Here is a 288,358-nt window from a genome sequence, read left to right as displayed (position 1 = left end):
CAAAATGAGTTCTTCAGCTTACATTAAATAAAAAGTTCTTTTCATTACATTTGTCCAAGAGCTTGTCAAAACCACAGTTATACGACCTTCAGAGCCTACATAGCATTCCCACATGGACTGCAACATGCAGACATATCAACTTACTCAACACCAGTACAAACCCTTCTTCTCAATGAAAACATTCTCATTACTCCCAAAACCTATTCTTTTGCAGAAACATGAATGAACAATTTACTCCTCAAGAAAAGAATAGTGTGCATTCCCATTTCATCCCTATGGCATGGACATATACTCACAGCTTTACCTTACTATTTGTGACCATAGGTAACAATTACAAACACTTTCTATAAGCATCAGCAACATTAATCTCAAGAGCATTTTTGACTGTTCTTTTTTTTATTAAGTCAATTTTTTTTTGCTGGGAGACCTTTATAAAGAGAGGCCAATGGTGTCTGCACTGCAATTGCCATTTGGGATAGGAAATCTTCCACATTTTATGAAATATGCGAGACCAATTTTGTCCCCCTCCTCTCTTTCCCTGTGGCATACAAAATGCTGGAAGCACAATGACTTTTATGTCTCTGAAGAGAGGAATAGAGGCAAGTTATTAAGACATCTGCCTGTTTTGAGGGGTTGGGGAGAATCTTTGGTTCATCTTATTATTAAATACCAAGCAGTGTTTTATTATTATTATTATTATTATTATTATTATTATTATTATTATTATTATTATTATTATTATGCTTAGAACTTGTTAATATAATGCTTTTCATTTTATGTTGCATTTATAGTAGTCCCCTGCATCATTCATCAGTATGTACAGGGCTTGAGTTCATCAAAGAAGGAAGTAAATAATAACAATTAATCTGTCCAATGTTACTTAATAATAGCATGAACTACTCCATAGAGCCAGGAGTAATCACCACTAAGTGTATTATACAGCAGCTGAGGAAAACTGATTTATAAACCCAGCTGTCAGGCTGCAATCTAGTGTTGACTGCATCATGTTATAGAAAGCTCTAGTAATTTTGGAAATGACCTTACTGAAGAGAGCCTGCTGTTATCGGTAGCTACATCTCCACACCTCTCCAGGGAATCCTCAAGAGCTGCCCCACAACCCTTCATGATGTTCTTCATTTCTTCTTCACACATGTACTCCAAAGGAAATGTCCTTGGGGATGTCAGCTTCTACAAGCTTTTGCCTACTACCCTCTTGCTGCACAGGACCTGTATCTGTCACAGACTCTCTGATAACTGTCCCTTCATTTGCACCAGACCTATAGGAAGGGGCATCTTTTGGCACCCCATCTAACATGGCCTGACAACACCCACACTGGCCTGTGTTCTTTTTGGATCCTGGAGGTTTAGCAGAAATGCCACACCATCCCTGGTCTGTGATCAGAGGAAAACCTTTCTGGACAGAACAGGATTGTGGCCCAAAGTGCAGCAGAGAGTGGATACTGTCATCTGGAAATTAGCCATGCTACACCCTCACATGACATGTTACCAATTGATGCTCCTCCTCAGTCCTTGCATACTTCTCTCACTGGTTTTATCTCCCCTTCTTTCCTCTGGGTTCTCTATGTCTTGCATCTCCTTTTGTGTCCAATATTCTGAAGCTGCCGTCACCTTACCTTCGTGCTAGGTGACAGGTTGGATGTTAGGAAGAACTTCTTCACTGAAAGGGTTGTGAGGCATTGGAACAGGCTGCCCAGGGAAGTGGTGGAGTCACCATCCCTGGAAGTCTTTAAAAGACGTTTAGATGTAGAGCTTAGGGATATGGTTTAGTGGGGACTGTTAGCATTAGGTCAGAGGTTGGACTTGATGATCTTGAGGTCTCTTCCAACCTAGAAATTCTGTGTGATTCTGTGTGTGACAATTTGGGTTCTTTGGCCAGCAGGCTACCTCCGTATATTCCTTCCTGCTGCCGCTGTTAGCAACTCCTCTTTGGCATCATAATCATGTCTGGCAGCTGAGTCTGGGCTAGGAGATGTCTTGTGGGCAGTCACACACTGCCCGTCAGCTTCAGGACAAATGAACTGCTTCCATCTCCTCAAACAGAAACATGTTGGCTTGCCCAGGCCATCCGTGCTTCTGCCTGTCCTACTTTTCACAGTAAGCAGTGTCCTAACAGTGTATGGCTTGGCCTCCTGCTAAGAAGGGGTCATATATAGTTACTGGCTCAACTGTAGCCTCCATGCAGAGGATTTCCAGAAGGTGGGTGTACCAATAACATCATCTGGTCTTGTGAGGCATTCAAGAACTCCTTAACAGTATGATTGTAGACTCATCAAAGTGCAAATCAGGGTATCATTTTACTAGTCAGGGATGTGCAGGCTACTACAAAAATGTCATCATTCCAGAGAGGTCAAGTCTTTTGTGGCACAGCTGGCATCTTTCCTGGCTTCTGGGAGTCACTAATAACCTTATTTGAATGGTACAAAAGCTGCAGTTTCTGAAGAGGCACAAAATACAATTTGGCATCAGGTCATGGCTAGGTGAACTGAAAACCCCCCAAGCATCTGTCTGGGAGCTCCTTGTCAGACAGCCAGGCCAAGCACACTAGGGTGAACACGACAGCTGAGCATCTGAACAGAAGTTTGGAGGGTGCTCCTGTGGCTCACCAGCATGAGCAGTTGGCAAACTTGGGATTTTTCCTACAAAACGTGAATGCTTTCTTTTGGAAGACAGTATTTTGAAGAACTAATGAAGGACTACAGCGTCACAAGTTAATGACTAAAAATAGGTAAGGATAGCTCTCTTAGCTTATGAAGATGGAATGACAATGAGAAAGACAATGCAGTTATTGCTATGTGACTCATCTGTGACAATAAAAAAAAAGAATAACTTACTTTTCAGACAATCTATCCTAATTGCTGCTATTCTCACACAAAAGCAAAGTTTCTTAGGTTTAATTTGGAAAGGAGAAAGTCTGTTGCTTTCTGCTGCATCATCAGGAAAAGTTCTTATTTTATTTTGTTGTTGTTTTGAGATGGATCAGCTTGAACAGACAATATGAGATCATACACTGTGGCTTTTTTGCAAAGGTCTCTCATTGGCCATTTCACCCAGTCACCCTGGGTGTTACTCTTTTGGTTCTTCATCCAGGTGTTTCTCATTAATTGTGCCTTTTTCTCCAATTCAAACATATTTTTTTTCTCCACTAGAATACCTGTCTGTGCTGAAGTCTGTGCTGCCTGAGACAGCAATGTATGGTATATGTAATGTAATAATAATGTAATGTATGGGTAGGAAGTCAGAATACCTAATTTCCATTCCTACTTCTGCCAGTGACCAGCTGCATGACCCAAGATACCAGCCCCTATATACTCCACACACACATGCATTTAGTCTTAAATGGAAAGTTTACAATGTTAAGAGGTGTTTTTGCTCTATAGTATTTGTAAGTATTTTATGTACTACGAACATAATACAATTTGGAATGAGGTTAAAATTTACATGCCCTCAGCATCATCCCTTTTCCCCTACCAATTAAGAAGCATTATATATACTTAAATCCTATAGCTTTCTATAAGCATCATACTTTTTTATGTATAACTTTTACAGATATGTATAAAGTTATGTATAAGTTATATACATATATATGTATATGTATAAAGTTATGTATAACTTTAACAGATAATTTTTTTATCTGTTATCAGAATACAGTTGCACATGCCTATTGATACTACCTATCTCTTATCAATTGCTCCCTCATGTGGGGATCTGTTAATATTATAAATAGTTAACATAAACTTTTTTTTTTTTTTTTTTTTTTCCATAACACAGAAAATCAAGAGTTTTCTAGCTAAAGATTTATTTTGCATGCAAATATGTGAATAATTGGGTCTCATAAAGGTAACCGCTCATTCTCCTCAAGGAAGCCACCGGGTTCCACAGTAGATGTTTTGCAGTAGTTATGTGTCTGTGAAGTCTGCAAATCAAGCAGCAACTAGAGCATTAATGCCACAACAATATTGTGTTCAGGGCCATAGTGTCTGCTGCTGTGTTTACAAATGGGTATTTCCTGTAGATGTGGCACTGAATTGTGGGTGCCACAACAAAAGTTCCCGGCCTTGTCTTTCCCATCAGGTGCACTTACCCAATAATGAACAATAGCTGCTGTGACTTTTTGTATTCCAGTCTTGTTATCTCGGCACATATGAAAGAGCTTGTCAAATTTCAAAGCAAAAAAAAAATATATAAATAAAAAAGCCACAATTTTAAGACTTGCTGCAAACTATAGCAGCATGTCTTGTGAGCAGATAGGATAAACCAGATATCTAGAATGCCAGATCAAGGGATCAGCATAATTTAGTCATTATTTCTGATCCAAACCATCACATGGAAAGATTAGGCTTCAGTGTCATCTAATGGATCAAAATATCAGGTATATACCTGCTTTGGATCAAAATGAGTGATTTAAGCAGGAAAAGGACCGTTTACATGTTAGTTTCTTTCTCCCTGTAAAATGTCTTTAGATTTTTATTTATTTATTTATTTATTTTATCATTAGGTAAATCTCTAACTCGCAGACTGAATTCTTTTAGGGATTTAATTTTCCAACAAATTATATGTATTTATAGAATACTTGGCAATAATAATAATAGTAATTAATGAAGGTCTTTATGTATAATATCATTCCATTGCATGAAACATCAGCTCTAATAAAACAACTCTAGTGAGAGATTAGATAAGAAAACCTTGAGTATTGAGGTGAACTCCCTCAAGCATAGAAAGCATACAAAATTTGGCTTACAGTCAAGGTTATTGAGAGGGTACCATGTCCTACAACAAGAATATATTGGGTAGATCAACATTTCTATACACCTTGGTTTATTGTACACATTGGTATACAGGCTGTAACTTACATAATAATTAATTCATATAAACTTAGATATAAATATATAAATTAAATTAAAGATTTTAAGGATATTAAATAACCTTGATTTTGCCCTTTGTGTATTTTTTTTTTTTTTTTAAGTGAAATCCATGTTTTCTTCAACCCAGTAAGACATGCCATATTGACACAGTGTGTGGGACATTTCAGGTTTGTTTATGTGATGGACAGCTTGTATGAAAATTTATCTCACAGATCCAATCTGTGTGATACTGCTCAGGTAGGAAGGGAAAAACTGAGAATGACCTCTGAGTATCATATCTTCTTTTAAAGTCATTGATAGCCTCTCTTCTTTTCATTCTCCCGTGCCTTTTTCTCAGTAATGCATAAAAGCCTGGAATAAAATCTCTAGTGTGTAATGCATAGCTAATTTTATTTTATTTTTTTTACTCCAAACCCTAGCAATTCAAAGCCAAGTAAACACCAGCAGGCTGCATTCACTTACACTATGCATGTTGATGCTAATTGCAGTTCCCTAAGCATTTTACATTGTTTGCACAAAATAGCATTGCTTTGCCTTCAAACAGTCAGTTCAATGACAGCTGGAATGAGTTTATCTCATACTGCTTAGTGTCAGGTGCATTCTTACAGCTTTCCTGTCTCCTTTTTGAGGGCTAATTAAGGCATTCTTCTCCCTTGTTTAATATTTACATTTAAACAGCTGCATCTCATTTGGATATAATGCAAAGATGGCACCTGGCTTTCTTTCCCTGAGTTAATTCTGGGATCTTTTCTTTCCTCCCCCTCCCTTCAATAAAGATCCAAAGTGGTTATTTCTGTGCTTATGTAGGGAAATGAACCAAAGTGTCTGTAAATGGAAAGAGTTGCTATTCATTCACAAACAGGGTGCATCTTCTCAGGATTCTTCACAGCAAGTCTCCTTAGGATACCTTGGGTGAGAGCAGAATGCAAAGCAGCATCCATGAGGCTTTTATCAGGCTGCTGCTTTTGTTGGGCCCAGGTCTCTGCAGGGGCTTGTTTATTGTTCCAGTTGTTTTTGCATTTTTCTTTTCTCCACATGAACAAAGAGTTTACAGGAAAAAGAAAAGAACAAAGCCTAAACATTATGGCACTCGGAGCACGTGGCAAATGCCCACATGGACAATTCCATAAAACCTCTTACATCTTAGCAGAAAGCAGAGAGGCATAGCCTGCTGTGCCTTCAGAGGTCCCCAGAGGTTCAGGTTCTCCATGGAGAACATCTTTATCTGGAGATGTGATGGAGAGAGCAGGCCTGGATTTAGGAACTAAGTGTTTTGGCAGAGTCAGCAGCTCCATTCACAAGGACCCTGGGGCAAGGTTAGAGCCTGGCTGATGTATTTACAGTAATACCACCTTTTCTGGTTCCTTCTGTAATTGTTGATCTCCACCTATCTGAGTTCTTTATAAAGATCCTGTCCAAGGATCTTTGAGAAGACTGACAGGCAAAACCTAACTCCATGCATCAGTGTGTGACAAATATCACCATCTTTGCTCAGTTGTATATGGTAATTAATTTAATTTTTGTCAGTAAATAAATACCAGAGATAGCAGATATTAACTCTACATTTTACAGCAATAGTGCACTAGGGTGTGATAATCCAGATAGCCAATAGTTATGATATAAATGCATAGAGAGAACTAATGAGAGAGGAAAGATATACTGCAATCATAAGTTTAAAGGCCATTGGTTTATTGACACAAGTTAATTGCATCTCCTTCTGACTATGCAGTTGATTTTTATCTCTCTAAGGGAAGGGGGAAGGCAGAGGCTTTACCCACCGAAACACATTGAAACGGGAAAAAACTGAGCACAACTGAGCGTCGTTGCGGCGGCCAGCCGCTGGAGGGCGGCGGGAGACACCCTTTGCCTGGTGACATTTGGAGCTGGGGGCTCCGTGCTGACCCTGGGGGCTTTTTCTTGACCCGTCGGGAAGGGAGCAGACCGCAGACTGGTCCTTCCTTGTTTTGTGACGGGTCTATCTCTGCACTTCGTCCTTGCCTCTGGAGGAACCAGACCTGCAGCCCCTTTCCCACCCTTCTCCCGTTCCCATGTTCCTTATCCTGTACCTGCTTTGTCAACCCTAGTTCTCTCCTGGTATAATGGCTCCAAAGAAAGCCTTTTCTCCCAGCCTAAAGAGCCTTAAGAGATGTTGGGTCCCTTGGCACAGGGACCCAGGCAAAACTAGGTCTATAACAACAAAAGCTGAGGAAAAAAGAAAAATCCTGCCTGAACAGTGCTCTGTGTAGGAGAGTACAAAAGACAGGACTTTTCAGAAGATTTAATTGTGAAGTGATGGCAAGTCTCGGCATGTATAATTTGCATTTTTTCCCAAAAGACTTGTAACTTGGCAGGTTTTCAAAAATGACAAATGGCACATCTGGTCTTGGAGGCCAGACCCTTCCAATCCAAATTTTAAGTCTATGTATGAAATTATAGGACACTAGAGCCTCTAAAGAGGAAGAGCACCAAGGGAGCCTTCGCCTGACTATGTACAAATGTCTTTATCTGAGGATGCAGTCAGTGAACATTGAGACTACCAGAGACGGAAATAGACAGATACTTCTTCTAAGACAAACTAATAAAATAGTACAAATGCCTATTGAAGCTACTGCTCATTATAAAAACTGTAGGTATCTAAAATACAGTGAAATTACTTTGATAACATAAAAACTCCTTTCCAACCTTTCTCAAAAACATCCATTTATTGAATCATTCTATGCATAGAAATGTGATGCCTGGGTATTAAATATTACCAAACCATTCTTTATGGAAAGAGACAAACAATCCTAAAAACACAAGCTGCTCCTTACTACACAGAAATTTTATTATTCATTTTTTCAACTGGCAAACATCAGCCTTTTATGTTATAGCAGAAGTACGCTCTCTCTGAGGAACAGGACTGCTCTGAGCACAGCCTGTTGGTTCTCATAACACACTCTGCATATTCAAGTTTGCAATTTCCTCAAACATAATAATGATACAACCACATGGGAACTAGCTACTTTGTTCATTATTTAAAAACTGAAGACTTTTAAGCACTTTGTCCTTGCACAAAGGATTATGACCAACTTGGACAGTATGGCAATGTTTGGAACAAGGAATTGGTGTCATTATCAGCTTCTATCATGATAAAATAAATAAATAAATAAATAAATGAGGTGGTTAGCACTTTGTTCTGATTTTAATGGAATTTTTCTTCACTGGAAGAGTCAGTTCCATCAGAACCTAAACTTGCCTCAGGAACATATTGATTTTAACAAACAAGTATCAAAAGGCAGTCTTTAAATCTCACAGCTTAATTCAAGTGATTTTAAAGTGCTTCATGGAGAGTAACTGAATAATTTTTGAATTTGAGTAATTGCATTCAATAAATGTTTCTCTGAGAATGTAAAAGCATTTTACTTGGGTTTGTAAATTTTCTTCCACTTCAGCTTGTGGATTACAATTTTCATACTGTGACTGTGCTTTACATTTCTCTCTATCCAGGTTGGCAGGTATCTTTCACTGCAAATCCATCCTTTTATTATTAATAATGGACCTTGACCTGTTCTCTCTTTCAGAAACAGTTCAGCCTGCATCAAGGCTGCATCAGGAGGAGATAATACATGGTTTGATCCATGTTAAAAAATCATGGTGACATTTTCTTTGAGCAGCAGTAGAGCTATTCTGTGGAGCAGGAGCTTAAATCCCAATGAAAACTTGACCAAAAAGAGCTTTTGAAAAATTGTTTTTCTTACAAACCAAAAGAAATATTCTTGAACCTATTTCAGCTCCTAATGTTATATCCTCTCCCCACACAGCAAAGTTCATTCCTCTCAACAGCCATGGGGCAGGAGGGCTGCCAGTGCCACAACTATACTGCAACTGATTATATTCAGGAACAGGAGCACCAGGAAGGGTCAACCACTGAGCGTGAGAGGAACAACCACTGAGCCTGAGAGGAAGCTTGTCCTTGCTGTGACTGTTTTTCAGGCACCCAGGTTGGGGGGTAGGGGGGGTGGGGGGAAGAGAGAAGCAGGTTTGTTTTTTGGTTTGTTTGTTTGTTTGTTTTTAATAGAGAATGGCAAAAGCAAGATGGGGAAAAAGGAAAACAACAGAAGGATACTGCAGTGTAAAGGCAAGCAGTGGTTTGTATCTGGGTAGGAAATTAGGAGTTAGAGGGAAGGAAGATGGGCAGAAAGAGAGGAAGAAATATTGCAAACTGGGACTAAAAACAATGGGATACTGTACAGATAGCAACTGATGAAGGTAACAGGAGATATGTGTGATACTGGGGAGATAGGGCTAATATCTATGTCTGTTCATACTTTCTGATAAAATGCATGGACAAATGACTGACAGAAAAAAAAATCCTCCCACCCCCCCCCAAAAAAAAAAAAAAAAAAAAAAAAAAAAAAAAGAAAGAAAGGGGGGCGGGGACTGCATTTTTCACCGAATGATAAAGAGGAGATAAATAAGAAAGTGCAAAATAGAGAAACACAAACTAATGAGGATCAGTCAGGTGGTAAATGGAACACTCGTGTATACTTTCTCCATTACTTTGTCATAACAGAGGGACATCTGGGGAAACAGAAAGGCAGCAGATGTAAAACCAGTGAAAGGAAATGTGTTTTTCCTGCTTGGCCTATAGAACATCTTCTCATGAGGCAACAACACAGCCAGGAGCTCAGCATGACTCAAAAAGGGATTGAACATTTGCATGGATGAGACCATGCAAAGTTACAGGCTTATAAACTGTGAACAAATTTAAATATTTGGAAAGAATGGAAGCCCCCTGCCTCAGGATATTTGCCAGATTTAAAATGAAACAAGAAATAAGCCTCTTCCTTGGGAACAGCTTGTGAGATTTCCATCCTCCTATTACTCAAGGCAACTTTATCATATAATCCCATTAAATGACTCTTCTTTTTGGTGTTTGCCTATATTTATTGTCAACAATCATATGTACTTCGTGCAGGTTGTCCCCTCATATGCACATTTCTGGGTACATTTGGACAATTCTAGTGATGAGCTGGTCACTGACAGGCAACTCTTTTCTAGATGTGTCTGAAGAGTCTAAGGACCCCTGATGACTCCTGCCATGGGGACAGGCCTTAAACACACCGTGCGATTCTGGCTGGTACCCAGTTAGAACTGCTGCCAATAGCACTCTGGAGCAGGTGTTAATTGTGTTTTAGTTCAAAGCCTGGTGTCTCTCTTACTTAGGACTGGAGATCTCATGCTGGGGGCAGACTGCTACACAGATGCCTACTGCTGTGGGTTCCTCTACCTTACTCCGGAGAAAACTTAACCCGACCCCAGGCAGCACACTGGCCCCTCAGGCACCATATTCATGCCCATATGGCAACATATGGCCAAATTCACAGTACGAATTGATGTCTGAGGACCATCACAGGAAAATGTTATTGTAGATAACTCAGTCTTCCCAAGCATGAAATTTCAGGGGTTCAGATTCAGCAAAGAAACAATGTGAGTTCTGGGAAATGCGTATGCTTAAACTATTTGTTATATCAATGTCTATCATTCCAGCTCGCCCACCTCTATTTCCAGCTGCCAATTGCAAACCATAATGAAAGACAAATATCCTTTTCCCCTGAAAACAGGCCAGTCAGTGCTTCAGAATGATATATGGGCTCCTTAGTGTGTACCAGTACAGATTATACTCTTGGGTTAGAGACAGCACATTCCACCCCAGTCCCACAAGGGTGCCTACAGCAGTGTTTCAGTTTAGATTAAGTTTGAGATTTTGAAGCAATTTTACTATTATCTTTATTTACCATGCTTTGATTTTCACCACAAATCTCAGGGTGTGTGACCTGGATTCCTTCAGGATGAAGCTGAACTAGAAGATGTACTCCCGGGAGCACGCTTAATGCACAGCAGCTGTAAAAGGGCTCTCAGGTCATGGGATCAGCTTAGTCCTAATATAAAACCTCTGAAGTGTGCGTATTGTGGATGTCAGGCCCTAAACATTAACTGTTATTTCTTTAGATCTTATTTGTTCATATTACTCAATAATGTAGCCATAGATCACTAGGCTTTCCAGACAGACGTAAGTGAACTGACTATGTAAAAACTACTGTCCAGATGCTTTTTCAGATGCTTTATTCCCAGGAACTCAGAAAATTACAACACACTGATGGTCTATTTTTCTTCAGAGGTACAAAGGCATTTATCAACATGATATCTAATCACTGTAAGAGTGCAAAAATAACAGTCCTCTAAGATTGTGTGCATTATTTTAGGCATCCAGTTTCTCTCTCTCTCAATCTCTCTCTCTCTCTCTCTCTCTCTCTCTCTCTCTCTCTTTCTTTTCTTTTTTTTTTTTTTTTTAACTCAAAACCTCTTATACTTATGATTGCTATCAGCATTCCCTTAGCAGGTAGTTACATGCCTAACTGCTAAATAGGATCTTTAATTTTGGTACAGTGCTTGGGGGATGCAAAGTATTATGTGACTGCTAAATATTATTAAGCTGAGAAGGCTGATTAATGAGGACAGCAGTCTGCCTTTTAGCTCTAGGATGGAAGGGGCTATAATAGCTTTTCATGTAAAAACCTTGTGGTGAAATCCTCTTTTTGTGAATATCACAAGCTTCTGCTCATTTCTTTGTATAATGCCATTGGAGCCAAAATATCTTCTATCTTTAAGTGATTACACAGGTTATAATAAAATGCTGAGGTGGATGGACGGCATAGTCCTTTATAAGGTAAAGAGACACACTGGTTCTCTGGAAAATAGTCAGGAGAACCTTGACTTCTCCTTATTTCAATATTGATGACATTTGGAGTTTCTATTGTAACAGTATAAGTGTTTGAAATTTCTCTAAAATTCACCATTCCTTTATACTCTAATTTATAAAAAACAAATTCTAACCTTCATGGTTGTACAAACATAGTTTGAAAGGATTAAAATATAACTAGCAAATAACAAGGAAAAATATATATTGCCTTTAAAAATTGTTATTTCTATAACAATCTCAACATGTTTTAAGCCCAATTGCTTGTGAACAGCACTCCAATGTCAGCTGGCTATGAGGAAATTATTTTAATTAGCTCCTCGCCTTTCAGCTTGTCTTTTGATTTCTAGAAAGGAAAACTCTGCTGTAGCTCAGTGCTCAGACCACTTCTCAGCAGTTTTAAAAAGAACAAGTGGGCACTGTCTGTGGGTGCTGAAGTCAGAACCAGACCCATGGGACTGACATCCAAGCATATTCCAGTTTTACCCTAGCATTTTCACTGGCACTGTGGAATTGCCTCAGGCATAGACTGATGATGCCAGGAGGATCAAGGAGAAGTGCACTAGACTACACTGTTAAATTAAGGTTATTTGACATTGGCAGAAGGACCCTTCACAGAATGTGAATATATACCTATAAGTCTACATTTATGGACAGCTTCTCAATATTAAAATGAAGTCAAAAGTTCTCCACATGTCTGCAGATAGAGCTATGGAGGGCAACTACTCACAAGTTACCCACCTTATGTGCAAACAGGCTCATTCAGCATGGAATACATTAGGCAGAGATTTTATTCCTGAGTAGTTTTGTGTAGCTAGACCATTCATGAGGACAAGATGAAAGCTCCAGTATCTAAAGGGTAAAAAATATTGGTGTCTAAATTTGGTGATGACTCAGTTTTAATTCAGCACTACTGGACTAGAAAAAAAAATAATAAAAATAAATAAATTCTAATTTTCTTTAAGAAAAGAGCAATAGCAAATCTATTCATTGAAATTGGGTGTGTGAGGAAAGTATGTTTTCACTTATTTTAAGGCCAAGACATTTGACACAGTCCTGTGATAATACATGATTTTCCAAAGATATTCTTGTGTTACCACTTTGACTTCCAATAACCTCTTATCCTCATTGCTAAAAATTGATCGGATATTTCAAGCCTGAACTGATCTGCATTCACTCCAATATTCAATTCACTTAAGTTTCTGCTATCAAGTTATCCTTAAAATTTCTCTTGGATAAGTTAAAAAGGGTGAGTTTACTACAATTGTCACCAAAAAAATGCCATACTGAATTTACACTCCAGATCAGTCATGGAGCCCTTGACCTTCCAATGGGTTCTTGGCCACCAAACAGACCCCAAACACCCCCTGCCTCACTGCTTCCCTACAGAGTAGCAATTCTAGACCTGTATGCCTGCTCAGTAGTACCTTCCCCATGCATGTTAGCTCCCTCAGATATAACATCACACTGATTGCTCATTGATCAACTTAACTCTGTTCCAGGCTGCTGCTTTCCACAGCACAATTCCCAACACTGCAAGTTCAGTCTATGCTGCTTACAAATGTATGATCTTGCACTAAACTGTTATAAGTTTTCTAAACTAATACAAGTTTCCTAGCAAGGGCTTTTAGCTTTTATATCTTCTCCTGGAAGGTATAACTCTGTAAATATTTCACAGGAATTCATTTTTAAAATGGAATTTAATTTATATGTCCTTAAAGAAAAAAAAAAAAAAAAAAAAAAAAAAAAAAGTTTCTGGTCTAAAGCTTTCTGTTGTTACCATATAAATTAGCTAGAAAACAAAGAATTTGTGGTAATGTCCCTCTAATGCTGCCAAGAAATATATCTTTAAATAAATACAGGTCTCATTCCAAACCTTGCTTTGGGACCTCGGGTAGCCATGAGTCAGATTTTCCATATTACTATTACTCAAGCTGTTCCAGGGATGCCAAGCTTGGATGTTGCTACATAGCCCAAGGACTAAGTCATAAACCTGGCAGTTTTCAGTTGGAATGGTGCTATACTGTTTCCTACAATCACCATCCATCGGACAGACATCCTACCTGCCACAGTGTAGGTAGTTTTTTTTTGTATCATTTTTTGGTGAGCTTTTTGTGAGTGTCTAGTATGTCACATAGCTTCTGGTTTTGTAGGCTCAATAAAACTTGCTATTGTATTCTACAAATGGCATCATCTGGCAGCAGCTGCTATCAGTTCTTAGCAGTGCTAGCATTCAATTAGGCAATGTGAAAAAACATTTCCTGTCACCCATATTAGTGCAGCAAGGTATTGCAGCAGTAGGAACTTATTTTTGGCCTTCCCATTGACAATAAGAGGAGAAATAACAGGAATTTTCTTTGGTCTTTAATTGAATTGATGTAGTTCTGATTATCAGGATCTGCAAACCACTTCTCCAGTGTGAGGAGGATCTAATCATTCCCAGAAAATAAATAAATACATGAATAAATATATAAATAAATAAGTTATGCAAATCTGAGGTATAGTAAGTATACACATGGGCTAAATATTCCTGCAGTTCATAAGCCTGTACTCCGTATTGTATTACAGAAACAAACAAACTAACTAACTAAACCAACACATCAGAGGAATATAGGAAATAGGGCTTTATCTGGCAGACAAATGTACACTGTGTAGCCCCACATGCTTGTCTTTGAAGCCTAAAGATGCCAGAGGAATTCACAGCATTGTAATTAGAGACAGAACAAGGACACTGGGGCACTTCACAAGGCTTCAGCAAAGCACAGATGGTTAAAAAAAGAGGTTCCAGATTATCTCCTGTTTGACATGGACAAGCCACTTTTCTAAAGGCTACATCTAATACTGTGTGGTGGAGATAAAAGAACAGCAAGCATCATTGCCACAGGTAGCACCTCATCAGATTTGTCATGTGCATCCCCAATCCTTTAATCATTATTCAGATACCACATACATATATCTTAATCGAAATTCTGCCAAAGTTAGATTAGCTGCTACAAAATCCTGAAAAATTAGATCAAATGGTCTGTGCAGGAATTCACAGAGCACAAACAATATCAATAACATTTGCATTGTTAGCTGAGGCAGAAAAGCTAGGAGCAAGAAAACAATAGGGAAGCCACTTGATCATGCCATTTGCTTTCTCAGTATACCCACTGCTGCATGGGATATTTTCTGAGATGCTCCTGCTGTGTTACCCACTAAAAGAAACCTTTCTGGGAACAATATCAGGACTGAAAAGAAACAGTCTTGAAATTGTGAGGATTTGTAGGCAGTCAAAATGATTGCTGTTTCATGGTTTACTGGCATGTTATTTATATTCTTTCTGTGGTTGAACTTATATTTAACAGATGTATATGCAGTACAGCACTTCTGAATTCATTAGCATACTCCAAAGTGCAGGAGTGACTATGACTGCTGACTCACAAACCTCATATCAAGACCTTAGGTGCCGGAGTCCTGTTTCTTCAAGACCTGAGAGAAAGGGACATGTGATATTACTTTACAAGCAGACAATGACAGCTGCTTCCCAAAATCCTAACTCTGCTGCAGAATAAGATCAGGCTGAACGTGCAGCCAAGATCCCAGTAAAATCCACCTCATCACATCTTCTGGCCTGCTGCTTCCTGCAGCCAGAGATTCGGTATTGTTCCCATGTTTATACAGCCCCAGCTGAGTCCTCAGCTCTATGTGGCTCAAAAGCCTAACCAAGTGAGCATACAAAGAGACAGACAAAGCAATGTTCCTATTTTAGAACCTTCTCTACTAAGCTTAAAACAAACAATACCAATATTAGTACTACTAATAATAATAAATAATTACCAAAGTGGTGTAACATCTCATAGCATTTATAAACTGACAATAATTCAAGCTGTAGTGAGCCCACTTTTGCCTGTGCTCTTGTATGCTGGATTACTGTGATCAATAGCAAAGAGAAAATTGGTTTTCTGAAGCATATGTGGGGAATATCTACCCAGAACAGGTTAATTATGGGTATCTAGACTCCCTTTATAATCTGTGAAAGACAATAAATACTTTTAGGAGTAATTCATAGGTCTTAGATATCTTTTTTTTTAGACTTGGATTAATTGGACACTTAAGGTTTTATCTACACACTATAAATGGGGGTGTGTGACCAGATAAGATGTTAACAGCTATATTTAAGGCATCTGATATCAGGTGAGATGAATCCCTCTTAGGAATCCAGCTTCTTATCTGCATTAGCTGTTTCTACATGTATGACGTGGCATTTGACTGTATTAAAACACACTTCAGATAGGCCCAACTCACCAAGTGGTGTGAAACTCAGGGGTAGTCTAATCAATCTGCCATTATTGTTTATTTAGTTCCACTGTTTTCTGAATCACTGTGTATATTGGCTATACAGAACTGTGCAGAATAGTACTGGAACCATTCCCATTTGGTGATGACTCCTTATGATTTGCATTAATATTTGTAATATTAAGATGTTAACATTGCTTTTTCAGTCAATCCCAGCCAAGAACTGAGCTTCCTCCCCTGCTCTATAATGTTAGGAATACAGACATGGTTCTTGGCAGCTGTTCTCCTTCAGAGTGTTTCATTAACAAGATTATTACTCAAGGACCTCTCTTTTCAAGAACCTACATATGAGGTAGCAAAATGGAACCTCTAGGAGTTTTTGCAATCTCATCTCAATTACCACATCAAAGGTAACAAGACAAAGTGAGCTCCCTAGTGTAAGCAACAATTACATTTCTTCTAAATAATTTTTAATGTTTTTCAAACATTTTCCCCTCTTCTCAGTATTTCACAATTTCTAATATATAAAAGCTGTTATTCCCAATCAGCACTTTACACCATTGTTAATGACACTAATATTTTTTTTGTTTCCAGTATGGCTTTAGTCCTACATCCCTCAGAAACACTGTGGAATGTCCCTTCACTTAGCCCAGATGGATTAAAAGTTCATAGCTCCCTTACAGCCCTGCAGTCAACAGGAAGCAAATGCCTAAGCATTTGGGTCATAGGTTTCAGCAATACAAGCCAACCCCCAAAGTAAGTGTTATTCAGTGCAAGTAAAGGATGAAGTCCTAATGTCTTCATAGATTGGTCAATTTTGAGAAGCCCTGGAGTAATCAAGATTTTCTTATTTCCCAGTTGAACCCAAAGTATGAGAATTAACCATGATGTTAAAAACATTGGGCCAAATTCTTCTTGAGGACACCAGTACAAATACAATAAAAATTTTATCTATTCCAAATTAAGATGAAAATATAAGCCTCCTAATGAAATTCTCATACAAACATCAAAACACAAACAACACTATCATAGCAAAACATTTTCCTGACCGTTTCTTTGTGTTCCAGAAGTAAACATTTTAACAAACTGAAGTTATCTGTTCAGCTGGGGAAAAATACATGGTATTTGCATGTCATAGAAATGTCATGTAACAGTCATATTTCTTATTATGGCCTATGTAAGTGCACAAGCCACATTACCATGTCAGCAGAAGACAGAATGCCATTGGGGTCAGATCTATCTGTACTGTACTGATGACCATCACGAGGCGGATCAGTGACAAGGTGCTCTGAACAAGCAGGCACAGAGGAATTAATCTAAGTGAGAGGCTGTTTCATCAGTTTCTCTGTACCATTAACACAGCATGCTGCTAATTTTGCCAAGGAATTAAAATGACTGTGTTCAAGTGGCTGCTAAATTGATCCAGAAACCTTGCATATCTTCATCCTGTGCACCTTAGGGTATTTAGCATCAACCCTACAAAGAGACCTTTTTCTCCTCAATTGGGTAACCCTACATGAAATGGCTTTAATTTTCTGAGTCGGTGTAAGGACATAGACTGCATCCCTGGCATATTCTCATGATCCTGTTTCATGCCACAGCACGTCTGAAACTACCCTAATGCACAATTTCAGCACTCTCTGTCTTGGTAGGACTGGGCTACAGCTAAGAGCTACCCACCTCATTAGCTCAGATAAAATTTGTCATGTTGTCTTAGTAGGGAAAGGTACACAAAGTTATGGTAATCAAGAGATTAGCAAGTGTCTGCAAATGTTATTGCTTTTCTTTTGATCTATGAACAGGATAACCAAAATTCCAATTACAAAGTTGTTTGTTTGTTTTCATTGTTTTTCTTTTAATAAATAAAAGCACTAGAAGGGGATATAAAACCTCAAGCTGAGGACATAAACCTATATTTTATATTAATGCTTTTCGCATGCATGATACTCCTTTGAAATGCGTTCCATTTGAGTATCTGCATACAAATGTTTATGTGTGGACTAAACTCCCATTACAAACAATGGAGGTCTAGGATTCATCAGTTTCCCTCAGATAAGTGTCTGGTGATATTTGAGATGCCTCACGATACTTTGACTCCCACCTTGAATCATAGAATCATTAAGGTTATGAAAAGACCCATGGACATCTCCTTGACTGGTATCAAGAGCCAGGTGGGTACAACGGTCAGCATCCCAAGTGGTCTGAGTAAGCAGGTAAAATCACACCCAGACTTTGACTGTAACAAGCGCTTAGACACCTCACTCAAATGTAGACAGCTACATTTGGACACCTATATTTAGTGTTTTAGTGGCACTGAGTTTCCTGTTTTCCATCCAAAATCTGTTTGTGAGACTGGATCCTCTGCATTAAGCTCACTAGAGACAGTCAGGAAACATGACAGCTACCTAATGATGCCATTAGTGAGAATCACGAAGGCGACTTCATATTTGCCACATGTGCTGTGCTGCATGCTTTAACTAATAGATGACTGTGTTAAAAAAAAAATAAATTAATGCAGAGCCAGCTATGAATGGATTAGTAAAAGGTACCAAATACTTTGTTACCAAAGTGTAGAAGAGAGGCAATGCAAAGCAGGGGATTCAGGGTACGGCCGCACTGCACCACACTGCCTTTCTCATAACTATTATAAAACATCCAGTTTAAGGCTGCTCATCTCTTCAGTGATCCATAAGGTTCAAGTCATTTTTTGTTCTTCATATCCATGAGCTTGCTATTTTTGAGATACTTGCTAGCAATAAATAATGCCAAATTTTAAGGAGATTTTTTTGTTCTTTTAATGCCTGGAATAGTCATTTTATAATGTTTGAGGTGAGAGTAGTGTATTAGTCCAGCAGAAAGACCCTGCAATAGTAACCAGCAAAGAGAAGAAATTGAAGCCTGTAATGAGGTGAGAAGGTATCTGGAGGAGCCTTGCTTTGAAGTATCTTTCCAAAGCACAGCTGTGGTGCCCATTGGCACAAAGCAGCTACCCCTGAAGCTTGTGAATTCCAGGCAGGTGGGCAGGCAGACAGGTCTGGGATATTGGGGTTAAGTGTGCACAGGAAGTGAGTTAGGGTACCAACCTCAGACTCTCATTGGGGATTACCATAAATTGGAAATATGGCCCACAAAGCCTGGAGTTTTACAGCTAAAAAGGGGTATCTGAATTTTGTACATCACTTGGTGACATTAAAGCCTTTATGCAACACGCTGTCTTACCAAAAGTAGTATATACATTTTTAATACTCTGTAAGCTACTTTTTATATTTTTCTTTGTTGCAGATTGAAAAAAAAAAAAAAAAAAAAAGTCATTGTAATCGTTAATATACTTTTACTTTCTAAGATCAATCAACTGGGTTTGCTTTTCCCCCAAAAAAAAAAAAAATCAATGAAAGGTGACATTTTACCATGGATTCTTTTTCTTCTGGAAGAACTTACATTTCCAAAGGAAAACTATCTCTCTTAAACTTTATGATCAGTTCTTGAATTTTACAAGAATCCATCAGAGCATTAATGTCACTGCCCAAAGAAGTATGTTAGAAAATAAAAAGTCTTTGGCATATCAGCTACAGTCCTGAGGCAGAAAAATAGATTTTCTTGCAACAGAAAGCTGTCAGTGATAAGAAATTAACTGTGCCATTTCTTGAAGTAAATCTTACTACATTACAGCCTTCAAAAGCTCTTGACTTAACTAGCTAATCAGTTGTGGGCATTTGAATGTTTTATATAAGACTATACTTTCCTATGAGGCTCATGGGTTTTGTAATTATAGTAATTAATGCATTTATTGATGTCCAATAGCTTAAGAATTTGTATCTGTTTTAGTAATTCTTCAACTATTAGTATTAAGTTTCTATCACATAAGACAGTTTCTTTTCAGCCCTTAGCTTTAAAAATGATTCCAATACATTGCAAGTTATGTTACAACAGTTTTAACTTTTTCTCTTTATTCTAGGCAAGTAAAGCACTCCAAAGCTGTTATCTTCAGGACTGTATTTCCCAGAAATAACTTTATCCTGTTGCTTTTATACAACTTAGTGGGAAACATCATTCTGTTCCTCCCATTGTTGGGTCGTATCTCTGCCTCTTGGAAAAAACCTTTTGTAAAACAACACAGGTGGAGGACTCAACCCTGGAATAGTGCCCTGGAGCAGCATGTTACCTTCCTTCCCTTCGGCAACTATGGGCTGTTTTAAAACTGTCAAAGTCTCATTCTCACTTCCAGCTGAGCTAGAAGAGGACATTTCACAATGTGCCAGCTGGTGTATGTCTTGGTAAGCTTGAAAAAACAGTTAGAGGCCAGCTCAGAGAGCCTTTGCTTACAGCTACAACTCCTTGCAGCCTGCTCACAGCCCAAAAATAGCTTGGAGTTTGATAACTAATATTAATACAATCTACAGAAAGGATCATTGAGTGAGGAAGACACATTAAATTGTTTCATTCTTGGGATTTTGATAATTTATTACTCAGTATAAAAGCAGAGCTCATAATAAGTATGATTCATAATGAATAGTTTGATCTGTTCTATTCATATCAGTGACTGGTGTGACTTCAGTTCAATTTATATACATTATAGCTGTTTCAATAAGCACAAAACCATGAAGAGTTTCCTGTGCTGTACCAAAGAGTCTAGTTCTGTAAAATAAGGACTCACGGTAGCGATCACAGTGATTCCAGCAGGATTTCCTGAAACAATGATGACTTGTATGACAAGGTTTTAAGGGTAAACCCATGACTTCAGTTTGGCTGCCACTGACGATTTCCCTCTCAATATTTCATAGACAGTCTGACAGAGAGATCCAAACATATTTTCTTTACCTCCCCAGGGATAAATCTTAATGATGTACACTATTTTTACAATCTTTTCTAAATAAATAATTTGATATGCACACATTCTTCTTTTGGACAGCAACACAGATGTATGAGTGACACATATTTTTCTGTTTCTACAGTTTTTGCCTTGCTTTTCATTCACCTAGCCCTCTGTGTCCCAGCCCTTCATAGCTTTCCAATAGGTAACTTTACGTCAGCATCTGATGGACGCAAAACCTACTCTAGATCACTATTTCCCAAGACATTTGTTCCTGGACAAAGGCAGCCAAGTCCAAGTACCTACTCTAAAGGAAGTAAAACAACTTCAACTTTTAAAGGTGTTTGTCCCACATACGCAATACATATGTCCCACATATTACATAACTGAGGTCCAATAAATTCTTTCTTAAACAATACAACTCTAAGATAAGTGAGTTAATCTAAAGACAGTACCACTTGTATTTTTTCCTGCAAATGAAAATTGGTATGAAATATCCAAGTCCAGGTAGGACAAAATCAGGGTACTAAAAAGAGGTAGCCTGGATTTTGTCCTTTCTGCATTGAGATGACAAAGCCAATTCATTCAAAATATGTAGGAGGAGAAGAACAGAAAGGTTTGTGATTTGAGCAGCCATAAAGTGATTCCAAAGCATCTGATTTACTCACCTTACATTAAACTCAAAGAGGCAAAGAATTTCTTCTGACATCTCCTCTCACCTTTCAAGGAAGTAGGAAAAGAGATTTTTTTGCAGCAAAATGTTAAAAGGGGGTATTCAGGACCAGGTTTGGTGATGCCCTAGCTAGAAACAGGCTGCTGGGCTGGAGGGATAGAGCAACCTATGCTGGCTGAAGGACACTAGTTTCTCCTCCAGGCTTCTCATCCCATCTGATTGCTTCCTCCCTTTGGAGAGGTCTCCTGTGGTCAGGGAAGGTATTTTTTTACCACATCACTCCATTTTGCCTTGCTTTCCTTTTTGCAGGCTCTGTAGGTCTGGGTTGGAGGTGTACGTGGCCTCTGCCAGCAACACCAAGGTTGAGCACTCCTGACACCTTGCAGATTGATCAAAGGTAAGATCAAGGTCACTTTATTTTCAGGAGGCCTTTGCTGTTTACTTTGAGGGAGTCAAGATTTTATCCTAGGAGAACACAGATCTGATTACATACATAATATTATAATAATATTTATATATATATATAATTCCTGCATAATTTCAGGTTTATTTCCTTCTTACATTACTGGTTTTATTTATTTATTTATTTATTTATTTGTACTTTTTACAACATAGTGCCCAGTCTGTCCTTGCCTTTTGGTGTCCAGAGAGATGTAGTCCGATTCCTAATGTTCTCAGCTTTTTATTTCTTCAGTGAGGACATTTAAAATCAGAAGATTAGCCCAAATGCTAAGAGAAGCATAAGGAGCAGCTGAATGCCCCAAGGTGCAAGGACAGGCAAAGGGGAAAAAAAAAAAAATAAAAAAAAATAAAAATCAGGGTTCAGAGCAGATTTAGTTTTTGATAAATTGTTTGCCTTTGTAATGGTCAAAAGAATATCATAGTGGTCTAATGGAATTCAGTCTTACCCTTGATGTCCTCAAATATACTTGAGGCAGAGTCAATTTTCTTTATATTTAAAATATCAAATTACATACTGTGCTTTTTTTTTAAAAAAAAAAAAAAAGTGATCATGAGTTGTCAGTGTGCAAAGATTTTTCAGATAGGACCTCATGGCAGTGCTGCTCTCTGCTGTTGGAAATTTTGTTTAGAATTATGTTCTCCAGTTTTATTTTTCAAGGTTAAATCAACCTTCAAAAGACTGTTAGCTGTCCTTTTTTTACCATTTGACCAGAGGCTTTTACTCTGTCTGGACAAGCAGAAATCCCCAAAGTGTTCCTTTTCCATGACAGACTTTTCAGGTGTCTTTTCTGAGAAGTTCTGCCTTAAAATTTGATTACTTGCCTTCCTAGATAAAAAAAACAGTGTCTGGATGCTAATAGAGGAATTGCTAATGTCGACATTGTCACTTCTGAAATGTATTCAGCTAATCGTGCCTTTCTGGTTAATACACTTACATGGAACTAATAACATAATCAAATTAAAACACTGAGAGGTTCCATGTAATAAAATATATCCTGCCTCACTGTGTTTTTAGTCTGACCTTGACAGTGAGTTTTCTGCTTAAATCAATTAGTTAGATGGCTACTGTTCCCTCTAGAAATTAAGTTCTCTTTTGTGATCTGAGGGGTGTGTGAAATATTGTTTCGGCATTTTGTCAGACTTTGTAAATCATTGCCACACTGTGCTTTTTCTTTTTTTCCAGCGTACTGGTGTAAGGACAAATACCCAGCGCAGATGGGAGTGAGGTGGGCTGCTAGGTGAAGTGGGTAGGATCCATGTGAACAGCTATGAGAAAGCTAAAGTAATCATGAAACAGGACATCTAAACCCCAGAAAAGACACAGATGCATCCACATAACCAAAATGAGAACCTGAGACATGACTAAGGACAGAAAACATACAACTTTCCCTATAGAAGTGTTCTTTAAGCCAAAAATCCAAAATTATTATATTGGCTAAAAAATAAACAAACAATGCATTATAACTTGTGAAGTTTCTTACAGCTACTCAAGGCCATTGCAGTGAAAACATTCACAGACCTCTTTTCACAGAATCACAGAATCACAGAATTTCTAGGTTGGAAGAGACCTCAAGATCATTGAGTTCAACCTCTGACCTAACGCTAACAGTCCCCACTAAATCATATGCCTAAGCTCTACATCTAAACGTCTTTTAAAGACTTCCAGGGATGGTGACTCCACCACTTCCCTGGGCAGCCTGTTCCAATGTCTAACAACCCTTTCGGTAAAGAAGTTCTTCCTAACATCCAACCTAAAACTCCCCTGGCGCAACTTCAGCCCATTCCCCCTCGTCCTGTCACCAGGCACGTGGGAGAATAGACCAACCCCCACCTCACTACAGCCTCCTTTAAGGTATCTGTAAAGAGCAATAAGGTCACCCCTGAGCCTCCTTTTCTCCAGGCTGAACAAGCCCAGCTCCCTCAGCCGCTCCTCATAGGACTTGTTCTCCAGGCCCCTCACCAGCTTCGTCGCCCTTCTCTGGACCCGCTCAAGCACTTCGATGTCCTTCTTGTAGCGAGGGGCCCAAAACTGAACACAGTACTCAAGGTGAAAGTACTTGACTTTCTTCCACAGTCTTAAAAATTTTGCCATAGTTTCTGTGAAGCACCGTGAGGGAAGACGCTCCCTCACAGACCTCACAACGTGGCAGTCTCTAAGCTGGCGAGGCTGTGGGGGAATGCAGATAGGGATATCTAAAGATATTCTCTTCTTTTATGCAATATATCTTGAAGCTCCCATTTGCTTTCTGCTTATTTTTAAGCTGGTATTTTCCATTTTCTTTGGCAGCTGCCACTACTAGCAGCTAAGAAAAATTTATTTTAGGCATCAAAGAAGCTATATGTCCACACAGATAGCTCTATAAGTTAAACTCACTTCTCTACGTTCTTTCAGAGGAATGTGCAAAACATTCATTGTCATAAAGCATATCCACTAGAAAATTAGATTTATGAAGCATCAAGCTTTAAACTAAACCTTCAAACTGTGATATTTTAGAAAATCCCCAGGCTGGACACAGAAGTCAAGAAGTACCTTTACACTGCAAAACTTAGGGCTAAGATAGAACATCTCATTCATTTCTTCTCTCTTTTTAAACCTTTTTATTTTTGGAGTAGCTCCTAACGTGTGACCCCATCATCTAATGTTACATAACCTGAAACAAGCCCTTTGTTATATTGATTGTCTCAAGCCAAAGACATGAGGAGTATTTCTACTGTTGGATCTGCAAGGTGAATGACCTTTTTCCTTTCCTGTGCTGAATTTCTGATACAGCTGGTGCAAACTCAGTACAGATAGTAGAACAGTAATCTGTTCTTACAGAAAAGTGCAAAAAATGCTGATAGGAAGACCATTTTTCTTATCGTTATTTTACATGAAGATGCTATGATAGTAACAGCAGGATATGTTAACATGCACAAAGATTCCAACCTCTTTAGAATCTAACCCTTTATAGAAACTTTTTTTGAAAGATACTTTTCACCACTGAGCCTTTTTGAAAAATCTTTAGAAAGGAAATCTAAGAGAGAGTTTGATCATGCATTTCAGAGACTGCTAGTCTGAGCAGAATTCCATATGCTGCTATTTCAAAAAGGCAATAAAATCCAGTTCATATTTCCCATTTTTCATTAAAAATATATAGAAACAAATGACACTGGAGAGTCATATAAAGGTTCTGCCAGTGAAAATTTCTTTCTTTCTTTTTTTTTTTTTTTTCCTCCCCATCACTTATTCTGTATAGGCCATATATTTTACAGAAAATAATTTTGAAATATGTCAGTTCTTATAAAATTTATGAAGATTTTTCGTATCCTTTTTCATATCCAAACAGACGTACCTGGTACCATGGGTACACCTCTGAGAGAGGGAGACCAAAAAAAAGTATAATCTAACCAACATGCTTTAAAAATTGTAAACATCTATCAAAAGCTTGGGTTTTGCAAGTAACATACACGTTTAACTTTATTACTGACTTAAATGAGATAATTATAGCATCAGGAAGTTTTTCAGATATTTCATTATAGAGGAAATAATCAGAACATTAAAATCTGTGATACAGGCAAACATTGACTACAGGCATAACGTTGTTAGAGTGCTCACAATATGCAGCAGTGCTGGACTAGTTCATACTTCACATTGCTGTGGTTAGTGTTGGAACACAGTGACTGAACAAAACAGCCTAAAACTAAAGCTGAACATAATGACAAAATCTTTTTCATGTGAGCCTGGAGTCTCTAGAGAGGCCAACGTGGCAAAATTTTATGAAAGACAGGATACCCTACACCATTGCTCACCAAAAGGATTTCAGTTCCTTTCAGAATTTCCATAACTTCATAAATGTGCTTTATGGAGCTTGTTTGATTGATTGCTTTGTTTTAGTTTTATTCAGAGATTTGCTTTGCAGCCTGGCAATTTATGATTACCACATAAAATACTAACCAACTACTTGTTTTTTAGTGTAGTTCCTGGCTAAGGACCTCTTACTGCAAATACTCATACTTCTGTTGTCCCATTTGGCATATAAATAGCAAGTTACTCAGCTCCTTGGACAACAAAGATGTTCACAAAATCATACACCAAGAGTCTGTTTTCCCAGGTCTTATGAATGATTTGAACTTCAAGAATAAAATTTAAAAAAAAAAAAAAATCTAAACATCCTAAAAGAAACTCTGAAGGCAAGATGACCCTCACTTTATCTTACAGATGCTGCTGCCTCTGCACTAGGTAGGTCATCCATACTTTATATATATATCACATGCAATTATTTATATTAGAGAAACATATAGATACTTCCAAGATTAATCACAGATTGGGCTGAGTATTCATCTATGTCCAAAGACAACCCTGCCCCCTCACTCCCAAATTTCATATGTATATTATTAACACAGACAGATTGTTCAATCAGAAATATTATTCCCATGAGAACTCAAGCAGAATTGACTGCACAAAGCTAGGAGTAAAAACCAGCTGTCCTCTAGCACAGGCTTGTGCTTGCATCACAAAATTATCTTCCCTCTTTGACACTGGATTTGAGGTGAAGTGGCCGCTGCTGTGCTGTCAAGCTCTGATTAATTACCTTGTGAATTTTATAATTCCAGGGGCTTGAGTAAGTTTGTGTAATTTGTACATAGTGTACCTAGTAAATAAAGAGTACACTGAGCTCATGAACAGGCTCCTGTTATTGTTGCACAAAGCTATCTAAACAGAGTGCTTGTTTTTCAGTTCAGCATTGTTAATGCCTTCTCTATTATTGTGCAGTGCAAGGAACAGAATGCCTTTATCTCTCTTGTTGGCTGCAGGCTTTCAGCGGAGTTTGAACACATACTCTGCTCTGCCAGTACAATCTGGTTTGAAACTTGCTGCAAACAATCACAGGTTGAAAAATGTTTTTAAATAGAAACTTGATACATCAACCAACCTGACTCATCAACAAACCAGTTTCCAGATAGGACTTGTTGATCTTTGCTTTCCATCACAGATGTTGGAGTCAGATCTCCGTCTGCTGCAACGTCTTCTGTGTTTCTGTGTAGATACAGCAAGGTCACCTTTTCAAACACATCCCAGTATTGCTCTCCTCCCAGTCCTCCCCACCACCCAGAAAGACTGGTGTCCTTGCCCTGTCCCCCTGCATGCCATCTCCATTAATGCAGCACTGGAGAAGTGGCCCTGATGGATGAGTGGGTCAGCAAGGCCAAAACTTCTTTGTACCCACCAAGCACTGACCTCCTGCAGACACACAGGCTAGATGGAAAGCTCTCTGTGTGGCTCAGGAAGGATGAAAGGAAAAAATCCTACCAGTCTAGCTAGAGAAGAGTGGGGGACGATGCACAAATTATTTGGGGTTAAAAAATAAAAAAATAAAAATATGTACCCCACCTCCACCCCCCCAAAACTCTTCCTGGACACTTTTCCGTTGAAGATCATCTGGATTCAAAGGCTGATCCCCAGTGGCGTTTTGGCCAAATGATCTTTCACTTGTCTTGCACCTTGTTACGGTGAGGGGCCTTGTGTTGCTCTGATGGGTATTTAAAAGTAAGTGGCATCAGCACAAACTTGGAGTGACTGTCAGTACCAGCAGTATATGTGAAAACACACATTGAACTCATTTTAACCTAACTATGACCCTGTCTCTTTTCAATAGAAGCTCTCTCTGCTTAATGAGTGCCTAAAGAATTCTCCAACAAGCCAAGTGACTGCTTAACCAGGCAAAAGGCATAGAATTAAATACCAGTGGACATTTTTCCACAGGCCACAAGCGTAAACATCCCACTACCTACTCTGAATTATATACTTTAGTTCTGTATGCATTTGGTGAGTCTCTGTTGTAAAGACTAGGAATTGTACTGATAGCATGATGTTCCTGAATAGCCTAGAAGCTGTCTTCCATTTCTGTATTGGTGACAAGAGCACTCAGTGGGCTGAGGTGCATTTCACAGCTTTGCATATTGTAACTTCAGACTTAATTTATCACTTCAGATACACATGAATGAGGATAGAAGACAGAAATGTAGTAGAAAGCTCTTGTAGCCTTAACTTGTGCTTAACAGGCTTGATTGCGAAAGAGAAATGCAAATGGACTGAAGAACACTATTTAGCAAATAAGAGATGAAATAGGAGTGATGATTTCCTCTTGGTTTGCTAAGGAAAAAAATAAATAAATCCATGACTGTATTCTTGTATATTTCTTTCCTACTACTGGCAGGCTATGTGGGGGACTCAGGTCAATAACTGTGAACTTGTAATAACTCTACATCATGGGTGACTACCATCTTTCACCTTGATGATAGATTACAGAAGGTGATTACAGAATCAGGCCCAAACAATTTTAAGTATAATTTCCTTTCAAATTCTAATGCTTTAATCCACAGACATTGATCAAACAGCTTGACAAGCTCCACATTTGAGATAAAGGCTATGGACTTTCAAGGGAACTTTCTCCCTCTAAAGTTTCAGAGGTGAGATTCATAGTTACATGCATATTTCAAAGGGAGGGAAAAGTCTGAAGGTATCTTTTGAAAATTAAAAGTTTGGCTTACTTCCTCCCACATGGTAAGATTAGATACTTTATTTGTTTCCATGTGACTTCTAGCACACTTTTATATAAGAATTCTGGACTAATTCTCTGTGCTTTTTTACTTACACAAAAATTAAAAGTGATTTCATAAAAAACCTTTTTTTTGTCTCTCTTTTTTTTTTTTTTCTTCTGTTTCATCCTATACACTTTGAGCTGAAATCCTTAAAGAGCCAGCTGTCAAATAGTTTGAGATTACAACATAGGCTGTTAGAGCAAATAAGCAAATCAAATGAAATGAGAAAAGTGCATAAATCCTTATTATTTACATTGTTTTTTATACCCCATTATTTTCTACTTGTTTGGCATGACTTTGTTGGTGCTACTTATGTTTATTCCTCACCTGAGCAACAGCTACAGGCTTCTGTCCTTCAGCAAGTACTCTGGTATCGGCTGAGATTTACCTGATTCACTCTGGATGTCTGCAGTGCATGTCTCCACATCTGAACTAGCCGTCACAGTTCTTTTATAGTCAGTAGACATCTGGTTAATGCAGCCAGTGGAGTTTAGATGCAATTCCTGTCTGCTGAGGTAGTCAATAAACTTTCCTTAACTAGAACTTTACTATTAAAGGAGAGCTGGACAGTTATGTTTAAGATATACATGTAGATCCCCAATACACAAACACATTGACCTAAGTTTAGATGTCTAGAGTTATTTTAGGTGCTGTGGTATTTTCCCTGCAGCTTCTACAGCCATTTCAGAGAGGTGCAAAACTGAGATAGCAGCAGTATGGAGATGTTCATGACAGTGTACAACGGCTTCAAACAACCACAGACACCTTTGATCATGCAACTGCATCTAGGCCCTAAAGTCAGGTGAGATGAATCCCTCCTATATGGACAGGAGAAAAAGTGAAAATGCACATGGCTTCAGTTTATGCAGCTTATCAGTTTACGCACACAGAGTCTTCATGTCTCACACAGACCTGAGCCTGTGCCATAGTGCCAATTTCTGGCAATGCCCATAAAAATGTAGTGGAAATGTTTTTGAATGTGTTTCTGGTTTTTGTGATTGTCGTTAGCTATATGCATAGTGCTGGATTACCTGCAAGACATAGTTATGACAGGATTTGTGTTGTCTTTGGCTGTGTACAGCCCTCAGAGACTGCCACTGGCTTCAGTACCATCTCATCAGAACAAGGCAGGCAAGAGAGGAGGAGAAACAGAGGCATCAAGATACATGATGGATCCAAAAGCCAAGTATTATGTCATCAATCAAAAAAAAAAAAAAAAAAAAAAAAGGCTTTCCTGAGTCTAATCTGAGGCCCAGGCTTTGGGCCACACAGCTTGTTCCTACCTCTTTTCTACCAATTTCCTACCCTTACCCTTTTCCTGTCCACTCACATACATACAGTGAAACAGGAACAGAGATTTAAGCCCATTCTTTTCATTTTTCTAACTTTCTTTCCTGGCGCTGGCTGTACACATACACCCACCTCTTGTTTCCAGGCTGGGACATATTCCTTGAGAAGCCAGCCAGTTCTCCCTCTGTGCTGAGCCCTTCCTGGCTGCCTGCTGCTGTGTTTGTCTGTTAATCACACTCTTCCCTGCTGTGAGTCCCAGCAGGCTCACTGCTGGCACAGATTTTCACGTTTTCTATATTGGATAATTACATAGAAGGGCTTCACAAAACCAAAATTGCCTTTCTGTAAGGATCTTGTTTTTACAGGGTGCTGCAGCAACAGCTGGACTTCCAGCCATGGAGCCACAGAAAAAAACACCAAGCCCTTTTCCCCTACCCTTTGGCAACCTGAACTCCTCCTGCTGAGCAGACTCCCACTGCTCAAGATCATCCCCCAGCAAACCTTGATAAGGCACCCTCAGACACACTCTTCTCCCTCTCTACCTGAAAAGAAACCTGACTGCTTGAGTGAAATAGAGAAATTCACCCAAGCACTGGAAAACCATTCATTGGAAACCTCCAGAAGCACCCAAAATGGAACTTCAACCCCTCTCTCCAAATTTTGATGTCACTCATTGTCACAACTGATCTCGTTACTGAGGCAATGCACGCAGATGAGAATTTCCTCAGAATTAACGTTATAGAACATGGTAAAACATTGAAAGTTTGATACTAAAGGACCTTAAGCAAGTTTATATTCTTAGATTTACCCATGACCCCTAATCTGCACAGATTGTGTGATGTACAAAAATTTATGGAAAAAAAAGGAGGGGAATGTTAGGGTTGGGTTACTCCAGAGAATTTCCCATCCCACCACAGTATTAAGAAGAACAAAACTTTTTTTTTTTTTTTTTTTTTTTTTTTTTGACTATGTTTATGATGCAAAGGCATGGAGCATCCAAAGGAAAAGAGGGCTATCCTATTTATTTTCAGAATTAACCTCAGCTGCTGAGTGCACTTTGGAAGTGCAAGGAACAACAGAGGACAATATTGAGCTCTATCTGGAAACAAAACAGGAATAAGAGCTTGGAAGATGTCGAAATGTTTTGTGGCCACCTTCACTGCACATCTCACCCAAAACATGACCTCTGGATGTGCACAGCCTCCCCAGTAATGCACTAAATGGATCTGAGCCAAAAACTTTCAGTCCCGGAGGCAGAAGGCTATCTACTAAGTCACAGTGACACTAACGTCCTTCATCAGGACCCAGGATGTTAAAGGCAGGGACTGTTCTCCTCCGAAGTGCACTGCACTCCATTCTTAAATGTTTCCCATTACCTCAATCTACCATTTCCTAATCTTTTCTGTCATTTATAAAGACTTTTCAGGTTTGTTATTTCTGTGTATTTTAGTGAATTTCCAATGAAGACAATTTTGTTTGGCACAACAGAATACACACATATGCAATGTAAATTGTGGTCAGTGGGTGTAAGGAATATCAGCAGGTCACTTGACTGATAAATTTAAAAAATTTTGCTCTTAAATAATTCTCTATTGTGTTATGCTTAATAGAGTAGATTCAGACTTCATGTTTAAGATACAGGAACAATATTAAAAAGGTGGCAAAATAAAAACATGTGAGAAATACACTGATTTTTGTATAACTAAAAAAGTTAAAATGAAAAACTACTTGCCCTCCTCCTGTAGCTACTTTCAATGTGTCAGCTGTTTGAACAAGCTGTGTGGTTTTGAGTTATTATTCAAGCATCCCTTAGTTTTCTTCCACCCCTTCTCTTCCTGCTGTTTGCAACACTGAGCTTTTCCTGCCCAGCTGTCAGATCAACAAGGAGTCAGAAGGCCACGGCTGAAGTCAACAAAAACTGAGCTCTTATGCCAGGGCTCCTCTATTTCAGCATTTCTTAATATACACATCACATAGTCATGATGCAAATAAATAAATAAATAAATAATAATAATAATAATAATAATAATACAATGGGTATCACAGAAGTAATAACTCTTATATAATCTAAGATTACGTACATTCAGAAAGATGATTATGGTGCTTGTTCTCACTGTATTACTCACTGTTATATGAGTAATGCACTTTAACAGCTATGATGCAAACAGGGAGACTCACCCCTATCTCTGTCTTGTGAAAATTCTACTTTCTGTTTCCAGGGGTTTTGTTTGTTTGTTTTCTACAGATGTCTCAAGTGAACCACATTGACCAAATTGCTCCATTTCATTCTGAATGATTCAAGAAAAATCCAATTTTTCAGTTTTCTTCTTTGCAACTAGTTAGGAAGGCAGTATTTGGTTGTCTAAACTGCTTCCTCTCCGCCTCCCTTTTGTTTCTGTTCTGCTTAGGTTTTCGTATTGCTGCTAAACCAGAAAAAGTGGGCTTTTTTGTACAGTTCTACTCTTTAGTTAATGAGCGAAGCATATGAATTAACGAGCTTAAGATGCAGCAGGGAGAATTCAGATGTGGGCAGAAATGAAACCAAAAGAAGAGACAGTCAAGCTAAGAAGATATTGGATAAAATGCCAGTAGGATGCAGACTTATGTTTGTAGCTGAATGTCTTCCAGCTATGTTTTTCTTCACCCACCTGGACTTAATTTCTGTTCACAGTTTATGTTCATGGCAAAACAAATTTCAATTTCATGCATCTGAACTTGCTTCTGTAACTGTTTATTTGATAAGTATTTGCTTGCATGCTTATCCAATCAAAGAACAAATCCAACTTTATATCATTTCCTTTTGGTCTATAAAATTAAATGGCACAGCCTAAATAACCAAGATGAACTAGTTTCTAATCCCCAGTCTTGATATATTTTGAGTTAGGTACATTAAAGTGACAAATGAATACAGTTAAATAAGATGTCCAGAGAAGTTGTGAGGGAAAAAAAAAAAAAAAAAGGAAGTTGGCTAATATTATATAAATCGAGAGCAAATGACTTGTCCCTTTTTCATAAAATCTATGAGCTAAAAGCTCAGCTATTCATACGCACCACAGAAACACTCTAATACCATACAGTCAAGGCTGAACTATACAGCAACTCTTTATGAATGCTTCAGCCACTATAGATGATAGTACAGAAGTCCTTCAATAAAGTCCTTTTAATATAAGCTTTTGGGGCACTAAAAAACATGTAAGAGACTCATACCAACATAAGAAAATACTGTAAGGTTATTTATCATAATTAAGGGAATAAAGAGAATAATATCATACTTCTTTTATCTTCTTGACTGCACTAAAAAAGGAGCTAATTAAAGATAGAATGATGGAATCCATATAATTTTCAGTTTTGCAACTGAAATCACACTGAAAAGGCTGAAAATGCACTGAGAAGATTGAAAAGACATGCAGAAAGGCATCTCTGGATCGTCATCATTTTCTCAGACAACAAAGAAGGAATATTAGCTGGTCAGATTGAAACTATTGATTTCCAGAGTAGTAATGATACTAGTAATAACTAAGGATTTTCAAGGGACTAGATTGGATTTTTCTCAGAGGTTCCTACACTTTAAAAGACCAAGCATGCGTCTGACTATTTCAATTGTTGGAAGAAGGTTATGCAATGTTTTGGATTTTATAGAAGCCCATATAGACTCTACTGTACTTTTACAGATTTAATGAGTATCTGTGGATCCAAATTCACAAGGTATGCTGAACATTACAATGCACAGAACACAAACATCCAAGGGAGAGACTGGACCTTCATAGGAAAGGGGGAAAATAACAGACACCAGGTGGCAGGAAAGGAGGTGCACTGAATGAGTTCATCTATTATGTATACTTTTACCACAGAGAAGGCAACAAGACCTACACTGCCAGCAGTTACAAAATATTTAAGGATGTAAGAGTTGAAAGGAAAATACAAAATGGGGAATGTTTTGCACATTTACAGGGCAATTAGTTAATATTCTCAATAATAAAAGGGTAACAAGAATTTCCAAAAATTGTGAATTTGTCATCTGTTCCAGGTCTACTAAGAATAGAATGCAACAAATATTCTCTAATAGATTTAAAATATTTTTGATTATTGTAGTTTGGACCACTATCCTTTTATGGATTAATGTTCTTTAACCATCCAAACTCTTCACTGTGTCTTTATGAGTGGTTAAGGCTGGATGGCCATTGCGTTTCCTAGTGGCCTTGAAATCAGTGAAGCTCAGCCCTTCCATCACAGATTTCACAGACAAGCAAAAGCTGTTTCCAGCTTCGTCTATATTTTGGTCAGTGCTTGCAGTTCTATTCAATATAGCATTTCTAATATAACACCTTTCTCCGCAGCAGTTGTCCTTCACCTCATTTCAAACATTTCCAATGCGGTGCTATGATAAGTGACCAATCTGAAATCGTTATAACTACTGCAATGAGACTGTTCAACTGGAACCCCTTGGAATTTAGTACTTCCAGCAAAACTTGACCATACTATATTAGCAAAGAAGAATAGCTCAAGAGTCAATGTCAATGTCAAGGAAGGCAGAGTCCCTTTCCTGTCTTGGGCTTTGATTTTGGCACATGACATTTCCTGTCATTATGTTCTCTTGATAAAAGGGATGATAATCACTGCCTCAGAGGAAAACATCATAGAGTGTGACATATGCAAGGCACTACCTGAGGACCATGTAAAGACTTAGTGTAGATTGCTAAGAAAACTTCCTTATAATGAAAAGGGAGCTGTCACAAGTTCTGTCCCATTTTCCAAGTCAACCTGGAATTGTATATAGGCATAAGGAAAAACAGCAGTATTAGCACCATAAAATATTTGGAAATATCTGAGAAAAGAGTCAGAGAAAGAACCTAGCATGTTATTTCTTCTCTAATGTCTTTGATTAGACTAACTTACATAATCATACAAAAGGGAGAGATTTGATTTTGGGCACCAACAATGTTCACCAAATTTATAAAAAGCAGTATGAAACTCCACAGCTGCCGCACGGCTAAGAACATTTGCTCTGAATCAAAGCAGGTATCAATCAGTCGGGTAGGAAAGGGAGGCTAATACTTGCTCAAACTATAACAGAAAGGTTGAGGAAGGGGAGTGGTAGTTATGGTCACTTCCATGAAAGGCTGATGATAAAGGTAGTCAATACTCTTGAAAGTTTTGTTTAATTGTGAGAAAATAACATTATTCTCTGTAAAAATATGATGTGCAAAATATTGTGTTTTATCTTGCTTACCTGAGAAGATCCTATATTTTAATTTTCTTACTGACTTACTCACAGTTAGAAATCTATGATTTTGTAACCATCAGTCTCCATGAACTATTATTACCATCATCACTATTGTCAACATGTCACAATACAAGATCTTCTATCTTCAGATATAACTACATTCTTCCCCATTAGTGCAGTTCAACAATATAAAAGTTGCTAAAGTCAGAGGATCTCTCTCAACCAAACATCTTTAATATAAGGGGTCCGGTAAGCAATTCTAGATGCTATAGCAAAATATCAGCACAAAGTAAGAGAACTCTTAATTATCAAGGAACAAGATGTGAAGAAGACAGAACAATATTGTATGCACATAGCTTTAGTCTATGTCAAAACTGTAAAAAAACTCTGGTATATAAGTAGGAAGTCAATGTCTATAGTGAAAAGCATTACCAAGCAGAAAAACTTCTATAAATTTACTAGCTTATACTCTCTCACATTCAAAAGCAACTCCTACATTCAAAACAATTTCAATACCTTTTGAGCATTTTACTGTGAGTTTTCTACACCTAACTTTGCTCCTGAGTGGCATATTTTGGTTGTACCAAAAGACTCATGCTTTGGGTTATAGATACTGGATGCTGATGCTACCTGATTCCTGCTAGTGTTCTGCATCATTTACACTGGTTTAAGACAGGGAAAATGAGAAGTATTCATCATGATGGAAAAAAATATTTAGAGTCATCTCGCTTCCATTTTCCTTTATGCCTCCACAAGCTTAGTGAGACAAATAGGATGTAACTAAATGGTGTTATCAGGTCAAACATACTAAATGTGATTATTCATGAAGCAGACAATTGTTCTGAGAAAATCTCATTGACATCTAAGCCTGGCAGCTTAACATAATGAACGTCACATATTGAAAAAAGAACCATTAAAACACTGACAGTGCACCACTTTTAATGCAGAAATCATTGGAAAAGGCAAATAACACACAGATTTACTGCAAGCCCTACATACTTGAGGTATCACCTCTCTGAAGTCGACAGGCTCCAAGTCTGGATGCAGGGCAACCTGGATTGGCAGAAATGAGACTTAACTGCCAGTCCTGGCCACTACTGTAGCAGGATGCAAATAATTGAATAATTGGAAGGCACCTTTGTAAACTGGAAGAGAAGAAAACAGAACCCTCTCAAAATTTCACTGTAAACCTATGCCTAGTTTAGCAGCTGTGTGGAATGGGATGTAGCATGACTTGTAAATCTGCAAGAATTAGAATAAGAAGATGAAGATCCAACTCATGTCCACCATCTCTCTTCCGTTCTCAGATATGAAAGTATTACTTGCCTGTGCAAAGCCACAGCTCTTGGTACCAAAACCCCTTTCACAGTCTGATACAGTCCCTAAGCAATAACATTTGAAGTGTGTTGACATTATAAATTGCAGTATCCTGAAATGGTTATACTGTTCATCATTTCGCCACCACCACTCTCCCATTTGGTGTCTTCCTTAATGACTTCAATCAAAACTGTTCTTAAGAAGTAACTGCTAGACTTGAGGTACTTTAGAAGATCTAGGTCCTTCTGTTCCCTTCCACACAATGGAAGCAGAAGGAATTAGATGGTCTTCTATGAACTGTTCATCTGTGTATTACCTGACATTATATTCTACTTTGTGACCAAAATACAATTATTTTATTCACAGTATTTTAAATAATTCTATTTTTTCTTGGATTGTACATTTTAAAAGTGAGCTACTGTCCCCTAAGGTCAGGAAAAGGAAGCTTTGATAGCCAGAGACATCTGCAACATAGCTGATATACTACGGTCATTATGAGTTTGTTTTAGCCATGAATTAAAACTCTGTTGATTTACGTATTCATGCATGTCTAATTCTGCTGCATTAGCCAGAGAGTTTTCAGGCATCTGTGTGCAATATCAATATAACTTTCTATTTACTTTTCATATGAAAATGTGGAAATAGTTTGTCAGTCTTGATTTTTTTTTCCCTTTAGTGTTCTGTCTTGCTTTTTGCCATATGCTCATTCTTACATCCCACTTTCCAATGCCACTTCATTTTGGCATGGCAATCACCTCAACTGTCATTCACAGGAGGTAAGAGACCCATAGGTACTAAAACTTTTCAATTTGCATCACATTGGAAGTTTTACAATTCCATTTTAATTTTAATGACATTTCTTGAACAGTGAGTAAAATTACATAAATTACATGTTAATCTGGGCGGGGGGGGGAATGGAGTTACCATCTCCTGATGAGCCCATGCAACTCTGACAAAGTCAAAGCAGTTGCCTGAAATTTAAATCAGATGAAACCTTGATCTTTACTTTTCCTTTTACAAAGAGGTAAGAAATGGGATATGACATGTAAGAACAGATTTCTTGCACAAACTGATGGATGTTTTAACCTTTTTACTGTCCAGGCATTGAGTAAATCCTTCTTAACACATACAATGTTCATACATAGTATGAACTCTAACTGAAAATATCAGCACTAGTACTATGAAGTAAGTTAGAGGATTCACCACATCATCCAGATGTATCTTGAACTACTGCCAGTTGAGAAAAAATGAACATTTCCACATATCTAAGATTTCATGCTAGATTTCATTATATTCCCCATGAAATCACTGCAATTACTGGCTTTGATGATTGCACAGTGGGCTTTTATAAAGGCAATAATTGCAACTCTGTAGTATGCAGCATAGACATATGTCTGTCAGATGCCAGGTGGCTGAATGACACCTGTTGGTATCCAAATAAGTACAATATATTTAACACAGTATATCAGTGAGTCACTGACCTTTGGCAAGGCAAAGAAATTTAGGCGAGGAATTAAGGAAAAACATTATAAAATAATGTTATATTTTCTGATTAAAGTAAATGTGAAAATATGAAAAAAGTAAATAATAATAATAATAATAATAATAATAATAATAAGGTAAGCATTTTAATCATCACTAACTTTCTTAGAATTAGTATTTTTTTTGCCTAGGAGGAATTAAAGAGAAAAAAAAAATTAAAAAAATCTCACGAGATATTAAAAGGCTACAGAGAAATTCCCTGAGGTGGATTTTAGACCTTCATGGAGAACCAAGACAGAAGTGAAAGGACAGAAAAAGTACATGTGGCACTTGGTGCTTCCTTCAACACATTAGCTACAGAGGGTATTGCTAAAGATTTTATAGCTGTATAGACCCTATATAGCTAAAGTAACGTATTTCTAAATATAGTTAAATATTACTAAATATATTCTAAATAAAGACTTTGAGGAGGCAAACATGAGGCTAAAGGTCCACTCTTACATGGCTTATGGTGTTTACTTTGATAACATTTTTAACTGACTTTGACTTCTTATTGTCTGGCACTTCCATGCCTCAAGTGATTTTTTCTGCAAATGGATTAACAAAATTTGCAGTTTGTGATAGAATAGTTTTGAATAGTTTCAAATCAAAGTATTCCCTCCCAAGAATACCTAGTAGAAAGAAGTATTTTTAAAAGTTACCGTAAGAAGTAGTTTCCCTTGTTCAAGTGAAAGTCACTAAAGCAAAGCTGTGAATGAATGGGACTGCACGTAGCTCACTGCTGTCAGCACACTAACATAAAAAGGACTGTTTTCTACACGCCATTTGGAAAGGGAATTATAGCTTCTGCTTTCATATTCTCTCAAGAACTGATGCACCAGAAGATAAAACCTCAAAAGGTCAGGCTGGTCCCCACAACAGATCTCCAGCCCTTGATTAAATAAAGGCCTTTAATGAACCAGAATCTAAAAAAAAAAAAAAAAAAAAAAAAAAAAAAAAAGGACTTCTATTCATTTCTTAAGAACCTTGGCCATTTTCTGGCTGCTTGATTACCTTCATTCAAGACTGTACAAATATATATATGCAATCTGGTAACATGTTACACTGCATTTACCTTTTATATTGTTCTCTAGCAGGTTCTCAGTCCACGGTCTACTTCCAAACTAAAAGGTCAATGTTTAAATCGTGGGATAACTGTATTTTTTTTTTTTTTAAGATTGTAAGTTATAGCCTTTAAATATAAGATGCACTGTATTATGTAGAGCTATTTGGTGTGGCCAGTAGAAATTTTATGCATCCATCCACAAGAGCTGGAAATTGATTTTCTACTTGAACTCCCAAGGTTGTTCAGTAATTGTAAACTATCACAGAAAGATAATTTCCATTATATTTCCAAGGATCTCAGTAAAGAATAAAATTAGTTTTGACATCTTCTTCCCCCCACTTCTCCTTTTTCTCAAAGAATGTTGTGAATTTTATCTTGCATTAAAAAAAAAAAATGTGCATAGTAAACACACTAATTTGTATTTTTTGTGTATATACACATATATGCAGCTGTATATGTAAGGGTAGAAATGAATGAGGAAATGAATGAGTTCAAAAGAAAAAGATATGGTTTGCCTGTTAAACATAAATGACTTAGATATGGATCACAGACGTGGTCACTTAATTGTATCCAAAACTTGGCTCAGTGCTTGGCCTTTCCAATACTTTGGTGATGTTGCTGACTATGTTAATGTACATCTTTTTCCAGTTCTCTTATTTTTTTATAAATTTGCTACATTCAAAATTGGACTAACTTTTTTAACAATCAAGCTGTTTCTTCAGATGAGTAAAGCAGCAGAAATCGACATTCCAAATATACTGTTAAAATATTTCAAAGGCACAGGGAGAGCATAGTAAGTGAAGCCAAGCCATTGCAGGACAGAGAGGCTGCACAGACATCAATGCCAACACTGAATGAAGAACTATAAGCAAACAAGTCAGTGCATCACTGTCCTCTGTGTAATGCTTTTCACTTGCATTAATCCATCTGGATATAGCTTTTGCTGCCTTGGCTGGACTTGTTTCAGCTACCTGGACCAGTTTAGTCTGATGATTAAGCATTTCTAGTCTATGCAGTAATGTGCAGTACAGTCCATCTTCAAAAGTAGCAGATAGGATAAAAACAAAAAGGAGTTATGGGATTAATTTATTTAGGTGATTTTTAAAAGCTTAACACAATTAAAGGACTGTATAATTTGTTCAGCACATATTTGAAATACAACCATGGTTTTATTACCATGGTTTTATTCTTTAACCTCAAGAAAAAATGTTATTTATATCCAGAGAAATCTGAAATTACTTTTGTGCTGAAATTATGAGCCTATTAATAAAAAAATTGAAGAGATCATCAGTAAACAGACTATGCCCTGTAATGATCATTTTGTCATTTAGAGGACTCAAATCTCCAGTCGAAACTTTTTCCCCCCCTTTCTCCCATTTTTAAATAATTATTCAGTCAAGGTAATTTCCCTTAAAGTCCAAAATCCAACTTTATTTTTTATTTGCAAGAGTAAAACAAATCAATTTGCATGCTGAAGAAAATTAGCTTCATAATATAGGTTCAAGGCTAATAAAGTTTTCTATTTAAGAACAGTTTTATATTAATCATTATTTCATTTTTTTTTCTCCTGTTTTTAATAAAATTTTGTTATTGATATTAAACGATTTAAAATACCATTTTTCATATGCACCACTATATTTGAAGTCCTCACTCTGCAAGCGATAGCAAATCATTCAATAACTACATATCGCCAAAGTCCCAGTCAGTTCAATGTCAATCAATACAATAACTTGCAAGAGTCTGTCCTGGGAAAAAATATTCATCTATCTATCTATCTATCTATCTATCTATCTATCTATCTTATCTATCTATAATCTATCTCTACCTATTAATTTCCATTTACAGCAGTGCTCAGTAGGATTGCAATAGTTAAGTCTGTGTTATAGTTTCCTTTTTAAATCCTAGTCTTGAAGGGATGAGACCTCAAATACAAAAATTCCCACCAGGCTGGTTTGACATATGGTTTCTGACAACATTGCAAGTGCAGCATGATGGAAGGAAGAATAGTTAAAATAACTTTCAGTCTGAATCCTGTACAAACCTAATACCACCTAGCAATCCAAGTCCCTGTTGGTAATGACCAAAGTAATTAGTCTTGTACTGTTTGCATTGCAGTGGATGTCCCTGCAGGAGTCTCAGGCGTAGGCCAGGAGTTCACAGTGGTGTGGTGGTTTTACCTTGCTGGGCAGCTGAACTCCACCACACCACTCTCTCACTCCCCCTCCTCAGAGGAAGAGGGGAAGAAAATGCAATGGAAAGGGCTCAAGGGTTGAGATAAGGATGGGGAGATCACTCAACAATTACCATCACAGGCAAAATAGAGTCAACATAGCAAGATTAACATAATTTGTTGTTTACTTCTAACAGACCAGAGCAATGAGAACTAAAAGCAAACTAAAACCACCTTCCCCGCACCCACCCTCTCCTACCTCCTCCCCCTGAGTGGTGCAGGGGAACAGGGAATGGGGGCTGTGGTCAGTCCTTGATGCTTTGTCTCTGCCACTCCTTCATGGTCTCTCTCTGCCCCTGCTCCACGTGGGGTCCCTCCCACGGGATGCCGTCCTTCCCGAACTGAGCCTGCGGGGGCTGCCCACAGGCTGCAGCTCTTCAAGAACTGCTCCCACATGTCTCCGTCACACAGGGTCCATCCCCCAGGAGCAAACTTCTCCAGCACGGGTCCCCCACAGGTGTGCGGCAGCTCCCCTCAGACTCCCTGCTCCTGCACGGCCTCCTCTCCATGGACCCAGTACTAGTGGGAAAAACGTGCAAACCCAGGAGGAAGAAGATTTCCTTCTTTCTGGGCTTTGCAGCTCAGTCCCTTGGAAATTCCCCCCATAAAGAATTGAAAACTTCTCTGTAAAAACATGTAAACCCCATTTGTGGTGGGGGCAAGGAGGGAGATGAGAGAGAGAGGATACAGTAGTGAGACAAGAGCAGCTCAGAGATGAAAAAATTTAGAAGAAAGTGAGTCTTATGCTTTCGCTGTATCTTGGTAGGACTGACTCTCAAAAGTATGCAGGTGCCCACGCACACAAGCTGACATGCAGGAAGATGTTCAGAGCTCATAGCTGTTTGACACCCACATCACAGCACCCTCACCACCAGCAGGCACTGAGGGTCAGGCACAGGGAGCTTACCTGTTCACTCTGACTTGAGGAGGAGATAGAGCTAGCCATGAATCCAGCACCATTGCTTCTCACACACAACATTCTTTGTCCAACGCCTGTAAAGATCTCTGTTTCTCAAGATGGCAAGGTACCTTCTTTTGTGTAAATCTTGCATGTTCAAATATCTCCATATGGGTTCAAATTCCTCCATATGTGTGGTATTTGTAACCACCTGCCTCTCAATTGCATCAAATAAACTGTCTTCATTTTCCAGATGCTCCAAGACTGTTTCTCACTACATTTTTGGAAAAGCACTTTTGTGCCTTCTCCATGACTGGCATTCTTTTAAGGAAGGAGTTTCCTATGATTATCAAAGCTATTTCCTTATTCTAACAAGCCATTTCCCTATTCTTCAAAGTTTTAAAGTCATGCCTGAAAACATTTGATCCTGGCTAGGTACCTCCTTAGTCTATCAAAGCAAAATTTCACTGCTTTTTTGCACTCTTTCACTTTGATCTTGCATCACAATATTACAAGATGGAGCTCTCAGGAGCCCTCTCCTGAGGCTGCAAAGCAGTTGGGATCTGAAGCCATCAGTAGGTGCTTAGGTAGTGGCACTAATATAATAACACTATCTTCCAGGCAGCAGCATTGTGGAGGAGTTTCTAAGGCTTCTAGCTGATAGTGTGAGGTCCTCTGAGCCATAACATGAACAGAAATGTCACTTAAAAATTACTTAAACTGCCAGTCCTACTGCAAGTGAACATGCACTTTGCTCCCTGTATCTCACTGACTTCATCTTGGCCGGAATATATGACCTAATCTGTGTAGTTAATGCATTAGGAATAGAAGCCAGTTCTAGCCAGATGAAGTTATAGGAGGTTGAAATGCAATAGATAAATCATCAGTAATTACAACTTCATATCTCATTTACTCTAGAATAACAAATGACTCCTCAGTCTCAGGTAGTCTAACAAGTCTTCAAGTTGACTCCTTTTGAACCAAACCCTGACTTTTCTTTCCAGCTCAGTTATTAACTTGATCTTTTGTGTTGCATTTGTTGTACCTGGAACATCACCAAAAAATGGTTATTGTTTCTGTAATCATAATACTGTAGTCATCAGTATTTACTTATTACATTACTTCAAAATCTCCTTGAAGTTCTGTGTTCTCACTGCATTCAAAGAATAACACGAGATCACCCCCTGCCCCAGACAAGATTCAAGTCAAGTGTCAGAAAGCAAACACCAGTCGTAGCAGGACAAAGTAAACAAGCAAAAGTTAGGAGCAGCTCCCTTAACAACAACATGTTTTATGAAGTTGACAAAGCTGCACAGAGGCTGATCAGATCGGAAACAAAACAATGTACCATTCAGTATTTTATCCCCAAATTTTTTTATTTTTTTTTTCACCAAGTGAAATAATTTCTCTTCTTCTCCAAAGTCTTTCACTTGACAAACAGTAGGTAAACTAGATAAATTTGCATTACATTTATTTTCCATATTTATCCATATGAAACGTAATGTTGTTGTAGCTATGAGATATAATTCACCACAACATAATTCTATGAAGATGTGAAGATGTTCTCCACACATCAAAAAACAGTTTGAAACCACGTGGGTCTGATTGCCATTTGCACAAACACCACTAATTGCCACTTTGGCAGTATAAAGGAACTTTGAAGTGGGTATAAATTCCTATTCTACATTCTTATTAAGGCTCCTTTCATCTGTCAGAAAGGTCTAAAAAAAGGCAATGGCCATGCCTTCACAAACTTCTCATGTCACCATAAAACACACTCAAACTCACATTAACTATTTATCTCAGTGTAAAATTCAGAGCACTTACAACTCAAGAAACTGCATAAAAGTAACTGTGCCTTGCTTCCTCCAATATTTTACACCAGGGTAGATGTGTATTAAAAAAAAAATTAAAAAAAAATGCAAATTATTAACAATGAAAATTTGGTTTTCACCAGTAAAGTTTTCTTCACTATACAGTGGCAGGCTTTTTAATAGTAAAGTACTCATGTAATTCATTCTCATTTTTATTCTACTGGCCCCCTTCACAAAAGCAGATATATGCCTTAAAGAGGAATATATGATTAAAATTTTCTGAAGCAGTCCATAATCAGAATCATAGAATCACAGAATCATAGGATGGTTTGGGTTAGTAGGTGCATTACTGATCACCTAGTTCCAATGCCCCTGTCATGGGGAGAGATGCCACTCACTAGATCATGTTGCTCAACCCCTATCCAACCTGTCCAACCCAAGGACAAATACATGTATATGCTCTTGCAAGAATCACAGGGCTGAGTCTGCTGTGACTCTTCTCTTTTCTGTCCTCATGATGTTCTTTCCCTGGCCTGTGTTGTCCTCTAACCACCCTGGAAAGTATCCAGGACACAAAGCGCAGTGGTGTTTCCAAATGTCCTTTACTACCCAGAGGAAACTTTGCTGGTTGCACCACAGATCCCTACCATTATTCAGTCACAGCTGAGACATGACTGAAAGAAGAAAAGAAAAAAAAAGCAAGAGGAGGGGATAATGTCATTTAATTGGTCCTAAAATTCTGCATTAAAACTGGGTCAGAAATGAAAATCTCCAATGCACTCAGTGGCCTCAGACTCTACCAGAATATCTCATCTACTCAAAATGGTTTGAATTTCCTAGCATCACTTATTAAACATATAGAATAAATTCATTTGATCAAAAATTGAATACAAAAACAAACAAACAAACAAACAGAGTTAAACTAGAGCAGCAGTCACATTTGAATGAATCCATGAATCCTGATGGATATTTCCAGTGGATACGCTAGTCCATGACTGCTGTGCATGAAAGAGATCTCAGTCTTTGTACAATTGCATGATGAACGGTTTGAGAGAAGCCTGCCTCAGACAGTGGAGTAAGGTGTTCATAAAGTCCATCTGTAGCCTGGGGAGAACACAACTGGCCAACAGAACACAAAAGATGGTACTCAATTCAGAACAATTCAGAGCACCAGAGTTTCTGCCTTCTGCACTAATTTGTGTCTTCTCCCTGTCCTTGGATAGACATGAAGCTTCCTTAGGCTAATATTAGCCTTGCTGATGACCCTTCCCTAAGTGTTCATTGATTTCCACTTTGAGTAACATCTGCTCATAGCTGGCTACTTGTTTTCTGCCCAGCCACTTTCTATTGCCTCTGTTTCTGTAGTGGATGGTTTTGTACCCAAAGACATTTTAAGCTGATTTTTAGCTATTGCAAATGCAAGGAGAGTATCTAGGCATGTAAATGGTACTCTCTGTTTATAGTAAAGCTCTGATGTGAATATTTGATGAACTTGCTTGTCAAGGAAATTGGTTTTGCATGAATCTTAATGTTAAGTGACTAAAAGGATCGCAAATATCATCTCAGTGATTGGTTTTCTATCGTTCTTGCAGCTGTATTTCTAGTTATAGGTCCCTGGATAACAGTGAACAATTCATCTCCATCCCAGGAACATATGCTCCTCAAATAATACTTGTAGATCGTTATTAAAGGCAGAGTAACTGTAATTTAATCAAGCAACAAGTATAAAGTTATTTTAATTTTTTCTCATAAATCATTTATCCTAGCCATTTAATCAGTTAGGTAGAGCTTCACAGAGAACCTGCTAATCTGAGAAAAACTTGCTGGTACAGAGACATTCCATGCTTCAAAGTGTCGTCTAGATATCTTCTTAGTGGAAGCATATTGAAAGTAAGGGCTCTTCCCCAAGGCAAGAATGCTTCTCCATACTACTTGCTAGAGAATTTGATTGAAAAGCTCACAGCTACATCACAGGAAAAGAAAGAGAGGAAGAACTGTAAAAACACTGGCAAACTGGGGATTGTGGTCTTCCAACATCAGCCATTAATATGGACATTATATCCCAACAGTACCCCAATAGCAGTATGTGCTGTGAATTTCAGTTCATGAACCCATTTGAGTTAAATGAACTAAGACTGCACCTACATTTTCTTTGACTGATTAGCAAGAATAAACTCTTATTCTTGGAAAATACTTTGTCAAGATATACTAAAGAAAATTAAATGACTGATTAAACTATCCACTATTCACTCATCTTTCCTAGATTTTGACAGGCTGTTCTTTATTCAGAGATTGCATTAACACAACATGACAACTCTCATCATGGTGAGGGCAGATTGCTTTTAACAGCAGTGCTGAGCTGCTCAGGAGAGAAAACTTTGGTCCATAATTAGGGGAAATCGAATTCTTTGCTGTCATAGCAGCACCGGAACATTTCACACCTTCAGTTTAAACAAATGCATGACACTTATGTCACAGGGAATTTATCTTTCAGTTTGATCCCTCTGGATGTTTGCCAGCAAGGAACTTGAGGGCTTAAAAAGTGAATCTTTTAGTGGTACATAATCCTGGCACCTGGTGTCTTTAAAATCATTGACTGTCACAACAGTACAAACAGATGTTCCTGTCTGTTTGGCAGTACTGTTGTAGCAGGTTGAGCTGTCTGCATCTGTCTTTAGAGGAGAAAAAAAATCTTTGTCATTTTTCTGATCATTATTTTTCCAGGAATCATTAATCTGCTTGGCAGTTTATGTAATACAGAGCAATACATGATCTCTTCTCCCTGGCCACCCATGTCTTATAATGTAGATAAATGTTCAGCACATCACTTACATTAATTACCCTAGCTGCTAGTATGGAGAGCATACTTCAAAGGATACTTCTCTCAGTCTTCCTCATTCTGTCTTTCTTTTCCCTTTATATTTTGCAGAGTTGGGTTAGACTTTCTACAACTTGTTGTGTCAATCACAGTTGGCAGTTAAGGTTATTCCCAACTCTGGTTCAAACAATCGTGATGGCAAAATCCATACATTTTCACCTCTAGTTAATGAAAAGCAGCTCTCCTAACAGAAGTATTAATGACAGCCACAGTGACCCAAGCATGCAAAACCTGTGTATGCACTGTCTTACAGCTGTCTTAATTATTACAGCTATTTGTACTGTTGTCAGCAACTTTGTACTCTTTCTGCTTTTATTTTGCTAGAATAAAGAAGCTACATTCATAAACTCTTGTTAGGGTCTCCATTCCCCTGATCATACCAGTAACTCATCCATGCACTTGCCCCATTATGAGTGAAGGGAACTGCACAGGAGGCTTTGAGGACAGCCTCACTGGGATCTTGGCTTTAACACTTCCCTGTCTTTATGAAAAACAACAGAACCAAAACTGTTCAGCTATGTTCTAGATGCACATTTACATTTTTGTAGCATAATTGCTTAGGACTTCACACTCATCCTGTTATCATCTTCAAATATCCAGTGCCCCCAATATCATCTAGCTTCTGCTAATTTTTTGTATAAAATCTAAATTCATTGGGTGTGATAAAATAATTCTAGTATACCTAAATAAATGATAGAAGCAATCTCAGAGCTATTGGTGTTTATCTCTTAGTAATCACAGAGGTGAAAGGGGGCAAAGTGCCAACAATGCGAAAGAAAGATGGAATATGGTGCTGATGTTTAAGGGAAAAAAAAAAAAGAAAAAAAAAAAAGAAGAATGCATCACTGATCACTGTAACCTAAATTCCAAATAAATTATGTAATGAATAATTAGTTTAGATACCTACAAACATATAGAAAAAGAGATGGAAAACAGGTTTTATGTATTTGTCAAGAACAGCTTAAATCACTTTTTTTTTTTTTTCTATAAGCAAGAATATAGATATTAGATACTCAACTCTTGATATGAGCTGGCTGTTGTTTACAAATATTGACTCCAAGTAGCTCAAATGATATTGTTACAATTGAATTATTCACATATGATGTTGATTAAAGTACCACAGACTGTTTTTTTAACCATGACTTGGAAATAGTTACCAGTAATCAGATGGATGCCTAGCATGAAGTTTCACCTGGTTCTGGGTTTGTTTTATATTTTTCTTAATTACGTAACATTTGGAATAGAGTCTATGTTTATTAACTTTGCAATAGATGTGAAAGTGTGAGTGACTGCAAGCATACTGGAGGACAAGATAAGTATTGAAAGTGATTTTGACAAATTGGTCAAACAGTGTGGAAATAATAGATGAAATTCAAAGGAGGATAAGAGCCAAGTTCTACACTTGCACAGAAATAATCTGCTTAAATACAGGATAGAGAACAACTGGTTAGGAAAATCATCTTCACAGAAGGGTCTGAGGTCGTAGTAGACAGCAGCTGGACATGAGTCAACAGTGCTCTACTTGTGAAAAAAAAAATAGCATATCCACAGGACATGCAGAAAAGGCGGCAGCCCACATAATGTGAAAACATCTTTTCATGCTGAGGCAGATGCAATGCTGAACCCAGTTTTGAGCAAAACATTTCAAAGAGAGTCCCAAGGAAAATGTCAAGAATGATGAGAGGACTATAAAGCTCTACTAAATCAGAAAGACTGAAAAAATATTAAATTGTTTGGTCTAAAAAGGAGGAGACTGAGGAGATATCCGATAACAAAGGATTGCTGCAAAAAAAAAAGAGAGAAAAGAATAATCTGTTTTTCATGCTAACAGCCATTACAACAGATATGAGGGTGAAATTGTATTGAGAAAAATTCAAAGAGGAAAAGAGGATTTAAAAGACATTTTTTCCCTTAGTAAAGATAGTGAAGCACTGAAATAGACTGCAAGGAGGAAGAGGAGATGTTGTTTAAGAATAAGTTAAATGAGCATATGTCAAGATCCATCTTTCTTAGAAGAGACAGCAGAATACATCTTCCCACTACCTCAAAAATACTTTATAGTCCTACTTTTCTATCATTCTAAAAGTACCACTCTCTCCTTGTAGTATTATATTTCTTCCCATTTCCATTACTGTAATGTTCCAGGAAAAAAAAAAGGAAAAAAAAATCCATTATGTTATCCTATAGTATTTTGTATTGACCATGATTACCACTTCTGTGTGATGAGCAAAAATTATTTTATCTGTACCAAGGTTGTTAACAGCACAATTATTAAGGTTTAACAGGATCAGTTGCAAGACCAAGTACTCTCTGTCATCCAGAGACAAACAACTATGAGTAGAACTGAAAGAACAATATCCTGATGACTTATGAATTGTATCTGAATGGATATATTTATTTTCCATTTATAACCTAGGTCAGTGCCAACGAGCATGCCAATAGAAGTTGTTTGGGTAAGAATCAATGCCAAATAAAGATACAGGAACTGAGGTAGTGGGAACTAAAAATGTCATCTCACATTATAACCAACAGGGATGTATGGCACAACCCAGACACCGCTTCTGGATATTACAGAGGAAGAAACCATACAAGAATAAGGGTGATACAAGAAATGCAAAATGCTTCTGATGTTTAGTGTTCTCCGCATTATAAAATCATAGAAACACAGAATGGCTTGGGGTGGAAGTGACCTTATAGATCATCTAATTCTAATCCCTGCCATGAGCAGGGACACCTCCCACTAGATCAGGTTTCTCAAAATCCCATCTAACCTGGTCTTGTATCATCATCCTTTCTCAGTGTTTTCCTCCTCTCCATCCTTTCTTTTGTCTAGATATTGATTAGACTATTTTTTCACATGCTGTAGAAAAGTTTTATGATATTAGCTAAATCCCATTAAATCATCTCTTAGGATGGGTTATCAATAATAGCATCAGCTTCTGCAAAGTTAATAAAATGCCCATTTTCCTTCAGAGACATTATTACAGCTTTGCAGCTAACTATCCTATTTTTGAGCACTGGTGAGCTATTTGCCATTAAATCTTTAGGATATGATAGGTTTTTATTTGATAGGTGGTGATTTATTCTTTCAGCATCTCAGTGTTATTCATTTAAGTGTAATAATGCTACAGATGTGAATTAAAATATCAATGTCTTACACTGTTGCATGGATGAACTAATACTTTCTAGCAAAGCACATTTTGATGTAAATAATACATATATATATTTTAATATTAGTTCCTATTCTCCTAATCATCTAAAGAATATATTCTCTTTTGTGGTTTATAGGGTGTAATTCTTACAGGTTTTCGGAATCTTATAACCACTTAAAAGCAGAAAATAAACTGCTAAATGCAGTTCATATTGTGTGATAGAAATGCCAAGATGGAAAAATCCCTGTATTAAACAACAGCTTTAAAACCAGGTCTCCCATTTGTGCAAAAGTTTGTGATCCGGAATAATTACAGGTGCAGTTTTGCTCCTTGTACAGATCACTCCTTTCAATATCAGCTTTCTATTCAATTGGTACAATCACACATCAATGAAGAAAGGCAATGATGCCATCAGCTAATTATGCCTATAAACACATGGCTGTAATGGCTTTATAAAGGGCTTAATAATTGTTCTCTCAGGCAAACTGCAGAGTATGTAGCTCAAAACATGGAATGCAGGCATGAGCAGCATTTAGATATCTTATTTCAAGAAAAAGTACCCAAAAACCCTACACGTTGGTGGTTGCATCACTTATCACACACATTGAATTCCTTTCTGAAGGATCTCTTGGAGTGGAAAGACCATGCATGTGCGGCATTACTTTTTGCTTTTTAGTCCCTGGAAGGGGGTGGCCACAGTCAAGCTGTTTATTGCAAGTGGTGCTTGCCAGACCTCCAAGAACATTCCTGGACTCTGGAAGATTTCTAGTAGGCCCTGGTTGAGATTGTAACAGGGTCCATGTGAAGTTGCACTGATTGACAGCCTTGGGATAGTGCTTGCACCAAGGCCTTGCCACTGGCATGGCCACCACCTGTCTATTGCAGACTTTACATGGTCTCCTGTGGCACTAGTGAGGACCAGACTTGGCTTCTGATTCCTTATCTTTGGATTGCATCTAGTATAAACTAGACATTCACTGAAAAACAGAAAATGGACAGGGATGCCTTAGGTATAGCCATATGCTCTCACATGCACCCCAGAACACTGAAGGAGTCTACACACTACTGTACTGCCATAATTTCCTTTCACTTATCTGAAGAAAACCCCCAGTTCAGCATGGGGCTCCTATGAAAGCCCAAACATCCACCAGTGATTGCAAAGGAAGGTTAAGGTCCTGTTTCTGATGCTCTGTATCATCTTGCTATGCAGTGCCTGAGTTGGTGGCACTTATGAAAATACTCCGGGTCTTGCCTTAGATAAATTGCAGGAAAATAGTTATTTAACAGATCTGAAGCAGCAGGGGAGAATTTGCTAGCAGGATTACTCTCTGGAGTCACAAAGCCACGGCAATGTTTTTTACTGCAGCTAAAACATTATAGTGAAACATTACCAAACTGTTACTTACAAGCCAAATCATGTAGTCCTTCCTCACTGTTTTCTGAAGCCTCAATTCAATAAGCACACGCTTAATTGTTTGGTAGATAAAGATAAGCTTAAACACTTCTTAAACAGGGATACTGTCTTAAATAGAGATCAAACTTCAGAGCTCTAATGTTAAACGTAGTTTCCTAATGCACATGTGCACCTACACGAAGGCATGTAACTTTCAGATGGTTATAGGGAGCCATCTAATTAATGTATTAATTGATTAATGTAACCTATTAAATTATTAATTTAATCTATCTGTATAATAGTCAGGCACCTCAACAAAGGTACTGATCAACAGGCTGTTGGCAATCAAGATGGATGTAGGCTACACCCAGTCTGAATTACTGACTGGTCCAGTAGCCCACTGCCTGCTCCCAGCATCCTGATAAACTCTATCAAAGACTTGAGATGACAGATTCTGCCCAGGTGGTGTGATTGGCTCTTTCCTCATGGATCTGGGACAGGGAGCAAGACCTGAGTATGATTCTCACCTCATATGGTGCCAGCGCACAGACAGAGCAAGGACTGGGTCAGAGAAACTGGGGAGACTCCGAGTATGTAGCCACAGGCACAGGAACACACCCATTTGGGCAGAAGACAGATACTGAAAAAAATGTCCACTGGGTCTTCTTCTCTGTCTATAACAGCTACAGAAGAAGACTAGAAAACTTTAGACCACACTGCTTTTAAATGTGGGGTGAAATCTATCCAGTTATAATGAAAAATAATAATAATAATAATAATAATAAAGTTTTATCACTACACTAAGGCCATGTTCTCCCTATTGTCTTGGAACAAGCCCTGTCTGACATCCCTGGCAGATTTGTAATGGACTAAAAGGAATATGAAGAACAGTGAGACAACCTGTTCTCAATCAGTGTGAAAAATTAATGCCATGGCTCCAATTTTCCTCTGGGAAAGCTCTGATTTTGCTCACTTGATTAGAGCAAAGTTATGCCTGACTTATGCCTGATTTACTTCAGCACTTAAGAGATGAAGCCCAGCCCCTTTTCTGAGCACTTCATAATACAGGTTCAGTATTGCAATCCCCACACTTTCCAATCCAGGCTTATTTCACATACTGCTGAATATCAGTTTTTATCACCCAACTACTAACAATGCACAAAGAATCTCCATCCATCATTTTGTTTTAAAAATGGAAAACAACTGCTTTTAAATCTGGCCTTTCTTTGTATGCTTCTCCTTTAGTCAAAGCTCATATGCAGTTGATATTAAGGCTTTCCAATGCTATCCTTCTAGACTACACCACCTGTGAGTGTGTGCAAAGTAAAAAGACTTCAGTATGAAAAATGAATTTAATATACAGCAGGAATAATCTCAGAAACTCAATTAACTTGGCTTCTCAAGGATTACATAGCAAAAATCAATTTTTATTTACCTATTTATTGCCTAAAGTTACCATGTGCTATTCCAAGATGTCCTGGAATTTCTGTCAATAAGAAATAAAAAATCTATTTTTATTTCCATGAGGCTTACTTAGGCAAAAGTGTGCATGTTGGAGCAGATTTTTTTTTTTGCCAATAAATGTTCTCACTGGAAAATTCATCTTTTAACTTTCCAAATCATCTGATATATCAGTCAACACATAAAATATTTAGGAGACACCAATAACCTGATTATATCCATTTACATTCACTCCCTCCCTGACACTGCTTTCAGCCCAGCTGCCACTTCAGACACACCATTAATCAGAGTGACTCATGATCATATTTGTAAAAATCACACAATTACTTAGGTGTAGATTTATTCAAGGATTGAACCCTTCATTAAAAATGCATAAGGCTCTAAAAATACAACAGACATTGCTAACAATTTTATGCACAATGTCAATTTGATATGGCATGGAACAGCTGTGTAAAGAATATTCACTGCTGATTGGTTTTAGACACCTTTTTACCACCAGGTTTGCAAATAGGCCTGGGTACAGTACCAGCACACATGACACTGTGCCAGCAGCTTTTCATTTTCATTCTTTGCTTGATCAAGTTTAAAGATGACAGCAATAACTCAAAAATTCAAAGTGCTAACAGCTACATGGAAACAATCTAAATTGCATGTACAATGTGCTAAACAAATCTAAACTTACTTGAATACCAAAGTTTAGAAATACTGCTCCAAGTGAGAACAACACATGAAAAACAGTGCATGTTCTGCTGTTGCCTGGTTAATCTATTCCAGTTCTCACTATTAAGTCTTTCAGTTCTTCAGCTGTCTTTCTCAATCCCTGTATGACTTTGTATGAAGTTAAATGTAGGATTTTTTTAGGCTCAATTTATCATGCAGAGGAATGTGAAGCATCAGATCTTTCCTACAAATTTATAGCTGGGTGATTAATAGTTTTTTGTGTTTCTATGACTAGCTAAAACTCAGGCAAGATAGGAACACCAGTAAGTTATGACCACTTGAAACCTGGATACAAGCTTCAAAAATGAGTTGATGGGTTCAGCCCAGTTCTCTGTAGACCACTGTTCTCAGCAAACTCTATCAAAATAGACACTAGTAACTCAAAGATTAGACTGGACTAGCAAAAATATTTCATGCATCAAACAAACCAAAGTAGTTCTACAGGTTTGACAAAATAAATGGTTCAGGTTTCGTGGAAGTTCTACGAAGATGTGGCCTTTCATCATCTTATAAACACTGGGGCTTTTCAGAATCAGTGTTCTTCAAAGTGAAGAATCTAAAGTAAATGTTTTCTTAATTTTTTATTATTATGTTTTTTTTTAATACTGATGTTCTTTTAACTTTATCTTTGAAAACAGAATTATGAATAGAAATCCATGGGTATGCCAATATTGTACTACGATTCTGTAGTAGTCAGATATTTCCTTGACCAACAAAGTATATGATGCTCTGAATGTATATATTGTGCCTGTGCCTAATATCTTTAGTATTGCATATATCCCTCAGGGTAGCTTGACGTTTGTTGTAAAATATTTAGTGCTTGTACAGTGCTTTACAGAATTCTGCCAAAAACACCTTATGTTAACTATGTTATATTTAAAACTACAAACTATGTTGTAATTAAATGTATAATAACACTGCTGGGGCTTTTTTTAATTATATGTAGCATTCTGAATTTTGGCTTACACATCATTTAATAAATAACACTTAGATCTAAGAGACCTGGGTTGTACTTCTGACTCTGCTCTCAAATCTGTGATTTTGGGCAATATTTCTGAATGTTAAATTTTCATGATTACAGATAACTAACTGCATATGTAGGCCTTAACTTTAAGGGGGCAGTGAGCTCAGCTGGCTGTAAGTAAGTGCCTCTAATTGTAGATGCTTAGCAAACCGAAAAATAAGGTCTAAGTAGTCCTGTACTGAAAATGTGCATGTATTCCTCCTACTGCCTTGTTTTGTTCCATTTATACGTACCAGCATTTAAGTTCCACAGTGAATTCTATTCTATCTTAAATATATGGTGACATAGATGTTAGCATGAGCTAGAAATAAGAAACCTAAATTACTACATAGTAAACTGCAGAAAAACATTTTCAGATGGCTTAAGTCAAGACAAGTTTGGTCACTATATTTAACGGGTGCAATAGCAAGCTTTACTTGTCTCCTGCCTTGTGGACTATTCTACTCATCACTAGAGAAAATTGCATATACTTTCATGTAGAGCATCTTGTAAAGGCATCTTCATACAGTCTGTGCCTATTCATATTGCTGTAATATTCTGAAATGCTTTGGATGAGAAACCTGGCATATATTAAGTGGAACACAAAGCGTATACCATAACAGAAAATGAATTTGTTTCCTTCTTCAACCTGAGCTAGTTCATAAACCAACCCAAAAGTTGGTTTAAAGAAGCCTAATCTCACCGTGCATAGATGGAGCATGGTGGATGGAGGAAACAATGGATAAATAACTCATTAGTAAGAGAACTCTTAACTGAAACATGGATTTATTTTTTTTTTAAAGTGAACTTTACAGAAATAAATAAGGAAAATATTTCCAAACCTAACTTCAAGAAAGATTACCTTTAGGACTTATGAAGCAGCTTCTCTCTTCCTTCTCCTCATCTTTAAAGACAAGTTGTCAAACTTGGCTTACAACTAAGTGTGTAAAGTGTTTTCACCTTTCTCTGACCAGAAATATGTTGCTGATCTTGCCTCTGTGGACTTCCTGAGATATGTTCCCAGAACCTTCTGGCTGAGTTTCTAACTCCTGACTGCTCTGAGAGAAGGCTGGCTGAGACATTACAGACTTCAAAATCTCTTCCTTTCTCCCCAAGTGATGTGGCTGGGCTCACTTTCTTTGCTTTTTTGGACAGAGAATATTCTGTCCTGTCAGTACAACTTCCATCCATGCAGACTGTGCTGTCTGTGCAGTGCTTGTCCAGAACTAGCTCTGATTAGATGCTTAAGATCCTGGGAGGCATTTTGGGTAATAAGCAGTTTCCTCACATCTCCTGCTTCCAAAATAGGGAGAGGGTATAAATAGGGACAAAATAGGGACAGGGACATTCCTTTATTCCTTTTTTTTTTTTTTTTTTTTTTTTTTTGAGAGAGAGAGAGACTAATAGGGATGGAAAATGCCATAGAGGGAACAAGCCAATGGTGAATGAGCAGCAAACTTCAGTATTGAGTTGGAGCTTGATACATCTTCATACACCAAAACAGACAGAAAACTACTAATGTTACATTACTGCTTCTTTTCACTGGAACTATGTTGCCCCAGAAACTCTTCTGCTATATCCCCGTAGAGCTAAAATAGTCAGCATGAAAAATAAAATGGCCTGGGACATTTTTCTTCCAAGACCATATGCATGCAGGGGCTTTTGAAGTGATGCCTATTTGCTCCTACACAATAACACAAAGAGGTTCATTTTGTCTCTGCATAAATCAGGTTAACCCATAAAGTTATGGATAGTTTTGAGAAGCTGTTCAACATCCAGTTACTTGTGATGAGTGCTTGGAATGAGTTGCACTCAGGTAGTCGGGGAACTGATGCAAAAGGTGTACTCACCATCTGGTCAGAACTGCTCCTGTCTTGAATACTCTTAATTTGCTCTTTAGAATGGACTGCCAGGTGTGATTCAACACAGAACTTTGAATAAGGAATGGGCTACTGCAAAAAATATGATCTGCTCAGTGATAATGTGTTAGCTGAAAGTTTGTCAGACAATATTGTATATAAAGTCTTAATATCCATAACTTCCACGGTCGATTTTCCTATTCAGTGTGTGGTTTGTTACTTTGCTGCAGTGGTACAGCCAAACTAGGACAGCAGTAGCAGAAACCAAACAAGCTGCTTCTGTACTGCGTAGGTTTCCAGAGCACACCAAATTGTATGTCAGCTACAGGCAGCGGGTGATCACTACCGTATTTCTCAGTGTTTTTCCTGTTGCTCTTGCTTACTGCAGAGGAGCAGCGCTGACACATTACTGAAGAGAGCAAGGAGCAGCTGGTAAATCCGTTTGGGTTTCAGTTTTCCTGAATAAGGTACTACACAGCTTTTGTATATTGTGAGTAATTCTGGTGACTGTCACAAATGGCCTGAAATTTACATCCAGATCAAAGGACAAAATGTAGACTAAGCAGCAATGATTGCATATGAGAAAGGTTTCAGTGCATATAACTTGATGTGGGACCTGGAGGCTGGCTTGTCACTGGCTGTTAATAAATATGCCTGCAGAGGTCATCAAGGGCACAAACAGGTATTCAAGGAGAGGGCAGGAGACCAAAACTCCTTTTCCTCTGCTGAAAGCAAGGGCACATTGCACCTTTATCTCTGAAGAAGATTCAATTTTCTCACTGTACTCTTCTTTAATTGCTGAACATGTGTGTGTTCCCCTTGCTACTGCTTGTTCCCCCACGAATTGCATAGCCTCTCTGAGCAGTGTGTTGCTCTGCACTAGTGAGATTTTTCTCCCTAGTAGCTGAGACTCACTTCATAGAGTCTGAGCACCAGCTTAACTGTCCAAGTCTTCCAGGCATCGCTCGATGACCCTGTCTTTCCTGATTCTGCCTACGTGGGTCATCCCCTGTCCATGCCCATTGCCTGGCAGATACACAGCAGATACCTCTAACAGAGTGCTGTTGTGTTGGGTCACAGGCATTAACATTTGCTTCTGTGCCCCATCTTTGACCTTACGATGTTGTGCATTTTTTAGACTGCAGTCATGTCAAAAGACTGATGTCATTTCAGAGCAAAACAGTGGAAAAAATGGGGTCAGAGTGAAAGCTTTTATTCCAGTATAAATAACTGAAATAACAACACAGGCACTCCCAAACCTTGACAAAGCACTTCTCTTTGTATGCATGTTTACTTTTCTTTTTAATAAAATGTGCTCTGTTCCCAAATTCCCTCTTCTGTCATGGAAGTGTTAGAATTGGATGAGATACGTATTAACCTCTTGAAAGATTAGTGATCCTCTAACACAGATTTTAGTAGCTCATTAGTGTAAAAGGAAGTATTGCTGTACTGATGGGACATAAACATGATTCATATTCAAAAATAATATAGTGCTTTGAGTTCTATTGCTAACTCCCTCTGGCTACAAGGGCAAAGTGCAGCCATTAAAAAGCAGAAACCAAGAAAATACAGACAAGTGAATCTGACCTGAGCGATACGCAGGCAAACTCATCGCTGGAGGAGGTCAGATTGTTTTACAGGTGTAAATGGTTGCACTTCTGTGGGCTTAACTACAGCAATTCTTGTTTACAGCAGCCAAGAATCTAACCCCAAATGTTTGAATAGTTTGATACACAGTGGGAAGAAGAGAAATCTGCTGTCCACTATTTAGTTGTACTGAGCACTTGAACTATTCATATTTTTGATGTCTCCAGCTCACATTGTGGCCTCAAAGAAGAAAATGGGCAAGTAACCAAAACAATGAAATCTAGTCTACAAATGAAACATGGGAGTAAATTTTAATTTAATTTAAGCTCTGGCTGTTTCCTCTGTGGCCAGATCATTCCCTGAGTATATCTGACTCCAAAGTCCCTTTGGCAGACTTATGGAGGTAGCTGCTTTGAAGACTACATCGCCTGTAAGCACTGATGAGCTAATCACCACTATCCAGCAAGAGCTGGTGTAAAACAGTTTGTTTGGCATTGCCCTTTGTTAAGTAACCTACCTTGTTTAATGCATTTGTCTTTTTGGTATATTCTGCAATGGACTCCAGAACCTGCCTAGTAGCATTTGCTCTAGCACTTTGGAGAAGGTGTTCATACATTCAACACCTCCCTTGGTGTTTTAAAGTAACTGGGGAGAAAAAAGGATGCTCTGCACAGCTCACCTCCATCCATATATGTTCCGGCAAAGTATCCTGTTCTTGGAAGAACTTAATGATCTGATTCCTTTCCTTCTCTCCTTTTTACTATACTCCCCTTTACTATACTCCCCTTCTTCCCTGCACTTGCTATTTATTTATTTATTTATTTATTTATTTATTTATTTATTTATTTATTTTTGAATGTATATGTTTTAAAGTCTACTGATTGGTGTTGGGAGACATAACAGATAACGATTGTTTCCAAATGGAATTTCCAAGTGTGGTTTCATAACGATAGTGTTGTGACTACATTTATTTCCCAAACAAAAAAGTTGTGTTCCCTTCAAAAAGCAAAATGTGTAGATAAATAGAGCTTATAGTAAATAGCTGAAATTATTTTTTTTTTCTAAGAAGTTTAGACTCAGCTAAAAAAATGTAGTTCTAAACAGAATGTTGGAGACACTTGCAATTGATTGGTATGCTGTTAACCTGGGAGATCAAGCTGACTGTCATGTGTTATTAATATATTGCAATGAATGCACTGGATGGTGTCACTTGCTAGGAAGAACTTGTGCTATTGATACTGCATGTTTTTTCAATTGCAGCTTGTGGTTAACTGATTCAACATTAAATTCCCCTTTACTTTTGCTCTGTATTGCAGAGATGAATTGTTTTGTGGGCAGAGAGCAACAGAGTATTGATCTACAAGCCAAATCTTTCTGCCCACCTTTTACATGGCTTTTTGCTTACTACATGGCAGAGTAAATTAAACCTATCTGCTACTGTAAGCTTCTATTTCAGTATAAATCTCTCCTTTTATCTTAAGCTCTTTATCAAGGTTTTAACAGTGAATTCTGCTCATTCAGTTATTCCTGTCTGTTCAGATTCACCAGTTCTAGGATTCTTCATGTCAGACAGTATCTGCTTCAGTAGGATCAGAATTATTTAGCAGCTTTGAAAATGCTACTGTCATTTATTTTAGGAGTCAGCTGTCTTAGAAGGACCAGGAAAGGCCAAAGTAGTTTGCATTTATTGGCAAACTATTGCTTGTGTTAGTACTGACTTTTAATTTCACTGCAAAGATGAGAAAGTAAACATTATTTTGGAAAGTTTAGTCAATAGATGTGGTTGACAGATTTTTTTTTCTTCTGTATTTAGAAAAGAATAAGCCAAATGTTAAAAGTGAAATCCATATTCCACCGTCCTCCTCCCCCCTTCAAAAAAAAAAAAAAAAAGAGAAAAAAAAGGACTTAAATACACAAGCTGAAACAATGAAACAATGGAAAGTTGTAAATAATATCCTCAAAAATACCAAGGTAACAAGGTTGGTCACCATGTGCAGATATTTACGTAATTAAAGTCCTTGAAATATACTGTTTCACTAACATTAGAGCTAGGTGATGGCTTAAAACACTGTCCAACAGTAACTATCTCAGGAAAAAATACAAAATGTTTCTGTAAGTCAGAGAAGTGAAAGACCTAGGTATGAATCCAGTAAGATTCAGTGTGCATGGGTTGTGCTTCGCAATGGAAGTTTGGAAAATTTTTTTTGAAAAAATCTCCTCTGCTTACACAAGGAGAACATGTAACTGCCAATGATGAACACCAGGTTGAACCAATATGACTTTCAGGTCTGTGCACCCATCTTCCTTTGCTGTTACTGCAAGAAGGACTAGGAAAACAAATGCAAATGCTATTGAGAAGTCTAAAGTTTTTCAACAGAAATTATTCGAAATTCCACATTTGGTGGTTAAATAAACACACCCTTTATCTAGAAAGAGAAAAGGAATCAAATTGAAAACAGCTTCTTCTGTATTTTGTAGATTATATATATAGTGTAGAATGGAAGGGAATGAAACACCAATACCTGCTGATTTTAATGGACTTGCATCTGATTTGCACTTCCATAAATACAGATCATAGAATCATACAATGGTTTAGGTTGGAAGAGACCTTAAAGATCATCTAACTCCAACCCCCTTGCCGTAGGCAGGGATATCACCCACCAGATCAGGTTGGCTAAGGTCCTATCCAACTTGGCCTTGATTTTCAGACCTACTTGTTCATAAAACATAAACTGAATGGTAAAAGGAGGGCTTTTCTGTTTAAGAGGTATGTCTGTTAATGCTCTCAGAAACTTAAAACTTTTCTAAATATTAGTTTAAAAGCTCATGCTTCAGAGTTTAACTAATCCTGGTATATTTAATTGAGCAGTGGTATGATGTAGATAATTCACACTATTGCTACAAATTTTTGCTCAACGTTCCCTTAGACCGTACACTGCTGCATGGCAATTTTTATACAAAAGTATAATAGATTATATTATTTTTGCTTATTAACACTCAAGACGGGTATAAATCACCTCAAGTCTTTGAAGTATGGTACAGAACAGATTTACTGTCATTTTTGACTGCAAAACTGATTATTAGATTTTAAATATTTTAGCTATAAAGATTACAGGTGAAAACTTTCAGAAGTCATTTGTGTTGTCTACATGATTTCAGAGATGTTGGACAAAATGATCAAAAATTCCATTGGTGTTGAAGTACTCTGAAGCTAATAAAGAAGACAACAGAAAAGAAGTCATTTGTGTTGTCTACATGATTTCAGAGATGTTGGACAAAATGATCAAAAATTCCATTGGTGTTGAAGTACTCTGAAGCTAATAAAGAAGACAACAGAAAAAAAAGATTTGACTGTGGTTTGAAAACAGTACCATGTTGGTTAAAGGTTAAATCTTGGCCAATGATGATTTTCATTTCCTTTCTAGTAGTGACTTTTTCCTTTACAAGAAGGGACATTGAAGAATTGCTCTGCCTCATTTAAATTTCTCAAGCAATGGTAGCTGTCTTTCCCCTCACCGAGGTTGTCTTGTATGTGGAAGAGAGGTTTTCTTCTTTGCTAAAAGAAGGAAAGCTTTCAAGCTTTTCAGCATACTCCTCTACTGGACAACAGTTTTAAAAATTGCAATATTTTCTTATGATTTATTTGTTTATTTATTGCATCACAAGTTTTATTACTCTCTTTGAAGCCTGAGCTCTGGGTGTAAGGAACTTATATGAAAATCCTAGCTTTTACAGGGGGAGGTTTTGGGGGACTGTTCCTTGGAGTGTAATCACTAACAGCTTCATGGAGTTCAGAAAGCAAACTGAAGTAACTTCTAGTAACTGTTATTTCCTGATGTTCTCTCATGAGAGAGGAGGAATGGAAAACAAAGTCCAGAGTTATTATTTAAGAATAAAATCTGACTTTCAACATACTCATTTGGAAAATAAGTAACTTCTGTCCACTCTCTCAGCCTTCTCTGTGTGGTAGACAGCAAAGATATCTACTCAAAGGAAGCAAAAATAACCCTTTAGTAAAGTTCGGTCTTGAGGTCTGAGATTCCCACATACACCGGGGAAGGACACGCATGAAGGAAACAGGTAAGGAGACCCTCCAGCACCAGATAGTCCATATCCCACTTTCTGGAGGATGAGGAAAGAGGACACTTCCCAGAAAAAACTAATTTATGCTGACTAAAACTAGTAGCACTTCAGTATAGTGTCTTTTGTAAAATGTCAATTTATGCATATAAAATGGTTTCAGTAATATTGCACTTCACCAGGATGAACAAGTGCTACTTTCAGTAACTTTGTTTTTCTGCAAAACTGTAGGCAGCAGAAAGGGGCACTATGTCATCTCAGTGACATTTTTATAATCATTAACGTTTCAACTTGAAATTCTCAATAGCTGCAGAAAGGCTCAGTCTCTGAAATAAATGTGTCCACAATACTGATTAGAAACTGAAGGGATTAAGTTGATGTCTCTGATGTTATTGCTTGCTGAAATGAAAAGGAAAAAATGTTTAAAGACCCAGATATAATTTACTTCACTTCCCCAGACCTATCAAAGGGTTAGCTTCAATAACTAAGTAATGGCTGCTTTATAGTTTGGATTTTCTGACCTGATGTTTTCAAAAGGCTAATAAAAAGCTACACTGCTGAGAGGAAATTTTAGGTTGAAATGACTGTAAAAATAAAATAGTAATGATAAAGCAATTTGTGTCAGTCTGAGAGTGGAAGTTAAACCTGTAACTATTCCATTCTTGAACAGCAAGTGAGAGGATAAGAAACACCTACATGTTTGCATGTGCATAACTAACTGTGCTTTAAGGTGAGGTTTGTGTATGAATGGAATTTTAAGAATGTTTTGTTAAACATCTAATCTTCATGGAAAATATTCCCTCTCACTCTACAGGATGGCTCTGTCCAAGCCTAGGTTGTGAGAAATAGCATTTTACAGATTCTTAACTTCTTTACTGAAAGGGTTGTGAGGCATTGGAACAGACTGCCCAGGGAAGTGGTTGAGTCACCATCCCTGGAATTCTTCAAAAGATGTTTAGATGTAGAGCTTAGGGATATGGTTTAGTGGGGACTGCTAGCGTTAGGTCAGAGGTTGGACTCGATGACCTTGAGGTCTCTTCCAACCTAGAAATTCTGTGATTCTGTGATTCTGTGATTCTGTGATACAGATGCTGACCCACAATATTATGTTGGGTGCAAACTAGAGCTTGCATATCAACATTATATTAAAATTTGTGTAGGATACATCTTAGGCATTACTCCTACAATTAATAATTAGCTGGTTCAACTATTTATTTTTAATGTATACTTCAGCCTCTATGGAATTGGAGCTAGAATTTTTTGAATATCCTTTTTACAAAAAGGAGTGTTTAGACTGATAAGAATGTGATCTCTCACTCGCTAGAGTGACTGAAATTAGTCATACCCTTTTTCCCTGTATCTGGGATAACTACATCCAGAACACTAATTTTCCCTTCATAAATGTGGTGTATGGGATGTCTAAGTGCACTTATTCAGCTAATAGCACTACAGGACAAATATTATGGAGAAGAGTAATGGAAAGAGTAATGCTTTAACCCTTCTTTTTTCAAAGTGGATTTTTTCCTCTCCTGTGGAATAAATTCCTCATATATATATATATGTGACAAGAATTCAAGAATTGTATTGTGTGTGCTTGTGCCTATTAAGTGGAACAGAGAAGTGAAGTGCGTCTCTGCAGTGCCAGCAGTGGTAGTGCAGGTAGTGCAACTGTCTTCTGCTAGCCCAAGTCTGCAGAATCTTTGGAGATGTTTTCTCTCAAATACTGCCAAGTTACACTCTATTTTCCTTGTAGGCCTAAGTTTTACTTTTCCATTATGTTAGCTGTCTGCTTTTTTTTTTTTTTTTTTTTTTCCCCTGGCTTGTAATCCCAGTGCTTCAGGGAAACTTCATTTAGATTTATACACTTCAAAGAGACAGAGTCTTTATATGCCAGCTTTCCTGACCCCATAGAAGAAATAAAACCCCTCAGTCATAATGAAAGATTACAATCACCAAGTGTTTGTTCTTCTAGTTGTGTCATGTGTAGTTTAGTCACAGTTAATGTATATTATACATATTACAGTGCCTTTTGTCAGCTATATTAAGTAGACAAGGTCCCCTGTTATCTGGTAGCCAAGGTCATACTGTATTGAGTGACAAATGCAGGCATCAAATCTGCTGAAAACAATGAATAGTTCACCATGAGAATAACAAGATCAGTTACAGAATCACAGAATCACAAAATCACAGAATTTCTAGGTTGGAAGAGACCTCAAGATCATCGAGTCCAACCTCTGACCTAATGCTAGCAGTCCCCACTAAACCATATCCCTAAGCTCTACATCTAAACGTCTTTTGAAGACTTCCAGGGATGGTGACTCCACCACTTCCCTGGGCAGCCTGTTCCAGTGTCCAACAACCCTTTCGGTAAAGAAGTTCTTCCTAACATCTAACCTAAAACTCCCCTGGGGCAACTTCAGCCCATTCCCCCTCGTCCTGTCACCAGGCACATGGGAGAACAGGCCAACCCCCACCTCACTACAGCCTCCTTTAAGGTATCTGTAAAGAGCAATAAGGTCACCCCTGAGCCTCCTTTTCTCCAGGCTGAACAAGCCCAGCTCCCTCAGCCGCTCCTTGTAGGACTTGTTCTCCAGGCCCCTCACCAGCTTAGTCGCCCTTCTCTGCACCCGCTCAAGCACCTCGATGTCCTTCTTGTAGCGAGGGGCCCAAACCTGAACACAGTACTCGAGGTGCGGCCTCACCAGAGCTGAGTACGGGGGGACGATCACCTCCCTAGCCCTGCTGGCCACACTGTTTCTGATACAAGCCAGGATGCCGTTGGCCTTCTTGGCCACCTGAGCACACTGCTGGTTCATATTCAGCCGACTATCCACCATCACTCCCAGGTCCTTCTCTGCCTGGCAGCTCTCCAACCTGTAGCTCTGATGTGTTAAATTTCTGGCTTGATTTTCACTGAATTCATCTAACCATAGTGGCACAGCACATAAACTTAAACAAAACAAACCAAACAAACAAACCAAAAAAACTGTAAGGTGGTCATTGTATTAAGAAATACTTTCTCCCTCGCATTTATTGTTCAGCTTAAAACTCTATCTGCAGCCATCTTATTTGGAAATATGTGCCACACACACACACACACACACGAAGATGAAAAGAAATCATCATTCAGTAGGGAATCATAATTCAGTTGGAAAGCTACCTCTTTGCTCTCTAATCAAGGACTGTGTCAGCTTGGTTATTGTCAGCTGTTGTTGGTCTTCAGCAGTTGAAGCATCTTCAGAAAGCTGAGTTTCCTGATAAGCCATATACAAATAAGTGGTATATGTAGGAGACATGGGAAAAGTTGTCAAGCTCTTTTGAACACAGGCACTCTATGCCTGCTCTTTGCACAACTCATCTCTTTGTTAGATTTCATGCTAGTTTTCTGCAAAACATTTTATCTGGAGAAAAATGTGACTATTCTTAGTCTCTTCAGTAAAAAAAAAAAAAAAAAAAAAAAAAAAGCATCAAGAGCAAGCTCTCGTGTCAGAAAAGGAAATAGCCTAATTCATCTGCAAAACAGCAGATTCAAAAAGAAACATTGGCAACAGATTTTATATTTTTCACTTTACTAAAATGATAAAATTAGCTGAAATTGATCATCTTTTAAAGGTACAAATGCTGATAAATATCTAAACTTTGTAAGTTACAGGCTGCTTCTATGAGAAAAAAAAAAGCAACAGTTAATGGTTCAAATGCTTCAGAAACTCATAAAGAAGAAAGGAAAGGATGATAAGTCTTCTTTCAGAAAGAGAGAAACAAGCTGGGGTTGCCATAGAGTCTAGAAAATCAAAGTGAAATAAAAGAGGGTGAATAGCGTCATCAAATCTATGGAGAGCACATCTTACCCACCATGCAGCCAGCACATTTCAGAGAATAGACTGAGGCTTCAGAGGCCCCTTTCAGTGAAGGTCCAGCAAATGGCAACAGTACACTGTTCTTTGCCCCCACATCCAAGTCAAACCACAAGTCGTTATTCTGCAAATATCCTTACAGAGAGACAGTAAGTGAATACATGTGAATATTGGGAACCAGTCCTCTGCAGTATTTGCCCAGTTGCTGTGGCTACATTATGTTGCTGCTAAACAGCTCAAGTGAGTCTTTGCCAGGTGCTCAAAATAATGAAATTAATTTAAAAATATATATATATATAAATATAAAAATAAACCCTCAACACTTAACAACTTCCAAAGCATTTTTTTCCTCTTTTATAAGAGGCAAACAAGACTATTTTACAAGCAGAACCACCTTCTGTTTCTTGGATTTTGCAGAAATGTTCTCCAAAAAGCACAAAGGAATTTCAGCCATTTCTTATCAGTAATGGAGCTGAGTAAATCATTCAAACATCTGTTTTAAAAACATCCTATACCATATTGTGTATTTCAATTAAAGTATTAAGAAATCAGTTACAGCTGAATATCTAAGACACTGTAAAGCTAAGGAGAAGCTTACGAGGAGACAGAACTGGCTGCAGCTTAATGTCATAGCTAACTTTGCCAAACCAGCTGGACATTTTTTTTGTCACACTTTCTACTAGATACAGAAGTACAGCATTCCCAGTATTTAGAAACTGAATATAGGTCTGATAAGTATCAAAGGATTCTTAAGTGTATTTCACTCTAATAGACATTACTGTTGAAAGACTTTACATTCTACGTGACTGCAGCAACAATAAAATACTTGACTGTTTTCTCTTCACTACGCAAGGGTTCAAATATTATTCTCATGCCTAGACATTACCAACAATTTTCACTGAATGTTTCAAGTTGGAAGGGACTTCTGGAGTTCATCTGGTCAAACTCCCCAGCTCAAGAAGGGCCACCTAGAGCCCTTGAAAAAAACTTCAAAAATGTGATATAGAGAGTGAAAGCATAAAAACCCTAGGTGTAATGTACATAGAACAAAGGGAAAGGCAACTAGCTAGTAACAGATTACAATGCAACTCCATAAACAGATGACATAAAGACAGATGGAGTCATTTGCTTTCATGGAATAGTTCAGTTGGAAGGGAACTTCAAAGGTCAAGTCCAACTGGCTGACCACTTCAGGGCTGAACAGAAGTTAAAGCATATTATTGAAGGCATTGTCCAAATTGTCTTGAACACTGACAGGCACACGACATCAGCCACCTCAATATGAAGCCTGGTGCAATGTCTGACCACCCTCATGGTACAGAACTTTTTATGTCCAGTCTGAACCTCCCCTGATGCAGATCTGTGCCATTAATACCCCTCCTACCATTGGTTCCCTTGGAGTAGAAATTGGTGCCTCTTTCTGTGCACCCCCTGCTCAGGAGGTTGTAGGGAGCAATGACGGTGCCTCTCAGCCTTATTTCTATTTAAAAAAAATAAGATTAACTACTAAAAATATAACGACAAGAGTGGCTTTTACTGAAATATAAGCAGCAAAAAAAAAGAAAAAAAAATCCTCTTTCCCCCTCCATGAATAAGGCAATCCCAATCCTCATATGATATTTGAGATTGTTTTAAATACCTAAAACAGGATTTTGTGATTCCAGCAAACAGAGTAAAGAGGAGACTTGTGGCTGCTTAAAGCCCAGACAATTCCACTCACTCATTCACCTATTGGGACAGTTAGAGTAGAGACTGGATCTTTTTTTGATATATTGGCTCAATACAGAAAATACTCCAATTTACAATAAGAAATAAAAAATAAAAAATAAAAAATCATTAGATGTTTGTCATAAGCATATGACAAGCAGAGTTGAGGAGTGTATGATAAACAAGGAGTAACTACAGAAGTTAAAGTCAGAACAAACTATACTATCACCGAATCCAGCCTCTTCTCTAATGCTTGGTATAGTATTTCTCCCATTTATTTACTTGAAAGAACACATCCACCAAGAAAGCATCCAACCCACCACTCCTCACAGCATGTTGTCCCATCCACTCACACGTTTCTGATCAAAACCAAAAACTTTTGAACAAAGCTGGCTTTCACTAACATTCTCTGATTCTTGTCTTCTCCCTGCAGCACTGACACTGTTCCTCCTCTGGAGGTGTCTCCTAGTCATAGTTTGTTTTTAAACCATGATTTTGAATTAACTGCTTAACTCCTGCAATATGTTTGAAATTGGATTATAACAGTGAGCATAGATGTTCAGTTTTACTCAGAAGCAGGCCACAGAGAAGCAGATATACAGACTTCTAGCCATGTGGACTACTGGAGCTCCTTAGGTGAAGGAGCTCCAAAACCCTCATGCTGTGATCACCAGTGCAATGAGCAGTTCCCTCAGCAACCAACAGTTTTCACTCTCGGGTTTCCATCCTGCAGGCACCCCTGGAATTTGTTGAAGTACCGGCACTCAAGTTTCAAAAAAGTATCACTCAGTTGCTGTTATCACTCAGGATGTATGAGACAAATGTGAATTTGGGCATGACTACTAACTGGAAGTTTGTAATTTTGTCAATTTTTACTGCTTTTTGTGGAAAATATACTGACAAGAAACCTAAAGAGATAATAGCAAATGTACTGGACTGCAGACAAGTATTACAAATAAAAGACAGATTCTGAAACAATCTGCCTTCAAATTCATTGTGTTTATAACTTCTTTAATTATAATTCTCCAAAACCCTTGCCAAAACACTGTTGGGTAACACTTGTGTTATGTCTAGATTCTATCCTGACATTATTCCTACTTCTTACACTTTTTCTGGTAATGCAGATAGAGCAGTTGTTCCTAGTTTTTAAAATTCAGTGAGTGACTGCATTTTCTGGGGAAAAAAATAATACTTTAAAAAAAAAAAAAAAAAAAAAAGGAAGGGAGAAATAAGAGAAAGACCCACAATACCAAGGAGGTAGGGAAAGAAGGCAATCGATATTCATTTGTTTAGCAATCTTAAAATATATATTTTTATATATAAATAAACCACTTAGGTCTTTGCAAACTCCTCATCCTGACATCTTATGGTTTCAGTGTAACAGATGTTAATAGGTTTTCAATGCTTTTCTGTGGTTAATAGTATTTTGATAACATAGCTTGTCTTTTCATAAGATGTATCATGATCTCTTAACAGGCATAAACATAGTCAGCCTATTGCAGTTGTGATGATGAACAGATCTGACTCAACAGAAATATAACAGCTTTTCTAAATAAAATCCAAGAAAATGGTATTGGACAGAGAATGATCACAGATGTTATATATATATATATATATATTTAAAAATATCAAGTCCAACCTTTCCTGAAACATCCCCAGGGATGGTGACTCCATCATTGATCATTGAGACCAGCTCCTGAGTCTGCACAGGACCACCCAAAAATCAGACCATGTGTCTGACATTATTGTCCAAATATTTCTACTCCAGCAAGCTCAGTGACATGACCACTTCCCTGGAGAACCTGTTCCAATGCCTGATCACCCTCTCAGTGAGGAACTTTTTTCCTAACATCCAACGGGAACCTTCCCAGATGCAGCTCCATGCCCTTCCTTCAGGTTCTGCAGCTGTCCCCAGAGAGCAGAGCTCAGCGCGTGCCCCTCCACTCCCCTCCTGAAGGAGCTGCAGGCCATCATGAGGCCTCCCCTCAGCCTGCTCTGCTCTGGACTCAGCAAACCAAACACCCTCAGCCACTCCTTATATGTCTTCCTCTCTACACTCTTTGACATCTTTGTAGCAATCCTTTGGACACTCTAGTAGTTTTATATCTTTATTCTGTGGCACCCAAAACTGCACACAGTCCACAAGGTGAGGCCACACTAGCACAGAGCAGAGCAGGACAATCCCTTCCCTCACCCAGGTGGCAGTGCCATGCCTGATGCACCCAGGGTACGGTTGGCCCTCCTGACTGCCAGGGCTCACTGCTGGCTCATATTCAACTTGCTGTCAACCAAAACTCCCAGACCGCTTGCTGTGGGGCTGCTCTCCAGCCTATCATCCCCCAGACTGTACATATATCCAGGGTTACCCCTTCCCAGATACAGAATTTGGCACTTGCTCTTGTTAAACTGCATATTGTTAGTGATTGCCCAGCTCTCTACTTTGTCAAGATCTCTCGGCAAAGCCTCTCTGCAAACCCCTTGACAGAGTCAACAGCTCTTCCTGATTTAATATCATCTGCAAACTTACTCAGTACACCTTCATGTCCTACATCCAAGTTATTTATGGAAACCTTAAAGAGAACTGGCCATAAAATGAAGCCCCATAGAACCCCACTAATCACTGGCCACCAGCCTGATGTAGCCCCATTCACTATAACCCTTTGAGCTAGGAATTTACCTAGCTGAGTCCTGGGAACCATCATTCCTCATACATTTGATTCCAGGACTCATCCAAGGCCCTCAATAGGAGGCATATAATGGGACAACTCCCAAACAGAAGTCATTTAGTCCATCCTCCTGTCCCTGGGTAAAATCAATTCTGCCTAAATCATTCCTGACAAAAGTTTATCAATCCTATTTTTAAAAACTTCAATGACAGAGATTTCATATCTTCCCCAAGCAATCTGTTTCAGTGTTCAACCTTCCTTACCGTTAGAAACATTTTTTGTTTCCTATACTAAACCTCTCACATTGCTGTTTCTGCCCATTTATTTTCTTCCATCCAAGTCCACTGCGAACCATTTATTTACAACCTTTTTGCTGCAACATTTTCCATCATTAAGAGTATCACATCTCCATTTTTTGTTTCCCTCTCTAGGCTAAAAGGGTAAAACTAATGGTTATTTCTTGGTGTTTTGGGGTTTTATTGTGGTTATTGTTTTTTGTTTTTGTTTTTTTTTTAATGTCCAATTAACATGCGATTCATGCTAATGTGTGTCTTATTAACAATTTTTAGACACCTACAATCCAAAAATATTTTAAGAGAATTATTTACATTTTTTATGGGTATTAATATATGTATATATATATTTAAAAATTCATTTGATCTTCTAATGCTAACATAAAACGGTCCCCATGACTTGTATCACAAAAGCTGCCAGCATTATAGAAATGAAAACATAGTTTATTGATGCTAATGGCATCAAACTTCCTATTTTGAATTCTTCATTTTTCCTGAAGAAGAATTATGAGTCATTGTTTCATAGCAGGAGACAGACCGGGATGCAATATCACCAAAGACACATAACCAATTTGTCACTAAAACAGCTCAGCATTGAATGAAGCTATAATAAATTGGTGTTTATATATATATATATATATAGAGAGAGAGAGAGAGAGAGAGAGAGAGAGAGACACATATGGGGGTTGTAAAGCATGAAATAGGTCACAGAGAAAATCTGATCCTATAATTCAGTTCAGTTGTAGCATAAAGCTCAAGCAATGAGATCTTAATAAACACCTTAAATGTCCATTAGACAGCCTGAACTTAACTTTCTGCAGCCTAGAGGATCCAGACCACTATGTTGTGGACATACCTGATCTACCAAGTAAGATCTACCAAGGAGAATCACTGAGTTATGGCGTCTCAATTATCTTGAAGGCTTATAATTCTTTTAGTGAAAACTGCATTATATTTCTACTTCAAATTGCTTTCAGTTTCATTATCAAAAATCCCCAGGTATAACAGCACTGTATCTTATTTAAAATGTCTTTCTATGGTGTTGCATCTTTGAATGTCTATTAAATGTCCTATTCCACCTGAAAGAAGAAAGATGGTAAATAAACCTAGCCTGAATGTACATGAATGCTATATTCATGTGCATGCAGATGTGTATGTGCCATGCTTGCATATGAGCTGTGTTAAATCTACATGGATAAGAACAGATCATCTGTAAGTTAAGTCAAGTAAACACAAATTTTGGAGCTTACTCCCAGACTTAAAGTTGTTTTGCTCTACTTTATCAAACCCAAGTGGAAAGAATGCTCTCTCATTACAGAATCGTATTTAAAGAAGGAAAAATCAGCCTGGATGTTGCTGCCCTACAATACCGTTCATCTTGAAAGCCTGGAGGTTTGTGTGGCCCCCTAAGACTGGGCAACTGGTATGCTACAAGTTGGTTGACTGAATTAGGGATGTTTTGTGGGACTCATCATCTGACAAATACTTGAGATTAAGTGCGTCTACTGAGATCAAATGTCAGAAGGCTTCAGACATGCACCACAATGAAAACTAAAAAGTTTTCTTTTTTGCCAATATCACCTCAAAGCTACTTGACAACATCTAGATTCAGTTTGATTCTCCCCAAAGACAAAAGATTAGAGCTAAGCAAGGGTCAGACTAGCGAGAGAAGGATGAGAAGGAAGGGATGAAGCTGGTTTATTTTCTCTTGAGGAGCAGATGGATTCATTAATGCAAAAACCTTCTCCTTTCACTAGGAGAACACTATAACTTCAATGCCTTTCCAACAGTGGGAAAAGGATGGCTATTAACCTGATTTTCAAATCTCTGGCACAAGTTAAGTAAACAGCTGTGCCATGGCTGTTATCTTACTCAGAATGGCAAGTGTTATAAGCTATTACCTACTTTACCTGTGGTCAGAGCTACTCTTGGCAGTTGAAGTGCATATGGTGTTGCTGTTCATTTCAGTGAATAACTAACTGATACAGGGATCTTAGCGATGTTCCACTTCAAATAAAAGAAAATTGCCTGCCCTACGAAAGCTTCAAAGTCTAAGAACAAAAACAGATGAGTTACTTACCGAGGTCATAAGGTTTCAAGCCTGAAAAGAAACTCAGAATTCATCAGATACATCCTTTCCTATTACAAGTGTTATAAAACCTTGTTCATATTGGAGGTACACCATTGGAACACAAGCTGTTTGATTCCATCTCCCCTAGTCCACTTATATACTGCACTCCTAAGCCCTCTTAGGTCTTGTTGTACTGGGTTAGAAGACACGTTGGTATAGTCATTTAAGTATTTTGCTGTCTTTGCTGAAGTACTTCCCTCTGTGAATCCTATTTGTCATATGTACAGCTTCTGCTGTGATCACTTTACGTATGCTTGTCTACCTCCTTCTCCATTGCCAGAACTTGTGTTTCTTTGTAAAGAAAACACCCATAATATATTATTCCCTAGAGTTAAAAATACAAGGACAGGCTGCCCTTGAGCACCATTCAAGGACATAATACAAGCAAATGGGAAGCTACCTTCTCCAATATACAAATATACTTATGTCTTTATCATAGAATCATTAGAATTGGAAAAGACCTCCAAGATCATCTGATCCAACCATCCCCCTATCACCAATAGCACTCACTAAACCATGTCCCTAAGTACCACATTCAACCTTTTCTTAAGCACACCCAGGAACGCTGACTCCACCACCTCCCTGGGCAACACATTCCAATACCTAAACACTCTATTTGAGATGAAATTTCTCCTAATTTCCAAACTGAAATAAATAAATAAAATAAACCTGTAATGAAGTTTCATTTATATCAACACTAGCATACCCACCCTTTCCAGTTTTGACTTTGTAATCTAAACTTCCTAGTGACTCTTTATATGCTGGTGTACTACAAAGACTAAAGCCACACTCATTTAATAGGTGTGCACACAGATAAGACACATGGAGGCACTATAGCCATGGTGAGAAATATTAATAGCAGTATGCATTCATAACAAGAACAAAAAACATTGCAGGTCTCTAGCTTAATTTTTAAAGGCTTCACCTGGTAGCAAAAACATCTAGAGCAGAAAATATTCCAGTAGCTCTCCCAGAAATGACATCCTTCTGTCTCTTCTGGAAAGAGGGGAATTAAAAGCAGTTCATGTCAGCAAAGATTTTGAAGAGGCCAAAAGTTGCCTAGACAAATTTTCCTAAAGAAACTGAGATACTTAAATCTTACAGAATTTGAATTCAAACTATCTTTCTATTATCTTTTGAAAAATCATACCTATTATCAGTCTACCCAAAGCTGTAGAGCAAGGAAATCCCTGAACTTACTTCTTAAGTTATGCCTCAATTGTAAACTATTTTTAGCATGGCAAAAAGAGGCACTGCTGTTAAATTCACCAACTATCTTTCCAGTGAATTCTCTCACTTTTGTAAGGGAGCAGGTCTGAGTCCCACTGACACAGTAAAGATGTGCCACTTTAAGATGTCCCACAAGTCACATCTTTCCCACTCCCTTTAGATGCCGTTGTCTCCAGTCTCACATGGTCTATACACTATTTCAGGAACCAGTATTTGTAAGCATGCAGATATTTTTAAGATTATGCAAGACAAATGGCTGCAAGACAGCAGTGAAAACTCACTGGTTCTCTGTTTCAATGACTCATGGTTCTGTCTAATCTACCACCAAAAGACAAGGTCCATAGACTAAAGCCCAAGGGACCTCCTAGAAGCTGCTGACAGTCTACACTAACTGCAGACTGAACATGTGCTTCAGCCACTCTTTAAAGTTAAGTAGTCAAAGGACAGGGTTTCCTGGAAACAACACACCTTCTCAGCACTGCTTAAGCTCCTTTCTCTGGCTAGAAATAAACAGAGGCTCCCTAAAGAGCTGTAGTACACTGTGACTAAGGAAAATTTATTCACTTCAAATGGAAGAAATGATTTCCTGGGGTGGACGCCAAGTACTCTCATTTGTGCCATGCCCTGGACCAAAACACTAACTGTGCCTAGATTTGAACAGTTTTATATGAGTAACAGACTTTCAAAATAGCTCCTTTATTAAGATAAACTAAACCCTGAGAAGGAGTTATTTTAAACTCTTTGTCCAGAGAGGCAAAATCATTTGACACTAGATCATGCTTTTGAGAAGATGCCTGCTAAAGTTGATTAAGCCTCGTTCATTTATTCAGCAAGATCTAGTTTAGGGTAGAGGGGGAAATTTCACCTTTGTGCCACAAGTGAGGAGAGGAAGGAAACCATGGCCTCATCCTTGGCTGAAGCCATCTTGCTCTCTCAACCTGGGAGAAAGCTAGCTGGAAACCTGGTCTCTCCTGGCTGCAGACCACTTGCTGCATACCCAGCATCACACAGAGAGGATCCTTCAGAGTGCAAGAACTTTGGTTGTGTCACATTAATGTAAGGGACATTTGACACCAGTGCTTGTCTAGCATAGCAGATCGTAAAATCAATCATATACTTCCAGACACACAGAGTGACTGATATCTAATTTCCATTGAGATGCTGATTCTTTGCTTTCTCTTCAAAAGCTAAATTAGTTCAGGAGAGACACTTCAAACATACCAAAGAGCTCCCTAATTTTCTTCCAGGCTTTTCTTAGATCAGCAGCTTAAGATTTGCAAGAATCAACAGTCATTCATCTTCTAGACCCACAGAGAATGTCTTTCTTTCTGTCCCTTTTTAAGTCTGGCCCTCTTAACACCTGGCCCCTCTTCAAGCTCTTAGCCACCACTGTATCACAGAAAGAATGACATCTCCTTACCAGGGCTCCCCCAGATCACACTGGCCAAACAAGACCTTCTGATCATGTTCAATCACTCCAAGGGAAGAACCTCTGACACTTGGGACCTTGCCTGATTCAGAGATCAGCAGCCAATACCGTGTAGAGTTGATTTCCTCTCTTTCCCTGGCTACATCCTGAAACAAAGTGGAAAATAAAATAAAATAAAATTAAAATAAAATAAAATAAAATAAAATAAAATAAAATAAAATAAAATAAAATAAAATAAAATAAAATAAAATAAAATAAAATAAAATAAAATAAAATAAGAAGGAGATTGGGTTTACATGCCAAGGCACTGGCAGTGAAAGGCTGCTCTGCAAGGAGAGGCTGGACCTGCCCTTGCTGGACACAGCTGGTTTCAGTTAGCTCCAAGAGACACAGATGAGCCCAGCAGTGATGCTGGTGGCACCTCTATGAAAATATGTTTAGGAAAGAGAAAAATATGAGAGACAGAAAAAAAAAAAAAAAAAGACATGAGAGACATCGCTGCAGATACCAGAGAAGAAGCAGGAGGACAGGATGATGCACTACAGGCTCTGGAGCAGAGATTTCCCTGCAGCTTGTGGAGAGCCCACATTGGAGCAGGTATTCTGCATCATGTTTCAGACTGTATACGCAGGGAGATCATAGCAAATTCTGAGCAGCCACTTCTTTTAATAGAGTTCAGTGTTTTGCATTGGCCAATGGCATTCATTAAGATCAGCTGTAGTTCAACATAAAGCAGTCAAAGTGTCAATCTGAATAAAAACAAACATGGATAATCTAAAAATGGCTTAAGCCTGTGTGACATAGAGCCCCCTGTACAGCTCATAGTCTGCAAGGATGGAATTAATTTAACTGAACTTCACCCTTCTGTGTTTATATCCATTACTTGAAAGATTATATCATCAGTGACAAAAATAAATAATTATAAAAAGTAATCATTATAAGACATGATTTATTTTGTCTTAAATGAATGTCTGAAGCAGGTCAAGTGAATGATCCCTAAAAGTACCTGCTTCTCTCCACTTACTTAAAATAAAGTCTGTTTCAGATGGTGTGAAATTTGCATCATACATATCTAAATGAGATGAGGTCAGTCTTATCTCTAATGACTATTTGGTCTGTTCTGTGTTGGTTTATCAATACATTTAATACATACATAATTCAATACATTCAGGATCGCTAGCATAACCCACAAAAATAAGCATTTGTAGTACTCCGGGTCCACTAAAAAGTTTTGCACAAAGATAGCATATATTCTTTTAACACACAAACAAGCAGTGGCCTGTGATGAAGCCCTGCACATCTGTTGAGGCACTTAGTATAAGTAGGATAGTAAAATACGAAAATTTTCATCAACAATAAGGGAAAACACATTCATAACTTGTAAAAGGATTGCAAAACCCCAGAAATATAAGACACCAGTTTCACGGACCATACCAGAATTGAAATTAAGTAATCAGGCAGTCAGCAAGGTAGTTAAAGGACTTGACTTCACAGTTTTTGAAAAATGATTGAGCTGAGTCAAAATATGATGTTAGTGGTTTTGGTGTGTTATGTATCATAGCTCAGTAAATACTCACTCAGTGAATACTCATATGCACTGCCTGTGGCCAACAAGCACAGAGAGCAGCCACCCTCAGTCACCATGGGCAGCCCCTGCCCCTGTCTGGGGCTCTCCTCACCTCAGGCCAGGGCTGTCAGTCCCACGTCTCCCTGGTGGCTGTCAGACACCCATCCTGGGGTGGCCATGTCACACACCCACAATGACATGGGTCTGGTCATGTGTCTGTGTGAGCCTCCAGCTCTAGAAGATGAAGAAGGAACAGCCACCACCTGTCCCACCAGGGACAACTCCTGCCTCCCTGCCTGGGCTCAGCCCTCCCCATTCCTGCCCCACTCCCCACCTCAGTCCTTGATCACCTGCTCCTCACCTCCTTCCTGGGTGACTGTGTCATCTGTGACATGGTTCACAGCCAAAATTCTGCCACTGTGACACAGCCACCACATCACCAGGGCAGGTGACAGGAGTACTAAATACATTTTAATCCTAATTTAAGTGCCAAGAAGTTCACAATACTAAAATGAGACTCTGAAAAATATGCTGGTTTTCTTTTGTACTTCAATACTAGAGATGAACCTTTATTCTGCTCAAAACACTGTTTGGTCTCATGTTAAAATTATATGAATGGATGTTGAATAGCTCATAACAGAATTCCTTTCTTTTAGTAAACCCTGAAAACATAGTGACTGCCATACTTGCAGTCAATGCACAGAATGAATACCATTCAGTTAAATGTCAAAATTTTGTTGTTAGGTATGCAGCCTGACCAGTTGGTTTTTGGATGGCACTATTGTCTTGATCCAAAAGTAGTGTACATATTTTCCTCTCTAGCATTCCTGTGATGATTGTCAAAATAATAGAACTTCATAGACAGACTTTTTAACACCCTTCCAATGAAGACAGTACTGTTTTTAGTCCCAGGGACAGATGGAGAATGGTGTCTCATGAGACCCCACGTGGAGTACTGCAGTCAGCTCTGGGGCACCCAGCACAAGAAGGACATGGAAGTACAAGAATGAATCCAGAGGAGGACCACAATGATGATCAAGGGCCGGAACACCTGTCCAATAAAGAAAGGCTGAAGGAGTTGGGGTTGTTCAGCCTAGAGAAGGCCCCAGGGAGACCATATAACAATCTTCCAATACCAAAAGAGGGCCTACAGGAAAGCTGGGGAGGGACTCTGTCAGGGAACATAGTGATAGAAAAATAAGTAATGGCTTTAAACTAAAAAAGGATAGAATTAGATTAGAGGAGGGATGAAATTCTTTACTATGAGGGTGGTGAGGCCCTGGCACAGGTTGCCCAGAGAAGCTGTGGATGCCCCATCCCCAGAAGTGTTCAAGCCCAGGCTGGATGAGGCTTTGAGCAACCTGGTCTGGTAGGAGGTGTCCCTGCCCATGGCAGGGGAGTTGGAACTACATGGTCTTGAAGATCCCTACCAGCCAAAACCATTCTGTGATTCTATGGTTCTAGTCACAGAAATTTAGAAGTGTCTTCAAATGTGGGGTGTCCCACCTGAGAATTGGAAGTTTTGATTTTGCAGATCTAGCATTATACAGTATTTATCATTTGTACTGACTCTTTTTTTTAACATTGTATATCAACAAAATCCTTAAGGGTGATATTTGTTTTCTTTTGTCATGGACAATTACATTACTGATACATTTATAGAGATGCTTGTCTCTATAGATACATAGAAAATTGAGTAAGTGAAGAGTGATCAGTACTTCTACAGTGGATGACCTCTTCGGTTATGATGTATAGCACCATTCAATGTTCCTGTTTCTCTCCATTGCCTGTAAAAAGAATGTAATGTAATCTGTGCCAAAAGAGAAGGGATACCTCTTTAGCATCACAGCCTGCTGGCTGGGGCAGATTCTCAGGAAGCTGATGAAGTTCTGTTCCCTCACTGCATGAACTTTTCCACTTCCCAAAGACTTAATCCTGCACATTAATGTTTTACACAGTCACACAAGAGGAGGAAGTTGTGGGTGTCACCGGGGCTATTTATGAAGTCTGCATGAGACATTTATTGGGTAATGCATGCAAACAGTAGACTCATTTTTTATTTTTATTTTTATTTAGTTTATCATTTTGTATTCTACCCCAACATGACTCTGACTCCTAAACAGTAAAAATACATCATTACCATCTTTATAGTTCCCCTGGGTTCTTGTATCATGATGTAACACCCTTTGTTAGGATAAAATCTGAGCAGGAAGGGAACATGTCAGGACTTTAATATTAACAGATTTCCTCTGTGCTTTATTCTGAAATTCTGTGCTTTCTCTGCTTTAATCTGTGCTTTCACACAGCAGCAAGGTGAATGCAAAGGTCAACAAAAATAAGCAATAATTTGCTTTTCAGGCTTTCCAAACCTACTGTTTTCCCCTTATCAAGCCCTTGCCTTAAGAGAACTTTCCAGGAGCCTGTTCCAGGTTTTTGAAGCCAGATTCTACACACACATTTAACAGTAAATCTGAGATGCATGTCAGTGTTTGCTAACTAGTGTCTTCAGTTGAAGAAAATTTCAAACTATTTCACTATGACGATTTTTCAAACCATATACAAACCATTTTCAAACACCATTTAGATTATCCGAATCCAAGTTTCTTAGATTCTCTTATATACCAAGCAAGCATTCCCCTCCACGCCCCCTACAGTATTTATAATATATTATTGCCCAGACACCAATCAAGTTCATGAGTCCTTCTTCCCTTTACATGGCATAAAGTATGCCATTGTGCATGGTATAGGTCTTATCTGTTGCCACCTTTCCCATGTATGTTGGCAGAGAGGTTCCTGCAGAACTTGCTTCCCTGCTGCCTGGCATCTGTTTCATTGCACAGCAACATTGGGTTAGTAGTTGTTGTGTGTAGCCTCTACAGTATATAGTCTTATCCCAAACAGCTTTTAAGCTAAATACAAAAGACATTACAAGATGGTGTATGGCAAGTAATACCGCTCCCACTTTATAGTTGTTCAATTTTTATGGCATTTTGGCAATTGGGTGCATTTTGGCATCGGTCACAAAAATTTCTTGCACTTCCCCATACTTTTCTCCCCGTTTCTAACAGCAGACACACCTCCCACACCCACCCCACCCCAAACTTTCTGCAGATACCAGGCTGAAACAAGTACCAAACCCCTCAGGAAAAACACCACGTGGTAGAAAGTTGAAAAGATGTGTGAAACCCACGTGGTGCTAAAGCCTTCTATCTGGGGTAAGCCATTTCCTAACATTTCCAATTAAGATCTTACGGTTTAATTAATATACAATATTAGGAGCACAAAATAGCTCTTCTTTTCACCACCACTACAAACACCTTGTGATCACTTACTTGCAATTCATCTCATGCAAGGCACCAAAAATGCTGAGAAGGAACAGAGGTAAAGGGAATAGATAGATGATCATCAAGTGAGTAAAAAAAAGGAATGTAGTTAATGTGTAAACCAAAGGCGATATAAGGGTCATTCCTTTTTCATATCTTTGCTCCCTTTAGATGCATTTCCTTCTTTGTAGGACAATAAAACATTCCATTAAAAGCTTCTAGCAATGGATATAATTAATAATTTGTATTTCCGCACTATCTTGCTACCTATTATTCACTATTCCACACTATTCTCTAATGTGTTGGCACATCACTGCAGGCCAGATGTATACAGGCAATCAAAAAGACTGCATTCTCCTTCTATTCATTAAATTCTTCTGGGATACTTACATTTTCTTTCATTCAGTTTCTTATTTTTTCCTGCCAGCTTCTGATTTATTAAGGAGAATAACAAGACAGCACAATGCTAATTCATTGCATTAGTAAGTGTCATCCAAATATCATTTCTTTTTGTCTAGCAATTAATCTGTGCTACTGAATTACTTCTCCTGCAAGTTTTTATCCTGTCTTTAATCTAATTAGTGTCCAGAAAGGGAACTAAATACCAAAATAAATATCTGATTGACACCAAGTGGTACATTCCAGTGTCCAAGTTTCCAGCAGAGAATAAATCCTGATGTTGTTGCTTCTTCTGTGTTACCTGACACTGTGGATAGCTGTGCTTCTGTAAAGTGATTGTAAAGTTCTATCAGAATTCTCCAGTCCATTTTTTTTTTGTTGTTATATAAGTGTCTCTATAGTTGTCATTATCTCTTTTTCATGTTTACTAATTTAAACAATATTTCCATATTCATATGTTATGTAGAAATCAGCTTAATGGTTACAAAGATTGGATGAGGAAGGAAGACTTTTCTGTGATGCTTATTTCCAGTTATCTATAGCAAACTCCTTGCTCAGTAGCACTGTGAAGAATGTAAGTGAGGAGGATTAGGTGGGAAAGAGAGCCAAGAAAGCCACTGAATAGTTCTAGTATCATATCTTACAATGGAAAACTTAAAAAAAAAAAAAAAAAAAAAAAAAGTAATCAGTTCTGTTTTGCTGTGGAGATAAAATAGTTTTGCCTTTTGATCTGTATTATTGCCTGAGCATGCATAAATGACCACAGAGCCATACTTATTCTGTTTTACTCTAATATTTCACATGAAAGTAATCTCTTAGTTTTTCCATGTTATGAAAAATCTCCCCAGAAAGTTTGAAATGGATGTTGGTTTTATTTAGTTAGTTTGTTGTTTAGAATTTGACTATTTCATTAGTCATACATCATGATAGAACGTTATCACTGATTTTTCATGTAAGCAGTTCCACCTGACACAATACCAAAGCTAAGAAAATCATGCCACTCCAGAAATCATTTACTAAAATCAAAGTGATTTCAGTTTGGGGGATACATTCCTTCTAATTAAGTAATAACATCTCAGTACAGATGCTCTGAAAGGCAACTTCCCAGAAAATAAAGCAAAACAGAAGTCAGGTTTCTTAGCAATACAAAAAGCTAAGCTTACAGTGGGTGTTGTGGTTTAACCTGGCAGGCAGCTAAGCACCACACTCACTCCCCAGTGGGACTGGGGAGAGAATTAAAAATGTTAGAAGTCTGAGAATATGTGGGTTGAAATAAAGACACTTCAACAAGAAAGAAAGAAAAACGAAACTAAACTAAACTGCAAAAATAAACAACAACAACAACAAAAAACTTATGCACAATGCAACTGCTGGCTGACAGCCAGTGAATGCCCAATGAAAGTCTCCAAGGAATGGTAGCCCACTCCAGCCAATCCCTCCTGGTTTTATTGCTGAGCAGGGGGGAAGGAGGGGGAATGTGAGAGGGTGGAATCAGATATCTTTAAGGTCTTCCCAACCCAAACCTTTCCATGATTTGATGGTAGGAAATATCTCTTTGTTCAGCTTTCCTGGCTGTGTCCTGTCTCAGCCCCCTGTGCACCCCCAGGTACCTCACTGTCAGAGCAGCACCAGGAGCTGAGCAGTCCTTGGCTCCGTGTGAATGCTGCTCTGCAACAACTAAAATATTAGTGTTTTATCAATATTATTTCCATCAAAAATCCACAACACAGCACTATACCAACTACTAAGAAGACAAATAACTATCCCAGTCAAAACAAGGACACTGGGACTCAAATCAGCTGATGAAAACCACCATACACAGACCTTACTCAGCAGTAATATCGCTCTGCCATCTCACAGTTGGATCTGGTGCCCATCACAGCACTAATTGGCTTTATGTTTTCATTGTACTTACTACAAGCACTCTTTCATTCGTTAGCAGTTCTAACTGTCACATAGTTTTTGGTCATATATACAAGAAGAAAGTATCTCATATATTTTACAAATCTTGCCACTGTATTTCAGGACATGAAATCTAAAGCTCAACTGCATTTTTTCTGGATTCAGTTGTGCAATGCAAAGTATGGTGTGTCACTGCTAACTCTGCCTGTCTATTTGGAGACCCATTTAGAAATTTTAGTACAGAATTGTACATAATGTATTCTAGTTTCCTCTCAAAAGATATAAATGTCACCACTGCCGTGTCTGGAAAGGATTTAGTCTTGACAGTCCTAAAGTTTCTAGAGGAAGCCTATGCTTTCTCAACTTGCTTAAGCTAGGAGTCTCTCTGTTCATCTCAGCTCGAATGTTGACCTGGCAGATGTGGGAGGTTTTGAGGGCATAAAATCAATGGCAATACAATGGCTGAGGTTCACACTTGAGACATGTTTTGTGAGAGAATTTGAGTGAGGCATTCAAGAGGAGACGTTTCAAGATTCTAAGCCCCTTTCTTCAATGTGGAGAAGGTTTCCTAAATCTGTGGGGAAAAGTATAGTTTAAAGCGTGTTCCGTGTTCCTCTTCAGGTACTACCACATTCTGATCAAGTTCCTGATCAGACATGAGCTTTTGTGGATCCCTTTCATTTCTACTAATCATATTTGAGTATTGATCTTCAATGGAGATCAAAAAAATACATGGACATATGAACCTGGGAACTAAAATTCATAACTACTGGAGCAACAGTAGTTATGACTGAATAGACATTGGTTCATAGTTATTTACAATTTTCCTCAACCACTTCTCCCCTCTGCTCCACAGGTAACAACCAACCTTTTCTTTCATACAGTCTGTTTTTCTCACCAGTATATAAATTACACCCATATCAATGGTTTCCACCTGGAGTTTAGCTTGATACTTACTGTACTTCTTCTAGAGAAGGGCTTTATCCTCAGAAAGGTTGTCTATTCTTATATATATATATTACATATTGACATACATATATCTATATATGTATTGACTTACATATATCTTTACATATTGAGTTTTTACACTGGCATAACATTGTTTTCTGTTTTTCTCTTGAATCATTTCCTAATAAGCCCCAGGATTTGATCTGTTGCTTGACTTTTGTTTGTTTGTTTGTTTTGCCAACTGCGAAGTATTAAGCACATTTTTTCATGGGTCTATCTATCATAACTATATGTCTCACTCCTTTATCATTAACGGTCACCTCAGAGTCCCTCATTCTATACAGAAAGCTGAGAGTCTTTCTCCTTACACACATCACTTGACATTTATCTACCCTGAATTTCATCTTTCATTTTATTGTCCAGTCACTCAGTCACATAGTATCCCTACGTAGTTCTTCATACTCAGCTCCTGTCTTTTTTTACTTTGAATAACTTCATATCATCAGCAGACTTTATCACCTCAGAGCTCACTCTCTTTTCCAGCTCATTTATGAATATGCTATCCAGAGAACAGATGTGCACTATTTAGAGAAAAGCTGTTAGTGAAAGGCACTGTGAGCCCTTCGTTACTTGAGTTAAAAAAGCATCCTGAGGCATTTGTGGTAGAAGTGCCAGTCAAATGCTAGTGGATGGAGGACTTTACAAGTGGATTTGCATTTGGATGTTCCCTATATAGACAAGTTCACTGGGCTACAAAGACCCAGGCAAGAGGAAGGTTCTCTATCCAACACAGACACTTCACAGAAGGTAAGGAAGCAGTAATTTTCAGATAATGTGGAAAGGGTTGCTCAATATTATGTCTACATACAGATTTCTTTAAATTCTTAGCCCATAATTTGTTACGGTTAGGAGGAAACACTGGCCACTAATCTAGAGGACAAAGTCATATGCATTGCCACCTTGTTCCAAGTGCTTGAAAAGAATTTTCTCCAGTTTTTGAACTGTTTTCATTGTTGGTTAGCTGGAGGTTGTTTATCCTGCTATCTCATCACTTGAAATCAAATAATACAAATTAAAAGGCAAAGAGCATATATCATACTAAAATTGAGTTATTACTGGATGGAACTATTAAAAAAGGGCATCTTGCTTTTCATTATGGAGATGAAATTCTTCTGGAAAAAAAAAAAAAAAAAAAGAAAGAAAGAAAAAAAATCAGTCATGAAGGTGATAAAACAACTAAATGTGTAATCCCAAAGCAGTGCTGTAGCAGCAGACTGCATAAAGGTAAATTTTGTGTAAGTAGGGTAGTAGCAAATAAAATGGGTATGGGAGTAACTGTGTCAAAGCAAATGTCTAAGGGAAACAATTCCATTAGTCAGAAAATGTATTGCTAAAAATTAATGTTAACAGAAAAAAAGATAATTATACTGTACTTACAGACTCTCAGAAGTGGCAAGGTATTTGCAGCTGTTTATGTCTCTGTGTTTCAACTGCAAAGTAGTCTTCTCACAGTAGCACGAAACTCTTTACCTATTTCTATCACCTATTTGAGAAATGGTTTCACATTAGTATGAGCCTTCATGCCATAATTTTAATATCTAAGAAAAACTTCCTCTGCAGTGTTCATTGTCAGGCATACTCCAACTCAGAAATACCTTGGGCATAACTGGGAAACAATCATTTTCATCATCTGATCAAATGGTGAGATACAGTCATATCTGAAGAACTAGATTTGAAGGACTGTAATTAGTCTTAATTGACTTATCCAAACAGCAAATGAGAGATTCATCTTCCACCTTCTTTCCACCTTCTTTTTCTTTTTCTTTTTCCTCTTCTTTTACTTTTCCTTTTTCTTTTCCTTTTTCTTTTTCTTTCTCTTTTTCAGTATTTCATAGACAAAATAATCTTTTTGCTGGCAGTTTGAAACCAACAGCTGGACCTGACCTTAGAGGTCTTCTCCAACGTCTATGATTTTAATATCTCTCCCATCTAATCTGATTTGAAAGACTTGTTTCACCTAACTACTTAAATCTTGCATTTATAACTATTTGGTACAATTTCGTAATGTTGATTAGTCCATTACCTCTTGTGTTGTATGAGAAAATTTTTATCCTGAGGGATTTAGATATTTATCTTAATATAACTGTAATATTGTGTGTAAATTTTTCTTTGATCTTCAGAATGTCACTGAAAAAGTTCCATTTGGGATTGCATTGATTAGTTTTAATCAAGGAGACATCATTAAATATCATGCATGTAGCATAAACGATTATTTTACCCTTTGACTATTTTATGCAGGTCATGAATAATGAATAATGTGGCACTAAAAAATAATTATGACACCAAAGGTATTTACCACACAGACGTCTGACTACATCTTTCATTAGTACCTGCAACATCACTTCAGATTTTAATTTTGCTTGTGTGTTTTAAAAATATCTACTGTCCTAGGTCATCACCAGAGCTGTCCTTTTGGTTCCTCAAAGCAATCAAGCACATGATTAAAACTGTGTGCTTAATGTTGCAGGGCATCCAAGGGCTTTTACATGTATTACAGTATTACTTTTCAATTATTTCATTTAGAGGCAGGTTTAAGTGTTGCCACATCACAGTCTTTATTCCCATCTGAAATACTCTCTTCCTAGAGCTAGAACTTCAGTGGAGGTAAACCAGAGTAGCTCCCCATTTTCAGTGCAAAAATTATTATTATTATTATTATACATATATATATATAGCTGATTTTTATTATCCAATATGACTTTTTTACTGTTAAAGCTTAGTGAGGTCATATAGCAAAATAGGTCCCATTTAGGAATCAATTCTCTAACATTTATCAAAAACAGGGGTAAAAAAAAGATACATGTAAAAGAACACTGGTAGACTCCAGCTGTTCAGAAAAACATTTTTTAACCATTCATATTATTCCTAGGTTTCATTCATGTGCCTAGAGCACTTCCTTTACCATTTGTAATAGGAAGTCCACTCAACCAAATTCTACATGACATTTGAAGAGGATGTTGCTTTCCTGGAACAAAAAGTACTATTACATGATTTTTCTCATATTTTAAAAATTTTTCTAGTGTCCAATTTTTTCATTTTCTAACACTAAAGTGGCATCTGTGAACTTTATACCTTTTGTTCTACCCTGTACATCTTTTCCCTGCTTCTTTTGAACAATGGATCACAAAGCCAATGGTACAAAGACCACTGCACATTAATTATGCTTTGGGAAAGGCTGTCAGCCAATGATCAAATGCTTAGCTTTCAAATACTCTTTTTTTCTACTTGTTCTATGTATTATAGTCTAGCCAGGATATGATTCAGTAATGGGTGATGTTACAGTCAAACAAAGACTTTTTTTCTTTCTTCTTTGGATGTGGATACTTCTCCTCAATTTTTATTCTGTTTTCCAGTGAATCCAACAGTTTAAATAGACATTTTTAAGTGCATGTCTTGCTCCTCTTTAGTCATTTTGATTTTTGATTTAAGGAAGAGAAAGAAAAGGTTTTCTAAGAAATGTATATAAAACTAATCAAAAGAAACAAGTTGTTCAATCAATATAAGAGGATTGATTGATTGATTGATTGATTGATTGATTGATTTCAGGACTGTGTACCCAAAGTACCCTAAAGCAGTGTATTTTAATGTATGGAGAACTTTTGTATGTTATTCCCAACTAGTAACAATAAAAATGAGATCCATACTACATATCATAATGGCTTTCCATAGGAAAATACTGGTGTTTAAAGAAAATCCTCAAGCTCAGTATGTATCTATAAACAGAATGTACATTGCATGTGATTTGTTAGGAAGTAATTCAAATGGATATTATGGCAACTAAGAATTTTCAGGGTATTTAATTTTTATTATGATGGTAAGCCCAATTAAAGAAAGTAATTTTCATCTTTTACACTGGTTAAGAAATTAATAGCAATGTTTTGCGAAACCTGTGCTGTGGAATGGTGTCTCAGGAAAGCAATGGCCATGGATTCAATTTTCTACAGGTAGTTTACCTGGTACCATTTGAAACACCTTTGGTATACTGCTAGGTCTTCAGATGCTACTGCAGATGTGCACAGATCTTCTGCAAATACTGGGCAATACCCACCAGCACCAGTGGATTCTTTAGAGCATATCAAATCTTATATACACGCAATAACTGAGCCATGTTCTAATTCCAAAGCTGGTGTGACATCCAGAGCATCCACTGCTTCTGTGTTGCCAAGCTGTTAAGGGCAAAGAACCTCACACATCTGCTGTAAATTTATCCAGCCTTAGTAGCCCCATCTACTTCCAGACACACAGAAGAGATGCTTCATTGATTACTCTTTTAGTGAGGTATGTTGCAGTTTTGGGAACTAAAGGATTGTACAGAATGCTCCATCACATGTATTAGGCAGTGAGGAAAATGCCGCCACAGTTAGTGATTGAGATTAGCAAGAGAGAAAACTAGATAGATGAATGTAATGATACTGAAGAAATAAGGCAGTTAAACAGATAGTAACACATTAGCAATATTTTAGTTTTAAAATATTGTAAAACATATCATTGGACTTAGACATTTAGGTGTTTTTGGTGTACATCTTTTTTTTTATTATTATTATTTTGTAAGAGATATTGGCTAAGCATAAAGATTACATATCTGCAAAGTACTGTGCATCACTTTATTATTTGTTCATGAACTTGGAAAAGGATGCTTTTTTCTCCTCACTGAAAGTCTCTAGGATTTGAAGAGAGGGTAGTTAAAATTCTATATGTGCTCTGTCTTCCCTTTATCTGGGAGAGACAATGAAGAAATTCTTCTATAAAACACTGTCCATTATTTACAAAACTTTTTCGTGCCTCCCTTTTGCACTTTACTGAATAACTTTTCCTTTCTTATTAAATCTTTGTCCTCTTGCTTATAAATCAGGATAATGCACAGTTATTAAAGTAATTACTAAAATGATGACTTTATTTTCTAAGTCCTGTCTTATTTTTGTATTTTAGAGGGAATGGGTTTCTGACGGATTATGGAGCTTGTGCTCTTAAATTGCTATTGAAATACAGCTAAGCCAATGGATAAAATTAATTATGACCTACATCATGACCTGCATTCAATATATTTCTGGGGGACAGATTAACAGTATCATGTGGGGAGGAACCACTTAGGAGCAGCCACTTGCAAACTCTGCCATAGCAGGAGTGGCTACCTTACTCCTCAGAGCTTTCTGATCAGGTCCTGTTTCTCATTCCTCTAGGAGGGATTAGACAGACCTCTATACTGGTTTGGGCTGGGAAGGAGTAACTTTTCTTCATATGATTAAAACAGTGTTGAAAACACAGTGCTGTTTTAGTTCCCACCGAACAGTGCTTACAGAACACGACAGCCTTCTCTGTTCCTCACACTGTCCCCACAGTGAGGTACCTGGGGGTGTACAGGGAGCTGGGAGGGGACACAACCAGGAGCTGACCGAGACTGACCAAAGGGCTACTCCATACCATATCACATTGTGCTCAGCATTGATCACATAGCTTAAGACAGGAGAGGCAGAAGGGGTATCGGTGAAGGGAATGGGAAAGAGGTTTTCACCCTGTGACCTCAAATCACCACTGGTCTCTCTCTGTCCCTTGTCTCCTGTACCTACACCTGATGGACACAGGAGAGAATTCAAAAATGACCCCCAGTGTTCAGTCTTTACTACCCTGTTGAGTGCCCCAGTGACTTCAACAGTTAATCATGGTTTTACTTATTCCCTTGGCCCATGTGTCTCTTGTTCAAAAGCAGGGTTTTACCAAGCAGCAATTAATTGCCTTTCTCTAACCACCTAGATTAAGACACTCTCCCAGTAGTTCAGGGATGTGGGCTTGAGCTGTTAGGAGCCCAAATCTCTCAGGTAGGCTCGGAAACCCCTTACTGAACAGGGCCTCCTAGGGACTCATGCTGTATCTACACTGCAATTTGTGATGTGATCTACTGATGTCTTGGCAATTTTCCCAGTTTCGGCTCCAGAAACAACCTAGCTGCAATTGTGCTGAACTCTGCATGTGCTTGCTTTTCTGTGCTCTTCTGCAATCTTTACTATTCATATGCTCACTAGCCAAGATGTGCAGCCCAGTTTGTGAATTATAAATAAAGATGAAAGACAGTAGGGAGAAGTGTTGAGTTTCTGCTTCTGGAAGAAACAATCCCTAAAGTAAAGGTATGCATCCAGGTCTTAAATTTCCCACTTAGTATCCTTAATGCCCTCTCCCCTACCATTTTTTCTTCTTCTTCTTCTTTTTTTTTTTTTTTCTTTTTTTTTTTTTTTCCAGTTTCCAATTGAAGATAGATATTTCAGGGTTTAAAATAAAGCTCAAGATATTTTTCAGATTCAGTGTCTCATTAGTTTTACCATAGACCAAGTATTCTGTAACAAAGTGCCACAGAAGAGCTTTCATCAATAATGTAATGATAATTGCCTAAGAATATAGGCATGGAAAAGTCTGTGAGCAATGGCAACTCTTTTTATTATATCCAAACTGTATGGCTGGAAAAGTAGGGAAGATGATGAAGGGCCTTTACATATAAACTTCTACAATTATATGGCTTTCCAGCATTACAGATTTTCTGCCTGTTTTGAATAGATATGTAATGAGAAAACAAAGGTGACTTGGATAATGAGAGGCAAGTTACTACAGACCAGGAATTAATGTTAGCTCAGCAATATGTAAGAATATTTTTTACAAACTATATTTGGCTTTTCTTTGGCTACACAGAAAGTTTTAAAATCTTCAGTATAAAATTCTCTTATTCATCTTGTAGAATTTATGCTACTATAAATGCAATTTAGCATTCAATGATAACACACTTTGCAACTGAGGTAATTTGTCATATCTGTTATAAAGATACAAATAGAAAAAGAATAGTATCTTTCTCATTTCTATTTTTCTGCAAATTAAATGAATTTTCCCATATCTAACTTTTACAGTGTCTTCCTGATGTAATCCATTAAGCAGAGCTAGCAGCTGCAAAGTACACCTTCATATTCTTGAAAAATAAAGATTACCAAATAATCACACAAAAGACTGAAAAATATCCATGGACAACTAACAAGTTGCAATAAACTCTAGTAGCAAGATGAGCTTTGGAAAACCACACATGACTTCAGAACTATGTTTGTCACTATACATCATTTGTCTTGACTTCTAGGAAACCACCCATATTCTGAATCTCAGGGACAGCACAAGAAACAATAACATTAAGTTGCATATTTTTGGTTGGCTTAAATGATGTACAGGCAACTGTATAAGAAACTGCTGAAGGTAGAGGACTAGGATCTATGTCTGATTTGTATTTAATCCAGCTCTTCTACTGATGAGTTTTATCATCCATTTAATACCTTTGAGCCAGTATGTACCGGTCTTTAAAGTGAAGTATGTCTAACTGAAGTCTGTCTAATTCACAAGACTCTGAGCTTCATAAATAACATTTGTAAAGTAGCTTCCTATTGCAAGTGCTTGAAAGGTGTATGCAACGTGATTAAGAAATGTACTAGAGCACATGGCTGAGAATTGGGTGCCCAAGTAGCTCTAAAAATGCGTCTCTTGTGCTATACGTGTATTTGAATTTAGGCACTTGCTTATATACTGCCCAAGACTGGAACAGTGATGGTTGTTTTAAGTATGGCAAACTCATTTCCAAAGAACTACAGTCATGCTAAACTATATAGAAGGAAGGAGTAAAAACAAAAACAAACAAACAAAAAAACTCAACTTCTTCAGGAACAGCAATTAATTTTCAGTTCTTATATTGTTCTTTTTATTATACATCTCCTTTGAAACTCAGTCTGAGCTACTTCTAAACAGAAATATTTTCTAAATGACTTGTTCCAACCACTAAATTTTTGACTCTGTTTCAGTGCTAACTGATCTTCTGCAGTCCTTTTACACTATTTTTGACACCTATCCTATTTTCAAAGAATTGCCACTTCAGTTTTGCATGTTAATTGCAGATGAATTGATTCATGAACAGATGCAACCATCTTTGACTCAAAACAGAGACAAATTCATCAGCCTTTTAAATCTTGAATAGAAAATGAAACATACCATAAATCTCTTCATGGAAAATATTGCGGAAGTTATGCTGGGAGAAAGAAACAACATTTATGCTGTGTCTTACAGAGCTTGCAATGATAGCCGGTGCAAGTGGGAAAAGGTTGAGATGACACTATGCATTAAACCAAAAACTAAAGGTAGATCACGCTGCTGCTCTGTGACTTTTATCAGTGAAGAACACCATAGGTCAAAATTTTGATGAAATCATCATGATGGGAGAAGTTCCCACTTTGGCGCTTATTAATGGCTTTTATTCTGAATACGGATATATATCTATATATCATATGTATATATCTAACATTCTTTGCTCCAATTCAAGCTCCTTCACTCTTCAGAAATTAGTAAAAGCAGATGTAAATGTGATCCCAAAGTCTCTGAAACCAAGTATCAATTCACTGTAACTAAAACTGGAACACACTGCAGATCTCATAACTTCCAGTCTTACTACTAGACTATTAGGCACCAGCTCTCACTATGTAATTCATTTCACTTTGTTTCATATGTACCAATCAGTAAAAAGAGATTAAAAATATTTTTGACTAAGAGTATTTTGCACATACATATACTAAAAATTCCCACAGGAAAGAATCACACTATGATTAGGATAAGTTATTTTTCTAGAGCTCCAGGCATAGCAGATAAAAGGCTGTAGCTGTAGTATGTGCAGCTATGCAAGTATGAAAGATTTATTTTACACCACAATAGTCCTTACCTCTCATTTACACAATGAATGTTATCTCCTCATCATACTGCCTCACCCATTTCCCAGAAGTAAATATAAGTAAGAAATAATTTAACGTAGGGATATTTTCTTGTTCCCATCACTCTATGGGAAAATATTGAGTATTTCCAATTCTTTTAGTTTGGATTTCATTTAAATTGTGGCTGTTTTAACACTGGATACTCATTGTTCATAAATCATCCAGTGCATTATGTTTGCCTCTGTATATTTAGCTTCATTAGATTTTGTGGCAAAAAGTGGCACAGGTAACCCACTTACCTATATACTCTTTGCAGTATCATTTTAATTATTTACATGCGTGCAGCTATGCTTGCTCTGCCATCTCTGAAAGTACAGAAAATTTGGAGTCAAACTCTGAAAAGTCTCTGTGGAGCATGAGATTAGGCATCTGCAGATTGTGGACAGATTAAATAATACACAAGAGCGTTATATTCTTCTCCTATACATAATAATGCTGTACACATGAGAGACAAGTAGTTTATTAATGTCATCTGAAGTCTAAAGAGTTTCAAGAGGTAGCTCAACCTGGTTCTATTCCTCTTTTATGCTGAACAGACTGTCTTCTCTGATGCAATGCTGCCAATATGCCCTTTCTGTATTTTTTTCTTACACTCAGACTAATTTTTATGTATGTCATGCCCTTTGGGTCTAAATGTGTTTAGTAGTACTTAGAAGCCAAGTTTCTAGGTGCCTTTGAAATGCTAGAGAGGAGAAAGCCAGATAGATTGTCCAGGGTTCCATTTACCTTGTATCTATTTTAGAAGAACATTAAATCAAGGATTTAAAACACCCCTGTTAATTACCACTTGCTGTAGTTAATTATAAGACAAGATGGCAAAATATCCTACTGAGTCATTTGAATAGACCTTGCAAAGATTGGATCTTCTGTGATGCTATGTCCTGAATTCCAAGTTTAACATTTAATATAGATTCAAATCTATAATCTGCATTGGTTAAACACTGCAGCCTTTGGGTTCAGGACTAAGACCTATGTAGTTAGAATAATTTTTTTTTTTTTTTTTTTTCTTCTGAGAACTTTGTGAACACTAAATAGTTAACATTTATAACACTTTTTGAGTATACATAGTGCTATGTGTCTAGTAAGTAAAACTTTTCCATAGGATAGATGGCTCAAGAGCTATAATATTGTTCTTGGCTATGGACATAGAGATTTTAATTCTCTACATTTCAACATAATTCCCATGTAATATGGAACAAGTTACCTACTCTCAGCAATGATGCCTATTACTAAACCTGAGCTACATGGTCACAGCAATGTCCTGACATGGTCGTACAGTCTGGTGACCTGGTTACAAGATCAACCTTGTCCTTATAAACAACCAAAATGAAGACTGACTAAAAATCGTACCTTCAGTTGTAGATGGTAAATCAGTCCTTTCTAGGAAGAATTGTAAGCTTTCTTGTACATGCCATACTAGTCCCATGAAGTCACTGCAAAGGCGGGCAAGAAATATGAAAATGGCCAGGCACATGCTGCTAGGGTGGATCTGCTGTCACTGCAGATTAGGGTGCCTTTGGGTGCACCTTACATTGGAAAAGGTATTAGAGATTTTCTTACTGTGTGAAGCAGCTGGCTTACCCAAAACCTGTCCCTCGCATCACTCCCTGTGTTGAATCACATGGTCAGCTGGCAAATCTATGTTCAAATCAGCACTGCTTTCAAAAAATAGTACACAAAGAGCCTATGGTTTCCAGATCTCCTTCTGTAAAATGACGGCAGGTTATAATTAATACAGTCTAACACAGTTGTTATGGAGATTAACATATTTTGAAATGGTGAGCTGCTCAGATACTATTTTAAATAGAGACCTTAAGTGAATGTTACTGATCGTAATTATGTAAGTTCCACATAGTATATTACATAGAACACAATAAAAGACATTCTTATTTTTAGTATTAATAGAAAAAATAAAAGTAGACAGTTACAATGTGTTATTTTTAAACATATTTGTATAATGATCCAAGAGAAAATATAACAATTCTGAATTACATCTGAATGGTGTCATCTCCAAAAAATTCAAGTAATAGTGCTTATAGTTGATAGTATCAGATCTTCAACTTCTATCTATATTCTCTCCAGTACTTACAACCCTGAAGACATAGTCACCAAAATCATAATTTTGATTATAAAAGGAACATAATAAACCATCTTTTTTTTCCATTCATTTGGACAGCTGGGGTCCAGCTGGGTTCATCCATGAGGGTTTCTCAATATGCAAATAGATCAGGTCTTAGAGTCACAAAAGATGAATCACAGATGATTTCATGAACTGAAGACAGGAGAGGACAGTTGCAATGTCTTCATTAAGCAGGTGATGGGCATCTGGCTGACCAGATAATAAATCCACAAAAACAAAGTTTTCAAGGCCGTCTTTAGGAAATGTTTGATCTATCAATGTTAACCTTACACGGGGTCCTTTTACTAATCACATTCATTCTACTGGCTGAATTGGCTGCATATATTTGGCTAAGGAAGTGGTAATGCCCTGTGCTGAATACAGTTGCCCTACTAATCCAAGGACTAATGATAGCCTGATAGACCACCAAAGAGAAATAAATAAATAAATAAATAAATAAATAAATAAATAATCCCTTTGGTCCTTTGGTTCAGATGAGATTTGGATTAAAGGCCAACAAAATATGTACTGAGGATATTAATTATATTTATGAACTTGTCATGATCCTTAATTGCAACTGAATTTTATATTTCATCTCTAGATCAGTGTTGATATTTTATTGTAAGACACTGAAGAACAATTACTTTTCTTCTATGTCTTTTAGAGCAAAACACATTTTGCAGCAGATGACACATGAAGAAAGAGTTGGACTGTAGAAAGGCAATCAGATATATCCACAACACAGGAATTTTCATTTGTCTAGAGACAGCTTTTGTTCTTTAATCTAAAAGAAGTGATATACATTATGAGCCTTATAGTGAAGATGAAAACAAAAAAATCCCCAATATAAAACCAAGTTGAATTTCAATTACATTAAAACTCATTATAAATGATCTCTTTTTCACGTTTTACAGAAATCAAAAAGCTTCATGAGAAAGATTTATGAGAATATGATGATGGTAGTTTCTGATTCTAAATCACTTTATTTTCTTCAATGAATCAAATATAGAGTGAAAGATACTAAGTAAAATACATTACAAATAAACAAAAAAAAAAAAAAGGCACTAAAAATAAGTTCACCAGAGTACTAAATAGTAGTAAATGTATCAAAACTTTGTATGTAATTTCATTAAGTAGATGAGTACATTGCAACAACTGACTTAACTAAAAATAGTTAAGAGAAAATGCCAGAAAAGCCAAGAACACAGATCTCAGTATTTGGAAAGTTTGTCCTTTGTACCTTTTCCACTGCAAGTGTGACACATGAAGGACCAGTACTCAAAGGCTAAGAATACTGTCTCTCAGCACAAAAAGAGCAAAGGAATGAAGAAGATGAGAAAGATGACAGCACTTGGATAAAAGCCAGTCATATATAGATATGGGCACAGAATAATAGAAGAGACTGGCACACATCCCAAATCAATTAAGGAAGATTACTATTGCATAGGCTAAAATATTTGCCCTCAGAATACCTAAGATGTGGATAACAAAGTTTAAGAATAGCTGGAAAAAATATATATATATATGAATTTGTGAAGATAGGATGAAAATAAAGGCAACATGAATTATAAACCAAAGAAAGTCACAAAAGCATTGTGATTTTACTGACTTCATTCTTCATTTGACATATCTCTGTAACCTACCCAGGGTCTCAAATCACTGATTATAGTCTGTATTTGTGAGTAACTTAGCAGCTGTGAAACACGCTGAGTTACCTTATCCTGAAACCAGGGAGACTGTCACTTCAGAGTTAGCACTCATGAAAAGCTATAAATTAGTGTAACTTCACGAGAGCTTAATCTACTTAAACTGTGAGATATTTTTACCAAACCAGACATGTCTAACAATATGAACTTCCATTTTTACATTAATAATGTTCAATGGAGAGTAAACAAAAACTACAAACAAGCTCCTGCTCACAAATAAATTCTGGGTGTAAATAAGCATAAATACATTTCCACCACTCCTTCAGGAAGAGAAAAAATCATCATTCTTCTTAATCAATCAATCTTCTTAACCTTCTTAATCATCAACCTTCATTTTAAAACACAGGATGAAGTTAAAATAATGCATAAAAGCTGTGTATGATAGTTAAACATACATTAATAATCAGTTACTTGGGCTACAGCTGATAATTACTTACTTGGGCTGCCCATGATGGCTGACTATCACTTTGGGACTGTATCTGAAAATAGGCATGAATTGACAGAAAGTAAAGCTATTAAAACTATTTACTGTTTAACTTTTATGAATAAAAAAATAACATTTGTGATTCAGTTCTTTGAACCTTAGCTCCTTCCACTGCAATTATAGACTGAATTCCAAGCTAAGGAGGAATATCTTCCTTGTATTTTATTTTTTCTTCATGGTTCTCAAATATCTAACATAACAGCAATGCTTCTCATTTTTCATCTGAATCTCTGTTTACACTTTTTAGGTGTAGCATACTTATAAGGGAATTGTCAAACAGAGATTGTCCCTTACACTTCATTTGCTTTTTCTTCTATGCTCTCTGCAACAGAATTTAGAAGCATACATTATTACTCCTTCTATAGAGAGTTACTATCCTTAATTTGTATATGAAAGCACTAAGAAAATATAATACAAAAATGGTCAAACAGTAAATTATAGATTGGCTACCTGCTTCGCAGTCACAGAGCTAGGTTACCTGAACTGATTTTCCTGAATATATCTGATGATGAACATAAAATAGGGTCTCTTTCTTCTGCAAATACATTAGAAGGCAGAGTGTGTGCATGCAAGTGCATGCAATAAATTATTCTAACAAAGAATAAATAACCTGTACTGTATAGATAGATAAAAGTATCATCTGTAAGAATACAGTCAAGATAAGTGCATAATTTCCAGTACAAAATCTTGCACAAACACCACAGTTTTCAGATATTTAAATTCCTTCTGTGTTGAAACTGTGAGGTTTGATCAGAAAACAGTTTGAATGCTTTCATAAAATCTTCAGTAAATCTTTTCTATCTCTTTTTATCCAAGAAAGAAACCTGACTATTTTGCCCTCTACAAATTGTTCTTTTCAAATTTCAGTGACTCAGCTGATTTTGTTACAGATTGGTTTACTTTGATGACTGACTGAAGACCAGTGCAGCTGATTGCATTGTGTTGAAGTTTTAGGCAAGGATATTTCTTTCTTAGGTAAATAATTGTGAGTGTCTTTATTGGAGTTTTTGCTTGGTGCCTAAGGTTTGCACTAACAACATAACTGTCTGTGTGTAGCAGTCATTCTGTGGAGGACTTTGAAATATTTTCTGCCATGCAGATTTGCATTGGGTAAATTCAGATGATGTTGCTAAATACAATTAACTTTCCATCTCCACTGACATTTGATATAGGGCAGCTGACAGCAAAGCCATACAAATATGAGCTCTCTCCAAAACACCTTTCTAACACATTGAGCAATCCCAAAGCACATGTTTAAAAGGGGTGGGGTGGGGGGAATATGTCTAATCATGCACTGAATTGGTCAGTGTTAATGCAAAGACTACAAAGTTCATGGTCTGCTTCTCTCTCTTCCCAAGTAAAGCTGCAATTACAGTACGTATGCATTTGTAATGCCTGGACTGTGGCTGAAGGCAATGTGTTTTTCTGAAAATCGTGTTTCCAAAATAAGTAGACATTTTTTGAAATAAAGGTCTTAATCAGTTTTCTGGCATCCTGCAGTAAACTAAATCAAGTCAGCCTTAGAATTCATGTCTCCAAAGCCCATTTCCAATATGTTAGATGTTAATGTCTTGCCTAGGAAGGTCACCACATTCTCCTACACTGTTCAGTGGGTTCATAATGGCTCATAAGGAGCTCACACAATTCCCCCCTGCTTAATGTAAGTTTCCACTGTGATACAGCCAGAGTGAGCCTCTAATGCATGGTCTTGCTGACCTCCACCATCTGGGGCAGCTTTAAAGCAAGTGAAGTGCAGAGGAAAGTAAGTTAGGAAGAAAAGGCAACAATAGCTAATGCTTGGTGAAACTGTAAGACTCCTTGTTGCTCACACAATATCCCCCAAGACATTTACACCAGAAGGGCATATGAAAGGTGTCTTGTAAACTTAAATTGAGCTGTGTCTGAGGAACCATTAATGAAGAGGTACAACCACCTCCTGCTAGAACCCACAGTCCCCCTGTTGTGGCTGAGATTTTTTTAAGTGACAACATTGCACAAGCAATTTTAAGTGCTTAGTTAAGGTCCTTTTCCATGAGTCTGTAACACCTGCACAGAAAGTCATTGACCTACATGCAAGGGCATGGTACAGTCTTACCAGGAAGAATCAGAGAAAATTTTGTCAGACATTTTAGCCTAATGAGTTAAACACTGAATTGGGCTGCCTTTTGTTACCTGATAATTTTGTGTCATTTGATATTAGACAAATAATTCAACCACAGTTTTCCCTGTGCCTACAGCATGGATGTTAACAAACATCTAACAAGCTTCCAGAGAAAGGCTCCTATGATTGGGCCATTTTTGTAAAAACTTTTGAAAATGTTATATGCTTATTAACTCTGAAGGAGTTAATGCTGAGCAAAGGACTGGAGTGGAGACATGCACAGGCTTACAGGGCTGCCATACAAGCTCTGCTGCCTTCCACTGAACCTAGAGAGGCTGGAAGTTTCCCAGGAAGAGCTGGTAAAACTATTATTAACTTGCTCTCCTTTCCTGCTATAGGACTCTCTTTTCAAACTTTAACTATTTGAACTGAAATGCAATATTCCAAGTGTCTGCCTCAGGCTGATGTCTTTTCATTCCCAGAGAATAACTATTATACTGCTATTGCTATGCCAAACTTTCAAAAGGCATTCTGTGCAACCTTAATTTTGTCCCTTGTGTGTAACTATTATGAATTCATCTAATAAATAACATGATCAGAGACTATTTTTTTCTTATAGAATATGCTTCATTCAGTGCCCCAAATGTAAGTCATCAATGAATGCAGGGTTCACTTGGCTTACCTTCAGACATCTGCAGCCCTGATGTCCGCACGTGAGCTCATCACATTGGGTTTCCCTTGCTGTCACTGAAAAACAAAACAGATTCTGACAGGGGTCAGCTCAGCTTATTCTTATATAGACATCTCAGACACATGAATCCCATTCAAAACTGTTAAATTTGTCTGTGTAACAGACATATCTGTAGTTAGACACAGAATTTTATTTTGCAGAATAAACACCAGGCATTTAAGTTGGGTGCTATAACGTATAGTGAAATTTCTCAAGTGGCATTGGAGTGTTGAAAGAGTAAATAGTTTCCACTAGTTTTAGATACTAAGATTTATAAACCTTAGCATTATATAGTGCTATTCAAGAAACAACTTATGTTACCTTCAAGTATAGATATGCATGCTCTGTACTTCTTCAAGTCAGACCCTAGTGTCTCTAGCTGGGCATCCAGAAAATGAGAAACACAGCAATAGAGACCAGCTGTGAGAAGTTTGGTTTACATCATCTGTGTAGCAATACAACCAGACAGGTGTAGAAATCCTTTCAGAGAACTCAGTTGTCTTTAGTTTTCTCTTCCATCCCCTTCCCACACCACTCACTTCATAAGTTTCAACTCTGCAATAGATGAAGTAAATGTTCTACATATTATCTCCATTTTACTGTAAAATCATAACTCATCTCCCTCCCTTATGTGTACTAAATCCTCTGAAAAAGGTAGTTTGCACATCAAAAAATAAAGAATATAACCCACATATGCAAAAGGAGGCTGAATTAAGATTCACAAAACATTTTATTTCTGAAATTTCCTGATTGCTTTGATTGTTCTGGCTGGAATTCGTCTTCCCTAACTTATGTTTCCTTAAGTTAGACATTTAAGTCTGCACTAATCATGCATAGTCATCTTACAATTGGGGGGAAAAAGGAAAGTTATTCATTGGGGTGGCCTGGGGCAAGAGGAACTCAACACATCTGAAGATAAATATGAAAATCTTACGTTAGATGAAGCACCCTCTGGTGGCACCTGTTTCTCTCACAGGCTACAAAGGGAGACTATCTCAGATTTAACCTACCATGTTTTGTTCATCCTTCTAAGCTTTTTCTAAGTCTGTGTTTAGAGATGATTCTACGCTTGTTAAAATACCACACCAGTACGTTAAAACGCCCACAGTGACTGCAAGTGTGCACAAATCTTTCTCTTGTTTGTCTCCCTTGAATGCATATTTTTATTTGGTTGCTCCATCTTATAGGCCTCTGGAGAGGCCTCGGTATTTAACTTAGAAAGTACTTCTGAATGAAAATAGAGCTAGATAAATGACAAAATATATTTTACTGTACATGCTACTGCCTAGGAATACACTGAATTAGTATGCTCTGTTGGGCTTTCTCCCAGGAGACTGATTTAGTCTAATGATAGTGCAAGGTCATTAGCACAGTATCAGCATAAATTCTGCTTAACCAATGCCAGGTGGTTAACTAGTTTATGTTAATGTGTTGTGTGCATAAAGCTGTGAACTCACCTCCTTCTTATGACAATGTGCTTTGAAGAAAGATTTGGCCAGCCTGAAAGTACTTACACTAATCAGGAACCAGAGGTAAATAATTCTCACTTATGCACGTAAGATGATGAGATGCATATTCTTGTGCACTGTCATCTAAAGTTGATTGAAAGTATTTTTTTTCTTAACAAGATGATTTATAAATTGCACATATTTAAAAGCAAGAAATTATGATATGTTTAGTGTGCTTTTTCCAGTACTTAGAAATCAAGTCCATTTGAAACTCTGTTTTCTTATCTATTGTACTTTGTTGTATATGTGTTCTATTTTCAGCGTGATACAAAATTATTTTCCCTGAAAAAAAAAAAAAAATGAACTGTAAGCATAGAGTACATTTTAAGATGTAAGCACCAGGAGGCAAAGTTCTGAACTTCAGTTTTGCATTTCTGACCCTTAGGTCTGACTTTATCCATTTAGAAGTGTCTAGTTATTGATTGTGAAATGACTAAAAAGACCTCATCTTGCTGTATCTGAAATATGAGCACCACAAAAGGAAATACAACAAGTTTACTTTCCAAGCACAAAACCACATGCAGGACTAAGATGGTCAACAATGGAAAAGTGATCCTCCATCAAGTATTATGCATTTCTTAGTGCAAGCCACAAATTTCCCTATTTGTGAAATGATGTGGAAAATTCTTGAGTTGGAAAGAACAGAAGAAACTACGGCTCAGGTTTTTGGACTATCAGATTTAGTAAGCATCTCCATTGCACATGGACAACCAAACTTCAAAGAGGAATGAAATTACCCATCAAGGAAAGAAAAAAAAAAAAAAAAAAAAAAAAAAAAAAAGTGCAGAATCATAGCTCAGTGGTTTTGAAACTCTGCCGACAAGATGAGTAAGTAAAACTGAAAACAAAGAATGAAAGACAAGCTGTAACTCAGGAGGACATAACTCAGGAGGACGAGGAAGAGTTTTACTACAAGGTTCAATCCTTAAAAAATTATTAAATTCATATGATCTAGATGGCTTGTATAGGACACACATTTTATGATGATTCCTCAGAACTTCAACTCTCAGGAAACTGAGAGGGAATCTTTAATCAACAAAGGAAAACATTTGATCTCTGACATGTCTTTACAATTGAGCACATACTGCAAAGAAGTTTGTTCCATCTTTGTGTAGCAAAGACACAAATTACTGCTCTGAGGGTTCTGCACTGAGGTGCCTTTTAGTCTCTATAATATTGTGCAGCTGGTGAGTCCTAATTATTCATAAAATAACAATTTACAGGATTTGAGTGTTCCCAGCTATGCTGAAACTGTGGTGGAGAAGGAAAATGCTCAAGTCAAGTTCACTTCTCTCTTTCCTGTCCAAGAGGTTAGAACACAGAAAAGACCAGAGTTAATACATGTAGTCTGAGCAAAATAACAGTCTGAGGTACCTAAAGCATATTTTTATCTGTTTCACTATAACTGGACACTTTATTTTGTAACTAATAGATACAATGTTCAGACAGAAAACATGAATTTACACAAGAAATTTTAGTCTGAAACCTCTGATCCCTGAGGTCTTAGTCTGCCAGTAATAAAACATTCTTAGAATTTCTATAAAATTCTAGGTGACAATTTTCTAACTCAAATCATATCCAGGATAAACAAAATCTGTTTGACCTCATTTTGACAGATGCAAAAAAATTGGTCACAGAAGTAACAAGGGTGGTTAGGTAGAATTGACTGTGGCTTGAGGACAGCTGTTTTACTAAGTCCAGAGCAGTAGGCTCATATTACTTGTATCCAAATATTTTAAGAGGCCAAGCTGAGGATACTAATAGATCCTTATTGCTCATACACCATACAGGATCCAAAGGAAAATAAAATAAAATAAAACAAAATTAAAATAAAATAAAATAAAATAGTTATTAAACACTTGAATTACTTAATGATGGTGAGGAATTCTCTGTCTCAATGTACTGTAAACTGAGTTTCTTTCTATTTTAAAATTAAGGTTTGATTTTATTTTTTTTTTTCCTAAAAGATATCAAACTGGCTTTTGAGAAATTGTTGCAGGTTAGAAAAAAATGTTTTGTCTCATTTATGCAAGAAGTCAGGCTACATCATCTCAGAAGGGTCTCTTCTGTCCTTAAAATCTATGAAGCTGAGAACTGGGATACAGAAGAAATATAGTCTTTTTGATAGTATTATTTTCTTATTAAGAAATACTTAAAGTGTAGCCCATTGTTTTTAATCATGAATTTAAATGTAAATGGTTGTTCCACTGCTATCAATTGAAACAAAAAAAAAATTCTATTTAACCTCAGGAGGGCAACATTTCATCTTTCATTGTGATTCATATGCATTTTTTTGGAAGTATGACCATGAATGTTGCACGTTGCATGTCCTGTCACTGCGTACCACTGGGAGAGTCTGAGTGATATGGCAGTTTCTTTAAATGTAATGAATGAACACATTCAATTTCTGACATCCCTTCCTCCTCCCTCCCTACCTGTGTGTATCTGCCAGTGGTGCAATTTTGTCTCTAACACTTGCAGTGAGGACATAGCCAAAAGTTGCATTTGGCAGCAAAAATCATTTAAGAGTTGGGAAGGGAAGCAGGCTAACAGAGAAAGAAAGGAGGGCACAGAACCCTGCAGCAGTGCAGGCACAAGAGCAAAAAGTGAAATAAAGCTTAAATTAAAGCTGCAAGCAGCTGTTATGAAAAATGAGAGACAAGTGAGCCACAGCTGGCTGCTGGAGGAGGACAAACAGCAGCACCAGTTGCAGGTCTGTGGCCCAGCTCTAATGTCCAGAGTGTTTTAATGAGCTGCCATTAATCAAAGCTAAGTTCCTAGTGTGTAGCTGGTGGTACCAGCCAGCTCTGCTTGGGCTGGTGTTTGATAATCTCCACACCTAAGGTGTTCAGTTTCGTAGCGGGTTTTCTCTGTATGCTGCTGAACTGCTGCCTATAGCTCAGATAGGAAACCTGGGCCACTCATCGCTGTGCTGCCCTCCTCTTGGTGTCCTGCTCCACCAGGTGGGCTATTGTGATTGTCTTATCAACACATCACTTTGAACTATTTGCTATTTCTACCCATATAGTGGGTTTGGTCCACTTTTCTCTTGCACACTTTTGGTCTGCTGTCATATTTACATTCATTTGCTCAGACTTGCTTTCAGCAATTGTGAGTGTTTTTTTGTTTGTTTGTTTGTTTGTTTTCTCCATCCTACTCTACACACCTCTGCTCTTTCTCAAGTCATTCACAAATTATAAACAAGGGGATGGGATCACTGCCATCACTTGTTGCCCTCCTCTAACAGACATCACAGCGCTGCCCTGAATTCATCCTTGGAGGTAAATAGTTTTAGTTGTCATTTTCCAATAACTGCAGAACCAACTACAAATTTCATCCCTGGTTTGCAATATGGTACATATTAACATGCTTTTCCCTGTTATTTTCACAGACTTTTTAGAATTGATTGATAGACCCTGTGAGTTCCTAACTACATCTTGAAACTGCATGTCTAGGTTTAGGAAAACATTAAATCTTGATTTTCAGTGAAGAAGAATATAAAGCAACTTTGATACTTCCATGGCTTGCCACACTGAAAAGTATGCCTTTTATTTCTAATCTTAATTTAAAAGTCTAGCTCCAACTTTTACCATGATAAGTCATTTTTCACTAGACACAATAGCCTCCTGGAATCAATAGCCTACCTTCATGGAGGCACCTTCAGGCTGTGAGCCCTCTGATTTTCTCATTGACCAGCTAAATGGTTCATGATCTTTAGACTTTTCCCTGAATGGTATGTTTTTCACCCCCTAACCGACCATGTGACTTTCTTTTCCCTTTTTTTTTTTTTTTTTTCCTTCTGTTTGTCATGGTCCTTTTTCAGACTGTATTCACAGGAACTTGATGCAGCAGTCTAATAGGAATGGAAGAAAGCATAATACCCTTACTCTAACTGGTATTTCCTAGTTAAATAAATAGTGCTATTGCACAAAGATCTTGGATTTTGCTACTTATTCACCATACTGCCAATGCTTTAAGATGTGCATACAGCACATCTGTGCTCCATGAACAAACCGTGTGATACAGGAGCGTCTGCCAGCCAGCAAGTAATAACAGTGAGGGCTTCAGCCCGTTGACTTCCTTGATAATCCATCCCCATAATCATTCCTGCATCAGTGGTTTCCAGGGTTAAATACTTTATCCAGTAGCTATAAATGTATTTATTCCCTATGCTGTCTCTGTAGTCAGTGGAGAGAAACCGTAACTACCAGAAAACAATTCATCCCAGCACAGCACAGCTGCCTAAAACTGATGGGCTAAACTGCTCTCTGATGGCACCTGCTTCTCCCTATGGATCTTATGTGACTGGCCTACACCAGGAACTTGTAGAAGACTGAAATGAGGTCAGATAGACACCATGGGCACTGGGTAGCCCTACTATTGGCTATTTAAAAACATAAGTTATGCCAGTGCTTGCTCAGCTTTGCAGTTCTACCCTGTATCTACACATCTATTTCCATATAACACCATTGGTATAAATCAAACTTTTACTCCCTCAAGAATTTTGTCATTTGCAAATGTCATGAGTAATGATTGCATTTTTCCCAGGTCATTGTTGAAAATACAAATCAATTCAGAACCACAAATTATACTAAGTGGGACCCTCTTGCAAATAATCCATTTAATAGTGTTTCCTTTTTTATTAACGTTTTTTAATCTTTCATTTAATGAATTTTCAAAACATTTAGTAAGCATGACTTTCATTTCATAAGATTTATATTGTGTGGTACTATGTCAAATGCCTTATAAAGGCTGTAATTTGATGTTATTCTGTTTGTCAACCAGACTTCCAAGTTAGCATGATAAGATATAAGTTGATTAGCATTCATTATCTCATTTCCCTATTAATTTGTATTAATTGAACCTCATATCGACTGTTACACTATTTTGCCAGGATCTCAGTTAGGATGACAGATTTTATCTAGGTCAACACACTTACACATCCATATGTCCTTTTTTGCAGTGACCATTAGTTACTGCTGGTCTTCATATAGAAATCTTTATAGAATGCTTTAAATTATCCCAACCCCCTAGAAGAGAGTTTAGCTAATGCATTAGAATGTTCCCCAGAAAGTGAAGATCCAGTGATCTGCTCTTAAAACTGTCCAAGTATAATCCAAACTTCTCATCCTTTGACATGGAGTTCTCTGATGCTTCTTTATAAAGGTACATTTTTTTTATTTTATTTTATTATTTTTTTTGTAGTGGTTTTGTGCTCTTTAAGGTGAATTGAGAAGCTCTAGAAACAGTCATTGTAGTACAGGCTTTTTTACAAAGGTCTACCAGTGCATGTCAGCCTTGCTACTCTGTCCCACAATCTTGCTTTACACCTGTATATTGAATGAAAAAAAAATAAAAAAAAAAAATAAAAAATATGCCTCTGTTTGGAACCCCACAGTAATATTCCTTGGCTGTTTTCTGACCTGAGAAAAAAATCAATGCTTCTGCAAAACTACTTTCAGATTTAGAGCAAAGACAGAAGCATACCATGCTTTGCAAAGGGAGGAACAGAAGTGTACCATGAATGTACGATAGGAGTCATACACAGTTCCTCTTGAGATATGTCAAAGCCACTGGTGCTGGAATCCACTTGCCTGTTTTCATCGCTGTCTAATTTATGAGGCCCCACGCTGTTTTGCTTGAGAGTTCTCTAAGCAACAAGTACACTCAGCAGTACCTCTGCTGCAGAAACAGGAATTTCATCTTAGGCACCACAGAAGTATCTAATATTAAAAAATAATAATAATAAAATAAAAAAAAAAAAATAGACATAGCTTAAAATAAAAAATAGACATAGCTGTAGAAAGCTTCAGATCTGAGCCCTGGTCAGCTGGAGGAAATTTAAACTTATAGTCTGCATCAAGCCAGGGAGCACATCAGCCAAACAGCTGCAGAGTGTTTTTTAGGTGAAAGCTTGTTCCACTCCTGTGTTGAAGCTGGACCTGCACAGCCAGGGGGACATGGGGCCAGAAAGAGAGCAGATGACTCCAGCTCCAGAGACAGTTCTTGGGAAGACATATGAGTTTTATAAAATGCAAATTTTATAAATGTGGATAAAGAGGGGTACAGAAAGAAGAATAGTCTTGGAAACAGCATCCTTTCTTGACTGAGCTTTATAACTGCTCAGATACTGTCAGAACACCTTTTTTGCCTTCTGGGTGCAAGGTGATATATCCTTCTTCCTCTTCCTCCTCCACCATCTCTTAAGGGCCGCTGCACACCCCCAGGGGGAAGCAACCACAGGCTGTAACAACCTAAGCAAGAAGGAGGGCCTCAGGGCACTGAGAAAGATTTCACTGAGGTGTTTTGACCAGGGCATTGGTCACTCCCTTTTATCTGAAAAGGCAGCCACAGTTTTCCTCTGGGCTGCCTGCCTTTAGGAGATGGTTTGGTTGCTGAAATCTTTCTGAGGTTTTCTGCTAGTTCCTTATATTGTAATTGGAAAGAGACAGATGTGGACTGGATGAACAGAAGACATCTTCAGAGCTCCCCCTATCTTCATTTTCTGTATCTCCTTTACTTAACTTTCTGCTTCTGTTAGGATGATTGGATTCACCACCTTGCCTCTCTGCCTGTCCAGTTCCCCCTTGAAGTGGGCACCTACAATATAGGCACATTTGCTCACAGATGAAGCACTACTGGGGCCTTTCCTTTATCTTCCACACAGGAGCTGGATTAGGTTCACTGTCAGCTTTGGGGAACACAAAAGGGATAAAGAAGCCTGAGTTATGCATTAACAGAATTGCACCCTACTGGCTCCTTAAGACACACAAGATGTTTCAGTTCCATTGTCATTTTAGCATGCTTTTGGAGAAAATGTTTCATACAGCCAGAGGCAGTCCTCTGTGTGTAGCAGGACTCGTCCCATAGTCCTGACACAGCACTCTATCGACACACTTTGCCTATTACTAAGGTGGTGTTTGATGTTATAAGGTCTGGCACCGTGTTACAAGTTGCTAGCTGCCTGGGATTGTATGTAATGCCTTAAGAAACAAAGTGAGTAGGTAAGGATTTATTAGAGAACAGTTAAAACCTGACTGTTTTTTCTCTGCCTTCACTTGGCTTGATTATTTTCATTGTAGCTAATGGAAAGGAAAAGAGTATTAAAAAAGCAATCTGATCACAATCTGCTCACATACCTTCTGCTCAGACCTTAACTCTTCCAGGCGCTAATGCAAGCTTTTAATAGCAGACCCAATTTAACGAGGAGAATTAATTAGCTGCAATTAACCATTTATGAAATGCTTTGGACATTTACGGTGGTGGTGCTTGGCATGGGAGGAGAGCCCATGCATTTCTCTCCCAGGGCCACGTGCGGTTTCTCTTCGTGTTCTCGCTGGCTGCGCCCCCGAGCTTCCTGCAGCAGCTGGGGTACTTCGAGCCACCCTTGCCCAACCCGAGATGGGGGACGGGGGGCGCTCCGGAGGGGGCCGGCCCCCTCTCACCATCCCTCCCCTCACCCCTTCTCCCCGGGCCGGGAGCGCGGGGAGGGCCCGGGCACGGCTCCCGCCCGCCTCCCTTCCCTCCCAACCCCCGGGCCGCCTTCCCCACACCCCCGGGCCGCCCCCGACCCCAGCGGCGGCTGCAGCCGGGCCGGGCCGAGCCGAGCCGAGCGGAGCCGAGCCGAGCAGGGGCGCTGCGAGGCTCCGGCCGCAGGGGAGCGCGGCTGCGGCAGCCCCCGCCTGCGGCCCGGGAGGGGGCGGCGGGTCCCCGCCGGGGGATCTCTACCTCACCTTGCTGCCTCGGGACGGCCCCAGAAAAGCAGCAAAAAAAAGTTGAGAGCGCAGGAAGTTTTAGGAGCAGCTGGGAGAGTAACTCGGGAGCTCCGGCTGCGATTTCGGGCTCCGTTTTAATTTTTTATTTCATTTTATTTTATTTTATTTTATTTTTGCACCTCCAGCAACCCGCGACAGCAACAACCATAAAGTGCAGGGGGTGGGGGACAGATAAATTGCGAGAGGCAAGCGCCAGGTTTCTTTGCAGAGCCGCGGTCCCGTGCCCAGCGGATCCCAATGCAACTGCTCATCCTCCTCCTCCTCTACGCCGTCGTCTGTGCGAACTTTTGCAGCCGTCAGGGCACCACCGCCCCTGCCCAGAGCGGATCTATAAAAGCCTTGCGGTCCTCCAACATCAGGCGAGATGGTAAGCGTCCTTCTGCCTTCTTTATTCCCCGAAGGGCTCGGTTCGCAGGCGGCGTCCCGAGGGCTACCGCCCCCTTCCCCCGGGGGTCGGTCGTGGGTCGGGGTGTCCCGTCCCCGGGGTTCTTGCGGGGCTCGTCCCGGGAGCGTGCGGCCAGGGGGCGGGAGGGAGGCTGCAGCTCTGCCCAATAACGGCTCCTCCGGGCTCTCCCAAACTTCTCGGGCAACTCCGAGGAGATTTGCAGGGAGCCGGCGGCAACCACCACGTCCCCTCCACACGGCGCAGAGTGCACGGGTCTACGAGGGTCCCAGCTCGTCAGGGCGGAGGGGTAGTCTCCTGTGTTCCCCGCGTCCCTCTGAGGAGACGGTGTCACTCTGAGGAGCCCCGTGTCCCTCTGAGGAACGTTGTGTCCCCCATGTGCCCCAACGAGCCCCAGGGTGGGACACTGCCATTGCCTGAGGGGAGCTCAGCAGGAGCTTGGCCACTACTTTGGGCTCCTCTCATGGGGCTCGGCCAAAGAGCTGTCTGCTGGTGGCCTGCTTTGAGCTTGGCCGAAGGCAGCTGAGGCTGCAGGGTCTTGAACCATGGCTGGCTGCTTTCTGGGGTCTGTCAGGCAGTGCCCAGTGAGGATGGGTTCCTTTTCTTGTGCCAGCCACGCAGTTGGCAGAGGTGGGATGTCCACTGGTGGTGAACACCAAGAAGGGTGAATGGGGACTTTGAGACACTGCCTGTGTGGTAGGAGCAGTGGTCTCAGTCTTCAAACAATGGCACGTTGCCTGCTGCAGGCTGCTGGTGGAGGATGGCCTCAGCCTGGACAGCGAAGGTGCTGCCAAGCCGTGGCTTCGTGGTGGATGACTGCAGAGGCTGCACAGAAGTAACACAACTGGAGTTTACCTTTAGAAAACACTTGCTCATGATGAAGGCTAAAGAAAACCAAGGCTTTGGGTTGGGGAAGGGGGGTGAGCCTCTGGTCTGGTGACCCTTTTGTGTACCAGCTTCATGTGAGAGGACCTGATCTTGCCTGTTGCCCCATACCTTGCAGAGGGAAATGCAAGATGTTCTCCTGAAGAGTAACAGAGTTACATTTGGTCTTCAAGTTAATGTTTTACAGTTGCCAGAATTTATATCTTTTATAAACCCTTTTTAAAAACCCACTCACTTGAGACATTTCCAAGATTGTACTCTGCATTTGCCAGTGTTTATTTTTCAGTGTGTATACAGTTCCTGTAATGGGTATACAGTTGATCTAGGGAGATGTTTTTGATTCGGCTTTGGAGTCACGTTGAACTTAGTAATCTTTTGTATACCTTCCCTTGTCAGTGCATGAAGGCATAGGAAAGGTGAAGAGACTTTTTGTCTACAATTGAGATAGCAAATCTGGAAACAAGACAAAATTGCAGTTACTTTGGTTTGGAAATCAAATTTAATCTAATACAAAATGTATGTGTTTGCAATAAAAGCCTACATCCGTTATTTCTGTTTCATCATTTAAAACTGTTGTGTATTTTATCAAGATTCATGACTTGTTAGCCTGCCATCTTAAATGTCTCAGAAGAGCTGAAACTGTCTCTGAACTAAATGAAGCAATCTTCCTTCCAAGTCAAACTCCAAACAAGCTTTCTGATGGAAAACTACAGCAATTTACTTAAAACTTAAAATGTGGGTTACTCTGATCTTCTCTGTAGAGTCAATAGAGAAATCTGTAACCCACAATATGAATAAAGTTTTCAAGTTATTGGCAGTGTGATGGGTGTTCTACTCCAAAGAGGAAAACTTCTTTTAGTGAAGTAACTTCTTGGGGCTACCATGAGAATTGCTCTTTTCCTAGATGTGATATTTAACTTTGTGATTAAACTTTGTACCTTTAAATCAGACTTTGACACCTTGTAATGACTAAACTTGCTGGGTTTCAGGTGGGCTGGCAGTGGGCCATTTGAAAATGGGAGATACATATATGAAACTGTACGTTATTTTTGATGGACCTTCAGTGTGCTGTATGATAGTCAGGCCTGCTGTGTATGGATGTAGTAAAATGAACCCATGCAGAGGTCAGACATCTCTGTAGCCCTTTAATGGATGTGATCCATGTAATGAGAAGGTAACACAATTTTAGAAAGACCACATGCAGACCTCCAACCCACTGCAATACTGCCTTGCTCTCTCCTGGCACTTGGGAATCTTGATTTTTCTCTGCAAAGAACAGCATGTTCTCATGTGGCCAGTGGAGCTGGGCATCTTCTTACAACATCTAAAGCAGGTCAGTTGCCGATAGGCCTGATTTTACTCAAGCGAATCAAACTGTTGCTTGAGTTTGTTGACTGAAGTTCTATATTTGTGCAGCCAAAGGTTATGAGCTGTATTCCAAATATTGCATGCATGTGACAAGCTCACAAGCAAAGTGTTTAGACCGTACTTGGCTGTATGCCACTAAAAGTATTTCTGTCTTTTATAATTTTTAGAGTCTTGTTTTGATCTGAAGTGCTGATATGGAATTGCATTAAAGACATGTGGGTTGCATTGCTGAGTGAGACAGACAATATTTTTTGCATTGTAAATATTTGAAGATCTGACAATATGGAATAGGATCTAAGAGCACACAATACACTGGGGGTAATATGTTCCAACAGTCTCAAAATGCACAGCAGGGATAAAAACTAATTTAATATTATGTCCTGGGTTGATGATCATGATTATTATGTTGTGGAATTAAGAGAGATACTGAAGAGGAAGCCAGATCTGTTCATCTCTTTAAAAAAAAATATTATATCTTGGCAAGTCCAAGACCACCTGCACATTTTATTAAAAAAGAAAACAATCCTTTGGATTCCAGTTTTCTGTTACCTCCAAGCAGGATAAACTAGGGATAACTGAATACACAGAGCTTTAATATGGATCCTTGGTCTTCTTTCTGGCCAAAATAAACCTTTTTTAGTGTGCAAGATTCCAGATTGTCTTTCTTCTTTTAGGCTGAAAGAGGTTGGCCTATTTGTAATTGCACTCACTTAAGGCTGAGATTGCTCTAGGAAGAAGTCTGTAGATGAAGGGCAATGCATATAAAATCACTCCTATTTAATGATTGCAAAACCTAACCAGACTGTACTTCCTGCTGAAGATATTAAGAGTATAAATAAATTGCTTACAAGACATCCTCTTGTCATCGTGCAAGGACAGGCGTTGATGATTCAGCTCTGTCCGGTGTAGCACTAATCAATAATTTAAAGTGTCCTACAGATGCCAGAAACATTTATAGCACACGTAATGGTATTTATTTAAAGTCTTTATTAATGCCATTATCTGTTAAGCATTTTGAAAATCATCAGAATTCCACACAAAAGGCTTTGAGATGATTCCATTTGCCTCAGTTTCCCTATTTGCATTATTCAGGTAGTGCTGCCTAATGACAAGAAATTGGGCATTTTTGTTGTTTATGTTTTCTTGTAGATGAAAAGTGGAGATGAAAAGTGCTAAATAATATTTACTGTATGCTGTCTAACTGAAACATCAGTTATTTGTTGTTATCTGTTATGAACAAACATCTGTATGAATGCTCAATCTATCCCTAATCTGTGTACTCAGACTAAGCATCACTATGCATATTTTAAACTTCAAAATCCAAAGTTTAAATAAAAAGCATAGACATAGCAAAGAACATAGCATAGTGGCAGATTGTTTCAGTATGTAACACCCAGAAGCCATGGAATTGGTGTCTCCTGAGGTGGCTTAGAGAATGTGACATCAGACAACTTGAGATATGTTTCTGGGGTCATGTGTTTCTCATTTTGAATCCAAAAAATTAGGAGCTCCCAAGCCTTAGTTTGCTTGCACACCAAAGAAATACAAAGAAGAATTGTACTTCAACATTCTGAAGAAATAGCAACAGCTTTTGGCTGTCCAAGATGATGTGTACCATTAATTCTACCCTCCGCTTTCCTGTGTTGGTCTATGCATAAGCACACAGAAAAGTATTTGATAATTTGGTCTGTTTTCTCAAGAGATGAGCATTAACCATCTGCTCTTGGGAGAAGACAGGACTGAATCTTTTTTCATACCACGTAAGAATGGCTGTTGTATCACTACTGGTATAGGAACCTTGGAATGCATTTATGGAGTTCTTCTATAGTATAGAATATATAAAATATTGTATACGTTTGTTTTTTTGTTTGTTTGTTTTGTTTTTTTTTTTTGTGATTCTTTTTTAAATGACTGTGGTAACATAAAATTGTGTCAACTGCAAAATAATTAAAATAAATTTTAGGCTTCATCAGATAAAAAAAAAATAATTTAGTAATTTACCTTTAGTAATGCAATTTAGTCTGTGATTGTTTGACTTTGATGATGTTTCTTATCTGTATAATTAACTGTTTGGACTGAAGTAACAAAGGATATTACATGAGAATTGCAACCCTGACTCAGTGGCAAGCATTAAGGAGGTCTCTAAAGGTGCTTCAAAACACGTTCTATTGAGCAGATGTATATCACACAGTGGAAGTTGCTTTACTTATAAACACTCCAGCCAGTCTCCCAGTAGTTCTTGTTTCTTTTTGATACATTTATTTGTATGGGACTTAATTAGAACAGCTAATTATTAAAGGCCTTGCAGAGAAAACTTGATAATTGTAGTACTTTGGTTATTAGAAAGGGAACATTGCTGTAAATTGCAAAATAATGTTGTTTTTTTAACTGTGATCCCACAGAGATATGTTTTATAAAGCACCTAGGAATAGGCATAAGTAGGAAACTCATGGGGAATCATTAGTGCAGTAACATTTGTCATGTGCTTAAACAGAAGATCCATATAATTCCATTAAAGACACGGGGCTACATCCTGCGGGATTCTATGGTAACGAAGCTTGGATAGTTTATATGGAAGTGTGACTGTGTCCAGTTAAACTAACTGTGTCTTATGATGAAGAAGGAGTACAAGCATTTGCTCTTGTATTTGCAGTATCTGTCAAATATTCTTTTAAAATAACAATATATATAAATATAATGCTTACGTATTATAGGTGTGTTATGCATATGCATACACATAATATATGTTGTGTCTTTTGAATATTGTACAGTATAGCACATATGCATGTATATAATACATAAGTCAGAGGACACAGGAACAGGGAAATCAGAATAAGCATGCAATATTATTGGTTACTAAATTAACATTAGAAACTTAAGGAAAGAACCCAGAAAACATTTTTTTTTGTTTTAGAATACTAACAAAACAAAAAAAAATCCAGTTTTAATGTAACTTTTAAAAATTCTGTTGAACAATGAATTGTTAGACAGATATTTGAGCCAAACCATTCCCTGTAGTTAAGATCCTCTTTATGTGCTGTCATTAGCCATATAATTCATGGAATATGAGTTGAAACTTAAAGGTGTTTGACAGCTGTCCAGGTTGCAAGTAGAAGTTCTGAAGTTCTTTACATGCTGTTAAACTTTTTATTAAGTAAAAAGGAATTTATAGGGAAAGAGATGATTGAAGACAGAAATTCTTTCAACAAAATAATATACATATTCACTTCATTACATTTCTGGCACTCCTTCCTTAGACAAGATATAAATATTACATAAAAAGAACAGATCTACAAAATATGTATTATTTTTACAACAAGAAGCCCCTTTAGGAATGCAAAATTAGAAGGACGTGGAATGGCTTTCATTTTATAACTCTAATAATAGTACGTTTACAAAAGGTGTGGTACAAATCTGAATGTTTTATGCTCCAATGTTTTCATACTGATAGTCTTCCTTATATTAAAACATATCTGCAGCAAATTATAGGATGATCCCTTTAACATCAAATAAAATATATTACAGGACTGTCTTTGAACACAAGCAAAGTAGCTGCCTGAGATACCAGAGTCCAAAAGGCCTCAAAATGCCCAGGTCCTTATTGCCTCCAGAGCAATAATGATGACCTCAACAGGTCCCTACAGCCTCAGCGGTTCTGTGAGTCTGTAATGGCACCTACTGCTGCTGACAGAGAAATGGGGATTAGTGGAATACATCCTCACCCAGAAGCAGCAGCTGCTTTCCCCATCTCTTCCATCCCCCTCTCACTTTTCTGCACTCTCACCTGTTCTCCCATGCACAGCAGCAGCAGGAGCATGAAATCTGGTTCTTCCACAGCTCTGGGCCCAGCCGCATCCCTTCCTCTTGCCCTTGTCCTCTGTTACTTGTATAGCAATATACGATTTTGCCTTCCCAGATAAGAAACCTTGAGTTAACTTTCAATGTTCATAGCATGTTCTCAGCCCTTGAGTAGTTTGCTTCTGCCTGTGCTGGCTTTGTGGACCTGCAGAGATTTGCCACTTAAAATAAACTAAATGGGTCCTAAGAGATACCGTGAACATTCTCTGTTGGCATTCTCTGTAGTAAGATTTTTTCTGCAGTAAGAATTTGTCTGCTAATGCAGGAAAATTTAGCAGTACTCCTAGTTTGTTGATTCAAGTTGTATCCAAGGATTGCCTCCCCAAAGCTGCTGATTATATTATATTTAAGAGGTTGATTACATTATACCACATTTTGAATAAAGGAGTCCACTTATATCATTGCTTCTGGTGAGGATCTCTTGGCTAAAAGACTGGAGTGGGTTAGGTTACTTGGCAGCTTATTTCAAATCAATCTCCTGTTTACAAAGCTAAGGAAGCGTCCTGTGTACAGTGTCAAACTGGATAGATTCTCTTTTGGGAGCATGGGTTTGGCTCTAATATTTTTGGTAGTGAATAAATCCTACATGATCTCAAGCTTCCTATTGTACTTGAGTAATCTTCAGTTTCATGCTTCCTTTTTGATCTGTGTCCCATGCTGTGAAGGCCAACATCCCTTATTTCTGCTTTGGCAGTCAGAGCTCTGTGTATTTGGGGATGGTGCAGGAGGACACACTTTTACCTTCTGTGCAAACTTCCTGCCAATGTATTTTAGCCCTGCTGTGCATTGGGAGTTGGTGTTGTTAAACTCTATAAAAATATTTATTAAAACACCAGGTCCATGAAGAAGTTGAAAAATAGCAGACTTGACCTTCGTTGCGCTGAAATCAATGACAGAACTTCCATCAGCTCTTACTGCAGCAGGGTCTGGCTCACACTTTACATGAGTTAAAGCAGGATAAAGGAAGAGGCTCAGGAATTCAACAAAGAGCTTCTCGTTGTGTAGGTAAATTTTACAATACCGACAGTTAAGATATTTAATTAGTGTCCACACACTGGAAAAAAAATAAATGAAATTTTCACTCATAGAGATGAAGAAGCAACTGATGTAATTACAGATTGCGTAGCAAATGTGTCCTGGTGGTTTGCTGTTTTTCCTCCTGTACTGACAATCTTATGTGTCATGCACAGGATATCCTACAAGAGACTTGATCTGCAGTACATTTCTAAATAAGACTTTAAGGAAAGATGTCAGTATTTCACAGTCTCTTGCATTGTTTTTTTTTTTTTTTTTTTTTTTTAAGTTTAAAAAAGCCCAAAGTGTAATATGCGTGGGTTTTTGTTATTGTTTTTTCTTGGATCAGTTGCAGAAGATTTTTCTCATAGTTGAACATGTTTCTAATCTGATGTGACTCACAATAAAAGTGGATTGAGAATGAAGCAGCAAGCCAGACTAGTTAGAGAGAAGGAATAAAAATAGGTACACAGAATGTTGATTACCAGATGTACTGTGGAATTTGGAAACTGTTCATGTACCCTTGTGGCCTTAATTTTTCAACCAGGAATTTGCTTGAAAGATAAATACTTCGCTTCAGCAAATGAGTGACAGCAGTGTTGCATGAAAATGGCAAGTAGATGGTAATAATGCCGTTATATTCTTTGTGGAAATGGACAAACACGGCTTCTTAATCACGATGCCTCAGCAGGGGATAAGCACTGATAGGAATAATTTCACTAACACATCAAGATGTCAGTAAAAGAGTTTAAAACCTCATCACAGAAGCCTATGGAGAATTTGCTTCTTTGAAATCAACAGAAAGTCCCAGCGTTACTGTACTCTGGTTTCTCTCCTAGATCAGACTGTATGCGTGTTCCCTTGCTGCTCTAAGTCACGTTCACATTTCTGTCTTGGGTTGCTCATAAGGAACACTGAGTCATCTTTATGCTGAGGTCAGCACAGGAGATGTGGGTTTGCCTCATTCCTGCCCATAAACTGTGACCTGGGATCCCTAGATCCCTGTGCCTGCATGTGTCACAGTTGATCTGGTAGTGCACAGTATGGTAATAAGGTTGATGGAAGGGTGTGTTCCTTCCATCCTTGGAATGGCAGAGAACAGTTCTTGCCTGCAAAGGGTTGCTTTTGGTTTTGTTTGTAATTAGCACTTGTCACGCTGTAGAGCTTTATGACATGATATGCATTTCTCACCAGTTCCCATCATTCATTAGATCCTGGAAAGTGGGAGCCAAAGTTTCCTTCTCCTAAGCAAGAGGTAAAATTGACACATCATGTAGTAGCTATCTGCTTGCTCCTATTGTATGTGTGATCTCCTTTACATAAGTAGCACTTGGAAACCTACGAACCTCCAAAAACAATTCTTTGACATTTTCTGTTCATTGTATTCAAAATGTCTTGCATGGTACCTCTGAGAACTGGGTGCTGCAGGGAAGCCTTGTGGCAACCCCACCTTGCAGCACCCTCGAGTGATGTCCACATGTCTTGTGTCTATCCTGTCTCCTGTCCACTTTTATCCTCAGAGTTGCAACCAGTCTCAGAGCTGAGAGATGTATTGAGTGAGAATCCATGGGTAGCCATTTTGGAGAATGGTGAACCATGCAAAACAACCATGTTATGACATGCATAAAACCAAAATATCTTGGTTTCACTTGCATGCCTGAAAGTAACTGGCATGGAGCAGGAAAAAAAAAAAAAAATGGCACTCTGCCCTCCGAACAAAATCCAAAACAGAAAAGCTGCAGGAAAGCTGCAATTCTGCTTTTTTGTTTCTTTGCATGTTCCTTGGGTTTGGTTTTATCTAGTACATAAGGAAACAGAGGAGAGCCATCAAAAAGAAATAACAATGATTTGATATGTTGGTTTAATTAATTAATTTTGAAAATTGATTTTAAAAGCTTTTCTTATCAATACATGCAGGGTATTTTTAAGGCTTGCAGGTGCTGCCTTTTATTTTTTGTGCAAGGATCCTGTCTAAGGATTTGTCTCCACAGCCTACAGCAGTGCTGTTTCCTTATGCTACTGTTATTTTCTGTGCTATCACCAACTCTTGCAGGACTTAAAGTCAAGTCTTGTCAGGTAGATTGCTTTTCAACTTACCTTAGGCAAGCCATTAGTCAAAATATTGACTGAGTAAAAAAGTGTCTCCTATTTCTCTTATCAGAAGAGAGACAGAATATTTTTCCATATATGCTTTTGCAATGAAGTAATTACAAATTTAAGTACATGTCACTGGAGTTTTGACAGTGTATTTCTGGCACTTCATTTTCAAAGAGGCCTTCAACATGATTGCCCAAACCTGAAAACAAATACCCAGAGCTGCCTTGTTTCTCTCTAAAGACGACAGCCATCGTGGTAACCTAATGGGTCTTCTGTTTCTCTTCTGTTCACATGGGCAGGAGAGAACCATTTCCTGTGCTAATTTGTTCTAAATCAATATCCTTTCCAGAATAACAGAATCAGAGAATGGTTAAAGGGACCTCTGGGGGCCATCTGGTCCAACCCCTGCTTAAGCAGGGACACCCAAAACAGGCTGCCGAGGACCATGTCCGAGAAGTTTTTGAACATCCCCAAGGAGAAGACCCCACAGCCTCTCTGGACAGCCTGTGCCAGGGCTCCCCCAACCACACACCACAGAAGTGCCTGGTGCTCAGAGGGAGCCTCCTGTGTGCCTGTTCATGCCCACTGCCTCCTGTCCTGGCTCTGGGCACCACCAAGCAGAACCTGGCTCCATTCTCTTAGTACCCTGCATTCAAATCCCCCCCGATAATATTCTGTATTGGATTACCATGGCAAAGTTTTGATAGTGAGGGGTTGCAAGGGTGGACTCTGTGAGCACAGCCCAGCAGTTGCCCCATGTCAGATCAAAGCCAGCTCCAGCAGGCTCCAAAAGGGACTTGCTGCTGGCCAGAGCCAAGCCATGAGTGATGCTGGGTGGGCCTCTGGGAGAGAAGATTGAAGGAAGGGGAAATCTGCTGCACTACAGCAGCTGGGAGAGAGGGGTGAGAGCTGAGAGAGAAGCAGCCCTGCAGCCCCCAAGGGGAGTGCAGCAGGAGGGCAGGAGGTGCTCCATGCACAAGGCAGCACAAGATCCCCTGCGGTCCGTGGAGAGGCCCCTGGTGGAGCAGGCTGTCCCCTTGCAGCCCATGGGTCCCACATGGAGCAGATCTCCATGCTGCAGCGCCCCCATGGGCGGAGGAGCCTCCGGTGTTGCAGGTGGATGTGGCCTGGAGGAGGCTGCAGCCCATGGAGAGGAGCCCATGCAGGAGCAGGGTGTCTGGGGGGAGCTGCTGCCCACCCGTGGGGGACCCATGCTGGAGCAGTTGGCTCCTGGGGGATGGACCCCGTGGTATGGAGGCATGTGGGATCAGTTCCTGAAGAGTTGCAGCCTGTGGGCAGCCCCTGCAGGCTCAGTTCAGGAAGGATGGCATCCCATGGGAGGGACCCCAGGGGGAGCAGGGGCAGAGAGGGACCATGAGGGAGCAGTGGAGATGAAGCGCCAGAGACTGATCACAGCCCCCATTCCCCTTCCTCCTGTGCTACTTGGGGGGAGGAGGTAGAAAAGGATGGATGGGGGGAAGGTGTTTTTGGTTCACTTTTATTTCTCACTTCTCTAGTCTGTTAGCAGTAGGCAATAAATTACATTAATCTTCTTGTGATGAGTCAGTTTCTCCCGTGACAGTAAATTTGTGAGCCATCTCCCTGACTTTATCTTGACTCTTGAGCTCTTTTTCATCATATTTTCTCCCACTATTGATTTGATGATGGGGAGTGAGAGAATAGTTGTGGTGGAGTTTAGCTGCCCATCAGGGAGAAACCACCACAGATCGCCCCCGTGCCTTCTTTTTTCCAGGGTGAACAGTTTTTATTTTACTTTTATTTTGGCTAAAATGCAACCTTGTACTTACGAGAAGAACCAGCATGAACTCCATGGTATTATCACTCTTTTCTTTTGATTTCTTTTGAGTTTGATGGTCTTGCCAGTTTAAAACTTGTTAAAACTTCAAGGTAAAATAGAAGACCTGAGCATGCGAATCCCAGCTGTTCTGTACAATGACTTGGGCTGAACATCTTACCGATGAATCAGCATCTTGCATGGGTTTCCAAAAGGTGTGAGTGAGCCTGCTGAAAAAGCTGTGCAGAAGACAACTGAGGAGCTCTCACTAGAGACTGAGCTCATCTGTTATAAGAAAGCTGCAGAGCTTTCTTATAAAGCCACAGCTGAGGTATGCTGGGCTTGCTTCTCATGGTTACTAGTAAGGGGTTCTCAACAGCAATGATTGCTCAATGATATCACTTGGAGTGCCCATTTTTTTTCCTGTACATGTACCATTTCTGTTAAGAAGTTGGTAATTTTTTATTTTTCAGAGCTGACATCTGAAGCCCAGAAAAAGAGAATTTCCTCAATTCTGGAAGCTGAAGTTTTCTGTTACCTGTCCAATCACCAGATTTACCATATTGAAAACAAAGCATAGCCCTCGCAAATCTTTGGCTGAATATTTGCCCTTATAATAATGCAAAGGAAAGCAACCAGAATAAAAGGGGAAAAAATAAAAAATAAAACCACAAAACAAAACAAAACCCTTAGCAACAGAGACATTTTCATTTCAGTTCTTGCCAAGACTAAAAACAGTGCTTAGAATGACAAGACAAGTACCGTTAATCTCATTTTGAAAATGAAATTAAAAGTCACGTTAGGTGAGAAGTACAATTGATTGCAGCCTTGTTAAAGAAGAAATGGGGTAGTATGTTAAGGGTACTCTCTACCCATTATTGTACTACCTCATCCATGTCTTGCTGACGGACATGGAAGGGCATCCCCTTGTTCCAGCCTGTGCTGGATGGCATTCCTCCTGCCTCCTCCTCCCCTCTGCCTGAAGAACTGAGTCACAGCTTAGCCCTGTGTCAGCAAACAGTCTAATACATCAACACATTTGACTTTCTGCAGCTCCTCCAAGGAGTACTGCACCTTTTGTTAGAACAAACAGATGTACGTTTGGTCTCTGTATTCCTCACTGAGTAGTGTGGGAGAGTCAGCCCACATGAGACTCATGTGAGACACATCATTTGTGTCATTTCATGTCCTTGTGTATCATTTGCACCTCCCACGGACGATTGACACTGGGTGTAGATCATCACCTGTCATCACCTTACTTCCAAGACCTAGAATAATGTAATTCTAAATATTGTGTGATTGTGCTCAATTTGTACAAAAGTATTTTATTGTAATTATGACCTTATTAACATAGTATGATTTCAGCTGCTGTTCATCTTCCACTAATGACTAGTAAATAAAATGCTAATCTGTTTTATAGCTTTTCTGTTGCAAAAGTTCAGGTATTCGGATAGCTTAATTAGCATCTGATTTGAGCATTACACTGAATCATTGCTGTAATCTGACAATTTTTAGAGATCTTTGCTGAGAGGAATCTAACTGTAATGAAACTGTTAATGGCATTGCAGTTTGAGGGAGGTCCATGCTTCCAATATTAACAGGTATTTCTAGATTCATCTGCTAATGATTCCTATTTGACATATAGTAATGAAGAGAAGGAACAGAACTGGTTAAACCATGTATAAAACAATTATGGCTTTTTTCCTTTGTGGTTGGCAGAGGAGAAAGGAATATTAGAGAAAACATGAGAAGCGGTGTCTTTATGTTTGCTTTTCTCTATGTCTGGTAGCTGGAGACCTTTCTGTATGCAAAGAAACATATGGTTGAGGAATCTTGAGAGAAAACAGTTTCTAGTATTGTGTCTCAAAAATCCATCAGGATCATTCAATCACCACTGAGGCAGCTGCTGATACCATCTAATTTTAAGCATGTAAATTATGAGTTATTCTTCTATGAGATGCATTACCCTCTGGTGGTGACTGCCTCTCCCTGGGATTATTCTGGCAGCCTCCAAACTAAAACATAATGAATACACCTCGGACAGCCTCAGTTGTCCTGTCTTGGAGAAATTCTCTGCCACAAGCATGGTTTGGCCTACCATCCATGTTGCCTGTGATAGGGGTGTTAAGTGGAAGACATAGGGCTTCTTCAAAGAGATTTCTGGTGTCCCAGACTTTCAAGGATTTAGTTTTGGGATCTTACTGTATTTTGTCACCTTCTCCCCCATCCCGTTTTTCTGAGAGAATGAATGGTGTTTCCTCGCCTGTATGTGTGTGTAGCAGTTTATCTACAGAAAGGCACTAAAATACCTTGCAGAATTACTTGGTTCTAGTGCAAATACTCTGTGTTTCCACAGAGCATTCTAAATATAATATACAACTTGTACGCTGTAAGATTTGTCTCTTACTCCTTGAGCTCTTCCTGAAAGAATAACCTCAGAATTATTTTTTTTTTCTATTGATTTCTGTTTTGAAAAGAAAAAATAAAGCTGTTATGGACTAAATGACATCATCAGCTAGTGAAAATGTTCCTATGTCACTATAGTTAGAATTTCTCTTAAAGTGCAAAGCATCACATATTCATTTAGTTCCACTATCCACTCCTAATAGGCACGGGTAATAAGCAGATACTCATCTCTGGATACCTAACTCCAAATTCCAGTGCCCAAATGCTACTTTTTTGTTTGTTTATTTACAGGCCTACATCCTTCTGTACAAACTCTGTGCAAGACTTTTTATAGTTCTGATAGACACAGAAAAGCAGGTCACACTTCTCTGCTTCTAGAGTTTTGGAGCTGTCTAGATATAAAACTTTTATACTGCAGTAATAAATGTGTTGTTCTCAGCCATAATCATGTTTTATATTTCAATGAAAAGCTTTTTAAACCTGCATTGTTTTGAAGAATTGATGTCATATGATCTTGATAAAATTAATAGCATTGTGAAGGTCTATTTGCTTTTTGTATTGTTTACATCTATTACACTGAAAATGAATGCTGGTGGGCCTGCAATGCTCTGGAGACTATTCTGTACAAATTTTATAACATCTGCAAATTTCTCTTTATGATTAGTTTTTGAGGGAGTTTTTCCTTAAATGTAGAGTTCAATCATGTGATAAAAACATTGTTAATCAAAAATGCATGCTTTCTAGTTTGGGAAAGAAATACATTTAAAATCATGACAGCTTATTTGAAGAAGTGAGCAAACTGTAATACACTGAAAGTTATAATATGTGGTATTGGATTACTAAAAATTCTACTACTTGAAATACTGCTGTTTCCTTAATTATGTATGGGGTTGAAAAACTATGTTTATCTTTTTGGGCTAGCTTAAGTTTTGCAGCCATGTCACAGTAGGATATACTTCATTAACTATCTGTATTTCCTATATTTACTATGGATTGAATTCTGGTGTTAGCATTTTTAAAAAATCTGAGGCTTAAATTGCTGCTAAACAGAAATTTTGCTTTTGTTATTCTTGGTTTCAATTTCCCTGGAAAGTATAGAATTATTATTATTATTATTATTATTATTATTATTTTATTTTATTTTTATTATTATTTTTTGTCTTTGTAAGTTTGAGGTTAAAAAAAAACACAACAACAACAACAACAACAACAAAACAGACAAACAGCAACAGAAAAGCTCATTTTCTCATTCAGTTCATAAATGAAAACCAAGAATTACTGACTGTAAGATTTTTAAGTGTACAAAGTCAGCATTGCAGAGAAAAACACTCATAATACAAATAGGGACATTACCTGTACAGATGCTTTCAAAAAGATGTTAACTTTCAATTCATTTTATATTGGAGCCCATAAATCATTTTGGAAATATGGCCACTGTTATGTGAATAGTAGTGGGAGTTCATTAATAGGCTGTATTTCCTTTATTTACTAAATCAGACTTGAATGCAAAACATGTTACGGTACTTTTTCTGACACTTTCAGCACAATCAAGGTAATTTTATATAACTAAGAGCTATTTAAAATGCTGGGATTTGCACATTTTAATTGAATCCTGATTTCTATCCAAATACAGTTTGATGCAAATTACAGTCAAAACAATCACTTTCATTATTAAAAGTATGTTCTCTGACATCTTAAAAATCATGAAATTCAGAATGCACAACAAATATATAGTGAGACAAAGTAGCTATAAATATTATTAGATGAGACATAGTTCATCTTCTTAGGGAGCTGAAATAATTACCATATCTTGTGCTAAGTTAAATTTAATTGCAGACATATTTCCTTAACGTCTGTATCTTTAAACATTCTTTTAAAACAAGCAAGCCTAAAAAGTAAAAAGGAAAACTCAGATTAAAATTAAAGATACGAAGCTAGGTCTCCTACTAGTAGCTTCAAATCCCAGCTGAAACCTGAGATGTGAATCAGTCCATTTTTCCAACCCCACAGTAGACCAGAAAACATGTAGTGCAGTCGGTCAGTCAGTTTATCTGAAGTTCTGGCTGCAGGACTTTACAAAAATGTGTGTGTGTATGTGTGTGTTGGCCTTGTGTTTAAGGGATTTTTACACATTTACATTTAGATTCATGCTGCCTTACTGTGTGCTTCAATGAAGCAGAAATATAACTGACAGAGAAGAAAGTTAATCTTACCAAACTTAGGTTGTCTGAAAAACTGGGTGTCTTGTTAAGCTTCCCTTGTAATTGAGGGGGTGAGAAAAGCTCCTGCAGAGAGCCATTCATCCTGTTGGGCTTAGATGTCCATCTTCAGGCTGGATGAATTACCTTCTGCATGCATGTTCTTTCATCACACAGTGCAGAGCAAGTCTAGGCAACTAGGTCACAGCAAGCTCAGAGAAGTACCCGAAAATATGCCTGTCCTTATCACACTCTAAGAAATGTGAGGTATTCTTGATCTTTTCAAAAAGTTGCATCTTTAGGATAAGATTAAAGATTTCTTCAGAGTGATGAACAATGGCATTATACTGGTTATTTCTGACGAGCAATTGATATCAATACATCACTCTGTGAGTGTGAGCTTCAAGGAGTACCTTCACTACCACTGCTTTTGTGATAAAATGTGGAGGGCTGGCACTGCTGTTGGAATAAGGGCAGGTTTAAGATTAGATTTTCCTTCCTTTTTTTTCAAGATCACGGGCATTTATTAAATAGACTTAGAAAATACATATTTGCACAAGATCTCATGTTAGCAATTTTTTATGTGTACAGAGGCCAACTGAGATTAGTATTTATCGCCACTGCCAGCTGGGTTAGACCTCGTAATGGCATTAGGCTCTGACTCATGGAGGATGAATTTGTCAGAGGTTTCTGGCAGGAGGTGAAATCACTGCTTGCAAGGAAACATCTCTCAGTGATGCTTGGTTGAAGGTACAGCTGTGAAAGTCAAGCCAGAGATTGCTGCAGAGTTGTAAGTACTAGGGGAAATATGTGTGTGTGGGGAGGAGGGGGGAGGGGGGAAGGGAATGCTGACTCCCAAAATGTCAAGAACTTCATTAGTCTTCTAGCAGAATCCCTATGAACATAACTCTTATTATGGGCTAGTTGTATGAACACAAAAATGCAAACATGAATCTACACTTTTCTGAGCCCTTTACTTCCTAAATCTTTACAGTTGTGTTTGTTTCATGCTGCTTGACTGAAGCTTCTTCCTCATTTCCCTCTCTTGCCTCCTTCCCTCATCCTGACCAAACCACCAAACCCAGTGGGAACAAAACACTGACTCACAAACCTGTGCCTGCTGATTTCTTCCCTGGACCTGCAACAACTCAGCTGGTAACAGCTCAGGGTTTCTTCACAGAATGAGGTACTAAAAGCATGCAGAGGAGGAGGTGGTCAGAACCAGGCCCTCTCGTTGTTTTTTGTTTTGTATTGTTTTGTTTTTTTCAGATGCTTAAAAAACTTTCAAAAACACAATCTCTGGGCAGCAGTTATTCTTGGCTTAATGCAAAAAAGAAGAGACTTGTTAAGCACCGAAATAAAAACCCTGTTCATTATAGTCTTTGTTCATCATTTCCCAGGGGACGTAGAAAACAAGAGGTTAGATAGCAGCTTAGGTAAAGACATGGAAAGAAGTCATAACACAGGTAAAGCCCTCATGGGAGAGGTGGGTGATATAAGTTCAGAAGGACAAAAGACAATTCTGAGGATGTGCAGCTGTAGCACGTGTGGTCATTGACTTCCATGTGTGTTCCAGCACCTTGAACTGTAGAATGTGAGGTATTTGAGAGCTTTCTACCACTCACATGATATAAGATGCCATTTCTCCTTCTTGACTGACAGCTCTAAAAGCAAGGAAAAAATGAGTAATCCCACACATATTTAGTATTTGTTTTAAAATGTATTTCCTTGTTTAAAATAAACCTAAGTTCATATATAAAATGGCTAAATCTTATTGTGTTAAGGCTTAAACTTTATTTAATATATTGAGTTCAAATAAAATGTAATTCTTTGAACGGCAGAAGTAATGCAACCTGATCTCTTTGGGCTTTGTACCTCATTGGTAGGCTGTGCTGTGAAATGTGAGCTGTGTTTGAAACTTTTCACAGTCTTAAAGCATACAGTAACCTTCCCCCTCTGATTTGCCTACTGACCAGTAAGAATAAAGCTTATGCAGCTTCCCTTTTCCTGGAGAGGCATTAATAGAGTCTCTTTTCTCTTTTTTCCTGCCTGTCCTCAGAAAAGTAACAGAAATGTAATACCTTTGAGGCTTTTATCCTCAGTTTAGCCAACAAGTTCAGTAGTTATTAGGACACCTCACAAATGGGAATATAAGCACAGAGCAAATTCAAAGCAGAGATGTTACTGAGTGCTTAAGTATTAAATAAAATAGATTTTGTGTACACCTAGACATACATTTATGGAAGCACTACAACATGAAATCTGGTCTCAGCACTCATCCCAGTAGAGTGCATGGTAAAGCTATCAGCAACTTCAATGGGAATAGAGAATTGAGAGCTTTCAGAAATCCCCATCCAGTAATGTTTTTATTTCTCAGAGAGTTATAAGTATTTCAGAGAGCAGAATTTAAACCCACAAAGGAAGAAAGGAAGAGTCATAAGAAGAAGCATATTCTTGAAAATTGTAGTAGTCAAGAGAAATTAAGGAGAGGAGGAGTCCAGAGAGATTACGTGCCACTAAGAATGGAGATATGGTGTGTATATCTAAACTTTGCAAGTAAAGGCAGTTAATGTGCAATCCCCATCTTAAGGTAGAATACACATTAACACCTATCGTAGGCTACAGGCAGCATGGGAGAAGGAGAGAGATAAATCACATTTTGGAAATCAGACTAGGATTTATATCTCTGTAGGGACACCATGAGAATCTAAGGTTTGTTCAGTATTGTGCAACAGCTCTGAATCCAGAACGCTTGCGACCAGAAACTTTTTATTTTTCTGGACATCCAGATGCTGTGTCTGGTTCATGTGTAGCATATTTACAACAAAATAGAACGTTGTGGGTTGTCATGCTCTATTTCATTCTTTTCCAAGGAAAGATGCCAACCAATTCTTATTTAGCCCTTGACGTTTTTTCCTTCCAACTGTTGGGGTTAATAACATATTTACGAGGTTGTACTTTTGTCCACACAGAGACATCATAGTTTAAATTGTATAATTATAAATCAGTTGTCTCGTCAAAGTTAGCTTGGAAAGCTTTAGGATCAGATACCACCAAAAATCCAAATGTAAGGAAATACAGATGTGTCCAATAGAAGCTTTGTCTTGTTGCTTTGTCTTACACCTGTGAGATATCTTTTATTTGAATATACAAGCTATTCCAAAAAACAAACAAACAAACAAACAAAACAAACAAACAAACAAACAAACAAAAAAAAACATGAAAAAGCTAGCAAATAGATATGCAGAAGTGAGATGATGTATAAATAACATTGCACAGAAAAGCTGAGATGGATTTTTTTTTTTTTTGGCCCTCTTTGGGAATAGATTATTGAACACAATTTATCTGAAAAACAGTGTTTCTGTGGAGGTCTTTTAAGGATTTATTTGCACAATAAATTCACTCATGCAAATCACAATGATAGAAGGTCTGATGCAGAATATTTCTGAAGGATATTTGATTGCATCTAATGTGAGACAAATGGTTTAATAAGTTTTGAGCAATACTAAGACACTCCTGGATTTGACCATATGCCCTAGAAGATAATGAATGACCTTGCTACTGTTGTGCAGAACTTGTCCCTGAATGAAATTGAATAGAAACTATCATTAAATCAGCTGCATTTTTCTAAGGCTATGAATCCAAGTAGAATTAATAAAAACAATAATAATAATTTTTATTTTGTTATCTGGTATTAGAAAAATCTCATACATTTTGCTGTTTTAAGCCATCCTCTGTGGCTTGGCACAAGTATTATCATGAAAAAAGAATAGTAGACTGATCAGAACAACTGATTTGGTCTGTTCCAGCAGTTCTTACCAGGACATATAAACCAACTGGCTGAAGAATTTCTTCTTGGCTCTTACTGAGTTTATATTAAACAACAAAGCAAAGGCAGATGTGTAGAGTATGTTGGAGATAATGATTTGGACAAGTAGTGACCATTTGTCCTCTGCTCTGATTATCATCTATTGATCCACTGAAAAGTAGCACTTCAATATAATCTAAGCTAGAGGTCTCAGCCTCAATCTTCTGGTTTGAATACCATTCCACTGTGGGTAAGGCTTCTTCAGAATAAAGGAACTGAAGATAATGATAGCACTTTGTTTCTTAATTTTAGTCTGCACCTTGAAAGCATGTAATAATAACAATAATAATTAAAAATAAAATAAAATAATTAAAATAAAATAAAATAAAATAAAATAAAATAAAATAAAATAAAATAAAATAAAATAAAATAAAATAAAATAAAATAAAATAAAATAAAATAAAATAAAATAAAGCTGAAGTCTTCATTTCTCTTCTTGCATCTATGTATCTTTTCCCTCAATGTCTTCATTAGGTTCACAAATGTTAGATGGCTTTCTTGTTCTCCTTACTTAACTTGATCTTGAAAAGTGCTGAGAACTGTGGCTTAGGAACAGCAGCAAATGTAAATGGGTGTTTAATGCTGTGAGCAGATCACTGTAGTCAGTGTTCTTAACATTTCTCAACAGTATGTTCTCTCTAAGCTGTCATCCATTTCCAAGGGTTTTGTTGCCTACTTGACTGGAGTCTTGTCAGCTTGATTGTCTTTCCTTCTCCTCATTCATTCTTCAGCTAAATAATTGTCCTTATTCATAAGCCTATCAATTTCTGTCTTTCATTTCCCCATGTGGCTCCTTTCTAGACTTCAGTAGGGGTAGGTAGTGCCTCATGCTACCCACAGTTGGTCTTTCACTTATCACACCTTTTTGTTGTATGCTGTGTTCTCGTAAAGCAACATTTTTCCTGAGGCCAGAATCTTTCTCTGTTAACATAGCTGTAGCCATCTTTCTGATAGGCGGTATTCCTAGCATAATTCACAGTTCATACAAAATCCTTTGCTAAAATTCACAGATTTTATTTGCTGTAGAATATGTGCTGGCACCTCACCTCTGTTCTTTTCTTAGCTTGCACATTGCACTTGGAAGGGCTGCCTCCGTCCAAGTCCCCATACACAGGTCAAGTGAGCTGCATCTTAAAAATAATATATTCTGTACTGCTTCTGGTCCTACTGGCTGTACTAAAGCTGCTTAGCAACCTTGTTATAATTCCGACCATGGTCTGCCTGTGCCAAGTTTATGTCTGTTTGTTCCCAGATAAACTCTGTCCTCTAGCCTGGGTGATTTTCTCCCCTTGGAATTGACTTCTTGGTATATTTATAGAAAATGATCATCTTACATATTGACAAACTGACCCTTTCTAATAGGAAGATGTTCCTAGTCATTTTCTTTGTTTTCCAGTCCTTTCTGCAATGCAGAACTTGCACTCTTGTCTACAGTTTAACATTATACTGCTGTGCCAGCAACGTTAGTGGTTGAAAGCTAATAGGACAAATAAATTAGGTTTTTGATTTCTAAGCTATTAAAATGCCTTTCTGAGTGACACTAAGTTGTTTTGTGAGCAGTGGACCAACAAGGCTTGGTTTCGTAATGCCTTTAATCTTTACGGTGAAAGCTCATATGGATTCCCTGATGCCTGATGAGGGTGCTTCAGTTCTGCATCTTTTCTTTGAATGGTGTCATTAGCAGAGTCACTTCTAGATGCCTTCCTGTTTTTTTCTGACCATGTAGAAATACAGTATCTTAAAACTCCTTCTGTCTCAGATTGGTTAAAAATCCAGTAGTAGGAATTGACAAGCAAACATGTAGCCTTGGCACATCCACACAGGAACGAGCTTTAAAATTCCATTCGCCCGTAAATGTGCTGACTCAATCAATATAAGATCGCTTTGTATATTTAATGTTACTGTGGATCCTTCAAGCATATTGTAATTATTAAGTAATAGTTCACCAAGCAAAAGTCTAATTTGCTTTGAAACATTAAGAAAGTTTTACTAAAAATAAGGAAATATGTACAAACAGTTTAAAAGACAGTTTCATGCTTACATAAAGGAATAGATCTCTCTGTTCCTTGTGGCCTTTTGCAGAAAGTGGAGATGTTAATATTCCTAAATACCAGGCATATACAACCCATTGGGGTGGTTAAATGTCAGAGCTGGAAAAGATGAGCTCTACAGCTTTGAACATCTTGGATTTTTTGTTAGCTTAAGTGGAAGAAAGTGAGCAAGAACATTTACACTAGTAGAATTCTCCATCAGATTGTGTCCTTCCTTCCAGCACCTTTCAGTGTGAACATAAAAAGTTCAGTGTGAACTAAATCTTATTTTAGGCCCTGAATCAAGGCAACACTTAGGTACATACTTCCATCCCATCAGCTTCAATAATATTAAGCTCATGTTTACTTACTGACCCGGAAAGAGATTTTTTTGTTTGTTTGTTTTCTTTTTGCAAACATTTACACAATATGAGTATGACAAATGGCAATGTTAAATAAACTGCTTGGTTTGACTTGTTGATTTGTTACCTAAGAAAAGAATTGAGCTACATTCAGTTTAGTGTAATACATGGATTTTTATTTTTTGTGTCCATGCAGGTACATTGTAAATTAGGAGCCGATCCCAAAAGTTATATGAACCAGTTTCCTGTAGGTGAAAACCTGTTTCCAAGATAGATTGTCAAATCTTCATAGTTGCGAGATCACAGAGTGTACTGCTGTGTGCTAGCAACTACAGTTCAGAAGGCTCTCAGCAAAACTTTCATGTCACTGCACAGTGAAATGTGACCAATATTTGCATTTCTTCAGAATAACTTAATGTGTTTGTTATTAATAAACTTTGTTCTTGTTTTCTATTGAGAAGTGTATTATGATCTAAGAATGAGTGTTGCTGCAATTAAAAATAAGAAACATGACTACTTTTTTATGTTGGAAAGACTTTAAGGATTCTTTCTTTTATACTAAAGCCTATTTACATTCCATCTACATCATTATCATTATTTCCATTGTGGCTGCTGGTGACTGCGTGCATGTTGAGTTGCAAGACTTGCTTCACCATCACTCTTAACTCTAAATAAAGGGTTCATTTTTGAGTCTACAGGACCTTGCTCTTGCTTCGAGCCACTGTAACTTGAGTGATTTCAGTAGAACTAGGATGCTATAAGGACTGGCCTGATGGATTAGGCTGGTAATGTTTACACTGGCGGTTCAAATAATGATATTGTGACAGACTTACCGTATTGTTATAAACACAGGTTTATTTATCCCAGGGTAGTTATTCTGCAAGAGGAGTTCCTACAGAACACAAAGGCAAGTTTTAGAACAGAAGAAACTACTAGTTTAGCATCCTCCATTAAACAGACTATAGAATTTCACCAAATTAGTACTTCATTGCAGCGAGATATTTCTAAGTTTATTTTTTTTCATTACTTAACACTATTTTAAGACTTTAAATTGCTAGAATCCACTGTTAAGTTAGTCCACTGGTTCAGAGTTTAATTTGATTTAATATTTTCAGTCTGAATTTGTCTAGACTTGCCTTTGAACTGTAACAGCTTGTTGTGCCATAAATATAAATATTTGTGGTAACGGCAGTGGGAACAGAAGATGAGTACTGGCTAAGAAATATGTGGATTTGCTCTTTTGTTAAAGACAACTCCCAGCTTTTTAAGGCAATAAGACAAACTTCTTTATGTTGGTATTATACAGTTTTGTCACCTATGTGACTGACCAGAACTTAGGTTTTTCAAGATAATTTTGCACTAAATTAGTAAACTTTAAAACATGATGTAACATGAAATCAAATGCAGAATGTGCAGTATATCCTGGGATGATTTCCAGGCTCAGAGCAGTTTATGATCTACGAGTGAGAAGCATGATCATAACACAGCTGCTTTGCCAGAAGTGCATACTTTGCTTTATATCTTGGACCCTCCAGTGAATGTTGTTGTTACATGCAAAGTTTCTCTCCTCTCACTCTGCTGGGTCTGATAATACTGAATTAGCTCTTCTCCAGCTAGTAAAGAGGGACCTATATCTCCCACCTTCCACCTGGTGAGGTCTGTTGTGTTCCCTCCAACTTCTGCTTCCCTCTGCCTGTCTTACTGCTGAAGACAGTCTTGCATAAAACTTGAGAAGTGTGGACCCTTGGAACTCATGCCTGTCAGTCTCCAGAAACCCCTAAATAATTGTAGGACAGCAGCAGATATGTTTACGTCTTGGGCTCTGGAAGATGTGATTTTGTGTGGAAAGCCTGGTGTTTTTTTTGGGTTGGTTGATTGGCTGTTTTTTTTTTTTGGTTGGTTGATTTTGATTTTTTTATTTTTTTTTTTAAATTTTTATTTATTTATTTGTCCTAGCATGCAGAGAGCTCTGCAAGTTTGGTTTGGGGTGTATCTGCATACAACATCTTTCTCTCCAGTGTGGTCATCCTTCAGATTTGGTATGGCTTCCCAAGTCATGTTTAGCCCCATGTTGAACCACTTTGTGAGCTCTTAACTCTTACTTAGCAGAAGCTTGGGGTTGTAACAGAGTATTGGATGTTGTTCTGGGAAAATAAAAAGAAAAAGAAGAAGAAGGAGGAAGAGAAGAAGAAGAAGAAGAAGAAGAAGAAGAAGAAGAAGAAGAAGAAGAAGAAGAAGAAGAAGAAGAAGAAGAAGAAGGAAAAAGAAGAAGAAGAAGAAGAAGAAGAAGGAAAAAGAAAAAGAAAAAGAAAAAGAAAAAGAAAAAGAAAAAGAAAGAAAAAGAAAAAGAAAAAGAAAAAGAAAAAGAAAAAGAAAAAGAAAAAGAAAAAGAAAAAGAAAAAGAAAAAGAAAAAAAAAAGAAAAAGAAAAAAAAAGAAAAAGAAAAAAAAAGGAAAAAAGAAAAAAAGAAAAAAAAAAAGAAAAAGAAAAAAGAAAAAAGAAAAAAGAAAAATAAAAATCTAATTGTGAACCTAACTGGGGATTGTATTAGAATATTAATGTCTTGGGTGTTTTAAAGAAATCTGTACTGGGTCTGGCTGGAATGTTAACTTTCCCGGCAGCAGCCCATACAGTGCCGTACTCTGTACTTGTAGCTGGAACAGCAGTGTTATCACACCAGTGTTGTGTCTACTGCTGAGCAGCAGTGGCACAGCATTGGGCCTTTCTCTAACCCTCCTAGGGGGTGGGCAAAAAGTGAGGAGAGAAACAGCACTAGGGCAGCTGACCTAAACCAATCAAAGGGATATTCCATACCATCTGATGTCACACTCAGCAATAAAAGGTGGAAACAGGAAGAAGAGGGGAGGGGTGGGCTCTTGTTGGGAAAACGTCGGTCCTCCTCTCGAAACACCGGCTGCGTGGCAAAAGCAGCATATTTGACAATAGATCTGACCCTAAAAATCAGACTGTATAGCGTAACAGGGTAATTTTTGGTTAGGGGATTTCCTCAATCTATAGCCTGTCTTCTTTCTTCTTTTCTATATTTTATTTCCCCTGCTCCCAGGGGAAGATATGTTTGTTTACGTTACTTTTTCTGCTTTGTTTCTGTCTCTTTGTAAATTGGTATGCTAGATCATACATTCCTCTGAAGAGCTTGTAGCACGTGGTTAAAAGTTGCACAACTGTGTGCAAAAGTGACTGAGATGGAGGAGATCATGGAAAAGCTGAAAGCCAATTTTGTGATTGGAAGCCAAAGCTGAGATGCCAATTTCTTTTTTTGTGTGTGTGTGTCTTGTTGCTAGAGAGAAGTTTATATATCTAATAAATGTCAGAAAAGTCTGTGAAAGGACAGAGTAGAGGATGCATGAGAAATGAAAAATAAATGGGAATCTGAAACATTTATTGAGAACACGTCTCTTCCCAAAAACCAAATTTGCCTTTCCTTGTAATTTAGCGGAAGTGAGTCCAGTGCCTTACTAGTGCACAGCACAGGTTAGAGAAAACAATGTGTAAAAGTAAAAAGTAAAAGTGAGTTAATGTGGTGGTATCACAGATTGGAAAGGGAGTGAAGGGACTCACGTAGGTGTAATCATGAGTGACTTCACTGTTTTTTCTTTTCCTTTAAAAGTTTTACCTCATGGTTGAACAATCTGGCAACTTCCTCAAATAGATGACAAATTTTGCATGGCAGTCGACAACAATATGAGAAGGGAATTGCAGTTTTTTTTTTTTTTTCTCAACAAATTTGTTGCACTTCTTACCCAAGGTTAGAGGACTGGAGCACCTGTCGTATGAGGATGAGCTTAAAGAGCTGGGTGTGTTTAGCTTGGAAAAGAGAAGACTGAGGGAAGACCTCATCACTGTATATAAATATCTGAGGGGAGGGTGCTGAGGGGATGGAGCCAGTCTTTTCAGCTGTTCCAAGCAACAGGAAGAGAGGTAACAGGCACAAACTGAAGCACAGGAGGTTCTGGCTCAATATGAGGGGACACTTTATGTGAGGGTGACAGAGCACCTGGACAGGGTGCCCAGAGAGGTTGTGGAGTCTCCTTCTCTGGAGATATTAAAAACCCTCCTGGATGCCATTATGCACAATGTGCTCTAGGGGAGTTGGCAGGGGGTTGGGCTAGATGAAATTCAGAAGTCCCCATCCAACACTGCCCGTTCTGTGATTCTGTGATTCTAAGTTAAAGCAAAAATGAATCTGTCTCAAACAACTACTATTATTCCTTCTTTGTGTTATACCCTAATATTGAGCATTCTGCATATGTCATACATAATACAGAAAAGATTTTAGAACTATTTTGAGAGAGTCTGTAGCAGTATGGTGTAATTTTTATGCCTTCCTACTTATAAAAACAAAAGCAGTAAGCTGAAATGAGTAACGGGGGGGGGGGGGACAAAAAATGCCGTAACCACTTTTCAATAATCAATTAATGTCATTTCATTAATCAGATGCATCAGCTAATATATGTTTTATGGCTCGTTCTCTACCATTTTAATGTTGTTATGTAGGTACTGAAATACAAGATAGGAGTGAAGCAATGGACAAACCAAATATCAACTTGACTAATCGGAGGGCTGTATGGTCACCAACCACATGAGACCAACAAGAGCAAGAACCAGATTCTGCACCTGGGAAGGGGTAACCCTGGATACACGTACAAACTGGGGGATGAGAGATTAGAAAGCAGCCCATAGAAAGGGGATCTTTTTTTTTTCATTTTGTGTGTGTGTGTGTGTGTGTGTTTTCTTTGTTCACAGCAAACTGAACATGAGTCAGCAGTGTGCCCTGGCAGCCAAAAGGGACAACCTGGAGAGCATCAGGCACAGCACTGCTAGCTGGACAATTGGACAATGGAAGGGATTGTCCTGCTCTGCTCTGTGCTGGTGGGGCCTCACCTCAAGTACTGTGTGCAGTTTTGGGCACTACAATAAAAGGACGTAAAACTGTGAGAGAGTGTCCAGTGGAGGGCCACAAAGATGATGAAGAGTCTAGAAGGGAATATGTATGAGGAGTGGCTGAGGTCCCTTGTTTTTTTCAGCCCAGAGCAGAGCAGGCTGAGGAGAGGCCTCATGGTGGCCTGCACCTCCTTCACGAGGGGGGTGGAGGGGCAGGAGCTGAGCTCTGCTCTCTGGCGACAGCGACAGGACCTGAGGGAACGGCATGAAGCTGGGACAGGGGAGGGTCAGGCTGGGTGTTAGGGAAAGGTTCTGCACTGAGAAGGTGGTCGGGTACTGGGACAGGCTCGCCAGCAAAGGGGTCAGGCCACTGAGCCTGCTGGAGTTCAACAAGCATTTGGAAAACGCTCTCAGATATACAGTCTGATTTTTGTGTGGTCCTGTGTGGAGCTAGGAGTTGAATTCAACAGTCCTTGTGGGTTCCTTCCAACTCAGCATATTCTATGACTCTATGATTTTACATCTTTTTTTTTTTTTTTTTTGATACAAATTTATACAAAAGCAGATCTTATAAATTCTATGGATGTCTTGGGAAAAAAAAAAAAAAGAAAGAAAAAAAAAAAAAAAGAACAAGTTCTATTTTCTGTATTCTTATGTAGTATAAATGTATAAATACATAAATACAAGTATAAATTGGACTAAATTATGACTCATAGTAAATACATTCATGACCCTTTTCATTGATAAACCAGAAAACAATGTAGTAATAACTAAGTAAATAAACTGAAATGCTTCTGGAGAGCCTGTGATGAAAAATAAGAATAACTTCAGCTCTGCATCTTCAGCAGCTGGAACCTTTTCTCACATAATAACATCATGATGTTAGGTTTTTGTCCTTGTTCCATGTGGCCTTCCATTTAGAGGTGTCTGTTTTAGCCGCTAGACTACTACCACTTTCCAGATAGTGATGACAATAGCAAGTGGCAACATTCAGCAGAAGGTCCCTGAGGTTGGGAGGCAGTGAAATGGGGAGGAAGAAACAGCCCCTGCTACAGCTTGGGTCCTATTCCACACTATAGCAAGGCAGTACTGGGTGTGCATAGTGTAACTCCTTTGCATGTGGTTGCATGGCAGGTGTAAGATACACCTATTTGTTGGCAGCTTGAGATGCCAGCTACAGTCAGCATCATGGCTGAGAGGTTTCCTGCTAAATGGAGAATTTGCCCCTACACTGCACTTCCCTGAAGTCCAATATTTTAGTATTAGGAAATTCACTGAAGGTGGATTTGGTTTAAAAGATTCAGGTTCACTAAATGGCTTCTGCAACATCCCTTGTTCTGTGAGTAATGTACCTGCCTTTTGACATCATTCCGTGACACTGCAGCCATTCAATTCTCTTTTTTTTTTCCTTTCGCATAAAAGAGGGGAGAGTTTCAGGGCCTCAGGGATGAATGTGAACATTTCTCTGTCTTATCCTTATTGATTTCCTGTTATAACTTGTAGCATAATAGTGATAATAGCCCAAGCACACTGTTTTTCTCAGCAATAAAGCATGTGATAAACTACTGGTCCTTTTGTGTCTTAATTTGCCCTGTTGGCAGCCACATTAGGGCTTTTTACATAGTTTAGTGATAGTTTTATTACTTGATTCAATTAAAACAGCAGACTAGCTGAATGAAGGATAGAGGTGCAAACGTAGTTCTCATCTGATGCATGGAAAATCTAGTGTCCTGAGCTGTACATTGATTCTTACAGACACAGCATCAGTTTTGTGTCAGTGTGGAATAGTGCTTGGTCATTCCAGCCCTTGTGACTGTAAAGGAAACCCCAATTTAGACATACATAGTTTCAGGTGACTTACCCAACTAGAGAGTCCAATTTTCCTTAATGCAAGGACTTTATTCACATATACCTAATGTAATTTTGGACTAACTTGATCATCATGCCACTTGCAGGAGCATAAAGCTCGGGACAGGCAGGGAAGCTTGCCCAAGCAATTTTGGTAGCTAGTGCTTCCTAAGCTTTATGCTGCTGCACCTGTACTATTACACCAGAGTAGCTGTTTTCAAAAAAATGTAATGGTTTCCATGAGCTGCCATTGCTGCAGACTGTAATATAATCATGTTCATGTCCTTCAGCCTCAGAGATGAGATCCATCTGGTAGATACTGCATATATAATATCTAATCTCTGAGAGTTTGTGACACCTGGCTTTTATCCATGTAAACTTAATATGTCTTTGAAGCTTGTACAATGTAAAAGCTGAGTAGTATTGCTATATCATCTGTTATTCCATTTCACCCTCAAGGCTGTACTGCTTTAATATGTTATATTAATAGAAATTCTTTTAAAAAAAAAAAAAAAAAAAAAAAAGTCAGCTTGCTATGATAGAGGTTTTAACAGCTACATCTTTGTACAGATTCCTAAAGAAATAGTGTTTGGAAGAAACAATTTTCTTCTGGGTTTGTTAAGGGAGACCAGTTTGTTATACAGTGTATTCCTTGTTTAGAACATGCATAGCAACATATATAACATTAGCTAATTAGTTATCTCACAGTGCTTGCAAAGTGGTGACTGCAGAAAGAGAACTGAGGCCACATGTCTTGTCCAGGATCGTAAAGGGAGTCAGTGCTTGATCCAAGTAGTTCCTGGCTTTCATGTGCAGTCTCCTGCATACACACAGGTTATTTTCAGTTGTGCACAGATTGCAGTAACACAAGGGTTGGACCAAAGGATATAAAAATCAGAGCAAATTTAGAGACATTTTCTCTGCTACGCTCTTCCAACTTTTAGTAATCAATACTACAGAGACTTGCTGAGCCATAGTTTGCATCCAAAACATATTTTATAGCTTGTGATGAATTCATTCTCTGCAAATATCTACAATTTTTCTGAAGTCATTTGAACTTTTAGCCCATTCCATATCCTATAATAGTGAGCTCTACAAGGTAATTACATGCTGTATAAAAACTTTATTTCATTTTGCCCTCTTTATGCATGCCTCTTGTATTGCACAGTATCTTATTTTCTGCACTGGAAGAGGACTTCTATTCTTGTCCCTGTGTAGAGCATGGCAGAGAGCAAGGCTCGGGTGTTTGGCTGTGCTCACGCATGTGGTTACCATCCTTATGTCTCATGAGCCAAGCAGCACACAACTGGAGTGACTGGACTCAATACTGGAGACTTCCTGGCTATAGGAAAGTAAAGTAATACAATCCTTCTGATTTTAATGTCAACCCAATCATTTCTTGGCCTGCTTTCCTTTGGCAGAAAAAGCTCTGAGTGGCACTTTTCCTGACTTTCTGGAAAGAGACTGTACTCAATGAAGTGTCTGACCTTCCCCGCTACCTCTGTGTTATAAACACACTGTACCCTTTTCAGCCTAGGAATGGAAAAGCATTTAATCCTAAAAGCATAAGGGAGTTATTTCGGTTAGTTTTAATTAAATGCCTTAAACCTTCTTACTCCTGCTAATTAAAAAAGAGAAAATTAAAGTCACATATAAACAATCTTTAATACAAAACCAATTGTACTTTTTATGGTGGTTAGCAATAGTACACAAGGTGAGGATTAATATCCATTGAGATCTGAATGGTTTCTATTGTTTCTTTTTAATACCAGATTACTTTGTCTGTGTATCTGTTATTGTGCTTTAATGCTAGACTGGTTGCTTTCCTTTAGCCTCTGTGAGGAAAAGGCTTGGGGAGGAGGCCGAGTCCTTTGGTTAAGCCCAGCTGTGACTTTGGTGCACTCCACAGAATGGTCCTTGTGTGGTGATGGATCCTTGGAGCAGGGAAGGGAACCTGCAAGTGCAGCAGCATTGCCTATGCAGGACAGCTTCTTCCTAGTCCTCCCAGCATTGCTCTGAGTTGTTCTGAAGTCTTTTCCTTACTTCTTGTTCACTCTCTAGACAGATTTCCCTTTTGTTTGAGGGTGATACTTTTCCTGATCCCTCTTGATTTTTTGCTGGAGGGCCTTCCACCACACATTCCCACAGTAGCCGTACACAATAGAAGGTCTGTGCAGTTCAGCTGATGTTTTTCAATAATAGAGTTCCCTTTTCCCTTTTTCTTACAGAAATAAGAGGGGAGGTGACAGGTGCTTCATCTCTTTACCATGCCAGGCAGCTAGCCAGCCATTCTGTGTGTCACCTTTAGAAAGGACCTAACAGTGGAGGGAAAAATGTCATCTTGAGACCTTTCAAATCTTTTTGGACTACCACTAGCAGACGAGAATCTCAAATAAATTCTAGCTGGTATAAAAAAGTCATTCCACTTTTACTAGAACATAAGAAAAAAAGAAAAAAAAAATGCCATACTTGGAACATATTCTACACTAAGAAGCTGCATACCTGTTGTATTTTATATGTGATAGGTCAAAACGCTAATAGAAAGTTTAGCACTGTCTAATAAATCCTATGGCTTTTTAGAGTAATTCCTCTTGAACTCCTAACTTTTCTATAAATCTTGAACATAGGACACCTGTTGGAGAGCTGCTCTTACAGCCTGGCTTGCTTTCTAGTGTTTATATCCTGTTTCACTAACTTTCCACAGTGGTATCTCATTGCATCTCTCCCAGTGACTTTTTCCCCACCCCACAGATTAAATCCTGCCTCAAGATGATGATCCTTACTGAAAATAATACATGATCTTATCCCAGGATAGAGCTTGGCCTCAGGAGATGTGATTTTGTCAAGCTCCCAGTCAGGAGGAATTGCCGAGGCGTTCAGCAGGGATGACTCCACACCCACAAACACCAGCGGTACAGGCCCTGGAATGTTGTTTGTGTCTGCAAAACTCTTTGTGCTTAAGATACACAGGGCCACCCTGGAAGAAGCAGACAAGATAAGTGGGACAGCTGATTCCTGCCTTGCTCGGGGAAGCCAAGATGCTTCAGCAGCTCCTGTTTCCCCAATGAGAAGATCATGAGAGTGATGAGCAATGCCTTGCCCAGTCCCCTGCACCACTGGACACTGGGCACCCTGAGGTGCCTGATTTCGGGGTTGTGACTGTCTGTCTGTGCAGGGAGACAGGGAGAGGTGGTCATGGAGGCTGGGTGTGATGGATACCTGTTGCCTCTCCACCTTAGAAGCTGTGGTGGATGGGTGCTCATGGAGCAGTGGTATGCATTGCCTCCTCCACTCTGCCATCAGTCAGGAACAAGCAGACTCTCACTGTAGTCTCATGCTGAGGAGTAAAGACTTTTGCTTTACTCTTTTTTGGCATGAAACGGTGAAGCACAGACGTTTTTCAAGCAGATAAGGCCCTGAATAATTTCCATTTTAAAACAAACAAGCTTTACTTGAGCATTTGTGTCTCACCACCGGTGGCTGTATCTCTTGCTGCTGTTGCTTTCCCTGCAGTGCTGAAGGGGTGGGAATTTTCTTGAGACCAGTCAAGTAGGGTATACCCGCTGCCTGTCACAACTGTATTATTTTTTTCTTGTGACTGAAGAGTTTTCAACATGACCAAACTTCATTTATGTCTTGAAGTTTTTATGAAGTGGCATCTTTGAAGAAAATTGCTTTGATTGTCTCCAGACAGAGTCGCTGCAGATAGTGGCCCTGTGCACCAGTGAGGAAGCCTGCCAGTCCTTCCTTTCCAGCACAATGTGCAGAGATGTTGGTGTAGAGAGTGAAATGTGACCCTATTTGAGGATACACACCCCGGAGGCTGCTAGCTACATCGCAGCATTCAAAGCTTCCCCAGTGATGGCACTTTATCTCTCTTGTGCAGTAATACAGCAGAGCTAAAAAATGACTGCATAACTGAGTGTCAGGTGAATTTTTTTCTTTTTTTTTTTTTTTCCTTTCTTCTGGATACAAATTAAGCAGCGTGAATTTGTCTTCTCAGACTAATAAAGGACCTGTGATATTTTAAATTTACTGCTTGAAGAGTTTTAACAGAAAGCAAATATAACAGTAGCCTGATCTCTAGAAGAGGAATCCTTCACAGTGACTTTGCTCATTTTCTTTTTTACCTAGGTGGGTTTATTTTTTCTTAGTCATAGCAATCATTTACAGACTTGATTCTGCTTCTAAGAGAGCATTGAAGCAGTCCTGAATGCCTCCTCCTGCTTCTTTTTTTTCTGTTGAATTTAATGCTAACTTTTCAGTCAATTTCATTTAAGTACATGACATTTTCTGCAGTCAAAAGTGCTGTCCAAACCTGAACTCGTTCACTTTTCCTGAATGGCTGCAAGGGAGGTAGGAAAACATTGTTCCCATCACTTTAGACTGGAAAATCAAGGTTAAAAGTCTCTTAGCTAAAATGCAGGTCGTACAAAGCCTGTGACTTTGTTAAGAGTTTAAGTCAGCAGCAGAACGGGGCTTTGACATCAGAATTACTACATCCGTGTCTTGAGCTCAAGATTTAAACAGATGACTTTTGTCTCACACTTTACAATTATTAAATGTGCTCCTCTTGTGTGTGCAGTGCAGTGTGGTGTCCTCTGACTCTTTCCAGCTCCTTAGGTCAAATGCAGCTTGATCTGTGGTCTCTGCAGCACATCTTCCTGCTCGAGGACAGAGAAGTGATGCTTCAGGGTTGCACTGCCGCTGCCCTCTCTTCCTTACAGGGCACCATCCCCAGCAGCAGTTTTGATCTGTGAGCAAAGACCTCTCCTACCACAAGCTGTACAGTGGCAGCTTACAGTTAGGTGACCCAGAAACTCCAAGTTTGCTCAGATTCTGGATCTATACATTTTCATAAAACAAACAAAGAAACAAGCTAGACTAATGCAACTCTCCCTAGTTAATAATTACTTCCCACTCATTCAAGTCTCAGCTTGCATGGCGACAAAGCATCAGATTGACTGAAAAATGTTCAAAAGCAACATTCTTAAAATGTCATTAGAGTCAGAACTCCCTTATAAATATGAAATGTATTTTGCCTTTAGATATTTTTTTCTGCAAGCTTCATCATTTAAAACAAAGTGATTAATTAAACAAAAGAACTTTGTCAGTAATTAATGACTTAATCTGTTTATTTCTGATAACTGTCTTCAAGGTTTTAGAGCTGCAGTGCTCATCCTCTCACCCTGTGTTTTTATTCACAAGACGAAATTAGAAAGCAAGCCGTCTGAAGGTTTTTTTTTTTTTTTTTTTTTTTCTCGACTTGTAGTTGGTTTCAGCTTGGAATGAATTATTCGGTGAACCAAAAATATTTAAATAAACTGTCAAGAAAGATACATTATCTCTGTATTTGCAGAAGAGACTAGTGCTGTCAGAATCTGTTTTTGCACTCTTTATTGAAGGTGCTTAACCACTGTCTTCCATTTAGCTTGTTACTAATAAACCACTTTAGTTTTTTGACTTGTTTTAAAACTGTAACAAGCATGTTATGTTTCAATTATTCATTATAAGTAAAATGGTATTAATATTTTATGTTTTAATAGATACCATTGTTTTGCACTAGCCTAATTTAAATAAATAATGTTTGATTTCTATTTGGTCTTTTTTTTCCATCAATTCTCACCTACCTGCAGGTGGCCAAGAGGCATCCTGGAGAGTTGAGGTCCATCAGATTATAGTTCTTAAACCACAGAGAGCTGAAGCTTATGAAAAGACATGAGATCCATAAGCACCCATTGAGTTGACTATGATATTTTTCTCAGTCAATCTTTTTTCATTTAGGTCTTGTCTTCACTTTATCTTTCCAAGGAAGAGTCTGAGGGGGCAATAGATAGAAATGAGGTGTTCTGGGCTCTCTGCCCCATGTATGTCCATGATACTGCCTCCCACTTAATTTGCAATATCCACAAACAACTTCAACCAACCTTTGAGAGTCTTTTAAACTGGTCTGTTTCAGGAATTCTGTTGCAATCCTAGTTCACTTTTTTCTGTGGCACATCAAAACTACTTCTCAGAGTCCTCCTGTGTGTAATCTACAAAGCACTCAGCAGCAAGGTGCCCTTTCAAAGTGGTTTTCTATCCTTTCTCCTTCATTCATGGACACAGAAGAGGGATTTTCTGTCTTGTGTTCTACAGCCTGGATTTTCCCAAGTCTTCTGCCATTTCTTCCTCTTTTACTTCCTTTTGTACTGTGTTGCATTCCTTCTTCTGCAATTTGTTGCTGAGGATCCCACATACCAGGAATGGATGTGTTGTCAGAGTCACTGCAAAACAGCTGAGCTGGGAAAACAATAGTTGAGTAAGTTTGATGGATTGAGCAAGTGTTTAATGAGGATCAAGGGAGAAGAGGATAGGGGCTATAAGGAGCTCCTAAAGTACTGCATTTCCCCTCTGGCTCTCATCTCATCACTTTGCTTCATACCAAAGAGCTGAAGCCAGCTGCCTTACAGTATTTGAGCACAGCAAGTTACAGCAGCTGATTCTCATCCCTGACACAGGCTGCGTATGCTCTTCTGTCAGTATAGAAGTGCCATAAACAAGCTCTAGTGGGGCAAGGAGAGCAATTTGCAGGCACAAAACTGACATAGGCCAAGAATTCAGTAGCTTTGTCATATTGCCACTGCAGATCCCACCATAAAATTGAGTGTGCAAGCTTGCATTCACTGTTGGGCTGATAGAGGAATTCATGAGCTCAGCTGAAGCCACAGGTTGCCCTAAACTGATGCAGACCATGTTTAGTTTAGCTTTGTTTCACTAGCTGTTTTGATCCTTGCAATTGTTTTGAAGTTGTTTAGGGAAGAAGCTGCATGAAAAATGACACACTTACAAGGGAATTTACATAATCCAACTTGGTCCATCTATGTATTAATGCATCCCATTCTAAGAGGCACAGAGCATGAACTCCTTTCCAGGGGAGCCTGTCTTTTCTGGTTACAGAAAAAAACTTGAGGTGGCATGTGTAGATGGTAACTCTGGTTTAGATCATAACATCGGAATAAACACTACCTAGGGTAATCTAACATCTTTTTATTCTTTATTTTTTATTTCCTGCTTCTTTGTTGGGGAGGATAAAGAAAATTCTCTGTGTGGCTTTGAACTGGTACTTACCTTAAACTCAAACTGAGAGGAGAGGGCAGGAGTGGTTCATTCCCCTCAGATAAAAATTTGGGTCAGTGTAGTTACATGACACAGACTATCCAGTGCAGTCTTTCTGACGAGAAAGCTTCAGCAACCAAAAGTGGTAGCTTCACCTTCTTTTGCTGGACTTTGTTACTTAAAAATCCTGGATCTTTGCAAGAATTTACACTCCTCTCTATCATTATGTTGATTTCCTTGTGGCTTTTCTTGTTGAGAGACCATATTGATCATCTTTCTGTTTCCAAGCCTATGAGGAATCTGTGGCCAAAATATGTCTCAAATCTGTTCAGCTGCAAACTTCTGTCTTCCTCCTCCCATTTGCTGTGAAAGCTCTAGCCTTTCCACCTCTGTCAATGTCTGAGACATCATGCCTGTTGCTGAGGTCTGTGTTGGAGCCTGTGCCAGACCCAAACCTCACTGGGGGCTGGCAGCTTCTCCTCTGACACATGGAGCCAAGTTCTGCCTCCAGACTGAAGCTCAGTGAGACCAGGAATAAGGAGACCTCAGCTAAAGGGCAGGGGGTGAATTTCCTTTGGCCTGCAGAAGGCTTATTTTGAAATTTTTAAAGGAGCATACCCCTTGCATGTTTCAGTCCCTGGATGATACTAGATCGCTGCAGTGACTGAAGCTATGGAAGTGGCCAGAGTTACGAGCAGCCTGTCAAAAGGAAAAGAGTATCAAATTGTGGTACTTTGCCAAAACACGTTAGGCACAGATTTTAAAAAGCCCTCTTGTCTGCTAAGCCCGTATGCAAGATGAAAGTAGGGGTGACCACAAGGTCAGGCACCAGACTGGAGGTTCACTCCAGCTGAGAGGCAGCAATTACAGCCTGACCATAGGCAGAAAGGACTGCCAGACCATTTGAAAGCTCTGTGAACAACCATGGTTTGTTCTCAGAAAAATATATGTTATGACTCTTGTTTATTTTTCATTATGTTCATGAAGTGAGTGAATCTTCACATCTCAGTTAGTAGCTGGAACAAACAGAGTGTCTTTGGTTTTTCTTGTTTAAATATATATAGCTTAATATGTGTATACTCAGATATAAGAAAGGGGTGCAAGGCATTTTCCAGTCCTCTAATAACCTGATCACAGGGCTCTCACAGCCTGAGTTCGCTAGAATAGTTGTCCCTATTAAATAAGCCTCTTATTTTGCACTTGGGGTCAAGTAAGTGACCTTTATTAATATGAATAACTTGTACTGTAAGTGAGCAGCAACAATGATATCATATGAATTAAGGTTATTTAGGAACAGAGGAAGCTGCAGAATTATATTAATATCATTTGGTTCCATTACCTACAACACAAAAAAGATTGAGTGGATCGGGTCAATCAGTTTGTTGTTCACATTTTGTTTTTTTTTTTTCACACATTTTTTCACTTTTAAAGCTGGGAGAAGAAACAGATGGCAGAGAGGAAACACAGTAAAGCTGTTTTGGATAAGTAGGAAGTGATGGAACCTGCTCAAGAGGTAAGGGTTGGTTTTGAGGACTATGCACACCCTTTTTACTGGGTGGCTGTTGTACCCACCCTGCTCCATGGCTTTCCTTACACAATTATGGAAATGTTCCTGAGCCATCTCTGATTCTAAAAAGTCCAAGATGCAGATGTTCCCATATGGCTGGTCCATTCCCATGGTGGTCATTCCCAGTGACCACCCTGGGACATCCACCTAGCCTTACCTCTCTGTTGTGCTTCAGGGTTCCAACAAGTAACAAGTAACAAGTGCTAGATCTCCCGGTCAGACTGGGATACATCCAGCTCTTGGGATTTTATTTAAGCATCTAGCCTAGGGAAAATTTCTGTAAACTTTGCCCACTGTCAATGGAAAGAGCTATGCATCTCTGCAAGACAGTTCTTCCAGTCCTTCACAAGGTATCCCTGGTAAGTGGACCATTGGGTGTTTCTGGTTCTCAGGTGACAGTGCAGGAAGCTTCAATTTGATGCTTAATTTTTTATGACTAAGGCAGGGCCATGATTCTTTGTAAAATGGAAAGGATAAAGCTCTGGGTGTGAGATTCTGGCTGTATGTGTGTTTTAGAGCAATGATTTAGATACTTCTTTACACTGTTAGAGAACAAAGCGCTGTCCTATTTCAGACATAGAAAAACTGATTTCCATTGGGTTTCATCAAGTGCTAAGCAAACATGTTAAACATATTCTTTTTTATTATTATTATTTCCTGTTTTTAACCCTGGTAATTTCCAAGTGGTTTTATTTGTAAAACAGTCACTTAATATGGAAAAGGAGAAATGTTATCATTAAGTTTGGGTTGCTTCAAGTTCAAGGTTTTTTGTCCCATTTTTACATATGAAACACATATAAGTGCATTACTATTTTTGTAGTAAACGTTAATGTTTCTTTAATGGTTAGCTATGCTCAAGAAGAAATTGCACCTACTGTGCTAAATTGTTATTCTGAAACAAAATCCCTGTGTACAGTAGTACCTAATTTGTGGAATTTACACATTTAGAAAGCATTATTTACATGGTATTTTATTCAAATAAATATTTCCCATTTAACTGGGAAAAATGCACTAAGTTGCTTTTATCATGAGGAAGAGAAGAGTAACAGACTGAAATTGTATGTTTATCTTCTTTTGAAGGCAAACCTGTATTAGATATAGGGTAGTAAAAATTGACTCTGTTACTGGAGTCTGAAATTGTATAACCACAAGTGTGCGCTAGATGATATCTGGCTAATATGGGGGATTTTCAAAGGCATCGTGATTGTACAAAAATTCTAAATGTTTGAAATATTTGAAGTATCTGCATTATATTATAGCGGAACTAACTCACATATTATAACTGAGACTCTGCCAATGTCTCCGCTGCAGGAGTGTCTGTTTTACATTCTCAAACACATGCCAGACTTCAACCACAGTACATTTTTCTTTTATCCTTAACATATAACCATGCTATTCAAATATGTGGATAATTTTTTAAAATGAGCTAGCTTTTGCCATAGCTTTTTACAGTTGAGACAAAGTACCCATCTTAGTCAGCATTTGTGCAGTTGTCTGTAACTAAATAATGTGAGAACTTACTGTTCTTTTGTAGTGTAGATTCAGTAACGATAAAGCTAAAGATGCCAGACATTCACTGGAAATCAAAATATGGCTCCATATTAATTGCCTATGGGTTCTTTCTCCTTCCTCACTGAAAATGTCAGGAGACTTGCATTCCTGATATGAGGAATGTTAATATAATTTTCATGTTAAACTTATAATTGCAGGGCTATCAGGCCTGTACTAGTTCTGTAATAACAGTTTGCTGTAGGTCTTACATAGATGGCAAATGAAGCCCAGAGTAGGTTTGAAGGTGGTAAATAACTAGTATGAATAAGATGAGTGGAAGAGAAAAGGCTGGGAAAAGAACATGTTAAAACCCTGTTTTCCCTACAACTTCCATTGCAATTCTTACTGGTCTTATACTCTTTCTGCATTTCAGTTCACCTCTGTATGATGTTAATAATGTCCAGTATTTTTAGACTGTTGGAGGATTTTCTTCTTTCAAGACTATGCAACAATGCCATGTGAATCACTTAACATCCCTCTTCTGCACAGACCTGAATCTTTTCTTCCAGCAATGCTCCCTTGCCTTACTGGAGTTTTGTGACCATAAATGTGTTAAAGATTTTACAGTACTATGGTTGTTTTGGGCACAGGAATGTCATGGATATGTCTTTAAGCAGACCTACCGTGGCTGAAATTTCAGGCCAGGATGTTCTTATTCAGTTGTTTTTCTCTTATGGAATATCTTCCCGCACAGATAACATTATAAAATGCATTAAATACATAATTTGGTATTGTACTTTTCAGTGGATTTGGAGATGGTGGGATTTTATCCTTTGATGAAATTGAGTCCTTCTGGGTTATGCAGCAAACATCTTGGAGGTGGTAATAACACTGGGTTATGATTCTTGTGTTTTTTCTTGCTCTTTATTTAGAAGGATTTTGCATAGATCAACCTACTCTGATTTTTTTTTTCCTGAATTTCCATAGTCAGTATTAAAAAGGCCTCTCTGATCCATCCACCAACATGATTTCTTTCTTCTGCAGCAGGATCAAAGCATCATAGAAATGCCTGGGTTGGAAGGAGCCTTAGAGATCATCTGGATGATCTTTGATTTCACTGGTGAGAATATGGGGTGTTGCTGAGACAAAGGCAGGTTGAGCTAGCATTCTCAGGCCAGTCTCCTCTCCATTACCCAGCCATTTAGAAAAATTCATCATGAATAAATATTGTAGGTTTGACTTAGTACCAAATGTCAACCAGCTTATTTTGTAGGAAGCTTCAGAAGTAATTTCTGACCTGTTCTTGCTTTTTTTTTTTTTTTTTTTTTTTCTCTTTTTTCCTGCCAAAATATCTGCTAATACCACCAAAATTCAGTTTTTTTATTAGGCCTCTATGGTTTGCTTGATGCTAGATATTCTAAAGAGAATTCTGAAGAGAATTTTGCGACCTTAATGCTCTCTACAGGTACCTCAAAGGAGGCTGTAGCGAGGTGGGGGTTGGTCTGTTCTCCCACGTGCCTGGTGACAGGACAAGGGGGAATGGGCTAAAGTTGTGCCAGGGGAGTTTTAGGTTGGATGTTAGGAAGAACTTTTTTACTGAAAGGGTTGTGAGGCATTGGAATGGGCTGCCCAGGGAAGTGGTTGAGTCACCATCCCTGGAGGTCTTTAAAAGACATTTAGATGTAGCGCTTAGTGATATGGTTTAGTGGAGGACTGGTTAGTGTTAGGTCACAGGTTGGACTTGATGATCTTGAGGTCTCTTCCAACCTAGAAATTCTGTGATTCTGTGATTCTGTGAGAAAATTAAGACTTACTTTCCTGTAGTTTTATGTAATGACCTAACTAAAACTATCCCGTCCAGGAACAAAAAAAAAAAAAAAAATACTGTTTGGGGTCAAGAGTAAACACACATTTTAGGTTGAAATAATCTCACCGCATTACCTGTGGTATATTGTTCCTCTTTAACTAAATCCATTGCAACAGGTCCAGACTAGGTTTATGCCATCAAAGTAACTTGACAGATATATTTATTTACAAGCCTTTGGTGTAGGCTAAGCAAATTGTAGTAGGAGGTCATGAAATTCAGAAGCTCTAAGTCAGGTTTCTGTCTGAAGCTTGAGAGCAGATGAAACAGTTCAAGCAAGCAGAAGCATTCCAGTGTTGGAGTTTGTCATGCCATTGATCTTTGTTTAGTTGGTAATTGCTTTTAATGCACTGAAGATTTCCTTATTTTCTTCTTCAGTCTCATATAAAGTTCAATATTACAGTGTTTATCACCCAGAATTTCACTTACATTCTTGTGGGGCATCATAGTTGAGCATCATATTGAACTAGTATATCATTTCCTCATTGAGGATATTTTTTAGAAGGTGAAGTTGTTATATGAAAGAAGATAATTCAGTTTTCTCTGAACACAATCACAAAATATTTAGCAATTTTAAAAGTGTCTTGAAACCAATAGATATTATTGCTTTTATTTCAGAAGAAGCTTTTGCAATCTTAAAGGGACAATGCCAGTCTACTTTTCATTAAGACGATTCTCCTTTACTCTTGGTTGCAGTGCACATTTAAATCCTAAAAATATTGTTGTTTGTATTTGGTTTTATTCTGCAAATCTACTAAGATATATCAGACTGAAAGAATCAAAGAAAGGATCAGTCCCCAGTCACAGGTCCATTCTCTGGTTCCTGCTCAGGAGAATAATGCTGCTATGGTCATGTTTCTGATACAACAGAGATAAGGTTAATAGGGTTCAAAATTTCTCTATAAGAAAAAGTGAAAGCTATTTTGTTGAAGTGTGTGAAACAAGCTGACATGAAAATATACCCAGGTTTTATTAGACCTCCTCAACTTCAAATATACCTACAAAAAAGACATGCTAGTTCTACTACGGCAAGTGGGTGCTTTTGGCCTCTGATTTGTATACCACATGACATATCTGAGAGAGTTATAAACTCTTGAAATGTGAATGATTTGGTCTTTGTTATGTGTGTATGTACTGAGGGGTGGAGGTAGTGCAATTGCAGGTTGACCTTTGGATATAGCAGCCATAGCAATTGCTGCTATAATAATCACCCTCCTTTCAATTCCCTGAGAGAATGGAAATTACAGTTCTACAGATTGCTTCTAATTTTATGCATGAGCTTGTTTTGAGCCATCTATCACTGAGGTGCATGTTGCCTCTTTACTGTGGCTATTAAACAGCCAGTAACACGCACACTGTATTTGTTGGTGTATAGTGCTGGTGTATAGTGCTGGCTGACCAGATGAAGCCATTGTCACATGGGCATCCTTCCATCTTCCAAAGGAGTTGCTCTTCTCCTCTAACCATGATGAAAGTTGGTGTTGAATGCTTCTGCTTTTCCCAGCAGGCATGAGTGGTGGCCCTGCCCCAGGCTCTGTCCAGATACAGAGCGGATTTGCCCTCTGTAAGGGCTGATCCCTGCCACCTTCTTATAGCCACTGTGGTGACCTGAAATGAATTAGCTCTTGCTGACATGATGTGGTTCTGGGTTGCTCAAAGGCAGGACTGTACATGCCTTCATGGGCACTGGTGTCATTCAGAATGATTTCTGACCTGTTGCATTTTTTGGTTTGTTTGTGTTGGGTTTGGTTTTATGTTTGGAGTAGGAGTAGGAAGAGAGCTGGTACTGGTGGCTTATGGTCACTAGAGAAGGCACTGTCTCTCTTTGAAAGTTATTCAAGAGATGTCTTACTGTGTAATTAAGCTTAGTGTCTTTGGACCTTGCCTTAGTCAATAAACTTGTCTCCTCCTGAGGTGTATAACCTCTTTGAGCCAAACCTGGAGCTCTTTGCGAAGTTCTTATTCAAGCAATACTTCCATGGCCTTTCTGTGAACATTTTGCCTGAGTGAAATTGTGTTAAAACAGTGTAATGACTCCAGGAAGGATGAAAGTGACAGTAGGCAGGCACAGGGATTCACAAAGCTCAAGAAAGCAAAAGGGCTTAGAGCTGTGCTGTGGCTGTGACTAAGCTGCATGGAAATATGAGGACAGAATCTTTAATGTGGTGGAGCCAGGGAACGGAAAGCTGTGAGCAGATTTTTAGAGGGTCAGAGACGAGGTCAGAGAGTCAGTCATGAGAGAAGACTTCCAGCAGAAGTTAGTGCTGGGATAGAAAAAGGTAATAAATATTTTGTAAGATTGAAAAGATTGAAAACAATGGGAGTGATGCTACATCATGCTCAATTATCCTGTGCCTCACCTTAGAAGCTTCAACTTGAATGATTATGGGCATTGTTTTATCCTTGTGCTTCTAGAATTGATCCAAATGGATCTGGGAAATAGCATGCTAGGAGGATATAATGGAGCAAGGTTGCACTGCTTCTTGTGCATGTTGCCAGTTTAAATACAAACACAAGCAGTTAATCAATTTTCACAGATTGTTGTTTTAAATTTCAGGTTGTTATTCTTCTCATGGTGTTCTGCTTTCTCTATATCCACTTTAGGACTCTTGAGTTCAAAAGCATAGAATTGACTTTTGTTTCCCTGGCATGAAGTAACTGTGTTTGCAACACAGATATCGGCATTGCCAAGAGGAACCCTCAGAAACAGCTCTTGCTGCACCAAAAAAAAAAAAAAAAAAAAAAAAGTTCTGAAAGGAATATACAAAGAGATGGTGTACAGTGGTCAGAACCAAGTGGTCACAACCTGAGTGAAATTTGGCTGCAGTGACATTTCTGGTAAAACTAGATGGATTACTACAAACCCGAGTCTGAGGCTTTGGATTTCATTTCCATCACTGCCATTGAACATGCTGTTCCCCACATATAAAGTCAATATCATGACACTTTCCCATCATTGTACAATACTGCAGGGTCAGTGGAAGGAAGGTCCAAACTAAATCTAGGTACCTAGTTTATTAAGTATTGTTTTATTTAGTATTGTTTTATTGCTGGCTTATCATAAGATAGAAAGTGTGGGGAGGTTTCCCAGCTGTTTTCAGGCACCTCTTGAGTGGACTTTCCCCTTTCTGACAGCTGAGGCCACATCACCCTCTCTGTCATACCATTTGTCCCATGAAACAAGACAGATAGCCACAAAGTGCTCAACTTCTTTAGTCTGTGGCATTAATTCACCATCTGTCCAGCATCTTGCAGCTGCTAGAGATGTGTAATTTCCCTGCAGGGTAGAATATACTCACTGCAGCTGTGGATCCTAGGGGATTAGTGATGCTAATATGGGGCCACTAGCTGGAGAGGATATTCATATCTTAGGCAGGCCTTTTGGTTTGTTATCAGAAATGCACATTCTTTGAAGTGACTTTTCTGATATAGCTTGTCTTCATTTATATTGTTCTAAGTTACAGTCTCTTAAAGTTTTTCAAGCAGCTCTTTATCATTGTGGAAATATATCTCCAATTGAGAAGAGCAGATGGGCAACTCACTTCAGACTCGGTAGGGAATTAGGTTTGTGAGCCTGTCTTATAAGTAAGCTGGATTTAGGGTCTGAAGTTTGCCCTTAGTTTTGAAAGAATATTATACATTTTTCCTGCCTAGGAGCAGTGAAGCTAGCACAGTAGTTTCTATATGTGTGCAGTTATGGTAAGTGAGTGCATCAAATCTGTGCATCAGATACATTTCCCTCTAACTGTGAGTGTCCAACATGTTCTGTCTAGGGTCAGCCGAGTCACAAACCATTTTTTAATATAGATCCTGACACTGTCTCTTCTGTCTCATGTTGCATATATTTATGCACATAGACACATTTGCATATATCTGTGAAAAAATGCATCACAATTTTGCATAGAGAAGCAACACAATAAAGTAAAATTAACCTGTAAAAATTAACTTGAGAGGACAGGAGGCTGCCCGTAAAAGTACTAACAGTCTATTGTAGACAACAAGCTAATGAGTCTTCTTCCAGTTTATAGGATTCTTCCTGTTTATAGGATTCACTTAACATGATGCTTAAATAGTATCATGTGCCGAAGTACTAGAGGAAGGATCATGAAGGTTTGGGGGAGGTTTGCCAGATTGGTAGCTCCGTCTGTGAAGTCTCACTAAATGCATGATGGCACTGCAGGGTGGCTGCAGCTGTGCAGGTGTCAGAGAATCTGTGCACTGTGCCTGGGCAGAGGGGCAGAGTGCTCGTAGCCAGAAGGGGAGGGTGGTGAATGTGGTAGTGTAGGACTGCAACATTAGGAACAGGAGTTTGCAGATATGCACTTGTGCAGAGTGATCTTAGCAGCTCGATTCATTCTACAGTATTCCTGAGAGGGATCCCCCCATCTCTCCACCTTAAAGACCACCCACTCGTCTAACAGCACCTGCCTACCTTCACCCTCCGTACACAAGCAGCTGCCTTCCCCACCACCCCAGGGCAGCAGCAGCTTGCTCCCACCTTTTCCTTAGTTAGGTAGGCATCTCACCCCCTAGCAACTGCAGCTCACCCCCTCCTTCTCTCCCTCCCTCCTTCCCTCAGGAGCAGCAGCCTCCTCCCATCGGCTTCTCAGAGACAGCCAGCATGGCCCCCAGGCCTGCGAGCCGGCACTGGAGGAAGCGTTTGGCTGCTCAGACAGCCATTCTTTGTGCTGCCCAGGAAAAAAGCAGCTGGCTGAATGGAGGCACTGGAGTTGACTTGCTGGCTGCCAATTCGGCCATGCTGTTTAGCACATTCCAGCTATGAATAGTGTAAAATGATATACCAGCAGTACAGATGTGGTTTGCTCACTGGCACTTTGCTTTCCAACATTCCTTGTACATGCTGCATGCACATTGCTCTTTTATTCTTTTTCTTTGATTAAAAAATGGTGCAGAAGGGATAGATGCTTTTTTTTTTGTTGTTGTGTAGACATCATCAATTCTCTGCATTGGCCAAAGAACAGAGATTATGGTACAACTTCTATGCAGTTTGAAATACACAGTAAGGCATGCTTGTAAAGGCATCCACTACTCTACTGACTGTGTGTATGTGCAAGCACGTATGTATTTTTTGCTGTGCTCCTGGAATATCATATACTTTCACACTGCAGGAAGCAAAATATCAGGATACTAGGAAAAAGAGAATCATGGAGTCACAGACTCACTGTACAGCTGAGCTAGGAAGACAGCTCTGTAGATCATTTTGTCCACCCTCCCCCCCCCCCCCCCCCTCAAATCATGGCCACCTACAGCCAGTTACTGAAGGACACGTACAATCAGGTTTTGAATATCCTTAAGAATGGACACCCCGCAAATTCTGGGGGAAACTTTTCCCAGGTTTTGACCATCCTTAAGGGTAATAAATAAATAATAATTTAAATGAATTCCTGTGTATTTCAGCTTTTGCCCATTGGGCAAAAGTATTGGTGGTGAATATAATCCTTCTGGCATAAACTGTTAAATCTGGGATTGGGATAAAGTCTGGTCCAGTCTGGATTCCTCAGAGTTTGGACAGCAAAAGGGACTCCATTCTGAACCTCATGACTCAACATGAGGGTCTCCCTGATGCTTTTAGTCTGACCCTGTTCTCTATGCAGTAAATAATCAAGTGGCTTTGCCATCACAAATCTGGTTAACGTCACAGTTACCATTAGAGCTTTGGTAAATCACTGTCTCATTCACGATTAAGCCCTGTTAAATCACTGTTTTCATCTATAAATATATTGCTGCTTATCTCTTACAGGTGAAGTGCATAATTTTCAACATCAGTTCTTCCTTGTTTATGAACATCAGGTCCAGCAGAGCTGCACACAATTTAAAAACTCTCAATAGCAGGAGTTTTAAAGATTACCTGTTACATAAGATGAACTTTCTTGAGCTATTGGTAGATTTGATGTATCGCATTCACTTTTTTGTGTCTTGAATGAAAGTTCACATCACCATTCCCTGCAAATTATGGTCCAGGATATTTATATAGTGACATGCTCTGCTGTTGTAGATGGCACTGCATGAACACTCTTCTGATCCACTAAGTGTTATCATATAATTCTATGATTTGGCTGTATACATATAATTCTATGTTGTGGCACCTGAAAGAGCACAATATAGTTACTCCTTGCCAAAATTATCAACACTGTGTGGAAACAGTGGGACTTTGAATGTATTACATGGAAGCACCGTTCTTTCTGAAAAGAGTTTTTAAAGATATACCAAAATTAAGGATGTTATGAAAATTATATTTTAATTCCCTCATTTTGCAGGGAGGTTAGGCTGAGTCAGTTGACATTTGCATGCATCTGCCACATTGATCTCATTCTGACCTGTTAGCTGTACAAGTATGGGCATATGTCTTCCTGAAATCTCACTTTGGGAAGAGACATCAATACAGAAATGTCTGGAATTTCACATCTGATGTTGCTTTTACCAGGTTTAGTTGCATTTTCTTTCCTAGAACTGTGTTCTTTCCCAAGGACAAGTCAGTGTTTGGCTCTTAGCTGTTACAGAAAATGCCAGTGGTGATATAATCAGTTCCTTACTGTCAGTGTGTCAATTCTCAGTTGGCTAGCACAGCAATAGATTAAAAACTTAAGTGGGTGGAAAAACAGCTTTAATTAATTAAGATGGTTCATAATTATTTCTAATGTTACTGTTCTCTGGGGACATAGATAGTCACCCATGAATATGTCGCATTAGTTTTTTTTTAAAAAAAAAAAAAAAGAGTAATTTCTCCAAAAGGGAAATATATTTTTTATTAAAAGTTAACCAGTAACAGCCTATTTAGATTTTTCCATCTATTTCTTTTATTACAAGTGAGAGTTGTTAGCAAGGTTCATAGATGATGGGTTACACTAAATGATATAATCCTGCCTTTTTCTGTATCTGCTTCAACCCTTGGACATCAGTTGAGTGCCCTCGGGGTAGCTGGGGACAATATTTGCCCCAGGATATGTGCAGGTAAGTAATTTTTTTATTTTATTTTATTTTATTTTATTTTTATTGATAAGTAGCTGTGTGGGCTTTAATGTACAACACTAAATGTTTGTGTTATTCAATATCACTTTCCCCAAGAACATTTTTATGACTACCAAGCTTTTGATGACAATCTTTTTACATGATCGAATTCACTTTCTGTCTCTAGAGGCTACAAATACTAAAAAATCTGATATCTCTTAGAAAATTAAGCTTCAGCATTCATTTTTAGTATCTCTTTTCTAGATCTCTGACACTCCCTCTGGTGAGGACTTGCCAGGAATGCGTTTTGTGGGTATTTATAGCACTATTTCTTTTGTAAACTAAATCTTTTTTGATAGACTTTGACTTTTGGTCTCATTTTTATTCCATATCTCTTTGCGGGTAGTATAAGACCTCTGACATGCAGTAATCCGCTGGAATGAGAGAAGGTTGTTTACTGTAGGTTTATACAAGTTTGAGGGCTTTATGCGAGTTTGGGATATAATTCAAAGTCCTTTTTTGAGTGTCATTATTGTTTGGTTCTTCCAGATCTTTTGTAATGTATTCTGGTGACTCTCTGCTTCAGACTATATTGATCATATATATCTATCCTGACTAAACAAAAAATATGGGTGAAAATGAAGATTAAGTGCATGAAATATTGACACAATGTCAGAGGGGATGTTTCTTTAAGCTTTGTATATATGTCATAAATCTCAAAACAGGAGGTAAAAGAACTGACTGACTGCTCATCTATCTATATATAACCCCTTGCATCAAGATCTCTGATCCAGAAGATTGGGTTGCTTGGTGAAAGTCAACCAAGGCTGACCACTAAGAGAGTTCAAAGTTGGTTTTGTAAGTTGTGTTGTCCTTTTGTTGATCTTACCTATGTTGTGTACGTCATGCCTGATGTAACTTTGCAAATGTGGGCAATTTCCCAGTACTAATTACTTTGAAATGACCTTGTGTCCTTATCTTGAAGAAAAAAGGAGGACAGCTAGATGCACCTCATGCATCCTAAGGACCACTGTCCATTCATCCTACTGACCAGGACTGTATCCCCCTCTCACCCAAAAGTATGCTTTTTTTTCTTTGTTACAAGAACATTTCAGCAAACATGTAAGAGTCCATTACACAACTGCAAATTTAGCTTCTTTCAGTGTCCTAAGCTTTAGTCAAAGTAGTGACTTCCCAAAGTTCATAGTGTTTGTCCTCACAGTTATATGCAACTTTAATCTCTGGGAATCCTCTGTATCTGAAAGCCTCCTCCCATTCATCTTGATTTTACTTTATTTATCTATTTATTTATTGTTGTTATTGTTTGTTTTGCTTTGACATCACCATGAGGATATCTAGGCCAAAAAATATTGTTTTATATGATAATTACTAAATAACACTACTCAATAACCTTAATAACCTAAGAGCTGAAGGAAGTGAGGTAGTTTTTTCCTTTGTTCAGTTGATTCATGCTGTTTTTCAACCCTCTTTCTCTATTACATTATCCTCCCTTCTTCATTTCTGAACTTGTGATAGTTAAAATAAATATGCAAAGAAGCCCTCATTGAAAATGCTGCTGACATTGCAGCTCTCCTAGAAATACCTGTGGTACCTTTCAAGCAACTGCGATATTCAGCACACTGTGCTGTGCAGTGTGTTATGATAGCTACCCTGCTATCAATAGTGAGATAGCTAATTTAAAGATAGCTCAAATATGTTCCCTTGAGCTCTAGCAACTGGAGTGTTGACTGTGAATAAGTACTCTGATTACACGGTGAATAAGTATTCTATATAATATATGGGATATACCCAACAAGATAATGGAAAAATAGAAAAGGAAGACTGGTTTTCTCTGTTTGTAGGTATTCAGTTTGACTGCAGGAAATGAAAAAGGTGAGGAAAATTATGGGAGGGGAGAGGCAGGACATCATCATGATAAGGATCACTGTGTTTGTTTCTTCTTGTGATAACGTAGCATTAAAATTCTGAGCACCACGGCAGTGTGCTCGTGGTTGATGCATTCCAGGAGCAAGCAAATGCAATTCAACAGTGCTTACATTTGTTAGCAGATCTTGCAGTTGGGAAGGAAGGGGAGAGTCCACATTAAAGCTGCTAGCATTTGAACACTGACTTCAGATTCCAGAATAGCATATTGTCTTGCAATTATTTCTTTTAGAGTTGATCCAGTGAACTTTCCTCCACTTTTGCAGTCCCACATCTGCTTTGTTAGACAGATGTAACTGGTTTAGAGTCATTGTCATAAAAAAGAAACCTTTTTTCTTTCAAAGCAATCCATAGCTTGGCAGGGAATAAAATGGCCGCTTCAGCACTAGTGACAGAAAAATCTGCCTTTAATTGACAGAAATAGCTTTCTCTGGACTCTTGTTTAGTCACAATATCTGGGAATACATATGCCCTGAAATACCCTGGGGGCTAGCATGTGGCATATAAATACAGTTTACTTTTATACTTGCTGTGTACTTGCTTTATACTTTTTTTTTCCTTGCTGTGTTTCTCTCTGAATTCTCCTTCCTCTTCTGCTGTAACACTTCATTCAGATTCATGCATTGCTGTACTGCAGTGCTGTGTTGCAATATCTCTCTCTCTCCTTTATCTTTTGCAATAAAGCAACTACATTTTATGCTTTTGTTGTTGTTGTTGTTTGTTTGTTGGTTGGTTGTTTTTTTAGTTCCTATGCTGGTATTTTTTCCAGGAACCTTGGCTGCTATCATGAACCAAAGAAATTTCAGAGGCTCAGATCTGACCTGAAAAACTTCATGTCTACTGAAATAACTTTGGGGAGAAAAATGTAATTTGATGAGCTAGAACGTAAAAACACAGCACAAACTCTTTATGTCCTCTTCTTGCTCACAAAGCAATGCAGAAAACAGGCAAAACACATTTCACCATTTTTTTTTTTGTCACGCATAGTGAAATATTTTCCAAATCCCTAGGTCATTCTGCAGACTCAGCCTTTAATAAGGGGCAGCATGGACTTGTCTCTGGGCAGTGAGGATTGTAGGTTAATGCATCTTCCTCTGCAACTATTCTGTCTCGTTTTCTGCAAGTTCACATCAAACCATTGAGCAGAGAATTTACAAGCCATAAAAATGCATTATTCAGTTATGAAGTAACAGCCTCATCACCATGACTTCAGCAAGTGCTCATAAAAGCCAGAGTCAGATTTATAAGCAGAGGAATTGCCAGCTATGTCTAACATGTGGCTTGTAGTGACAGACTTGCCATTTTACATCAACCAGTAAAGTGAAGTTCTGGTTAGGTGTATTACAAATGACCTTTCCTTACAAAGATTAGATGGGTTAAAAACAGACAAGCATTTCAAGCGAAGCACTTGGCTTATGGAGAAAGTATTGTCTGCTTGGATGTGGTTTTCATCATTGCAAGTGAACTTTCAGATTCTTTGTTGTTTTCCCAAAAGCCGTTGTGACATAGAAAGCTGTTATTCTTTCGTGTCACTGCAAAACCGAGTTTGGTCACTATCCCATGGGTATCTTATCATTAAAAATAAACAAAATTTCCTGCAATAAAATTGCATGCTTCTTAAGTCAGGTGATTATAAATATTGGACTCAACTTTTAGTCAAGGATTCTAAGGAGAAGCAATAACTTTTATTATTGCAAATAATGTTCTTGAGAAAAAAAAAAAAAAAAAGAAAAAAAAAAAACAAGAAAAGGAAAAAAAAAAAAAAAAAAAAGCTTGGGGCATATTAACCCTTTTTCAAGTGAAAAAGGCAAGTCAGTTCAAAAAAAAAAAAAAAAAACCTTTTGGGAAATTAGGCCATCTCAAAGAATTGGTTACTCTTTATGAGTGGGGCTATTGCTAAGAGAATATGCTAATATGCTGATGAGGGGCTGAACACATACAGAGTGGAGTGCCATTACCAGGCCACCTGTGGTGGCAAAGCCAGTTTTCATTTTCCCACCCTTGCTGTTCATTTATGCTCTTCTTCATCACCCTGCAGTTTTTCCCATGCAACTGGTGCCACAGTGCTGGGAGGAGAACCAATGACATGACCAAGTTAGGGAGAAAAAAAGGAATTCTAAAAAGGAGGGGCCTTAGGCACTATTTCAGTTGTAGCTTGAGATACTAATTTGTAAATCTCATCAAACATGTTCTTTTCTTTGGATACTGCTTCAGCTCAACACCTAAGCAGTATGTTCACACTTTACATTGGTCAGCCTAGGGAAGAGCTTGTGGCACGTTGCTTTGCTTTTCTCTTAATTGCTCTCCTTAGTTTTTGGAACATGGAATCCATGTTTTCCTTTTTCTGTTCCTTCAGAAGCTCACCAGTTCTACATGACCTTTCAAAACTTATTGCCAGTGGCTCAGAAAGTTCATTTATTCCCTTTACACTTGAGGCTGCATTTCATAGCATGTATTAGTGGCCTGTAAAATATTAACAAAGAAACTAAGCCATTCTTTTCCTTACAGGAATATGAAAAAGGGTGAAAGTCACTGATATTTCATATATCATACACAGATATACATAGCTGGAGAATAATCACTCTGATTATTCTGAATATTTTAAGAATTGCTGTGATGCAAAAAATGGTTAGTGGAGTCTGGAGCCTGTTATTATGAATGAACTATAACAAAGATGTTGCGAGGTCCTTCACATTACTTCAGAATAGCTGTTGCTTATTAACCATGCAATGACCCTCTAGTATTGCAGAAGCTTTTCAAAGACATTTAAAGATCATTAAAATATTAGTCATTTAAAGATCATTTAGAAGGCATTTAAAGTCATCTGTGTGACCCTGGAGATCTTGTGAGGCCCATGACTGTCAATGTGGACACTTCAATGTTTTACAGGTTAGTCCTGTATTGTTTCAATAGTCATGAAAATACCGTGCCTGTAATGTAAAACATTGACACTCCATGTTAATATTAGTGTAATTCCAGTCATTGCGTCCGGTTACATAAAATTCTGTAGCTCATAGAACAGTAGGACATTGTCTTGTTTCTTGCTCAAGTGGTGATCTGGTGACAAGAGCCAGCAGCAGTTTAAGCAGACATCATATCTACTTCTGTTTGCTGTGATTGCCCATCTTTTCCTTCTCTGCTACTTGCAATTATTTGTCAAAAAATTAAGAAAACATAAATACATATGTTTTCATTTTCTAAGAATGTTGCTCAAAGTCTGATTCCAGACCATTGTGAAAATCATATAATCTGGAGCATAATATTATACCCGATAAGGTTACAAATGAGAGTATTTCCAAGAAAAACACTCAATACCTAATGAACTCAGCAAAGTTAATAGTTCCTGACATTAGTATTTGGCTGAAGGTCACAGTGAAATAATTCTGGTTTGAGAGATGCTTTCTGTTTTGTTGAATGCCTGTTGAGGTGCAGGCATGTTGATGCTGCCAGCACATTTGTGTGTTTCTAAGAATTTATTTCCATAGAGCATTGCAGTGTGGAAATGATACTGAATTATGTTTCAAAATTGAGATATGGCACATAAAAAGGGGAATGGAAGTAATTCAGCATCACAAGCGTAAGCCATGAGACAGGGCAGTGCTCTGTACTTCTTGGAAGCATATGGAAGTGGTCTGAATATTTGTTTTGCACTTCTCTTCATGGATGCAGAGAAAACCTAGCACAAACAGTCTCTTCTCCTAACTACTTCTACCCTTCATTTCCACAAATGAGTTTTGAATGGTGATCCCATAAAAATGCTTAAAGACATAAAATAATGATATAAAAAAGAAAGAAAAAAACAGCTGTGTGAAAACATTTTAAGGCAGAAGTCAGTGACCTGCATAAAAAAAAAAAAATAATAATAATTAAAAAAATCATGCTGAGTCATAAACATTCTTACCAATCTATGTTTAAGAAAGGATGACAAAATTGTTTGTAACCCTATTATTTTTTGGTATTATCATTTGGTGGTTGCAAATTAGTAGTCTGGGCTTTATGATTATTAGTCATCAATTAGGATTCATTAGGATTGTACCCTTCCATAGATATCATAGCACTCTGGCGAAGGGCAGAATAAATACATAAAGATGTCGTTGTTGCAGAGTGGGCCTGTGGCAGGCACCCAGTCTGCATTTGCTATGGGATCACCAGCAGACCTCTGTAACCCTCTTCCCAAGAAAATCAGCTCAGTCATTGCAACTGAGAGCTCAAATTCCTGTTTCCCCCATCCAAAATTCCAGTTTAAACACATATTTCATTAAATTCAAGCAAGTGGTTATTTCATTAATTTTTTTCAAACACTTGCTGTATTTATTTTTGTTAGCCTCTCAAAATATTTATCAAATCCAAAAGATGGTATAAGTTTTCTATCGATTTTATCATAGCTTCCATTTCAAATAGGACAATTCTTACTTACTTCTTTCTGTTAAAATTGCTTGGAAGTCAGTTTTATGCTGGCACATCAGAAAATGAGACCAGTTATACTTCAGAACAACACTTCAAAGATTTTATTGATTTTTTTTTTCCAGAGGAATGTTTCATCAAGGGCTTGCAGTGAAGTTCTTTCTTCAACACTTGTGGTGATATATAGTGCTTTAAAAAGGCAAAATGTTGTCTTCTTAAACGATTGACCTTCTAAGGAAAAGGCATCAGTGACTGAAGAGTTTTGAATATATAGAATAAGTTGAAATTTAAGTAGATTAGTTAGTAATGCAGATTTTTCCCCTTATGGTATATAGATCTATATACTTGCAAGAAGCAAAATGTGCAGGTAGTTTTCAGTTAAAGATATCTTCTTTGAAACTATTGTGCGGCCACCTTCTCTTTGCGTGTGCATGTGTGTGAATGCATGAACGTTTTAATCAGAAATTTTAATGTCATAATGTGGTAAGCATTTCATTCTGGTCTTTTTAAAAACAGCACATCAAGTAATATATTTTGAGATATTATTTTTTCAGGTGTAATGTGTATTTTTACACAAGATTTAACTCAAGAATACCTGGAAAGTCTTATGTGTTTATGGGTAGAGAGCAGGATGAGAGAGACCAAGGACATTTGAGGGGTAAGCAGAGTGTTGGATGAGATAAGGGTTTTATTGCTAGTCTTTCAGGATCTGGCTGTATTACGAGAGACACAGTGGTATGGCACAGTTATGCACATTCCCAGAGGAGTGCTGATAAACCTCACAGAATCACAGAATCACAGAATTTTCTAGGTTGGAAGAGACCTCAAGGTCATCGAGTCCAACCTCCAACCTAACGCTAACAGCCCTCCACTAAACCATATCCCTAAGCTCTACATCTAAACGTCTTTTGAAGACTTCCAGGGATGTTCCTCGTAACATGCCAACGCAGAGAGGGTACTTGGTAGAGGTGGTTCAACAAAGCTATCTCAGAAATATTTATAATGCTTTTAAATAACTTTGTAGGATTATTAATCATATTCATACGCCTCTAAAGCTAGACTCAATTCTTCACTGTGTCCTGGAGCTTATCCTTGTAATTCTGTGTATGGGCTGAGAAATCCCATGCTGACCACTGTGCCCCTGGGGAGGAGCAGGAGGCAGCCACCTCCCAGTACATGCCTGCCCCTGCAAGTGTTCTGCCCTGTTCCAGGGCCTGCCAGCACAAGAGCCCTGTGGTGGGACAGTTCTGGGGAGAAAGGGTTGCCTCAGCTCAGCTCCATTCAGTCCTGTTGAGCATAACATTTCCTATGAAGACTTCATTCATTTCCTTCTGTCTGTCTGTCTGTCTGTCTCTGTCTCTCTCTCTCTTTCTTTTATTTATGACCCTACTACACTTTGACAGCTTGGGATCAATTTTTGAGAGTTGGATATCTACCTTAAGCTATATTGTTTTAATTATTTTTTTTGGATAAATGGTGAGGAAAATTTGGTGTATTTCTGAGAATAAAACTGTTGAAGAATATGTTTGTTTGTTTGTTTGTTTTTATCAAGATAACTGTGGTGACTTTGCTTGACTAGATATAACTCCTCTGTATTTTGCTGAAGACCTGTAATTTATAAGGAGATGGTTGGTCATGGGGATGTGAGGCTGTACACTTGTCTGAGTGAAAAGCTGTGTTTGCAGCAGTGTAGATCATGTCCTAGTTAAGGTTGAAGAACATTTTCTCTGTGGTTGCACCAGACCAGGTGTGTTCCCCAGACCAAACCAGGGAGCCTCAGATAGCATGTACTTCCCTTGACACCCTTGCAGACTCAGTGGAGTAGAGGATCACTGATCAATGTAAGGGAGGCATCACAGCCACCAGTGTGCACCAGCAGGACAGAGCTGCTCCAGAGAGGGCCTTGCCCTCTGCTTCTCTATCTCAAAGCGGTAGGTGATGTGCAGCCACATGCTGAGTATCTCATCTCCAGCAAGATGTAGGGGCTGGGACATGCACCCAGCCATTGCTGCCCACTGCAGTGTGTAGGCTCTAAGGTTCACTCCTCACAGATTCCTGAGTCTTGAACTGTGCTACTGGAGCAGAAATGTGGTCTTCAAAACTCAGAATACCCAAACTGGCAGTGTAAAGTTGGAAATCAAACTCCTGCCATTAAACCCAGCAGCAGTGGTCACTCACGGTGGGTTTCCTCTTTTTGCGTGTGCCCAGTTTGAGTCTGCCTCTGATCTGTGTAAGTGCTTGCTGACTTTATCTGCAGCTGCTAGCTGTGCTTTGAGTGCAGAAAATACTGCTACTACAGAAACAAAATGCTGGATTGCTGCTTTGTCCCTGAACCCTGTCCATTCTGCATGCTGAACAGTGTGGGGAGATACAGCATGTGGCCACATAATTTTTGGCACTCGGGAAGAAAGGGAGCAGGAGTGAGGTTTGATGGGCATCTCCACTCTGATGCTTTGTAGGTCTTCAGTGCTCAGCTTAGCAGTTCATGCTGTTCTTTCCAGAGAGCGTGTGTGTGTATCTGTAAGGTAGATATATACATACCTATTTATGTCCACGGGTTTATGTGCATCAGGTGAGATGTGCTGTGATCTGCGTGGGGATGGGGGAGCCGTGGCTGTGTGTGCTTCATGTCACCTGGAGCCGACATTGTGCCGGTGCTTACGGGAGCCCTTCTTTCGCCGCCTCACCCCATAGCTGCCTCCCACCAGCACCTGCTCCAAGCAGAATAAAAGCATTGCACTCACAGATCTGGTAGTCACCTCCCAAGATATATCTTAACATGTCCTACACTGCCCAGAACATAAATGGACATTTGAGGACAAGGTAACTGATACACACCCCTGGAGAGATGTTAGATGAAGTAGACACTTTGTCTCATGAAATTGAAATGTATGCAGATGGCGTTTCTTCTTACATAAAGGGTGGTCACATGGAGCAGGGACTGGCAGTCACATTTATCCTTATTAAAAAGCGGACAAAGAGCCAAGGCTTGTTGTGGTCCCACAGCAGCACCAAATGGTGGCAGGGGAAAAGAAAATCAAGTCTTACTCTTTTTAACCTTTTTATTCCTCTTAATCTGTGCTTGGCTGAGGACAGCTAGGGTAAGGAACAAAGGATACAGAAATACCTGCAAAATCCAAGCTTGTGCTAAGAGCTCAGAACAAGCAGTCAAACCTTCTGGTTTTTGAAAAAGAGGTAGAAACAACACATTCCTAGCAAATCTGCTAAAGTTGTCAGTTCTGTTACGTCCTGCAGTCTGTAACAGCTAGTGTCAAGTGTATTGGAGGCACAGGAGTACTGTGTCTTTGATTCTGAGTTAGCCTAGGGCAAAAAATGTGGTCTTGTCCAGAAGAAAAAGAATAGTGAATTTTTTTATTTTTTCATTTTTTTTTCCCTTGCACAATTAGGAGGGACCAAAGTATTCTCAGTCTAATTTAGCTCTCTAAAACTTAATACAAACCATTCATTTCAAGTCATTTATGAGAAACTGTCCTTATGTCCATATTCCAGAGTGGTTAGCATGTTGGCCACAGGAAACTGATCTATTTCTCCTTAAATCTGACTTGCTCTTGTTATAGCTAAATTACAGAAGCTGGTTAAAACATTTGGTAGCAATCCACAAGATCCTTAGAGCCCTCTCCATGATAGCAGGTGCTGTCCATATCTTGACCAAGGTACCTGGTTGTGGTGAGGGGCACTTCAGGTAGGAAGGTGCTTCAGCTCTTTGGGCCTTCCCAAGACCTCAGTGGAACAGAGCAGATGGTGTCTGGGGTGCCATGAGAGGAGCTGGAGCAACCAGCATCACTGTTCCCTCATCAGCTTCCTCCTGCTCAAACATTACTGCATTACTGTACTAAACAATGGGCATCCGAAAGTGAGACAATTCAGGTGGTCCAGCCAGGAGACAAGCATCTTCATTAATCATGAATCCACTTAAATAGAACCTATGTAACAGGTTTTTGCAAGATGCCTTACATTCAAACAGTTAAAATGAAAGACATGACCTTGTTCAGCATGTTCATATCCCAGACCTGAATTTTTTTAGGTTACATTCCCCAGAGAAGACCCAGTCTTGTCCTCCACCACAAGTATGGTCAGGGATCATCTTTGTCTTGAGTGTTGTATGAAAAAGAAGATGTAGTTACCCCAAGCAGGTGGAATCCAACACAAGCAATGGCAGTCTCAAACAAGTTAGCATAACAAGCAGATGGACAGACCTGGCTGTTGTAAAGGTTTCATAGGTGTTATGTGCAGCAGTATAAGAAATTATAAACAAGCTGAAAATATAGACAGGCAGTATTTTGTTTTCTTCAGTCTAAAGCTGCACAGTGAGTGCAGTGAGCCTCGCATTTGTTTGGCAGGTCAAAGTGAGCTGCAGCAGAGACTGTGATTGGACCCATGTTGTGCTTTGTGTTAGTGTGTTTTGGCTGGGTGCCTCACGTTCTCTGCTGAAGGTAATGCTCCTTCTTCTCCATGTGCTTGCGCCTGCCCACAGAGGCTTACGTGCGTAATTATCAGGACAATACCTGCTTGCTGAAGTAGTAACAGATGCTGAAATACTTTTGCTTGGTCTCTTGCACAAATTACTTGTGTTACCACTGACATAAGTGACGGGCATATCGAGGGAGCCAGATGGATCTGGGATGTTTGCCTCTCCCATCCACTTCTAGAGAAAGGTGGAATCCTGACTGTGATAGCCCTGTGAGATCCTTAAATAGGCCAAATGTGCCCATATTCAGAGTTTATGTTAAATCTGCAACTCAGTCTTGAATAAAGAAAAGTATGCAAACAGGGAATTTCAGACCCTTGCCCCTGAAAGCCACAAACATTGCCTTTTAAAATAAATCATTGCCATATGTTTGGTTTTAAGGCACCTCAAAAGGACTTACATGAGTGATAAAAATGTAAAGACCTTTTTATTAGAGTTCTACCTTTGGAACAAAACAAGGCTTCTGCAAGGGTGATATCTCCCCTTAAAGTCAGAAAAAGGATTCCCCTTCCTTGGGGCATTTCTTGCCTTGGGATACAAAAAAAAAAACTTGTGTTTCCCCTCGTTTCCCCTCTGAATAATTTTTTTAAAGGTGCTATTGTTTGCTGACTATAGTATAGCAGATCTCCAGGACTTGAAGCCAACACACTCTTCAGTTTCACTGTTGAGTCTTGTTTGTTTTCTGTGTTTGTGTGGACATAGATGTGCAGGACCTCATACTTTCATCAAGACAGCTTTGTCAGATTGGCGTCCTGACCTGGGCTCTGGACTTCAGGGCCCAGAGCAAACCAAGTAATTTGTGACTGAAATAGTGCCATCATCCCTTTGTCCATCACAGGCAGATCTACAAGCATTCCTTAACACAGGATACGTACTGCAATTACAATACAGCCCATTACTTTATTTTTTGACAACTGAATGTGCACAACCTTATCTCTGCTAAGACAGATAATTCTGGAAGGCAAAGGAGCAAATTTTGCATATATTATTCATGCTTGTTAGAAAACAAAGAGAATGTAGTGAAACTTATGATCTTTCAGGCACTTAGGTTTATAAGTAACTTCAGAGATGTCAGTGGAGGCACCAAGAGCAGTTGAGAGCCTTCAAATCTCTTTTGGAAATGACAGGAAGTCTCTTCACCTCAGTCTCAATCTGAGGATAGATGAAGTCATATGAATAGCTGCCTCCCAAGATCAAAAATATTGTTTATTGATTATGAACTTGCAAAGACTTCTACTTAAAATATAAATCTTCTTAATTCTTTATTCCTGACTAAGTTTGATCTGAACGTCTTCAGAATCTTAAGGACCAAGTACTGTGTCCCAGAGCAGTTTTCTGTGTCTTACATTATGAAGTCAAGGTACTGCTGCAAATGAAAAATTCTGCATGTGTTTTGGAAATCTTCTTTTATAGGATTAGAGAAAACTATCTCCCTTATAATTGAACTGTATGTCCCTGTAAAACAATTTAAAATGTATTTTTCTGAGAAAAAATACAAAACAGAACAAAATAACTTTCTCCTATAATAGTCACAGACACCTTTATTGCATCTCTGCTGCTACAACTACTGTTTTAAAACTTTCTCTGGGTTGCACAAACCTTTGCAATTCTGCCACCAAACTGGGAATTAGACTATTATTTCTAATCTTAATTTCTTAACCTAATATTGGAATTGCTTTGTTATGTTGACCCTTCAATTTCTCTAAGTGTAGATACCCTTTGAAGGGCACATTAAAACTACTGATGAAAGCAAGATTAGATAATATTATGGTAGTGACTGTTTCTTCTACATGTATCAACCTTTCCATCAATTGAATGATCACTGACAAATGTGTGTTTTCCAGTGCTTAGGATTCCGAGTAGAATAAATGGATATAATTGCTCATCTGTTTTTCTGCTTTTTGGTTATGCATGTACTTTCAAAGCAGAGTGTGGGAAACATGATTGGGACCCATAATGAATGGTGGCAGGTAATGGTTATGGTATCTGTCAAACATGTATGCTGTCACCCTGGATAAAGTTGAAGGAAAGATGTTGACCGTTTTGCTAAGTAATTTCTGGGGAAAGATTGGGTTAGAAATTAATGCAGCTGTGGACTCATTTCTCTGCACTCATTTTCCATTCAGTATTTTGTTGATATAAAGAGATTTCCAGTTTAAATATCATGTATGGTCCCTGAGATCTGGTTACATCCTATTCAGCCAACAAGAGCTACTATTGAATGCTTCCCCTGCCAATCCTTATCGAAGTGCTGCTTTACCACAGCATTTGGAGAATTAAATTAATGCCTGAATCTAGTGGAGAAATCATGCCATCACTTTTTGAAAACATTTTAATTAGTTTTGCTCATTATCCCTGAAGGCATCTAGAAGAAATCTGATTCATGAACATATACTCCATATTGCTGCTAAAGTCAAGCTGGGAGAAATTCCTGTGTTTACTTATTATTATTTCCCTATAAGAAACCAAACTGCCATATCTCTTTCTCATATATTGATATGCACTAACACAAATACATTCACACACACACACATACATGTGTATACACATTTTATCTGTTATGTCTTGATCTCCAATCTTTACGTTTAAGGTCTAAAAAAGCTGATTTGGGCATTATCTATTTCCCACATCTCCCTGAACCCTCTTATTAAGACACTCAGCCTGAAACCATGAAAACAAATGCGGGGCTGACCTTGGAAAATGGTTGCCATGAGCTCTTGCCCTGGCAGAAAGTCAGGTGCTGGCTGTTCTTACTAGGTTATTCTCCCTGTTCTGACACTGTTATTGCATGATCTTGAAAATGCCACTTAGACACTGCAGTACTAAAACTCTGGGTTCTGTTTGCTGGTCTGTGTGCCACTGCCAAATACTGTGGGGTACAGTTTATAGAATCCTAGAATCCTAGAATCATTTAGGTTGGAAGGACATCCAAGATCATAAAATCCAACTGTTAACCTAGCACTGCCAAGTCTACCACTAAACTATGTCCCTGAGCACCACATCTACATGTCTTTTGAATCCCTCCAGGGATGGTGACTCAACCACTTCCCTGGGCAGCCTCCTCCAATGCCGCACAACCTTTCAGTGAAGAAATTTTTCCCAGTATCCAAACTAAACCACCCCTGGCACAACTTTCCTCTTGTCCTGTCTCTTGTTGACTTGGAGAAGAGACCAGCATCCAACCCTGCTACAACCTCCTTTGAGGTACTTGTATAGAGTGATAAGGTCTCCCCTGAGCCTCCTTTTCTCTAGGCTAAACAACCCCAGCTCCCTCAGCTGCTCCTCATAAGATTTGTTCTCCAGACCCTTCATCAGCTTTGTTACCTTTCTTTGGACATGCTCCAGCACCTCAATGCTCTTCTTGTAGCAAGGGGCCCAAAACTGAACACAGTACTCAAGGTGCAGCCTCACCAGAGCTGAGTACAGAGGGACAATCACTTCCCTTTTTCTGCTGACCACTCTATTTCTGATACAAGTCACGAAGCTCTTGGCCCCCTTGGCCACCTGAGCATGTTGTTGGCTCACATTTGGCCTGACTGTTGACTGATACCCTCAGATCCCTTTCCTCCGGAAAGCTTTCCAGCTACTCTTCCCCCAGCCTGTAGCACTGCATTGGGTTGTTGTGCCCAAACAGTTGCAGGACCTGGTACTGACCCTTGCTGAACCTCATACAACTGGCCTTGGCTCATTGGCCGAGCCTATGCAGAAAAAGGCTGTAAGGAAAAAGGCAGAGATAACAGTATATCTCAGTATATAGAAGCTAAGACGTTGATCAAGCAAGATAGACACAGTTGGAAACCAATCTTCATTCCTTCTGCTGTTCACAGAACTGCTGTTTCTAACCTAACATGTTTTGGCTTCGGCATATAGCTGGTTTCCTGCCACAAATTGTAATGGATGTTCATGATGCTCCCTTCTGGTTTGACCATCTATGAACTGTTTGACCAACAATAACATATTTGTTGATTCTTGGATACATATAAAGATCTCTTACTTTTCTTCATTTTTTTTTCTTTTTTTTTTTTTTTTTTTTTTTTGATGACATTGTGAGTATGACAAGTGGATGATCATGGACTTAAACAGGGATTTGGATTTGCTTTGATTAGGTTATCAATTAAGTAGATAAATGCCGTCCATTATCTCAAAAATGTTCTGAAATTTCTTCACTAATGGTTTGAAAAGAGGGGATCCCAACTTTTACTTCTTTTTTTCAAGCCATCTTCAGCCATAGTGTTTTCAAATGAGGATAGTTCTGCATCCTCCCAAGACCCTTCTGAGTATTACTGTAGTGTGCATTCACACCTTTAAGAAAAAAAAACAAGAGATATGAACAGTAGAATAGAATAGTTCAGTTGAAAGGAACCTGCAAAGGACATCATCAAGTCCAACTGGCTGACCACTTCAGGGATAACCAAAAGTTAAAGCATAATAATGAGGGCATTGTCCAAATGCCTCTTGAACAGTGACTACATGGGGCATCAACCACCTCTCTATGAACCCTGTTCCAGTGTCTGACCAACCTCATGGTAAAGAAATTTTTCCTCATGCCCAGTCTTCCCTGGAGCAGTTCCATGCTGTTCCCTTGTGTTCTAACATTGGTTCCAGGGAGAAGAGAATGGCACCTTCCTTGGCTCTTCCCTCCTAGGGAGCAGTGAGGCTGCCTCACAGACTCCTCTTCTCCATACTGGTCAACCCAATGGTCATCAGCCTCTCCGCAAAAGAACTCTTTTCACAGTGTTATTCACCAGTGATGCATATAAAACATGGGTAAGCAACTTAGTTACAAGTTGTAAGTTATAAGGCCTGCTATGGCCTAAGTTTCTTTTTGCACCTAGATGGTTTGCTACAGAAATTCTTTATCTTTGGGAAATTATTTATTGTAGTACTCCATACAGCTGGTTGATTGTTACAAAAAAAAAAAAAAATCAATTTCAAGCACATTTTTTACCTTTTCATTCTGGAAATTTAGTAGTATGCAAAGGCTGTGAAGAAGCAAACCCTGTAGGAAAAAGTGCATTCAGTTTTTTGATCTTGAGATCTTGATCCCCAAATCAATTATGAGTCTCTTTTTCTAACACAGTTACAGTGTCCAGATATGAAAGGTTGTTCATGATATTGCAGTAGAATATGATTGTCATCAGACAAATGCTTTAAGTAATTTGAATGCAATCACAGATACAAATACATATCAACTGAAAATATTTTCACGTTTTGGTGCATGGAGTTGGACAAAAATAATATTGCCCATGGTTTCTCTCGAGCAGAAGCATACAATTTCTGCATAAAACATAACATCCTGAAGAGTAGTAAGTACTTACTCTTCGATTCTATGTAATGCTTACAATACATCAATATTTTTTTTGTTATTTTGGTCTGTATTTTAGGAAAAAACAAAACAAAACAAAACAGCTAAGGCTTTGGACTTTTTTTTAAGGAAAAGCAATTTCAGAGATTAATACATATTTTTAGCAACCACTTTCTAGTAATAAACCCTCCAGAATAATGAAAAATAAGGTAAAGTATAAATGATTGATTGATGATTAATGCTGGGGGGTGGGGGGGGGATTGTTCCTTTATGGGTTTGCTGAAAAGGTCTATTAAAACCACATACAACTTTAAAAATAACAATTGAGTCTTTATAGTCAAGTTAAGATATCACTTTGGAAAAAAAAGAAAAGCTTTAGCATTTTCCACCTCTCTTTCTCCAGCTACTTTTGTGTTCATTTTGACATAAGTACAGCCACATTCTTCAACCAATTTATTTCAAAGGAATCAAAGTCAAAAGTTGATTCTATACATAGTGACGCCACTTCTGGAATATTCATTTTTTCAACGGTTAAGCTGCTACCTCTTAATGGACACAGATTATTGAACAATAGTAAGGTAATACAGAGAAATCTTCAATCTCTCAGGGTATTTAAAATAACAGCTTTCTCCTGCCTTTAAAGATAAATAGTTTTGGTGAGAAGCGTTCAACTCCTTTGATGTTTAAATATTAGATGTTATAGCTCTTCCAGACAACATTAAACAGAAATGATATCTCAGTTCAAATCATAATGGTTGGAAAACTTTTCTCACTAATGTGTTTGCCAGCTGAAGGACCTTGTGCACATCTGCCTGATTGTCACACTAAAACACTTAGTGCAGAGAGTATGAGGTGTAAGTTGCTTGCAGCTTAAATATGCTTTGTAGTCAAGGACTTGGTTTTCTATTTTGTATGTTTTGTCATCATTTTTGGATCTTACAAAAAAGATCCAAAGAGAGTCTTTGTGTTGACTTCAGTAGCATTTGAACTGGGAATGTAGGAGTCTGAAAAACACTGTTATTTTGCTAAGGAGTTGTTTTCCTTGATTTCTTTGGCCAAATATTGATTTTGTTCCCCTGTGTGCTTTGAATGTTACTTGGAATTAGTGTCTACTTTTATTAGAAGACAGCTTTAAGATGGGGAACAGTATCATGTCTTTCCTAAGCATCTTTTAGAAAGCAGTATCACAGTTGTAAGAAGAGCTTTGCAATCTGTGTTTGTTAATTACTGCTACAAAATGCTCAGAATAAAGTATTTATGATTGTAGTTTATGGGTTTTCTTAAAAAAAAAAAAAAAATGGGGTCCAGCCCTGACATCTTATTTACACCCAGACAGAAAGCCAGTTAAGTCAGGAGTGTTTTAGCCCTTTTCCATTTTCCCCAAGATGTTCACTTCCAGGAGACCAGTAGTCTAAATTGTAGTAGTCTTGCCAGTGTCTTTCATCTGTCCTTCTTGCATTCATGGATCCCTCATAAGAAGTATTGAGGCCACTAAAAATCCATTTGTGAAAATCACTGAGATGACTCAGACACGAAGATGAGAGACCTGATGAAAATACTTTGCGCACAAAAGCATTTTGATTTTTTTAAGCCATTTCACCTACTCTAAGTAAAATAATTTACCTTTCCTTGCAAACGTTCTCTGCTATCCTTAGACTGTTGGAGCTGTATTATTTTTCTACTGGAAAATACTAGATAAAATTAGTAATGAATGTTCAGTGACTGTTGCTTTTTATATATTCCTGTTACTTATAGTTTCAGTGAACTGTTTTTCATGCTCCTTCTCCACTTCTTTTCCTATCCCACCTCTTGTCATCATGGCAACTTCTGCAGAAGGGCTCTACATAATCATATGGTGCCCAGTTCAGAAAAGGCCTTGAATCTTGAGAAATGCAGTTTCCTGCCAACATACATTTTAAGAGCAGTAGTCAGTGTTAGAGATATTTTTTCACCAGAGGTGTCCCCAGGCAATTATGACATGCTCCTTTACCAACCCCAGTGGAAGACCAAAGAAGCTATGGGCATGGATGTCCTAGGTCTTGCAGAAAAGGGTACCTTTTTTCTTTTTCTCTTTTTCTTTTTCTTTTTCTTTTTCTTTTTCTTTTTCTTTTTCTTTTTCTTTTTCTTTTTCTTTTTCTTTTTCTTTTTCTTTTTCTTTTTCTTTTTCTTTTTCTTTTTCTTTTTCTTTTTCTTTTTCTTTTTCTTTTTCTTTTTCTTTTTCCTTTTCCTTTTTCCTTTTCCTTTTTCTTTTTTTTTTTTGGGGGGGAGGGATGGGGATGGGAAGGAGGAGGGAGCTAGGGGCAGGTATTGGGTATCTATGGTTAAGTTAGGTGCAGATATGTTGTCTGGACCGTGATATGTTCAAAGAGGTGTAAATGAGAAATGTGTTGTCTATCATCATGACCAGTGATGCAAACAATTTAGTAGTTTTCTTTGTTTGTAGAAGGAGGGGAAGGAAAGGAAGGAAGACTCACACATCAGATGATGTGGTTGATCAACATATTAACGAATATAGCAAATTCCCATCTGTTTATATGGTTTATGTCTTTCCCAACCATGAAAATGAGATGAGGCAGAAGAGAAGCAAGAAACAAAATCCAGCATGAATGAAAAACTGAAGCTCAATTACATTGCTGCTGAAACTAACGCAACTTCAAAGATAAGATCATGTCCTAAGAAAGAGACGACATGAACATCCACAAATACCATCTTCCCCTAATTCTGTTTGGCAAGAACATTGGGGGCTTTTCTATCCAGATTTCTGTTTTTCATTCGGAATGTGCTTAAGCCCCTGTGTGTCTTCTGTAATAATCAATTTATTTTTTAATGACAAGCAGGATCTAGAATAAAGGATATTATAACAAGAGAGCTTTTCATAATAACTAATTGCAACTTGATGGTGGTTTGAGGTTTTTTTCAGTTTCAGTCTGCTTTGTTTCTTTTATTCATGCTGGCAATGGCAGTGAGGGGGGAAATAAAACATTTTGAGATCCAGCCTATTCTGATAATTGTATTACTTCCTGTGATAACATGAACACTTGAAAAAATACTTGTGATGTCTACAGATTCTTTGCAATAATAATGCTCTGTCACAGTTCTTTCTGAGGTTTCTATGAAAGAAGTAGCTGAAGTGGCTTTACTGCTGATAGAAGCACTGTTTATGGTTACTTTAATCAATATTTACTTTCAGCAAGAGAGCTTTTTCAAGTAATGGGAGTAAAAATAGTTTTCTATTAATCAGTGTAAATGCATAAGCCTGTACAAAAATATTATAATTTAATCATAGACTTGCTTATTCACATATATATGTATATATATATATATATATATTCCAGGAGTATACATGCTCAAATGTATTAGCTGTGTACCCAGATCCTCAAAAATAGTTGTGAATATTTAGTACCTGCATGCATGGAAATTAAAAAGATCAATATTTTGACATCTACCACTGTACCTGCTGCTCCACTTTATGCTTCATGAAAAGCTGTTATAAACTGCTAGAAAATAACTATTGCCTCTTCTAAACATGGGATCAGGAATAATTTGTGTTCAGTCAGTCAGTGTTTGGTAACTCTTGGATGTGGACTGTGACAAATTTTGAGGGTAAAGCCCTGCAGAAAATGAGGTGCTTCCAGGCTCTTGGGAACCTAAGAAGCAAGGCTAAATTTTAGTAAGAATAAGATGCCCAAGTGGCATTATTGGATCTAGCCACAATTTGTGTGACAAAGAGTACAAGTAATAATAAGTGTATTGATTCTCTGGATTAAATGATCCAGTGTCCAATTTCTCTGAATTGTAAATTTCGTCTGAATCCCAAGATAACTTAAAATTCCCTCTGTAATATCTGTTCAATACATAGTCTCTTAGGACAACAGTTTGTTTCCCATTATATTTGTCAACAGCTGGCATAATGGAGCCTTGGCCTTACTCTGCTTTAAGTGTTTATTAATACTACCACTACTACTATGATGATGATAGCAACTTATAGCTCTGATATGTCTCTTGTCCCAAGAAATCTCCCTTCACTTATCTGCCACTGTTGAATTTGGAGAGTAATACTACCTTCAGTGTCTTTCCACTAACCTTAAATATTTATGGTAATGTCAAATGCTTTGACAGCCTTTGCCTCTTGCTCCTTTTTTATCAGAGAGAAAAAACAGTCTGCAGGCTTCTTGGTAATCATCTGTGCATTATGTTCTCTAGAAAGTCATTCTTAACAAACTTTATTCCTCTCTAATAGTTGGTCCAGCTTTTTAGTTCTTGTTTTTTTTTTGAGGGGAGAGAGCAATTAATCCCTACATCCATGCTGTACAGTCTCACTGTTTTTCTACTAAGAAAAAAAAACACTTTTTTTTACTTTTTATTTTTGTTTATTTCTCTCTTCATTATATCTTGTTTCAAGCCTGCAGTGGACTTTATTCTTTGTCCTTCTTTAATATATCTTTTAACAATGTGCTATTGTCATTGTGCTTTTTCAGAACCAGCTCATCCAAACTCAGTTTATTTGAGCTGACTCTTTTGCCCTTGGATTTCTTGACAAATTGTTATAGTACATGAAGATTGATAATTCTGCATCTTGACACAAACAACAACCTGTACTTAGAAAATGTGAAGAACTTAATACATACCTAATTGATTCATAGGCTTTTAATTACTAATTAGTATTTCTTTCAGGAGTTGCTTCTTATGCTTCTTAAAAGCAGTGTGTCTATGGCTACATGGAAATATTTCAGATTATTCAAGGAGGAAAAAAGAAAACAAACTCAAATATTATACCCAGGAATCTGCTATTGATAATATTTTAGGAGAATTTTGAATTAAGGGCCTGAAACTATCTCTGTGATGATGTCAGTAATGAATCATAGAATGGTTTGGGATGGAAGGGACCTTAAAGACCATCTAATTCCAATCCCTTGGCCATGGACAGGGACACCTCCCACTAGACCAGGTTGCTCAACGCCCCATCCAGCCTCGTCTTGAACACTTCCAGGGATGGGGCATCTCAGCCTTTCTTCATGGGAGAGGTGCTCCAGCCCATTGATCATCCTTGTGGCCCTCCTCTGGGCTTGTTTTAATATGTGATATTGAAGGAATAACATCAGTTCTAAAAAATTCACAAGTGTTCTAGCATCTCAGTAATTCTGTGGGATAGACTATGCTTTTTAATGTGAAATTCCTAGTTCAACACCTGTGTTCTAGTTTGGTATATAGTAGTGGAAACTTTGGTCAAAAGATGTGAGCAAGAAAAGAAAAAAAAAAAATGACAAGGATTACATTGCCCATGTTGACATGGGCACTAATCATTCTGGTAAAGGTGTTTATGCTGCTCTACAGTAAGGCAGGGAGTTCAAGGTCCTGTTACTGCCTGAAGAAGAACAGTTGACCTCACTACGAGCTCAATCCCAGGCCTAAAAATGAGGCCAGTTCCAATTTAGTCAGCCAAACAATACTGATTCACACCAGTTGATGATCTGATGTTTCGTTTGAGTCATACAAGTGTCCCCAGCGCAGGTATATGAGACTTTTTAGAGTGCCCTACTGCCCATTTTGATTTCTTTTTTGAAAATTATAACCCCATTAAAATGTGAAAAGTGTTGAGTGAAATACATATATTTGGCTGAATTCAGTTCTAATTTCTAGGCCAGAGAGGCATGTTTTAGATTTTTCTGATATCAGCATAGCCGATTTAGTTCAATTTATCATAACTTCAGTGTATCACTGTGCTAGTCATTTATTGCTCCTGCTGTTTCTCTGATTCTGCATCCTGCTCTTACAGCTTTCTCTTTCCTCTTTCATCTCTTACTGTGGTTAGATCCTCAGCTGGTGTAAGTAGCTGTGACCACTGTAAGGATGCTGCTGATTTACACAAGCGAATGTTCTGGTTCCAGATTGTCTTGCTGCTTTATGAAAATGGATTTGGTGAATGAGCTTCATCTGTAAATGTCTGATCTAAGTTTATTAACATCCTAATATGTCTCAGGCAAGTATTTTTAAGCGTGTTTTCATTTTATTTTGTAGGAGAATTTTATGTTTATTCTTTCTTTATTACTTAAATGCTGTGTTGAAGAAACAAATTGTCCATTGAGATGGGTTTAGTGGAGCATTTGTTTCTTTCTTGACAGAATATTTCTCTGCATCCATTAAAAAGTGGGAGCAAAAAAATAGAAAAGGAGTTTATTTAAAGCTTTATGTATGAAATAGCCAAGTAAATGTGCATATGGGTAGAGTTGAATTGGCAGGTTGGGGATTATCAGTCCCGTAATTAAAGGGAATGAATCAGAAAGACAACTTGCTGCCTTTACTTTGCAACAATATATCAGAAAAACTGTACTCCAGTGTTGGCCACCCTTGTCAGGCTGTGACCTGTGGGCTCTCTGGAATTTCAGGTTACTTTTGGGGAATGCCATTGCCTTCTACCAGTGAGTGCTAGCACTGACCCTGATGCACCCAGAAGGGAGAGAGAGAGGGAGGGAGAGCTGCCTTCTCCTTGCCGAATATTTGCTGCACAAATCTTGATAATGTTTGCTCATGTCACAGTGGATTTGAGAAACACTTAAGGACCTGTAATTCTGAGAGAGCATGGATATTGACAGCCCAGGCAATAGCATGCTCCATCACATCACTAGTCTATGAGGTTCTCAGGAAGAAAAGCAAGGGATGATGGCTCCAAAATGTTGCCCAATGTCTTCTACACTGAAAGAATATGAACTGAGTTGGAAAATCTAGTGTATGGAAAGCAAGTGGGGTGAAACATCTTGTTTAAATTCTCCCAGTACTGCTGCAGTTTCCCTGAGCTAATGTCCCCTATGGGTGTAGCCAAGTTCAGCATCTCACCAGTCTTTGCAGCTTCAGCTGCAAGCAGTTAGGAGAGAAAAGGCTGATGTGGAAGGACTCAATCTTCATAAAAACAGGGGAGGTTTACAATGTTTCAAGTCTGTTTTAGTAAAAAAAATCACAGGTGAGGCTTTGGAAACTGTTGTGAGATCAGGAGCATCCTGTGAGAATACAAAACAACACAAAACAAACAAACAAAACAACCACCACAACAAAAAGCAGCCAACCAACCACTTTAAATGAATCAAACCGATATGCAGGCCAGCAGCTGTATGACAGTTGTGCAGAGCTAAGTAAAACACTATTTACACTGCTCACAACTGATTTTAGTAACACACAATACATCTTTTATTTACCAAAGGTGTCAGTTATTTAATTGTAGTTTGTACTAGAAGGTTCTCAGAGTCATCACTGTGGTAATTCCTTAATTACAGCCTAAGCTTCAACAACAACAACAACAAACAACAGAACATTTCACACTGGGGAACCCAAAAATGGCTGTTGCCATTTCATCTTATTACATACTCTTAAATGTCTGCTGTAGAGTTGGACTTCTGAAGTCTAAATCAAGAAAGGTTTAAAATTTTGTCTTTTGATGAACAGTTCTCCCATGGAAAAGACTGATAAACTCAGCAGGAATGACTGCAGCACAATGAAAGTGCAAATAAAACAAAACAAAATGAAAGAATACAAAATAAAAGAAAACAAAACAGAACAAAAAGTAGTCTAGAATTTTTGCGAGCAAATAGAAACTGGACAAATACATTTTTGACACCAAATTTCTAGTAAATCATGTTTTCATATTTGCTCTGCCAAGCTGATTTTTTTTATTATTATTTTTTCTCTTTCATGGGTCAAACATACGAACATTTTTCCTCCTTTGGGCAGAGGTTCAACCTGGCAAGAGTAAAGTGGCTTGTAACTCTTATTTTCCTATCTTTAAATGCAATAAAAAAGCTTTTACTATTCTCCCCCCCCACACACACACACACTTTTTTTTTTTTCTCTAGAAACTGACTAAACCTTATGCAGTAGTATGGTGAATTTATTTTTCCTTTCTTGGTGCAGTAATTTGGGGATGTCTGGCTCAAGGTTGCTGAGGCTATTTTAAAAAATGGCATCACAATGTATTCATTTCTAGTTACAAGGAGAGATGGACTGATGTTATTTTTTTTTTTTTTTGTCTTACTGGACTGTAATCCTAGATGCCATCAAAACATGCAAAGCAAACAAAGTCACTTGTTTGTGTAGTCCAAAGGATGCAAAGGTAAGCTTCATTGTTTAAAGCATTAGTGTGGAAAAAAATGCCTAGGCAATGGTGCGGTATGTCCCTGTCTCCATTCAATAGCTCTGATACAGAATGTTCACAAAATGAAATGTTATAAGAATATTGTGTTTATTGGACTTTCTCACTCTTTTTATCACAGTCACATAAGCCTCTTATCATGCTGCTCTCTGGCCAAACAGCTGCTTGAAGCTGTGTTAAATAGTGAACACACAGTTGTGCCTTTCTACTGAACAGAACCCAAGTGACTTGGGAACCTGAGTTCATCTAGATGTGCAGCATCAATGTTTGCATAGAGGTGGGGTGAAACAGCAGTGAAAAAGCACCCCCTGACTTCCCACAATAGGGCTGCCAAAAAACAGCCCACAGGCTGCAAGCCCTGGAGGTCTGGCATCACTCTCCACATGCAGGGTCCCACTGCTCCTGGGGACCTGCCCTGGTCATGCCTCAGCCAGCTACCAGGTTCCTGTCTAGTGGCCAGAAGTGTGCATCCCAACATTGTTTACTTCTCTGCTTTTTTAGTCTGCAGTTTAGGTCAACAGCAGTAAGGGATAGCCTGAGATTTCTCTCTTAAATCCTCTGCCCGAGCATCAGCTGGCATTTCTTGACTGAACTAGTCTTTCAGCTAGGTAGGGGCAAATCAAGTTCACTTTTTGTCTGGAAGCTTTAGACTGAGGGGATGCTAAGGGTGTCTGCTGGTTAATGTTGTCTCTCGTGTGTTCTGAAAGCCGGAGGAGTGAAATGTGCTGCTTTGGGTTCCTGCTTGCGAGATCTGGAGACAAAGATGGTTGAATTTGTCATTGTAACTGCTCAATTCTTTTTCTGTCAAATGTTTCACTGAACCTGCAGTCAAAGGACAACTTTGAAGCTTTGTATTACCTCCAGCATGATTACACTGTGGACTCCTTTTTTCTGTTTAAAAGAGAGAGTTCATTGAAGGCCCATGAAAGTGAAGGATTATTTAATTACTTCTTGATTTGCCAACACTATACTCAACTCTGTTCAGAACATAAAGATATATATTGTCTATTCCCAGAGTCTTAGGGGAGTCTTGAATATGGTTTTCTCCACACAGGTTTCAATGTGTTTTCATCTGCTCACGCAGTATCTTTTGTTGCTCTTAACTTCTTGGCAGCAAACCTAAGCACAGGGAAACGTATTACAGTAGGTTTGAGAATACATGGCAGCAGAAGTTCAAGTTCTGCTCTGATCTTTGTGTTTGTTTTGTTGTTGTTGTTGTTGGTGGTGGTGGTGGTGGTGGTGGTGGTGTTTTTTTGTTTTTTCAGATGAAAATGCATGAGGTGAAAATTATTTAATAGGACAGAAAATCATTCTCTCAGGAAGAAAACCTCCATGCATATGTTCATTTTATTGTGCTCTAACTTGCTGGAAAAGAGGAAAGTACTGTTTTGTTATTGTTGTTGTTGTTGTTTTAATTATTATTAAAAATTGTATTTTTCCATCCTGTTTGAGGAGCTTCTGGGTAAAGAACAAAACCTGGTTTTCTAAGGTCATTGCCCAATTAGGGTTTTGCAGTAGAAATCTGGAAAGACATATGCAATTCTTTGTCCCATCGCTGTTTTGCTGAATGTTAATCATTTATCTTTAGAATTCCTAGTTCTTCTAGACTTTATCTTGTAAATTGTAAAATTTTCAGAGGAGAAGTTCTCCCTCACATTGTTTCTGTGGTGTACAAATACAAAACGTTGATTGGAATCACCAGCTGCCACAAAATTGACAGTGCAATTGTCAGGTTCACACAGACAGAAAGCAAAATCAATGAGACAACCACTGTCAGAGAACTGCAGAACACCCATCAGCTGACCTCAGAACTACCTTTACCCTTGTGTGCCTTTTTACTGCTTCCATTGTCCCTCCATCGTTGTGCACTACAGTGAGGAAAGAGCAAGACAACTAAGTTGTAAGAAAACCAAGGCTTGATTCATGCAGTCAGTATCACTAAGTGAACGTAAATTCCACATTGGTACATAAAAATGATGTGATTCTCATTGCTTACCATCCTTACACTCATTTTGGAGCTGGGACTGACATATATATGAGCTTGACATGTATAAAGCCCAGTACCATTGGAGCTGAATTCAGGTGGTATGGATGTAGCAGGGACTGCATGGGGCAGCAGTATGAGTTGAGCCTGAGTGATGGCTTAGCTCCACAACTTCTCAGCAATTCTTTCTTTGTTGTTGTTCAAACTATCCCTTTCTAGCCTAGAAGTAATGTTTCAAATCTCTTCCTTCTGGTAACCAGCTGTTTTTTTCCAGAAAGTAGTTGGGAATCTGGGATATGGACATGGAACTTCGAGAGCCAACTCCATTTCTAATTTTGTGATCAGAATGTGGCAGTGCTGGTGTAAGATACTGTTGCTACATGTGGCATAGCAGCACCTGAGCTTGTGGGTTGTGCTGATGCACACCAGCATCATTTTCGCAGCCAATGATCCCTATACACTGGCAAAGAATGAGTTCTCCCACCAGGTGTTTGTGCCACATCTTGTTTCATTCTTTGGTGCAGGACTAAGGAAATCTCTAGATGATCTTCTGATGCAAGATCATAACAGTAAAGGAAGGCCACAGCCAAGAATTTTATGAATGTGCCTGGAAACTTTGTTAAATTGCAGTATCTATCCACCCGACAGCTCTGCAGTGTTCTGATGCCAAATCTTTGGAGAAAATCCTAAGCACTTACAGGAAAGATCCTCTGCATTTAAAGCATACGGTGCTTTCAGTATGTACAACTTAAATTGCTTTCCAGACTGGGGAAACGTTTCTCAGCACATGGGTTTTATCTAAATGATAGAAAACCTTCCCCAGGGTCTTACTTGTGTTCTGCCTCCATGCTGGGAAAAGACCTCAATGTACGCTGTCCTCTTTGCCCCAGTGCTGTGGTTTCCATCATAAGAAAACTCAGGCATGAGGGCTAAAAGGGAGCCATGGTGTACTCTGGTCTAAACTGTCAGAGACCCTGGACAGGATGCCTTGGAGCCAGAAAGTAGAAAGTTGCTGGCTCCTTCCTTTGTGGCTAAGTTTTGAGTTCTGGCCTCTGCTCCAAGAACTGCTTGTGCATTTTACCTCTAACTATTTCTTGGCAAATGGACAGCCCATCTTGGAAGCATCATCCAGAACCCATCTATCCCTGGGGAGGAGACAGATGTGGTCTGAATTCTCTCAAACAAATACAAGAAGAGCAACACAACCTCCCATTTCCTTGCAAAGGTTTGCTGCTAGGCTACTATAGAAAAAGGAAAGGACTACCTACAGTGAGATCTGCCTACGTTGTTCTTTTTTTTTTTTTTTCTTTGAAAAGGTCTAGATACCTGTCTTAATGAGGGCATACATGGCTATCAATCCTAAGAGAGCACATGTATGTAGAGATGGCTTGCTGCCAAATGTGCAACTTCTGGTAGTTAACACTCCATAGACTGATCCTGATCATTTTCTCCCTGGATGCATAACAGGTAGTCTGGCACTGGACCTAGTGCTCCAGGTCTCATTTCAGCTACCAGGTCCAACATGGGATGCCTAGCTTGGGGGGACTTCAATATTTTTATCTTTGTGCAATTAGTCATATACTGACCCTAACAGACTAAAAACATGCCTTTGACAAAATCAGGCCACAGAAAAGATGTCTGCCAGACTTTGCATTTTAAGAAGAAACACTTCAATCCCTTCCAGAGATTCTGGATCTAGAGTTTCAGTGCTGATATAGAGGGTAAAGAAACTCATATTGCAAGAGAAAATTGCTTTGATTTGTGTTTTGAATCAGTCTTTTCATTTACTGCCTAATGTTTTAACATATGACCTTCCACTCAGTAATCTGCTACAATATATTTAGCATGAGAAACCTTTCCCCTTTTGACTGATTTTGTCTTTTCCTTTTATCAATATTTTTCTTTCTTTAAGGTAGTTCCACATCTTGTTGAATCTTAGGAGTGTTTAACTGAATTAGTTTCTATAACAATATCTTAAATCCTCTTTTACAACAAATGACACCAGATTTCTGATAAAAATAGCCCTTGGTCATAAACATCTAAAAATCAATGAAAGGAAAATGAAAATTAGTATATTTTCATTACACCAGAAGAACATAAAGGAAACTTTCTGCACAGGCCTGCTTACCTGAAACTACTAAACAAGAAAATTTCTCTAGTTTAAATTCTCCAGTTCTTCACTTAGCAAACCCATATGAGCCAAAGTCCAGTGTTGATATTCATGCTTAAAAGCTGTGTCTATCATGGTCTTGTTTGAGGCACTACACATCTGCTGATAAGTCTTACAACAAGTTTGCTATGTACCAGCCTGTTCATGGAGGTGTCAGAACTCATTGCAAACTTCCGCTTCAGTTACTGGGTTTCCTTTGTGTTCTCTGCAGAACCAGGGAAGTAATTTCCTTTATTTTTCTGAAACAATTTCTCAAGGTTTTCTGTATTTTTGTTCTCATGATCATGGGGTTATTTGCATTGGTCCTATTCCACATCATTACAACTACATGTTCTTGATTATATGCATTTTCCTTTTTCATACTTAATTATGGAATCTCAAGAGAAAAATGCATTCAGCTGTTGGTGTAAGAGTCCAGCAGGAAGTCCAATCCATTGCAACACAACCACCCATGAAAGAACTGGCAGTTAACAACATATTTTATATGTTGGCGTAGCATATGTTGTTTTTCTATAGACATTTTTGCTTTAATTATGGCATTTGGCACGTCCTTTTGTGTGGAATGAAATCTCTATCAAGAGGTCAAATAAAAGCAAGTAATAAAATTCACTACAGAAAGCAAATGTCACAGAGTTTGTTATCTCCATAAAAACAAGTAAGGATTTGTTTTTTCAGTGTTCATCTGTGGAACACAGTTCAAGTCTTAACAAGGTGCTTACCAAGGGTGACACAGAAGAGTCCCTCTTCATCTCACCAAAATCCAGGCAGGTCTGTCCTTCATGTCAGGACTATTTCTTAAGTATTGCATTCATAAAGCAGTTATGGTGGTAACCATTCAACAGTACAAATATTATTAAATTAGAATTAAAAAATGCTTATTATAGTGAGAAGCACTGTAACAGGCTGTCTCTGTGAGTTATGTGTCTGGACTTCCTTATCAATTGTCCACTTAATATTCTTGTGAGTGATCTTTGCTGAGGTCCTGTTAAACAGCAGATTGAATATGTAATTCCAAGACTCGTGGGGTTTTCTGCACAGAGACTCACACTGACTACTAACTGTTCTATTATAAAATGGATGATGGCTCTGACTTGAATTCTGTGTGTGAATTCTGTGTGTGAATTTTAGACAGTGTTGTTATGTTTCTTTTTTTTTCCATTCTCCACCTTCGGTGCTGGTATTCTGCACTGGATAATATTGCTTCTTTTAAATACAGCTCAGTTTTTCATGCTTTGATATACCCTATATACACGATAAAACATTATTCTAGCCACATGACTCAGAAATTTGGAGGGAGCTGGGTGAGTGCATGTCAGATCTGAATCTGGCTGAACATGCACACAGCATCTTTTGATATTACTTCAGTGACAGCATTGGTCATGCTTTGGATTTGAACTCTGATGTCTGGAATATCTTACATGTTCCTCATCAAAAGTAAGTACCTGTTGATAAGAGAAGGAGCAAGTACCTTGAGCTGCTTGTTTGAAGTTCAGAGGCCAGCCTACCTGACTGAGTCTTTCATCATTCCCAGTGGGTTTGGGGCCCACTTATTAATTGCTTGATAACTGGCTTGCAAGGAATACAAGATGGTGTTAAAATCCTGCTCTCTTAAAATCCCACTTTCTTATTAGGTTTTGATCTTTGAGCTGAACACAATCTAAGGTAATGCTTTGGACTGGATCCCCTGGCCTGATATGCCCTTACATATGCAGTCTTATTCCAAAATGATTGCTTTCCCAGTTTAGTCCCACTTAGTGAGCTTAAATTTACAACTTGAAGTCTGGACAGGCTTAAAGTGCTATTTCACTCTCATTTATGGCAATCCCAACCCATTCCCTCCCTTGCTCCGCAGACACCCATGCAGGCCCATTCTGTGTTTTTGCAGATCTTTTATTGATGACTGTCTATAGGAGCAGAAATGAGCTAGATGTTTGAAGCTCTGCCCCTGAAATGACAGAGATGTCTAAGACAGGTACTACCATGTAGTACTATTTTCTTCATTAGAGAGAAGAAACATAATATTGTGTTGACTATCCAAGGTTCATTTTATTGTTGATATTTACTAAAAATATATGCATAATATTTTTAACTAGGTAAATGACCTTACAGTTTTATATCTTCCCAACAAGCTGAGACCAGTTATGAAATACACTATTTCAACCATGAAGTCTGTCATCTTTTTTCTCTGATTTATGCAGAACCTTATGGATAACAAATAAAGTTTCTCCTTATTGCAGGAGGTTGAAGGAATTAAAAAAAAAAAAAAAAAAAAAAAAAAAAAAAAAAAAGCCAATGAATATCTGAACAGGCTGCCATAAATACAGCTTGTTTGGCATGCTTGTCCCCAGGATTAAATGATTTGTGGCCTGGATTCAAAAATGTTTTACTGTTCTTTGCTTCTCACTCAGAGGATTCAGCTATTTAGATCAGGCTAATTTTCAACTGAAGGAACTGAAGAGCTATTATTCTCCCCGAAGGTTATCTCCTTTGTTTAAAAACTGGTGGCAAACCATTGACCACTGTATTTGTTTCAAAGACGGCAGCAGTGGGGGAGGAGAGTTATATCTGGAAAACTCCCACATACAAACTCCCAAGGTTATTTCCTGAAATAAAACAAATAGTTTCACAAGTGATGAAATGAACTTCACATGGTTTCCAGCAACTTTCTCCCGAACTGTAACAGAGGATGAGCTCATCAGGTTATGCTCCATGGGATTTAAGAGGGTATACTTCTTGTCATAAAGCATGTCAGAATGTCGTATCTTTTCAGTTTCTACAACTGTGTCAAAGTTTATTGATGTTGGCCAACTTCTACAAGTACATGTACAAGGAGAAGAAAGACAGAAGCAAACTTATGCACAGAAAAACGCTTTTACAAGTGAGGCTAAAACTTCAGAATCCTTACAAAAGTGGGACTAAATGTTCCATATTATTGGTTAGGCCTTTAGACAAGGTCATTCTTTGAATTCTCCTTTCTGAAGCAATTGGCACTTACAGACTCTCTTTGCTCAATGGATATCCAAGAACAGATGGCAGCTCAGCTATTAGCAAGCAGTAATTGCATTTTGGTTTTATTTTGATTTTAAGTGAAGGAATTCATTGTCTGTTGAGCGATGATAATAAAAGCAGACTTCTTTCTGTATCGGGTATGTCAGGACTAGGAGCAGGTTCAACAATAGCATGTAGATACATTGTGAAAGCTTACTAGGAAATGCAGAAATCCAGAGCAACCACAGAGCATGACATTAGGAGAGCATGCCCTAGCTGGGAAGGATAATCACTGGATGTGCTGGGAACTTGTGCTGGGGACAGTTTTCAGACAAGCCCTATTTTCAGAGTATTGGGCTGGACTTCCCCCTGTGTATCACACTCAGATATCTCCATGCAGGTGGCGGGAGGCAAACACATCTGAACATGCATCTTCTATAAGCTATGAGTTCCTCTAACCTGGAAGGCTGTAGTATAGACCAGTAAGTTTAAAATTATTAGTTGGGCAAGAATTAAGGGAATAAAAGATAGGTTCATCCAGAAAACTAAAATATAGACAAAGTTGCTTTGCAGTCAGTTCAGCCTCTGCAGGGAATTGCTTTACTGCAAAGAATGTCTCCCAGCTTCCATTTCACTCATCTTTCTTATGAAATAGGCTCCCTCCCCCATATGTAAGGATGTCTTTCTAGCTCCTGCCATCTAGAATATCCTCCTTGTGTGTATTGCTTAAACGGCCTCTGTTTTTTGCCTTATGACTTAACACTTTCCTTTATTCATTGTGAAATGATTTTATATGCTTTTTTGTAAATGTGACAGGTAGTGTATTAACCACTGTCATCTTTTATTTAGTACCATAAAGCATTAAGGAATACAGTTACTACATGGCATTCAGGACACTGTATAATACTGCATTGTATTGCATTACAGCTTGGGACAGTTGTGTGCCTTGAAAGAAAGAGGTACTCTCTTTTCCTTTGCCTACATCTTTTTCCATTTTTTTTTTCTTTTTTTCCTGACATTCCCCATGTCCAGTACCTGATTTCCATGAGTTCCCCCGGTGTATCTGATGAAGACAATGTTTGTGATGCTTGTCTGATTGGAATGGTCTTGTTATTTTAGTCTCATGTCTTAGCTCCTACAAGAAATACAGGAGTTGCTTACATCTCCTCAAGCTGTTTCCCAGATTCTCAACAATTTGTGAGGGGCCAACTTCCAGAGACAAAATTTGGGTTGACCATGTTCCCATGTCTATTTAAACCAGTTAATTCTACAAAACTGCACTGAAAATCCTATTAGAAAACTGTAGATTAATTCCTGGCTGCACTACTTCAGACTGAAAATTAGCACATGGGGACAGAGGTAAGAGGGAATCAAACTGTTTGAAAGCTCTTGAAGAGTCTACTCCAGTGTCAAGTGAAGGCTTTGCATTTCATCCCTTGTGAAGGATTATAGAAACAGCATTTGTGTCCATTATTGTCAAACAGATTTTCTTTCTGTGTGGAAAAGCCATACCTTCATCCTGTTATATTTTTATTGAGAATTCTCCTCCCATTCTTCCCTCTAGCCTTTCCTTATAATGAGTTACTCTATAATTACTGTATTTGTAATGATAGAGATAAGTCACTGTGCTTTGATTTTATAAGCTTTTCAATGTGCTGGTTTATTTCTCAATTTACCTATTTAACTTTGATAATGCAGAACTGTGCCAAGCATTGCTCTGTTCTAGTCAGCAGGGGCAGAGCACCCCAATCTGTTGGATTCAGAGTTTTAGTTAAATTAAAAACTGACAGAGCATGTCTCCTTGAGGAACAAGAACATTGGTAACATGCTTTCATTACTGGTGTGCTGAGTAACATGAACAGATTTTTTTTTGGGGGGTACATATACAAGCCCATATCTGTGCTCATATCTGGCTGGAAAGGGGAACTCTTCTGTGAGAAAGATGAACCACATTGAATCCCCCAATGAAATGTGTGGTTATAGTGGGAAAATTGAAAGAATTTGCTGCCCAGGGAAAAAATAAAAAATAAATTAAATAAATTACTCTCAGATATAGGAGGAATTTGCCATGTTTTAATACAGCAACCTTTGTTCTGGCTTAGGGAATGGTTGCTTCATTCAAAAGTGCAGGATTTGCTTTCATCAAAACTGTTTTATTCTTATCCATTTTTCTGGACATTTTGGACTCTGTGAATATCCTCTGTCCTCTTGGGTGGGTGTACTGGGTGTTCTCAGAGTCCAAAGTTGCTCAGCATTTCTGAAGGAACTCAGTAGGGTTGGCTGGACATTTTGTTTCATTCCAGATTAGGGGAGAAAAAAAAAAAAAAAAAAAAAAAAAAAAAGATTTTTTTTTTGTTGGTTGGTTTCTTTTTTTGGTGTTGTTGTTGTTACAGAAAATATATATATATAGAAAACAGCCTTGTTTATAGATGCTCCTGATGGAAATTACAACAAAACTGACTTGTGGGTGGTCTTTATTTTCACTGAATTTTCAGTCAGTTTCTCAGTGCAAAATCACTTGGTCAAAACAGAACAAAACAAACAAAACTTTGTGAACTATCTAGTCAAGGCTGTATTTGGTTAGAAAGGATGGCTCAGGGTGTGAAAACATTTCATCTTGAATGAAAGCATCTTAAAAAGATGTCACAAATAGATCTTTGGAGATTTTTACAAGAAACACAGACTTTTAAGTTTCAGGTTGTTTGGATGCAAGAATTATTACCTTGTCAGAAGGGTACAATGAACTGTTGACACACATTCACACTGCTTACAGCTTTTTGGAAGGTGGTATTTACAGCCAGGAACCAGTGAAAAGCCACCTGAAAACTAAATTCACTTACCATAAAGTTTGCAACATTTCTCTGGGTTTCTATTTTCCATAATTATTTAGCTAACAAACAAAATGTATTTGCTTATTTTTTTGTTGTTGTTGTTTGTTTGTTTGTTTGTTTGTTAGTTGGGGGGGAAAGGAGGGATATTCAGTGTATTATTGAGTCTTGGTCCTGAAATTAAGTAGAGTGGTTTGGGCGGGAGAATTCCTCAATAGCCAAAGTCAGGAGAAGGCACTGGTTTTACATTTAGGCTGCCTGCAGTGGAGGTTGACCAAACCTTCAGCAGAGAACTGGTGCTGATGTTCAATTTAAGATCAGGACACCAGAGCTCAGATGTTTACATGAAAGCTAGTGCCCATGTTCCCATTAGTTAACATTTGTTCAATGCAGTTGAGTAACTGAGTGAAGACCTGTCAGAGTATAGGTCCCTCTGGCTATGCTGAGGAGTTCAGCTTGCTGACACACAGGTGGCTCTGTGAGACAGCACAGCTTCCACAGGACTCTGTCTGAGGCTGATAGATGTGTTGCTGGACCTCTCCATCCTCATGGAGACCACGAAGGAAATCATATGGTATTGTAAATGGTGTTAGAAATCTGCAAGTAATTGAGCTGGGCTCAGTTACTCAAGATCTCCATGCATCATATGGGGAGTGTAGATAGCCATTTCACACGTGGAGGCTCAGATTCAAATATCTTGACTGGAAACTGCATGTTGCGCTGAAGCCATCTGATCTTTTGAAATTTCACCACACTAAAACTTTCAATGCACAAAAATCTAGTTGTTTGCCATTTGTCGGTGCTGGGAGTCAAATCCCACTATTGGTAACAGCTGGACAATGCAAGTACATGGCACAATTGAGAGGACCCTTTGACTTTTAGAGATCTGGGTCTTGACACGGTTTCCGTTATCCTTGGAGTAAGGGATTTACAGCAGCTGAAGTTTTACCTCAGTATAAGCAAACTTTAGGAACAATTGAGTATTTGCTCAGGCAAAGTTGTGAAATTTTAATTAAGTAAGAGTTTGGTTGTTTGTCTTGAAGTTTCTCAATATGGTGGTGGGTGAGCCAGCTTCTGATTTCTGTTTTGTCATTGTAAGTGTGGAGTACGTACTTGTGTTAATGATCCTTTGACACCAGAAGAATCACACCATAAGAAGACTGTCAGGATGTGACCTAACACATGCTTCTGAGAGGAAATACTTAAGCACAATAAACAAATTTTCAGTCACTCTTTCCTTGTTATTGCTGCTTTGCTTAGAGGGCTTCTCTCCCCAGAACACCAAATTTGGGGAACAAGGATGTTTGCCTTTTCACTTTGCTCTGTCTTACTTGATTGTTCTTATGTTTACAACTTTTATTAAAGTTCAAATTCTGTTTTAAAACTGAAATGGTGAGAAGGGAGTTATATAATCAATATTGATGTAAAAGTAATGATATATTTATCATAAAATAAAGACTGTATACAATTGAGTATTGTTGTTCTTATTGTTTAATGGGGGTTGAATTAAGAGAATGTACATTGTGCTTCCTATTTAATAATGAATGCTCCTAGTTCCAACTTTAAAAAGTGTTAAGAAGTCACAGACTTTAAATGCAAATAATTTGTTCTGTTTTTTAAATTGTTGTATTTTTTTGCCTTCCTGTAACTGGAACAACATACTAATTTCTACAAGTTGTGACTACTAACAGAGAGCAATCACCTCACAGACTTGTACCGAAAAGAAGAGACCATCAGCGTGGCAGGGAACGGCTGCATTCACAGTCCTCGCTTCCCGAGCAGTTACCCCAGGAACCTCCTGCTGACATGGCGGCTCCACTCCCCAGAGAGCACCAGGATCCAGCTCGCCTTTGATAATCAGTTTGGACTGGAAGAGCCTGAAAATGAAATCTGCAGGTGAGTGGCAAACCGTGCTGTGTGGAAGTTTGCAAAGAGTTCTTTAGTATGACCTAGCATAACAGCGTGAACATTGGCATGACACCACAAACCAAAACCTGAGTAACCCTGGCCCTGCTTCAAGCCCCAAGCTTCCACGAGTTCCTTCCAAGCTGCCTTGGTCTTTGAGTTTATCACAAACTGAGCTGCCCTAGACTTGAAGCAGTTTTGGCAGGCTTTAGTCCTTCTGTAACATTCCAGGTACAATGCACTTGTACACTCAAATCCAGCTACCTAACAGCTCAGAAACTACTTTAATAGGATTTTGTCCTCTATCAGCTCTGTCATGTTTCAGCCAGACAAACACATCTTTTTCAGTAGGTGTAAGGCACTGGGAGGAATTCATGAGTAGGTATGTGTATGTATTGGGATGTGAGGGACAGATAAAAATGCATTGAAATGTACAATGAAGTTCTTCAAATTATTTGTTTATTTAATGCTATTCTTCACTGGCACAGTTTCTTTTAAATCCTTTAAATGTAGGCCCACAAACATCAGTATACTCTGCACAGTAATATATCTAATAGAGTATACTCTACTGTATTGCAGTTCCTTTGTTTCTTTCTTTTAAGCCAAAATGACCATAAGCCCAGTTGATCTGGCTGATTAACCCAGGTGGATAAACTGCTTTGCAATAGCAGAGCACAAAGCTGAATCTCTCCAGCATTCACTAAAATGCTATAAATAACAATTTTTTGGTTTGTTTATATTTCCTTTGTTCAACTATGTGGTCTGTGAGGGACAGCAGGCTCAAGTTTGCTGTGTGCTCGGAAAGCCAGATTGCTGTGATGCTGTCTACTTCAAAAGCTCAAGTCTCAGCTTCCAGCTCTTTGCCTGATCATGCCGTTACTTGTGCCTTATCTATGTAGAGAACTCAGCTGTAAGAATTTCTGCACACCCAGCCCCTGCTTTTCTTATCTTCTTTGTCAATTAATTTGCATTTATAGGACTTGGTAGCTCTGCAGGGTTTTACAGGATGGATCTTTTTTGTGTTTTTGCTTTGTTGATTTTCTGCGTTACCAATAGAGAGAACCATTTATGCAGGTTTGTTTTCCATTTAGCAATAAAGGAATGCAGACTGAAGCTGGCTTTCCTCCCCTGCGTATTTATTGTCTTGGCAGCTTCTGCTCTGCTCGGGTGCTGTTGGTCTAAGATCAGCAGCACAGTAATAAGTTACCTCCTAGCACCTCGAACACTTTTGCAGATTGAAAGCCTAATGCATACAGAAGCGGCCTGTTAATATTTACATAGCAGATAAACTGTGGCTGACCTTAAATCATTGCAACTTTGAAACAGGGAGCTAATTTGCCATGGAAAAAGATGAAATATTTTCTTTTAAGAGTCATTAAAGGTGGTGGCATGATGAGGGGAAGTCAAGGTATTATTGGAATTCTGGACTTTGACCATCTTGGAAGGCATGCGGCCTGCTTTTCCCAGAGAAGCTAATTTAGGATGCAGAAAGAAGCAAAGACCTTCCATAATCCATATGTCTATGGAAGCTGGAAAAATATCACATTATTTTCAGAAACAGAGCTGTCCCTGGAGTTACTGCAGTTTTATTTGCCTAGTATACTTCCAGAGCGAGGAATTTCTCAGAGAGACAACTTGTAATGGCTTTAAGCCTGTTCGTTTCTGTATGCATAGCTAGATTTTTTGTTAATGCCTGATATATTTTTCAAAACTAGTTTTTTTCTTCAACTTTAGTGCCTGACAATCCCTCCAGTGCTGCTTTAGACAGACAGCTAGGCACGTTTTTAATTGAAATGAATGCTGTGAGTAGAGCATGTGTCTGAATGCTGTGTGTATTGAACAAGTTATTCAGGGTCTCTGCACCTTAGATTCCTTTTGTACTTGCTTTTGACTTTATGATTTTTTCCAGAAAGTTCCTAGTGTTTTCTTTCAATTTTTCATTAATGCTAATTATTGTAATTTGCATACTATTAAGGCTGAACTGATTGAAATTCATTCAGGCTAAGGAATGAAAAGGTACATTTTAGCAGAGCTGTTTCAGAGGGGGAAATATTTCAGGTTTTGCAGATCTTTCTAGAAGTGTTGTTAGCATTTCCACAGGTAATTGATAAAGGGTGATTCTGAAAAGCAATTAAGTTATGCAGCCTCTGAGGCTCTGTGGATGCACATATACAACAGAAATTGCAGCTACTTCCATGTTTTTTGCAGCCAAATCTTTGCTGTTGAAAGCAGAGAAACTTACTTAGAAGGGCTTTGCCCCATTTTTGCTAGCAGTTGCTCTGGCTCCTGGTCTTAGGAAGTGGAAGCCAGTCAGGGCAATTTTCACAAAAGCCTACAAGGTTTTGTTCAATCTCCTACTGAAAATGACACAACATCTTGTGTTAGGAAATGTATTTACTGGATGCTGCTGGAGGAGCCAATCTGTTTGGCACAGGGCCTCAGGAAAGGTGGCAGGGCAAGAGGCTGGGCCTGCAGGGCACTGGGGCAGGAGTTAACAACACAGGCTTTGGGCAGCCTAAGTGTCCTTGAGCTGACACCACCTCAAAGTATGGCCCCATCTGTACCTGCCAGCTCAGCAAAGGGGCTGATGCACTGCCCAGGGGCAGTGGAGGACATTTGCATGGGCGGTGGGGGAGTTCTTCTGGGGTACCACATCCATCCCCACCAGAAAATGGGCCTGGCCAGAGGATGGTGGAGAGTGACCAAGACAAATTTACCTCAGTCCTGAACTAAACTTTCTAATGTCACAAAAAAATGTTTGCTTCAGCAGGGTTTGGGCAGATGTAGTGATTCAGTTATGGTGAATCTGTTATTTTCTGTCCTGTGTAATTTGGGGGTTGTGAATGTAAAAGCAGCAGGGCTGATATTCTCAAGCTGCATCATGCTTGGATTTTTTTTTTTTTTACACGGGCTCTCAGCAGAAAAAGGAAAGCAGGTCTGTTATTTACAGAGCTATTCAACTCCCACAAGTGGTGAGAGAGGCAGGCACTTGGTCCACAGACCCAGGGGATGGGGAGCTCTTTGATACCACATTTTTACTAAAAGTCATTTAACGATATTAAACTCCCTCTTTGGAAGGAACACATGCTTTGGCAATAAAAGCCTTTCCTGAGTGAAGTCCTCCAAGGTTTTCAGGCTTAGCTGTGCTCTGGGGATGGCAGCTCTCCCTGTCTCCCCTTGCCTGTGCTCTGACTGCCCACCTTGTCATCACCTCTCCCTTGCTGGCTGCAATGTGTGGGGCCTAATTCTGGCTCCATGGATATCGAGGGACTGTTTTTCTCAAAGATGCAGTGAAATCAGGACTCTGGCCTCTTTCTTCTTTTTCTCCAGCTCAATAAATGAGCTCAATAAACGACCCAAGCACATGAACAAATAGGCCATGGTAGCAAACACCATCACCTTATCCTCCCATCCCTGGGGTTTGGTGTTTCCTGCTCCTGGCAGAGCCATGTTTGGACTGAGGAGCACCAGAGCTGTACCTGGCCAGGGTGTAATGTAGCAGGAGCATATTCCACCTACAAGGAAGGTCCTAAAAATCACCTTTCAGCAGCATGTACTGCCCCATGTGCCCCCAGCATCTTCCTTTTCTCCTGGCTCCTGCCCCAGCACAGCAGACAGGAGCCAGTGGCCGCTGCCGCAGGGAGTTCAGGGACCACCACCAAGCTCGCAAATGCTTGCAGCTGCTCAGCTCAGGCAGCCTGCCTTAAATAATATTTTATCAGATCTCTAAATTATTTATCCACCATGTGAAGCACAATGCGTGTGTTTACTGTGTAGCAAGCAGGTCTAAATGCCTGATATTGCTATTTCGACATTGTATAGAATACTGTCTGCCATGTTCCAGGAGTACCAGAAATAGCCATTTGAGCAGCCAGGCAGTAGCTTGCAGCTTACAGCTTAGTATGTTTCGTGCTAAGCAGGCATGTACACCATTTATAATATTTAGCCCAATGTTTTGCAGTAGAGAATGGGGGCCAGTTGTCTGTGCATCTCCAGCTCCATCTCCTGTCTATTTACAGCCACTTTCTGTAACCAGAGCCAGCAAAAATTAATCCTTCAAACTGGTTCCTAGGTATGACTTTGTGGAAGTGGAAGATTTGTCGGAGACCAGCACTGTTATACGAGGACGATGGTGTGGGCACAAGGAAGTACCTCCAAGAATAACATCAAGAACAAATCAGATAAAGATAACCTTCAAATCCGATGACTACTTTGTGGCTAAACCTGGATTCAAGATTTGTTACTCCCTTGTGGTAAGTCATCTCACTGTATAATGGATGGAAGACAGATTGTAGTGTAAAAGAGCATCAGTACTTGAAGACCGGGTAGTGCAGATAACTGTATTAGATCAAAAGACTAATTGACTAGAAGTATTTTCATTCCAGCAACTACATTAGTACATCTCAAAGTAGTTTTGACATTCTGTCATTAAATATAAAATAAAGTCAAGTCCAGGCCAAGATTTACACTAATAACATGTTTCAGAAGCACTAACACTTTGTGCACTGAGGCTGCACTGCGAGTGCCTTGACAGATGCTGCAGAAATAGCAAAGAAATGGCTGCTCCTTTTTTAATGTTCATTTGAGGTCAAATAAAAATACCTTCAGGGGTTATTGCTGCGATTCTGAGTTAGATGCAGATCAGTTTATTCTACATGCAATAAAATTCCACATGTAAGACACAGTGTGTTAATGCTCGGGCTGTATTTTTAACCATGTATAAACATATGAGCACATCCGTTTGCATATGCAGTAGCATTACCAGTGTATCATGTACAGTTTCAATGAGACAAAAACATTTAAAAATAAATAAATTTGTCTTTAGAGAACAGGAATGCTTATTATTTAAGTAGGTTTTGATACAAGTATGTATTCCTTGTATTGTCCTGATTAATATTATAATGCTTTTGGTGCAGTGTAGCTCGAAAGAGGCAGATTTTGCAAACACTCAGGAAATGGTAAGCAGTAATTTATTATACTGTCATCATTATATTTTCATATCCATCGCAATTCTTATTCCCTTTTGTTAGTCCACTGTTACTTAACAAGAGTGAGAAAGCTTGAAATAGCAGTAACGTTAATGCTGTAACAGGACTCACTGTTTTAAGTCATTTCACTTCAACCTCTTGGCTTTGCATGCATGTATGCCTATGTATGCTAAAAAGAATCCATAAACAGCGCATTGTCAAGACAAGTATAAAACCATAAAGATTGTGCTTCTTTGCATTTAAATTGGTAGGCTTCAAGTGGAGTAAAGCATTGCACTGTGAGTAAATCCTGAGCTCTAATTTACTCTAATTTGAAGATAATCTTCAAAGACTAAAATGTAGGCAGAACATTGTATGAAAGACCATTGGGCATAAAAAAGACATTGAAGCAGCCTCTCTTTAGCCTGCTTGTATTTCAGTGCAGCTACAAAAAACTGATGCTTTAGCAACCTTGATTCCAGACCACATACTGATAGCATTAGACTTTCCAACAATTAATGTTATCACTCAAAACACAGGACTCTCTTCACTAGAAAGCTCAGAAAAGCTACTCTATTTATCTAATTTCAACACTATAAGTAAACAGTGAATTTTATACTCTAGCAAATCGATTCACAAGAATACTCTCTAATAGACCCTCTGAATGAAATACTTTTTAATTTTTTTTATTTTTTTTTTTTCTCAGAGAGAGCTGTGCTGGTGATTAGCAGCATTCTTACATCTCAGTGAGATAGGGGATGATACATACCTAGATAGTTTTCAGATTACAAATGGTCCAACCTAAAACTGTGTGATTAATATTCAGCATATTCAGCTCTTATCCAACAGTCCCCGCAGCCTTTCTGAGCTTGGTTCACAGAGATATGCTGAGCACTGCTGACCCCTGAAGGTTGAACTCATTGTGCTTTTGTAGGTGGCAAAGCAGGGAGCATTAACGAAGCATGCAAAACCACATGGTATTTTGTATCAGACAAAATGAAAGACCTTTACACTGTTTTTTTTTCTTTCCCTTGTAACCTTCTGCATGACAAGGCTACTTCTGGGGGCTTACCTGGAAAACTGTATGCAAGATATGTGCAAGCGTTTAACTCCCTTGTTTTTTTCTTATGTGTGGAGTTGGTATCTGCATGGCAGTTATTTATTTGTACACCTGAATGAGGTTGTTAGTTTAAAAAAAAAAAAAAAAAAAAAGAAGCAAGCAATTTGGAGTGTTCACTTGAGTTTATTGATCAGCTGCATCTTCGGAGCTTGATGCCAGAATGACTGGACGAATTTCTCCCTGCTATCCATGCAGCCAAACAACATTGCAGCATTGCTCTCTGGTCTTCTTGATTATGAATTTTCAAGGAAGTCAGTTAAGTTCACTTCATTTGATGCAGATCAAGTTTTTACTTAGTTCAGCACTCCGCATGAGGCACAAATGATGCACCACTGAGCTTAGCAGAGACATACTTCATTATCTTCGTGTACTTGTGTTTTTGCATTAACTTCACATTTCAGTGCAATTTAGAGAAACAAAAAGGGATTTTTTTTTTTTTCTTAGAATTCATAAATTACACTTGTATCCATAAAAATCACATTTGCCTTTGTAAAACCAGGCATGCAACGTAAGCAACCTACATAAGATGAAGAGGCTCAGAGTGGTGGGATTAGACTTCAAAGTGGCTCTGGAAGAAAAGACTGAAGAGATGCAAGGGTGATCTTAAACAGGACAGTTTTGAAAGCCATATGGATATATGAGAGTAATTAACTGCCTAAATATAAAATAAGGGACAATGGGCAAGGGAGCAGAGATGTGAAGGAAAAACAAAACAAAAACAACAAAAAATCTGAGCATCTAAACACAGCATTTAGCAGTTTTTGCTTGTCAAGGCTGGTTCCCTTCACATTTTCCACTTACTCTACCTCCCTCCACATCCTCTGCCCATCTCTGTCTTTGCTGTCTCCTCTCTGGGTCTGAGGGACTAGGAAGGCTGAAGGGCGAACAGCAAGGGTGGTTTTGGAGGGAAGTGGTGAGATCCATGTCGCCACTCGATCTATGCACATTCGATCCATGTGCTGTTGGTGTTGCTAGTCCTTGATACACTTTTTCCCAAGTCATACAACTCCCTGAGGGTGGGAGCTCCAGGGTGGAGCTGACTCCAGGAGCTTATTTTGTGAGCTCCACCCACCCCAAGTTGAGTCAGAAGTGTCCTGTCACAGCTAGAAGAAGACAGTCGTACTCTGTGGTGGTCTGTGATGGTGCAGAAGCAGGTAAGTATGCACAGCTGGCAGCTCATGTCTTGGCATATTTCACAACCAAAGCCTCTAGTTGTAGCTGTGCACTTTGTTGATATAACCTGAGTATTCACATGGAGAAACGTCTCCCTTGAACATCTTTAAAAATTTTCTTTTCCTTCAGGCTTCACAGACCTAAAGCAAAAGAGGTCTGGACCAAGCCCAGGATGGCTATTACGCAGGAACCTCACTTAGTTGAAAATTTGTTTGAAATTATTCCCTGACACTATCACTTAAAGTGCTTGTTTCTCAAACAAATTTATTTCATTTTTCCTCATTGTATTGCCTTAGAAATATTAGTTTACAGCATACAAGGCACTGAGGTATCCCAATCTTTTTTTTTTTTTTTTTTTTTTTTCCTCAAACTTGATATAATTTCTTACTCCAAGGGTATAGTATTTCACAACAAATGCTCTGTGTGAAATAGAGGAAGACAAGTTACCTTTGGTTACTTACACAGCTTCTAACAGGTAGGTAGGCAATGTCAGGAGACAGGGCCCTGGGTTGCACACCTTAAATGAGGTGATGAGAATTTTCCATATCTTCACAAATGTAAAATTTCATTCCACCATTGGTTTCAGAGCAGTTACCTCAACTGGGGAATCTTGCTTCTAGCAAGTCAGTATTCAGTAATTACTAAGAATACAACATCAATTATTTTGAGATGTAGGAATGTAAATTAAATTATGTTATTACACATGGAAATAATCTTTGCTTGTTTGAAATCATTTTATACAATCTCCCTTTTCCTTCTGAAGTGAAATTCTTCTGATGTCCTCTTTCTGAAAGGGAATATTAACAAGATCAGACCCTGCATGTTACAAGTACATTAGCAGGGACATTTACTAGAATAATCTAGGAACTCATTCAGCAACACGTTTGAAGAGTAAAGGTGAATGTTTTGAATTAAAATTCCCAACTCTGCATCTAATTTCATTTTAATTAGACAACTGGAAAATGTTGGATTCCATTTGCTAATCAGAACCATTATTTTAAGTTTATTGTAAGAGGCATATATTTGTTCAACTTTCATAACAGTAAATTGCTATTGCCTTACTAATCCTTTCATTAATCTTAAATTAAGTCCATGTTTGGGAACTTTGATTTAAACCATTGTTGGAAACAAGGGCCCTAGGAAAACTTGTAACAAACATGTGTACAAACATACATATATATAAAGTTGTAAGGTTAAAAAATATATATTTACATACACATATTTTTGCACATATATACATACATATGTAAGCATGCATATCTGTTTTTATCTTTCTTTTTAATGTAATTAATTAATAGGAAACATCACATGACATTAATAACAATCCTTGCTTATCTGGGAATTATAAATCAAAACTGATATACATGCGCTGTTAAACAGAAGAACGGAAGCACAGTTGTCCTAGGATAAATTTAGCATTAAAATGTGTATCAATGTGTTAGATTCTAAGTAATTTTTGCTTGTTTGTAACAACATTTCTTGAATGAAGAAGCCTTAAAGAAATGAATGGAAAAGAGAGGACTTTGGGTTTTGATCCATTGTGGAATTTTACAAAGAACTGCCTTTCCACTAAACATCCAAGCTATACTTCATCATTTATGATCAAAGAGCACTGGTCACAGAGTGGGGTAAGACACGACAGGCAGACTAATAAAATGTAATTGTTTTCTCATGCAAAAAGTGTTGACCGATGCAAACACTACAGTTAAACTGTTGGATACTTGCCTGTTAAGCATTTTCATGCCAAAAACTTAAAGCACAATCAGAGAATTAAAATGTACAATATTAAAACTGATCGTGATGTTCATGCAAAGACAGTCATTCTGTATTAAGTGACTGGATCCTCGTATTTAGCAGATTTGCAGATTTGTTTGCATAAATAATGCAGCATCAGGCAGAATGTTTTAAAATGTAAATAAGTAAACTTCCTTGCAAGAGTTAATACAATAGCGAAGAGATTCAGTCACCAGATTCATGAGAGCCATAAAGGATGAATCCTTTATCACCGTCCACAGGACTGAATCCAGCCCAGAAGCTGCAGGAGCCTTTGCTGCTGTGATTCTGTTTTAGCTCATCACTTCTTTCACAGAATAGATATTTCATTTCTGTCTCCAAGACAAAATATTCTGCCTGAAAACCAATATAATATATCCAATGTGACAACAGGCATGATAATGATGCATGAGCATCTTCCCTGCTTTTAGATAATCCACAGAAGGAATCTTGGTAAATTGCTGGGGGTACAAAGGAAAGGAATGGGTATGGAGGGGGAATGTCTTGGTTAATAAATTGATTGAAAGTGAAATAGATCTCACAGTGAAGAAGCCAGAATTTACACATGTGGAAGCTTTATCTGTTGTTCTGCTACTCTTTCTCTGATTTAAATTTTGATTTCCTGTCCAAACTAGACAGCAAAAAACAAAAATTTATAAATACCATCAATGTGCAAAACTCGTAATAGTTTATATGAGAAAACTTCTATTTTCTTAAGTTCATTCCGAAAACTGTTTTCTATGCCTTGCTTAAGGCATATCATCCTCATAAAATTAACAGCCAGAGTTTCATATTTCAGGACAGAAGTAATTAATTCCTTTCTAATTAGATAAAACTTGCCCCAAATCTTTAACATTCCTTTCACAATTTTACATCAGTAGAAGATCTATGTACTTCTTCTTTAATTTGGAAGGTGTTACAGTGTTCTAAAAACCAGCATAAAATGGGAAATATTATAAGGAGAGGTTGTGCCTCAGTGCATCTTGAGACATGAACATCTCAAAATAATTTCTTATGAGAAGAAGCAATACTTTCTATTTAATGAAGATTCCTGAGTACCTAGCAAACCTCAATCTGCTGCTTAATTCATCTCACAGACCTAACCTGTCCTTCAGCAGGGTTTGATGAAGAAAGGCAGCAGTGTGCAGGAACGTTCCAGTTCTCCTAGTACTCAGAGCAGAACGAAAGGTAGCTCAACAGAAACAATGCTGACATACCTGGGTTGATAAAGCACGACTGGACAGACACTTTCACAGCAGCATTGTCTGCTCTAGGGGCAGCCAAAGTTCCTAATTAAAAGATTCATTCCAACATTTGTATCTAGGAAACACATACAGCCAAAGAGGTAAGTCCGCAGAGAGAGAGAGGGCAGCAGAAATGTCAAAAAGCAGCAGTCAGAGAGGCAGAAGACCCAAACAAGCAGATTCTTGAAAGTTTAAGAACAAATAAAAAATCTGAATGACAGAGTGTGACTGACAATATCAAACTAAGCAGTTACATCATGAAAGATAAGCAAAATTCCATCTTTACCAAGAAGATATCCAAGTGTCACTTGCTCATTACAGCAAGATTAAAGCAGTTTCAGTTGGACTGAAGAAGGGAGAATGGAAATTAAGGAAACACTTACAACAAGGGAATCAGGGGGATTTGTGAAACCAGAATATTTGTGGCATGGTTAGGAGAGGAAGACTTAAAACATAAACCCAATATAGCACGAAATAGGAAAGACTGGTTCTAGAAAGCAAAGCAAAAGTAGGGCAATTCCAGTTTCTTTTAGCAAAACCTCTGACTGTAAAGTTTAGAAGCAGTAGGCTTGGATTTGGGGATGTATCAAAGGTGAAAAGAGTCAGCCAGAAGCATGGGTGAGAAATTCAATTACCTCCAGGGAAATACAAACCTTCTGGCAAGGAAGATACCAAACTGAGAAATGAGGCCCAGCAAGTACACAGAAGTTAGTGGAATGTTTTAGACTTCAACTGATAAGACAATTGTTTTAATCAGAAAACAAAATAGACCTTAGCGTCTATGTTTTCCCAGCTGCAAACATGTATGCCTGGAAGTTTTGTTGTTTGAACTGCATGGTGGAGAACTGGCCATTTGTTCTCCTCCGTCTCTGAGTTGTTGACAGCTCAGTTAAAATGTGGCTCCCTTGCAGGATGTTGTCATCGATCTGTCTTAACATAACAGCAATCCTGTTGATGTCCAATTCCTGCTGAAAATACTACATCTTTAATCAAATAATGTGTTATACACTGTTTGAAAATTCACCAAACTTGTGGCTGTGGTCAAGGACAAGAAAATGCAGCACTTTACAACTTCAAAGGATTACACAAATGCAAGCATGTTATTTTCAAACCCAGTATCCTGTCCCAAATAATTGACTTTAACAAGACTTTAAAGGCATTGCTTATTTAGAACAGCTTTAGGTTTTGAAGAACTGCATTTCCTGCCAGCAGAACTGTTTTAAGAATTCCTGAGGAAGTTAGTGACCCAAAGAGGAAGTTCCTACTTTTCTAAGGTAAGTTAGAGATACAAAGATGAGGACAGAAAAGGCTAATGTGCAGTATAAGATGTTACTATGTTATACAAGAAAAAAAAAAAAAAAAAAAAAAAAAAAAAAGTTTATTTTTGTGGTAGTTATCAAAAGCCTTATTCAGCATCAACTTGATTTCTTGGAAAATATAGCAGAAACAAATTGAAAGATGCAAATTGCAAGAAGCACACAGCCATGTTAGTAGTGAGATTAAACAACTACATAGAGTGTAAGAATAGAGAATAAGGGCAGCAGGTTTGTTGCAGTTGTTGACAGTTGTCTGACACCACCAGAATGGTGGCTTTGTTTTTTTATTAAATGAATGAAGTGAACCTGTTACATAGCTGTGGACCATGATCTTGCTAGCATCCTTTGCCAAGTGCAGGAACACTTGAAGATTCATGATGGGTTTTCTGTCCCTTCAGCTTGCACGTCCATGCGGAAGCCCAGTTCATAATCAGTTTATAGTCCCAACATAGCTGTGGAAGTTAAAACAAAAATGAACAATATGAAAGATAATCTTTTCCTTGCTTTTCAAATGTCAGTTGGGGTCAAGCAATCCCTGTTAAATAAATCTATGGAGGAACACAAATACAAATTGACTTCCAGTGAGAGAGAGTTCATGATTTACTAGTCAGTGGCAAAACTGTGCTATTGGACAAGTAGGAAATGAAACTCATCCCAAAACTTATTGGAAAGATCCTAAATAACTACTGACAATGAGAGAAATAAATCAGTGATTCCTAGCTATCTGGAATACTTGTGAATGAGTGGCAGCTAAAAAAATGTATGGAGGATATTCAAAACTTTTATGTACTAAAACTGTTCTGGGCAAATCAATTAGTTTTCAAAGGGATTTATGGTTCCTGGCTTGCCAGACTTAAAATCAGTCACATTATCTACACCATATGTTGGAAAGGATTTTCAGGGTATCGATAAAGAAATATTCCTAATCAACAATAAGCACGTATAGCTAGCAGAAAGCTAGAAATGCTCCAGCATTGAAAAATGTAATACATAAAATGAAAAAGTAAATTTACTGTGCCATGGGAGAAGATAAAAATCATCTCGTTCCCTGTCCTGGTTTCCTGTGTCTGTGTAACCAAACAGAAAATATCAATAGCTTGGACTTGATGTTTCAACACTGTAATAGGAACAGATCCATTCCAGTCTCAGTGCAGCTCCTACTGGAAGACATTGAGTCTTCTAGGAAAGACATTGCAGCTATAGTCCATTGTAGAGTTGACCATTAGGAGGGCATACAAGGACAGATGGGAACTATATTAGCAAATTGACATGCCATGGATACCCTCTCAGTGGACCTCTCTGTGTCTACGCTAAGGAGGAGGGTTAAATCCAGTCATTATCCCACATTTTCTCCAAACTACATCTCAGTGTGTATGAACATGAGGTGAGTTTACACTGTCAAATTTTTTTAATAGCACTCATTAAGCTGTCCGTCACATTAGTTGTTTGGTTGAAAAATAGCACTTGTTGAGGACTTGAGAACATAATTCTGGCTCTGCAAATTCATATTCTGCCCTTTAACTCTGCTTTAGCAACAGCTGAAGAATGTTAGCATGTGGAATTACAATAATATATTAAGAACTTATCTTTCATTTTCTTTGGTGTCACTGTATGAAGGTGTTTTTATAGAAATCTAATTCTAGATGACAAATTTGTAGGGAGAACAGAGATGTCATGTTTGGTTCTGTAAAGAGGTTGATTAGGCACTAAGCTTGTGTAGTAATGCTGCAAATAGGTATTAAGTAACTCCTGGTGCCTTGGTGTGGCAAGGCTTGTCCATCCTTCCACTGTGGGTGCAAGGGAAGAGGAAATGGCCTTTTCTTCCAGACCTTGTTTCCTAGTGAGTAGTCTCTACTCTGCTTTTGCACAAAAGGTAAAGGTGCAGTTTAACTTCAGTGTGGGCTGAAGAATGGGAAGTTAATCTGCTTTTACATTTTTCTTCTGACTGAGTTCCAGAGAAAGTGACTGGTGAATCAAAATGTGCTAGACCTCCAACCTACACTGAAGAACCTGTGAAAACCCTTCACAGCAAGTGTTGGTTGCAGTTGTCTTTTAAATCAAAACAAGAACTGTGTGTCTTCACAGTCTCATAGAGGTGGGTTCCTAGGCTCAACTTCATGTTTTGTATTACACCAGTTTTGTTTATTCAACCATGTGTCAATGTTATCTTACAAAGCCTGGCAGCCCAATCCTGCTCTTGTACTGTTCTAGCCCAAGTTTGCATTGAAGGGTCTGTTTCAAGCTTAGAACAGTTCACGTTTTTGTCATTCTTGGCAAACCAGGGGAAACAATGCATTGTGTATAATGCGTGTTTAATTGCTTACAGAATAAATCTTTGCCTTGTTTGTTGCAACAGCTGTAACCACTGGAAAATACTTACAACGCTGGATCAAATGATAATTCATTTGATTTAAGGTTTCTGAGCTAGAGGCTGGAGGCTTTTTTTATTATTATTATTCAGTATGTGTAATGCAGCAAAATATACAATCTGAGAATTTAAAGATATGAAGTCATTCAGCCCATTTTTCTCTAAGGACAAGAATATTTTTGCTTTGTAAGTGTACTGGTTGTTCATCTGGTACCATTTTTAAATATAACAAGCATAGGAGCATACCTCTTGGGAGATTAAACCATAGACTAATAAATCACTGTCAGAAAGACATTTTTTCTTTCATAATCAGTTTTAATTTCCCCTTTTTTCATTCAGTACCACTGAATGCAATTACATTCCTTCCTAATTTTTGATAAAGAAGTCTGTTCTCTTTGTCGTGGGTGTCTATCTGTTTCAGATCTTTGTAGGGTGCTTTCACACTTCCTTGTTTATTGCTTAGTCAAGCAATAAAGTCCAAACTTAGCTTTTAATCTTTCCCCAAAAATTCAGGATATGCATTTCCCACAGAGGTTTTTTGATGTTCTTTTCAAAACTCCCCCACAGTTTCTCAGCTTTTCATAATGTCTCTGTGGTAGTGAAGGGAACTGAATCTGGAGGACTGTGTTACCAGATCTGTATAGGAGGATAATGTCACCTGCCATGGTACCGTGCTTAAGCAGGGCTATATGACAGTGGCTTAGTTGCCCAAACACTGAGAACGTGTCTTTTAATGCGTTTTCCTCTGTCAGCACAATCTGTCTCTGAGCTTGCAAGTTCCCTAGGTGCCTCCCACTCAGCATGTAGTTTAGGAAGACATTAGGGTGCATTTTTCCAGGGTGAACTTTCCCCTTGCTGGGTTGGGATAGTATTTATGACTTTTCCATGCCCTCACAAAGATGCCCATGCCCATTTCTGCCTTACTGGCAAGCTTGGATGCAGCCTCCTGCCTTCAGGGAGGGCATGAACTTCACAGCTGTGGCTCTGGGCCAGGCTCCACAGAAGCTGCCTGCCCCAGTGCTTCAGGCTGCCTTTTCACAGCCTTAGGTTTTCCCATCCGGAACACAGATACAGTGATCCATTGTGAAATGCCATGAGATTAACTTCTGCAAGATGCTACTGAGGCACCTTGTGTTGTTTCTGTTTGCAGTCTGGGATTCTGTACCAGCTGGGTGGGCTGTATTGCCAAATGGAGATTGCTAAACAAAGGGGTTTGTCAGCTACACTGTTTTATCTGGGTGTTCATGTTTGTGTGTGTGCCAGACTTACCTGAGATCCCCTCTAGTTTAAGAAATTGTATGACTACAAAATGGAGAACAGTGGTTCCAGCTTCCAAACCAGGAAGATGAAAGAGCAAGCCTCACCTTCAGAGCATGACAAGCCATTGAGTTTTTACTTCTTGCAGATGTTTTTGCATCTGGGAAAAAGATGGTCTGGTAGTTATTCTCATCCTTCTCCTCCCTGGGATGCATCATAACCAGAGCTCTTGTGATGCCTACACTTCCTTTTAACATTTTTTTTTTGGTCTTAATCTGACTCTGCAATTCCAGGCACAGGTCACTGGAAAAGGTCCTTCCCCCATGCTGGAGAAGACTGTGTGCTTGCAAACCTGCACTGTTCTTTGCTCAGCACATTGCTTCTAGCTTAAATGACCTTCATGCTATGCATCGTATTTCCAAAGACAGTCGTGGCACTGTATAAATCTGATTTGGATTTTTTATGCTTACATCTTTATTAAATGTATAGCCTTCTGTTTTGCTCTGAGGACTTTATAAAGTCCATGCATGTATCCATAGTAATACAGATGACAGATATGTCACAGAGTATTTCTGTTTTTCCCTTACACATGCATATTCACATTCATTTTTTATTGGTTGCAGGGTTCTTGTCACTTTAAACTTGATAGGATAAATCTTACAAGAAAATTTGGGGCTAAAAGACACTGCTACATAAAATAAATCCCTGCCTGGTGCTGACCTCTATGCTACTAAATGAAACACCTCTTCAAACCAAGTGCCTAGGTTGTTATCATAGTTCTTTGCCTACAAGCCCCTGTCTGTCTTTCAACCCAAGCATTTCTATCCAAGCTAAACTGACTTTGGACATACATGCCATGCCAAAGGTCTATCTTATTTCTTGTCTTTTGTAATGCCATGAAAAATGCTGTTTTGGATTGATTACTTGTTTTGTTTTATTTTGTTTCCTCTTTACTAGTTTGATGCCTAATCAAATCAATGCCTAATTAAAGATCTGACCAGTAACTGCACAGGGCTAGAATTTGCAACTTGTGTGCACCACTGGAAACAAAAAATATTTTTTAGATCTGTGGAATTTTTGTATCTTGTTATCAGATCATTTCAGTAGAATCAAATAACATCCAGCTTTTATGTGAACCTTGACAACAGTTTTGTTTTGTTTTGTTTTGTTTTCATTTTAATCATTTTTATTTGAGCTTTTTTTTTTTAATTACACAGTTTGATGTTTTGTGGAAGGCGAAACTTCTTTTTCAGCTCCCTTTCTGTTCTTAAGTTGCAAGAACAACTTAACTTTTTTTTTTTTTGTTTGTTTTTTTTTAATACTTCCAATAATCTTGGCAGTTATATAAATGCTTATTTTCAACCAATATTTATACCCTGATGTATCTCTTAGGTGATGTATAGTAAAAAAAAAAAAAAAAAAAAAAAAAAAAAAATTCTAAAACATTCTGTAATGTAATTTTCCTTCAACTATAGAAATCAGGCCACATATTTTCTCATTGCATGTTCTTGATACTGTGCACCATTGAAGTCTACCCATCAGTCATATAATGAAACATAAATACAAGCTCTTGCTGGGTCCGACTCTTTATATGTAGGATCAGACTCTAATAAAGAAGTCTATGTATCACACATTGTCAGCAAAGTGATGTACTAGTAATTTAAAAATGCTAGGTGTGAGCCAAAGCATAGAGCTAGCATGGACCCTGGGCCATTTCCAATATGCAGTTTGCAGTTGCCACTCTGTTTTGCAGGGTCATCGTTATGTCCTTGGATATGAATCATACCACACCTTACTGAGCTCTTTTTCATTTCATGCACTAATGTAGATGTTGTCTAAAGGTTCTTACATGGAGATTGGTCTTACCTTTCATTTTGCCTTCACTGTGAGTGATAGTTCATGGCATCCGTGAGCCATGGGGGTCCAGTGTTTGAAGATCCATGGGTAATTTTAAAAGATAATCTTATCTTTGGAAAAAAAAAAACAAAACAAAAACAAAAACATATATAAAGAACAAACAAACCCTTAAATGTGGGAAAATGGCCTGAACAGAATTAGGCTGCAAAGCAGGGTAAAACAACAGGCTTTGGATAGCAAATATTTTTTCTCACTCTGAGGTCTGGCTGAGAATCTTAAGATGAAAAAGTGTTCTGAAGAACCCAGTTACAGTGAGGGCAGGTAGTCCGACCGCTCCAAGCAGATTGAGTTACATGCTAAAGAGGCTGCTAATTATGGAAATGCAAAGCTTTGCTTTCTCTAGAAGTGTTGGAAATTGGAAAATTGGAAAAAAATGGAAATTGGAAATGCTCTGCAGGTATTGATATCTACACCAAGCAGATATCAATTGTTGTTTTTACAGAGGAGGTAAATTTTTTTCACCACTCTGGAAATGACATTATTTCAAAATGTGCCTCACAGTATATGTCTGAGGTCCTGCCCATTAGGCACACATGATGAAAACAAGGTTTTCCGTGCTTTTTTTAGGATCATGATTAGCAGAGAGTGTGGATATATTAGTCACATTCAGGCCTCCCACCACCACCACCTTTTCTGCATAGATATTATTTTATGCAGAAGATGTAGCATCATTAAGTTCTGATGGAAAATAAAAATAAAAATAAAAATAAAAATAAAAATAAAAATAAAAATAAAAATAAAAATAAATAAAAACAAAGAGCAGTCAGGACAAATAATATAAGTAAGCAGAAAATAGGACACTCCACTTCCTTTATATATAATTTATCTCCTTCACAGATATGTGAAAGTAAACACCCTGCTTTGCCACCTTGTCCACTGGCATTGATAGCTTAGTGCTGCTTGGGGCACATTTTCTGGGTACATTAAGAAACAGATTAAAAGCAGAGAAAAAGCTTGTGATGCCAGCTGGTGGCATCTGGAGGTTTGCAAAGATGTTTATCTTCTGGTGGAACAGTGGCTGTTCAGGAGGGTTTGTCATCCTTAGGAATAGAAAGGATGGATGGGAGAGCTGTACTAAAACCAGCAGTGAAAGCTCAACATATGATAGTTTTGTTGTTCAAGAAAGACTCATACTTTCTGATCAAAGTCAGAAAGTGATGGAGGGTGCAAGAGCCCTTTCCCAGTGTTTTCTCCCTTCAAGCCTGTGTTGCTGAAGGAGGTGGAGAGCCCCAAACCCTAGCCTGTTCAGACCAGCACTGCAAGACCATGATGGCATGGGCTTGGTGCCACCGTAGTGTCTTCAGAGAAGCTATCTCCTGCAATTTTCGTTGATAGTGATATCACAGTATGGTTAAAACAAATTGATTTTGCCTGTTATGTGTAGAATACGTGTCCCCAGTATCTAGCAAAGTCACCTGCACCCACAGACCTTACGCTCTTCAGAGCAAAACCCTGCCTTCCCCCATGGAAGGTGGTGAAGTGGTGCAGGTGTTCACACACAGCCCCAGCAGTGAGGAAAGGATCTACCTCTGCCCCAGGACCCCTGAAAGGCTGAGATTTGTGTCTCCCATGGTTTTGGGAAACCCTCCTCCCCATGCCCTCAGCAATATCCCTGTGCATGTGCACAGGCAGAAGTTGCCTTGCATGCCATGCCACTGCATTGTTTGCAGATTAGTTTCATATTTTTCCCCTTTTCTAAGCACAGTCTCTTGGCACTAGTTCCTTTCTGAGTCTGTCTGTGCCATCAAACAGAGTTTCTGGTTTGGACCTTTTTTTCCATTTACATTCTTCTAAATGAAAGCTTATTTTTCTTTCCTGCCCCTGCTTCTGACCTCTTGTAGTCCCGGCATATTTCTTTGTATTAAATGGTGTTTAAAACTCCTAATTTATTTTTTTTCCAACTTCTAATGTTTTTTTCAGCTTCAATTTCTGTGACATTTTATAGGTCATTAGTATTAAACTGAAATAAACCATTCCCCTTGATTTTTATTGCTTTAAAAATATTTAGCCTATTTTAATTCTACAGCCATCTTTGGTCTATTTGGTTACGCTTATATTCAGTCTGAACTTAAATAAATATATGTCAAGCACTAATTCTGAGCTAGTACGCACCTTCCTGCTCTGGAGACCGTTATCTCAGTTCAGTGTTTGTGAGCATTTCCCAGTTCGGATTTTGGTAAAGCAATCCCAAAACTGATAACACCAGTCAGTTCAGTCAGATCATTTACAATGAGGCAAATGTAAAATGTCTTCTTTCTTTCTAGTCTTCATTCATAGTCTTACCTGTAATTGAAGTTCAGAAAAATAGTACATAAAAGAAATGAGGGACATGATTCTTCCTAAAGTAGTTGTATTTAGCTTGAACAGCAGTGCAATTTTGTAGGAATAGATTTGGGACTGGAAGCCCAGTCTACATAGTTTTATTTTTCTTAAATTAAAAGAAATTCTACATAAGCAGTATCCCTTGCTCTTTGAAATAAATCATCTGCTTTTGATCCCATCAAAAAAATAAATAAATAAATTTAAAAAAAAATGGAAAAGCTAAGAGAAACTGGTTCTTGTATTCTTCAGAGATTATTTGTTCTTGCTTGATTATTGTTATCATCTTAGAAACTTTACATAGCAGTCCTTTCTTGTTGTTCTAAAAAAATGCAATGCCTTCCAGTTAAAGCAGAAGGGTGAACAAATTGTTTTGCTTTGCATTATCTGTGAAGCACAACACATGCTCCTGCTGCATGCTTACTGCAGAATTAAATGGCATCCTCTGGGAGAGAGCTCAAAAACAAATGTATCCTTCACAAAAAATCAATAGTCTGGGATTGCTGCTAGGACAGCTTATGTCCCTTACTGGTACCTTTTTACATTGCATCCTCAGCTTTGGAATTAAATTTGCTTAGCTCCATTAGAGTTTTTCATTATTATTACTGTTCCTTCTGTTTTTCTCCCAAACCTCATTTGAAAATGTGAGTGTGCATGTCAGAGCACTTTGCAGATCCACCTAACAGAACAACAGAAAATTTGGAATATTAAAAGAAATTAAGCTTTGTCAATTATTATTTTCCACTGATGATAGAATGTACTATATATGTACTATATACCAGAATGTATCTATAAATACAGGTACAAACCCTAGTGGGAAGAAGACATAAAATGAATAGTTGTCCCTTAGGAGGTCTTCTGTCAATATTTTTCCTTCTAACCCTAGTACCAGGGCCTCTCAGTACCTTACCTTTTGTTGTGAGTCACACCAACATTGAGGGCCTGTAATAACCAGCTGTCACCGCCTTCTGTTAAGTCTGAAGGACTTTTTTGCTCACCAGGACACTGCAGGGCAAGTGAAGTGTCAGCTTTCTCAGTTTTGCTTGGGGAAGATTCACCTATTACCAGAAAGGCTGCTTCCAGGAAACCTGCCAGTCAGCATGATGGAAGTTCCCCAAGGTCCTCTCAAGGGCACTGGACTCCAAGTTCGACAATTCTGTCTCCTGGGGTCGCTGCTCCCAGGTTCTTGTCCATCTTGCTGCACGGGACATTGGAGAGGGACCAGCAAGCTCTTAAAACTGTGCCAGTGTTGTGGCCCTGGGGCCCTTAGACACCAACCTGAGGTGAGCAAGGAGACAGATCACCTTCAGCACCCTCAGTTGTTACTGCCAAGAGCTGGGCATTGCAGACCACCTGCACAAGGTACAAAGAGTCACTGCTGGAAGCAAGTCTCTCTTTCTATGTCATAGAAATAAACATATAGGAAGCAGAGAGCAGTGGTACTGTTAGCTTCATGCACCTGGGTATTATCCCTACAGGCAATAAGGTGAAGCAGGCCTCACAGGGAAATAGTGAGTGCAGTAAAAGTATATAACATCAATAGGAAGAGAGTGGCTGGGCCACTGCACGCTCATTAGTCTGACCTAGAAAGCTTACAGGGCACTTGTCACCAGAACAGGTAGTTAAAGGTACAGGAAAATAGGAGAAAAAAATTGTATCTGTTTATCAAAGGAGCTCGTGTGAGGCTTGAAGAATAGTGTGAGAGAACGGAAGTTCTGTATGGCAAATGTAACCAGACTGCAGAGGAGCACCTCACCTGTGCCACACAGGAAGCAGTCACTTAGCCGGAGGAGATGGCAATTAAAAAAAGTGACACAAGGCAAAGGGGAAGCAGTGTGCTGTAATGCAAGAGGGGGGAATGCACCAGGGAGAGCTTGCTAAAGGGACATTCTAAAGGGTTGGCCTTATGATTGGTTTTATTATTTTTTTTTTTCTTAAGGACAAGAGCCTAGCCTGTCACAGTAGCATTTTAATGAATTTTGCATCACACACAGAGCTGAAGTGCATTGCCCAAGAATGGGAAAGTCAGAATATCAGGGAGGAAAACTGGTTGACCTTGAACACCAGAGAACTGGTTCTCCATGAAATGCAGCCATACAAAAATAAATAAATAAATAAATAAAATAAAAGAAACCAGCGGTCACTCAGATAGAGATTAATACTAAAAACATTTGCTGCTAAATGATGTCTCACTGGTTAGCACAGAGCAAATAAGAGTTTCTGTGTGTAATAGGCACAGAAATACCAAGGAGGCAGTAATTTCACTTCCTGTGTAACTTTTCTGTGTACAGAAAAGTTCTGAGTACTACCATGTACACTTTTCTGGGATACTTTGTACAATTTCATCCTCATGGTACAGAATGAACACATCTTTCTTGAGCTGGACTCAGGGAACAGCTACAGGACAGCTGAGGGTAGAGAGGACATTTCTCATTGAAAGCCAAGACAACTTGGCTTGCTTAGCATAATAAAATGGATGCTGAGAGGAGATATAACATCTCTTCAGAAGCACTGCAGGAAGAACACTCGGGAGAGGAAGAAAAGGACAAAGCTGGTGCTTACATAAGTGCAATAAAGATAAATTTAGCTTGGAAACTGCCATCCAATCTGAGGAACTTGAAGGAGGAAAGAAAACCTAACTAGGTTCAAAATGGACAGTGAGCTGCTTATGATGATGGAATTGCCTGAAATAATTAACACTTGGAAGTGATGACTTGACATATTATTTCAAGCTGTGTGTCCCGGTGTTTAAATTTACAGGTAGAATTTGCTATTCTAGTAAAAATGAGACTACGGAGTATTTGTAATGAATGGTGGTTGATTTATGTCTTGTTTGCAATTGCTTAGCTACAGTATGCATCAGAGTAGCTATTAGCTGGCAGAATCCCATGTATATAGAGATTTAAAGACAGGCCTACATGATAAAAGGAAAAATTTGAAGCTAATGCATGCTTTGCACAGCTTGGTGATGAAGTCCTGTGCCCTCGTGGGTGTATGCATTAGATGGGGTGCTCATGGGCAATTTGATGCTAAATGACATCTGATTTTTCAAAGACAGCTATCGTCTCATTTCAACAAGTATTGTGTGACCTTTTAGAGAGATTATTTAAATGTCAGTGTCTTGGGCACTCTCACACTAGGCACCCAGCAATGCCTGATTCCAAAACAAGGTGAAGGATGAAGACAAGTATTGACCGAACACAACTTTTATTAAATGTATTTTCCTGCTTCAGTTTTACTTTGACTTTAAATGTATCAAACTGCAGTTAACCTAAATCATTATTACAGCCTTACATTTTTGAAATTTTAAGTATCTTATTCTTCCTGTTCAGTAACTAGTAAATGTGTCAGAACAAATCAAGAGTGATTTTATCTGTCATTTTGCACTAGTGTTAACTTAGTCATAACTAATAAGGTTGTAGTTACAGATACGTAGTGGCAATTGGGCTGCAGAAACTCAATTTATGTCTTCTGTTAAAGGGCAGGAATCATACTGTCACATTTGGAATCAGACATTTTGGTGGCTGTTTGACCTTTCGTTACTTTAAAGCAGTGGTGTTGTGGATGGTCTGCCTTATACAACTACATCAAGAAACAGAAAGAAAAAAGTCAGTCTGGTTAAAGTTATTTGTTCATATCTTATTTGTTCCAGTAATAGCTTCCTCGGTGATAACATGATCATACTTCCAGTTTGACTATTACTACCTTTGGATTACAGCTACGCAGTTTTGTTAAATGCTTGCATTGCTAGAGAAAAGAGCATGTTAACATTGGTAACAGCCTCTTGAGCTAACTAAAGGTTGTTATCCAGAGAGACCACATTATGCTAGCTCTGACCTTGAAAGACACCAATCTCCATGTAGTGTTCTATTGCACAGCATGATTTACACATTACAAATAATCAGTATTGCATGTTTTCCAAATTCAGCATCTTTTATTTTAAAGCCTGGTCACTAGAACTGTACAGAGTGGTTGTTTGGCCGTCATGGCAGATAAGAAAAATGCAGCCTCTCAGTTCCTAGTGAGTAGCCTGCTGTAGTTATCTTTCAACATCCTTAGGACAAGTGGTAATAAATATCATTCTGGTAGGAAAGTGAAATTTAGCAATGTGATGGATTGAAATTATGGTAAAAGGAACAGGTATTTCAAAGTGTTCATCTCTATCGTTTTATTTGTCTTTAAGAACAGAAATTGGAGTGTACACTGTACACTGCATAGGAAATTATAGTGAATCAGTGGAAGTGTACAAACTTGAGTATTTGTCACAGCATTATTTTAATGCAACCATGACTTTTATTTTGCCTCTTGCCACTGATACACAGTGTGTTCTGAGCTTGTGTCTTTATTTGCTTGAGATATCTGTTGCTTTCTATATAAAATGTAATATCTGAAATGTAGTATCTGTAATTTCAGTGTTCAGAGGAAACGTTGGTACTTAGGGTAATTTGATCTACAAACTACAAGTGCAAGCTTATCTGCTTATCAGCTAACTGTCTGTTCTCAACTCTGAATCCATGTTGACCATGGTTCAAAAACAGCCACCATTGATTTTCCTTTTATTAATTTTAATGTTAGGATAATTTCATCACTTTTTCTTCAATTTGTAATTTACCCTAGGTTTTTCTTACAGACCTTCCACTGTCCTAGCCCTTTAGTTTTAAGTTTTTGATCACGGTTTCCTTTTGTTTCTGCACTGGAACGTTTTGAGCATGCCCCATTTCACCTCTGATCTAGTTTTGCAGAACCTGCTTGGTGGCTCAGTACATCTCTTAACCCTACTTCTCTGTAAACCTCTAGAAGCAACTTCTGTTGTGTAGTTTAAAGATCTGCCATCTAAGTACCGCAGTTGAGCTGCACATAGGCAGAGCTCAACTTTCAGCATTTTAGTGCTCGCTTTTCCTTTGTTATGCTCATTTTTCCTTAGTTTCCTTAGTTCCTTAATTTCCTTAAGTAAACAATCTTTTAGCAAGCTTAATCCATTTACCCCTGGGGCCTGCAGATTATGAAAAGCACTTCAGAGAGGAGTTTATAGACATCTGGGGTTGCTTCTTTTCATGGGAGGGATTGCTGCCAGTGTGTTGTGCCTTTCCTGTGGCAGTCATTGCCTATCCCAGGCCTTGTGCCTCATAAGATCTCAAGCACCAAGGTAACAAAAGGCTGGACTACAGTGATAAAGTGTATAAAAAAACAAGAATCACAGAAATGTTATAAAGTGCTTATTGTCCATAAATCAAGGACCAGGTATAATTCAGCATGGCTGTGAGGACTCAGGTGTTGCTGGATTTGTGGTGCAGCAAAGTGAGTCATGGACACCATGCTTCGCAAACTGGCAAGCTTCCCATACCCAGCCTCATCCCTGGTATCTTCCCCATGTCTCCCTGTTCCCATTGACCCTGCCAAACCCCATGGCTTGAGCCTTGCAGATCCTGTGCTGCTGCAGGTCACAGAGCCCTGGTCATGCAAACCATCTCCCTCAGCAGCCAGTGTTGTCTCCACAGGTTCATGTATCCTTAGCAGTGGCCATTATGCATCACTTCTGAAAGCTTCTGGTTAAACAAAGTATGCCCTGTGACTCCCTCTCACTTCATGAAGATAATGGTCAGAGACAGGGTGCAAACAAAGTCAGTCTGTGAAGGAGAGAGAGTAGCTTATCTTTGCCTGAACCAGAGCCACGAACAATATGTCAATGTCCATACATATTCAGCTCTGAAGACTGGCTTGCTATGGTGTAATTTTGGAAGTTGAGGTATGGAAGTCATTTTTCTCCAATAAAAGTAGCTTCTGTCAGAAGATGATTGGAAGCCCTGGGGCTTTGCCTGTAGTTTTGGTGCTTGTAGAGTAAATACATTGCTTTGCTGAAGTCTCGTGTAATAACGCAAAATTACCATGACACATGTACGAGTGAAAGCACTGTTGTCAGGGTAGACAGGGTAGCCAAATTATTGCCACCCTGTTTTTCCAGTATTCAGTTTAAAAAGATGTGGTTGTGTTTGTTGTTGTTGTTGCTGTTGTTGATGTTGCCTTTTATATGTTTTAACTAAAAGTTTTAATGTCATTTTAAGTAAAGAAGAAAAAGAAAAGCCAAGTGATCATGTGCCAATTCCATATACAAGGTAGTATGAATTGAATTGAACTGAATAGATAGCACTGAAAATAGATTTGTCCTTCAGGATCTGTTAGGTGAGGAAGGAGGAGAGGGTTTTGCAATGATGACAATCACTTTGATATCATTACTTGAAATAGCTGCAAGCAGAAGCCATAGATAATAATAATCTTCAAACTGTAGGGGTTGATAGCTCCAAGAAGCCAAGAATGACTGCAACTGCCTTAAGTGGTGGTGGAACAAAGCCATCTAGTTGTGAATACTTTATGCAGATGAAATATAATCACAGAGTCAAAATATGCAGTCATCAGGTTTGAGATCCAAGAAGCAGGTGGTACACATGTCTATCTCAGGGTTTTGGAGGGCTTCCCTGGCATCAGGCCTCTCAAAGAATCATAGACTAAAGAAATTGTTTTGATGCCTACAATTAGAGAACACAAGGGGACCGTCACTTCAAACAGAAAATTATTCCTTGTCTGTGGTCTCCTCCAGGCATTCAATGAGGCAGATTGTTCCTGCTATAAAATAATGCTTCAGAACTCAATGCCACTTTTTTCTGGAAGGGGTAAATGGAACCTAATGACAGAGAGGAAAAGATTTCCAAATTTTGCAACTGGCAACTACTACGAGATGATCCATGAGCTTTTAAAATCCATGTCCATGTACATCAAAGCATGGCTTCTCAATAACTGAGCAACCAAATTTGTAGAGAATGTGGCTAAGGTAGCCCACTACTCCTGAATTATTTATGACCTGGTCACAGCATTTGTAGATGTGTTTACTATTTATAAAAAGCCTGCAGGAAAAATTTCAAAGATAAATTTTTGCTTCTGTATTCCTAGAAAAAAAGACCACTGTAATTATTAACATTTTAATAACCCTGCAGTTTCAGTGATCACTTAGTCACAGAATCACAGAATTTCTAGGTTGGAAAAGACCTCAAGATCATCGAGTCCAACCTCTGACCTAACACTAACCAGTCCTCCAGTAAACCATATCACTAAGCTCTACATCTAAACGTCTTTTAAAGACCTCCAGGGATGGTGACTCAACCACTTCCCTGGGCAGCCCATTCCAATGCATAACAACCCTTTTGGTAAAGAAGTTCTTCCTAACATCCAACCTAAACCTCCCCTGGTACAACTTTAGCCCATTCCCCCTCGACCTGTCACCAGGAACGTGGGAGAATAGACCAATTGCTACAGCCTCCTTTAAGGTACCTGTAGAGAACAATAAGGTTGCCCCTGAGCCTCCTCTTCTCCAGGCTGAACAGTAACAGTATAGTTTGATGTTGATACTTAATTTCTATTAATCTTAAGTACTAAAGCAATTACTACAGTTTTGGAGCCACAAGCTTAAGAGAAAAGAACATTTTAAGGAAGAAAAAAAAGGAACAGTATCAATAGTGAATAAACAGTCTTGTGACTTTTAGGACATTTTAATATTTTTCTGTAGCAGATGAAAAACAGTAAAGTACCATGCATATGAAGTTCATATCTGAAAGCAGCTCTGTTCTTTCTTGACAAATGGAGAAATTTATTGACGATCTCTCAGATTATGTGATCAATTTTTTCTTTTGCATTCATAAGAAATAATGAACATGTGGATATGTGTATGGTCCAATGTGGTGTTGAGAGCACCAGCTGAGTAGTTAGTCTTCCATTTTCCCTTTTAAGTTGTCAACTTAAAAAGTGCATACAGAGACTGAGTCAGTGTAAAGTGAGACCAGACATTGATCCTTCTTCCTTGAACACTTTCATCATTAATTCTGTTATTAGAAACTAATATCTTGGTATGCTGTCACTTCAGTCTGCTTTCTTTATGTGCCCATTCATACTGATCATTAGCATTTCTCTGCATGTGTATGTTAAATAAACATTCCCTAATGCTGCCTTTTTCCTTCATTTTTCTTAGTTTAATTATTCTAGTTGGAAATAAGTAAATCTGCCAAAAGATTAAAGAAATGGCTTATTCATTATTTAAGTAATGATTGCCCGTCACTGGTCAGACGAGTGAGTTGGTATTCAACTGACCACAGGTCAATATCTACAATGTTGAAATCTATATCTATGCTAATCACCCCAGGGCTGTCTTTATAGAAAATGGAAAAGAAAAAAAGCATTTTTAGGATCTGATTGTTGTCATCCCAAATTAGGCAACTAAATTAAATCAGGGGATTTACAGCCTAAAATGCTACTCTTACTTGACTATAATTGAAAGAATGACTAGTTTAGATGTTTGCTTTGTAGATGTCCAAAGGTACATGTAGATTAGATAGATCCTATTGCCATGCTCAAATTAATCATAAAAGCTCAGGGTTTTTGTGATATGACACTTCTAATGTGAATGTACTGTGGCTGTGTTTGTTGACATAAAGGGCATAGTGCCATTCAGTGCCCTGCACAGATGAGCAAGTCCTGCTCAGCACAAGCACCAAAAGCAGTACAGTCATGTTAGGACTACGTTTCAAATAGATTATGTTAACCTGCTTTTCACCATGACATACCAGGGTAGGTCCACATTCTTTCCAGAATGGGTCATTTTGGGAAACAGTATTACACTCTGATTGTATACATGCAGAGGTGGTTAATACTTGTTAGAAGTTAGGTCCTGTTACAAAGAAAAACATACATATTACATATTACAAACAATAATAATACCTAGCCTTGCCTCAGCAAGCTTACAACGAGCTAATTTATAAAGAACAAGTAGGGAGGAACCTGAATACAAGTAACATTATTCTGTGGAAAGGTTTAGGAATGATACATGGCAATTCCTCTTTCATGGAATAGGGTTCAAAAAGGTGACAGACGTTGAATGCTGAGAATTTTTAGGTTCGGTAGTTAATTCAGGACATTGCCTTAACGGTGATTTTTCCTGTGGGTTTTTCCCCTTAGGATGATTTCCAGCATGCAGCCTCAGAAACCAACTGGGAGTCAGTCACAAGCTCTGTCTCAGTAAGTAGCTTGTTACTATTTTGCCCATGAATAGATTGATAGAATGGCATGAATCCAAATCACTGTTATGGTACCTACACAGAGAAGCCATGTATTCACCTTTGGCAGAGGATAAAATAAGTGAGTAACAAACTTACGCTTTTTAACCACTGTGTTTTTAAAGGGAAAAGATTCAAAATATGCCATTGGCTGTTGTAACCACATGAGATAGCCATTGGGAAACATTTCTTGCTTCCAAATTCATCTTGCCAAAATGAAAATACAAGATATAAACTCCTTAGGATTTTCAGTGGTAAAATGTCTTGACCTAAATAGAAGATTTTACTTATAGCAGGCTGGTAGAAAAAGGGATTTAGCATTTTATTGTCAATATGAGATTTTTTAAGTGTTTGTAATATAATACTGTATCTAAAAGTCTCCATATTCATCAATGAAATGTGACTCAGGGAAAAAAAAAAAAAAAAAAAAAAAAAAAAAGGAAGCCAGTGTACAAATATTTTTCTTTTCATCACACTCAGTTTGTGTCATTGGATAAAAATCTGTCCCCTCCTACATTTCTCAAGTAAATATATTCTGGGTCCACATTGTAGGGAATAGCAACGTATCATCAGACCTCGGGCAGTCCTTTTCTGTGCACCATTCTGGCTGGTGAAGACCATGTCACAGGTCTTACAAACTCCTCCTTAAACACATAAGTGCTCAAAGCAGACTTGAGACCAATGAGAACAATGTTTGGAGCATTTTTGGATGAGAGTTTACTGATGGCACCTATCAGTAGTTATGAGGAGTTGCCAGTGGAGGAACAGTAAATAAAATATGGGTAAATTCTACTGATTAGTATCCAAGCCAGACAATGAGTAGAGAGAAAATTCTGTAGTGACAAAAAAGAGTCTATTCCAATCTCACCTGCATTTACTCTTGATTTTGCAGCTGACATTTGTCCTTCATGATAAAATGCTATGATAGACTTGAATTAATTGTGCTGAAAGTCCTCAATAGCAATGTTAGCAGGACTGAGATATACTGGGTATGCTAAGAAGAAGATACTAGAGACAATTTTGTTAAAAGACACAAATTAATTTTTCATTCTAACATAGAATTGGGAAAAAAAATATGTCTGATAGAATATTTTGTTTTAAAATTTGGTAGACTGATGTTTGAAAATGTAAGCTCAGGGCTCCCTCATCAGGTAGCTATGAAAATGAGATCATGTATATGGTAAACACCATGATAATTATCCTTAACATCATAATGTCACAATATGTCAAAAAATAAGCCAGTATTTTTTCATGTTGAAAAAAAAAAATGTTTTATCTTCTACATTTCATTTCTAAAAAGCTGTTTTTAATGTATTAGAGGCAGGGAAGTTCAGTACCAATATTACAGGTAGAACGCTGATGGCCACTGTCACGAAGAAGCCTACAGCTAAATCAGTAGCAGAACTCCAGTCTCTTTGTTTTTGCCATGCCATCAGCAATCCAATTAAAAAATACCATCCTCCTATACAATGCTAGTGTGCACTGCACCCACTAGTCCTTTTTTATCCTCAGGGAAAATAAGGTGGAGAGGTTGAGTAATTTTTCTCAAAAATATCAAGGCAAAAAGTCTGAGAGCATGCAAATTCTTCAAGTGAGAAAGGTTTAACGATTCTGCTGTGCTTCTGAGGGGGCAGAAGGACAAACTTGGACCTGTCAGTTGCTGGCAAGATGACATACTGTTCTGCTGATAATAACGTAGCTTGACAGATATATTTTGTTACTGAAACCCACAGGTAACATTAAGACCCATTTTAAGATCTGGATTACTTGCAATGCTTAGAATGAAAACTTAAGGTGAGCAAAGGCTTTCTTCCTTGTTTGAGGTCATATCAGACACAAAACCATATTTCTTGTTTTCACTCAGAAATCTAAAACAAACAGTTCTGTCCTAATCCCAGCATGGCCAGCCCAGAAAATAAATAAATAAATTAATTAATTAATTAATAAATTAATTAATCCTTATTGGGTTAGTTTCTATTATTTGTGAAGTGATATTGTGACCAACAAATAACTGTGATGCACATTGAAAAGCCTGCCAGCTTCACAATACAGATAGAAAGTATAAAAAAAAATGGGGGAAAAGCAATAGAAATTATGGATAAGAGTACTAACAGGAAAGGTAGCTTTAAATCTCATGAAATTAAAAATGTGCTCAGTGCTTTTAAGAAATGTAGAAGAGGTACATTATATGGAAAATCTTCGCTATTCACAGCTTCTTGCCCTCTCTTTGGATGTGATCGCAGAAGCCAGATTGCAATGAGCCAAGCTCTTCTGCAGCTAGTGTTTCATTCTTGGCAGGACAAAAGAGAGGCAGTTGGGTTGGCAGCTTTGAAGTTACTTTTGGGCTTGTCACATGATGTTGCTGCCAGTAGGTTCTCTGAGCTATTGCAATAATTTCTCTTGATTTGGCTGTCACTGAGAAAAAAAGTTAAGCTTTCTTCTGTGTGCGAACTAGGTTGTGCAAATCTCTCAAGTCGGGCCTTTTATACTGAAAGAAATTGGGGAATCCCTGCTGTCTGTGTTAGTTTGACATGCCCTACAAATTCACAGCCTGACCTGCAGTTCTGTTATGAAAAGCACAATTGAACACCTGAAAAAAACTCTTGTGTTCTCTGCCATCCTATGTCTGTTAACCCCTCCTTCTTGTTTCAGAAACATAGACTTTAGTTAAACTGCTGAGAAGGGGGATGTATCCATGTCATGGGGCGGTCCCTGGACAGCAGCATGCTCATACACACTCAGATTTCCTTTCTGATTGTCACTGGGTTGTCGGAGGAGACCATTGTTTTGTGCTGCTATTTCTTCAGCACCATTGCACCTTTTCCCTCCCTCTCCCACTTTAGAAAGGGAGCCAGGGGCTGGTGTTTCCCAGTTGGGCTGCTGTCACAGGCCAGCCATGAGCTCCCCTCAATAAACAAGTAGCATTTCAAAGTATTTTTCTTTTGTAACCTCAGAGACTGCATTAGTACACTGCATGATGCCCAGCAACATCACTGTCCATCCTGCAGCACTTTACTGGTGTGAGCTTTTCATCTCCTGGGGTTTCCATCTCTTTGTCAGTCTGTACTCTGAGCCACTTATAAGTCAGGAGAGATGCTTTGAGGTATGCCTTCCCTTTTAGTGGATCATGAATTTTTAGAGCCATCTGCACTGTGTCTCAGAACTGCACTATAGAGGCATTACAGGCACAAGTGGCCCTCAGAATCTTCTTGTGCTGTTGGCAATAAGCAGTAAAGTGCAGCTATGCTTTCTTGACCACGCCACTGTAATGTTTTCAACTTCTTCTCTTTCTTGTCCATACTTTCAGCAAATATATGCAGTAAAATATCAAGGATTGTAAATTTTGTAATATATCTAAGAGGAAAAGACAAAAAGATTATTACTTTGAAACTATTTTAGCCACCATTGAAGGACACAATCCTGCAAAGATGCAAGTAACTTCACTTAGTTGAGTCGAGCCTTTCATTGCTACCCAACTGAGTGAAGTTAACCACAAAGATTAATGGTTTAACATATGTATTTACTTGGGAGATCAGGCAAAAAACTATTTGGGGGGGGGCATTAATTTTAAATGGCATGTTTCTGCTACATTACTTCAGAGCTAGATTTTCAGGATAGAAAAGGGCTCTTTCATTTTTCAGGGCTTTGCCCCAGTGTCTTAACTTAAAATAAATAAATAAATAAATAAATAAATAAATAAATAAATAAAATAATAATCCAAACAAAACTCTCATGTTACATTATGCTTTTTAGTGGACAAAAGCAAATATTTTGATTGTGGTTCTTCAGAATGTAACAGATCTGCATTAATAGTTTTTCTTGTGCATCTTTTACACAGTTATTATGAGGCTTTGTGCTTGGACAAGGAAAAATGTGGTATCAGGATCCTGAATACTGTGATTCTAACCAAGGATTATGAAAAATGTTTAAAGTTAATTCCAGTAAAAGTGAAATCACTGCAGTCTTTCTTCAAACTCAAGTTGTGTGACAAATTCATTGGGAACAAAGTGTGCTCAGAAAGTGGTACTCGGCTCTTCCTGCTTAGAAATAATATTCCATGTGGTATTGTGATATTGTTGTGAGGATATGACTTAGTTGGTAATCCCAATATTCATTGCTACTTTGTTGAGATCCAAATACCATGTTTTCATTTTTTTAAGTAACTTTGGTTTTGGTAAAAGGGTGGTAAAATTTACATTCATCAATATTTCATAACAGGTTTCATTCTTGGGAATAAAGAGCCATCTTTTCAAGTCTTTAACCTAGCCAAATTTGTAGTCCAAATTGACCAAGGAGGGAAAGAAAATCTAGAGAAGTTGCTGCCTTTGTCTTTCTCTGCTGTGGTTTCTGATCAGCCTCTTTCAGATTTACCTACAGACCTGGCAGAGATGAGAAGGCACCACTCCAGCACTACAAAGCACCTCCATTCTGTGGTCTCAAAAGGCATTTCCACAATATCTTTGCACATGTGCAAACCATCATGTCCTTTGAGGACAGAAAAAGTGGACAATCTAGCAGTAGTGGTACTGCCTCTCCCCAGATCTCCTGGATTTCACCAGGAGTTTGTTTGCTTCTTGCAAAATAAAACACAGGCATAACACAGCCTGACCAAGCGAAGGACTTCAAAAGATGGCCCAAAGTACCTGTTTCAGTCAGAAATAAGACAATGATATTGTCAATTGTTTTGAGTGGTGTTGCAACTTATTCCAAGTACACTGAGATGTATGTCACTCTTAGGGGGTCTCCTATCCCTCTCCATCAGTGACTGACCCTACGCTCACAGCAGAAGCGCTGGATCAGACCATTGCTGCATTTGACACAGTGGAGGATCTGCTCAAACACTTTAATCCAGACTCCTGGCAAGAAGATCTGGAGAATTTGTACACAGACAGTGGCCACCATTATCGAGGCAGAAGTTACCATGACAGGAAGTCCAAAGGTAGGAAAGACATAATATATAAATTTTGCAGGAAAAACAGGCTTTTCCTTCACTCCTCACAGAAATGTCTTAAGTATGAGATTCTGATGCCTATTTTCCCTTTGGGGCCATAGGACAAACTATCACCTGTTGCAACTAGGAATAAGTCGTTTAATCCTTAATCATTTTCTGACTGAGTAGGATGTCACCTGAGAAATCAGTATGAAAACTGCCTATCATTATGATAAATCCACAAACACAACCATAGGCCTTTGAGTAAAATGCAGATGGTTCTCAGCTTCACCTTCTTAAACATTACTTTATGTGTAAGGCATGGGGCTCCTAATTACCTGCATTATCATCCTCTGTTAAATACCCTGCTTTGGGATTATTCTCTGTTGAGTGAGAAATAATCACTTTTATCACATTGTGTTTAGGGAAGCATCTGCTGCAGACACCTGTATGTGCAGCTGTTTTTTTAGGATGTGAGCATCTCACAGTTTTTCATTATGTTGGCGGCGAGCATTACTATGGTTTAACATCTTAGAAATTGAGCAAAGTATGCATTTCTGGGTTATGTTTCTTGTTTTCTTCTGTTAGTTCAAATAATCCACCAAATGGTAGAGCAAAGAGATGGTAAGCTAGGAAAACCATACCGATAAAGAAACACTATTTAAAAAGTCATTCTCCTAGGTCATTGGTGGGCATGAGTTGGCAGATGTAGAATGACATTAGCAGTGTTCGGTATACATGTGGCCATCCTGTCTTGGTGTGTAAGAGGCTAGTGGCAGAGAAGTGGGCTCTCCCATGCCTTTTGACCTTGGTGCAGGAGAATGACTGCAGGAACATGCAGTATATTAGTAGTTACACAGCCAGTTTGGGCTGTAGTTTTCAAAATGTGTTGACTATCTCTGTCTTTTGGTTCAGAACTCAAAGAAATCTGTAAAAAGCCCTGAGAACCCATCTAAAGAAAGTTGGCCCTCTTTACTTCACTTCATTTTAGCACATCAAAATTTTCAGGCAACCACAACACTCTGTCTTTTATGAAAAGATCACCTGACTGCAACAGCATCAGAGATCAGTTTGATCTCTTTTAGGGGTCTGTGAAACATGAAAAGTATGTATCCTATCCAGGCTGGATTCAGCACTGATAGACATGCATACCGAAGAAATAAAATGACTGTTTTGATTTTACAAAAGGTGATTAGAAACCTGGATCTTGTACTCTTTCTGCTCTCCAGATGTCATTTGATCCTCAGAGCATATTTGGCCTTGTACCCCATATGTATACATGACAACACATATATAGAAAATAGCATTTGATGCTTATGTAGGCTGATGACATAGGCTATAGGCATCAATTTGATTTTCTGTTAGTGCTCAGAAAATTCAGATGTATAAGGGTTTCTTCATTATTGTTTTAATGCTTTTGGTTTATTTAGTTAAGATTTTATTCTACTTATTTATTTATTCATTTTTGGTTTTAACTACAGGAATTAACACGGGGGAGGGGGGGATTAAAACTGGGACAGGGATGGGGGGAGAAAAATAAAAAAGTTTCACAACAGTTTTTCTTTTGTCTTAAAAAGAAAAGGCCAAATTCCCTAAATATTAGCAGCCCTCTGGACGAAAGTGCCTCAACACATTCAAATCTTTAAAAAAAAATCAGTTAATAATTTGTCTTTAGTCATAAACTTCTGACAAGATTAAAGACTGTTTCTTGGATGATGTCAGGAGTAGGGAATAGCTTTAACAAGTCTTTAAATTAGAAATGCCTGGTGGCTTTTAAACACAGACACTGTGGATCTCTGAGGAATGTTTATAGGCACTCAGATAACCTTGCAGTAAAGAGAGCAGTAGTTTATATCATTATTTATTTCAGATATCTATTTCTACTTCCAGCTTGGGTTTTATTCTTTATCCTTTGTTAGAACAGCTGTGAGGTAGATTAGAACAATTTGATGTAATCTCTGTCTACCTTTCACGATATTTTCAGAACAGGTCATATAAATGATATAAATAAATTGGTAATGATCTCTGCCCATACCAAATTGTGCCAGAAAATTGCGTTTAAGAGGCAGTGTTGCTGAATATCAGTTCTGATAACAGAGATATATAATAAATGACATTTAAATGGTATTTTTTTCCTTAATTTGGCAATCAATAATTCACGAAGATAAGGATCACAGTTAAGGAAACAAGCACAGTGTTTTAGCAAGGCTTAAATTTACTGAGTCTTGGATTAGATGAAGTGGGAAAGCACATCAAGAGATTGCCTAATCTAACCTCCCTGCTCAAGGTAGGACCATCTGCAGCAAGTTGCTGGGGATCATGTCCGGTAGAGTTTTGAGTATCTCCAAGGATAGAGACTCCACAACCTGTGGCAGTGTCTGACCACCCTCAGAACAACAACAACAACAACAAAGTAGTGTTTGTTTGTTTGTTTTTAAATATTTAAGTAGATTTTCATATGTTGCAATTTGTCCAATACCTCTTGTCCTTTCAAAGAAGACTCTGGCTCCATCTTCTTTACTTCATTCATGCATTTATAGACATTGATAAGACCAGTCCTTTCCTGGATTCCTCCTGCAACATCCTTAAAGGTGAAGGCTTTGTTGATTAAATGTATCTTTATATATATGATAACCCTATTCCATCTACAATATCTGATCTCATACCTCTACAACACTGATATTGAGTTAAATGTGTTGCATTCTAGTTACACCATTCAGGTGGGATACTGTTATCATATGTGTCTTGTTAATAACCACATGAAGTTTGAAATTTAATTCTACTTATGTTCAATGAGGTTTTCTGTTAGTCACTGGAGTGACTAACACACTAGTATAGAATGTAAATATAGAATCACAGTGATACCTAGACAAAATAAAAAGACAGAAAAAGAAAGCAGAAGATACACGCTTGCATTTTCAAAATCCTTACATGAGAGGTCTTGTATAAGCTATAAACTACAGTGTACACCTTCTACAAGAAAATATGACAAGTAGAGGTTTCAAAAAGCTTTGCAGCAGTTTTAACTGTACTCAAAAAGGTTTGCTCATCACTGATGCATTTTAGAAACTCTGAAAGTATGAATATTCAGCCTTAGGCTCATCCTAGACTCTCAGGAAAAAGCAGGTCATACCAAATAAAGTATATCTTTTAAAGTAATTCCTCTTGCTTTGCTGTAATATGTTTTAGCTGACCTCAGTGTCATAGTAATTTGGCTGTTACAAATACAAAACTTCTCTAAAAGGCTATCACTAGCTATTGGGTTATTTTATACTGTTCTTAGCAAGAACACCAGCACATATAAAAAAGAAAATGGCCATATTCTGCAATTGTGTTGAACTTCTAGACAAATAGGTCTCTGTTCTTTTAGGGAATCATAAGGAACATTTAGAAGTGTTTGAAGGGAATTTGTTCATCCAACAGTTGTTTTTTTGTTTTGTTTTGTTTATTTTTTGTTTTGTTTTTGAAAGCATCAGTGTATCTGCTTAATACTAGAAGAGCTCCTCAGACATACTGCTGTAAACAGTTCCAACTATCAGTTAAACATCATTTAACTTTTGCCACATGCTTATTTACATTTATCTTTTTTTACCCTGAAGTTTTATATCTCATTAAAAATTCTTTAGAAGTAGAAGTTTTTGTATTTTTTTTTTTTTTAAAAAAAAGAGAGGAAAAGAGGAAGGAAGGAAGGAAGGAAGGAAGGAAGGAAGGAAGGAAGGAAGGAAGGAAGGAAGGAAGGAAGGAAGGAAGGAAAGGAGGGAGGAAGGGAGGAAGGGGGGAAGGGAGGAAGGAAGAAAAAGAAACAAAGAAGGAAAGATACCTCTGCCTGTGAAATGACCTGTGTTTAAACATCTAGGAAGAAGGAAAAGAGAAAGAAAAAGTTCAGTGTCTTATTAGATCCAAATGTCTAGGGGATGTTACATAAAGAAAGGGGTCGTCTTTAGAATTTTTTTTTTTTTTTTCATAAATAGACCTAGGAAACAGGAACATCTGTGGATACACTCTGGTAATGAGCAAGACTACACATGCCTCTGAGATCATTTTCTTTTTGAGAAACAGTATGCAGGAAGGCTTTGGCTATCAGAAGAAATTAATCAGGTGGGACATTCTTGTAATAACATCTGTCTACAATGACAGCTTTACAAGTTAAATAAATAAACACTTGCTAGCATAGCCAAACTGCTCCCTAGAAGGGGAATAGCAAGGTGAGACCACAAGTCTTAACAGAATGTTGCTGCCATCCACTGCCATACAGCTTCCCAATATCAAGCAAGTAGCACCATGTCCTTAACAATACCTTTTAATTATTACTGTTTACAATGCTCTAGGAAGAAGTTAAACAAAATTTGAACCCAGAAATGTCATTTCTCAGGGGTTTGCAAACAGTGGCCAATAAATTACTGCAGACATCCATGTACTCTTCCTTGAAAGCTTCTGGGACAGCTGCCAGCAAGTTTCAGTGCACCAGACAGGGAGTGCAGGCATCACAAATGCTGAATGCATGCTCATTCATGGCACATGTGAATATTCTGACTAGATGGAATACCTTCTCAAGTAGCTGCTAATATAAAGTATTCCCTATGCTTAAAAAAAAAAAAAAAAAAAAAAAAAAAAAATCACAGTATACTTCCTCTCTTCCTCAGTTAGGAAATGCTTTATCTGTTGCATGTGAATAGCACACACTCATTCATTTCATAGTCTTAATTCAGATCTACATCCATATTCTTCCTCCTCTGTAATAAATGAGATTTTCCCTCATGCTTTACATGGCATTATTGTTGGCCACTGCAGTGAAAGCTTTTCTTATTAAACCCATTTTTAAAAAAAAAAAAGCTAGTGAAACTTGCAGCATATTATTTATCGCTGGAATAAGATGTTCAGTTCCATTGATTTCAATGAAGCTATGTCCATTTACGGCATTGATGGTTTGGCCTGATTTTGCTACTTGACCCATACCACAGCTGATAATTGGTTTGCTAGTCTATAATAAGCCTATATATTGTGAACATTGTTTCATGCAGACAGTTATAATCCCACTGAAATTCTGATCTCTCATTCTTCTAAAATAATAGTTGCCATATCAAGTAGATTCATCTTGGCATTGTGGTTCTGTAGTAAATCCAAATCACAGCATCTTTTCCCTGGTTCGCGCAAGAAAGAACTGGGCAGCTCCCAAAGTTTTCAGGTATATTTAAATAGTGATTATTGTGATATTATTAAGCATGTGCAGGGGAGCACTGATTACCTTTAACCATGTGTGCTGAAGACTAAAAGCCACAGGGTTTGATCAACATTTGCTATGGAGAATAATTTCATCGGCGTTGATGTATTTGGGTAATTTAATCAGTGGAAGATTTAACTGTTTACTGCATGTATGAGACTGAATTTTCCAACTCAAGCTCAACCGCACCATGTCTGCAGTCAGCTGCAGCACTGCTCTGAATTTCTTTGACCATTTGTATAATATTTCTGCAGTACCTGACACAGCTCTGACACACACAGGAGTACAAATGCTGGGGATAAGGGGTGCAATAATACATTCATAGGTCTCTGAGAAAGTCCATGATGTATAGGAAAAATTTTTAAATGTCTAGGCAGAATAAAAACAGCAGCACAACCTTTGTTACAAACTGTAAATCACACATGAAGGGGGATGAGAGTCAAACTAGAACTGAGCTTTGGACCCATGTATGGCACATAATGCTCGTACCACGCTTCAGTTCCGTCACTTGCTGGTGCAAAAAACATGAGCAGGGGCAAGTAATGAGTGCATGTCTCTTGCATGTGTACATCTCTTTAGCTGCCAAAAAGAGTACAAGTTTTAGAAATTTCAGCAGGATTGGCAGTGGCTTGCTTGCCTTTGGCAAGAAGCCCAAGGTGATGTAGATTTTTGAAGGGGAGAATAGTCAGGGAGCTGGGCAGTCTCTGCACCAGTTTCCTGTATAATGTGGGTAAATCCCCTCAATGAGAGTTAGGCATTTAACGTCTTCGAAGTTCTAAGCCTTATACTCTCTCTGCATACTGATGATGTTTAATGTTGGTCTATCGTCAACATAGCCTGGTAATGAATGTCATCCCAAAATCCAGTTCCACACATCCATATTGCCTTCACAACAGACCATAATCAGACTTTTTAAACCATATCTGTTCATATAGTTGATGATGTCGATACCTTTTCAGGAAAAACAGCAAACATGTAGACATCTTGGCAGTTTAATATCAGTCACAGATTAATAGAACAATTTTGGATACAAGGGCACTCTGTGGATAAGCTCATCCAAAACTCTGCCCAGAGCAGGACCAACTTCAAATTTAGAACAGGTTACTTAGGGCCTTCTCTAGTTAAGTTATGAATATTTACAACTAGACCACAACATTTCGGATAATTTGTTCCCAGTTTTCAATCACCCTTATGGTGATTAGTATTTCTTCAGAGGTCCCTTGCTACGACTTGTGATTTTTGCTGTGCATGTCCAAGAACAGTCTGCCTCCATCCTCTCTGTAGCTCCTTTTAGACAGCTGGAGAGAATTATTAGAACCTCCCATAGTCTACTCTCCAGACTAAACAAATCCAGTTTCCTCAGCCTCACTGTGGCTGCTGTGGACCAGCTGCTTAACCATCCCAGTCATCCTTCACTATACTCCTAGTTTGTTGATCCTTCCCTTTTGCTGAATGACGCTCAAAACTGGACACAGTAGTCTAGATACAGCCTCACAAGAGCTGAATGAAGGGGGACATTCACCTTATGCCTATGTTTCTCCTAATGCAGCTCAGCATGCAGCCTCTATCACTGCAAGAGCAAAAAGCTGATTCATGTTCAGCCTGCTGCCTACCAGGATGCCAAGTCGTCTTCTGCAGTGCTGCTATTTATCCAGTGTGACCCTAGTCTGGACTGATGTTTGGGATTATTCCAAGTCAGGTCCAGGAATTTCCATTTGTCATCACTGAACCTCATGTGGTTCGTGCTAGTGCATTTCTCTAGCCTGCCAAGGTCTTTCTGAAAGGCAGCCTTACTGCATACAGACAACTTTCCACAATTTGATTTCACTGACAAACTTGCTGAGCATTCACACCATTCTGCTCCTCAGGTCATTAGTGAAAATCTTTAGCAGTATTGGTTTTGTCATTAACCCCTGGGAACGCCACTAGCAACCAGCCACCATTTGTACCTGGAATTGCTGGCCACTTTGTGTAAGCTCCCTTATCTTTCCAATTATCTACCCAATTTGTAGTCCACCTATTCCATTGTATCTCAGCAGTTTGGCTGCAAGGATGCTTTGGACTGCTGTGTCAAAAATAACAATAAGGCCAGGGTAGGCAGCATCCACTGCTTCCCCCTCCTCCAGCAAGTCATCTCATCACTACAGGTTCTCAGATTGGTCGCTCACAATTTGCACATGGTAAATCTGTGATGGCAATTTCCAGTCAACCTCTTGTCTTTCATGTGCCTGAACATTGTCTCCAAAAGGATTTACTCCTTTATTTTACAACGGTTATCCTGACTAGTCTGCAATTGCTCAAATCCTCCTTGCCTTGTAGATGGCCTTGACATAGTGTATAGGACTGTGAGTGAGGCAGATACCTTCTCTTATACCTCAGCTCCAATCTGTAGCTGAAGCATGAAAAAAAAAAAAAAAAAAAGTGTAAAATGCTCAGATATGAAAATGTTACAGCCATGTACATGTATGAATTTGGAACACATACAGTATTAAAATAAATCCTAGCGGACTGTCTTTTTAAGCAAAATCAGTGACCATCAGCATGGGGTTTCTCTCCTGTCCAGTCTTGAAAGCTGTGCTTCTAAACAAGACATAGTATCAACTGCAGTCCCTCATTTCAGTGCTCACCTCTGATTAAGATCAGTGTTTAAAGGTAAGCACATGCCTTAGTGCTATTGAAAAATGAGGATGGATTTAAGTGTAGGATTTAAGAGGGAAGAAGGAGCAAACATTGTACCCCAAGTATCCAGCTTGCTGCTCCAGTACATCTTTTTATGTCTGCCTTGCCTTTAAATTGAATCTCTGATGCAGACATTCTGTAATAATACTTCGAAGTTATTTGCATCCAGTCTACAGAACCTTTTAGTTCTAGTTTTAAATTAAGGACTCCAGTGGTTTCAGTCCTTGATAAGTAAAGCAGCAGGATTTCACACCAATCACACCAAGGCTCGCTTACGTTTTAGTCACAGCAGTGAAGAGATGCATGAAACTGACTGTACTGTAAAATCTCATTGTTATATGGATGAGGAAATAGACTGGCTCCAGACAGTAAAACAAGCCCGAGATAGGGAAAAAAAATGCATATTGAAGCTTTCAGCAGAGTTATTCAGAGAAAATATGTTCTTTTGTTATAGGGGTTGCAAACCATGCTCTAAAGCTAATTAGGCAATAGGAACTGTTCTTGAGTGTCAGCAGGATACTACTAGAGTACTGTACACGTACTTTAGAGATGTTGCACACTCGCCTTGTCCCACCGAGCATTGGATTTCAGTAGAGCAGAGTCAGAAAGAATGTGTTTACCTCCAGACATTTTTTATTTTTTTTTTGAGGATGATTTGTGTAGCTCTTAAACCTGTTACCTGATACCTGAAGTGTGATATGGCAAAGTGCAGAATTCACATTTTAAATGAAAGCTCTGGATTTGGGGGTCCTGAGAACTATTGACAAGTCATTATTAAAATTCTATGAATATGAAACTAAGGAGAATTCATGCAGTTGTATTGGAAAATTTCCCATACTTTCTTTTTCAAAATTAGTTCAACATGGAAAAATACACTAAAAATGTGTTTGTTTTTTTCCACTGATTGATTTCAGAATTCCTGAGAAATGCATCTGTTGAAAGCCTTGAGCCCTCATAATAAACAGCTGAGCTTTTCACATTGCATAAAGCAAGTTATCCTAATTATCTGGTTATTCCCTCCTATGCTTTGAGCAAGTCAACAGCTCTCTACAGTACTGACTCAGCTACAGTCTAAGAGATCCTGCAAAGACTTCTGAAAGTCATCAAAACTAGGCTTTTGAGGGCCAGTGAGTATAGCCTTTCCTCCAGAGAAAGCCCTCTGCCAGGTCACCCTTGCCATTTAAATCGAGCAGCTTAAGCACTGGAACTAATACGTGTGACACTGTCTCTGCAGGAAGGACCCCACCCTGGTCCTTGAAATGTTGGTGCTGTCTCTCTCTGCCAGTCCCTTTGCAGAGACTCATTCCTGTGCTGATAACACAGCAGTGATAATAGGTATCAGCTCAATGCAGGAATGAGAACTGTTGAGCCTCAGGGGAAATTTAGTCTGTGATAGAGCACATTTTGTTCTGTCCCCTGAACATCTTCGCCTGGACAGAGATGCTGGTTCACATTGCCTAGGTCTGGGCCCTCTTTAATGACCAGACTGTTGCCAGAAGCCTTGTTTGCTGTGTTACCTCAGTGGGAGGCATGGTAATCAAGGGCTGAATTAAACCTTTGAGCATTTTCTTCTAATTCAGTCTAGAGATGCACCATCGACATAATGCCATTCCTGTCCACATGCCTGTCCTGGTAGGAACCTACTGGTATTGATATCCGTTCCCTTGGATTGCTGCAGGACAGAATGCGGATGGCCTGGGCATTCCCCTCAAGAAATCTAATCATTCATCAAGGCAGAATATTTACTGCTCTCTTTTTTCTTTGATTATTTTTCACTTCATGCCAAACATTTGAAATTAATATTAGCCAGATAGTGCTTTGCTTTATCTGCCTTGATGGCAGAGGTCCTGGTGAGAATGTTCAGAGGAGTGTGAAACACTTCCCTGTGAGAAGAATTAGCCTGAGAGGCTGCAGTGAGAAGGGGTGGCTTTGAAGAATGACAGTGGAGAACAAAATATCATCTGTTAAAACAAAAAAAATCAATATTCCCTGGTCTTCTAAGTCCTGACTGTGGACATTTGGGATGTATTTTTCTCCCAGTGCATGAGTATACCAACAGTCCCATTGATTTTGTGCTTATATCAGGAGGATGATCTATACCACTTCTGGAGAGATGCTAGCTCTCTGGACAGAACCACTGAGATTTCATGGCGAGATGTATCACAACTGCTATAAAATCACAATTTATCTGTTAAATTTCCTTTGACTGAGATAACACCTTGCCAGAAAACTGAAGTTGCTATGATTTTGTGTAACAGTACTCATGACATTTATGTACCCTTGCCTCTTGCATATCTGCCATGAACCAATGAGTATCTCAAGGCCAGAATGTAAAGGTGGATGATATTTACAAATCACAGCTTTTTCCATAATTTACTTTGTGACAAGGGCTGAGTCACGGACAAAATGAAATGCAGTAGTGCTCCTGACTTTTCTGGAGATTTTCACATGTTTATAGCACAGCACAAGCATAGGTGAGCTCAGTTCCAGAGGTGGTGGTGAGCTATTAAAGGTGTCTGTGAAAATCCGATATGTTCACAAACACTGTACTGTTGTCTCAGTCCTCATTTAAACCATTCCTGTTTTGCTGTTTATATACCTGTTAGCAACTACTATCTGGAGTGGGAGGGGATTATTTTTTGTTTTCTGTACCTCCAGTCATTTTGTTATTTTTATTTGTTCACATTAATTTATCTTCTGATTGTAATTTAAGTAGTGATTTATCACTGATAAAAAAATGAGTGATCTGTCAGTGAGAAACTGTTTCTGATTTTCATTTTTCTATTTTTTCCTAAAATCCTGAAATGGATTTATAGAAGCTTTTTGAGTTTTATTTTAGCTTTGCAAGATAAAGCTAGAAACAGCACTTAAACTTACAGTTGATTGTCTATAAGTCATTTTTATGGTTGGCTTTAATACTTGTTTCCATGATACATCTCACAGAGACACCAGGCATTTTAAACATCAACCAACTATTGGCATTCAATGAAGCTCATTAGTTTTAATTGTATCTCTTTGTATGCCTATTATAACAGCACTTAAAGGCTGAAATTAATATTGTTCAGATTGATTTAGGCAGCTAAAAGTGAGGTATGTAGACTCTATCCACAAACAATACAGACAGGCAATTCAGGAAAGCAAGGGGTGTCACCTGTCTTAACGGCCCTTTTGAGGAAGGGATGAATCGCTCTACAAAGGCATTTCTCTACTGGCCAAAGGAAGAGCTTTGTTTAAAATGTTTGCCCTTTGTATGCCTACAGTTGGGCAAAAAATTGTGCCCAAAATAAAAAATAACATCATCTCAATAAGTAAAGTATAATCAAGGAGGGAAGAGAGTGGTGGAGGTGGAATCTCTCACACAAGGTTTCAGCAGATAGGAAACAGAGCAAATAAAATAACCAGTCTTGAGCTTTCAAGCCAATATTTTATTACAAGCTTTGCCATCACCTTTAGAGTCTGTGTGAGCCCTGCCGCGGGAGTTGGTGTGGGAAGTATAAGAGACGAGATGACCACCTGTAATGACTTAAAATTGGTGTGTTTATGTTTATCTAGTCAGAAATCACTGCTGTACTTCATGTGTTTTCCAACCAGTGCCACATCATTTGGTGTTGTTGGCTGCCCAGGGAACAGTATGAACTGGAGGGGGGGATGTCTCATTCAGTCCCTTCTAATGAACTCTCTTTTGCATTACAGTTGACCTGGACAGGCTGAATGATGATGTGAAACGTTACAGCTGCACTCCAAGAAACTATTCTGTCAATTTAAGGGAGGAACTGAAGCTGACAAATGTAGTTTTCTTCCCTCGCTGCCTCCTCGTCCAGCGCTGTGGAGGAAATTGTGGTTGTGGGACTTCGAATTGGAAATCCTGCACATGTGTGTCAGGGAAAACAGTGAAAAAATATCATGAGGTATTTTTACTCTTTTTCTTTTCTTTGGTACCTCTTTTGTTTATTTATTGCTTATGTGAATTCTGAAAGCTTTTCTTGGACCAATGTGTGCAGCCATGTTATTTATCATGTTGCATCTGCAGTGTGAAGATGAGCAAAAATTGCTAATTGTAGTGAATATTTAAGTGAATGCTCACTGTGATCAGTGTTATTCCTAAAGTGAAGGTTCTGCCTGGGCTTCCAGACAGGCTCAGGTAGCCTGAGGGTGGAGCATCCCTTAGTCAGTGGCATTGCTGTTGCTGTCCATGCTAGATACCAGCTTGGTGCCTCGTGGAGCAACTTTCACACCTTATGTTGCAGTAAGCATCTGTACACAAACGAACAGTGGTTACAAACAACTATATATTTTTTTTCAGTATTTTTTTTCAATATTATTTTTTAGTAACACAGAGATATGTTCCTTGAGGCATTTAACTGTGCTTCCTCTTGGTTTACACTGTATCTTTTAAACTTATGATCATGCTAGGAAATGACAATTAAGTTGCTTGTAAACTCTCTTCCCTTCCAGATTTATTACCCATAGGAAGCAGCTGAATATTTCAGCCTTAGTTTTTTTCCCACTCAGCATTTTTTTCATGCAAAACTCTGCATGAGAACAAAGTCCATTATATTTATTTGTAATCCATTCAGAACAACAAGTTTCCCTTGTTGGAGCGAACAAGGAAAGAGAATTAGAGATAATTTTTTATTCTCTCCTCTGAATCAGCATTTTCAAAACCAGACAGGAACAATGTTCACCAAGTGAACATATCCAAGAAACTTGGTATGATCCTTTCAGTGTCTGAAGGTATGTAGCTGTGTGCCATGTTGACTTAAGTTTCTGACACATATCTCTTTTAAGAGCTTTGATTTGCCACTTGGCTTAAGTCTTCAGTGAAAGTGAACTTCATGGACTTTTAATCTGGAGGTAATGTGTGCTCATAATGGCTTTAACCTGGGAGAGCCTAAGGCTGAAATAGCAGGAGTCTGCTGAAGGTCAGACTGTTTTCCTCACTGTGAATGGTGAGGTTACCCTTTTCCAAGGTAAGAGAGTTTTCTCACAATTAGCTGCAGCATATGGCATACTCCACATCATATAGGACTAGAGAATAGTTAATATTTTATTTAATTTTAAGCAAGATGCAGGGGATGACCCTGGTAATTACAAAGCAGAAAGTCTTATCTCAGTGGTAGAAAAGTTAATTGGAAAAAAATTAATAGGTATAAAACACCTAGATGACTGTGAGCTGATAAAATGAAGCTAGAATGCTTTACATATGAATAAATATTTATACAGCACCATACCATTGTACAAGAATGCTAAAAGGCCTGGCACCTCCTTCAGAGAGCTGACAGTCTACCAGACAAGATCAGTCATAGATTTGATAAATAGCAAAGCAGTGGAAGAGATGAACAATTTGCTACATAGGAGCGACTATCTGTGGGTGTCCCCGGTATGGGGATTAAGTGTTATTTCATGTATGATCAGTCCAGAAGGAAGTGAACAGTGAGTGGCAAAAATGACAGATAACACAAGAGATAAAGTACTGTTTTTCAGAAGACCTGTGAAACTACTTATAAATGCAGTTTAGAAAAGCAGCAAGCATTGGGACAAGCAGTCTCAACTATTTATTCATATAGCACTGTGCATGAGAAGGGAGGAGGGAGAAATGAGGGATGGAAACTGGACCAAAGGTTGAGTAGTGAATCAGTGTGAAGAGCTTCAGGAAAACATTTGTTTAGCACAGAGGTAGTGGGAAAAAAAAAGCAAGCAACAGTATTCTGCAGAAGCAGAGGTGAATAGAGAATAGCACACCAAGTATTTACTACGGCCACAGATAAATAGATGGGGTACTTGTATGGATTTTGACTGTTGGTGCTTAGAAGGATACGGGCAGAAGCATAAGAGATACATAGAAGCAGAAAATATACAGCAGTGGAGATACAGCAGAAGACACTTATCAAAAGCATTTTTAAGAAAAGTGGCTCAAAAGTTTGGAACAATTGCATTTAGAAAAAACAGTAAAAGATAAAAAAAAAAAAAAAAAAAAAAAAAGAACACTACCTACAGGAAATTCTGGTCTTCCCAAATAATCTCCTTTAAAAAAGACCAAGCGCAGTCAAAGATATTGAAATAGAACTAATTTCAAATGATAAAAAGGATTTTATTTTTTTTTTCACAGTAAATCTATATGAAATTTCAAAACTTAAATATAAGAGTTGGGCATAATTCAAATTCAGAAGGATTCTGAGAGAATTAGAAGCAAAATATAAGCTAAAGAATCTTGTGTCATATCTGTGTCAGAGCTTAAGCCAACTGTTGACAGCAGCTAGAAAAAATGTTGGTTGCAAACGTTGTCAAGTAGTTTTTATCAGCTGTTTGGGAGCATCTGGTGCTGGAACACTGGAATATCACACCAAGTGGGTACTGGTCAGAACCAAGATGTCACAGCATACCAAATTAATCACTAAAGTCAAGAAATTCAATATTAACATTAATACACCACTGCTTATTTATTTCACTGGTCCTTTGTTCTCTGAAAACGGTGAATTTAAAGCAGTGTTTCAGCTTTAGCATTGAATGTTTTTTGTAAGTTTAAATTTCAATTTAATCCCTGAGGTATGAATTAACAGCTCACTGAACAGAAATTTAGCCAAGTGGCTGCCATTAAAATGAATGAAAGTCATGCAGATAAATTCATATATGACATATAAAGGTATATCCATTACTTTTAGTCCACAATATTTTCCACTTTATTATTATTATTATTATTGGTAGGGGCAGGTAATCGGTTTTATTCTTTATTCATTTTCAACTCTTAACTTTAATTTTATTTAAATGTCTGGCAGTAAAAGTGCAGAGGAGGGGCTTCTCGACATGCCGATTTTAGAACCATGTATCTGCTTTACCCTTTTCGAAGCCAATTTGAAACCCACTAGCTTTAATCAAAAAGCCTTTAGTTGCACGACAAAGGACAGAGTTTCACACTTTAAGAAGTTCCCCGGAGGTGTTAATTTTGTTAAAATTCTCTGCCTTCCGCTCCAGGAGAAGGTCAACCAGATTCAAATGCAAGTCTCAATTACTTTGATTCAATTGCAAAAGACACCAAAAGTACAAGATAGTGGAGCAAAGGAATCGTTTATAGCAGCTGAAACTGAGTTGTGCAGATACCATATTTTTTTTTTCTTGCCAGGTGAAATTTGCCTAAACACTGTCCTAGAGTTTCATCTACCAAATTCCTGGACCCACCAAAGCAGCTCACCCTACACATAGATATGTTTGTTCTGAACAGTAAAAAAACGACTAGAAAACACATAACAGTTGTCTGTCATTTCTGAGCTACCCCGCATTCTGCGTGAGGAAGACAAACAGGCAAATTTTCCAGAAGCAATGGGCTGCTTTTCATCTTTGCAGCCAGTGTCTCACAGTAGCAGAGCTGCAGCATGCAGGCAGCTCTGGGGACACAAACGCCCAGCATGCGTGTTGAGAGGCTTAGAGTCCAGAGAGATTTCAAGGTTATCGTCTTATGCTCATGACGTTTTTTAGTTCCTACTCAAAGCCTTATGCTGTACTCATCACCAAGGTCTCTGAGCACTCCCTCCTAGTATCTCAGGACTAATAGCAATCACATTTCCCCAAGCTGCTACTGCTGCTACAGTTCCTTGAACAGACTATAGCTCTTTCCTATCACATCCAATTGTAAGAAATAATGCAACAGCGGGGAAAAAGAGAAAATGAGAATGCCTCAATAAGGGGTATATTTTTATTTACTGCCCTGGGAAATGCTAATAATAAGACCTTGGGACTTTTTTTTTTTTTTTTTTTTAACTTGGAAGTCTGCCATAACTTTACCAAACTAAAACTTGAGTAAACAGTTAGTTTTATGGGTGTTTTTTTTTTTTTTTTTTTTTTTTTTTTTTTTTTTTTAAACAGAGTCTTGTGATGCTCTTTGGTTTTCCGCAGCTTCTGGGCTTGCTTGAAACAAGAGCTCCTGGACAAATACGCATGATTTACCACATAGTTAGCGTCACGAACCCTGCAAACCAAACAGGACAAGAGCTGGCAACTTCTCAAAATGTCCCTGACAGCCTACCAGAACAGATCCTGAGCTACGGTGCAGGGCTCCATGCAAAGACAAAGCAAATCATGGAAATGAATGCAGTACTTCTTAATCAAATACTCACATCTGACTTGCTAAAGGGAAACTGAAATGAAAGGATGTTTTCTATTGCAGTGCATTTCTTCAGAAGTGCCTGCGGCTGCCCTTTAAGGAGAGATGGACTCTGAAGCTGGAGATGACCCAGCCCAGAGAGGCCAGGACTTGGTGCAGCTAGATCTCCAGGAGTGCTTGTACCTCACAGAAACATGAAATCAGTATCCCCATCTTATTGCTGTAACTGATGAAATGTTAAATGAGTTTCCGTGAGGAATAAACACTTTTAAGGTAGCAACCAGAATTTGTCACCGTGTATAAACCTCCACTAACACTGTACTCTGCAACACAGCTAAAAGACACATAAGGAAAAATAAAGTGGTGAAGCTGATTGCATCTCTCTTACCTACTTACTTTCTCAATGGTAAAGATTGATGCACTTTTCACTGTATATGTTGCTTTGTTCTGGTTTGGGTTTTTTTTTCAGCATTATAATATATTCAAGTTTCATGCTGACTGGAGTTTGCTTTCACAGGACATACACACAAATAATTCTCAACCACAAGGTTTATATTACTGTTAGTGTGGCAAACTCCTAACCACTCACTGCCCTGGGAGAGGCACCAGGCACCTTGAAGTACCTGCACAGCACTGAGCCTTTACACAACTTGCTGGGGCACAGAAACAGCTTTAGCCAGACCCAGCACAGTAAAGGGGGAAACGAGACAGTACAGAATGTTACTGGGAAGGAATGAACACAGGAGAAAGTAAAGAGATGATATGGGACTTCAGTAAGACAGAAGAATTCTTGCAATGGATTTGCATTTAACTAATGCAATTTGGTGTTGCCTGGGCTTTTTTTTTTTTCTCCCTTCTTTCTTCTCTTTTTCCACAGGGAAGTGAGAAGCAAACCTTAAGGAGGCGCTTGAGAGACTAGACAGTAATTCTCATGCTGTCTTAACACAGGGAAACATAAGATAACTTGACAAAGATAATACAACAAAGGAAATTGATTGAGGGATTAAAAAGAGCTAGCATCATCAAACCAATGTGCAAGGATTGTTGATTGGTGTGATTGTTGTATGTCCTGGAGGTGATAGTACATGTATGAATGAGACAAAAAGATTGTTATGGTAATAAAGGCACAGAATTAACCTAACAAGAGTTAATACATAGAAATATTGTACAAGAAGCTGCAATGGGATTTATTTGGAATGCAAATGCAAGGAAACAGAATGAGTCAGAAATGACTGCTAGATTGCAGGAGGAGCAGTGAGAGCAAAGTAGTACAGGGAGAGAATAAATGTTGATTTTTGACTAGATTAAAATGAAGGTTCTTGGGATGACATCTGGAAGTTAAGCTAATTAGACAGCTGCAATACAGGTCTGGGCAGACTGAGGCAATTTGGGAACAGGGAACACCTGTATCTGTCAGTGAAAAGCAATAGCTGGAGCCATAATGTTTGACAAGATGATCAAAAGTGAGGGTCTTGTTGATGTCAAGTACATAAAAAACATTGTAGCTTTGGTGACTCTTTCAGATGCTTGAGTTTTAAGCCAAGTATTTTTTCCCCGTGTTTGCTGTGCTACAAACAGTTGTTTCTGATTCATACAGATCAAAAAATAATAATTAAAAAAAAAAATAGAAGCAATAATCCCGACCACATTTAATAATCCCTTAGTTGTAATGCTACCACTGATCAACAAAAGAACCCTTTTTTATTTTTTCTTGTTCCTGATATCCTATAATTATTCTGAGTAAGAAAGAATACAACTTTAGGTCTGTTGTTATTTTAGGCTACATTCCTACTAGAATAAAGGTTCTTATGCTAAATTATGAACCACATTCCCATGATGCTGGCTTTGTTATGCTAAGGGTATAGCTAAACTATGTGTGACCTTGGATTAGATAACTTTTAGAAATTGCTGAGTAAGATTTTTCATTTGTATCAGAACTTGGATCTCTGTTGATGTTTTGCACTTTGGATGTGTCCTCTTTCATGAGCCTCAGACAAATGTAATTTGGTTTGCATGCTAGAATGATGGTATTTTTAGATGAGCAAAAGGAGATTAGATAATGCTGCATAGCTGCAAGTTAAAATAAATTCTGCAAAGTACAAATTTCACTATCTAAAATAGCATCCAGAGTTGCTCTTCATCCTCTATCACTGAAATATGAAGCTAACCAATATTTGGTAAACTGTAGTCATGTTGATTATTTGTAGTCTCCTTAGCCTAGTCAGAAAAAAAAAAAAAAAACTATTTTAAATGAGGCCTCAGATCTTCATTGTTATTTAAACTACTGATTAAGAATTTAACAAATAATATTAGTGAAGTCAGTATAAATAAATACTAATATATAAAGTAAATGATAATAAATTAAAAATGGATACGAGCAATTAGATACATTTTTCTTGCTGCTGTTATAAGTGTTGGCTGGGTTCCCTATTGCTCCTTGCTTTTTGTTAGAACAGAAATCACCTATAATGGACTTCTATGGCTAAATGTTGCTTGACTTCAAAGGCAAATAATACTTGGTTAGGAAGGAGTGGTTTTCCCCATCTAGCTCTACTCATTTAAAGCTGAGAGTCCAGCCATTGGGCTCCTCTATTGGTCAATGGAGTTAGCCCCACCACACAATTCCAGAGACAGGTGTTTCAGGTGAATTGTTCTCCAAAATTACCTCTGTTGCTGCTTCTACTGGAGAAGTGCTGGGCATGGGTCAGGGTGAAGACACCATCTCCAGATGGGTCCTTTCCCCAGCCGACATTATCTCTCTGCTCTCTTTAGCCCTCGAACAGGCCCCGCTGATTCTGACATCAGGTTACAAAGTATTTTTATAGATCTGAGGTTAAAGGGGCCATTGGCCTTGACCTCCCATGCTCCACAGTCCACTGTAGAGCACCTTACTGCCCCAAAGCAAGCACCAAGCTTGTACTATAGACTTACTAGGAAGGCTGCTGTTTCTTGATGTCCTCGGACTGAGATCAGAAACCACTTAGCTCCTTGGAGGGCTGTCCAAGTGTTGAGTTGCCCTGACTTAAACAGCTGTTCACTAATTCCACACTGAGTTTATCTGGCTTCAGATTCCAGGTGCTGTTTTTGGTGATGGCTTTAGTCTTTAGTTAAGAGAATCCTTCACAATCTGGAATCCGAATTTAATGCACAATCAGTTAGTAAGACTCCTGGCAGAGAGCATTTTCTTTCTATTTCCTTCACCACCACCACAACATAAAATTATGCAGTTGTCACAGTCATTTGACCCTGAAACTTCTCAGATGATCAGTCACACCTACAAAAAGTGCTGTCTGGCATAGTGGCATGCTCATGTGGTTATCCACATGTAAAATGTAACAAGGCACTGATTCTCTTTTTCATATTACGTATAAACACTGAGTCTAGCTCAGATGTTAAGTCCCATGTATTGCTTTTATGCTTTTATGTATATATATATATACACACTGTTTTAATAGCTTTATGACCATAATTAACTCAGTGTTTGATGAGGGTGATATGGCTGTAGTTACATATTCTTTTTGAGGCAATGATTTGAACAGCTGAGGCACTGCATTTTGATTAGTAGTGACAGACATTGCTCCTTTAATTTGAAAGCTGCAAACATTTTTTTCTACCACACAAAATAAAGCTTTTGAACATTCCATGTCCTTCCTTATATCCATATTTTTATGGCAGAGATGCTTCTGATCTCATCAAAAAGGGAGCAATAAAGGGTCCTAAACAAAATTTCTTTGAATTATTTTCATTAATTCAGTAGTTCCTCACCTTTAAGGAGCTGACCATGAAATGAATAAACAGCAGCTATTTTCAAAATAAAGGGTTTTCTTTCAACTACTGTGGTCACCAGAAATGGCCTTATTTCCTGATTCTTTTCAATTCTCTGTATTTAGTTGAAACTAAAACTATTAGATGGAAGCTAGACTGAAAGCTTTGAACATCAGTTCTGTGATCAGCTGTTAAAGCAGTCCAATTTCAGCTGTGTTCAAACACTTCTTTCCTGTCTTGTCTGAGGAAATGTCTGCCAATTCATTTTTCTACTCTTATCAGCAAAGCCCATATACAGTGCTCGTTTCTTAATATAAAACACAAGGAAAATCCCCAATCTGTCAGGAGGTCTGTTAGCTTAAATACAGCCCACATCTTTGCTCTCATCCGATTGCATACTTTCATTTGCTCTCAATTGAAAAAAGCATATCTACCTACCTACAATCTTGCAAAGAACCAGTCGTCTGAATTTGTCAGGTTTTGATGAAAGTCTTCCTTAACTAAAGAATTCTATCATGGGTTTGGCTTCAGAAGCTGTACTTCATTTTAAAAGTCTGTTTTCCCTAAAAAAGAAAAAAGAAAAAAAGAAAAGAAAAAATAAAAAAAGCATGTTTGAAGATGCAGTCTGTTTTGAGCTCTGTAATAACCTCAGTAGCCAGATTACATTCATTTCCTTTCTGTTTTGGATGACAATGTGGTACAGTGAGTTGTCTGGGATCAGGATTTAGGGCCTATATTGAGGCAGTCAATGTTCAAAATTCAAATCCATTATATTTTTTTCTTTGTTTCTAATGGCATGTCTCTACATTTCTAAAGGTTTCACAACAGGTGAAAACACCATATCTGTACTTTGCTTAGGCACAGTCCTTCCTCTTAGTAGTACATAGGTTAAACATGAATTATATCACAAAACGGAGGATGTTCAGTGTTCCTCTCTTTTGTTACATCCCACAGCCTTCCTACCCTCTAGGCATTACCAGTGGACAACAAACTCTCTCATCCTGAAGGCTGCTCACCCTTCCTTTCCCCACCAGCTCTCCCAAACATTCATGGTTAACCTTTGGCAAGTCATTCAGACTACTTTTTGGGGCTTCCTAATTCTATTGAAGCTGCCAATATTTTGTCAATCTGCTGTCCAACCTTTTTCCTTCTCCTTCCCCAAATCATTTCAATTCTTGTATGAGGTTTTGAGGTCAATGTACAGAGAGTACTTGGTACAAAAATGAGGTTATTCCTTGAGTGACAGCATGATCTGTTAATTAGGGGGTCTGTTATTCAGTCTTTAAGATGAAGGTGTTTCTGTGGTTGAGACACTAATGGGGCTTCAGTGGTCCACTCCCCAGCTGATCAGTGATTTTGGCAGTTCACAGACAAGATGGATTTCTCTCCACCTTTTGAACAAGCAAGACAAATCTAGATGGTGTAGAAGTGCCTTGGCCAAGCCAATATGGCTCACAACAGCCATAGGGATGAGATGATTGGCTCTAGCATCTTACCAGCACATGGTTTCTGGTTTCTGGAATGGCTTGATTGAGTTGCTTTGGCAACTGGTAGTTCTTCTACTGATCTGTAGAGAGCCTTGAAGAAATAGTTTCATATTCTCCATCCACTGAAGTTTGATAATGATGCATATCTTTCTGTGGAGTGTGCTTTGAGATTTAGGGAAAAAATGCTATAGGAGGGTTAAGATGTTCTTGGTTTTTCTACTCAACTTTTGTACTTGATCGAAACTAATACTTGAGTTTTAGGGCAGTAATTTGAAATTATTACCTTTTCTGTTAAACTACTACAAGCATTTCAACAACTAGTGGTGATATGAGCTTTTAGACAGATACTCAACCTCCAATGGTGGGCTCACTAAGCATGCCCAAGCAAAATGCCATCCTCCTCAACCTTTGCCAGTCCCTTTTTCACATACATATGCTATCACAGAAGATGAGATAGGACTCAATATTATGGCTGTTTTCCACATCTTCACACCATTTTCTATGAAATCATATATTCATATAATAATTTGGTTTGGAAGACATTTCTGGGGGTCATCTAGTTCTATCTCCCATTCAAAGCAGGGAGAATTTCAAAGTTATAAATGTTATGAAAAGTCAGATTCTAGAGAAACTCAGTGGTATCTGGGTGAATATTTTGCACAAGCTCCATTCATATCCTTCTGCCTCCAACAGGCATTTCATTTTTGGACCAATTCTAATGATGTATACTTCAGAACTTTAAAAATGTTTTTAAAAATGTTCCTTGTTCTTTAGAGCAGAAATATTATACAAGTGAGAGAAGGGACAGAACAATTCAAATATATATGGGACTGTAAAGACAAACCAAAGGAAACATGCTTGATAATCAGCATGCGAAGGGGCAGCTCTGGACATGGTTAGGGAACTGCACAATACAAAGATAACTGATGTAGAAAATAATCCAATCTGTCAAAGCTCCAGGAAAAACAATACAGCAGGGTGTCACAGAGTGGGAAAAAAAAAAGAAAAAAAAAAAAAAAGAAAAAAAAAAAAGCTGGAATTATAATTAAAATATGTCCAATTAACAGAAAATAAAATCTGAGCTCCAAGGTAGAATCCAATAACCATTCCAGTCCAAAAGGGGGAAACAAATAAACACCAAAGTACAAATATATTGCCAAGACAGACTACCTAAACATTATCTTGTGAGTATGCAGGTGTATGTGTCCATGGGAAAGGGTGTTGGTGCAAGCTGCAGATGAGGCTGGTCAGGGTGGTATCCTTAGGGCCCCAACACTCTCATCCTTTTATTTCTAGCAGCATTTTCTAATTGATGTTTTTCTCTTAATCCTGCCAGGTGCTGAAATTTGTCCCTGAGGCTGGGCATCCTCGAAGGAAAGGTAGAACCAGGAACAACATGGCTTTAGTAGATATACAGTTGGATCACCATGAGCGCTGTGATTGTGTCTGCAGTTCAAGACCACCACGATAAAACAAAACCAAAACAAAACAACAACAACAACAACAACAACAAAAGAGAGAAACAGAAACAGAGAAAGAGAGAAAGAAAGAGAGAAATAAAAAACCCAAGACCCACTAATTGCAGCTTACCAGACATTTACTTTTAAGCGGGATTGCTCTGAGGACCTTTATTCACTAATCACTTGAACTTTGTTATTAGCCTGCCTTTGCAATTAGCAAAAATGATTAAATAATTGTTGTGTTTCAGTATAGCCATGTTGATTAGTGCCACGGCAGCTAAACAGGTATATCATAGATTTATATATCAGCATCCAAGAATATAGGGTTATGGTTTTCTATAGCTAGATTCTGAGGGTTGAGATTTCAAGAGCTCACTTGCAGTCCTTAGGCACACAATAACGCCCACTGATATTGTGGTAATGAAAGAGCATTTGTTGTGTTTCTGCACATCTCTCACTCAGTATTTCCTATACTCAAATTCTGCTGCCATTTCTACTTGCTAAACTCTCCTGACTGGCAGTAGGGTTTTGTGGGTATAAATGAAGAGAGAATTTGAGCCTGTATGATTGGAAAAGGGTTAATCCAGCTTTAAAAAACGAACTTCCCAGTGTTCCCTCCCAGCACAGTAAGATGCAATGAGGAAAATCCATGACTACATGAAATCTAACACTAGTAGAGTCAAATCTCACTGTCTGTACTTGAGCAAACCTTGTGCTGAAATTACTAAATGCTTTGTGTAATCTGGGACACTAGTGGTGGTAGGGGGTACAGAGGTGGGTACTTTTGCCACGATGACTCCACAGGAACCATCGTCCATGTGCTTCTGCAAGCACAGTGAAATGGGGCTCCCTTCACATCCCCAAGTAAGTCCCTGTGGCCTGGGCCTGATTCTGATCTCTACCCACCTGAACTGGACTCCTGCCACTTGCCCTGAGCAAGTTGCCCAGGAAGGGCCCTCTCTATATGAAAAGCAAGATAGAGCTTCCCCAAGTCCCCCCCTCACTGTATTTGGGGGCGTGTTGTGTCTCCTCAAGCAAGTGATGAAATAGGGCACTTGTTTGTTGAAAATATGATTTGTTTTGCAGTTGTGTTACTGGGAAACTAAACTGTGTTTGAGATTTAATTATCGTTATTTGGTTTGGGGTTTGTTTGTTTGTTTGTTTTAAATATGGATTATTATAACTTTGTCATATATCCATTAATCTTAGTTATCTGAGGCTAGTTGTCTCACTTCAGCTATGTGTATTGCCATGGTTAAACTGTTGACAGTGAATTTCTTTTTGATTGCATTTTGTTGAGGCATATTAGCTCATTAAGCAATGTCTGTCTGTCATGGAAAATGTGCATCATTTATTAACTTCCACAAGAATATTAGTAAACACCACCTCGTAATAAAATAAGCACTTTACAAGCTACAGCATAGCTTCCTATGCCTTTTAAAATATTATGAAAGTGCTCTAGATGAAAATAAAATAAAACAAAATAAAATAAAATCTTTCCAAAATAGCTTTAAAGGCTTTAAAATGCTGCTCCAAAAGTTGTTCAGTGTAAAACACAGACAGCTTTAGGTCTGTGAAAGAACTGGAGTTCTTTCATGAATGTAACAGAGAGAATGGAGTGGCACATTTAATGGCTGAGGTTTTATATTTAATAGCAGACATAGACTGCACTGGTCCATCTTGTTTATGTTGCCTCTTGTGTTTCTGCCTCTCTGAAAGAGCAAAGTAGTTTGACAATAGTGTGTCATAATTAGTGAAAACTGTTATATGCTATAGTATAATATTGAAAGCCCTTAAGGTGTGTTTTAGCAATACACAATTTTATGTTTCATAATGTGCAGTATTGTTCAGACTTAGCCTCTCTATCAGCTCAAGTATTTTATAAGTGCTTTTTTTATAATTTTAACAAAACTTTGCTGAAACATCCCTTAGAAATGTTGTGTTGCTTTTCCTCCTGTACTTTAACATTTAAGACTCAAAATATGTGGGGTTTTTATTATTATTATTTATATTAATTTTTCCTCTCTGGCTCCCAGATGTCTATTTAAAAATGCTCCCAAATGCTGTGTTGGGAGGTGATTCATCATTTTTCACAGCAATTCATTTTAAAAGAACAACACTGTAACCAAAGACTGCTGGCTTCACTTCTTTTCAGGGCTGTTTAAAGAAGACTTCATTCTTTGTCTGTCTCTAGCTTTATAACAAGATTGACCCAGACCTTCCATAATTTTCAGCTAATTTGGAAATAAATTTGCATGTCAGACCTTGACAGTACTGATTGTTTAAGAGACACTCTTTCTAATGCATATTCCTGACTGAATTGTGCTTGAAGTATGCTTAAGCACTCTAGCCTAATAGTACCAGTGCTAGGAATCATCTGTCTCACATAATTTTGTGCCTTGAGGGATCCTTTGATTCCCACACATCAAAGGAAGATGTGCACCATGTCTGGCATCTCCCATGCTCCTCTGCTTGCTCACCTGGTCTCCATCCCCACCAACCCTGTCTTGGGAGGTGTTTACACCATCTAATTTTGGAGATCCAGCCTCATCGGAGAGCCAGAGTCACTTCTCCAGGGAGCAAGGAGAGAGATGCTCTTACAAAGTATGCCATAGACCCGAGAGATCACCCAGTATGGGAATTTTCTCTCTCTCTTTTGACTGTGTAGAGAGATTTAAAATCTGATTTGAGCATCTAAAGGAGATACACCATGTCAGCTGGTATGATTACTCACTTTAAAGACTAAACAGCCAATAGTTTTGCTAACTGATTTAGATTCAGGCAGCAGTGGATGTCAGGATCCAGGAGGAAAATTCAGCTGTAAAAGAGATTGGTATAACAGGGATTATCCTCTTGCTTAATGTTGGGTTTACTTTCTTAAAAAGAGGCTAAACTTGTCACAAAACATAAAGTGTTTCTCCTGTGACACTTAGCAATGAATAGAACCACTGACCAGGACTCACTGCTTCATGCTGCCATCTGCCATAAAGACAGCATGCTCCAGGCCAATGCAGACGAGTTAAGGATGGGTTTTATGTTGCAGTGAGGGGGAGATAAAAAACATCAACCAAGTAAAACTTTCAAACTCCCTGACCCCAACCTGTAGTGAATCTGGCAAAATCAAATACCAGCATTTTTTTTTTATTTATAGCAGAAATTGTAGAGATGTTTTTCCACACCTATTTTTTTCTTTCATTTATGTAATAATTTCCATGTTGTTTACATATTGTTTTAATATAAAAAGCAATGCTATTTAAAAAAAAAAAAATCTCATTCATTTTTATTGGTGGAATTGGGCACTCTAAAATATATACATTTTCAAAGCAAACTCAAATAGATTCTTAATTTCAAAGCCATTTACTAAATTTTTATTTAGTGTATTCTTCTGGGATAAAGCCTACTTTCTCAAGTGCAATTTATATATATATTTTTTGTTATTTCAGTTAAGTGCAGCTTTTGTAGCAGTATTTTTTACTTTATGCAGTATGTAATGTGTCTTATCTTGATGAAAAAAATAAATACTGCTTTTGAAAGAAAAGTGATCTTTTTGGGTGATCATTCAGAATTCAGATGAATTAAAAATGAAATTTACTGGAGGACATTTCCACAACAGGACATCATCCATGCTGTCTCTGAGATTTTTAGTAGTTTTTCCCAAGAAGAACATCATGGAAAAACTAAGGTGTGATTTTGGGATAATCAGATTTAAAACTTACTGCTAAGCAGCAGTAGTTTGACTGAGGTACAGCATTTCTGATAAACATTTCTGATAAACATTAGAGCCCCTGGGCTTGTCACTACTCTCAACCCCCATGGGCTTGGCTATAGCAGAGCTATCCTTGTTTGTCCTGCTGAAGCTCAGCTGTTTAATAGCAAAGTAGGCTCCTGCTGGAGTTCTGCATCCCACCCAAACCATGGCTGTGTTGAGCAGCCAATTCCCGCATGCAGGGCAGCTGTAGGAAGCTGAAGCACTGGGGAGATGGGGAGATGGGAAGACTGGAGCCGATGGTGAAATTTAACCAACCCTGGTGAATTTGGACATTTTCCCCAACTTTGGCAGAAGCAAATTATGTTATGTTCCTCTGTCTGGAACATAACTTTCATAACATTGATAACCAGCTTTCAATTTAAGGTTCTCATATCAAGATAAAGTGTTCATTAAGCCTTCTCTGGATCTTGGACTGAATAAGAACATGAAACTGTTGCCATCCTAATTCTTTACCAGCTATCCTTCCTGTCTGACAACGGGAAATTGGAGATAGCATACAGTCTGGGGACACAGTTTTGCAACCTGTCCTCATGCATGTGCACCTTGTTCTGTATGGCAGTGCCACCAACCTGTATAGTGATGACATTTTTTTTTTAAATAATATCTTTAAAAAAAAAAAAAAAAGGACACACAGAACACACAGAAGAGACTTTTCCTAACAAAAGAAGCAGTTCTCTTGTGTTCAGTGGGCAAGGACATATTTAATGGGTGGAGGAGAATATTTTTGCCCAACAGAAATGTTCTGAATATTCTGTAGCTCAACAATAGCAAAGTGTGCAAGAATGGCACAAAGCTCCTTCAATCTGGCATTGCTATATAAGTAATGGCTTGCTAACATTACCAGAATGCCCTTGTGCTCACATGAGTAACAATGTTTATAAATCTGCAACAAAAAAGCAGCTCTCCATCTTTTCAGCTGAAAAAGCATATGATTCTTGAAGTCATCAGAAACTCACTATAACAAGTTTTTTAAATAATATATATTTAAAAATAGTTTTCTTCTCATTTCGGAAGAATCCAGAATCTTCTTTCAGTTAATTTTAAGATCTGCAACTGCTGTAGAAATACTTTCCTGCAAATTCATTTATGATTTCCCTTGCTCTTTACTGGAGTGCACTGCCCTGTCACTCTGCTGAAATGTGAATTCAACAGATGTCCAATTTGTTCTTATTCTCCCAGGGACTTCAGTGCAGAAGCTAATGAAAATGCAGAAATTAGTATTCTGGTCTCTCATTCTAGAAACTATAACTTTGTTTATTGACTGTCTTGGTCAAATCTGCTGAAATATATAATATTCATAATTTATTTGGTCATTCATTGACAGGCCTTGAAAATCTGCCTTAAGTGTTTAAAGAACAAAGTAGATTTTGCAGGTTTTTTTCAAAAACTTCTTCAGTAAATGGAATTTCCAAACCAGCAAATACCCTGCCATGTATAGTAGGAAGGAAATATTCTAAGTTTTAAACTATCTTCTAAAACTGATTTAATTTCAGACTTGGGCTGAAATTCGTTTATAGATAGGTATAGTTTCAAAACTGAATTTATAAAGCCTTATTTTTGAAATTCATTTTCAAAACCTCATTTATGTATTGCTTATAGAAATCTGCTGTAGAACAGACAAGCTTTAATAAAAATGGAAGTAGCTACAAAATAACAGTGACTGTATTTGATGCTCCAATTTCAAGCTGACAAAGGATTTCAGCTTCAGTTGAAAGAATTTCAGTTTCAAAACCGGTATGAAGAGAAAAGGATAAAGAGGGCTGGCTACCTTTCAAATATTTTGATGTAAAGGGTGGTGACATGACAAAAAGCCCTTAACTTTAATTCATTGTGTTTCTATTAGATAAGTAATAGCAGCAGACAGCTTAATCTTTCTGGTCTGTGTTTGAATTTGTAGAGTACCATCTTAAGTAGCAGGTGCACTAAGATGAGCTCTCTGCCTCAGCCTGAAATCAGTTTATTCTCACTGAGATGAAGGTGGTCTGGGGAACCATTCTACATATCACTACATTTCTGCCAAATAGTCATAGTCACAGCTTTTTACCTCTTCACTTCAGCACAGGAAAATAGAAAAAGCAAGTAAAGAAAATACATATCAGTTCAGTTCTTTATTTCCACTCACAATTCATATATGAAGAAGAGTTCTTCCCCCAGAATGAAGAACCATTATGTGTCGAAGAATCACGGACTGAATGAGGTGAGGAATGGCCACCTGGAGATGGACTTGTCCAACCATCTGCTCAAGAAGAGTCACCTACAGCATGTTGCTCAGGACTGTGTCCACTCAGGTTTTGACCATCTCCAAGGATGAAGACTCCACTCTTATTACTAGGCTGCATGGAGAGCAAGAAGGAGGGAGCAGTTTGCTTCATGAAGTGGGTCCTAAAACCAAGAGAGAGAGAAAATCCTGACAAAGCCTTGGATTTTCACTGAGGGCTGTGGCTCATGGAAGAACTCCATAGTCCATGGCAGCAAGGTCTTTCTGCCTGCCAAGGATGTCAGGATTTCAAGCTTCTAGCCCCAGTGGAGACACCAAAACCTATCTGGGCAACCTGTACCAGTGCTCCATCACTATGTTGGTTTTACACAGCTGGGCAGATGACTTCCATCACAACCACTCTCTCACTCCCCTTCCAGAAAGAGAAAAAGTGGAGAAAATACAATGAAAAAGGCTCAAAGGTTGACATAAGGACAGGGAGATCACTCAATAATTATTGTCACAGGCAAACAGATTTAGCACAGGGAGATTAATATCATTATTGCCTGTCACCAGTTCACTTGAACAGTGAGAAACTGAAAGAAAACTAAAAACGCATTCCCCCCATCCACCCTTTTCCACCTCCTCCCCCTGAGCAGCACAGGGGAATGGGCACTGGGGACTGCAGTCAGTCCCTGGTGCTACGTCTCTGCCACTCCCTCACGGTCCCTCTCTGCCCCTGCTCCACATGGGGTCTCTCCCATGGGATGCCATCCTTCCCGAACTGAGCTCTTCAGGAACTGCTCCCACACGGCTCTGTCCCATGGGGAGCACAGGTCCCTCAAGGGGGGGTGGCAGCTCCCCCCAGACCCTCTGCTCCTGCGTGGGCTCCTCTCCATGGGCTGCAGCATGGAGATCTGCTCCATGTGGGACCATGGGCTGCAGGGGGACAGCCTGCTCCACCAGGGGCCTCTCCACGGGCCGCAGGGGAACTTGTGCTGTGTGCCTGGAGCACCTCCTGCCCTCCTGCTGTACTCACCTTGGGGGCTACAAGGCTGCATTGTTCTCCCAGCTGCTACAACACGGCAGTTGTTTTGTTTTGTTTTGTTTGTTTTGTTTTGTTTTTTCCTTTTTCTTAAATACACCCTCCCAGAGGTGGAAACAACATCACTTTTTGGCTCAACTCTGGCCAGCAGTGGGTCCCTTTGTAACCAGCTGAATCTAGCCCTTATCTAACATTGGGCAGCTTCTGGATTCTTCTCAAGGAGGCCACCCTGCAGCCCCCTGCTACCAAAACCTTTCCCTGTAAACTGAGTTCAGTCATCTGTACAGAAGAAAAGTGCTTCCTTATGTTCAGAGGGAACCTCTTGTGTTCCAGTTTGTGCACATTGCTTCTTGTCCAGGCATTGATAATCACTGAAAACAGCCTGGCTAAATCCTCTTTGCACCCTCCCTTCGGGTGTTTATAGACACTGATGAGATCTCCCCTGAGCCTCCTTTTCTCACTAAACAAACCCAACTCTCTCAGACTCTCCTCACAGAAGAGGTGTCCTTTGATCATCTTTGGACTCTTTCTAGTATGTCCATGACTCTCTTGTACTGGAAGGCTTAAAACTGCACACAGTACTGGAGGTGTGGCCTCACCAGAGCTGAGTAGAAGGAAAGAATCACCTCCCTTGACCTGCTGGTGATACTACGTCCATGTCTCTGTCGTACTGGAGGATACAGAAGGGGCAAGAGGATGAGGCCACCGATGCTGTTTGTGACTGTATGAGTGCCACTTTCTATTCATTTTTTTCTATCTGTTTTGTATGGCCAATTCAGCAGCTGTTAATAGACTGCAGCAAGCCATCACAGAGGAAGCTTTCATAAATTGTGAAAGGATTGGAGATTTCAATATCTCACAGCTTCTAGATAGATTTTCTGCTTAAGCCATAGGAAGGCAAAAAAAAAGTCTGCCTTTACAGTGGAATATGCAGGCTGGGCTGCAGTGTAGCCCCCAGAGTACCTACCCGAACTCAGAGAGCACCTGATGTAAAGCAGGGCTTCATTAAACTGCACCGATCCCCGACAGATGGCATTCATTACAACCTTTACATCAAAATACCAACCCTTGGATTCTGTTGCTAATTTATTTCAAAAGGTCAAGCAAGGATTTGTGTGCCCTCAAGGAATCGATTGTTATATATATGGTAAGGAAAATGCAGTTTCAGTATTCAAATAACCCCACATAGGCAAAATGCTGCAATTTTCCTCATTAAACTATATCTGAACACCAATTACACAACCGATTATTAAATGAAGATAAGCCATATAGACTTCCATGAAAGACTAATTGTTTTTTGCAATTAAAATGAAAACACTTGAGTCCAAATTAAGATCCTCACAAGAAAATATAAGCAAATTAGCTTTGCTGAGAAATCCAGCTAGTGCATACCTGAAATCTTCACTATTGAACAATGCATGCTAAGTCAGCAATTTTAACAATTGAAATGGAAGTATCCCTTAAAACATCCTTCTACAGCAAGCTAATTCAAGGAACAAATGAAAACTAGTCCTTGCATTTTAGTATCACCACTCATCTGTGGCCAACATCAAGTTCTTTTTACTTTATCTGAGTGTGTAAGTACTTTTTCCTGACAATAATTTTGACAAGCTATTAGTATATTAAGACTTCTAGTTTTCCCTTCACAGCTGTGCCTATTGAAAAACAGAGACTGAAGAGTACTCCATGCATACAGCAGAGCTCACTTGGATGTGCAATTGTCTGCATTAAAAAATACCATGTTTTAAAAAGTTTGCATATATGACACAGGAATTTTCTCAACTCTGTCATGCATTTTAAGACAGCAAATTGCCTTTAGATCTTCAAATACAATTTTGTATACTCATGTAGGACCCTAATGGTTAGTCAAAAATAGCTACGTTAGCAAAGTGACAACTCACCTATAAACTGTGTGATGCATCTGCTAAGTGAACTACCATTCCCATTGACACCTCCTGCCTTTTCCACTGAAGGATTACCCTCTAAACTACACAATGTTTTATACCATGTGACAGTGGCCTACCGGGGCATATACAAAGGCACTCTACAATCAGCTTGCACAAAAAAAAACCTACCTGGCATGCTACCCTGTATCAAAGTGAAGGCTGACACGCAATATGGAGATTTGGCCTCTATAAAACCTAAAGCTAAAATGACTATGTGGACACAGAATAAAATAGGCAAAAAGATGGCTATAAAAATACATGTTGGAAATTAAAAAATAAAAATGAAAAAATGTTAAGACCTGTAACATGGATAAAACTTGCTGCCTGCTCCAAGAAAATCAAATATTAAGGGTACTTGTCAAGTGCCAAGGACCTTATGAACTTCCTTGTGAGTACAGAGCATCTGACATGATACTGAATAACTGAGATTTTTTTTCTACAAAAGTGTAGAAAATTACATTGTAGACATGTTTTTTTTATCCAGTCTTGGAATAAAATCTGAGTAAATTCTTTATCTGTATTTGGTTCCAAACAGTTGCTCCTTTTCCATTTTATCCAACATGGAGCAGTGCTCTTCAAATGCATCTGATTAATATAACCTCTGTATGTATAAAAATACCAGTGTATGTTTATATGCTGCTCCACCCTGGGCTCCTCCACCACGGGCCGCAGCGTGGAGATCTGTTCCATGTTGTGGGACACATGGGCTGAAGGGAGGCAGCCTGCTCCACCAGGGGCCACAGGGCAACTTGTGCTGCAACCCAGCTGTTGCAGCGCAGCAGGTTTTTTTGTTGTTGTTTGGTTTTTTTTTTGTTTATTTGTTTGTTTTTTTTTGTGTTTTTTTTTTTTTTCTTTTCTTAAATAGACTCTCCCAGATGTGCAAACAACATCACTTTTTGGCTCAACTCTGGCCAGCAGTGTGTCCCTTTGGAACCAGATGAATCTGGCCCTTATCTAATATTGGGCAGCTTCTAGACTCTTCTCAAGGAGGCCACCCTGCAGCCCCCTGCTACCAAAACCTTGCCCTGTAAACGTAATACAAGTTACAATTAAAATTATAGATTTGAACTTAAACATTATGTTAAATACATGTATGGTTATAGACTTTAAACAAGGTGTTTTTATACCATGTATAAGACTCTAATGCAAAGATACTGGCATGCTTTTTGGATGGGAAGGTACATTTCAGCACAAGCATGCTATTCCATTACAAATAAATATTTTTTTTTTCATTGAAGAAAACGAGCAACACAATGTTATTTATTCACATTGCCTATTCCAAAGCAGTATTTGCCAACTATACTGACTGTGATGATTACAGCATCCATTATTTCCTGCTAGAACTTGGAGAAACTAAAAATAAATGATAGATCACTGAAAAATCCTCCCCTCTGTCTCTTGGCAAACAATGCTCTCTGTTCTCTTCCCAGTGACCACTGAATGGCAGGATGCAATTTAAGAAAAAAAAAAAATGTGAAAACCATGGAAAACACGTGCTTCCTGTCCATTAATTCTAAACTGTTCAGACAGGCCCAAGCAATGGGCAGTTATGATATACATTCCAACTAATACAGGAAGGACGAGTTCAATAAAATAATTATTAAAAGTCAATGTAAATGTGGCTGGGAATCTGACCATGTCTGAGCTTTATTTGGACTTAGGAGAAATGGATGCAGTAATGCAGAAGAAACTGTAAGGATTTATTCTTCCTTTGGGATGAGTGGTAAAATGATTTAACATACTTGTAGAGTACTAATTTTCTTCAAGTATGAAGTGTCATATATCATGTTATTTGTGGACTGGATCATTACAATTGTTTCTAGATATTATCCTATTGCAAAACCCCAGCTCCCAAGCTTGGATGGTAAGTCCTAAAAGGGTTTTACATTTTATGTGCTGGCCAAACGACAGGGCAAATCTCTCTGTGCAATTCAGAACAACCATGCTTCAGCTAAGGCAAAGTTTTCAGATTGTGCAGAGTATTAATTTGCAGGCATCAATGTGATATCACCATAAACTAGAAAAACATTCTAAGTCCCTGCATCCAAAAAAAAAATACAAACCAGGGTTTCATTTTCCCACATTTTCTTGATATGTTGTATTAGTCAGAAAAAAGAGTGAAACTTGGAATTCTGTAATACCCTTTCCTCAAATATTCATATTCTGTAGAGGTTTTCCTGAAAGGATGGAGATAAAATCTCACCCCAAACCATTTGTCTGAGAAAAGCAGCTGAATTTCAGTTAAGGTCGTTCCCAACCTGTGGATAGTAGTGAATTTGCAAGCCCTGATTACACTGACTGTCCCTGTAATGACCTTGCTTGGTCATACCTCATTGGCATTGGCCAATGCTCATTTGTGCAAAAAATGCCAATAAAAATTGCTGGAAAAGAGTGAACTGAGTAGCACTTAGCAAAACTGCAGATATTGCAGATGGAATGACTGACAATTGCAAGATTTGGAGTTTTAAATTTATTTATTTTTTAAGTGCCATAGGTGGTCTGATTCTGGGTTCTGAAATATGTATATATTATATACATATATACATAAACAAACTAAGGTGGGATATTTTTTTATTTGTAAACTGTCTAGTCTAGATGATTCCAAATTGTCAGTCACATAAATGAGGCCCAGGGACAAAATGGATATTCAAAATCACCTTTGGAAATATGCATTTTTGTTGACTCCTACCATGTTAATTTACTCAATGTTGGGCCCACTGCAGTGTGTCATGCCGCTTTTCAATGCCTAAGGAAATAATTGAGCGTTACTACAGGGAGAGGATGGGTGATATAAATTTGAGAAAAGATTTTAGTTTGAGGGAACCTGTTGTGCAGTAAGCTTGATGGAACTCTGTAAAGACCAGAAGCTGTGATGATTAACTCCCCATGACATTTAGGTATCACAGAGGGTAGAACTGATCTTATTAGTTGAGGAATGGGTCAAGTAGCATGCTATAAATTATCCTTTGCCCTCTCCAAAATCTATCTGCTTCTTACTGTGCTAAAGAAATCATAGATTACAGAGAAACAAATGCTAGAATTAAATTGCAAGAGTGTTACTGTGGCATCTTATTTCCAGTGCTGTATTTCTTCGTAGCACTGGCAGCATGATAGAGAAGATAGCATTTAATTTAGTGCTGCTTTCAAACTGTAAAGAAACTTTGGATTAATTTTATTTTTGTCTGGTAAACAAAGATAGTTTCTAGAGCCTAAAAACAGTTTATGCTACAGTTTATTTCTCAAAGCTTTTTTTTTTTTTTTTTTTTTTTTTTTTTAATTATATATGTTAAGTATCTTAAGTGAGCTTAAAAATGTTATATATACATTATTTTTAAGACAGAAACCAACATAAGCCAGAACAACCACTTGCAAGAACTGTTCCACAATGAGTAATAAGTAGTATTATACTATTTATATACAGAATATAAAAAGCCTTAAGGATCTAAGTTAAAGGTATAGATTGAAAGAAACAAAGAAGTGCTGGAGAGGTAGAAGGCTGCAAAAACTGGAACCTGAGAAGAAAATCATGTAAGCATGACACTTACATTCAGAAGTAACTTTTTTACCACAAATTTGTTAAATTTAACAATTTCATATTTTAGCTCAAGGTTAAGTCAAGGTTATTTTTTTCCTGGTGGAAGGAAGGAAGGAAGGAAGGAAGGAAGGAAGGAAGGAAGGAAGGAAGGAAGGAAGGAAGGAAGGAAGGAAGGAAGATTGGTTGCTTACAAGAAGAGTAAAAAAAAGTCCAAAAAAGTCCAAAAAAGTCCAAAGCCTAAGAAAAGAGATGCGTCTGCATGAAACTGTAAAATTACATGGAACTGCAATGGCACAAAGTGTGACAATTTTGAACAAGTGTAATAATCCAGGAAGTGCTAAAAAAAGTGTTCAGAAAATTATCAGTCTGGCCTTAATACCCTTTTCATAACAGCTTTGCATTCCTGGCAATACTACTTGCAATCAGGAACAAAAGCCAGACAAAGCATTAGTGTTATTAATAAAATGTGATCTTATTTCTTGTTTGAGTGTTCATAGCAAACCATGTAGGCATTTAAATATGTCATTAAGTGTTACCTGCAACCTCTGCTGTCTGAACTGTAAAGAGTGCCAATTTCTCAACAAATTTTCTTTGAGCAATGTTGTGCTGCAGTCAGCAAAATATTCTTAAAGCTTTCCAGACAGGAGAAATATGCTGTGATTTTTACACTGTCTTTAAAAGAGGTAGAAACCTCAACCACCTTCCTAATTGCCAAAAGCATACATTACCATTTTGGATTCTGAGTCAGGGCTCTGCAAAATGTACCAGAGAAGAAATACAACCTGAGTAACCCACACCAGAGCTCTGTATAGAACCTACACAACTTTACTACATGCAGGAGGGGTGTTTTTTATTGTCAATAAAAACATGATTTCATTAAGGAGCTTTATCATAGGCAACATTACATAAACTATTCTATTTAAAATGCACAAATTCCCACTGAGATCAATTGGGCAAGGGTCCAATTCCCAGACTAGGGATTCTCTATAATAAACATAGTATGTAACAGCAGAGAAGAGTAGTATTTCAGATTATGATTTCTAGTTAGTGTCTGACATCACCTCATGAAAGATCCTCTTTCCTTTCCAAAGTCTGAAGTCGTGGTTCCATAGCCCAAAATGGTCTGTGAGTGTTCTCATGACTGTCTAAAGGCTCTGCCATCCCAGAATGATGCTGAGGATTGTAAAGGCAACTCTATGCTGAAGAGAAGGGCATTCTCCTATATTCCCTGAGGGGGGGGGGGAATAATATATATATATATACAATAATATATATATATATACACACACAATAATATACAATAATATATATATACATATATATATATTAGTTACATTATGCTGCTAGTGGTATTGTGCTTTATTATTTTTATATGTTGGCAACTCCATTATTCTTCTCAAATGGTACATTGATGCATTGCCATTTTATATCGACATAAATCCTACGTAAAATTCAGTTTGGTAGAATTATGAGAAATAAAAATATTATGCAGTTGTTCTAAGACTAAAATGACATCTATGTAAATTCTACAGCTTTCAATACTGGTACTGTGATGAAGTCAGCCTTGTCCAGTTGAATAGAAGCTAAATTCATCTAAATTTTTTAATGCATGCTATATTTTTATTGAGATCTTTCATCTGTATATAGGTACTTCTAGACTTCTGATTCTGTTGATCAAAGTTGTTGCTGTTTGCAGTGTTTTTGTTGTTGTTATTATTATTATTATCCCCTTATCTCCCATTATTTGCAGTTTCAGCAGAGTTTCAATTATTATTGCCTCTCTCTTTATTTATAATTTGGATAACGTCACTGTACATCCTTCTAGGCTGCATTTTGGTAATCTCCTGAGGTTTCCTCTCATCATGTCTCTACAGGAGCAGGGTTAGTTGTGATGTCTATACACACTGCCTTTTCCTCTCTCTTCTTCACCAAAATGAAGAACAAGGATGACTGTTGCACAGGTGGATCATCTAAACGTCAGCAGAGTGTTAACATTAGAAGTTCTTCAACAACAGATGAAGTTTACTTGAACTAGGGTCAAGAATATTGGTAGAAGATAGTTTTCATTCAATGCAGAGCACAAAGAAAGAACAGATATTTTCGTATTGCATTTAGACATGAAAGTTTGGAAGTTTTATAAACCACAGGATCCATCTATAGTCAATAAGGGTGAGACTCAGTTGACCAGTTGTAGATGTCTAAAACATAAACATCCATTATTAAACAGATGACAGAAACCTCCCATAAATAACTGTGGGATAGAAACATGTGGCCTGAAGTGGATTTCTACATTTAGTCAAATGAATTATGCCCTCAAAAAATCTTATTTCCCTGCATTGATTTAATCAGGAATCTTACTATTTGCATTGTAGACCTCTAAAAAAAAAAAGTGAAATTGATTACATTGTGTCAAAGGTACTTGAGAGGTTGGATGGAGTACCCTCTGGAGAAAGGTGCGTGTGGCTGTAGATATGTTTCTCTGTTCCTATCTTCTTTTATGGATTTCAGTGATAAGATATGGCTTCTGCCTTAGGTATCTATGTTAGGTAACTGACTAGAAACTAGTCTAGAATCTATCTTTAGACAGTGCAAACCATTTCTTTCATAAATAGTGACAACATTTTATCACAACATTTTAGTTCTTAAGTCCATATTTAAATTATCATTTCGTCTGTTCTTTCAAAGTTATAGAGTTCACCAAGCTGCTTCTGTTTTCTGTGGAAAGCATATGTTCCCAAAACTTATGCCCAAACTGTCTTTATCGTGGATTCAAAATTAAGACCTGTCAGTGCTAGATTAATGGTTGAACTTGATGTTTTTAGAGGTCTTTTCCAACCTAAATGATTCTATGATTCTATGATTAAGACAAACAATACACAGTGCCAATGTAATCTGACACAGGTGAACAAGCAACAAGCTATTGAAAAGAAAATAATGTAAACTAGATACAGTGGTGTATTCTCTGCAGAAATGCAAACATGGTACCTCACCCAGAGGTAAGTACTAAGGCATTCTTATTTAATGTCTTCATTGACTTGCAGGCAAAGGAAAAGTTATTCCTTAGCAAATCTGTGAATGACACTAAATTGGAGGTTGAAGGAAGGAAGGGACTGTATGAGGCATAGTAGTGTTTCAATTCAGAAGGATCCTGAGAGGTTTGAGGCTTGGACCACTAGAAAGCACACGGAGTTCAATAATGAGAAGTGTAAAGTTCTGTCACCAATGGAATAATCCCAATCAAAGTTGGGAAGTGACTCTAAGTAGCAGCCATGCCTAAAAAGACAGTAAGTTACAGTTAACACCAGGCTGAACATTGGTCAGCAATGTGTTCTCAGTGGAAATACAGCAAACTGCATCCTAGGATAACCTAGGGTGAGCATCATCGGCAAAAGAGAAATGTTTTACACCATATTTACCACTGATGAAGCAACACCAGGAATCATGTGTTTGGTTTCGTCCCCTCCTAGTTTAAGGAAAATTAAAAAAAAAAAAAAAAAAAAAAAAGCCGGAAATGATCCAACAGAGGACTGTTAAGATTGTGAACAACCTAAAGAGCATCGCCCATGGGGAAAGGGACCCCTCAGAAGGGGTAAACCCAGTTATACATACAAACTGGGGGACAAGAGGCTGGAAAGCAGCCTCACAGAAAGTTTTCTGGAGATTTTGGTTGACATCAAGCTGAATATGAGCCAGCAGTGTGCCCCAGCACCCAGGAGGGCCAACTATATCCTAGGATTCATAGGGCACAGCATTGCTAGTTGGTGAGGGAAAGGATTGTCCTGCTCTGCTCAGTGCTGGTGCGGCCTCACCTCAAGTACTGTGTGCAGTTTGGGTGCCCCAGTATAAGGCCATAAAGCTATCAGAGAATGTCCAAAGGAGGACTACAAAGATGGTGAAGGGTCTGGAGAGGAAGATGTATGAGGGGCAGCTGAAGTCCCTTGTTTTTTTCAGCCCAGAGCAGAGCAGGCTGAGGAGAGGCCTCATGGCGGCCTGCAGCTCCCTCACGAGGGGAGCGGAGGGGCAGGCGCTGAGCTCTGCTCTCTGGGGACAGCGACAGGACCCGAGGGAACGCATGGAAATGGGACAGGGGAGAGTCAGGCTGGGTGTTAGGGGAAGATTCTGCACTGACAGGGTGGTCGGGCACTGGGACAGGCTCCCCAGGGAAGTGGTCACAGCACCAAGCATTTGGACAATGCTGTCAGACATATGGTCTGATTTTGGGTGGTCCTGTATGGAGCTGGGTGTTAGACTCAATGATCCTTGTGGGTCCCTTCCAACTCAGGATATTCTATGATTCTATAAAAGGCTGAGGAAGATAGGCTTATTTAGTTTGGTGAAGAAGACACTGATGTATAATCTGATAGCTGTCAGCAACTACTTGAAGGGGTCTGACAGAATCAGAACAGACAATGGTTACAGTTTGTATCTTAAGACATTCTTAAGACATGAGGAAAATCTGTTCTACTACTACAGCAATGAGGCACTTGCATGGGCCTCCCAGAGAAGCTGTGAAATCTCCATCCTTGGCAGCTTTCAAGAGTTGACTCAATAAAGCCATGCAGCCATGATCTAGTGTGAGCAACAGCCTTATCTGAGCAAGAGATTACACAAGAAACCTCCAGAACCTCTTCCACACCATTTAAGTGACTCCCTAAGACCTCCACTTAGTACTGATGCATAGGAAATGCAGCAATGACTGAGGAGTTAATATTCAGAAGTTCTTAGTTAAGTCATTTCAAAACCTTTTAAGAAAAAATTTAAATTACAGAATTTTAGTTATAAAAATGGCAACTGATTTGTATCTTCTTCCCCTTTTTCTTCCTTTATTCTCCCTAGGACAGCTCAATTAATAGATGACACATCAACTATCATCTTTGATGAGACATCACCAGGTAGAGACCGTTTGACTGAAGACTCGTGTTTGAACCACATTTCTAAGATGTTTGGCAGTATTCTGGTGTCGTGGTTCCGCTCGAGTGGGCAGCTGAGCTCCACCACAGCTGCTCTCTCATTCCCCCTCCTCAAAGAGGAATGGGGAGAAAATATGTGAAAAGGGCTCAAGGGTTGAGATAAGGATGAGAAAATCACGCAATAATTATTGTAACGGGCAAAACAGACTCAGCATAAGAAGATAGTAAGATTTATTGCTCATTACTAACAAGCTAGAGAAGTGAGAAAAAAAGGAAAGAAACCAAAAGCACCTTCCCCCCCCATCCACCCTCTTCCACCTCCTACCCCCGAGTGGCGCAGGGGAACGGGGGAATGGGGGTTATGGTCAGTCTACAGCACTTCTTCTCTGCCGCTCCTTCTTGGTCACTCTCGTCTCCTGTGCTGTGGGGTCCCACCCACGGGATGCAGTCCTTGATGAACTGATCCACCATGGGCTCCCCACAGGCAGCAGGTCTCCCAGAACTGCTCCAGATATGGGTCCATACCATGGGGTCCATCCCTCAGGAGAAAACTGCTCCAACCTGGGTCCCCCATGGGCAGCAGTTCCTGCCAGGTCACCTGCTCCTGCGTGGGCTCCTCTCCACGGGCTACAGGTTAGGCCCGGAATCTGCTCCAGCAGCAGTCTTCCACAGGCGGCAGCCTCCGTCGGTGCAAGGCCACCTGCTCCACTGTGGTCTCCTCCACGGGCTGCAGCGTGGAACCCTGCTCCACCATGGTACTCCATGGGCTGCAGGGGGACATCCTGCTTCACCATGGTCCTCACCACAGGCCGCAGGGGACTTCTGCTCCTGTGCCTGGACCACCTCTCCCCCTCCTTCTACGCTGACCTTGGCACCTGCAAGGCTGTTCCTCACTCCCTTCACTCTCCCAGCTGCTGTGTGGTGCAGCGTTTTTTTCCCTGTCTTAAATATGCTCTCACAGAGGTGCAAAACAACATCGCTTATTGGCTCAGCTCTGGAAAACAATGGGGCCCTTCCCAAACATGGGGCAGCTTCTAGATCTTTCTCACAGAAACCACCCCTATGGCCCCCTGCTACCAAAATCTTGCCACGTAAACCCACTACAGCTGGACACTTAGTTGAGCCTCATAGATGTGAAATAATGCCTAAAGGAACTTACACCCTAATGGGGAGAACTGTCCCTCTCCAGAGTCAGCTTGAAGCCTATATTTATGAGAATGTATGTCACACTGTTAGTCAAATAATTTATTGCAAGTGTGAGAAAGCACAGTGCCAGCATGGCTAAAATAACATTTTGTACAAGCTTTTTTTCTTTAAGTATTCAGCTGTGACAAACATAAAGCCAGCAATAATTTGCTTTTGCCAATTGAAACTTAAAACTATAATATCTCAGTTAAAACCATTTGCAGGGTCTTAAGACACTTCCTTCAAGTAGTTATCCTAAAAAACAGTTTGGAAAGGATTTTTGAATATCCTGGCATGAACTACTACATTTTAACCAAAATTTTTCTTTAACCCTGTATTTTAAGTATTCAAGACTAACAGCAGTGATTTTAAATAACAGTCATTCAAATAAGTAATTGGGCAGTGCCACAAATTTGGGGAGAAGCGAAATATGTTATATTATCTGGGCAGGGTTAGAAGTTTCTGGTGTGCAACCCACTGAATTTGAGGGGGAAATAAAACAGCCACAGAAGAAAAACAGAATATAAATATATATTTTGTTTTCCAGATGTTGTGTTGACCGTATATTTCAGCAGTTTTCAGTTCTGAAAAGCCTGGAGTTGCAACAGTTAAGACATAAGGAAAATATTTATTAAGAAAGACTCAAATTCTCTATGAATTAGATAAATAGCTGTTATTATGCCCACACTCCAGAGGGAAAGGGGATTTGAGATTTGCCCAAGGCACTGAGGAAATGTAGCAATTTAACTAAGACATGAGGACTGCTGAAATTTTTCATTATTAATTCTGTGTTTAAACACCTGTACTGTTTATTCTCATTCTGGTTTGTTTGTTTGTTTTTCTAAAATTTGAAACATCCAGAGACCCTCAAAGACATAAAGGTTTAATTTGATCTCTGTTTATTATATCCAGAAGGAAGCACAAATGCAGATACAGATACACATATGCATTACTTAGATATCATTTGTGCTTATTTATCCTTGCTTATTTCCCAGGCTGCTCTGATCTGATTTGGTTCATTTAAACAAAATAAGATATTCCCACTGACTTCAGGGCTTTGTTTCAAGCAGGTCTTCAGAGAACAATTTTTTGGATCAAAGTAATGTAAGCTTCAGTCCTTCAGTCAGCTTCATTGCCTGGACTTTGGAATGAGAACCCACATATTGCACAACCCTATGGATGACTCCTGAAGACCTTACAAAGTTTGGGAGATATAAACAAGACAGTGTACAGAGAGAAGAGAGCTCCTCAGATGGGGATACCAGAAATAAAACATTACACTTGAAACAGCAACACAAGCACTTGAACCTGCGTACCATCATCAAAACACTGTTTGCTTTTTAAAACTTTTTCTTCAAAACCCCAGAAGTGAAAAGCAGCTGCTAACTTTCAGTGACTTCAGTGCCCAAATAGCGACAGCACTCCTATCTTTTGGGAATTGAGATTGATTTTCCACAGCTAGCAGTGTGAGAACCTTTAGCCCGAGAGCATACAATGATACCAAGGTCAGAGGATTTGAAGGCAACAACTTTTACAGGGTTAGACTTCTACTGTGCAGTGTTTACAGCTACCAATTAATGGCAACCATTTTACGCCCCGAAGTCACCTGGAGTTTAAAAACAGATTAAGCAAAGTGGTCCCCTCAAGCTCATGGGGGCAATTCTCTAAAGTGAAGTCTCAGACTCTAAGGAGTCTGGCAGAAGGCAATACATAAATCAAAGCTAGTAATGAATTACCAGTGCATTTACTGTTGGATCTGAAGTCTTTGCAGGGTACAGCCAAAGGATATGCTGTTCTCTTTGTTCTGAATACTGATGCTTCTTTGAGGAAAGAGGACTTTTGCAAAGGAGGGATAGAGCTGAATTTGCTGATGGATGGGCTTTCTGGAGGAAGCCCAGATGCATTTTCTTGCTTAAGAATAATTTAGGGTACCATTTCTCTCTCTCTCTCTTTCTTTATAAAAGTCCCACACTGTCTGAAGCAATTATTGCTCTTAGGTAGACAGCTTTAAACTTACTATGTATCTCCTCTCTGCCACCATTTTACCCTCATATTTTCAAATTCCAAGCCTGTTCTGCTGTGAAACTAAGCTGTCATTCAGACAGACAGGAAGAAGATAACAGAAGTCTTACATTGCACTGTACAAACCAATGCAGAGGAAATGCTGGTTATACACAATATAATGAAACACCCAAGAACTCACAGAAGCAGTTTACTCCAGAAACACTCCTGTTTTGAACCATAACCCTTTGGATTTGATATAGAGCAGAGAACATGATTACTGTAATACACCTTGGAAATTTAGCCCCATCTTTCTTCCACCTGCTTTCCACCCCTTGCTGCATACCAAGCTCTCTGAAGAGGAGCATTGCCTCACAGCTGATAACAAATGTCAAGACCTTTCTAAATAATTCTAGGTGCTGAAGTCAATATAGGAGTAAATACCTTCAGGCTCTTTCTATCATCAGTGTAAAGACATTCTTTTGAAAGAGAATTGAAAAGTAACGTATTGTATGTATGTCACCATAGAATGAAAACCACTGTAGATGCAGTGATTATGTGACTGAATATAAATGAATAAATGAATTTACATATGAAACATGGCTTCTGTAATTTTGTGAATACACTCTAACTATAACTATATAACTCTAACTATAATACCTATCATAATCTCCTGAAGACATTGCACAGTGTGAGACATTTGTCCAGAGTGATCAAATGCCCAGTAGAAGCCTTTGAATTCAGAAGTGTTAAAGTGGCGCACAAATCCATGTAGATATATTTTAAAAATGAGTCTGCCAGCTGGAAAAAGATGTAAATGGAGAGGCTGAGAACTGCTAATTATTCGAACCACTTAAATAGTGAGAAGTGCTGGGCTGTGTATTTAACAGTTTTGCATTGCACTAATCTCTGCTGGTAGCAGAGTCAATAAAAGCTCTACAGGGAGTCTGAACACAACATGATTTTCCTAGCCAGATAAATCTTCCCCATCCCCACTATCCTTATTATCCTCCTGACAATGCATCTAACAATTGGAATAAATGTGTAATTGAGATCAATGCTACAGAGTTTTTGCTCTGAAAACATTATTCAGGAAACAGCCACAAGTGAAGGCTCAAGTTTTGTATGAGTTGCATGCAGTTCTCATTGCTCTGGGGGAAGGGAGTATCATCTAGGAAACAGGAACGTGCACCAGTTTGACTTCCAAATGTATTTCTGATTCCAATTCAAAAGCTGTAAGAGCTTTCCTGAAGAAAAATGAAATCCAATTGCCAACAGCTGTGGGATTATCTCAGGTGTTTGTTGCCTGTGTTCATCCTGATTGAAAACAGACAACAAAACCTGATCATAGGTATCACTTTGGATGAGAAGTGGAAATGAAATGGCTGAAGAAAGAGGTAAGATAGACTGGATGAAAAATAGCAATTTCCTTGTAATCTTTCCATGTAGGCTGCCAAATCTTGCCCCAAAGGCACTACCAGAGATGATGACTATAAGAATATAAACCAAGAAACACCTTCCTGAATCATTCATCCCAGTCCCTTGATATTACACTCAACCAACTTCTAAGATTCTTCTCATATCTATAACAAACTCTGCCTCACAAACAGATGGGTTTCTCTCCCCAGTTGGAAGAGCTTTGGAAAGTTCTACCAAAGCTTCAATCATTAAATGTCTTTAATATATATATATATATATATATATATATATATATTTTAATTCTGGACTATTTTTATTTATAGCTAATTTATACCAATTTCTTTTCCTGCCAACAAAGTCTTAGAGTTCAAATGATTCTTACCTATCTTGGAGAGATATCACACTATGAATCTAAAATGGGCCAACATCAGTCCTGTTTTCTTGCAACCTGCCTTTAAACCATTATTTAAACGTATTAAAGTTTATCACAAACTGCAAACTTTTCTATGAATTGTACACGCCAGTGAATATCCTGTTTCAAAGTCCCAGCAGAGGTGTCTCTTCTGGACCTGTTGCTTTCAGCTGCTATCAAACTAATTTATAAGCAAGCCAACTGTCTTTTTCTCTTACTGAGTCTAATACTTTAGGTATGACAATCTATATTCAGGAAGAAAAGGAATATGAAAAAAACTTCTGTAACTCTACCAACCATCAGTGGAAGAGATGTTCATTATTCTCTTCATCTACCCCTCTGCAGTGCTCAGCATGGCTGAAATAGGATACAGTGAAAGACAATGCTCTGCATTTAAGGTAAGCCTGGTTCTTATGGATATCCAAAGTCATCTGAGCTTGTCCTTTTCTGTAACTAGAAGTAAACATTCAGTGATTTAGTGATGAAATAGTATGTTAGCCTGATCAAACATCTTAGATGCTGGAAATGTGCAGATGACTCACAGCCCTGCCCATCCTTCACCACATACAGTCAACTCTGTGCTTGGAAAAGACTAACTCATAAATAAAGACATCTGCACCAAAAAGCCCACAGTGCCAGTGGAGAAGAGATGAAACTTCCAATTGGTCAAGCTGAGAACTACTCTTAGACTTCTCATTACTCATTAATTCCTGCATCATTGCATCCACAGTGTTATCCATCTTCAGTTCATTAGCAGATTTTGACCCACCCAGATGAGCAGTGATTTTATTTTTATTAATTATTCTCATTTTACTTCCTTGCTAGACAATAGCAAAAATTTCAGCATGAACTTTCCGCACACAGAAAATTATAGCTAGTAGAGATGGAGGTACTGTGTCCAGATACATTTGATAACCACATCTGCACCAGTCTGTCGCTGACGTCTTCATTCTGGCTTCCTGCTATATTTCAAATCACATTCAAGGTCTCTGCTTATTTCAAAGGCATTTCATGGGCTGAAATAAAGAAAACAAATAAAGCAACAACAACAACAACAACAACAAAGTATAAGACTTGTGACAAAAATCGGAATAAAACATTTGTAATAACTGTGTTTTTCTGATACTATGAGACTATATAACCAGGTTAAAGCTCAGACATGCCTGAGCCTGAACTGTTTCGAAATCTTTCATGAGACTTAAAATTCTTTTTACTTTCTCCTAAGATAGTGTGGCAGTGTACTCCTCCTGCCTCCCTCACCCCCCTTCCTCCTTCCAGCTTGACCCTTCACCCATAACCCTACTTTGCCAATAGCCGTCAGTGGTGACTGTGATGGATGTATTTGGTCATGATAGCCAAACTGGGCTCCAGGTGGATTTGAGGGAAAATGGTTCAAGGGCTAACTGTTCATACACCAACCAAACTGGGCTGGTATGCACATATAGTATAGTAATCAGTCATCTCACCCCATAAACAGGGGAGAGCCCAGAGCCTGATGAGCTCTGCTGTACTGCAGTGGGCTGCATGCCAGGATCGTCCCCTTGAGCAGGGACACCTCTCAAGGTTATTCCTAAAGGTCAGTTGCTTACCTGTGACAGACACTTGATAAATGACTAATAGCTAGCTTGTTGAATCTTTGCAAGTATTTTGCTAAGGGTGTTGAAATTTGTAATCTTAGCTAAGTGATATAAAGGATAGGTTGTGCATATAATCCTTCAGGCATAAATCAATAAATCTAGGATTGACATAAAGTCCAGCTGTATCTAGACTCCTCAGAGATTGGACAGCAAAAGGGACTCCATTCTGAACCTCATGACTCAGTATGAGGGTCTCCCTGATGCTTTCAGTCTGACCCTGTCCTCTATGCAGTAAATAATTAAGTGACTTTGCCATCATGAATCTGGTTAATGTCACAGTTACCATTAGAGCTTTGTTAAATTTCTGTCTCATTCACAATTAAGCCCTGTTAAATCACTATTTTAATCAATAAATATATTGATGCTTCTCTCTTATAAGCTAGGTGCATAATTCCTTTTGTGGCATATATACAAATAAGAACAAATCTGCATACTAAAAATGTGGACAAAAAGTAAGTGTTAAGAATGACTCGGAAAGTGACGAGTATCCCCAGAACAGATACTGCAGAAATATCAAAGGTTCAGAGGATAATCTGGATGATGAGTGATGTGGTACTCTAGGGGACAAATTGCAACTCCTGCCTGCTGGCTGTAGAGTTGCCTGTCCAGAAGACTTGTGTCCAAGTGGGTAAATGATCCTGGGTAGCACATCAGCACCACTGACCGTTCAAAATCCCCTGAGAAGATATATATTTCATCAGACTAGTGATAAACTAGAGGTTTTTGCCCAGAAAAAAAAAAAAAAAAAAAAAAAAAGAGAGAGAGAGAGAGAGAACTTTTTTTTCCTACTTCTCACTTCTCAGCCTTGGAAATTTGAAGCATTAGCTCTTTATTATTTATTTATTTATTTATTTTTCCAGGAGTGTGCCCTTAGGGTCACAAAATTGTCTGGGCCATAGCCACAGAACTAGTAGACCTTGGGGTATCCCACAGAAAGGAAAGTCAGATTCCCACAGTAAAAGCAGAAAATGTCTGAGGGTTGGGGTGAATCTGACTGCTCCTTCTGCTTGTATTCAATGACTTGAACACCAGCTTTTCTCTTCCCATTGCTAGAGGAGACTTCTGCACAGTCAGGACAACTGCCTGTGGTTAAAAGTAGCTGTGAAAAATTATTTGTCCTCTGCCCTCTTTCCCTTCTCTGTGAAGTCCAGTGCAGTGCTGTGACTGACAACTCATGTGTTGGGGAGATACGAGACCATTTCAGTAGAAGTTTGGGAGTAGCAGTGTGCAGGAGACCATGTGAGACTCAAAATACTTTTGCAGTTCTCTGCAGTTGATGAGGATACCACCGTTAATGTTCTGGCTCTCTGGAATGTCAGCCCAGCCAGTTATTTTCTCAGTACTACCTAGGGAATTTCTACTTCTCTCTCTCTCCTCTCTCTCTCTCTCTCTCTCTCTCTTTCTCCTTTTTTTTTTTTGTTTTGTTTTTTTGTTTTTGTTTGTTTGTGAAATGGGGGGATATATACTTCTGCCTCTGCTTTTTGGAAATACTACAAGGGGTGAAAAAAAAGATGCAAGTAGAGATAAATGAGTGCAAAGGAATAAATCATGTTGGTCAGCAGAGGTAGAAGTCCTTGTGGGAAAGGAATTCTGTTGTAAAACATTATATAAACTAGGTTTCTTCACTATATGTATTGACCAGCACCACTGTATTTGGTTTTGATTCCTTCAGCTGCATTAATTACCATGTAGGCAACATGAGTTAAAGATCATATTTGATCTGCACATACCTCCTTCCCAGTCTCCTGGCCCCCACATTTATTCCAATGTTTATGTAGGAGGATCCTGTCAATAGCACAGGTCTGCATCAAAGGTCACAGCATTTTAGAGCAGAAGCTGTAATGCTGCACTGCAAGCTATCTCATTTGGTGAAATCACAGTACAATTAATTGCTACATTAAAATAGAATTTGCATAGGGCTACTTATGACATTCCCATTAAAATCACATTAGTTCATCATGATTAACACTCTTTCACTGAACACTGAACAAATTAATCTGTGGATGCTTTGCTATACCTGTGCCCAGAACACAACTTGCAGAAGACAGAGGACATGCATTCTTTCCATTGTGCGATGACTGCTCAGAGCCTGTTTCATACCAGAGCAGGCTGAAAGTGAAGCATGTCAAGATTGTATAAATGAGAATGCAAGAAATTAGTAACTCAAAAGAATGGCCAAGCGACTCAAAACCACACTTACTTTTTCTATGACCAAAATATCCTTTCCAAAATAGTTCAGTGAGATTTATTTATTTATTAACAGTAATTATTTTGGATTTGTTGAAAATCTTACTATTTGGGCCAATGACAGCAATCAGTGCTGAACATGCAAATCCTTCAATTCTTCATCCAATGTTTAGATGTGATCTGTTGTGATAATTTTGGCTAAGCTCTGCATAGCGCAGCTCTTGACTGTGAGGGGAAATGCAAAAAAATAATGTTCTGTGCTGATTTTGGTTCCCACAGATGACAAGTGGCCTTAGGGAAGGGAAGGGAAGGGAAGGGAAGGGAAGGGAAGGGAAGGGAAGGGAAGGGAAGGGAAGGGAAGGGAAGGGAAGGGAAGGGAAGGGAAGGGAAGGGAAGGGAAGGGAAGGGAAGGGAAGGGAAGGGAAGGGAAGGGAAGGGAAGGGAAGGGAAGGGAAGGGAAGGGAAGGGAAGGGAAGGGAAGGGAAGGGAAGGGAAGGGAAGGGAAGGGAAGGGAAGGGAAGGGAAGGGAAGGACATACTGTGGTGAGTCCACCTAAGGGCCATAAAATTTATTAACAGCTTGGAGAATCCATCATACAAGAGACTGAGGGATCTGGGACTGTTCCGCCTGGATAAGACTAACCAGAAGAGCTTGTTACTGTCTACAGTTACTTCATGGAATCATAGTCATGGAATGGTTTGAGTTGGATGGGATCTCAAGGATCATCTAGTTCCAACTCCCCTGTCATGGCAGCCTTCTTTTCTCCAGGCTAAACAATACCAGCTGCCTCAGCATTTCTTCATTGGAGAGGTGCTCCAGCCCTCTGGTCATCTTTGTGGCCCTCCTCTGGAAACACTCTAATAGGTCTATATCTCTCATGTACTGAGGTCACAGAGCTGAACATAGTACTCCATGGGGAGCAATCCTAACAGAAAGTAGAGGGGGTTTATCAGCTCCCCCGACTTACTGGCCACACTTCTTTTCATGCAGCCTAGGATATAGTTGGCTTTCTGGACTGCAAGTACATGTTGCTGGCTCAAGTTGAATTTTTTGTCCACCACTACTCCCAAGTCCTTATCCACAGGACTGCTCTCAATCCACTCATCGCCCCACCTGTATTCACATTTTGGATTGCTCCAGCCCAGATGCAACATCTTGCACTTGGCCTTGTTGAACTCATCATTCACATGGACTCCCTTCTCCAGCCTGTCAAGGTCCTTCTGGATGGCATCCCTTCTTTCCAACATGTCAACCTCAAATTTGCTGAGAGTGCACTCAATCCCACTGTCCATGTCACCAACAAAGATATACTAAATAATATCAATCTTGATACCAGCCCCTAAGAAACATCAGATTTCTACCTGGACATCAATCCATTGACCACAACTCTTTGAGTAAAACCATCCAGCCAATTCACCATCCACCGACTGGTCCATCCAACAAATCCACGTCTCCTCATTTTAGAAACAAGGACGTAGTGTGGGACATTATCAAATGTATTGCACAAGTCAAGGCAGATGACATCAGTTCTTCCTTTTTCCACAAACTCTATAACCCTTTCGTGGAAGGTCACTAAGTTAGTTAGGTATGATTTGCCCTTAGTGAAGCCATGCTGGTTATCACCAATGACATAGATTCCAGAGGATTTAGCATAGATTCCAGAAGATTTGTTTCATGATCCTGCTAGGAATAGAGGTGAGACTGGCTGGCCCATAGTTCCTCAGGTCTTCCTTTCTTCAATTTTTAAAAATGGGAGTGATATTTCCCCTCTTCCATTCAGGCAAAACTTCACCAAACTGCTGTGACTTTTCAAATATGACAGATAGTGGCTTACCAGCTTCATCCACCTGGTCACTCAGGATCCTCAGATATATCTCATAATATCCCATGAACTCTTCTCAGATCAGCATATATCTACCTCTAGTAAAACAGCTGGTCAAGCCTGAACAAAAACTAATCCAACAGCACAAAATCCTCTGCTAGCAACTAGACAGCCCAAAAACCCATTTCCTCAGCAGAAAATATTTCTTTGATGTCATTCCTTTGTCCAAATGGTTTTGAAGAAAGCTAAGATTGTTTCAGTATTTTTCATTTTGTCTCAGTATTTTTCATTCTTTCATAACCTACTTATTAAATTAAAAAAAAAAAAAATCAAGGCTGCTTGTGGGAAAGTGGTGTTTCCCAGCTAAACTGCAGTGTTTTCTCTCCAAAGCAAAATCCTAAAGATTAGTTAAAATAAAAAAAAATACTTACTATCCAGTCAAAATAAGAAGTAGTACAGATCTGTACAGCTTAACACTGCAGGAAATCAATAGAGTTAAATACAGGGTAGTTTGCCTCTGTATTTTTTGAGTTACCTTAGTACTTCATCACATGTACACTTTGCAGTGGATTTTTGAACTGGTAAGCAGCTGAGATCCAGAAGATTAACCTACTGAATATGGACCAAAAATTTAATTAGTGTGGTGACATGCTAATGAGATTAAGTAGTTTGAGACAAGGAATTCATGGATGCTATGGAAGCCTATTTAAAATAAATAACTAAATAAATGCCAACAATAACTGTAAAATGAAAAGCAATTTGAAACTTCTACCTGATGATACTTTGAGATACACTGCTGGGAAAATTGTGCCCAATTTATTTATGGCAGGTAAAAGTAACTTTCACTGTTCCTTTGTATAGAATGAATTTCACCTTCTGTCTTCTTTACTAGGGAAACAAGCATGATATTGGCTTATAAATATCATACAGTTGAAGACACAGTGAAGAGAACAGCTTGCCACAAACCGTAACCTAAAATTTGCTTGGAAACACACAAACACACAAACAAACAAACGAACACAATTTAGAAAACACCTTAATAGAAACAGCGTTATGTTTATAGAAGTTATAAATACAAAGTCAAATCTGAATTCCCCAAACAAAACATCTCTTGAAAAACAAACAAACAAACAAACAAAAATTTAAGCTTGGTTATTAACCCAGCTAAGTGATTATCATGTACTCCTCATTTTCCTGTGAAAGATACCTTGGAACCTACAGTTTCCTGTATTCATCTACAACAAGAGGAGAATTTGAGATAAATCCCTTCAAGGTGGCTAAAGAGTAAATAAAACCTTTGTGGTTTGCTGTTGTTTTGATGTTGTTGTTAAATATTAACATTTTCCTTTCACATAGACCACTTTTAGAGAGACTGCATTTTCTATGCATGATGCTTCATGATGAAGTTTAAAAGCCATAGACAAGTTAAATTCCTGCCTGTGATGACAACCTCTCTCTTTTACATTTCTACTGAAATCAGGTATCATAGAATCATAGAATCATTGAATGATTTGGGTTGGAAGTGACCTTATAGATGATCTAGATCCACACCCCTGCCATGGGCAGGGACACCTCCCACCAGACCAGATTGCTCAAAGCCCTTGTCAGACTGGCCTTGAACACCTCCAGGGATGGGGCATCCACAGCTTCTCTGGGCCACCTGTGCCAGTGCCTCACCACCTTATGAGTGAAGATTTTCTCCTAATGCCTACTCCAAATCTCCCCCCTTTTATTTTGAAACTATTACTTGTCCTATTACTACAGTTCCTCATAGAGTCCTCCAATTTTCCTGTAGGCCCCCTTTAGGTACTGAGAAGCCACGGTGAGATCACCCTGGAACCTTCTCTTTTCTAGGCTGAACAGCCTCAACTCCCTCAGCCTGTCTTCATAGGAGAGGTTCTCTAGCCTCTTGGTATATATAACGCAGAAGAATGCTTCTCTTTCTGTATATTCTTGGCTTATTATTCTTATGTAAGTAAATGAGGGTGGTTTCGATATCTATGTCCTTGTGAATTTGCTGAACCTTGGCTGCATTGATGATTCACTCTGATCAGAGTGTAGTTTATGCAAGCTGTTTAAAAGCAGTTTTCAGAATTTTAGAGCTGTTTTATTTATTTACCATAACAAAAAGAAAATCTACAAAAATCTAAAAACTCATTCACTTCCCATTTATAAATGGCATCTCTAATAATATTTCTGAAGGCATTTTGAACATTTTTCTCCACTTAAATCTGTTAGATTTCTCCCCCAAGTTATACCAAGCATGTGTTACTGTAGGGATAGATAGCCAAGCAGCATTCAGACTTTATTTAATCTTACCGAGCACTACAGTTCTGAATGATGTGGATGGCCCACAAGTGCTTCTTTATAGAAGGTGGGCAAACAGTTGTTCAGAACAGATTTTTAAGGTTAGTCTAAGGGTATTTTTGGTTGAGAGTAATTTATTGGCTAGTCATTTTGTACTCTTAGGTGTTAACAGGCAGCAGTGTCATGCCCGAGAGAGGAAAGGCCTCCACTTCTTGGGCTGGCATATATTGCTGGGTACAAAAACGGTGCAACGCAAAAGCTGCAGGAGCAGCTCAGCTCATTGCCTGGAGAGAGTTGCAAACCATGATTAGTGTGCATGGATCTACATGGGCACTTGAGCATCGATCAGGCTTAACCGACTTTTCTTCCTCCCCTTATTATGCACTGACCAGTGGATTTTCTAGTAGGAAAGTCCAGGATAGCTCAAGAAGTGAAGGCAAATTGACAGGGAGATCCTAAATCACCTGCAGACAGGCAGGGAAATGTGGTTTGGTCTCTTGTTTTCTTACTAGAGCAGTAGGTCTAGCTCTGGTGTTTTCTACAGTGCTTGAACACTCATTTATGAAGCAAAACAGTGACAACTATAACAATGACAACTATTCAGTGAAATTATCATTTATTTCAAAGGCACAGGTCTGACATTTAAGTGCCAAACTTTTACTGAAACTTGCAGGGGAAAAAAATGTCCACTTGCTATTTGTGTGACTGAAAATATCCTCACAGAAAAGGTATTATCATCCTGAAGTATTGTTGCTATATAAGCATTGCTGCTGGTTTTTGTTTTAATGCTGCAACAGGCTTGTCACATTATTCCCTGTCCCCATGGGATGTGCCATTAGACAAACAGTGCACCAGACAGAGAATATTCTCACCAACAGCTACAAATAGCAGAGTGATATTTTGCAAATAACCAGAGTGAAAGAAATCCATTTGGTTGCTTAATATATTGGCATCCCTGTTAGAAATATGCTTTAGCTCTTAAAAAATCCCCCAATGTATGCGTGATTACAAAATATGACATCGTATCAGTCTATTCTCCACAGCACAGTGTATTGCCTGACAGCTAATGTGCTTTGCTGCACTATTATTAGCTGTCTTGCTGCAATGCAGTACGTTACACAGAGTTACTCTGGTGTGCACAACTCTGCCTTGCTCAGCTTCTGAATTTGCAGGGTAAATGTTGATTACCTTGAAACAGTGTTAATACGATAAGCCACTAAAAGCCACAACAGCACTCATATAGTTAACAAAAGCTGTGACTGTCAGCCAAATTGCATAAGAAGAACATTTATTCGTGCCATTAATTGGAGTATAACATTTTCTCTTGAGATAGCAAAGATTAAAATTTATGGTGATAGATAACTTTAGGGCAGGATTGAAAACAGTGGTTTTAAATACACATGCAAGTCACACCTTCGAGGAGAACTTGCTGATAAGCCTGACAGTTTATCACTGCTGTAATAAGGAGGAACAAAAGTAGCATCCATATAAAACAGCAGCATCCTGTGGACTGAAACCCATCCCTGCATTTTCTAGCCAGCTCCTGAGTTATGCTCCTGTCTGCCTGCAGATGGTCTGAGAACCTTTTATGCAAAATCAGCAGGGATAATGAGGCATTATTAGACACTCAGCAGGAGCCTCCATCCTTGTTTTTCAGGGGAAAATCTCCACTTGGTGAGTTGATGACGCATTAGAGTACATTGGCCCAGATCATCAGAGGTGCTCTGATCGCTAAGAGGTATTGATTTCAATGAGCACAGTGCATCTGGGCACCAAGACACTAAATCACTGTCACTATATAGTCTCTCTGTCTGTAAGGGTCATATACCATAATCTAATGTTGCATCTGATCTTGCCCATCACAGTAGTGTCAGTAGTACAAGCTAGGATTTTGTGACTACATAAGCTTTGTCCCTGCCAGCTGCTACTGCAAAGCAGCCCCTAACTCTCTGCAAAAGATGAGTAAAACCCAAGAATGCTACAATTTACATTTGCTCAGCTTGCCTTGTTCTTCACCAGCCATGAGTTTGGTGCAAGCTCAGTTGCTGCGATGCAATCTGACATACTGAGATCATAATGGAAACACTACAAGTGAACAAAGCTGAAAAATTAACAAATATCCATGCTGTTCCCAAGCTTCATGTGCATGCATAAAGAGATGCAAGCATGCACATGGACACGCAAGCTGCAGCAGTCAGCAGTGCTTAGCAGAGTTAGTTCCCATTATTCTGCTGCAGGGTGAGGATGGGGAGATTAACCTTGTGTCACTTTTTCTGCCTCATTTTACAATTCTAAAATCTCAAATGTCCAGCAGACAAAAGCAGAAAATGTGCAGAAAGAAATTACTGAATTTCAGCTCCTGTTCCCCTTTGAAAGAGAAAAACAAACAAACAAACAAGAACAACCAAAACCACACAAGGACTCTGAGGCTGAAGTATTCTACCATATTTTTGAGAGTGACATTTTGGACCCAAATCCTTGTACTGTAACACAGTAAAACAGGCCACTACTTTAGGTTCTGTAATCTGTATATTGCTCTTGGGCTCAAGTAGCAGATGCCAGGAGGGAAGACAGGCACTGTCCTGCCAGAGCAGAGGAAACATCAGTGACCCACAGCCATGGGACGGGGAGATGCTGGAAAAAACAGGGAAAGTACTGCCAGCAGAGCACTGTTCTGCAGCAGAATGCTCCCTCCGAAGGATGTAGTGTCAAAAACCTGCAGGCTGGTAAAATATTACCCTAACTTGTAAACTTTAGAGTCCATTTTATGTAGTCATGGCTGTAAGTGGATGCTGGACACCTAAGCACTCCCATATCCATGCAATGGTCAGAGCACTGCAGTATTATAAAACCACATGGTAAGGTCACAAGGTGCATAAAAGATGCATTCCCCACAATTTTATATTCTTTTGCATATCCAAGTCACAAGTAGCACCTTCCTGAGTCTGGAAAGACAGTATCATTTTTTTTTTCTATGCTGCACTTAAAGCTGGAGCGCCTCTCCAGAAGCCATGTTCTACTCACCAGTAAGCTGAATGTATTACTTACTGCCCTCTCACTATGTTTGTCTTCAGGAGGATCTATCAATCTGCACCTTCAGCTTCCTTTAGTTCAAGGTTTAGACTGAAGAACTAAAGTTTCAAGACATGGGTCTGGATTTCTACAGGTTCTAATTAAATAGGGCAAACCACAACAGCGTAATCAAAGAACAAATCTAAAGGTATTGTTTCAAGCTTGAAAAACAGTGCCTGGTAAAGATAGGGAACAATAATGGTGAATTTGGGATGTCAAAGCGGTGCCTTAAGGTGAGGAGTTTCTTGTTTTGGGGACCAAAATTAGCATTACTCTTTGCATTCTTTCTGTGGGAAGCCTGAGGAATGCAAAGTTAAGCTAACATACCCATGCCTTTGTGAGACCCAGAGAAACAGGAAACCACCTGACCTTTATTTTTAACATTTATTTTCACATGACTGAATGCCCATTGCTCATTAGACAACAACTGTTAAACCAGAATCTACAGGCCAAATCCCACAGGTAACTGTCCTCACTAAAAAGGAAACATGCTGAATTTTTAAACAAGCCCCAAACAACAAACAAAATATGTGTACAAAACGACTCTCATGAGTTTCTGTTTGGTGCTTGACAAAGGTTTGTTGCAGATATGCATCCCAGCTGCCCGCTGGTTCCTACCCTGTTTCCTCTCTCTGTGCAGCTTGTTCATATTCTCCTTGCACAGACTCTGCTGCTGAAGTAATCCATCACAGCTATCCATCTTGCATGTTATTAATGGCATTGCCATTCAGGCAGCAAGACACAAGCAGAAATCTGAAATATAAAATGACCCTCTTCTCTCGAGGAAAAAAGAAACCGAAAACTAGTCATTGTGTATATATAGTGTTTTCAGTCCCAAGAATCTTTTCCAATTGTTCAGTGAAGAGGAAGTTGTCGTGTCTGTACAGCTAGGGTACAGGACAGAAAAAAAATCTTTGAGAAAAGTCAAAGCTGCATAAAGGGCATGACCCAGGAATCACCATCTAGGATTACAGCTTTGTTTCCCATAATTACTGACAATTATTTGCACTGACTCATGTAACAAAAGCAGAACACAGATAAGGAAATTGCCATGATCGAGAGTTTTAATTTGTATACAAAAGACTGGAGTTAAATAGCAATAGCTTTCTCATGATTCAGTGCTAGCCCAGCCCCCTGCAGATGCAGCTCCTCAAATCCCAGAGATTTCACTGATAACAGCTCTGTGTTCCTGCTCCTGAAATCCAAGCAATCTCCTTAATCATCTGAACTCCCTTCCTGAGATCACACATCAGAGTCCTCTGAATATCAGGTTTCTGCACTCAGTAAAAATAGTTTAAAAATTTATTTAATTTATGCCTTGTTTTATGAATGAGCATCCTGCTTTATTACTGGCATTCATGGGCAGATGAAGGACCTGATGGTATGGTTTGGCAAATCCTGAAGCCCAGTGGAGGTGAGGTGCCACATCTTCATACTCCTAGGTTCAGCCAGCAGCGAGGCTGAATATGTGTCCCCAGCAGGCACAATCACACAGAGCAGATGTGTACACCACATATACAGGCATAGATATGGCCAGCACACAGATCTACATAGACAGGACACACAGCACTCAGTGAACAGAAACAGTACTGACGGCTGCATCCTGCCCCTCAAGAGAGAAATAAAATGTATCTTAGCTTTGCAAAGAAGAATGGCTACAATGTGTGAATTGGTCATATAAAAAGTGATAGGCTCCTTAAGGTTTGAGGGTCTTAAACTGCTTTGATAAATGGCTAGGCTACTTTTAGGAACTGTAATACATTATTCATAATGTAGCAAATAATTCTGAAAAGTTACTGATCCAAAATATGTCTAAGTCACAGATGAGAAATCACAACTTGATAAGCAATAGAACTAAAAAACGGTTGGTATTAGAAGTCTGTTTAGGTAATGGAAAGTTGAGAGTTCAGTTTATAAAAAAATAATATTACTTTCCCATTTTCCCATACTTCCTCTCTCCCCTCCTGCCCCTCTCCCCCTCCCCCCCGAAGCACTTTTATCTTTTGATTCTGGCAGTTTATATAATTAAGCAAATTTGCATCGTCTCTGTTTTTAAACACACCTTCTCTTCCTGAACCGTTTCTTGACAGTATTATATTTTCCTTTCAGCTTGTTCACCATTTATAAAATTAGTTCATGCAGCTTATGGGAAGATCAGCCTTTTACCTTCTGTTATATTCAAACTGTTGCTGTGGGCAAAGAGGAGAGAACACTTTACAAGTGAAGTCAAGAATTTCGTTTTTAGAAGTGCTTATGTTTTAATAGGCTAGTAGACCCATTTATTTGCTTAGCAAATATTAGCAACTGATGTTAACAATTTAAAGTAATGTTACATATGGAGTAGTAATTCGTGTCGAGAAAATGGTTGATATTAATAAAGAAGAGGGAGATTTGGGAATGAGGCCATGGGGGTTGGAAAACCCCGTGACTGAGATGACATTAGACTCTTAAAGACAAGGCCATCAGGATTATAAAAGAGTTTAGAGAGAACAAAGAAGGGTGATTCAGGAGACTCCATGCAGTCTGGGGTTTCTTGTTCTCCAGGTGTTTCCCTTGTTCTCCAGCCATTAAGGCATGGATGTTTCTGGGTGTTTGCTGTTGTTGTTACATTCAAAGTTGTTTGACCAATGAAAAGTTGTTTTGAAAAGAACTGCTGTGGAGAGAAGGATATAAGAGGGGAGCCTGCCCTCAAGATAAAGAGAAGGCAACATGAAGTTACATCAATAAACAAGCAGGAAAAAGAAGTGAAGAGGAACAGGCTGGCAGAATGGAGACCAGGATGGGAGCAGGCACATTGATTGCCTCACGAAGACAGGTTCGGCCAAACTCAGCAAACCGCTCAGAGAAACTCGTACAGAAAGTCGATGGAGATAGGCACACTGGAGCTGGAGAGAAGCTCGAGCTGAGAGAAGCAGACCCGTGCACGCAGCTGCCTCTCGCTGGTAAGCAGTTGTGCATTATGGGGAATCATACGTCCTTAGGAACAAAGACTGTCCTGGTAACCTTACAGCTTATTCTCCTTATTAACAATTGGACAGTTTATGATCCTGAAATATGGGACCAAACTGAGGTCAAGGTGTGGGACTCTGCAACTAAAAATGACAAGGTTGCAGTGGGATTACTCGGCACCTGGCGAGCAATCTCTGAGGCCTTAAAGAGCCCTGTGGGACCAGTCAGAAACGTGTGGCTTGCCAGATACTGAGGGAGCTGCAGGCTCCTTTACTGACCTGACTGCTATGCCATCAGCCCCTCTGCTGCTACAGCCATCAAAGGCTTTTGCTGTTGCCCCCTGCTGACCTGGACGTGCCTTTTGACCCAGGCCTCTTGGCCTTCACAAGGAGATGGATATGCTTTTCTTTGATCTGTGAAGAATGGGATACATAAGGCCTGAAGAATGGAAAATTGAGACTGTTAAGTTATGGAACTTAAAGGATTGTTTGTTACCTTTCCTGATTGTACATATGTATAGGCATACTTGTGTTTAGTGTGTAAAGCGATGTTCTATATGTTTAGAAAGCTTGATGTTTGTGTTTGCGTGTTGGTGGAGCGTAGACTCCCCACACACCCAGCACTGTTTACTTGCCTTTTACACCTTTTATAGCTTTTATACCTTTTAGAAATATTTGTTTTATAAATATTACAAAATTCAGCTTGACTTGAGGCCTCATTTATAACAGTAATACAGATAAATGTCAATAAAATTACTATTTTTATACAGAAAAACTTTCTTAGAACAGCCTTTTCTTTGGAGTTATGCTCTTTAGAATTACCTTTCTGCAGTTGAAAATAAATGAATAATTAAATAAAAAAGCTTGAATGTTGTCTGTACGCTTCCTGTCCTGCCCCAAATCATCACTGGAGTTACATTTACATTCATATCTCACCTTCTCTGCCCTTTTCCCTTTTCATCTCCCACCTCATTTTTTTTTAAATTTAATTAAGGAATAAACTTAATCATAACGTCGTAAAACTACTGGATGAATTAGCATCAAAGTAAATTATTAACATGTTGCTTGACACTCTGAATAAAACACTTGGGCAAGGCAATGTTCCAGTGCTAGGAGCTTGCACTGCATTGTACAATCTGTAATTGGCAACCATACTTCATGCAAGCAAGATACTGGGCTTGGGCAGGGAGGATAGTAGTCATTGGTTTTATGTCTACTTAAATTTTAATATTATATTTAAATTTAAAATTGTAGTTGATCTTAAACCAAAAATAACTATTTTTCCTTGTCTCTGTAGTTGCAGGCTATCATAATAAAGTCCTACAGCACAGTGCTTTCATTGTTTGCAACAGAAGTAGAAGTTTTCACACAGATTTTTCATTTGTATTTTAAAATGTATTTACACTTCTCTCCCTCCACACTAGACCATTTAAACAGACCTACATGAGAATAAAATTAGTAACTCAAAAATACATTATATATGGCCACCAAGCTGTACAGTATTGCCTAAACTGGAAAGTGTCTGGGGCAAGGATTGTTCTGTATAGCATCTGTACAGTGGAAAATTTATTCCTGGCTAAGTTAGGTTAAATGGCTGTGATGTACATACCATGAATTCTCAACATGCCAAGGAAGTGGCAGAAATTTATCCTATAAAAGTTTAAGGCCATTTAAAAATGACCGGGACTTGCCTTCATGTCCTTTTGGTATTAAAGTCATGTGTCCTCATCACAAGTTCAATGAAGCAAAACTCAGAGAAAGCCATAAAACTTTTCGTAAATGATATGAAATACCGTTCATTTCTCCAGCAAGTCATCTCTCTGTGCCCTTATACTTAAGTCTAGAAATGAAGAACGTGTATATTTCATAGAAAAGTGGGAATCATTCCTACAATTTCATGAAGCTTCTGGTTTGAACTCAGTAAAAATGGGAACTATAGGACCTTTACATTACAAGTTTTTATATACTGGTAAAAGATTTTTACTCTAGGACTGAATTTCATCCATCTTGCATCTCAGGCAGGAATATGATTGAGGAGATAACAACACCATGGAGGAGGCAAACTCCTGCCATCTTTTGTATTAATTATTATTTTTCTCTGAGTTGAAGATTTGTCACCCTGGTTGTGGACAACAACATTTTTATATAAGGGAAGCCGCAGACACAGATTAGAGCAGCCATCTCTACTGATTACCTACCTGATGTATCTATTCTAGTAAAATAAACAGGTACAGACCTAAACTTGGTTTTATTACCAGCCAGGGCTTGCTCACAACCATGTTCCCTGGAATAGTGTTGGTTTAGACCCACTGGTCCTCTCCCTGACCATGTTCAGGCACAGTTTGGGACAGCAAGTACCATGAAGAGCTTCCTGATGGATGTATGGATAGATGGATGGATAAATGGATAGATGGGTGGGTGGATAGGTGACTGGATGATGCCACCCTGTTCTGGAACTTAGCCATGTGGAGGTGAATCACAACATGTGCCCCACCCTCTGGACAAAGAACTGTCACTGACACACTTCTTTCAATAGCATAGATGCAGCCAAAGAGTTTGCACCATCTTATTTAACTAAATAGCAGCTCCTCATCACTTGACATAGTTGAAGAGCTTGTTTTGTGACTGTGATGCCCAAAAGTATAAATGAGTTCCTTGTAGATACAGTCAGGTTAGACTCAGGCATGCACCTGCTTTTTCATGCTCCTCTGTACATTTTCTGTCTCTCACATATGTCCAGTATGGTAATGTTACCTCTATTTTCCTACACCGTCCTTCTTGCACAACATGACTGGTCATGGGCAGCCAGAGCAGCAGAGTGACAGGAGCAGCCCACCACCAGTGCTGAGACAGCTGCACTGGCCAGCAGCCCAGCAGCATGACCTGGCTTCACCTTCCCAGAAAGCTGACAAGCTGGGGAATTACTGCACTTGGTCACTTTTTGGCAATGACTAATGACTGAGAT

At 38.6% G+C, this 288,358-nt stretch overlaps 1 protein-coding gene across 6 annotated transcripts; it reads left to right on the top strand.

Moving 5' to 3' along the window:
* Window positions 1–108,411: 108,411 nt before the first annotated feature.
* PDGFD (platelet derived growth factor D) lies at window positions 108,412–252,539 on the top strand. 6 transcript variants are annotated; one of them, XM_082782232.1, is made up of 8 exons: window positions 108,412–108,996; window positions 192,614–192,800; window positions 196,882–197,062; window positions 197,726–197,767; window positions 221,264–221,323; window positions 226,099–226,300; window positions 237,885–238,099; window positions 248,878–252,539. In XM_082782232.1, exons 1-8 carry the CDS (start codon window positions 108,867–108,869, stop codon window positions 249,010–249,012), a joined length of 1,152 nt encoding a protein of 383 aa, XP_082638358.1. In that variant the 5' UTR covers window positions 108,412–108,866; the 3' UTR covers window positions 249,013–252,539. The 6 variants fall into 6 exon arrangements, with proteins under 6 accessions (XP_082638358.1, XP_082638361.1, XP_082638357.1 ...); XM_082782231.1 differs by having other exon boundaries at window positions 108,414–108,996; window positions 192,596–192,800; XM_082782235.1 differs by lacking the exon at window positions 197,726–197,767.
* Window positions 252,540–288,358: the final 35,819 nt, after the last annotated feature.

The sequence above is a fragment of the Aythya marila genome, assembly GCF_965140915.1.
Source record: "Aythya marila genome assembly, chromosome: 1".
Classification (NCBI taxonomy): Eukaryota; Metazoa; Chordata; class Aves; order Anseriformes; family Anatidae; genus Aythya; species Aythya marila.
The sequence above is the reverse complement of the archived record's forward strand: the minus strand, read 5'-3'. Positions and strand labels throughout refer to the sequence as shown.

Excerpts from the sequence above, each read along its gene's own strand:
- PDGFD (XM_082782231.1), top strand. The coding sequence starts at position 108,867 with ATGCAACTGCTCATCCTCCTCCTCCTCTACGCCGTCGTCTGTGCGAAC. Across the intron at positions 108,997-192,595 it reads CTCCAACATCAGGCGAGATG|AGAGCAATCACCTCACAGAC; the intron begins GTAAGCGTCCTT and ends GACTACTAACAG. Across the intron at positions 197,768-221,263 it reads TTGCAAACACTCAGGAAATG|GATGATTTCCAGCATGCAGC; the intron begins GTAAGCAGTAAT and ends TTTTCCCCTTAG.